The sequence below is a fragment of the Xiphias gladius genome, chromosome 19, assembly GCF_016859285.1.
Source record: "Xiphias gladius isolate SHS-SW01 ecotype Sanya breed wild chromosome 19, ASM1685928v1, whole genome shotgun sequence".
Lineage (NCBI taxonomy): Eukaryota > Metazoa > Chordata > Actinopteri > Istiophoriformes > Xiphiidae > Xiphias > Xiphias gladius.
The window spans coordinates 9207331-9458500 of NC_053418.1; the positions used below are offsets into that span (position 1 = coordinate 9207331).

Consider the following 251170-nt stretch of genomic DNA (forward strand, 5'->3'; position numbering starts at 1 on the left):
ATTGACTCGAAACAAAAAAAAATACAGTGCTCACATCCATCGTAATGAAAGAACATGAACAGTGTGCGACAGTGTGGCTCACTGATGTGTTTTTAATGATTCGTGAAACAACAATTGAGGTCCACGGCACAGGGGAATAAGCTATATCAGGTTTTAACTACACAGATAATACTTGTCTGTTGGATCAATTCATTGTTGGTTTTAATCTTTTAATGGGATTTGTTGACAATAAGAAAAAAATTTGAATATTACCAGACTTAATTTTGGCTCACACTTGCAGCACAGCTGCTTACAGTAGGCGTTCCTATTTCGGGCTCTCTATGGGTTTTTCTGCACAAAGACACTGGAAGGTCCAGTCTGGTCTGCCTCAGTGAGATGTTTTTGTTGGATTGTTAGTTCCACTCCTCTAGTCACCGCACAGAGGGTGACGAGGCGCAGGGTGTGTGTGTGTGTGTGTGAGCAAGGGGGTTAAGTGAGTGTATGTGAGTGAGTGTAGAAAGAGTGGGGTGGGGCGGTGGGGTTGTGTGTGTACGTGTGTGGGGTGTGTGTGTGTGTGTGGGGGGGGTGCACCTTTAAAAAGACCCTCATTCCAATAAGGAGGGAGGCAAATAGGGCCGGCGACGTCACTCAATGGGCGTTCGCCATGGTAACCAGCCAGAACCTGCAGTTGCCTGGCAACGGGAGCCTATAATGTGGTGGTATGGATGAGCCTAATAAAAGGCCTGGCCAGCAGACATTCCTGCAAGCATGGACACACACATGCACACAGTCTATGCACAGCAGTCTGGAAGATGAAGGAGGGATTTACTCAAAGCCTGTAATGGTCACTGCGAAAAAGAGCTGTGACAGCAGAAACACGCTCATTTCACCGTATTTCATTTTAAGAGCAAATATTCACTGTTGCAATAAATGTTGCGCAATTGGGAAGAAAATCACAAACTCCGGGAAGGGGAGTATGGTGGATGATTGTAAAAAAAATGACTTGGTGATATCACAAATATGTCTCATAGAAAAAGAGGACGTAACACACAGAGACCCATTCTGACCCCTTAAACTTGACCTCCCTGAGCACGGCGGAGCGAGGGCCACATGGTTAAGGTCGTGTCAGATCTCGGTCAGGCCGGGTACTGATTTCAGGTTTGTGCATCCACCAGTGAGGGCTGTGCATTTTTTGGGGAGGATGGACAGGGCTAAGGGAGTCGTTTCTCATGACTTGAACTCTGAACTGAGAAGCTGGCCTCCGGTCAGGCGAGTTGAAAGTCACTTCCCTCGACTGACCAGGCATGATCTCATCGAAGCAGAATCTCCTGCATTTGATAAGGGTCACAACCTTCAACCTCTTCCTCACTGGTTAAAAACCTGGTTATTCAGTTAGCTAATGGAAAGCTTGACATTTTAAACTTTTATTTTCATATAGTATGAATACGGTAAAGCAACCACAACAGTGTAGATGACCAGTGGTGGAAAGCTACTAAGTACATTTTCTCAAGTAGTGTATCCAATTAAAACTTTGATGGACTTGACTTTACTTGAGTCTATTAATTTCTCGTTGAGCCTCTACTCCACAACATTTCAGAGGGAAATATTGTTCTTCTTACTGCACTACATTTATTTGGGAGCTATAGTTACAGTTACTTTACAGATGAAGATTTTACACACAAAAATATGATGATCTTAAAATGCATGCATTGTCCAAAAATTAACTATCAAACAGTATGTAAATAAGACTTTTAAGATATAATTTGATGAGTTGATGATTAAACAATAATAATAATGGGTGCTGTAATTATTATATCTATTATGTTACGGTGGTCATTTACATTTACTTGTGGCATGAATCTGACAGCTCCTGTTGAATAATTTTTATTTTTATTTTGTCTTTTCTTATTTTTTGTAACTTAGTTAGGAGTGCTTTTTTTATTTGTTTCATTTGCTTGTGTGGAGGAATAATATGACCATAAACAGGTAATGTATCCAATAAATGTTGATTGATAAATGATTTATATAATTCAAATTAGCTCTACCCCGACTAACTATAACAGCAAATTAAACATGTTATAATCATTAATGCATCAACAATAAATGTCTGATAATATGATATATAACAGTATGTCAAATTTTAATGAATGACTTTTACTTGTAATGGAGTATTTTTACACTGTGGTATTAGTAGTTTTACTGAAGTAAAGGATCCAAATTCTCCTTCCACTATTGTAGATGATTCATAAAACAAAGGAGACTTAATTAGCGTTTTTTTATTGATTGACTCAGACGTACAACAGAGTCAGCAGGTGCATAAAGTCTACAGACTTCCCAGCTGGATAGAGCTTACTCACAGATAGTAAAGCCAAGAATCAGCAGGTGGTTAAAAGTGGAGGACAAATGTGGCTTTGTATGCAGAGTTAAACACCCCATGAGCCACTTGTCTGAGAAACAATGCGTGAACTAGAGTGATACGAGATGGAGAACAGAAAAAAAAAGAAAAGAAAAAATGTTCTTTTCTCCTGTACGTCCGCAAAGTTTACAGCTTGGTGACTCACGAGTTTTAGTCGCAGCCCAGTAGCATGACCAGGTTTCCTGTGCAGTGGACAGCGGAACAAGAAACAGGAAGGGACATGGAGGGTGTGGAGGAGGCGGAGGAAGAGGAGGAGGAGGAAGAGGAGGAGGAGGACGAGGACGACAAGGAGGAGGAGGAGAAGGAGGAGGAGGAAGTGGTTGGAGTGTGTGTGTGTGTGTCAGTTTGAACCAGAGAGTTTGGTGGTTGGGTCAAACGACTCCCAAAAATATACACACCCACCAATCCCAGGGAGTTCATATGTCTGTAAGCAACACCCATGCAACCTCTGTCATTTGTTTAATCACATTTATCGTTAGTTTTTATTTTACTTTATTTTTTCTTTTTCTTTTTCATCTATTGTACTTTGTCTCCTTTCTTTTGTTCTGCTTCCTCTGCCTGTAAATGACTTTGGATCAACTGTGTTGTGTGCAAACTGCTATATAGGTGAGATATGCTATACACCATTTTAAATACTAATTGCAGCAATTAAAACATCTTTAATCCATCAAGAAGGTCCATCATTCGACACTTTGTATTATGAGGACAAGTTTTGTAAAATCAACATAATGTTATTTATTTAAATTCTGGTCATGTTCCCCAGGTTTCCAAATATATCAGTTGCCTCAGGCTGAATTACTGGGAGATGTGTGTAAAATTATGTTCAAGAAATGTAAGGTTAATAGACATGGCTTCTTGGATACGAGAACTGCAATCAATATAAATGTGATAAAGTACTGATAAAGTGGTGAAAGTACCAGATGCGAACTGAATGTGAATGTTTAATCTAAAAGATTCCTCAAGGGAAATGTAAACTCTTAAACCCCGCTGATATTGAATCCATCAACATTTTAGTTCAACGTGGAGTTCCCAGAGACCAAATATAGTATGCCAGACTACATCTGGGAAAATATATATGTGGAAAAGACTAAAATCCTGCACACTGTCGATCACTTGTATTACCTTTATGAATGATACGTTATCACGAAAAAACCATACATCTTAACAGCTCAGCTACCATGGTTTCATTATGAACAAAACCCTGTACTGAGCTCTTCCAGTTGTTCAGAGGCATACTGTTATATGTTTACAAATGTCAAAACACACACATCGTCAGATATGATTAGTATAATACAGTATACAAGGATGAAGCAATAAGACTTTTTAGTGTGCAGTAACTTAGAGTAACAGATAACTGTTGGGAAATGTGTATAAAATGTTGCACGACACATCTTCAACATGTCCATTAGATGAAAGTTGCAGCCATAAAAAAACATGGAGTCTTTGGCTTGAATATTTCACTCGGTAAACATCATAAAACTTCAGCGGAGAGCTGGAACAAGCTGTAGGGTTGTGTATGTCTGTGATACTGTCAGTCAGTGTGGAAGAAGATGATTTTCTACAACCTTACAGCAGCTAAAATTGATATTTTCTTATAATAACAAAATATATCAATGACAATGTGAGATTTATGCTTGTAGTGATAAACCTATAGAGAATTATCACCTGAATTTGCGGCTCCCATTGGTTTAACAGAGATTTATAGCAAGTTTCTTCTCATTTTTGCCATTTTTGGCCTCAGCAAGCAGCCGTTTCTACAAAAACCTCTAAAAACCCATTGTACTCTGCTTGCTCAGCACCAAACAGCAGACAGACATGGTTAGCAACTACCTGGTGAACATAGTGGAGAAATTATCAGCTTAAGAGCCAGATATTTCCCTCAGGAGTTACAATAACAGAGCACCAAGAGAGTGAATATTGGACTTACATGCGCCATGGGGACAGAAACACAAGTAAATGACAAGATTCCTCCATAACTGCTGAATGTGTAAATAAGCAAATGAACAAGTTCACCATGTCAGCTCAAAAAGTTGGGTACACAACTTGTTTCTTCCGCTCCAAAGTGGCCAAAAAAAAAATAGTTATTGCAGGTTTAAAGCTACCTCAAGACTGTAAACCGAGCAGTAAGGGGTTAAGGGGAATATTGCTTTTAATGCAAGGTCACTAATATTGATACAATTGGAGGCTCACACCTGTAGCAAGAACAGGGAGTAGTAACCTTAACCATAACCTACACATAAAATATTTATAAAAAGTGCTGCCAAAAATCCAATAACACTTCCCCCAAACTACACAATATTTGAGTATTAATGTGTAATTTGAGATAAGACAGCAATAACTTTACAGCAACAGATGAAGTTTTTTCTTCATCAATAAACAGAGTGCACAGTGACTGCTTTATCTCAGAATATGAGAGAGGAGAAGTTGAAACGGGGAGTCTCAACTCCTCTCATACCTTAGTGAGATCATGCTTCCATACAGTACAGTACTGTATATCATCACCAGGAGGCTATTTTAAAAACTACATAAAAGCATGCATTGACCTCGACACTCACACTCACACACACACACACACACATACATAGGTAAGGCAGACCAGACAAAGTAGTGATTGACAGCGCTCTGCTGAGATGAAGGGGAGCCCTGGCTGCATGAGGAATGTCTGGGTGGGATCAGGAGACATTTCTGATTTGGCATGGTTAGCAAAATGTATGTGATGTCAGTCTATCTGTTCAGCCGAGACAAAGAACAAAAAAAAACCCCAAAAACCCCAAAAAAACCCCAAAGTTCTCTAACTTGGAGGGTTTCAGCTGTAAAGCACATCAGCAACATATTTACGCAGTATATGCCAATTAGTGGCTGAGTAAACAAACAGCCTGTCTAAAACACACACAAAGACACAAACAGGATCAGGATTTTGAGGTGCACCAAGTGTATTGTTCCCACAGTACACTGTGGGAATTGTTTGCTGCATCTTGCAGGAAAACTCCGCTTGTTTATTTCAGGACTGTTGGCAAACAAGCAAAAAATCAACACTTGATATACAGTATATGTGAAACAGATTAATCTAATTAAAAAACTAATTGGTGTTAAAGAGGGTTTCGTCTTTCTCTCACTGAGCTCTTTTCTCTCTGTCGTTGTGCATGGGACTCCAGTGCATTTTAAGGGAATGAAGGTTTTAGTGCATGTCGTCCATTAAAGAGAGTCCTGCATGACTGAGCCACCTACCACAGAGGATGAAAGAAAACACACCCTCATCATTGTGTTTAGCCCTGGCCTCCCTCAGTGTGTGTAAACCCAAATAGAAATGGAAAGACTTCAAGAACCAAGCTATGGAAAACATGTTTAAACATAAACATGCTTCATCTTAAATGTCTTAAACATCTGCTCGTCCAAGGCACATCACTGATGGTTTATAAGACTGGATTGGTTTGTGTTAATTTGATAGACTGTCATTTATCAACTGACAGGAGAAGGGCCTTCCATGTGTCAAAAATCTAGTTTTAGCCCTTCACTGTTTCAGCTGATTCTCTGCTGGCATGGTGCATATTCCCAAATTAATTTTTGTTTTCAACATCAGACATGGGGCAGTGTAATACTGTACACTGGGAGAGGGAGGAACAGGAGGTCACTGCCAAGCATGTTAATGTGGTCAACGAATGACTAATACTCGCACAGAATTTATCATTTGCCACTAATGACTGTATTGAAATAAATGAAAAAAATCATCAGCATGTTATAATACCTAAACAGGGCATTTGGTCATCAAGTCTGCAGGCATAACTGACAATAATTGACTTAAGTTCACTGCAGCCAATCTCCACCGGGGTCCAGGCAATCCATGTGAAGGCTTCTTCTTGACCACTTAAAGCTGGGCTACTTTTCCAGACGATATACAGTACACCAACTATGGGGATACTTTCCTTAAAGGAATAGTCTGAGATTTTGACAAATATGCCTATCTGCCTTTTTGCCCAATGTTAAACGAGAAGATCGATACCACTCATCTGTCTGTACGGTAAATATGAAGATACAGTCAGCAGCCGATTAGCCTAGCTTAGCACAAAAACTGGAAATGGGGGGAAGACAGCTAGCCTGGGTGTCTTACAGGGGAGGACAATGTCAATAACTTAAGTAATCAAAATATGACATGTTAGTGATCTTTAGAGGTGTTGGCAGGTTTTATTTTCCAAAATGTTGACCTGGGCCTTTAAATGTGGCACCACAACCTGGCCACTAAACATTTATTTTCGCCAATGCATTATATTGAATTAGAGCTGATCTGATCTGTAAATCATTAGTTTGTCATAATTTATGAACTTGTATTTATAAAAGGAACACCTTATTTACAAAAAAGTGGGTCAGACAGTCAGACAGCAAACGCGTGACAAGGTACAGGGCAATAGAAACATAAAAATATAGTGCAAGTTTAATAAAAATGAAATAAATAATATATAAAATTATTATACATTGAAATAAATGAAACAACTTATTCCACTGAACTCAGGCGTAGAATTCAGTAACATCAATCGGTATCAAATTCATGCAAATTTTTTTCCAGGCAATACTAATCTCTTTTGCTTGAAAGCACTTTAAAACAATGGAAGAGAAGAGACCGATTCAGGGAATAACACCCCAACTGTGAGAGGGCTCGAGGGGTTACAGGTCACAGGGGTTAGGGATCATTAAGGGCATCTGTGGGCAGACAGGCTGACATGGAGCAAGACAGAAAATAAAAATTTGAAGGGAGGGTGTTTTTCTTGTTTTTGAGGATTGTGGATTTTAGAGAAGTGTAGGTTTGTATGGGATGTTTGTGTGGTTGATCATGTGCTGTGCTTGTGTTGCTTGGTGAATGTCAGTTTTGGTGCGCGTGATCATCCTTTCACAGCATGACGGGCAGACAGGCAGCAGGGAGAAGCAGTCAGCTGTAGTGCTTTGTCTCCGGCGCTCCAAAATAACTAATGTGGATTCTTTGCTTTTTAGAGACAGAGAGGAACAATGGATGAAAACAACTGATATTGTCTAAGAAAGATGCAAAAAAAGAGGGAAGAGCAGCGAAATGTCTTAATCCCTCACAGAAAACATCACAACAAGAGTGAAAGAAATCTTGAGCTGCTGATGGCACTAAATGAAAAGTCTGGATCGCGAAATTCATTAGGATTCATTCTTTCAGGACCAGGAATGTCTGCTCTAGAGCCACACCAAAAAACAAACAAACAAACAAACAAACAAAAAAATATCAGAAAAAAAAAAAAATCAACCAGGCTGGTATGTTAGCTGATTTTAGCTTTTCACAGATATATTGGTATTGGTGTATACGTCAGCCGAGAAGTAAGATGTTTGAGTGAAGGAGTGTTTAAATTAATTTAGAGTGTACCCATTACTTGAATACACTGCCACTTTTAAATGTCCCATTATGTGCATAAAGTACTGAGCATGGTTTTAGGCCCTTTAGACGTTCAGATTCGTATCCATCACTCTATACTATCAGGGAGGCACCTGAAAAGTTTCCAAATTCAGTCTGCGGCATGACAATGACCCCAAACACACAGCCAGAGTCATAAAGAACCAACCTCAGAAAACAAGAAGAGCGAGGAGTCCTGCAACATCATGGAGTCAGTCTGGGATCAGATGAAGAGCTACTCATGGCAATATTTTTGAAAACATCCTTACTTTACTTTTAGTACCTAAAACTTTTCCACAGGGGTGTATATTGGTTACAACGGTCTGAATCCTCAGAAATCCAATATCGCACTAAATTTAACTGGCAGTTCCAATATTTTTAATTGGGTAACTAATTTTGTATATAAAAAGTTATTAAGGGTTAAATTTTATAACTCTTCCTTATCTGTCAAAAAATAAAACTTTCAACTAATAAAGTATTTCAAGTATATTAAAGAATGTAAAAAGTATTAGAAAGGAAATTTTCATAATTTCATACTGCAATAAAGTCAGAAATCACATCACAAAAGTCAGAAATGACTGGATCAGCCCCTCATCACCACCGTTACTCCACCAGCATCTCCTACAACTCCACTACGCAGCTCGCCACTGTTGAGGCAACACGACTGTCTGAGTGTGAGGCCTTCAAAATTGCTGCTCTGCATGTCTACACATCGGCTATACGATCCTGCCTAGCGGGGTATGTTTCCCTCAATGTATGTATGTGTGTGTGTGCGCGCTCGCGCTGGGTCTGTTGCATGGCACATTCCTCAGATGCAGAGCACTGGAAAGGGCAGTGGCCCCACTTCACCAGAGGTGCAAGAGGGGGGATGGAGAGCAAAGTGATTGATGGCTGAGGGGAGAAGGCCAAACGGTGGGCTGAACAGGTGGATCTATCAGTGGAACAGTAACAGACTGACCGAGGCTAACACTGTATCTGCTAATCAAGCAGGTAAGAGTCAGACGTTCGAAAATAACAGCTGGATCTTTGGGCTGGATCCTGTCCTGAACATCAACCAACAGAGAAGACCTTTTTTTTTTTTAATGTTTTTTTGTTTCAAAAACATAAGATCAAGACGCGGAGGAAAACTTTAATTAAACATGAAGTTCAAAAGTTCATTCTTGAGATTAGCTGTTGCACAATTTCGATCATATCACAAGATCTTCATCGGCTGTCATGGAAATTTTATGTTCAAATTAGCTCACTTTTGAAAGAATAATCTTCTTTAACAATCATCCTCTTACAAATGAAAGTTGAACTCAAAAGCAATAAAAACAAACCTTCCTCAGCTCAGTACCCTCAGGAGTTTTGTTGCTACAGCCTCAATTGGTCTGGTGTGACCAGTGGCTTATGGTGCTCAATGTTAGTGAACTTTAGACTTCTCTTCCATTTTGGTTTTAAAGCTCAGAAAAGCTCCTGAACAGCTACTAAATGGACCTTGTGAGAGTGTCTTCTCAATTACTGCTATGAACCTCAACTTTTTTTCCTTCCTTAAGTCTTTTCTGGCAAAATATCTGCAACATTAAACACTGGCAATAACAGAGAACAAAAACCGTTTTGTAAATGTATTCACATTTTTTCCATCATTTATACAGTCCTGTTGATGGATTTTTTTTTGCAAACTCTTTTCTTTTTTCCATTTTGAGTGTTGTATTATGTCCATTTTTCTTCCAGTTGTGCTTCTGGTAGTCTCAATATGTGTGTCAGTTGGTCCTACCTTCCCCCAGTTCCTTGTAATAGCCTTTGCACGTGCTACTAACAGTATTTTAAGCAAGTATCTGTTTCTTCCTATCAGAAAAATTGGAGATAAAGGACCAATAAGCTCATAGGGACATAAAAACCTAGTATTTGTTGAAGCACTTTGCATTTCCCACAACACGGTTGTTTTTTTGATATTTTCAAAGAGGCATGCAAGTGATGTACATCAAAAGATCGACACTCTCTCGAACATTTCTGACATATATGTAACTGCTTACCTGAACAAATCAGATTTCATGTCCATGAATTTGCGAGAACCTCAGCTTTTAAAAAACACATAAAAGCCTTAAAAGAGCTCAGAAAACATGTATGTCGCAGCTACAATTCCACGACAACTGGACAACTCCATCTGCTGATGAAGATCATGTGATATAATCCAAAGATCCAGAACAGATATTAAATTAATCCTGTAGAGAGATCTTCTCAACCAACTAAAACATGTTAAAACTTCCGCGAGGAACAAAAAACGGGAGGACAAAAAGAGATAAAAGGGAAACAGAGAAAGGCTGCTGAAGACGCATTTATCGGCGTTTCATGACAACCATGTTTCTAAAAATAAACGGGCTCTCCACCCTTTTAATGATATAAATGTGTGTTCTGTAGCTTTCTGTATTTCTGCAAACTGCGATTATTTCTGCTGGATAACATCACTCTGCTTTGACAAGGAACGCTATCATTATGGATGTAAATAGTCCACAAATAGTTGACCCAGGGGAAGCAGCAAACATACTGTAAACACTCACGCACAGTTAGATAATGATGATGCACACACCCTCCACTGGTGACAATAAAAAGGTTTGCATTAACAACCATGGTGCAGCAGGATGCGTATAATGGCACGTTTCAGTCCTACCGCTGCCTCTGAGTCCGGACTTTCCTGTGAAAACACCCAAACACCGTTCACTCTGAAGGTCACAATCTCATCCTGATCCAAGAGCGATAAGGGGCTCAATTACCCCTCAGAGACCAGTTCAGCTCCCACCTTTCCAGTCACTCTCTGGGCTGGCAGCAAATCACCACCAGGAGGCCTGGCCTACATTCTCCAATGTGGGCCAGGGTCGCAGCCCTCACCTTTGTCCCACATGATCGGGGCTGAGCTAAGCAGATAACGTTAAACCTGACTACTTTTACTAGAAGCCTCACAAACACAGTAGGGGTTGTTTTATCATCTGTGGAATCACAAGTTGTGCGTCAGCAAAACAAAACATTGGATCAAGATGAAAAGACTGTAATCACGCTGGATCACTTTCTCTGCCACTGTTGGTCGTGGCTGCCAACAGCAAACACTCTGCCAATTCTTTGTTTTATGACACAAGAGAGAGTTTCGACTTCCTTTTAACAAACGGATACATTTCAGGTCTCTCTGACCTTTCTTCCCACATCAAGTAACAATGGTGGTTCTCAGCATGGGTCACTGGAATAGTATTAAATGATTAATTATTTTATATTTTAATTCATTATTAAATTATATTAATTATATAGTAATAACAATTTTCTAATTTGAAATATTCTACACGTTTTCCCTTCAAATGAAGCAAGTTGAAGGGGGCTGGATTATCAACTGGTTGAACTGCTCACCACCCTGTAATATGCCACCCATCATGGGGGCTGCAGACAGGTGTTTCCGTTTTTTAAAGTATACAGATTTAAAACTACTTGCCATCTTCCTCACAGAATGACTGTTGGCATGATTGCAACGTCCTTTTCATTGGTAAAATTCTTAAGTTAGTTAACAAGCAAACAAAGAAGTACCTAAGTAGCGGCGCTGGTAAGAACAGGTCACTCTCGGAATATTGAGGAAAGAAGTTTCAGTGCTTCCTTTTCTTATTTCCTTTAGCCTAAGATACACTGGGTCATTTTTTACTTTTGATCTAATATTATAGATAAGAATATTCCACGTGTTCCAACCATCCCACTGTTAAATGATAATTCTTTGCTTAATTCTCTTACAAGTCTGACAGCAGGAAAAACGCTGTTCGCTGAAAAACCCTCAGGTTAACTCAAAGACAGATTTATTTCATGGTTGTATAATGTTATGGATTGGCAGAAAGATGTTACTTTAAGTATATATCCTATATGATGTGTATGTGTATAGGTACATTTTTATTTGCATATGCAGCAATAACTGTAAGAAAACCCAAGGAGGGAATAGTGAGGGATTTTTTTTCTTCTGACTTTATGTATATTCAGTTCTTGTGTTGTTTGTTATTTAACATTAGGTTAAGTTTATAGGATAGCATGTCCGTTTTTAACTGAATTTGCATAACCACAAGGCTCATAAACTAATTTACTTTGCATTGTGGTCTCCTTCACATTTATCCATAGTACCGTGACATTTTCTATCTAAGCCAAAGTGGCTAGAAAATGAAAAAGGACATAATTTGGAGTGAGATTTGATTTGGTATGAGCCTGTCTTTTGTCTACATGACCCACTGTCTCAAACCTTTGTGACAGCAAGCAAAGTCCTGCTGAAGTGAAGCTCATCAGGGATTTCTCATTTGACAACTCAGAACAACAAGTACGACCGAATAACACTTCATTTTAAAACATCTGTAAATTCCAATGTATTTCCAAATAATCTCCTAGGAAGTGTCCTGGAAAGAACAATAAAATTCGTACTAATTATGGGTAAAATAGAGTGTGATCTGTCGGTACACTTCCAGTTATTTCTAAATGCCAAGTTAGCACGAACTTGATACTTTAGCAGGTGAGCTAAACATGGAAAATGTGAAATGTGCCTACAAACAAGCATACTATATATAAAAGAAGAAAGTTTCAATAATAAATATATGAGTAATAAATATTAACTTGGCTTTAAATGGAGCAATTTCTTTCAGTGTATAAAAAGATTAATACTACCTGATGACAATATCAACCTAAAAACTGAAGGTGAACTCTGAATCTGTAAAAGACAAATGATCTACATCTAAAATAATAAAAAAATCTCAAAACAATAAACATGACTTTGGGCAATCAATCTATCAAGCCATTTAATATGATTTATTAAAACATGTTTAAAATGTAATGTGGTGCGAACTACTCACATACATAGACGGGAATAAAAAACAGAAATTTAAAAGCAAAAATAATACTTCCACACATTGACAAAAAGACTGTACAACATACACACAAACTGATTAAAACCTTTGAAAACAAAAAACCATGGACAAAGTTCTTGTAGCGGTGACACTGTACATGTCTGACGAGATTGATTAATTTCAGTCACATCTAACATGAATCTGTGAACAGCAGCAGCAGCACTCACTGTTCAAGACTCAAGCCAAGAACTAGGACTGAAAAACTCAAAACTCGTGCTCACGTTCCCTTTGAGTGCTGAAGTTTCTCATGACAGGAGGGTGATGAGTGCATCCAGAAACTTACTTCTGTCTTCCGTCTTCAGTTCGATTACTGCAGAGGGAAGAAAACGTGAGCACACCCATCTCCCAGCAACATGTTTTCATTGGGGACATTGCAAGCAATATGAAAAAGAAGGAGTCGAATATCATCTGTCTTGATACCCAGAAAAAGTAGTTTGGAATAAATGTTGGGGGTGGGGATGTGTGGAAATGCTCAAAACTTATTCTACTCATGACGCATGTCTCATGTATTGAAATGCACATCACGAGCTTCACATTTATTTCATGATGCCTGGCGCTCGGTCACATAATTGACCGTTTAGTGAGGCTGGATGAATAAATGCTGGAATGTAAATTACACGAAAGCAAGGCTGCCACCTAGAGTCTAAAGAAGAGACTGACATCTATGTAAGAGCATCCATTCTTGAGGCATTTGTATCAGTGTCAGCCAAATTAAAATTACAACCTTTTAAGACTTAGTTAATACCACATAGAATTTATTTACATTTAGGGCAAATTTTTGTCTGTACTTCCCTGCTGTACATTTCAATAATTCCTGATCATAATAAATTGATGAGCTTCCTAGCTACTGTAGCTAGAGCAGCAACAATTTGTCAATTAGTCAATCGACAGATATCTATGTATCATTTTAATCATCAAATTCAAAAAAAGAATGTGAAGGTTTGAGGCTTTTCTTTGTCATACATGACTGTAAACTGAGTATCTTTGAGCTTTAAGACTCTTGGAGAAAAATATCTGAAGACATCAACTTGGACTATGGGAAAGTATAATTTATCATCATTATCCTTTAACTATTTTCTGACAATTTATAGACAAAACGAGTGATCGATGATGGAAAATAATCGCCCTAACTATAGCTAACGGTGGTGACAGTGTTTGTTATGAGTCTGAAGGTACTGACTAAACCACCGTAAAAAAGGATTGAACAGCCTCCTGCAGCACAAACACTGTCACAACAATCCCACTTTTAGTTTATAGACACACTGTATAACGTCACCCGACAGCTTGAAATTGGACACAAAAACATCCTATAACTAACTATGGCAAGCAAGAAAAAATATTCAAGACCTTGGAAAATAAAATAGAAGACTTTTTAATATCTTCTAAGGGCCTTTTTTTTTTTTGAGGGAACTGAATTAAATGCTTTAAGACTTCAAGATACAGTTAGATGCTGTGCACAGTAGAACAGTAAACGATCCTGTTACTTACTCGACGTTTCAAAGTGGTCATGAAGAGTTCGGGAGCTGGTGCTCTCTGCAGCTTTCTCAAATGCTCGACCAAAGAAACTTATAGAGTAGAGAGAAAGGAAAAGATGATTTTCTTATCAGTACGTCTGCAGAGTCAGTACCAAAGAAAATGGAATCAGACATGGAATATTCAACTGTAGAGCACAAATACCATGTTTCTGCAGTTATATTTCAAACGGAAACTTGTGACTGAAACAGCTTCTTAAATCAGGTAAGCACTTTCATTGAAGTCATTCATTTGCGTAACATGCAGCTCAGCTCATCATTTTTTTTTTTACTTAGAGGTCTTACTTCTTCTTGTCAGATGTCTCGGACTCCGGTGGGATTCCCACAACAATGACAGTTCCCTTCTCCAGATCCTTGGGAGCAGCCATGACGAGGGGAAGCAGTTTACAGCGTTTATTCCTCGTCTAAAAAAACCAAGACACCATGAGTGAAAGAGTGGAAAGACAGCTCTAACGGCGTGATTTCAGTCTACTTCCTTCACATTCTCATCAAATTTTGAGAGCAATCAGAAACTCACCGAATGGACGAAAGCCTTCAGGAGGTATTTGCAGAGCAGAATCAAGGCCATGGGTTTAGAGAAGAGCTTCACATCAGGAGTTCCCTACACATGAAAGAGCAGGAGGAGAAGAGGATTAATCTGAGCAGGGTATCCTGCTAACAAACAGCCAGACAGAGAGACACACACACACACAGACACACACGTCAGTCAAACAGACACTCTTACCTCCATGAGGTAGCAGTAGAGGAAGGGTCCCTGCGACAGGATGAGGTTGGTACAGATGCAGCTGGCTACAGTCTGCTGGAGAGCAATCAGCTTCTTCTTAGCCAGGTCAATGCCAGAATGCAGACGATCAAGGTTACTCCTGCACACACAGAGAGAGAGAGAGAGAGAGAGAGAGAGAGAGAGAGAGAGACACTCGATTAAAAATAAATACGTAAATAAAAATAATTAAACCCCCCCCCAAAAAGAAAAAGAAAAACTTTTTATAGCTTTATAACACTAGCTCGGTCTTGGTCACCAACATTTTGGAGGAAATCTGCGGGCATTAAGATTTTAGGCAATGATCTAACTAAAACTTCAAGCGACTTTGTGACAACAACGATCACGTAAGTTTACTGCAGGTCACATTGTGTGAGATGGGTCTAATAAAATCTTGGTTGCTATCTGTGTCAGAACGTATGATATAAATTTAAGCACCACGATGTAAAAGAAAAATGTATATGAGACCCGAGGCTCGCCATCAGCTTGTGTCATTCATCTGTGCTGCAATTCTGCAGGATTTTCTTATTTGTTAGAGTCACACAAACTTTTTTCCTACTTTTGTGTCCATTTGGTTTGTGTATGCACACGTTTCCCCCTAAACTTTAATTGGCGGGTGTATTCTGTGTCATTCCACGCCGTATTCTGACTGGTTGGTTTGTAGACGTGAGTCACAGCAGCTGTCACACTGTGAAAATTTGATCATAAATTCCAGACAGCCTTAAATTTGAAGCAGCATGTATTTGGTCATCGGCCATCGGTGTCGACTTGTCTCAGTGCGATTTAGGATCAACGATTTGGACTACCGACCGCAGATTTTTTTTTTTTACCACATTTCTCTCATGACTGTCAATTTACGTCTCAGACAGCCCAAAACTACACAGTGTGAAGGGGCCTTTTGAGCCTGCTACACACCTGGAAAGGGAGTCAAGAGCCTTGATGAAGTTGTCGCTGTCATCTTTGTCAGTGCTTTCCAGCAAAGCGGCAGTAGCATGCACCATGTCACTGGCCAGGAAACGGTTCTTAAAGCCAAAGTGAACACCAAACGTCTGGATACGGATATCCTTCATACTGATAAAGAGGGGAAAACAAAAGACAAATCATTTCAGGTTTTCTATCAAAAAAAGGGATTTGTGTGCAACCTATAAAAGAAACGTAATGACAGCATTTATCTCTTTAAGTCTCTTCTAGATTCATACCCATATTTATTAGAAGACTCTTCGATGACTTCCCTTAGGTTTTCTTTGATTGACATGTCCATGGAATTGAATTTCTGTCGCACTTGCCTCAGGGGTAGCCTGTTACACGCAACATCAACAAATATTAGCAAGTAAAACAAATAAACTCTATTTCACATCAAAGGCTGACCTTGAATTCAACTCAATAAAAACAGTAGGTTTGTCGATAAGACGTTTCCCTGTTGACACACAAGGCACTGATTTTTAGTCACTCACCCCATGTCAGCTAGGAACTCCTGGAGTTTCTTTTGTCCATTTAACGTCCAAAGTTTGAAGCTGCACGACGTGTAACATGAATTACAGATGCTCTCATACAGAGACCAGTGCTGATAGAGGGTTAGACGCAGGCTGAAGCAGGAGGTCAAGGAAAACGAAAAAAAGACACAGCTACAATAAATTACTGCAGCAAACGGGGAACGACGCTGGGTTTGTGGATCTCAACAGTGATGGTGTGTCAAATGAATTAAGGATACTCGTATTCAAAGGAGATCCTCATACAGTCGATGGAGAGCGAGTTCTCCTCATCCTCATTTCGGTGGTTATGCCGGGAAACATGTCGCTGCATTGTGGCGACGTCTGTTATGTACTTCATACTAAAAGAAACAAGACAGACAAGATTAATTCAATGCGGGTAAACAACTTGATGTAAAGACATCTCGTCACCAATGATGAACCGAAAACCTATGAATGAATGCTCTACAGCAGGAAGTACCCCTGTTTAAGTCCGTGGGAATCATTTTATGTTTTTGAGGATTACGTTTTGAAATACTGAAGAAATACTTACTGTGTGATTTTATCATGAACCCACTGGTCTGCCAGCCCAATGATGGCCCACCTGCAAAAATAAGAAACTGAATCTAAAAGTCTGTGCAGTGAACTGTGCATTTCCACCCTGTTTATGTCATTAAAAAAAAAAAACTTTGATCAGATAGCTTACCAGAGCATGTCCTTGTTGTCTTTAGTCAACACCCATGCAAGCTCAAAAAACATCAGTGCTGCCTGACAAAAAGACACATATGAAAACTTTTGTATTCAGGAATAACAACAGAATATGTAAAATGGAAAGTCAACACACAGCTGTTGCATTGTGAACTCTCAAATGTGTGTGTAGATATAAAAACGTCTTACAATTTAACAGTTTGTAAAAGTTTAAGACATGAAAATGATCAAATTCATTTTCCATGCTCAGCTAGGGTTTCCAGAACTAAAACTCTTAAAAACTTTCTACTCACAGACGTCCCATGATATTCATACTGCTCGTAGTCAAACAAGATTTCCCTCCTGAGAAATGAGTAAAACATTAGTATCAATTTAGAAATAGTAATGTAACACAATCCTTATATCTCCTTAAAAACACTTCACCTTCGTGCCTCCCACTCCCTCCTCGCTCGCTGTCTTTCAATTCTCCTCTCAACTGCTCCCTGCAACGAAATGACCACAAACATTAATGACACAGCCACACTGCTCTGATTCATTTCAGTGGAGTTTACTAATTCTGTTCAACATGTACTTCGTCAAATCTCCTCCGTTTGCCTGATGGCTCTGAGCCTTCATCGCTCTCATTTCCAGAGTCGCCTCCTTCTTCGTCATCGTCATCTCGGAAAATATCATCATATGAAGGCACGCCTAGGTCATCATCCTGTTTGATTAGTAGCTTTATCTGTCGATGAGATGACAGGAGTTTATACAATGAAAAATCCCAGACGTGTAAGCACAGCAGCACAGTTTCCACCGAGATGTGGTTTAATATTTTGGTATCACTCACAGACTTCTAGGGCTAAACAGGAGAAAGCACTCAACCAGTAGGCAAACTAATAAAAACAAATGGATGCAGCACATACAAAAGTAACATTATAATGTTTTGTGTTTTATTCTTTCATTGAAATCATTTGAGCTGAATTGATCATTATCCAACAACCTGGGTGTCATTGTAGACATTGACCACATCTATAGGACGGCGGGTGTCACAGATGAAGAAGACGGAGTCATCATCTGGCTGCAGCATCTCAAGGAGGTCAACATTTGCCCCACAGTTGATGAGAACAAAGTATCGGAACTACAACACAACACATTACAAAATAATATTATATTAAATGTATAATCATTTAGTTTAGCAACACAGTGCGGAAAACCTCAACAGATCTTCCTTATTTATGCTTCAGTCATATTTTCTGTGTAAGCTCAGGTGTGATTTGACCATACCTGCTCTTTGTGTTCAAGGAAGGCAGTGCCAAGGTCCTGCCAACCTGTAACTGGCACGAGTGTATACTGGACCTGGTCGCAGTGGAACAGCGCCTGGTAAAGAAACAAAAAGACTCAGCAATTATCGTGTAATTTACTAATTCATCATTAGCCTCTCGCTGATGAAGAAGGGCACAAGAACACTGAAGCCATTCGGTGACAAAAAGCAGCCTCTAATAAACTTTATAGACAATTCTGAAAGTATAACGATAAATGTTTTATCAGCATTTGATTTCAGGATCCATTAATCTGATCTCAGTAATGTGCATTAACAAGATATAAATTTAGCATGTTTAAAATTTTCCCTTTAAATGTTGCCGACCATAAGCGTAAGAGTATTGGGAATACTTAATTACCATGTTCTCCTTTTCACAAGCTTCAACAGATCCACTAATCCTGACCACCGTTTAAAAAGCACACACGTCAGTTACTGTACGAAACACTTGCCGCACAAGGGAGGAGCTCCATATCATTTGGGTCTACATTATTTGATTAATCGAAAAATAGTGACAAATTTGCACCACTTAAGTACAATATCAACCATGACAGGTCGTTCATCTTGTGGTTCCGGTCTTGTACAAGGACTCTATGTCTAAATCTAAATTGTTGTAATTAATATTGAGCTCATTTGCCTTGAAGTTTTGTTTTATCAAATTGCCTCAATTATTTTCTGTGTCCAGTAATTAATACACAGAAAACCTCAGACAGGGTCATATTATTCTATCATAGGAAAACTGCCTGGCAATTATTTTCTTTAATTATCAGTTGATCGTTCAGTGTATAAAATGTCAGAAAATAGGGAAAAGGCCCATCATTATTCCCTGAATAGGGAATAGGGGACAGTGGGTTTCAGTATGGGCCCAACAACACATTTTTGCCCCTGGGAGCCCAGGAGGTTAATTACAGGCATGAGGATACATAATTACAAATATTTTTAATATTTATTAATCTGCTGATTATTTTTTCAATTTATCAATTAATCGTTTAATCTTTCAATGTCAAAAACTTGTTCAACCAAAACTCCAAGTACCCGAAAATATTTAGATTATAATATGTATATATACACACACAACAGGAAAAGCAGGAAATCCTCTCATTTGAGAGGCTAGAATCAGAAAATATTTGGCACTGCTTCACTACTTTTGCTTGAAAATGACAGACGATTAATCAATTATCAAAATAGTTGCTGACTATCTTTCTGTTGATCAAGTAATCTGGGGCTGCAACTAACCATTATTTTAATTATCAATCTGCCAATTGTTTTTCTGATTTTTTTTTGATAAAATGTCAAAATTGAGAAAAATTTTATGTTAAAATGATGATATGTGGGTTTTGGGGACTTATAATGAGTATTTTACACTATTTTGGACAGTTGATAAATCAAACACGCAATCAAAACATTAACTGGTAATAATAGAATAATCGTTAGTTGCAGCCCTAGAATCTTCAGTTGTCATATCTGACTTGACAGACAATTTTACCCCCATCTGTTGCTGTAGTTTTTGAATGTTGGTGGCTGTAACCACATAGTATTTTTAATATCAGTCTATTTCGCAGCTTATATTTTTGATTAATCGTGTAATCATTCTGGTACGAAAATGTCAAAAGGGATGACAAATGTCTTCATGTTCCATAGACCAATAAGGCTGCAATTAACGATTATTTTTATCATCAATTAGCCTGTATTAATCTGTATTTTAATAGGTAATTCCTTGATCAATTCATTGTTTGGTCTATAAAAAGTTGTGAAAAATGCTTGTCAAAATTTTTCCGCAGCCCAAAGCAGTGTCTTCGAATATCTTTTTTTTTTCGACCAACTAGATACTCTCATGTATGACATAACATCTTCACATTTGGGAGGCTGGAACCAGCAGATGTTTGCTTATTATATGCCTAAAACAATTATTTTATTATGAAAATAGTTTTCTGTGACTGACTAATCGATCGGTCGACTAGTAGCTGCCACTCTAGACTGATCATTTCAGCTCCGTACATCTTTAATCGGAGGGGACAGGAGATGTCAGTCTGATCCCACAGGATGTCATCGATGACAAAGGTGAGTCAACAAAAAGGTTTTTTTAGGCCCAAACACAGGTAACAGGAGCCGACGTCTGCTGAAAGTTAAGTTGGGTATCTTACCTGTAGTATCTTGCAGGCGCAGAGAGCGTCGATGTCCGATGCCACCAGGAGTGCGACTCTCTGAAAGCAGATTAATGTACGATGTGGGGAGGGGGGAAACAAAACAAAACAAAACAAAGAAATCTCCCTTTTTTGATCAATAAAACAAAGTTTTCACAAATTTGAAAGTGGGTTGAGGTTTTAGCTACAATGTCAAACACCCTTTCACAACAGTAAGAGGAACAGAGAAGCGGTCGCTCGTAGTTGTAAGGTAAGTTTCCCTTGGTTTAAGTTAGCTAACCTTATGTTACACTTAGTGCAAACTTACCTGGTTGGCAACAACTTCATAAAATTCCTTCCTTATGTCCGTGACGAACATTTTAAAAAAAACTTCTAAGACGAGACAAACCCGTTAGAGTGACCCTAGAGTGGCATGAACGGCGAGTCGGTCGGTTTGTTGTCAGGACCGGGGCGCTTTCTGCTGCAGAAATGTGGCGCCAAATTTGCACGTCACCTCCAGCCAGTCACCGGGGAGGAAAGTAACGCACGTAACACGTCCGAGGCCACGCCATCACGTCGGGTAAAACAACTGGTACAAACGCAGGGGAGAAAACCTGCCAAAAACACTGGCAACCACACAGCGGTTTATACTGGTCACTGTTAAAATCATTTTGGTCAAAAAGTTATGATGTCCGCTTACGAACAGTGACTACAAAGGAGAAAGAAGAGGAACTCTTCTGACACCCATTAATTATCTTATTCATTGCCCCCCCCAACGCTGGTTTTAAAAATGATCCCACAAAACAATACGAAGGGAAATGAATGAACTTCAATGTTACTTTAATTTAATTCACTACTTGAAAGTACTGTGATCAGGGCCACACGTCAGGACGTCTTTGGTGTTGTTGCAGTGAATTTGGGGGGTTTTGACAACCTGATTGGGAGCAAACATTCTAAAATTACACACAAGTTACACACGGTAAATAGTCTGAACCGGTTATCATATTTTTTTAGTCTCAAAATCTCTAATATCGCCCTATATTCACTAGTTTCTTAGGGGGCTGGGGTGGCATTAAGGCATTCATTTTGGGTAGAAGACTGACTGTGACGTTCCTTCAACTCTTCCTGTTTAATCAGGATCAGGTGCTTCCATCGCTTTGCGCGACTCAGTTGACCGTTTGCACAAGGCGAAGGTATGCAAGGAGGATTATTTTGGTGTCAGGTTTGACACTCCTTCTTGTTAAAATGTAAACTAGGAAAGGACTTCCCAGTATCAACACCGAAACGATAGGAAGTACATCATCTAGGCAAAATGTAGCGACTGCAGCTTTAAAACAGAAAATAAACTTGAAAAAGCTTCTTTTCTACACCCCAAGCTGCTTCATAAACTGACTAATACGTTTGTAATAAACATTTTTTGTGCCTGTATTCATCAGGCATACTCAAAACCAGGATTGCCGATTAAAAATTAAATGAGCAAAGGACAGCGTGTACTGCAAGATTAATTAGAAACATCATTTAGTGCCACCAAAAGATCCATTGAAAGCATCACAACATTTACAATCAGGATACTGTGTCAGCATGAGCGGCTGCTTTATGGTTCTACAAGCCAAGGCAAATTATGACAGGCATGACATTAATAACACAAACAGGAAAGTTTAGGTACAATCCCTTGTCATGACAGTAAACAAGGAGACCAGACATGATCAACAACTTGATACAGTATACGTGTACTGATAATCACATAAATTAATAGAAATGGATGGAAATGTGGAGATTTGGAAGGAAGTAATGAGGAGGAAAATATATTGCTATGTAGCTGTGAAACATGCAGGATTTTATAAAAATGCAGCAGAGTCTAAGAAACTTCTTTTTGTCTGAAATGTCCCCCAAAAACCAACGTTTCAAAAACAAATATCGTTACTATTTTCATGAGATAACATGATCACATTTTAGGTAAACAAACAAATATTAAAAATTCAAGTAAAGTCCTACATGCCCCAAAATTAAATACACTTAGACCTGTACATCATCTCATAAATACCTATAAGAATGACCAAGTAAATTAAGATATTATTTGTCTCAAAGGTCTGTAAAAAGCGAGGTTTTACCTCCTCTTGTCTAGTCGCCCAGTTGTAAGTTTTACACTTTCCACACAGAAATCTTCACATTAAAAATTAAATTTATGGAAAGTAATTAAACACACTTTTTCTGAGGTAAAGAAAGGCAGCATGCCACATTTAAACACCATGTAATATCTTCACAAGTGAATCCTATACACCGTAAAACAATTTACAAAAAGTTAAGATTCAAAACAAAGTTAAGATGCCAGAGAGAATATACTGTTACATGCAGTATATACTCCATTCATTAACGGAGAGCCATAAAGCAATGTAGTAAAAAAAAAGGCACAAATTCATCAGTTTTTTCTGCTAAGTTTGGTCTGAAACCGCTGTGATCCAGCCACTTTAAGCTTAATTCACAGCAACGAGCAAAATGTGCTTTGACTCGGCAAAACTTTGGCGGGTTTCACAAGCAAACAAAAACATGAGGAGGTTTGGTTGTCTCATGTTTCAACCTGCAGAAACACATCAAAATAAAATTTTGCGTCTTTTCCTATGTAATTCAACTGTACAATTACACAGAAGTATAGGATAAATTACAGATAAAGGAAAAACAAAGATTACAAATGAGTAAAACTCAAAATATAACTGAACCACAGACTGTACCGTTCACCCTCTTAAATGAAAGTTGATGAAAACTACCAGGGAAAAATAACAAACCACCAAACTTCATGAGACAATAAAACTATTAAAAGGATAGAAAACCTGACCAGCAGGGGCACTGGGAGGCTAGCACCATCACCTGGAGAGGTTACAGTCCAACCCCACTCAGGTTCATCAGAAAGATCTGGTTCCACCGTGATGCCAAAAACCAACCCCTGTACACCTCATGTCTCCGCTTTTGGTGAACTCTCTCACTTTAGACAGGTTGGCAGAGGAGCCAGAAGAGTGTGCAGTTACAAAAACCAGACCTACAGTAAGCCTGAGAGCATTGATGTAGGAAAACATTTATCTCATAGCCGTTTTACAGTCGTATTAACTTGTGATGATATTAGTAGATGTGCTTTCCAGTTAGAGCAGAGATGTGATCATCAATTGTGTTTGTCATAAAGGATTAAAATACAGCAGGCACTGCAAAAACTGCGAGATGAGTTGAGTGGAACTGCTACATTGGGATGTTGAGGATTGGGCTTGTGAACCCTTTTCCAGATGTCAATCAAAAAAAATCTGAATGGAAACATTCAAAATATAGTATAGGAAGACAAAGATATTTAAAGCACTCAAGACAGAGGCCATCACTGACGTTGCTATGAATCACTAAGCTAAACTACGTTATGAAAATGTTAAATTTTCCTCTGATTGCAGCATCAGTTTGATGAAGTAGCTTGAATTCATGTACTTAATTTCTGGATCATCCCTGTCTGGTTATTTTATCCATTAATAATATCTCAAATATTTTTTCAGAAAAGGGATTTACCAAAATACATATGATATACAATAACATATACAATGACCAAAGGATTTTATCCTTGTCACCGACCCCTTTCAGATATGAACAGCCCGTATCAACACCTCTTACTTCCCATTTCCTTCTGAAAAAAAATCAAGCATTATAAGGTCAGGAAAATCTGAGCTCAAAGGTCCACGTATTTTGGAGCTTTTCATCGCATCTCACTGTCTTCTTCAGCAAATGAAGCTGGCTCGTGTGCCGTCATGTGACGTTAAATGTGAACTTTCAGTCAGTGATAACAGGTGGTCGGTATCCTCCTCTACGGGTTAAAAAGGGGGCCTTGTGACTGGGCGGCTACTGGTTCCATCCCTGAACCGGCAGGATAAATCTATGTGTAAGCGAAAGAACAGTGCTGGCCCCTACCTCATTACTGCCACAGAAGTGCCCTTGAGCAAGGCATTTAACCCCAACTGCTCGAATTTCAGACTATGGCCGAACTGGGCATGTACTGTGCGTTCCTGCAAAAAGAAAATCTGGCTTAATGAGGGCAGATGACCATGAACTTTGTTTTGGTCTCTGGCATCAGGTGGCCTCCCTAATTCTTCTCCAGCCATCCACTGACTCATAGTCAATGACTGTGAGCTCTTCCCAGTCAATACTGTGGCTGGTCTGGTGTTTCCAGAGAGCTGATGTTGTCTGCTTCCGGTGTTCGTTCAGTCTCACGCTGAGCCGTTTCACATTTAGGTCACACCATGACATCTGAGCCAGCTTCGAGACCGTAAGATGTCGTTGAAAACTCTGAATCATTGGTTGGTGGATTTTTGAGCTATATTGTTCCTAGAGGTCAAGAATGAACATCCATGCAAAGAAATTAAAAACACCATATACAGGCAGTTTCCCTTAAACCTCAACCTTGCTTGTTTAAAAAGTTGCAAGTTTACAAAACAATAAAAATAGAAGACCCTACATGAGAAACTGTGTCAGCAGCCGAGCCACAGATTGATGGGCAGTGGACTATTAGTGCAGTGGTTGTGTAGTTGACCTGCTCAGCTTTTGTGAGTATTTAAAATCGTGTGGTCTATAGGCACAATACACAGGGTGTGTCGGGCTGGGCCACATGGAAAACAATGTCGTGATCTCCAGTATTGAAACATCCAGGAACTTACGACATAATTTTAGGGTTTGGAAATACAAACTTCAGGTTGTCGCTGTAGTTGGTGGACTTTTAAAATGGAGTTGTTATTTTCAGCAACTCTGAAGTGTTTCAGAAACCATTCGAAAGAAATCTGACTCAGTAATGAGTTTGTAATTTCAGTTGACAAAAACAAAAACAAAACAAAAAAAACAAAACAAAACCATGTGTCACCTTACAAAAAGAAAATTCCCATAATAGTTACAATGATTGACGGTGAACAAAAAATACTGATATACTGCCCAGCCCTAGGGTGTGAAAGCCAGAATTAGATGATTACCATGTTACCCAGTATAAATTACAACAATATGGAATATTTTCCAGTTAGCTGTTCTACAGGGGTAGGATGTAATTGGAGTTGGCCAGCTTGCGTTCCTGTGCTGCAGGAACAGTCTCTCTGTGACGCAGAGGTCTGTGGCAGTCGGGGTCCTGAAGTGGAGGGTAGTGCTGTCTGTAACATAGCCAGGCGAAGGCAAGACCCAGCAGAGAACCCACTAGTACATCTACATGAAGGAGAGAGAAGATAAGAGGTACAGGTATGAGGAGTTTGATTCCACAGCTTCCCATGAATGCTTTCTCACATCTTCACGTCCTGTGTATAACTCAATAACTTAAAACTTTAGGACTTAAACAATGGATAGACAGTGTGGGATGTTCCTCAAAAAAAAGGGAGAAATGGATCACTTTTACTTCAAACGATAAGCACGCTATCATATTTCTGGATCTAGATATCAGCCAGGACCCTCACATCACTGCTCTAACCATTCATTGTAACAATGTGCATTTTAGCTTGGCGCTGGGATTCTGCGCAATCAACGGTCTGGAGCAAAATCTGATCAAGTTCAACACAGACTGAAAATTCACATACGAATAAAATGCAAATACAGGAGAAGGGCTGGGGAGGTGGATGAATTTAAATTTCTGAAAGCAGGCAGCAGAGTAGCAGCGAGGATGCAGAGCTTAGTTTTACTGCATGCAGACTGAATGGGCACCTCGAGTTTATATGGACCGCCTATTGTGAGAGATGTATCATGGACATGCGTGTTTGGAGAGTAAAACCCCACCTGGTTCTCATGCTTTTTTGATGTTTGTTTTATAGGTTCCTTCTGTAAAATATCTTCACATTGGTACAAATAAGAAGTGAAATAAAAAAAGCATGACATCTCTAGCACTTGCCATGATAAAATGTGTGCTTATTTGAGTGTTATTCCTTCCTGGTTATGTTCAATGTTTAACAGCTAAAGGGGTACACACTGATTTGTCTTGCAAATGAGTGTGCAACAGAGAAGTGTCCCTACAGTATGGACATTATTGAATGTTAAAAAAAAAAAAAAAGTTGTTGAATACAGTTTAGTACATTTGAAGTGATCTTTTTCCCTAAAATTATTTCACTGTTATAGAGAATTTATCAAATTTCATGAGTTTTTCCATCTGGAGTAAACTTCTTAAACTTGATACTAAAAAACTCCATTCAATAAACCGAAAAATTTTACTGTATAAAAACATCCACCATTTACGTACACAGATATGTTGTTGGAGAATTACTGGTTGCATAACAGTAGATCAAACAATGGATATGGCTAGTAGTATACCCCAATCTAAATATAATGCTGAATGCAACAGAAGCAGAGCATTTGGTTCTGATCATCTTTACTGCACACAGCTAACAGAGTTGTTTCCCCAAACATTGAATTCAGAGTTTTGTAGGCATAATTAAGGAAATGACAACTCTTCAACTGTCATATTTCTCCAGTCAACATGGAAACATTAAACTGCCACCACTACTGCAGCTTCGACGTCAACTGAAAATGATGTCGATAGGATGGACACATCCTTTGCAGCTGACTGGTTGAGGAAAAATACAGACCAAAATGAAAAGAAATGGCAATTCAGCCTGATTATCAGACTGCGCTGGCAAATCAGCTGTGTCCCTCTAAACCAGCTTCTGCTATTGGTCAGCAATGTAATGAGAATGTGCAGATGTTTCCTGCATGATGCTCTGTGCCATTCTAAGCTCTTTCCTGTCACTCTGACCTTGCCAGTGGTGTTTGTAGTCGCAGGTTCTGGAGAGGGCGATCACAGACGCGATCAGTAAAGGGGTGAGGAAGGCACACAGCCGCCATGCCCTGCCTTGGCCCGCTGCATTGAAGCAGCGCAGCTTTCCTGCGATGTACAGAGCTGTGAAACCCAAACCTGCAAAGGCAACTGTGAGCAGAGAGATCAGATCACAGGGGTGACCAGAGACAGGAGAAGTTTTATACAGACACAAAGAGGACACAAAGAGAAAATGAAAAAAAGAAGGGGCAGGGATTATAAATGGAGAGATGCTTTTTAGAGTGATGTGCGATGCTCTCTTGCTCATACAAGCCTGGTGGCAAAAATAAGAGCCTGGAGGCAAAAATACACTTAAAGACATCTATTTTCAGATTTATAATGTTCCCCCTACCCTGCTTTTACATTTGTTTTCCTTCCCTGTTGCCTGCTGATGAAAATGTACCAGCTGTAGAGACATAATTGCACATAAGAGCGTCTCTTACAGGATGAGTGTCCGCTGGGAAAGCTCTTCCTGCCCTCCATGACGACATCTGGGTCACCGCTGCAGCGCAGTTCCAGGTTCATGTGACCGTCTGGGAAACAGCGATAGAAGAAGTCTGGTCGCGGCCTGAAGGAAGAGACAGGGAAAACACAGAGGACACATTTAGGCTTTCATCCACTGTAACACTGGCTGATATTATGACCTAGGATGTCATGTGCAGTGTTTACCTGCCAACAACAAGCTTGATGACGTTGGTGAAAACTCCATTCAGCACCAGTGTCAGAGTTACAGCTGGATCACAGGGGGAAACAGAACTGAATTATGAAAAAGAAAAGTCAACCCAAAAGGCTAGTTGCCATATCTTAATATGAAAAAACCAAAATCTTGTATGCAGCCGCAGTTTCTTACCCAGCGAGGCTTCTTTCAGATCTCCTCGCTCTGACTTCTTCATGATGGCGAAAACCAGGATTACAATCAGCGGGGTGAAAACTGCCACGCTCTGATGCAGACAAAAAAAACAAACAAACAAAAAAAACAGCAAAGCATAAAAACTCTAATCTATTTAAAGCCAAATTAAAAGAGTGCTCGACTGATTTAGCATTGCATCCTTATAATATCGTCAAACTCACAATGAACAGTTAAAGAAAAAAAAAAAAAGAAAATCGGGATTAAAATCGATGCAGCAGAAACAGATACTGTCTTTTTTATTCTATACATTCTTCTTCAAAACGTTGTGCCTACGCTACCCACAATGCAACCTGCCCACCAACCGATCGGTCAGAGATTCAGGTGTGTTATGCTGGCAGACGCTAATGTAGCCTCGAGTCGCTTGCATCAAACAGAGATGGGGAGCGGGCCATAGAGGTCTGGTAAGCTCACTTCTTTCTAACTCCACACCTCCAGACTGTTTTTTATTTCCAAATTTGTAGTCTTCAGCCCTAACTGACACTGCCTCAGTTGTCATCGCTTGAGGTAAATTAATCAGACTTGGGACAAAGCCAAAAGAGAAAGCCTCCCCGGGGGGGGGGACACAGGAGAGCTGAAGGAGAGATGTGGAGGGAGAGACGTGAGGCAGATACTGTCTGAGGTGAACCTGACGAATAACTCCGTCAATTCCGAACATGAAACGCATATTGGTATCATTCAATGGGACTTACACGTATCACAGATAGCATTATTTCAGACGTCCGTTGTGGATTAATGTCTATAAACCCTCTTAGAAATAATAGAAAAAAGACCAGAACTTGCCTGAGAATTTTCTCCTTTTCTACAGAATCAAAGTTATCCAGTGACAGTTGACTGTAAATCTAAGCGTACACTGCAAACGGGAACTGTTAATAGCTAATTCAGTGTAAAATCTAAAAAATGATTTAAAAAAAAACAAAAAAAACAAAAAAACAGGGCTCACATGAGAACCAGTACCTACTTGTAGCTGACATTACAATGATAAATTTGATGAGCTTTTGCTCTCCTGATGGCTTTAATTCTTTCTGTTGTCATATTGGTACCCAAATAGGTCTATATTTTGGTTTCCATTTGTCACAAATATTTGTAAAAACATTTTTGATTTTCACATGTTCACACAACAGTCACATTTCAGACTGCCCCGAGCTCAAAAAACAAACAAACAAAAAAACAAAACAAAAAGAAGTAGAAAGACAAGCAATACTTCACATGGAAAAACTTACAGAACCACAGAGAAATAGAAAAATGACCCACATAAAACCAGTCCGAAAAGTGGCTGATGCCAGTTTTTGTCTATGTTTTAGATTATTAAATACAAATCGCTTCTGCTTTAAAATTTTACAAATACTACAGTTTTTGGAAGAAGACTTAAGACTTCTTTCAGTAAGGTAAATTGATGGCAATAATGTCAACATTTATTTTAATCTCAGCCAAAGTTATGCTCTTGCTGAGAAGTACTACACTTGAAAGCAAGAATTCATTCAAAAGAAATCTGCAGTGCTTTACTACACAATGACACTGACATTTTTGACAAAAATAAAAAAGACATGATATTCACTGTGGTGGATAACCTCATCTCAACCCATCATGTCCCTGCAAATTGATTTCACAACTGTAATGAAACCAGTGGTTGTGTGGAAGGTAGGAAATTATTCTAAAAACTGATGATACGAAAGTAAAAAACTGAACTGAACTTAAAACTGAACTGAGGAATCTATTTTGTTCCAGTTAAATGCACAAACATGTAGATCTATTACTTACAAACATGAGAGAGGTGGGTACATGGTCACTCTCCACACGATGGAATTTATACAACCACATCTCCTCTGACTGGATCTCACGGTAGAAAGGAGGAAGATGCTCTGTCACACTGAGTGTAGCACAAACAGGGGTTTGTCCGTGTTTATTTTTGGACAACATACAACACACACTGACTTTCAGATAATGGATCCATAAAGCAATGTTGCAAATGCAATTATACATCTACAGATGTGATTCAAAGGAGGACATACTTACAGGAACACCCCTAACAGCACCATCCGGATCGAAATTTCCGAAAGGAAACCGCGAAGCAGCCTCCCCTTCATTTTTGTTGCTCGGAATGGACTTCAGTCAACAGCAAACATCATCACTCCACCTTCTTTTAACTTAACTGGGACTAAGGAAAAATGTGAAGATTAGTTTTAGTTTATAGTGTCAGTAGTTTGACTTACGTTAAACTACTATGTAAGTGAGGAGAAGATTATTGCTCATTTGGTAGAGGGTTAGTGGGTGTGCAAGTGGAAAAACAGTAACTACTATCATATTTACTTCTGTCCATTTACTTCTGTCCACTTAGTACAAATAGCTCCTCTCTATTTATTGTTATTTATATATATATATATATGTGTGTGTGTGTGTGTGTGTGTGTGTGTGTACTCGCACACACACATATACACACACACACAGTACATATCAACTGATAGTAGCTCAGGGCAGATGTATCAAGAGCAGCAACAGCAGTGTATATGTAGGCCCATAAGTGAGAAGGTACAGACTAAACTCATCTGACATCTCCCTGTTATCTTTGTGAGGATGGGATAAATGTAGCCTAATTGATACTGGATTTTTCAGGCCAGTACCAATATTAATATTTGAGAGTTTAAAAGAATCCAACCACATATCGGCCGATGTTCTTTTTTTGTTTTGTTTTACATAAACAAACATATCTGATAACCTTTACTGGCCTGTTAATTGAGCTTTATTTTCCTTAAACATAGTTTTTTTTATCTTAGACCTGAAATGATTAATCAATTAGTTGGTTGCAAAGTTGGTTTGGAAAAGTGGCAAACATTCTGAAGTTCCAGCTTTTCAAATGGGAATATTTACTCATTTTCTTACGATCTAGTAAACTGAATATCTTTGGGTTTTGTACCGTTTGCTGGACAGAATGAGACATCTGGATGTCAATTTGGACTTTTGTGGATTGTAAAGGGCATTTTGTACTATTTTCTAAATCTTTAAACACTAAATGATTAATTAATTCTAAATTACCTGTCAGACTTATAAACGGATAATTAAAATAAACCTCCTCTGCCCCAGCTCTTCTGTGCGTTGATTACTTTAAATAAACCACACAGTATTTAGAGAAACAGACACACATGAGCACCATACAAATTAAAATAATAACACTCTAAACTATTATTAAATAAATAAATAAAGAAAACTGACACCTCTCCAAGAACAGAGCCACAGCATTAAGTAAGGAAAGGCCCCATGTTAGTTGATGTTGCTCTTTAGAGGCAACCAATTCATAAACAGTACAACCAGTTGATTTAAGTGAACCTGGAGCTTTTAGAGGCCCCCTGGGGTCTGGGGCGCCAGGGATCCAGCTTTTACAGTCCCACATCAGCAGTGGTTACTGACCCTTGTCCCTTAGTTTACACTTGTCTCTAAGAAGAGGGGGAAAAATACTACCCAAAACCCAACAAATTAAGGCGATTATCTCCATTCTGCAACACATCTCCACAACTTTTATTCTAAGTATATATCAGGTGAAACGTTGGAAACGATACTGTTAAGTATCTTTCCGGTCTCCCTGTCTAAAACCTGATATTAAGGCCAACCTGCTGCACCTGTGCCCTCCAATTCCAGATAATACACATATTTAGAAGCTGTTGTTCACCTGAATGAAAACATAAAACCTGTTTTTAGTGGCACCGAGATGAAATGCCTCAGCCTCTGCCGGCCTCGTCCGGCCAACAAAACAAGACCGAGGAGCTAAAATCAAGTCCCTGTGCCACGGAAGACAAGATGTTAGCAGACTGAGCTAAGCTAGTTAGCGACATCTGTCAAACAAGACATCTGGCCTTGTCAAGAACAGAATCTCTGGTCCGCTACTAACCTTAAACAGGTCGTTGTTTTTTTTCCCCCCCTTTTTTTTTATCTCTTTATCCTCATATTAACGAGTGCCGTTAACACGAATCGGGCCTCGACATCCCCGGCTCCGCTGCCGACGGTGGAAGCCGCACATCTGAGGACTCGAGAGAAGCGGGGATGCCACGGAGGAGACGAGCGCCGCGTTGAGATAACAGTGAGGATCGGAGCTGCTTCTGGTTCAGGATTTTCAAAATAGAGGCGGCAGTTCCGTGCAAGAAACAGACTAAAGCGCGACTCAAGGTCCACTTACTCACTTGCTCTGGAGATTTCGACTGTGCCCCACTGTTTTTATCGGTAGATGAAACTGAAAAATGTAAACATGTTTTCCTTAATATTGTATTTTCTTTCTAAATATCATCATACTATACCACGACCGAGCACAGATAAAATGCCACACATCAGTATCAAATTATATTTATGAGCAGAAGCCTGAGCGTTTTTCTTAGTCATATATTTCTTCTTCTTCTTGCCAGTTGAGTCCATATGAACACTGAAGAAAGTTCAGTATTATGCTTATTTGATAATACATTAAAAAGTAATCAGTAGAATTTACTAAAAGTAACATTTTATCAAATGAACTTCCTCTTGCAATTTATCAGTTGTACTGTGTGTTAGTACTTTTGTTGTTTTCGTTGTATCTTATGAAGTGTGTTGAGACCATGGACGGTGTTTATATATATATATATATATATATATATATATATATGTATAGTAGTAGTAGTGTACAGTTCATGGTTGATACACTTTCATGTGATAATCACTTTAAATATTGACTATCTTACCATTTGTAGTGTAAATATTGATTATCTTGACTGGACCGTCAAAGAAGTTGTGTGAAGGATTTTGATTACAGTGGCAAATATGTTTGGTAACAAATATTTTGAATATTGCTCAATATTAATTGGTTGTTATTGCCTTTTTTTTTTGGCATAATCAGTTACATACTGCAAGCATTTAAGTATTCAATCATCATTTTAACCATACTAGTTATAGATTAAATTAGCTTTCCAGTTGACCATAAGGGTTTCAAAATCCAAGTGTTTTTATAGTGTAAGATGATTTAACATTTTTCAAGTATCATTTGGTGGTCTAATTCATAAATATTTATCAGGGACCTCCAATAAATTGATATATGCCGACAGTACCAATTAATGATGCGCAATGTGTCACAATTTTTTTTATTCCATAAACACAGGAGTTTATTTAAATGAATGACTTGACAAAACGGTATTTTGTGTTTGAGAGATTGAATCTTCAGGAGCTCTGTAGTGTTTTATAAACCGGAAATGGTCGTGCAGATGATTTAATCTGCCTTGACAAGTGGATGCAAGAAGCCACGTCACGTTACAGAGAGCCATCTAGAGGTAATAAAAAAAGAAGTCGAATAAAAAATAGATGAGTGGAAAATCTGTTTTCCAGTTCTCCTAATCTCACAGAGTGTCATAGTTTTGCATATGTGAGTGTCCTGACACCGTACGAGACTTCACAGTATAAATTCATGTATTAAATATTTACCTTTTACCCTTGGTAGTTCTTTTTATTTAGATGACTCCCTCACCTTTAACACACTGATACACTTAATAATAATGAACTGCTTTATTTCTAAAACCTAGGAATCAACATTATTTGAAATTATTTTAGTACTGCAGTTGAGGATTATTTTCATCACCAATTACTTTTTTGATTGATTCATTGTTGTCTTTGTTTATAAAATGACAGAAAATAGTGAAAGGTGCCCGGTATAACTTCCCAAAGCCCAGGAAGATGTATTCATATTGCTCATTTTATTTGACCGACAGTGCAAATGCGATGAAGAAAAGCATCAAACCATCACATCTGAGAAGCTTTAACCAACAAATGTTTGGAAACTTTTGCTTGAAAAATGTCTAAAACGAGAATAGTTGCCGATTCATTTTCTGTTGATCAACTAATCGACAAATCGTGCAGCTCTAATTTATTTTACTCATTTTTTTCCATGTCATTTTTACTAAGCTATCATCTACTTGGTAAATATATATGGTAAAAATCTGGCTATTACAAACTCTTAAACAAGAAGGTAAATCTACCGTATATCTGGTTCAGTGATTTCTCCAAACTGTTTATAAAAAAAAAAAAAAAAAAAAAAAAAAAATCACATACAGTGAGTGTGCTTCACTGAGACAGAGTACAGCTTTATTAAAGTCAAACTTCAGGCATGTCTGAACTCTTCAAACTCAACTTTAGAATGAAAAAGGACAGAATCAATTTTTTCAAATAAAAAGACAGTCATGTACAAAAAGAGTGTCGTCTCAACAGTCACACATTTAGAAGCAGAATTGTACAAGCAAAAAGAGCACGCCACAGTAACATGATTCTATGCAAGTTCAATGCAAACTATTTACAGGTTCTTTAACAATATGCAGAATGCAGTAACACAGGTTGAACAGTAATCAACATGGTATTTTGTGTTCATCCACGTTTTACTTGAAGCAACACCACGAGAGATAGATATGACCCCAGTTAGAGTTACTGTAAGCAACTTTACTACAAGTAAAAAAGAGATGATGAGTGCTTATGAAGGTGAATTTATTTATTTATTCCAACACTATTTCTCCTCTGACAGCATGTCAATTAAAAACTTGATGACAGTCGGCAACATTGCACAAAAACCAAAAGACATCACATTGAATAGAAACATACCCTTTGACATAATGGGGGGGTGTCAACTAGCAAATTCCTGGACACTTAGAAAAATCCTCCTCAGATGTATTTAAGGGCCACTTAAATGAGAATAAACATGCTGTTTTCTCAAAATAAAAAATGTCGGTACTCTACTTAGAGTAAACCAACAAAACACATACATCTGATAGTATTTTTAGTGAATGAAACAATGCACGCTGGGACACTTAAATTAGGCGTATAATACTGCTGCTGTATCAGCTGAGAAGGGCAGAAGAGGACGAACTGGCACAAAGTAATTCATGATCATGCGATCTGCAGATGCAAAAAAAAAAAAAAAACAATAAAAAAAGAAGGCTGTTCAGTTTTACAGAATCTCTGTGAAATATAAAAAAAGAACAAAAACAAAAAAAACAAAAACAAAAGGAACACTGATAAAAACAAACAAACATCAACATTAAAATTAGGCATTTAAAGACTCTCCAACTGATTATAGATGTGGATTAAACCAGTGTGTGATGTTGGAAGCATGGATTTCAGTCCCTCTGAAAAGAAAAAGAAGCAAAAAAAAAAAAAAGAAACAAGGCTTTAAGACCAGTTTTGTCATCACAACTCATCAGTCAGAAATCTTTTCTGAAGCCACAAACACAAGAGTCAAGGATGCCTGCGGTCTGATAATCACACTTGTATGAATCCTATTTTTTTTTTTTTTTTAATGAAAATAAAAATACATCAATAAATTAAAAAAGTTCACGCAGACCGTTTTGAGTATGTAAATAATATTGTCTTAATTATGCACCTACCTGATAAAGAATAATTAATCGATAATAATTAAAAGAGTTTGGCAAGATTTGGGTGAAGGGCTCAGCTGCACAAGGAAATCAGCAAGCTTAGTCTTTTTTAAGGAATCGATAAAAAACAGTCAGAAAGGGCCTTTAAAAAGGGTCGATGATACAGAAAGACAGTAGGAGAGGATCTGCAGAAAAATGGGAAAATGTAATGTGCTAAAGTTGTGCACAGACATTTATAAGAATTAAGGACACAGAAAAAAGCCCAAGTCTTCTTCTGTCTTCTTTATCCAATTAAGTGCCTGTATTTGTGCATATCTTTTGCATACTGAAGTCCCAGCTACAATCAAAATGTGTTTTGCTAATTGTTACTCTGCTTCAATGTTTGACCTTCACTGAGCAGAATGACGTACGTGTTTTGAAACAAATATGCTGATGGTTGAGTTTACGTGAATGTACGAGATGACTTTGTGACACTACAACTAGTTTAGAGGTCAAATATGAAGTCACACAAGCATGATGTGGAAACTTAAAAGCTCCAGCGCACACACACTGAGAAATGGACTTCTCAGTGAAATTCAAGCTTCTAACTTTTGAAAAGAAAAATATTTGCATATTTATAAATGCTGGATTTTTCCGTTAGTGCAAAGGAGTAGATGTAATTTTAAATATTTTTTAACAAGGTAATTGAACTGAACAAATGAAACAAATTATTATTCCAAGCAGAGTATATTCATATGTCTTAAAAATGTCTGGAATTTTCTCACTTTTCTGCATTCAATGGCTCCCCCTTTTCTTTTGTGTCTTTCTTTAGGCTTTTGGCCTCATGATTCATACTCAACTATAAGTTTATTAGATACATCTGGCAAAAAACTCTTACAGCGTACTACACCAGTCCTGCAATAAATCCTCCCTTCATGAAGGTTATAATGTTCAGTTTTCGTTGAACCTGTTTTAGAGAGGTGTTGTCTTCCACTGTCTGCTCATTTTGGAGAGTGTAGGTTTTAGTGCTCTTGAAATGTATTGCATTAGAGAGGTGTCTCTTTAATTTAGCCTATGCGCCAAAATGATCATACAGTTGAATCACCACCTCTGTAAAACAGTTTAAAGAAATACGGAAAATTATAACCTTCATGAAAGTAGAATTTGTTGCACAACTGTTGTACTAGACTGCATTAGTTTTAGCTAGGTGTGCCTAAAAAACTGGCAACAGAGTGCATCTTCTATATGCATTCAAAGAGACGCTAAATGAACTGAAATCATTTGGAAACATTGGCACTGTTTTACCCTGTGCTACAGAGCTGACGCTTACAAAAACAAACAAGCAAACAAAAAAAACATCTTTTAAGGGAAGAAAAAACACAAACCCACAGTTGTGTAATCAGGGAAGAATTACAAGCAAAAGGCTGAGCAATGATTACAAAGAAGCTTTCTCCTTTGATGATCGCTTGAGTCCAGGCTCGAACAGCACAAAAATTGCTCTGAAACGGAAACTTTACATTCCAATATTGAACTGCTTCACACTTCCTTTAACACCAATTACAGCGAATCACGATACAGGTCGATGAGCAGCGGCTGTTACCAAATGTGGAATCATTACACCAAATGTAAAAAACATAACGTATGCAATGACTAGATACAGATATAATATGTAAAACTCCCCATGTTTTTTAAATATTCTATTTCACTTACACCGTGGTGGAGAGGGAGACAAATTACTGTACTGGTGTTTGAAAAAGAAATTGGTATAAAATGTGGTGCAATAAATACAAAACAATTGGATTTGATAGATGAGTGATTAAAAACACTGTACAGAAGTTTGTATTTGTACATTATACTGGACTTGACTGTTGTTATACCTTTATGTCTTTATGTAAAGCCCGGCCTTGACGATGTTGTCCAGGTGGAAAAACAAGTGCCTCTAGAGGACACTGAGGACTTTTTTGTACGAAGCCAGGCTGGCAGTCATTTCTACTTGTGCCAAAGAAAGAAAAAAGGAGAAACTCCAGCTTTTAGGTCACTTTCCTCAAAAAGCCACGCCCAGAACTCACCACTATTCTGACCGAGAGGAAAAAAGTTACAACACAGTTTAAATTCCGACGTTACTACAAGAAGAAGAGGTATCCATTTTGAAACACTTGTCATATGTTCTTTTAATATACATTTCTGTATATGTATGACCTAGCTAAATTGTGTAGCGACAAGCTGTGTGAAAGTGCTTTTCAGAAAAGTTTGGCAAAAAAAACAAACGGAAGGAAAAGAAAAAAAAAAAAAAAACAAGCATCAAAGCATCACAGTACACGTTACTGAAATGGACTGCATCTGGGCAGTAGTTACTACAGCCAGAATCAAACTTAAGGCTGGTTAACAATACTTTAAGACAGCACCAGTGATCACAAGCTGGGCTCCTCCATTTACAATACAAATAACAGTAACCGTTCGGAGGAAAGGTGAGAACAGAAGTTTTATCGAAAAAGAAAATAAAAAGGATCTGTCTTGTTTAAAAAAGCGTCTCCTTCTTCCAGGAACAACCAGAGAGGCAAGGCTCCGTCCCTCCTGATCTTTAAGTACTTTACAATATTATGAGCCAATTATGTACACAATGGCGAGTGAGACTGGCAATATGAAAATCACAAGTACTTCTGTAATGTCATACCATTACACGATATACCATTATATTTCACCTTAATAGGACTATTTTCACAAGGAGGTCTGCGTAATGCTTAACACCTAAACAAACAAACATAATACACCACTCACTGAGATGATGTGAGAGAATCTGTCTGTAAACATTAACAAACATAGATACTGTATATAATTATATTCATCTATACCCATAAGTATATTAAAACCATGTTTAAGGAAGGTTGGAATGTAGTGTGGTCCTGAAAAAATTGCACAAAATCGGTCATTCTCCCCCCTTCTTTTCTCCAAGAAGAAGAAGAGATAAATATGATGACAAATCACGTCAGGAGTGATGGAGAGGGGCTGGCTCTTTTCTGTGAAGCCATCCTGTGTTTGAGATGCCGACCACATCTTGCAGCAGGTAAACAAGGAGAGGAGCAGCGTGGCGTGGTGGAGAGGTTCAGCCTTACATCTCCTCCTCCTCCTCCTCTTTACCTCTCCCTCCAACTCACTCAATTAGTTCTTCAAAGTGCCGGTAACTGACGACGTGACAACACTTAAAATTTCCACAGCTGTAAAAATAAAAAAAAAACTAAAATTAAAAAAAAACAAACATAATGAGGTTGTGGTCTGGGCCCTCCGAAGGGCGCAGGCAAGCTGTAGAGAGCGTTACTGGTGGTATTTTATGGCAAGAGAGAAGGGAAAACGGCGCACAATTACGCCCGGTCAATCCCCATGCCCACACTCCAGTTGCTCTGCAGTGTTCATCAGTGTGTCTCAGTTCTGAGTAGCAGCCATCGCACTGGTCAAAAAGCACTGTATTCCCTTTTTGTAGTGCACTGCCTCAGATCAGAGGTGGATTGGAGCCCAGGAGGCCAACAGGAGCGCACTTTACAGGGAATGAGGTATTGAGAGAGCTGCGGCGTCACTCTGCGGGCTGCTGACCCGGCTCCGGCTCCGGCTCCTCTTTGACGCTGACGGGGCTCGGAGTGGAGTGGCGTTGCTGGGTGGAGCTGGAGTTGGAGCCCAGGGGACTGAGGGGGTTGTGGCTGGAGCAACAGGGGCGGCCTTCCAAGGAGGAGACGGTGAGCGCTCCCGCCTCGTGATCCCGGCAGAACGAGCGTGGGCAGAAGTCACAGAGAGACGAGGCTAGGGCGCCACAAACACTGCAGTCATGCCAGGGACATTCCCAACGTCCTGCAAACAGGAAAGTAGGCAATTATGGAGATATTTAGAGGGTCAGAGTGGTGATTCCCAACTAGGAGCTGGGGGGTACTTAGTCAGGATAGTAACAGATCCTGACTTATCAGGACCAGTACTGATAAAGCAATGCTTTTTATACATCTGCATAACCTCAAAACATGAAAAATATTTGTTATCAGCAAGATTTTCACAGTTTGCATCTCTAGATTTGAATGGATTCACACACACAAACCCAAGCTCATTTTGTCGTTACCGTATGGCGGCTTAGTGAGATTGAGACACAGCAGGTGGTATGCTTTCGGACAGTCCTTCCTGTCACACATCACCAGCTCGCCTCCTTCTCCACAGCAAAAACAGAAATACTCGTGTGTGTGTTTGCCCTCCGGCCGCAGCTTCCGCTTCTTCGGCTTCAGCTTGGCGTTCCTGGCCTTCTCCTCTTTCTCCATCACCACGGCGCTCTGGAGGAAACATTACAAAAAGACAAAATGTTTATCAAACACAGCTTGTAAGTCAGGGTTGCCTCTCAAGTTTGGAAGCAGAACTGGATTCAGGGCAAGGAGAGGTAAATGTCCTGACCACTGGCTGCACCCCGAGGAATCCAGAGCAGTTGTCTGATCCACAGTGACAGGATGTTCTCCTGTTGCCCACACAGTGTAGGTTGTAGTTGAACGTCAGCTCTGTGCCTGTAGGAACACCAGGGACAAGATTAGCATCAAATGGATCATCTAGCTTGCCCTGAGCGTAAATGTAACAGAACATATGTAAGCATGTGTGTCATGTTTCCATGTGAACTCACCAGCCTCGATATCACAGAGGGCAAAGAGTCCGATGCGAACGTCCCCGTTTACCGTCCACTTTTGGGTTTCACAGTTTGGGCTACAGCTGTGGTTCATAAACCGAGATGAGTTTCCTTTCGGGCCGGCGTCTATCACACGATCCTACGAGGTGATATGGATATCGAGACAATGGGGTGTAAGAAACGCTTGTCGGAGGTCTGAATAGTGTTTCAGTGTTTATCAGTCTCACTGATGTTACCTTGGTGAGCGTGAGCATGTAGAAGTTGGTCACATGATTTTCATGGGCACGTTTGATTCGTTGCTGGCACTCCTCTGAGTCTATGACTTCTCCCACATACTCTGTCACAAAGTCACCCTGGAGAAAACAACAAACATCCCATTTGTACATTGATGATTCAACAGGACGCAAGGGTCTCACAGCCACTGAATCTGTGAACAAGGTACTCTAGAAACTGCTCAAATATTCCAGTGAGCGATGAACATCTTTCTCACTGACATTTAATCTCTATTACACAAATCTCAAATTGTGACTGCCCTGATAACACCTGAATGCCCTGAATTTTCTTTAAAACTACTTACATGTTTTTCTCCTCAAGGCCCACTGTCACACTGCAAACACAAGTTTTCTGTTTTCGAATGTCCCTTTGCAAAAGAAAGCTTGTTCTGAGTCCCCGATTAGAAAACATGTGTTTGGGATTGACGTATTGATCATCTTTTGATTCTCCGTCCGGCTGTACTTATGACATTTTGGAATTTGAATCTATACAAACCTTGGCTCCTTGAGTTTCCAATACAACACACTGAAGAAAATCTTGACCCCATACCATGTGGTAAGAAGCACAAGTTGACCAATCGGCACTTTCTGATTTTGTAGTTTCAAGGACTTTGTTCATGGCACTGTTCGGCTGGAAAGGTCTATCAGAGTGCAGTGCTTTCTCAGCAGGTCTAATGGGGATTTTGAACATGTAGTATTCCTTTTCGTCAGATTTTCTACGTTGATATCAAATTGGACTTTTAAACGTCTGTTTTGTATACAGTATATGATTATATTACATTATAGGAAGCTGGTTAAGACAAGACCTCGATAGTGAAGTTGTTCATTTAGGATTGGCTTAGTTCACATTTAGGATGAAAATAAATACAAATGAATAAAGCTGGATTTATAGTCGATGCAAGGGATTAACAAGGGCTCCTGCTGTAAGTACTCATGGTGTAGATTTTGATTCATAGTTGAGAGCCGGTTTTCAGCCGTTGATCTTACCTCTGCAATGCTAGAAGCATGTGTTGTATATGATCAGGTCGTATCATGCTTCATATTCCCCACAGTAACTGTTCATGTACATTATTTCATTTATTTTTACTTTTACTTATTTATCGAAAAATCCAGCTTTACAGTGACACGTTGATGCTGTTTTGGGTGAAAAGAATGGACATTAAGCTCGACTCGCACCTTCCTGAGAGCCTGGTTGGTCCTAAGGCCCCAGCCACGGCCGTCTGTCTTTATCACTTCTGTCTCTGCATACAGCCGCTTGGAGAAACACTGGTTCTCACAGCTGTCTCCTGCAGGACACACCTGACAACAACAACATAAAGGTAAGAAGTTCAGAGGTGCAATTTCGTTCAAGAAATTAGCTAAATGAACAATAAAAAATATGCACACAGACCTGTGGATGACACTCGTACTGCAGCATGCGGTTGAGACACTGGGAGTCAGGGCTGCAAGGATGCTCATCTGTTGGTTTGCAGTTGCATCGTGGGATTTCTGACAAGTCAGCTAAGTGCACCTGGACTTTCCCCACTGGTTTGTTGGTCTTGCAAAAGAAATCACACCCACAAAATAAGTGAAAACGTTGAAGACTTACTGGATATAGTTTAAATGTGTACTTTTTTTTATATTTGTCTGAAGTAAGATATTAAAATGACTTTACCTTGATGAATTTGTAGGGTGGAGGTTTGCGAGAGTTGCGTTCTTGCTCTAGAGCCTCCCTGCTTTCCCTCTGTGCCTTAAGTTCTTGAAACCGCCGGGCTGCTTCTTCCAGAGCTGAAACACACCAACAATATTGCAGAAATGTATCTTTCCTACAGATTTACGGGATGAAATTCCAACAGATTTGCCTTGAAGTAGGAGAAAACTCTCAAAGAAGAAATTACCTTTCTTGAAGGTTTTGTTGATGTTGATCTGACCCGTGACAAAGTTCTTGTCATTCTCCACGTAGGGGAAGACGCGACCCTGGTTGATCCAGTAGTAGTCGTGGGAGCCAAAGAAAAAGACAGGGAAGTCACCAATATCGTGGCGAAGGCTCTGAATGTTTGATGGCACCAAGCGAGGGTTGCAGATCTCCGCTGGCCACCACCTGCACGGCAATGGGAAATTGTTCATAAAGAAAGGGAAGAAGATGAGAGAAAATGTCAGGACAGAGGAAGTGTGTATGAAGAATAACTCAACCTGTAAAAAATGAGATCCGATGTACACAGGGTTCCAAAGTCTGCAAACATTTACTTTGCCTTTAGTTATTTTTTTATCTATCTAAACTTGTCTGATTGACGATTTGAGAGACAACAAAGCTTGTTTTCTGAAGCTCCTGCAAAATCACAGGTCATAGTTTGTGTTTGTTGAACTCTGACCTATAAGATCTACATGTTTGGCTGACAGAAATGCTCTTTTTGGACACAATCATTTTTCTTAAATGGAAGAGACGTTATTTGTGTCGCATTATCACATTTTAATCTAGTACCAATGAACTATAAACTGTGGCATAAATATTAAAGAGCATGGCTTGCAGTCTGTGGGAGATATGAAAACACCAGTGTTGTGCTTTGCTCAATATTCCCTGAATACCTGCATCTATAATATCACATTGTATCCAGTTTCAGTGTGAGCTCAAAAGAAAACTTGTTGCAATGAACTTCAAGGATAAGGCAAGTGATATTCTATATTTTTGTTAAAGGTCAACTAATTCTATGAAAAGGCCAAAACCAGCAATACATTAATCTGTCCCCAGCCTGCCCATGCTTTTCAGCCGAAAGCCCATTTGTTCCTACTAAAGACATACATTTTTGAAAGTGGGTCACAAATATGTAGTCCCACTTTTTAAAAAAGGCTAAATAATTTCCTAAAACAGCTGGGCACTGTCCTTTTTAGCAGGACTTACTTAACTCGTTAATTTGGAATAAATTTCTCATTTGCTGGGGACTATTTTCAGTGGTGGAGTAATCCACACTTGGTGCTCTAGTGAGTATTCATGGCTGCAGGAGGGTCTATGTGAGACTGACTCGAAATAAACTACAGTGCCCATGTTCGTTGTAATGAAGGGACATATCACGTAGTGCAAAAGTGAAGATCACTGATGTGTTTTTAATAGTTTTCTGGACAACGATGGTGCTCTATGGCACAGAGGAATAAGCTATATCGGAATTTGTCTACACAGTCAATACTTGATGATCAGATCAGTTCATTTTGTTCTTTTCATGGGATTTTTTTGTTAACAAGGAAATATACAATACCACTAGACTTGATCCTTCGATTGTAAACAACCCTCAGCAGTCTATAATCAGTGCTCTCTGCGTACCTGTAGTTGCCCAGTTTGACCCAGACAATTTGTTTGTAGTGAGGTTTCTTCCCTGCCCTGCAATCACTGCAGGACCACCCGCCCTCCGGCATCTCCATCTCCAAGCACTCCGGGTGGAAGGAAGCTGGGCATGAGTCGCAGCACAGCAACTTGCCTCCTACATTTGTATGGATGTAAACGTGTGTGTGTGTGTATGTGTGTTTGTGTGTGTGTGTGTGTGCGTGTTTGTGTGTGCGTGTTTGTGTGTGCGTGTTTGTGTGTGTGTGTTTGTGTGTGCGTGTTTGTGTGCATGCATTGTGGGAAATGGGTATGCAAAGAGAGGAGGAGTGTATGATTAGGTGATGCACCTTAAAACCTGGACAAACTCTGAATCTCATTTGCAGACAAGCCTAAGAAAAGTATAATTACTAAACTGAAGCTGAAGAGTAAACCCTACGATACAGCATCAAGTCTTGGTTTTTCAACATTTAGAGGGATATGAAAATAGTGTCCTTCTGGCAAACAACGCTTTAATCAAAAGCTACTAGAATAACATTTGGCCTTTATTCTGAGATGAAAAACTAAGGCCAGGAGCTTTTTGCTCGAATGAAGGCTCCTCTGACAGCCATATAGCATGAAAAGGAATAAAAATGGCTGGAAACCCCTGCACTTAATTCTCAGGTCAGTTACAGCTTTTACTGCAGCAGTTACAGCATGTCTGGCAATCAGATTCAGAGCACTGTAGCATGACCAATCTACGGGAAATACATGCGGCAGCAAAGGAATAAAATCAGCCAGCAAGTTAACAACAAATCAGGGTTATACTCGAGTAACAAACGACTGGCAAAAAGCAGGCATGCAGTCCTGCCAGTAAAGCAAAACTTTTCCCATCACACATATCGCATCCTGCACAGACCAGCTTGAATGGAATCATATATTTTCATAATATTACTTAATGTTTTTTGATTTTTCTTTAATGATATGCAGTACTGACATGACAATTTTAAAGAGTAATTTAACAAATCTCGTCCTGATTGGGGTTATATTCCATCCAAGACAGGTCGAAGCTCAAGAAAATGAGGTAAGCCAAAATTTTATTTCATCTGAAAATTTCAGTCAAAAATAAAACTGGGTTGCAGTCAGCATAAAAGAGGTGAGGCTGAACAATGCCTTTCAAATCAAAAACAAGCCCAGAGTGCTGAAGCAGAGAAGCAATGCGCCTCCAGCAGCGATAAACTCCACAAACCACAGACAGATCCTGAACTAATCCAGAGCATCCTGCATCAGGGCATCATACAATAGTTTAACTACTGCAGATAAATTTTATTCATTAAAACTTGAGAGTGCTCGATATATCTTGTTTATAATAGCTTAATTGCAAAGATATATATCCAGATTGACTGTTCATGCACAGCACAAACCAATCTCACAATGGGCCTCGTGCAAGAACCACTCATATGAACAGATTTGTTCTAAAGTGGCACATACAAGTGATTTAAGAGAACTTGTGGCATCCACCACTTTCCTTGTAATTAGAATTTTTTCTTGGACACAAACAACATTCATGAGCTGTTCAGATTTGTCGTACAATCCATGTACAGCCTGTCTTTCTCCACAGGAAGAAAATACTATGGAGTGTCAAGTTTTTTTTTTTTGATGACAAAATTTTATGGTTTTTTTTGTTTGGTTTTTTTTTGATAATTTTAGAAAATCCTCTGAAACACCAACAGTGTGTCATTACCTGAATAATATCCATCTCCATGACGTCACACCCCTTTGACTGCATCCCATCTTAAGTCATGGATCATTTTGCTTTAGCAAAATATTTTGTAGCATCTAACTTCATGTCAAACCATTGCCTCTTTGAATGGGGAGGTTCATTCTTGACCTTGGAGACAAATTTACAGAGATAAAAATTTTGAACTTGAGGTTCACTTCCAAAGCCGTGTCACATTCGACACAAACAGAGACAGGGGTCATATGACCACCTCTTGTCCTGTACTTAGATTATGTGATGACACCTGGGCAGGTTCCGCCTGCTGAAGAAGACCATGGCAGCTGAAAGTTCCGGGAATATCTCAGTATATAAACCTTGAGTTCATCACTTTTATCACAACATTTTGTCTTTATTTCTGCCTCAATATAGCGCTCCTCCGGTGACACATCACTGGCAGCTGTATTAATATTACCACTACTGACACTGCTAAATTTGTTCTGTCTTTGTCTGCTGATTTCCGACAGTAATACTTGAAGCTTTTCTTTTCACTCTCGAATGAAAGTTGCCCACAAAGGAAGTGGAGCAGACGGCCTCATATAGTGGTTTGGGGGCATCAATTATGCTAACGATGATGCAGTGAACAGGTGATATTCATCAGGTTAAAACAAGCAACAAGCCTTTTTCACAGCTCACATTTTAACTTGTCATAGCAGGAAAAGCATGGGTATTTCTAATAACCTGAAAAATGGCTCTGGGTACATCTCAATTCCCTTAATTGTATACAGGTTTCCCTCACTTATGTCTTTTCCTTAAGTCTGTTCCCTCCTACTGAAGACGCTAGGAGACATGCAAGGAAAACATGCGAGAAGAAACAAGGAGAGAGGAAACAAGAAAATATGTTTCTAGACAAATGAGATGTCCTTTCCTCTGAACCGTCATCTCAGGCGATGTCTGCTTCTAATGACATCAGTACAGCGGAGTATTTATAAGTTATGGCGTTCACATGAATGTCTCTGGCAAAGGGAGGGTGGTCTCATGCATCCTCACTCATGGCTCCTCAGAGATCCTTCCTCGCTCTTCACTCCTCAGAGCAGAAGTAAGAGCTTTGGGACAGCCTTAAAGATGGAGGACCAGAACGATTTCTGGGTCAAGTGGGGATTGAGGAGCGAGGAACGATCAAGTAAGGGAATAGGGATGTACCCCTTGTTGTTCTATTCAGGTGTCCCAGTAAGCCATGACAGTGACAGTGAGCCAGCATGCACAATACCAGGACCCTGAATCTGAAGCAGCTGAAATGAATTAATTTTGTTATTTACACCTGTGACTTTCCTGCTGTGATGTGTCAAAATGTCTCTGAAAAAGGACAGTTTACAACAAGTTCAGTTTGGAAAATCCTACTTCTCCTATGCCCAAAAAAAAAAAATTAAAATAAAAAATAAAAACAACAAATAAAAAATAAAAAAAGATTTGGGATGAGAATACAGAAATGTTCTTGCATGAGGCCCACTGTTGTCTGTTAATGTGTTAGGGAACTTGGCTGAGGTTCATTTGCACCAAACTGCATTTAAATTAACTGCATGTTTACCAGTTAACTTTGCACCTCAAGGCTTTGAAATGAAAGATGTGTACAAAAGGAAAACTAAATCAGAACGGGAGCAGGCACAACATAAACACAGACCAGTGGGACAATGGAGAAAGAGAAAAACTGTTCAGTTACCTTTCCCAACATTCTTTTTGGTAGCTGACGAAGGAGAGGGAATCATAGGTAATTTCAACTCAGCACGATTTGACTCAGTCAGAAGGTAGTGGGACTTATAGGCATATGAACTTAATATGGTGTCAGTAAGGTCTTGCACTAACAGCCCTACACAAGACACACAGGAAGAGACGGGGGTGAGCCGCAGTCAAACTCGAAATTACCCAAAATTCACAAAAAGAGAAACAAACAGTCTCTCTCACACACACACACGTGCACACACACACACAATTATAACACAAGAAAGTAACAAGTAAAACAAAGTTTGTCCCAACACAAAGAGGCCAAACACTGCACTCAACTTATTGTTTAACAGACAAAACATCAGATCTAAACTGGTTGAAAGTCATGAAAAAGGGGTAAGTCCTGTGTTTTCTCACTCATCACCATCCAGGGCATTCTTTTAAGTGGAGTGCAGTGTAACAGCCTGGATCATTCATAGTATTAGTATCGTGATGGAAAACAAACATTACATTTCACAGCACTGCTATTCATGAACAACAATGCCAAACATGAAACATGATAATAATAAAACAATAATAAAGATAAAATATCCAAACATAAAACGTCTAAAGTGAGTATGTGAGGTTCTGTTTTCACGCATGAGATGGTACTGCAACTGTTATTGTATTGAAAAAAATGATTATATTCAAAAAAAAAAAAAAAAAGATGAAAAAACTACTATCAGGGGGGACGATCAGGTCCTGTTGATGCTCCAGTGTGAATTGCAAGTAAGAAAAACCTATTCTTGTTTATTATCATAATACTGAAGTCAGCGGCCAGCGGGAGCAAAATTACCAAGTGTGGTGAAATTAAACGCTTCTGCATTTGTCTGCTCCGTCTGTTCGGGTTCACTGCTGAATCTCAGCTGTCAGAGAGGAAGGCCGTTAGTGTGTACAGCTGTGAGCTTACCTCTGGCACACAGGAAGCACCAGCCCACGTTAACGGGGGAGGTGAGGAGACCGTTCCTCTTGGTGCTGCCGTGGCTGCTGCAGATCATGATGTGATGGGTGAGGATGACGCTACCTGCCGCCACGCAGCTGTCTCCTGTGTGATAGGCCAGCGGACAGCGGATACAGCGCATCAGACGACCTGGACGGGAAGCAGAGCAGAGGGAGAAAAGACTCAGTGAGTCACTTCACAACAGGTAGAGTTTTTGTGAACAGCTCACTCCGACACAAGTCACGTAGCTGTGATACAGTGCAGAACACAGAGAGCTGAAAAAAGGTTAACTTAAGTTTTTATAACGAATTAGGTCAAATTCCTTTATGGGTTCCAGCTTTAATTAAAGGAAATCAAAAGGAAAAAATGTGACCACTTGGTACTGCTTTCAGTGACTAAGACTACAAGACCTCAGTTATTAAAATTTATTTTTTCTCCTTGCTTCATGGTCTTTAACAACAAAGAATGCCAAAAATGTTTCGACATCGAACATTTACGTTTGATGGTGGCCGTTCTCAACCTAGGGGAGCAAAGGGTCACAAGATAAATCTGGAGGGGTGTGAGATGTTTAATGGGGTTGAAAAGAAGAAAAAATTTCTGCTACACAAATATATTTGCGTGTGAAATATTTGGCAATTTTCCCTTTTAAAGTCCTCAAACAGTTATTTAAATAAAACCATCTGAGAAGCCTAGAGGGGAAATACGTCTTTGGTGGAGCTGCTAACAACTCAGACATCTGCAACATGACAATGGGCAACAAATACACACTGCTTTCACTGCTATTCTTTCAATTCTTGTTTGAGGGATTTTTGCCCATTTCTTCCTTGCAAATAGGTTTTAGTTCTGTGAGATTCTTGGGCTGTCTCGCATGCACTGCTCTTTTGAGGTCTATCTGTAAATTTTCAATGATGTTTAGGTCGGGGAACTGTGAGGCTCATGGCAAAACCTCCAGCTTGCGCCTCTTGAGGTAGTCCATTGTGGATTATGGGGTCTGTATAGGATCATTATCCTGTTATAGAAGCCATTCTCTTTTCAACTTCAGCTTTTTTACAGATGGTGTGATGTTTGCTCCCAGAATTTTCTGGTATTTTATTGAATCTATTCTTCCCTCTACCAGTGAAATTTTCCCTGTGCCACTGGCTACAACACAAGCCCAAAGCATGATAGATCCACCACTGATCTTAACAGTTGGAGAGGTGTTATTTTCACAAAATTCTGCACACTTTTTTCTCCACGCATACCTTTGATGATTGAGACCAAAAAGTTCTATTTTAGCTTCATCAGTCCAAAGGAACTGTGGACGACTTGTTTAGATTTTCTTTTGCAAACTTCTGATGCTGAATTTTGTGGTGAGGACACAGGAAATGTTTTTTTCTTTTCTCTTACAAGAAGGTCATATTTGTGCAGGTGCACCACCACTCCAGAGTCTGAAAAATTTTCCTGAAGGTCTTTTGCAGTCAAACGGTGGTTTTGATTTGCCTTTGTAGCAATCCTATGAGCAGTTCTCTCTGAAAGTTTTCTTGGTCTTCAAGACCTCGACTTGACCTCCTCTGTTCCTTTAAACTGCCATTTTATAATTACATTACAAACCGAGGAAACAGCTATCTGAAAACACTTTGCTATCTTCTTATGGCCTTTTCCTGCTTTGTTGGCATCAATTATTTTATTTTTCAGAGTGCTACGCAGCTGCTTAGAGGAGCCCATTGCTACTGATTGCTGGGACAAGGTTGGAGGAGTCAGAGTATTTAAATTTGCATCACTTGGTCTTTCCCAATGATGACTGAAAAAGCCACAGTCCTAACAAGCTAAGTAAGGTCTGAGACCTTGGTAAAAGTTATCTGAGAGCTCAATTCTTTCCAAACTTTAGTATGGTGCTCCTTTCCTTTTTTTCACTCTAAACTTGTACAAAACAAAAATAATACTCTAAACTTGCTTAAAATGTTGGAAAGATGGTTTCACCTTTAACTTTATCCTATTTGGAGATCAGTTCACGTTCTACTCATGGTCAGAGAAATTTTTGACCGGGGATGCCCAAACTTTTTTATGCCACTGTATTTTGCTGATGGATGTTATTTGAGATGAGTTCCTGAGGGGTTTAAAAATAAATAAATAAATAAATAAATAAATAAATAAATAAATAAATAAATAAATAAATAAATTAATAAATAAATAAATAAATAAATAAATAAATAAATAAATATATATATATATATATATATATATATATATATATATATATATATATATAGAATCATTGCCTGTCCATCACTACATAAAAATGAATAGGTTGCAAAAGTCTGAGTTTTAGGTTTCATTTACTTGCTTTCTTAACAATCCACATGTAGTGCTTGCTAGTATGGTCAGAATCAGACACAAACAGCATTAATCCTGTCTGGTGTCACAGGCACAAAGTCTAGGCGATGGTGTCGCAGTGTGACAAATGTTTTCCAGGCTCATTCTGGCACCTTAGCACATGAGGTTCATTTTTAAACCACAAGATACTTAAACTTTGATGCAAACACTGTACATCTCTCCCCTTTCTCAGATGGGGTATTTCCAGCACGATAATGGATCATCATCCAAAGGCATTTCCAGGCACATGGAAATAACTATTTTTCTCCAGTGGTATACGGCATCCAGCTGCCCCTCACCTCAGACCAGGAGGACACATTTAGTTTGAGGTGGAACAGGATGTTTGCAGCAAGACTGTGTCATGTGACGGTGAATAATTTGCAGAAAATGCAGCACAAGATTTCAGTAAAGGTGTACCCCCTAGAGTAGCACTTTTTTTGTCAGGTCTCTCTTTCTCAATCTAATTTCCCTCAAGAAACACACACTGTCATATCTCTTCCTCTTGCCCTTCTCTCTTACATATTCCAACAGGGAAGTATAGCCTTTACCCTTGCACTCATTATTTAAGCTTTTTTTCTATTGCCATTGGTCAATAACATAAGCTAGAAGCCAAAAATGTAATAGGAAACGAAACCTTTCATACATCATCTTCACAGTTTGCTGATGTAGGACTGGCTCACCGCCCCACAACTTTGACTGCAGACTCATACAGGAAATCAGAGAAGCTGAAAAACAAAGCAGAAGCTGTTTTACCTTTACTGGCTCGTTGCAGGTCTCTCTCCAGGCAGCAGGTAGCGCAGCTGTGCTGAGGGCAGCAGAAGCCTCCCCCCGAACTGCTGGTGGTGCCCGGGAGTTTACGGACACAATCCTCATGGTAGTAACAACCACATCCCAACACAGAGCAGCGGGTCACCTCCTGGCCAACTGTTTTACAGCTGAAGCAAGGATGATTGCCTGGAAACAGAATGACAGAGAATCTTTGATAGTAAAGAGCCAAACACAAAAAATGCAATGGTGAAGATGTAGGTGATTCGTTCTGATTCGCTCACCATTTCTACATTCCAGACAGGTGAATCTGCCTTCAGGTAAGGATGTCAGACCAAGACACTCCAAGTGAAACTGTCTGTTGCAGTCACCTTCACACACCACCAAACCCTCTCCATACACCTCACAGATCTACTCGCAAACACACAAAAAGCACACAGAGAAAGATGAAGAGAACATGATTTAACTCAATACCTGCAAGGTTTTAGAAGAAAGAGAGTAGAGAAGAGATGAATCATGAGCAGCGCTGACCTGGCATACAGTGTCTCTCTTGCCGGCGGTGCTGTCCTGACGGGACAAGCCACTGTCCACAGACTGAGTATCTGAAGCGTCTGCATCTGCTGCTGCTGGGCTATCAAGACTCTTCCCAAATAAACCCTGTGATATAAAGGAAGAGCTTGTTGACCTGTTTTGTGTGAAGAAACCCAGTCTTATGAAGCACAGATGCAAGCAGCTGAGTTCTTACAAGTGTGTAGATATTCAGGCTAGTACACTGTGTGAGGGCTGCAACAAATTATTATTTTCATTATTCATTAATGTATCAGTTATCATCTTAATTAACTGCTTAAGGGCTGGGTGCATAACATGTCAGCAGATAGTAAAAAAATCCCCATCATAAATTACAAGAGCCCATAGTAACATTTTGAGATGTCTTTTTATGTCCAACCAACAGTACGGGACAAAAGATTTTCAGATTACGATTATAAAACAAATGAAAACAATAAAATATTCACATTTGAGAAGCTGGAAGCAGTGATTTGCCACTTTTGCTTGAATAAAAAACTCCTTACAATAAATCACTGATTGAAATCTTTCCAGATTAATTTGTCGATTCATCGACTGATCATTTTCAGCTCGAGTTGTGATGTTGTGATTAGTGTAAAAACATCCTGCACATTGCTGAAAATGCATCAACAAAAAATGCAAACAGGCAAAGCGAAATGGAGGAGTTAGTCAATATTTTCCTGTGTGTGTGTGGGTATTTCTATACACGTTTTCTTAGCTTACCTGTGGATCGTTGAGGCCTCTGGAGTCAGAATCGGAGGTGTCTCTGTACTGAGATGAAGCCATCTCCACATCTGTTGATGCTCTACTTCGCTTCTTCAAGGGTTTGCAGGCATCTGAGATCTCACTGGCACCTAGAGGATCACATCGGGGGCAGTAGAAAAGATTAATTTTACTTTTTAGAAGTATATGGAGTTCTTACCACAGAGGTTTACAGTAGGCATGAAAGACGGATCCCCTACCTTTCTGTGAACCTGTCCTCGGCGTGGTTTCAGGAGCCATTTCCGCCTGCTAGGAGGTTAAAAATGGGAGTTTAGGTTATAGTGATGGTCATTTTGATTCAGGTGGTAGCAAGTTAGTTGGCCATGTTCAGACCAACCTCATTACAGCTTAAAATAATGAAGCCCCCTCATTCACTCAAGGTTGTCAGGAAAAAAAGCTGAATCTGGCTTAACTTTTTCACAACACAATACAACAATATATATGTTCAAGCGCACATTCCAGTTGAGCAAACAGAATAATTTCACTGTTTGCCTGGCAACTGATGCGAAGCAGGAAAAAATAACAGTTGCTCTAACAAACTTTCCAGTGTTGTATGATCCTCTCTCTTATCTAATAGAGTTCCTAGATCCAATTTCATCATCTCACCGGTACATGAAGCTGCATACCCCTGTCCACGCGGCCCCTTTTATTTATCTATTTATTTTTTACGTATTATATCTTGGTATATATTTGATAGCTGACGTTATAGAGGACAAAATAACTTTGTACAGGGAATGTGGGGAGAGAAGGGCATGAAATGTAACAAAGGTTGCGACTGCAGCCACCTTAACCAGAGGCCACACCTGTGTGTGTTTTAATGCAGTGCTAGCTTTGGTCTGAACACCAGGTTATCTTTAAGGGGTTTTGATACCTGTTCCTTTTTGGTTTTCTTCTTAGGGACAGGATCGTTGCCTCTCTCTGACTCAGACCTGCTCCTGACTGACCGTCGCTGCAGCTTTCTCTCCTGAGAACCTGAAAACACATAAATATGTTGAGCTGTAACTTTATGATGTCATTCTACACGTCAAATATTCATTATGTCTGTGTTTTACCCACCTTGTGGACTACTGTGGTGTGATCCAGGAGAGGAGGTCTGCTGCATTCCTCCCTCCTCACTCCTCCGACTGGCGGGGGAGCCTCTCCTCTCCTCCCCCTCTTCCTCCCCCTCGTCCCCATCTTCTTCCTCCTCTGGACTGGGCTCAGGTTTGGCTCTGCTGTCCTGCTGAAAGCATCAACATTTGAATTTCACCTTACAGGATAACTCGTCATGTGTACATATTGCTGTCTGATGAAGTTACACCAACCTCAGGAGAGCAGTATCCCAGGTCGGGCTGCCTGGCCTCTCTCTCCCCTCTCTCCTCCTTCTCTTCCTCTTTGTCTTTTTTCGGAGACAGAACTGCTTTTTTCTGCAGGAGAGGCCAGTCACACTTTGTGATCTCCACATTCAGCCTCTTCATGGTGATGGAAAGAGGCAGCAGCTTTCTGGCAGCTGCTGTTTTCCAGGCCCTGACTGGTGGCGGTGAGTCCTGCCGTGTTCGTGCATCACAACCAGCGTTCTGTTTTGGGGAGCTGGTCTTACGCTGGTCCCCCCTCTGATTCTTATCTTCATTTGAGGACTGGGAGTTTGTGTTGTCATCTGTGTTTGAAACACTACATTGTCTGCGTGGCAGCTGCCTTCGTGGTGGCTGTTCTCTGTCTGGTGACTTCACATCTCCATCTTCCTTCTTACCGATTGAACCGCTGGAACGCCGGTTTCGTTTCTCAGCTCTGATGTTGGGTTTCTTGCTGGGGGGGGCTTCATTAGGGTCAGGGTCAACGTAGATGAAGGTGTAGTTGTCAATTCGCTCCTGCCGCGTCATCAGGAAGGCATCTTCGGCGTGGCCCACACCCACCTCCCATTGAGCACGCTCCCGCTGAGGGATAGGCTTTAGAAGCTGAAGAAGAAAATGCCACAATTGTCACTGTCATTCAATAAGCAAAACTTCATAATCCAGGTACATAGGATAATTTAGAAACAGTGCCATCATTACCAAGTTTGCTCAAATTTTCAACAAAAAATACCCAGATTGTTCTCTACTTTTTCGGAAATTTTTTAAAACTGATTGTGACAGATTTTATGTCCCCACAGATCCAAAAATTGTTTTCTGCTGCATTCTGCTCACTGTAACTGACCCTAATCACATAAAAGATACAAGTTAACTTAATATAAATGACTCACCATGACTGAAATGGTTGTTTGGAAAAATAGACTTTCAAATTTGTTTTATTTAGTGGATGCATGATTAAAGGGTTAGAAATAGTTGTACTTTGAACACTTTGAACACTTACGTTTTGTAAAGTTTTTTTTATAATCCCATGAGAGATGAGCCATGATATGGCATATCATAAAAGAATTTAAATCCGTTCATTCATACGGTAAATAACGTCCTCTTCAGAACACGCTTCCACTAATAGAACTGAAGGGGGGGAAAAAAATGAAAAAATGCTAAATAGCTGCTAACTATTCTTTCAAAGTTAAAATTAAATTTTGAAACGCTAATTCTAAAAATTGAAAACTACAAGTGGTATATCTATAATACAGATTTCACCTGTTCATCTCTGAAGCAAATTTGTGATTTTAGGCTATATAAACAAATAGGTGTATGTTCAAAATAAAACTGCAATACATAACAATTTTTAAATAAAACTAAGAATAACAGGCCCCAATAATAAAATGCACTGAGTTGGCAGAATACCATGCTATAACAGAGCTGAGGCTAGTGTAGAGTCAATTCAGAATTTAAGACTAAAGTTTATGGTTGAACTGTAAAATAATTAACTTGTGGTTCATGTCTTTCTCAAACCTCTTTGAAAAATGCATTTAAGGAATTTTTTTATTACATTATTCTGTATATAACTACACATAGAAACAAAGGGGAATGGCAGCTACTATATTGTTACTGCATCAGTCTCAAAAGTCCAGGATTAATTGGTTCTACTTCTGCCAACCCTGTGATCTTTTTTATAACTTATATATGAAGTTACCTTCTTTACTAAGAAAATTAGTCTCCAAATTGCATAAAATTATTTACTGTAAACACTTCAAACAAATTGAGTTAGTTTTGAACAAAAATCTTTGGTTAACAAAATCCTAATACCTATGAAGCCTGATTTTTACAGATTCTAGTGTTAGTGTAAGTTTACTCTTACTTTAATGACTCTTACTTTAATGACTCTTTACCTCAAAATGCCTAAAATTTATCCCTTTATATTGGATCAGTCTGACAAAATTTCATCAATGCATTTGTACATACTTTATGTCTCTCTACAGGGTTTGTGGTCTTGCGCAGAGTCTCCGCCTGAAGCTCATCAAACTGCTGCTTCCCTTGGTACATGACAATCCTCTTCTCATGGATCCACGCTCGCTCAGCAACGCTGCCAAAGAACTGGACGTGATACTCCCTGTGACCTGCACAGCAACAGAGAAAGTCAGGAACACAAGCTGCGGTGTTTATGTTCTTATCCATTCATACACATTCGTGCAGAGTAAGAGTGTTAAGGGTGTTTTTTTTTTTTTGTTTTTTTTTCCATGGCTGTGTTCCCTTACCTCTGGTGTTGATGCGAGTGTGGACCTTCATCTGTGGGTCAGAGGAGACCATGCAGGGCCACCAGGGGTAGGTGCCCACCTTGGACCACACCAGATCTCCTATCACAAACTCCTTACAGAAGCCTGTCTCTTGGATCACTGATGGATGATGGACCTTCGGAACCTAAACATGAACATGAACAAGTCACCGATCGGTTTTCAAAATCCAAACAACAACAAGTATGTTTACTAAAGGACTGAAACAGCTACGGAAAGTGATCGGTCGTGCTCTTGCCTTTGGCGTCTTTGGTTCAGTTTTGATAACCGTCTTCTGAGGCTGCTCTGTCTGGATCGGGGGTGTTTCTCTCGGCTGGGGCTGGACGTGGGTGTCCTCTGTCTGGCCCGTGGTACCTGCCTGTGTCTGGCTCTGGTCCAGGCTCTGTTCCTGGACCTGCAGCTGCAGCCTTGCACTCTTTTTCCTCTTCTCCTTCTTCCTGTCATGTCTGCGCTGCATCTGAGCGGCCTCATTCTTCTGAGACTCCTTCTGAAGATTAGAAAATAGAAAAAGGAAAACAGTGGTGATGAGACATAAGTTAACTTTTTTTTTTCACTGTTTCCATAAAGTCAACTCAAAAATGGATCTCTCTGTCTGCTCAAATCAAATCTTCCTCAGATATCCACTTCTTAGGTGATGTTAAGAAGACGATTAAAAGTAAACCACACAGTGTAACAATTTCATATGAATTTTAATTGGACAGTTTAGACTTCTAATGTAGTTAGAAGTCTGTAGTTCAATATACACTGCCTGGTAATTGTATGTAAGGTATGCTATTGTTTGTATCTAGAGCTGAAACATATAGTCGCTTAATTGCAACACAAAATTAATCGGCAACCATTTTGATAAACCCTTGAAGTCATTTTTCAAAGAAAAATACCAAAAAATGTCGGTTCCCGTCTCTTAAATGTGAACATTTCCTGCGTTTAATGGTCTTACATAAAAAGTTTACTGAATATTTTTGGGTTAAGAACTATTGTTTGGACAAAGCAAGCCCTTTTGGATTTCAGGAACTTGCGATCGGCATGTTCCATTATCTTCTGGCATTTTACAGGCCAAACAATTTATTGATTAGAATACAAAGTATGAATCAAATAGTATTAATTAAGTAGTAATCACTAATTTTAAAGAATTGTTAGTTGTAGTATGTATGTAAATTGTACTTTTGGTTCAACTTGTCCAGGGTTTGAGAAGAAGTAGTTTGCCATATCTCTGTACAATGCTTCAGATGTCTTAGCAGTTTGTTTGTATTATATTTGGTCTCTGATGAATAAACTTGAATTAATAAATGAGCTTATTTTACACATTTCCGCTTTAAGTTATATAGGAACAGGGGAATAAAAAATACTAAGTAATAGAAAGCTCACAAGATGCAGCAGTAGGATAGGGTGAGGGCTGAGGTTAGGTCAGGCTATGCTCTTTTTTCTCTTTTTAAATTTTTATTCGAGTGTCAAGTTTGACTGCAGTAATGAGCTACAATGCTCTAAATAGCTCTAAAAATGCTCCAATAGGCTCATGCTTGTATTGATGAAGGCTGTGAGCAAGAAAACTGGTGGAAAAAGCTAGTAAGAAGGCTTTCATCTAAGAATATTTGTCCAAGGTCAAGAATGAAGAAACTGTCCCACTCACGAGGATTATCATGTAATTAGGATTATTTTCATTATCGATTTACTTGCTGATTATTTTCTCAAATAATCATTTGTTTATTCAAAAATGTCAGAAAATTGTGAAAAATGCCCATCAATATTTCCTAGAACCCAATCTGACATCTTCACAATCAAAATATATTCTTTTTACTGTGTAATAAAACAGAAATAAACAGCTAATCCTCTCATTTGAGAAACTGGAACCAGTATGTTTAGTATTTTTCAAGGAAAATCCACTTAACAAAAATTGTTGCTGATTAATTTTGTCTTGATTGACTAATTGATTATGTTACTAATCATTTTATCCTTAATATCAAGTAAAGGTGTATTTTAAATTTTCACAATATATAGAAGATTATTCAATCGCCTCCTAAGTGAATAGCATCTTTCTGAGCGAAAACGCAAAAAGATATAAAGGAATAATGAGGACATGGCCACAGTGTCTTCAGTGTTTGATATAGACCTGTTTGTGTGTATTTAACCAGCTTGAGAATGCATGCATTACCTGCAGCTCTTGCAGTAAGTCTCCACACAGCGCAGATTCAAACAGCTCTTTTCCGTTCTGATACGTCTTTATGATCTTCAGCTTGATCTCTGGAGAGCTGGTTTTCTTCAGCACCCCACCAGGGGTATTGGACGGGGCATGGGAGGGTTGAGAAGAGGGGGTACTGTCAACAAGTGAGGGGGGAGGACTGGAGGAAGGCAGGTGTAACAGGGGAGGAGGGGGGAGAGTGTGGGTCATGATGTGAGGCGTCTGGGGCAGGTGGTGCTGGGAGGGCAGTGGCAGTGGCGGGGGACTCTGTGGGTGTGGGTGGGTTTGTATATGAGGTGGGTTTGAGTGGAAGTGGTGTGTTTGGTGGTGGTGATGGGGGTGATGATGATGGTGGTGGAGGTGTGGGTGATGTGTGGGCAGTGGGGGGGACACAGGAGACAAAGGTCTCTCCTGGAGACCAGGTCCTCTCAGGACCGTCCCCTCCCCCGGCAGGAGACCGTGCTCTCCGTAGCTCCGTATGGCCCCGAAGCCGTTTGCCGAGCCGTTGGGGAACTGCGAGTACATGGAAAACTTGGCCTGCGGCTCGTACATGCCCAGTCCCGGCGGGAAGCCATTGGAGACCTGCTGCATGTCCTCCGAGGCTGACGGCGGGTAGGAGAACTCTGCATCCAGGGCAGCATCATAGGAGGGACCACCATCCTCGCCCGGGTCACTACCGGTGTCGCAGGTGCCTTCCTGTCTGATGTTGGCTGAGTCAATGAGCTGAGGGGGTTGCTGAATTGTATTTCCCATGATCCCTTGCATGAAAGAGAAGGAGAAATCCATTGTTGGGCTCCTGCATCCTTAACTGTCTTTTTCTTTGACTGGACCTGTTGACAGAGACATAGCAATTAAATGAGACACAGATAGGCTGTGTTTTCAAAACCAAGACAAACAAATCAACCAAATACCTTGTTCAAGATTGTCTCATTTATCCTCTTCTATGAAATGTTATAACAAGAAGCTCCAGCTTGACATTGCACATATCAGATCTACTCTCTGCAAGACTCTTTTTGGTCACCTACTGACACCCCTGGGTTGTGCCACTCTCTATGCATGGTGTATATATTCTTTTTGGTTTTAGTGTTCATCAGATACAGGGGATACCAGAGACTACACAGGGCAGCTTCATGATACTTTGCCCAGAGGCCCAGAAACCTACCAGTAGTCCTTTTCTGGGAGATTATCCTGCCTCTGGTTTACTGTGTGTCAGTTGGTTAGTGGTAATGTGATTAAACATACTGTATATGTATTTAGGAATATGCACCTTGTAGGCATAACATAATCGGAATTTTTCTTTTTTCTTTTTAATTCCAGCCAGGGACCTTTGCAGCATCTACACTATTAAACTGTCCACTAAAGGAAAAAAAAAATCCCCCAAAACAATATTAAAAAAAATTAGCACCTGCTGTTACCATTTAAGCAAATATTGTACTTTAGTGGTGCATATCTGCAAACAAATTTGCATGTGTGGCAAACAAAAGAACTGCCAGGGCTCCAGAGCAGTTTAACACTTTTCCTGGTGGGTAAATCCAGCCTGGAGGGTTTATGAAGTCATTAGATATTATGTGACATGTAACACAATCCTGTGAAGACATACAGTATTGGCCAAATCTAACCTCAGCTCCAAATAAATTCAAGAGCTGAAACAATTAGTAGACTGACTGAACAATTCTGCCATCAACCATCACTTCAGTAGTACGTCAAACAAAACTGGCAAATAAAAATATATATATATTTTTTTTTTTAATTTAAAAAGAAAATCACTCGTTTCTGCTTCTCAAATGTGAGTATGTGTAATTTTTTTTTAGTTTTCTATATTAGTAAACTGAATATGTTTGAGTTTTTGGACTGTTCAGATACTGATCAGATAAAACTAGCAATTCAATTATATTGACTTGGGGAATCTGGAGGAATTTCAAATGTCAAACTCCTTCCAAAAGCAGGACAAATCCTCAGCCAACATCACCATCAATAATCTAAAACTTACTCTTAAAACACAAAACGAATTCCAGGCAGCTTGTATTTATGACTGAGAAGTTTTGCAGGCTCTTGTTGGATTAGCCATTAATCATCTGTGCAGTGCCTCTTTCCACAAGCTATAGATCACTTTGTGTTTTTAAATTTCATCCACAACAAACACATGGTGGCCTGCTATCACAAACAAAACAAAGAGCAGCTACCGGTGGCTGCTTTGCCCTCTTACACTTGACACGTTTAATATTTGTAGTGATGAATTACTCAGGTTTAAAGTGTTGAGGCTTGGCATGTTCACAGTGAACAGACCAATCCACTGATTGTGGCTTAATTTGTGAACAGACTCAGGCTGCCCAGCCATGGGAAAGGTGGATAAAGGTGATGTAAACATCCATAAAGTGTCAACTAACAGTCACCAGCCAACTATATCGACTTGTGATATTATTTTTCGGCCCATGTCCGGTGCCCTAAATATTAATACCTTGTCAAAACTGAGTGGTTATGTTTAAAAACGACTGCGCAGACAGAAAATGTTTCATGAATGATCCCTAACCCTTATAGCTTTCTGCGATGTTAGCCTAAAGCTACCTGACATCAAAGGGATTGTGTTGAAAAGATGTGAACCGTCTTAACCGCTAGACAAAAAGCACGAAGCGGGGATACGACCATTTGTCGTTTGGCACCCAAGGATATAGGTTTCTGGTTATTGTTTATCCATTTTTGTTCATTACACATGGAAGAAGGTGAAAGGGAAAGCTAATGTTGGCTAGGCTAACATTCATTTGCCAATATGGCTGCCTTTGCCCCTTTAAATCAAATTGTCTGGCGTGAATATACCTCCATCACTGGAGGTAAATGTGCCTGAAAATAAGCGACCGAAAACGGTCCGTGTTAGACACAGAGCTGGCGAGGAGGGGTTGGGATAACAACATGCATCGACAGCGGCAGCAGCTATGGCAAACATGCTTATCGCTAAAAGAGGAGAGAGCAGGGGAGCAGCACAGATTTTGATGCCGAGTCGAGAGATGCAGGGAAATTAAAAAAAAAAATGTCAATACCTTCAGCGTGTCCCATTCTAAACACATACACCAGCCAGCAACGCTTCCTCGTTTAATCTATAGGGGTAAAAAAAATCTGAAAAATAAAAAAAAAGTAATACTGTAATATTGATAAAGCGCAGGCCTTTCCTTTTCGTTTTAACGCAATTCTCTACACAGAGGAGGAGGGGGTGTTACGCTATCTGGTCGCTACCCAATCCCAAAGCTTGGCTCTTCCTCAATGTAGGGACTGGAGCATTTAGTGAAAAACCCTGCTACAGACAGATATGTTCCATTCTCGCCTCCCTCCCGTGTGCAGTCTTCACAATAATAATAATGATGATGATGAAGATAACAACGATCTCTAGCTCCCTCTTCCTCCGCTTTAACAAAAGCACCCCGGTTTCTAGTCTCGGCCTGGTCGGTCGGTCGGTCTCCAGCTCAGCGCCAAATCGCACAGATCCAGACTGGGCTGAAGGGGTCAACAGGAGCACTCCGGGATGTGTAGTTTACTTCAGACGGCCGTATACTTTGTGAGGAAGGAGTGTGGGTTTAAAAAGAGAGGGATCTGATGGTGCGGCCGGTATTAAAAGTCACGCCTACACTAAAATGAAAGAGGAAATGCATATTGGGAAGGGTTATACCCACAAACAGCCCGAAAGAGGATTTTTAAGGTTGTGAAGACTATTAAGTGATTGTTTTGTTTCCTCCTCCACCCCCATCCTGACGCAGATGCTGTAGTTGCGTTTGCGCCAGAGTCTCTGATTGAGTTTTATACGCCTCCTCGCCTGATCTGTAGCTGAGAGGAGGAGGAAGAGGAGGAGGAGGAGGGGGGGGACCTCTCACTCTGGTTCTATTTCCTCTTACCACAAATGTTGTAGCCGACAGTCTATAGCAGTGGGAGGCAAATAGCAGCTGGCCCTCAGACAAAACTATTCGGTCCCACAGCGAAAGCTTAAGTCTTCACTTTTATAGTTTGCATCGAAATTTTTACACAATTCCTCATAAATCTACTATAGGTATCAATGTATTATACAGAGAGGCGTATCTACCATTTTGTCCACCCCATTTATATCAGTGAGAGTAGGCTAAATAACAGAAAAACACCTCTTTGTATAATGCAGTACAGTTCGACTGCACAAAAAACTACATCCTCCAGAATTATCATAAAACTGAATCAACGCCTAAAACAATTTCCATTAGAACAGAACATTATAACTTTCATGATTTATTGCAGGACCGTTGGATTACACTGTATTAGTTCTACCTAGACATAGCTAATAAACTGGCAACTGAGTGTATATAACAATGTGCATCTCAAACAAAAACAGATGGCAGTCTAGCAGATATAGCCCACCAATAATAATGTTTTGTAAGGCAACTGCAGCATGAATAACAGCACTTTAATTTAAATATAAATGAAGTAGAAGCCACTGTTATTTTTTAGTCTTTTTTTTTTTTGCCAAATAAGTATTAAATAAGCGGCTGCAGCTCTGTTAGCCCTCTCCTACTAATGGAAAAATTACATCTGCATTCAAATACAATCCAAAAACAAACTTAAATGATATAAATACTTCAGCAAATACAACATCTACAGCATACAGTAGATGCCTGCATCACCGCAGCGATAGGAAAACTGTGTTGACCCTCCTCTAAAAAATGCTGACAAAAACTGGCCAATGGTTGAACCTAACTGCTTACCACAGGTCCCCAGGGTTGCAAAGTGTGAAGGGCTACTGGTTCCTAGAAGTGTTTTTTTTCCCAATTCTGCATACCACATATCAATTTTTTCATTAAACAATATCTTCATTGCTACCTAAAACAGAAACAAAGGACTTTCCTGGATTATGTATCTCATAGGCATCTTACATGGCAGTTTAATTATTTCCACTGGCTCTAGCTGAAGTGGTTAATTGATTCATCGATTATTAGTTGATTCACGGAAATCTAATTGGTAACAAGTTTTATAAGGGATTAATCTGGTAAGTCTTATTTTTAAAAGGAAGAAAGAGGAAAATACCAAAAAAGCCCTTGTTCCAGCTTCTCAAATGTGAATAATTATGGGTATTTGTAGTTCATGTAGCGTGATAATAAACTCAGAAGCTTTGTATTTTTGACAGTTGGTCAGACAAAACAAAATTTATTATTTATTCAGGAAATAACGATGGGAATTTTTAACTATTTTCCGATATTTTCTACACCCCACCAATCAAAATTGATTATGAAAAAAATAATTGTCAGATGTATGTATAATGAAAGAAACTGTTGCAGCCTAATTTCTGTTATTGAATAAGACGACCATGTCCCAGGGTTCTGTGTGTTGATTACTTGACACAGAAATCATTTATATATATATATATATATATATATATATATATATATATATATATATATATATATTTACTGTCATCCTCTATACTCTCTGTACTCTCTCTTCCCATAGAGGCTCTGGCCGGTAGGGCCATTCAAACCCACCTCATATACAAATCCACCCAAATTAAAGATGCTCTGAGGCAAAATAACAGTAGGAATGTGCATGCGTTTGGGTTTACTCCCACTTTTAGTGAGCGGAAAGTGGAATGTTTAAAAAAAAACAACAAAAAAAACAAAACAAAAAAAAAACAACCATCAAGTGATTCATCCTGGTCAACATAGACGATCTTTGGTGGGTACAGTCACAACATTGGCGCATGTGCAGTGTGACTTCCCAGTGCAGCTGCCTGCGAAGGCTGCGCACAACAAGCGGACGCTCGGCGGCTGCGACACGACACCTGCAGGACCGCTTTAAAACGATAAACCCACCGTAAATGGGTTTATCCCCACGTCGGTCGTTACTTTCGTCGCTCCCGTTTATCTCGACCGATTGTTGTGGATGGATCATTGTATTCACGTTTCACCGAGAAGCCTTACAACGCCCAGTCAGCAGCGGCAGCCATAGCTCGGTCCTTGACGCTGGAGGTGAGTGCACTGCCATTTCACTGGCTAGCTTTAGCCAGTAGGAGCCTAAGCTAACAGGCTAAATTGTGGGCTAGCGGAGGCCAGTAGTGCAGTTAAGTGTCAGAGGTTTTTTTTGTTGTTGTAATAGTAGTAATATTTCTACAGTTTTTGACCACTGGCTTGAGATAATTTTAATATTTGATTTGGCAGTTACTTGAGTAGGTTACATTAGTGGAAAATTACCGAAACGTCTCAGATTTCCTCCGGAGTTTAGCATTAAGTTACGTCCATTTAATTGTAGCCGTGTTTCTTAAAGCAGCAGTCTGGTCCATGTAACGTTTGCGAGTGTTTTTCCAAATTTGTATTATTGATTTGAGAGTATTGGTTGATCTACATTAATTTATTCATAGTAGGGAATTACACCGATACACGGACCATGGAAGTATTTGATATGTGTCAGATGGGTCGCCAGTGTGTTGTTACATAATAATGACCGTTCTTCTTACGTATATCGATAACTTATAGACAACAGTGTTGAATAGTTGGCATGAGTCTGGATGTTTTGGTTCTTCGAAGCTCGTTTATGATTTATCACGAACTGTCACAGTAACAAATCCTTAAACCCAAATCTCAAGAAGCGCAGCTTGTTGACAATTAGCTGGATCATGAATGAGAAGTTTTAAGGTGAATCCCCTACATAAGCTAATTTTCAGATACAAATGGCAGGATTTCTTTCTGATTTATTATGAAGGAGTGTTGATATAATAATGATTTTAGATGAGATCCATGCAGGTTGCTAAGAAAAAATTGATCTGTTGGGGAAATTAACGAAAGTTAATTAACTGTACTTATATATGATTAAATATAAAAGAGAATGAAAGTTTGTACACAAAAGATCCATTTCAAATTTACTTTAAGATACTGTGAGCAAAAAGCCATAAACTCAACTAAAAGACTATAATTATTAATAGACAATTTGAGCCAGAGTTTTAATTTGACATTAAAATGGGAATTTGAATTCTAAATCTTATTAAAAGATTATCTGCAGCATTTACTTTGCTGAAAATTGTTGTTGCAATTAAAGGTGCTTTTTAGGAGATTTTAGTAAACTTTAATTTTTATAGCAGGCTTATGAATATCACGAAATTCTTTTGCATGTCCATTGGGGAGAATCTCATCTATCATGCACCAACATCACTGATAGTCTGACCATGTTGAATTGTGATATGTAACTGTTTAATAGTGATGAAAGCGTAAAAACAATGAAGTTATGACTTTATTATGTATGATAACGTCATCTGGGATTGATAAATCAATCCTGGAAATGCTTTCAAAGAACCAAATTAGCAGGATGCGAATAAACTGGATTATTTCATCTTGATAACAGCTTGGATTAGTTAAAACACTTTTGAAGAAAAGGGCCCTATTTTGCTCATGTTTATGTTTTGCGATATTATGTCATATTATGTCATAGTGAGCTAACTTGGAGAGCATAAGGTCTGTCATAGCTGGCTGTTGGTAGGAGATTTTCTTTTTGTGTTGTGCTTTTGTATTTTTCCAATTAGCATGTAGCTGCACTATATGACTGAAGTGTAATCAGACACCTGCATGCCCCCCCACTCTGTCCCTATGTGTGCTTTGACAGAATACTGTAATCTGCCCCTGCAATGGCGGCCTTTAGTCATCAGGTGCTCTTTGCAGTCACAAGATCAAGGTAAGTAAGCAGCACATGGCTACACTTGTCGAAATAAAACAAGAGCTCTGGCCACACAAAGCAGGCTGGATCCCACTAATGTTACTTAAAATACACAAGTAGTTCTCTTCGTAAAGTTCACTGACAGTAATTGCAAGCTCTAGGGTACAATCCCTGCTGTGGTGGAGGAGAGTCAGAAGCACAGGCTGTCTCTGTTTACATAGCGTCTGTTGCACTGAAACCTTTTCCATGTATCCCATGACTCCAGTCCCACACAAGAGGTACATGCACAACTACTGTGGTTTCTACTGATAATGCAAAATCAAATCTGGGCTACTAGAGTAGAACATATTATCATAGTGAAATAACTACGCACCTCAGTTTGTTTAAGAGGCAACTGTTAGGGCAGTTGTCCCTTTTTTTTTCTGGCCTCACTTTTATTACCGTAAATTCTAATGACACCAGGTGAGAGCCACTTAAGTTGTATTTGGTAAATTGCTTATGTTGTTGTCACATTTATATATGTAAGTGCAGGCAGCAGTTTATTTATATTTTGAATGGTGTATTTTTTTGGCTGGGGACTATGCTGGTGTTGTGTTTGAATTTGCTATTATTCTGTGTTAAAGTGCTAAAATACAAATGGACCTACTTTTTACTAGTAAGATGCAGAAAAGTCTGCAAAGCTTTGGACTGAAATAAGATTTTGATCATGTTATACAGTGTAATAACGTGCAGTTAGTGTCATGTAAGTAAAAATAGAACATCAAGTTGGTAAGGGACCGGGCTGAGATGTGACTTTAGAAGAGAATCAGCTGTTGTTATTGTTGTAATCTATCTTCAAATAAACCCTCTGTCAACGTTTTTCCCGCCTCCAGAACCTGTGAGTCCTTTGGGTTTTCACAGTACAGGTGGATTTGGTTCAGCGGAGCAAAAGTCAAAACTAAGTTACTTTGCAGATTAAGCGGCGTAAGAGCTTGTAGCATGGAAAAACAGCCACTAAGCCTACAATTACAGTTGTCAGATTGTTTTACAGTTTTAAGTCAGTTGTACATTAGGGTTGGACACATGGGGATATATATACCATGAGGATATTTATCCCAATATGTCCGCTGTCAGAGATTTTACAATACCATGTAAGCTAAATTGGATATGCTTTTAATATCTCTGGTATATTAGGCTACCATTGAATTTACAATATTTTTGCATCAGGTATTTTTCCTTCAATTAGTCGAAAACAGCCATTTTTATGTGGTTGTTGTTTCTGTTTTAAATAATTTGTCAGTTGAGTTTACAGTAATATTTACTATCCTGATATATAACTATTTTGTTATTATAAAATCACATTTACTCTGATAGTAGATGTCTATCCATGTTGCCCAACCTTGGTGTACATTTATATTAAGTCCAAGGTTCCCTGTGGAGTTTTTGACCTCTAGTAGCGCTATGGAGCACATACAAGTGGGCAGGTGGCAGTAATTTGGCAAGACGTGCAGCAGTGCGCCGGCAAAGGCAGGGAAGAAGGAGACAGCAAGCTACTAAACATAGATGTAAACAATGCAGGATTTAAAACAATTTGCAATGTTTTATGAGAATGGAAATACGTTCGACACATTTGTTAGACCTCATGAATATGCATAATGTATTTTAGTGGGCAACACTGAATGTAAGCATAACTGTTGTTTACAAGAAAACTCAACGGGGCAGCTCTAACAGGCATAGAGGAAGGTGGATTTAATAAAATTCAAAACATAGTTATTTGCTTTTCAATTTAGCATCAGTACATTAGTCTTTGAACTCTCTTGTGTCCCTCTCAGTCAATCAAGCAACTTCAGCTGACACAGAGGTTGAAAATCACGGTTTTAAACGTGAGGTGATAATCATGAAAGGAGAGGTATGACAGATCAAACATGGTCTTAAAGTAAGGAAACGGAGATTCAGTTGAGAGGTGTTCAGTGGCAAATTGGGACCTCTTACATTACGTGGCATGAACACAAATCTATCCCAGAGTACAAGTGGTCATCAAACTCCTCTTCTCTAACTGAATTAATGTACATATTTTTTTTTTTTTTAGTAGCAGTGACTGTGTGGAGTCCGGGAAGAGGAATTTGATCACAAGTATTTTGAACAGGATTAAGTGTTGTAGAAAACGGTAATGTTGTTCAAGAACAGATGAATGTTTCCTAGAGGCAGCTGAATGGACAGGCTCGAGAGATGAATGGGTGGTGTGATGATTGACTAAAATATTTTGGAGTGGAAGAGAACGCCGATTTGTTTTTCAGAAATGTTTATCTAACTGAAGGCCATAAGTAGTTTTCTGAACAGCTATTACTGCGTGTTTGCTCTTTCGGGTAACCTTTTTGGCTCGATGGTCTATAGAGAAGTCACCTTACGATGCATAAATTACCTAAATTGTAATTGTGCATTGTTGATTAACTAATCAGTTCACCACATTACCGATTTGAGCCCCACACACACTTTCTTTATTTTTTTCTGAGAACATTCCCCTGCACAATATTGTGCAATAACTAACCAGTTTTTCTTGTTGATGTCAACAGGGGATCATATTTTTTATCCAAGAGACACAGCTGCTCCTCTCTGTCTTCCAAAGCCTATCTCCACGTAGAACCTCCCCGCCACGTCTTGTCCTCATTCACACTCAGGCACTCCCGTTACGGCTACCCCCACTGTTACCGAGGCCACGCCGTCAGCCGCAACCACTGCTCCACCCTGCTCGCCCGTTCTCTGCACAGCTCAGGTATTTGGCTCCAGGATATAAAGCAAGAGGACACTAAGGCCTCAACAGCTGCTGCCCAGGATGCTTCTCCAGGATCTAAAAAGGACTCTGTGGCCACTGCGCCCCAGTCTCAACCCCCGTCAGCTCCCACCCCGGCGTCCACCACCACAGCGGCCGCCGTCCCTCCGGTGCAGGAGAGGGCAGTCGTGAAAAAGTCTCTGTATCAGAGGATTGTGGATGAGTTGAAGCATTACTACAATGGGTTCCGGTTACTTGGCATTGACATTAACATTGCAGGCCGGATGGTGTGGAGGCTACTGCATGGACAAGTGCTCACACGCAGGGAGAGGAGAAGGGTAAGAGAAGTTAAATGTATATTATAGTATACGATTATTCAGTTTTTCTAATTTTACAGGGTTTATTTTATCTTTATTTTATCTTGTGAATTCCCGGCACTAGGATGGCACTAGGATGTAGATAATTTACAGTGAATAAGTTATTGTGTTTTGTTTCCAAAAGCCAAGACCACATGGACGTATAATGGGACCAAAAATACGATTACACCTGTACAATTTAATGCAATCCAATACAACAGCTCTGCATCTGATTCTACATTTAGGAAGATTATAATGTTCATGTTTCTGTTGACACCGTTAGGGAGTTGTTAATTCAACTAAATGTTTATCATTGAGGTCATAGTTAGTGGTGGTGCTGTAATAGATTGTATTATATTTAAATGTGTTTCTAATTTTCTTCCTCGCTCATGTTTGTAAAAAGGGTGAGCAAAACATTAGAAACACCTATCAATATAATGCGGTCCAGCTCAACACCGATGTGAAGTACAACCTCAATAATAAACATATAGTTATTACATACAGTACATCTCTGATAGTATTAGTCAAACCTGATCATTATTATCTATGTAAACATACAATTTATGGCTGAGCTGAGGATGAAACGGACTTTGTCTTCAAGTTCATGTTTTTTCTCTTCAGTGAGACCATTAAACCTGCTTGTTTCTAATGGCAATGTGCCTGAAAGTCACTGCACACAAAGATCCTTGACTTTTGGTTAAATTCTGCTTCACGTTAGGCTCTATACTGTAGTTTTTCATGAGATAATTATCATATAAATTATAATATATATTTGTAGGTTTTCCACATTTCTAACCCAAATTCATTGCAATCTTTTTTTTTTTTTTTTTTTTTAATTAATTTATATTTCAAACTGGTCTTGTTTTTGTCATATATTGCCCTTAGGTCACAGCAACATGTCTGACTAGTTCCTTTACAATCGTCTGGTTTCCTTTCTGTCACATTACAAAAGTTTTGACTCTGTTTTAAAAGTAGTCGTCCTGGTCCCCCACTCTTTTTCTCCAGGTCATTATCAGTAAATATGTTATGGCTTAAGGGTTCCCCCTAAATGTTTATTTACACACCTTTAAATGTCAAAAAGGAATGTGTACTATCTGTTCCCGAGGACGTAAAAAATGTGAGCAAGAGAAGGTATGAAGTTGTGGGCTGAAGTAGTTAAACACAGCTTTCTGTAAATTACTGTTCAGTTTTAAGTACTGCAACTTTCAGTGTGTCCATCAGCAGACTAGTTTTATGTTAGAGAGAGCTGCTAAAAAAAACAAGCCTTACATCTCATAAAAGCAAGAAATCTGAGGCTGAACCAGTCATGGTTGTGTTCAGAAAACATAACAATGCTAAAAAATGGAAATGGAATTTGTTATGATGAGAGGTTCCCTTATATTACGAGCTCTTTCCTGAACCTGTCTATACAAATTTCAGATGAGCTTACTGTTGCCTCATGCAGAAAAGACACTGGTAGATCATTGGAAAAGGACATGGTGTTACTGTATGTGTCGCTGGCTGATTAATGTGCACACATTTCAGTATGTGTATGCAGGCTCACTGACTCAAGCTGTGTACATACCATGCTAAAACTATATTTGGGCTATTTTGGAAGAGGACTGGCAGAGCTTCAGTGCACGTGTAATGGATCGTGCAGACTTGGGCACCGACAGCGGTGCCATGACGTGAATACTGGCCCATATTACCATCCACATTTTGTTAAATTAGCATTGTTTTTCTTTGTGTTTACAGCTGATGAGGACCTGTGCTGACCTGTTCCGTCTGGTGCCCTTCATAGTGTTCATTATTGTTCCTTTCATGGAGTTCCTTCTTCCCGTCTTCCTCAAACTCTTCCCAGAGATGTTGCCCTCAACCTTCGAGACAGAGTCCAAAAAGGTATGTGGACATGTACATACACACACACACACACACACACACACACACACACACACACACACACACACACACACACACACACACACACACACACACACACACACACACACACACACACACACAAAAACAAACCCTGCTTCCTAAATGACCTGCAACAGGGTTCATGGTGATTAAGTAGCTTTTCAGATATGGCTGTGGCTGCCGTACTAAGAACCTCTGGACGTGCAAGCAGCTGACTCTATCTAATCTGGGCAATTTACTTTGGGAGCTGTGGCATAATATACACATGCTCTCCAAACCTGCAAAATGCTTTAAAAAGCTTCACAAAAACTGGACCTAAACTTTTAGAAAATTGCTTATTACTTGGTCTGTTGTTTCTGTGATTATAATCAACCAATAATGTGACATTCCTTATGTTAACTTCAAAACTCCTGTGGAGGAAAAGCAGCAGGTTTTTGTACTTGGTCCAGTCGGCCTGTCAAATCTTATGTACCCTGGATGTACTGGAGCACGGCTGAGTGATTCATAGATATGCTCTTGTGCTCTTGGAGAGCACAGAGGTGCCCGGCCTCTGAACATGTGACTGAAGAATAACCAAAAAAAAAAAAAACATCAAGTTGTGATTGTAGATTATAGTACAATGTCAACAACAAGGTGGGAGATACAAGAGAGAAACATAACATTAATACGTTATAATTTGCTGTCCATTTTATGATCTATAGTGAATCAAAGGCAAACACTGTCATGTACTTTTTATAGGAAATATATTTGGTGCTCTCCATGAAGGTGTAAAAACCTTAAAGAATATTAATATTATTAAATAGCAAAAAATCTGCTTATCGTCACCAGACCCTCGGGTTTTTATGTGTTGCCTTTGTATTATGAAAAATTACTTTTTTCAGTTCAAGAGAAGATAAACAAAGTCGGTGTCAAAAGTACGCAGCAAAACATGGTGCAATATTATGTGGCTGAGAGAAAAAGCTAAATATGAAGGATAACAAAAACAGACGTCCTGAACCACAAGGAAACCTGAAATCCAAAAAACATATTTGATTATATTTCTCTTGTCATATTTTGATTATCCACAACTGTCTCAAATGGTTTAAGTACAGGTTTTTGTACTTGACCACTGAGTCAATGACTGCATCTTTTAAAATATCCACCTGCCACAATGAATAGTTTTACCCTGTAATACTGAACTATAGAGAGCTTGTAATGTAATTAACAAAGTGTACTGAAGTGGCTAACTCAGTCAATGGCTTCTGTATTTACTGTATATTAATGCATCACAATGTAGCTGTATTTGAAGTACAGTATACTTTTGAAACTAACCTGTGTCTCGTCCCTCATCTTCATGCAGGAGGAGAAGCAGAAGAAGGGTCTGGCTGCGAAGCTGGAACTGGCCAAGTTTCTCCAAGAGACCATCGCTGAGATGGCCCGACGAAATAAAGCTAAAGCTCAGACAGAGGATGAAACACAGCGCTTCTCCACATATGTTCAAAAGGTAAATTACAGCAAAGCTAAACTCCTAACATCTTGTGTGTCAGTCAGTATTAGCCCATGCATACTTTTTATACAGCTCACATTAAGTCAATTGATCAGACAATTCCATTTCTATTATTGCTGTACTGTTTCTTCTGTTCCGTACTGGTATTAAGGTTTGACCATTACCAGCTAAGCGTTTAAAAGGTGACGAGTTGGTAAACAAGCTGAAACATAGGTGAGATTAGAATTGAGAATCTAAGATGCATAGAGGATCTTCAACAATTTAAAAAAAAAAAAAAGCATTAATGAGGAGAAAATGTTTTGAGAGTAATGGAGCGGTCCATCTCTTACTTTTTCATAGCTGAAAAGCTCCAGTTTTGAATTTAATATTAATAAATATTACATTAAAACTGACGGGACTTGAGATTTGATTAGTGCAGTACTGTATCCATACAAGATATGTAATCGTTGGTATAATTTGACCGACCAAGGCTAGACTACCAACTGGGCAAAGTGGGAAACTGGCCACTTTGCCAGTTGCCCACCAGTTGCCCACTCATTCAGGTCTTTTGATTAATTAAAAATTTGTTAGAATTTTGCACCACTGAAGTGGAATATCAACTATGACAGGTCCTTAATCCCCCAATTTGTGGCCCTGGTCTTGTAAAGGTAACCTGTGTCAGAATCTAGTTTTAAGACCTGAACTGGTTTAGTTTATTTCTTGCTGTTTATTTGTTTGCTTTACTATCATACAGAAAATGTCAGGCAAGGTTCTGTTACTCCATCACAGACATACTGTATGGCTGCAACCAACAATTATTTTTATTATCAGTACGTCTGACAGTTATTTTAATAATCAATGTATAAAATGTAAGAAAAACGTCAGAAAATAGTGACAAAATCCCCATCAGTATTCCCTGAAGTCCAACTGAACATATTATAATTTAATGTGTATAATTTTTTTGTCTGACCAACGATCAAAAATCCAAACATTGAATTAAGTATACTATCATCAAAAACTGAGAAACTAGCAACTATTCACAAGCGAGAAGGAGCCACAAGTGAATTTTTGACATTTTTACTTTAAAGAATTACTTAAACAATAAATCCGTTATAAAATTGTGGCCAGTCAATTTTCTGTCACATAAAATTAATCAACTAATCATTTTAGCACTAGAGTACTGGTTGGTTTCTGGGTGTCTGGGGACATAAGGGAAACTGCCATGTATACTGCGGGTCCATAGGGGCCCAAAAGCAAGTTTTTGCCCCCGGGGTCCCTTAGGAGGTTAATCAGGCTGCACTCCTGTCAAATAATTGTCAGCTGGTCTGAAACTGTCAGTACAGCTACATGGTGTTCGCTGGTGGTGGTGTCATCGCCTCACGTCAGTGACATCTGTTCATCCTTGTCAGGTCCGGGGCACAGGTGAGCATCCCACCACGAAGGACATTGTCCGGTTTTCAAAGCTGTTTGAGGATGAACTGACACTAGAGCACCTGGAGCGCCCCCAGCTGGTGGCACTGTGCAAACTGCTGGAGCTGCAGCCCATCGGCACCAACAACTTGTTGCGTTTTCAGCTGATGATGCAACTCAGGACCATCAAATCAGATGATGAGGTGAGATGGGACTGGGACCTGGTAGTTTTGTGGCAGAGGAACTGTGAACATGATTTTATAGTCATGAGAGGATGAAATAGAAAAAAGTCACCAAGTGTCACAACATCCAATTTTTCTATTTTTTTTTTTTTTTTTTTTTTTCCGAGCTGCTAATTATTTCCCCAAGCATTCCAGTTTTTTTTAATATTTCAGGTGAAGATTTTTCACTGTGTGATTATGTTGGAACACCAACCATTGTGAATACTTTTCATAACAGTCCGTGCAGTTGGCGACTTATCCAAATCAAACTACCTAGTTACCTGTGATGAATCAAGTCTCTACGAAGTGAATTTTATATCGAGGTGAAATGAACAGAAATCAGTGGTTCTTTGGGGCATCCACAATCTAAAAAGTTTGCTCTGCTGTCGTCTCTTCTGATTTCAGTTCAGATTTTGAGTTATTCCAGTCCCTCTTGATGTGTAGCTATCATCTCTGCTCACAGTTAACTTCCTATCCTCTTTTCTTCGCAGATGATTGCAGCAGAGGGTGTAGCAGCTATGAGTGTGTCAGAATTACAGGCAGCATGTCGTAGTCGTGGGATGAGGTCTCTGGGTCTCACCACTGACCAGCTACGTGTGCAGCTACAGCAGGTGAGCAACTGAAAGACAGTTGGGTTTTTTTTAGCTTTTGTTGCCTGACAGTAACTAAATCCTGGTTTCACAAATGTGTGATTCCCCGATTTACTTCACTGAGGCTGGAGAATTCAAAAATGAAAAGAATTCATTAATTTTGTGTGATGACAGAGAAGGAAGTGGATTTAAATTTATTTTTTCCATTTATCAAATATACAGTATTACCTCTGCAAAAGTGAAATGAAAAAAGAGTAATTTTTAAATGTAATAATCGTTCTTCAGGTTAGTTTTCTAACAGGTAAAAAGTCCTAAACTTAGTTAACAAAAGGATTAAATATATTTCTCTTGCCTGCTGATTTTAGCAAAAAATTAAATTAAATCAACCATTTTTAAATGGTTTATCCATCCAATGTCAACTCAATTTAGTTAATTATACTCAATAAATTATTATTAGGAATTATTGTTATATACAGCAGGAAAGTACCAAAAAAAAACAAGATATAATAAGAAGTCCCTAATGGTTTTGCATCATACAGTGATACTTTGGAAGGTCTAAACTGTTAAACTGTAAAACTGTAAACTATGTAAACAAATGCAATATAAAATGTACACATTTAGATGCCTAGTTTTTGTGGGCAGTTGTTACATCATTTGGAGCATGCACAATGCAAAATTTCTTGTCAGTGATCTCCTTTAATAAATTTTTTTCTCCTCTGACTAGTGGCTGGACCTGCACCTGAAGGAGAATGTTCCTCCATCGCTGCTGCTGCTCTCCAGAGCCATGTACCTGACGGACCTCAAACCAAAACCCCCAGTCATCCCACCTGTTCCCAAACTAGAGGTTCGACCTTTACAATCTACTTGAAATCTTAAAGGCCACACCACTGCCTATTCACGCATTTACAGACTACATAAAGTTGTACCCAGTTTGACATTCCAGCTGATAAATAGCTGGTACGCAGGTCACTGATGTTACTGATGGTACATTCAGTGTTCACTCTCCTCGTTTGAAACAGCAGCTGTTTAGTGACTAACTGATGTTTCTGGCTCTGCCAGTTTCTTCATGATTTTTAAAAAGATGATTTTAATTAAGTGATGAATGGTTTAGTCTATGAAATGTCAAACAACAGTGAAAAGCGTGCTGTCTTCAGATTGCTTGTTATGTTGGACCAACAGTCCAAAAACATATGACAGAGGAAAGCAGATAATTTGAACATGGGAATGATGGAACAAGTAAATGTGTTGGCATTTTTGCTTGAAAAATGACAGAAACAATTAGTCAATTATCAAAATCCACTAATGATTGCAGCTCCGTTAGTAACCCTATATCCATATTAATCCTTATTCAGGGTATCCGCAGGTCTTGGAACGTCTTAAAAATAACTCATTTATCAGAAAAAAAGGGTTAGGGTTAAAAAGCCTTAAATTTAATTGACAAACATCTTTGACAATTTTTTTGGCCCACCCCTGGCAGTAATGCTAGTTATAAAATGTTTTTGCATTTGATTTTAGCTAAAACTGGCTAGAAAGGTACTATTCTTCTAGACGTCTGTAAAATTCACATGTGGACCTTTTTAATAATACTTATTTTTTAATTGATTAAACCATCCATCCATTTTCAGCCGCTTATCCAGGTCCAAGATCATGTTTAATGATTAATTAATTATATATCTAGAAATTACTGCTATATACTGCTGGGGAAGAGCTGAAAAATGTGACACGTATCAGTAAATCCATGCACTCCTTAAGTAGAATTCAGTTGCCCTCCAGCCTGCTCGTACATACACGTTAAACTCATATTTAAGGTGAGAACAAAGACACTTTTCCCCCCTCAGCAGATGAGTGTGAAAACAGCCCTCTAGTGTCAAGCTCTGCACATACATCATTTTGCACCGTGAAAGTCATGCATCCAAATGAAGTAACAATAAGCACAGCACATGTTTGAGTGGAGGGAGATTTGAACAAATACAGCCACCGAACAAGAAATAAACCAGAGCAGATGGTCTTTTGATGGATGAAGTCTTCTTATCAGATGTTTGTTGTTATTCCTACAGAAAGCCGCTCCTCCTCCAGCGGAGAATACAGGGGCAAACACGGCCTCAGTCAGTAGTGAAATGTTGGCAGACCCTGCTCTCATCATCAAAGACAGATCGGTCAGTGCACTTCTGAAACACAGCCACAAAACACACAGCAGCATGATATAAGATGAACTGTATTGATGATGGGCAGGAGATCGAGTCATCACCGCAGTTAAGAATTACTTTAAGCTAAATAGAGCAGCTGAACTGTCAAAAAAAGCATTGGAAACAGGCTTTTTATGAATTAATCACAATTATTAATATTACATGATAATAACACATATACAAAAAACAGGCCTAGAGAGGGAGTCCTCTCCATTTTACTTATTTTTTATTCTTTGTTGTAGGCGGAGGAGGTGAGAGACAAGGCTCCCGTGGTCTCGGACAAACCTCTGACGCCGGCCGAAGTCCTTCAGGTGAGCACCCAGTGCTGCTTGGACCTGTGGCAGCAACAGAATCAGTATGGGATTTGCTGCTAGACAGGGTTTCTTAATCCAGTTAGTTCTTCCTGGCTCTGATCTTTCTCACATAACACACTAATCTCTCACAGTGGGGCACTGTCCCCCAGCTATTCTGGGGACAGATATTCTGGGGGACAGAAAGAAAGTGCTTGATTACGTTGAGGAAAGTATAGAGACTGGATGGAAATCTGCTTAGTTTAGATATAGAGAAGAAATACGTTTGACAGTGTAACACCCAGGAATACAGAAGGCTACCGGCAGAGTAGGAAGTGATCAACAGCAAGTTAATCTGTGTGAGGTTTTAAAAATAGCTGGTAAATATAGACCTGTCACTGTCACGCACGCTTCCAAGTGAGTTTGTTTTTTATAAACTAAACAGCCATTTACAGACGTACTACATGACATCAAAACACATTTTAAAGCCCTTGTGTTGAAACTTTTAATGCAATTGCAGCAGCTTTCAAACTATTCTCATGGCATAAATTTTCATTTTTAGAAAAGCAACACAAGCTTGTTCTCTCTCTCTTTCGCTCAATGGGAGAGAACCTGTTTATCTGACACTTGGCTTTTCTGTCTTTAAGGCTACTGGGGCAGTGTGTTATGTAACTGTTGTTTTAAATGTCATTTCCAATAAACTAAAATTTCCATCACTTATATAAACATCCACACATTTCTAAACAAACTGGTATTATGGTACCAATTAAAAAATTATTTGTTAATTTAAGCCTTTGATAAAATCGACACATTAGGAGTCAACAAGCTTTCTAGCTACCGTCTACTTACAGCCAAAAGTTGTAACTAATGTCACGGTCTACAGCAGGCGAGAAAAAATATTCAGAAGTTCTGTAAATGAAATTTAAGACTTTTAAATACCTTCAAAGTCCTTTTTTTTAGGGAACTGAATACACATTTTAAGGCTTTTCAAGAACTGCAGATACCATACTGTAACTTCGTGGCTATGAGCTATCAAATAAGGGCAAAATGCTATAAACATTCAAAAAAAATTATTTCATGTCACCTGAAATGAATCCATCCCCGGCAGACTGTTTAATACATCAATGGGAAACACTGGACACTGTGGTTAAACTAAGTTCTGTGACCTCTTCCACAGGCTAAAGCAGCGACAGAGGTGTCCCAAAAGAGCAAGATGAGTGCCAACGGTGTGTAAAGAGGAGCGGGAGCCTCTGGACTGAAGGGGAGATGGATTCATACGGACCTGTGTTCTTTGGGGGTGACAGGGCCATTGATGGTTTATATCTCAGTAGCATTCAATTTTTTTAAAGCTCCTCTGTTTGATACCTTCTCCCCTCTTTGGACCAGAGGGAGGGGAAGGAGTGTTCCTGGCTTTTGATAACGGCAGATTACGCAACTCATCCAGGAGTCCTGTTCCCAGGACCCAGGAAGGGTCTGCTGCCTCCTCTGCTTTGTCTCAACAGCGGCGTCTTCATGCTCTCAGCCCTCTGCCGTCACTTTTGTGCAATCCATTCACTGTAGCTCTCCGCTAGAGCTGGACAAACCCGCCTGAAATTTCACTGGACTGGTAGACCACTGATGGTGTGATTTGTTTGTCCTAGAAGTGACGCCCCAAGCCGCCAATGGCTAATCCTGGTCAGCTGTCTGTTTGATGGTGTCTCCCTTCAGTCTCGGCGGTGTCCTCCTCCTCCTCCTCCTCCTGTAAATTTGTAAATATCTCGTATATTTTCGTCTCTGTCTTACAGCACATCACAGCAGCGGCAGCAGCTTTGTACAATTTGCTATGCAAAGGCCTAATGTCTCTTGAACATTTTCAAGTTTTTCTCTCTTAGCAGTTTTGTTTTGTTTTTATTTGCATACCTTTTTAATCCCTGTTCAGGATGAGAGAGAAGTCATCCATTTTTCTGCTGAACTTTTTGGTTCAGTAGCCGTACGTAGGGTGACATAGTGTAGTTTCCTGCTGCTGTAATAAGCAAATGAAGACTGGTATATTATTAAGAGAGTGGTCACTCCTTGAACCCAGAGGTGACTGTGGTAGAGTGCAGTCTGCCACCACAGTTAAACCACTGAAAGGACAATCTGTAAAACGAACAATTACAGGTTTTATTTGCATAAACAGTTTATGTATTGTGTTTTTAACACTATGATCCTAAGCTTTCTTTAAACTAAAAAGAGAAAATGCTTGATGTTATCCATAAAGATAGACTATTAATGTGGGGGAGAAGCTTAAATGCTGAAGCCACAGATGAGATTATTTTTGGTGTTTTGGCACTAAGAGGTAAATGTGTAGCATTATGACTGATTTGCCCAACTTTCCTACTTCATTAAGTTTTCATAAATACAGTATATGACCCTACAAGTTGTTATTAGAAGTTTTACCGCATAGCTGTGTACTTTATAAATACAGATATTTGTGTGTTTTGTAACCCTCTCCTCTCATACCCCTTTATATGTTTGACATGGTTGGAGTAACAACTTCACTGCAGCCGAATGAAAGTTTTTGTCTCCACCATTTGTCCTCATTGCTATTTATCCATAGGCACCTCCCAGAGATGGATGCCATTAATGAAAGGATATTTTTTTAAGCATATTGATTTCTAAGAGTTATATTATTGGTTTTACATACGTGCCTAAGGTTAAAGGGCGATTGGTTTCATGTTCATGCATTTTTCATCCAAAAAAAAACAGATTATCTCCATTATGTTGGTTTGTACTTTGGTTTGATCATTCACCTCAGTGTGTTTAAAAGCGCCCAGTTGCACCTTTTCTATTTAAGTGGAATGTCTCCTTTTCCCTTCCCATTGGATCTAAGGATCAGTCCAATCCAATCCAAGTCCAAATGAATCCTTCCCTTATAATCACAAGTGTTGATGCTGACGGGGGAAAAAAATTACATTTCCAATCAGATCTGCTCTCGTGGTATAAAGGAGATTGAGAAAAAGAATAAATAAATAAATAAATAAAGAATCATAATAGTTGCTTTATTGTTACTCTGCTGCCATATTTACAAATTCCCAAGCTTTGAGTGGATGTGAACTGATTTATGCAGTATTTATAGCAGTTTTCTTGAGGAAAAAAATTGTGCTTTTTAAAGAGTGACTTAACACCAAGCTGAAGCAGTTTTTTTTTTTTTTTTTTTGTTTTTTTTTGTTTTTTAACCGTCTGCTCCGGTTGAAAGTTTCAATTCTTTTAATTATGTTACGTTGCACTGTTCTCTTCTTTGGCAATGGTTTAATGGCACCCGAAATTTAGAACCACCAGCTCCTGATATTCACATAACAGTAGTGGATGGAGATGTGCATTAATTCGCATTTTCTGCTGGATATTTTTTTGAAATTCTGTCAAAAAAAACAAAAAAAATTGCACTAAATTTGGATGGAAACCTAGCTCCTGATGGGTGTTGCTTGGGTGTACCTGTAACCACACCTGACGGTGATGTCACAGGGACCTGGAGTACACCTGGAGCGCAGCAAAAACGAGATTTTCATCAGGCGTTACGTTACTCTTTAAACATGTGCCACTGACCTGTTGAGAAAGACGCGTCATGTTGTTGAGTTGATCTGCCGTCGCTTTCCTGACTTGATCCATTTGATGACTGGTACTGTGTACTGCATGATAAAAAGACACCACAGCAATGGGGATGACTTGACTGGCTTCATATTTCTGCTTTGGTAAATTTCTACCCCAGTTATTGGACCGGATGCATTCCTCTGCATCCAATCAATTTGTCCTATCTTAACCTCGATAACCTTTCTTATGTCAACTCTTTTCATTCATCAATATCACATTGTGTGTTAACGCAGTACCTGTTTGGAAGCTACTACATACTGCAGTCACAGATGGTTTGATGCATCAATGCCCTTGTAATGTTACTGTCCTCCGTCTACAGGCTGGTTTCTTTCAGTTGAAAATTGCACTGCTGCCCAGTTAGTTATTACCCTGAATTAAATGTATGCATCACTTTACAATGGCAAATGAGCGTTGGGGTGACGAAAAACAAGAATTCACATGATTAAAATCATGAAACCCTTTTCAGTCGTCTCCTATCTCTCTTTGTTGACGATACTTGTGAAATGGGAGTCCAATTTATTGGCTTCAATGGTTCTGTGGGAGTATCACTATTGACGATACAAGTAGTAAAACATGCACAATAACATTACTACTGTAAGGAAGCCACTTTAAACACCACATACAGCGTATTAATTAGTGGCTGCCTACTAGCTCAAGTGGTATTGTTCATGCCATGACTTTCTATCCTCGTAAGAATGACAGGTGGTTAAGTGAAATACTAACGTCAGCATTTTTAAATGCAGGGTTTTTCATGGCCATCAGGTGGCGTCATCCGTTTACGGGAATCCATGCCTAAACCGAGAGCAAATGTATTATATAATATATATTCATTAGATGTAACCACCTGAACACAATCATTTAAACAGAGTCTTAAGTAACTTAAGTTTGTTTAAGGATTGCATTTGGATGCAGATGCAATTTTTAAATTAGTAATAGATCTACAGCAGCTTATTCAATACTAATTTGGTAAAAAAAAAAAAAAAGACTCAAAAATGATAGTGACTTCTGCTTCATTTATATTTAAATTAAGGTGCTGTTTTAAATTTTACTGTAGCCTTAGAAAATATTATTAGCAAGCTATATCTGCAAGGCTGCCATTTATTGGTGTTTTAGATGTGAATTATTGACTGTTACTAGCTGTTACAAGGTCGTATTTATTGGGATTTACACAAGCCTTGTATATTGTTATATACAGTATATTGAAATTCATTTCAATTTCAGCTCAATTTATTTATACAGCGCCAAATCATAACAGAGGTTATCTCAGGGCACTTACGCTCGGTGCATCATGGGAAGTCACCCGTCGGTCTAGGCCCATAGCAGCAAGACTAGGGGATGGTTGAAGCCAAGCCTGAGCCAGCCCTAACTGTAAGCTTTATTCAAAAGGGAAGGTTTTAAGCCTGCTCTTAAATGTGGAGAGGGAGTCTGCCTACCGGACCAAAACTGGAACATGATTCCACAGTAGAGGAGCCTGATAACTGAAGGATCTTCCTCCCATTCTACTTTTGGAAACTCTAGGAGCCTGCGTTCTGGGAGCACAGTGTTTTGGCTCCCAAACGTTAGGTGAACATTTTGATGCACAGTATAGAAGCAAAAACTTCAGGTCTTGTTGTGGGGCCAAATATTTCTGTTGGAGGGCCAGATTTGGCCAAAACTAATAAAGAAATAAATATTGCACCTACATAAATTTTAGAGCCAGTTATCTCAAAACCTAAAGAAGTAATATGTTTAAGTGAACTGACCCTTTAATTCACAACATCCCTCATGCTGCTGTCACGTCATGTGGAATATGAAACTTTTAAAGTTGGGCAGTACTATGGCTCTCATAGTTATTCTTTCCATACATCTCAAATATATTCGACTGGAAACGAAATTACGAGGTACAAAACAACTAGTCCGTCACGTAAGCTAAAGCCCATTATTTAAGTTAATTTAATACTCGAATATGGGTTTATTCTGATGATTTAAAAAGCAAAAAAGACAAGAAAAGTGTCCTACTGGAGGAGGTTTCTCCACAACCCAGATGTTCTTATTAATGGCTTATAACTGATCTATAAAGCATTACTAAATTATGTATTAACCATCAAGAAATCCAGTAATTACAGCGGCTAAATTCTTTATAACTGGTGCCTTGTCAGAAAGTGGTACCGCCACTTCATACCTATACTCCTCTACTCTACTACATATCAGAAATATTGTACTTTTTACCCACATTTAACTGTCAGATACAGTCACTTTTCCGATTAAGATTTTAAATACTAAAAATATGATCAATTTATAAAATATGATTTCTTAATAAAGATCAAAGTACCAAACTGCATATGAAATAGCACCACCTTGACCAAAACCATTTAGTTCCACTTATTTATTAATGCATCAAAAATAATGATCCAATAATATAATAACATAACACTGAAAGGGCCATTTTGCATAATGATTACTTTTGACACTTCAGTACATTTTGTTTCAGATACTTCTGTTGTTGTTATGGAGTATTTTTTTATAGTGCGGTATTACAACTTTTCCTGAAGTAAATGAATTGAAATCTTTGTGCTTGTCGCCGCCCTGGCTTAAAAATACTTCATCCTCAGAAGGGGGAGGGGAGGAGGCGGAGTGGGGCTGATACAAAAAGTTTGGGCACCACATGATCTAAAGAGAGAAACGGCAGTGTTGGGGACGCACTGACGCTGCAAGGTCAGTAGTGCTTTTAGCCATGTGTTTATGAATATTATTGGATTAGATTTATATCATGTATGTAACTTTTTCCGTAGAGAGCGTTTTTCTGAAAATATTTTCACATAATTAAAACCCCCGGTGGGTTTTATGAATGTGACCTTATTTTAAGAATTTAAGGGAGGTCAAGTGAGATATATTGGCATCATGTACTAACAGCATTTCTTTAGATGGTCCAGAGCCTTGAAAACAACCTTAATTACAAACAAGAGTGACATTTGGCCTCCTGCGATAAGTTTAAAGTCTGGAGGGTCTGTGCTATTTTAAGGCCGGCAGCTATTTTGGACCCGTTGCTTCATGTTGAACCCATGGAGTAAAACAGGCAGGGCTAAAAACTTATGAAGGCTGTAAATGTCCGTTAGTATAGCGTAATGTAGTGAACATGATATAGTTATGTACAGTATATTAGAGCTGTAATCAAACAGTCAATCGGTTCAAAGAAAGCAAGTGAGACTGGAAACTATTTTAATAATCAATTTATCTTTCAGTCACTTTTCAAGCAAAAATGTCAAACATTTGCTGGTTTAACCTTCTCAAACTGGAGAATTTGCTGCTCTTCCTTGTCATACATGATAGTCTAGGAAATATCTTTGGGTTTTGAAGCAATTTTAATGTGTTACCTTGGGCTGTGAGACATTTTTCACAGCTTGTTGATATTTCATAGACTGAACGAATAATCAAGAAAATAACTGATTAACTGATGAGGAAAATCTTCATTAGTTGCAGCCCTAAATTATACCCCCCCCCAGGAATACTTGCTCAAACTTTTCCAGTATGTGCAGCAAAAGAAAACCAGTAACAACTGTGTCTTGTATTGCACTTAGTTGAGTTATGGTAATGTATTCTATTTTAATTTCTACTAATGAGTGGATAAGGTGTGTGTCTGTTAAGCAGTTTAGTAGAAAACTGTTAATTTTACTGTTTCCAGAACGTCTGCTCTTTAGAAAGAAACAAGGCTTTTTAATGATAATGATTTTTTCCCCCTCATATTTTCACTACCTCTTGTTCTCTTTACGTTTCTTTCCCTGACTCCTCTCTGTAGTGCAAAGATGAAGCTGATTGTAATAGCTGCCTTGTGTCTGTCCCTTCTTTTGAATATTCATTTTTCGCTGGCCAAAAAAAAAATTGGGCTTCGTGAGAAAATAAATCTGTTTAAGAAGAACCCCAAAATAAAAAATGATCTGGACACCAAGTCTAAGGGTAAACAACAGTGGAACCAAGGAGGCTACCATCAGCAGCCAGGAAGACCTGCTGGGAGTTACCCTAACCAAGGAGGTTACCCCCAGCAGCCAGGATACCCAGCAGGGGGCTATCCGGCTGGTGGTTACCACCAGCAGCCAGGATACCCAGCAGCGGGCTATCCAGCTGGTGGTTACCCCCATCAGCCAGGATACCCAGCAGGGGGCTATCCAGCTGGTGGTTACCCCCATCAGCCAGGATACCCAGCAGCGGGCTATCCAGCCGGTGGTTACCCCCATCAGCCAGGATACCCAGCAGGGGGCTCCCCATATGGAGGTTATGGAGGTTATGGAGGTTATGGAGGTTATCCAGGTGGATACGTGAACTACAACCCAAACAACAAGATCCTGAGCCCTCATTATGGTGGCAGCTTTGGTCATGGGGGCTATGGGGTTGGGGGTGGCTCTCCCTTTTCCCACTCAGTTCAGGCAATGGGCATGTATCCCCAAGATAAATCCAGAGGTTTTGGACGGAGTGCAGTAATGGCAGCAGCTGGAGGGGCTATGGCAGGAATGGCACTTGGCTACGGGCTAGGAAGGTTCCCTCGTCCTCACTTCCCATTCCACAGTCCCGAAGAGGAGTACTACTACAACCACTACATGTACAGGAAATACGGTGTCAAGTCTAATGATACCAATGACTACAGCAGAGACTACAAGTACAGCCAACCCCCTGAGACCTATGATAGCTACATGGACTCGTGCATGAAGAGAACAGACCTGCTACCTGTGGACAATCGAAAGCCAAAAGACAAACCAGCTGCCACCACCACAACTACAACCACTACAACTACAACCACTACAACTACAGCCACTACAACTACCTCTTTAACTACCACATCTACTGCTGCCCCAGACACTGGCACAGACAGCAACACAACAAAGACTAACAGCACTACAGCGGGACACCCCTCGCCCTCCGCACCCTCAACTCCCCGCCCTTTAAATCAGCCCGAGGCCAATCCTGTGCCTCCAGCTTCACAGGCGGTCAGAAAAGCTGCTACTGATGATGATGATGATGATGATACAGTCAGCATTGTGGAGATTGGCTACCCAGCACTGATTGAGCAGCTGAAGGTCAGGAGATGTTTGGAGCTGTACATGGTTTATTCTGAAAAGTACTTGAAGAAACAGACAGGAGGGGTGCAGGGACTGGAGATGGGCTTGCGAGGGTCTTTAGCAGTGGTCACCAGTACTATAGTGATGCTACTGAACAGCAACATGCTAACGCTGCTGCACTGAGGCCTTTGTTAGCAGAGAAAGTTTTGGAGCAGTCTAGAAATAAATTGTACAATAAAGAATGCATTATAGTATTTAAGCAGCGTGACTCAAGAGATCAAAGTGCGAGTCGGTTGGGCCACCACTTTGGTTCAGACTGAAATTATCTGGACAACTACTGGATGGATTGTACAGACATTTGGTTTCCACGCTGGAAAGCATATCATGATCCTCTTTAAAGCTGGTTATGATCTCTGTTGTTAATTATTTTATTTATATAAAACACTCAGAAGTATGTGTGTTGTTGCTAACGCTCCTTAATATTCTTATGTTGGAATCAATTCCAAGAAAAAAAAGTACCTTTTCTCAATATTTACGTATTGTAGATGATGTTGGTACTTTTTTTTCCCTTTTGTACAACCCTTGCTTTGTACAGTACGTTGAATGGTTTGGAATTTTTTTTATATATATTTGCCTCCCTCTTCCTTTCTATTCAGTGTTTTGACTCTTTTTCCCGTCTCTGGGGTAGGTTGTGATTGCAAAGGTGCTTACTACATCTGATGTACTGAATCCGAACCGAATTCATCGCCAAAGCTACTAAATGTTAGCTTGCATTATCAGATGAGTCTGTGGTTGCATAGATTGGATCATTGTACAAGACCTTTCCTAATCGTCAAACCAATTAAAGGCACACTGTGAAAGAGCACATGTTCATTCAGTATTGGTGTGTATTAACAGCTCCATGCTGTCGTACTGCTCACCGTGACTGTCTGGAAACTGTTACTACCTACTACTGTCATAGAAGCGTGATGATGATGTGTGATCCGCAGGCATGTTTCCTTCAGTTAAAGGTTGCATCGCTGTCCCCTTCATCATTTCACTGCATCACTTTACCGTGGCAAATGAGTGTCTGGGGGATGAAAACCCAGATTTTACATGGTCAAAATCATGAAACCATTCCCATCTTTCTCTGTGGATAATACCTGTAAAATGGAAGCAAAATCTAATCAATGTTGTTTTTTTTTTCTGTTGGTGATATGAGTAGTAGAAAAATATATTCATGTGGAAATGCAGCATTATTACTGTAAAGAAGCCAGTCTAATCACAACATACAATACAGCTCATTAATTAGTGGCTCCTTTGGGTTGATGGATTAACTGAATTAACTAAATCTTTACTGCCATGGCTGTTTTGTATTTTGAAAGAGACAGGTGTTCACGCGGGTTCACAGAATGATTCATCGCAGAAGGTTTTCAACGTAGGACTTGCAGAGGCCAGCAGGTGGCCTGTTTGCCACTTCCTGGCTCTGTTCTGACTCCTAGAAACAGCCACAACCCCCCTCGCTTATTTCCTCTGCTAGAGCTCAGCTGTACTGAAACTTCTGCATTTTCTCCAACAAGCAACTGCTAGCTTATGAAATTAAAAGCAAGTGGCTAACGGGTCTAGTTTTGACTGCTTCATCTAAGTAGGTCCCTACAGTCTACATTAAAAATGAATGAAAGTGGCATTTGGTTTCATGAGACACTCACTAAGGTATGCTGAAATGTAACTTTGGTTTACTAAAGTTTTTATGTTAATATTTATCCTTATAATATTTTATCCTTATAGAACTGAGCTGTTACAGTCTGTACAGTCTGCTTTATTAAGTGTTTATATATAGTGCTTATAAATGCTAAACAGGGAGACCTTAAGTAAAGTGTTACCATTGCCAGCACTTAATTACCCCAAGGAAATGTCCTCATCAAGCAGAATGGCCCCTTTCAGAAACTGGTCAATCATTATGCATGAAGACGTAATAAGCAGCTTCATGTTCAGCCTGAATGGTTATATATTGTTGACTATTTTAATATATATTCTTGCATCGTATTTTAAAAGGTTTTATATGTTTTATACATTAAATCTTAATCTTCAAAGTGACTGCTTTTGTTTTAAAATAAAGGTAGTGGACTTAAAAGTACAATATGTATTTGTTTACTTGAGAATTTCCATTTTATGCTACTTTGTACTTCAATTCTAGTACATTTCAGAGGGAAATATTACACTTTTTAGACCACCGCATTTTTCGGACAGCTGTAGTAACTAGTTACTTTTAAAATTGATATGGAAAAAAACAAAAACAAATATTTATCCTCTTCTAAATTAGTGGGAGAAATATTGACAATTTAATGTCATTGCTGTCCCCTTTCCCCAGACTTATTACTGCATATTGATCATTCATGCATTGACATCACTTATTAGGTAAACCAGCCACAGCTTGTCCAGCTGATTTGTGTGTGATTGTGAGGCATCATTTTATTTTGAAAATCCTGTCAACCTGCGGCCTGAGCAACGGAGACACACACACACACACACACACACACACACACACACACACACACACAGGGGTGAGCTGCAGGATCCCAGGTGAGCTCTGATGTCATACCGAAAGATCTTGCCATAATTTTCAGGAGCGGAATGAAAAATAATACGGCGAGAAGTTTTTGACGTGATTTAAAGATTACCAAAGAGATCCGTAACAAAAGTAACGGCCAACCGAGGCCCTTTGCATGTTGCTGATAATACGCATGTCCTTTTATTTATGTACGAGTTGAATGCAGGCCCTTTGCTTATGACCCGGGCATTTTCTCGCTTCCTCCGCCGGTGATGCCCCACGGGATGAGGCCGACATCGTCACGTGGTTCTGGAAAGATGCTGGGAAGCGGTGCTGAGGAGAAAAACAAAGGCCCCGCCCACACCCTCCGTTTCCCAGGGCGACGCACGCCCCTCGCGCGGCCTTACGTCACACTGGAGCTGACCGGGGATCCAAACGGCCGAAGCGTTTCCATCGGCGCGCGAGCTGACACGCCGGATACGCCCGGGATGAACCGATGAGAAAAAACAAACAAACAAAGAAAGAAAAGCGACCACAGCAACCAAACAGTCATCGCTGTAGGTAAGGCTGTTGATTTATTTGAAGTGAGCCCACCTTTATCCATTTTGATGCCGCCTCAGGCCACTCTTCCTACCCTCACCGTGCCACCTCTGGTCTGTGCTAACCACCCGTAGCGCGACGTTCCCCCCCGGTCGACAACTGATCCCCTCGGGCCACATCGAGGTGAGCGCCGCGCTGTCAGTGCAAGGTAAGTGGAAGCTGTGTCCCTCCAGTGTGTACGGAGAAATATTCCGGCGATGGGCCCCCTCTTGCTCGGGGCCGGAGGGCGTCGCTGCATCAGCAGGCACCACGAGTCCCGTCACAGAGCCTCCGTAGGTCGGGTTATCGTGTACTGTCACGGCCACACCGGTTTCGTCTCTGTAACTGGCGTGTTCGTCTTCAGAGAGAAGACTTGTCGTCATTTTCTGGTAAAACTGGGCGAGTTTAAGGGGTAAAATTAACGTTAACCAGCAAAAACAAAACCCAAAAACCTCCAAGAGTTTGGGTTCTGCGACTTTATAATCGGCATTTCTCACTATTTTCAGAGATAAGTGATTAATTGGGAAAATAATCATCTGATAAATTAACAATGAAAATAATAATTATTACAATACTTATTATTATAATAATAAAATAGTTCTAATAAAATCTTCTATTATGGTATTTGCAGTTTTATTTCAATATATCGGTATACATAGTGCCTCATTTTTTTTTTTCATGTGAAAATCATATAAAAATATGACCAAAAACCAGTCCCGCTCATTGATTTTCAACATTGCCCACAAGCCATACGCCAAGAAATATTAACGTGATAACTACCGTGGTATTGACAATATGGCAACATCTCTGGAGGAAGACAAATTGATATCATCTTAGAGTACATGTACTGTGTGCATAACGTTAGTTACCAAATTGGTGGAAAGAGTACCATTGGGCTGCCTGGAATAACATTAAGGGTCCAGGGTGCACTATTTTAAGCCGATCTCGCAGCCCATTTTGGAACCACAGCTCTGTGCTGAAACCGCGGGGTGAACCCGGTGGGCAAGTATGTGTGGTGCAAAAAAATATTCGGACAACTACTACAAATATGTATTGAATATGATCTAATGGTGTATTGCTACTACTTGCTCAAGTTATTTAAACGAGTTAGCAGAGGACATCGCAAAAAAGAACGCAATACAGTAGCCACAAGAGTCAGTGAAACTTATATTACATGCATGTTCTCTTGTACATCAAAGTTGCAGTGAGCCGCAACTCAAGCAGTTTACTGTTTCTGAAAGGGCAGACAGCTCTCATGAAATGAACCAAGACTTTTTTAAGTGTAAAATGATCAAATCCAATTATTCTTATTATTACACTGGGCGACCGTGGACTCGGGAGATAGAGCGGGTTGTCCACTAACCGGAACGCCGGTGGTTGGATCCCCAGCTCCTCCGGTTCGCATGTCGAAGTGTCCTTGGATAAGATACTGAAAAGCCGAATTGCCCCTGATGTGTCATCGGTGTGAGAGGGTGTGTGTGTGTGTGTGTAGAAAGCGATGTATGAATAGAAAAAAAGTGCTGCATGAATGTGTGTGTGAATGAGTGAATGTGGCTGTAGTGTGAAGCATTTTTGAGTGGTCAGTAAGACTAGCAAAGCGCTATATAAGTGCAGTCCATTTACATTTTGCCTACCCTTTTTCTCCCTTTCTTAATTTTCCCTTTCTCTCCCTCGCCCTCCCTACAGGATGAAAATGAAGCTGAATTCATTATCTGTGCTGTGTCTGTCACTTCTTCTGTTTCACACCCATTCTTCACTGGCTAAGAGAGGGGGAGGCGGCGGCTTCGGGAAAAGCTTCAGCTCGAAGAAGATCCCTACATCGAACCGAGGCAGCACCAACACTAATGCAGGTCACAAAAATAATCAGGGCTCCGGCTCTAAGGGTGGATACCCTAAACAGTCTGGACAAAACAATCAAGGAGGCTACCCTCCGCAATCAGGCGGACCCGGGTATCCGGGAAATTACCCCTGGCAGCAGGGTGGAGGAGGGTATCCAGCACGGGGCTCCCCATATGGAGGAGGTTATGGAGGTTATGGTGGTTATGGAGGTTATGGAGGTTATGGTGGTTATGGAGGTTATCCAGGTGGCTATATCAACCATAACCCAAAAAACAAAATCCTGAGCCCTCATTATGGTGGCAGCTTTGGTCATGGGGGCTATGGGGTTGGGGGTGGCTCTCCCTTTTCCCACTCAGTTCAGGCAATGGGCATGTATCCCCAAGATAATTCCAGAGGTTTTGGACGGAGTGCAGTAATGGCAGCAGCTGGAGGGGCTATGGCAGGAATGGCACTTGGCTACGGGCTAGGAAGGTTCCCTCGTCCTCACTTCAACTTCCGCAGTCCCGAAGAGGAGTACTACTACAACCACTACATGTACAGGAAATACGGTGTCAAGTCTACTGATACCAATGACTACAGCAGAGACTACAAGTACAGCCAACCCCCTGAGACCTATGATAGCTACATGGACTCGTGCATGAAGAGAACAGACCTGCTACCTGTGGACAATCGAAAGCCAAAAGACAAACCAGCTGCCACCACCACAACTACAACTACTGATGTCACCTCAACTCCAGACACTGGCACAGGCAGCAACACAACAAAGACTAACAGCACTACAGCGGGACACCCCTCGCCCTCCGCACCCTCAACTCCCCGCCCTTTAAATCAGCCCGAGGCCAATCCTGTGCCTCCAGCTTCACAGGCGGTCAGAAAAGCTGCTACTGATGATGATGATGATGATGATGATGATACAGTCAGCATTGTGGAGATTGGCTACCCAGCACTGATTGAGCAGCTGACGGTCAGGAGATGTTTGGAGCTGTACATGGTTTATTCTGAAAAGTACTTGAAGAAACAGACAGGAGGGGTGCAGGGACTGGAGATGGGCTTGCGAGGGTCTTTAGCAGTGGTCACCAGTACTATAGTGATGCTACTGAACAGCAACATGCTAACGCTGCTGCACTGAGGCCTTTGTTAGCAGGGAAAGTGATGGAGAATGTGCTAAAGAGTTTAAACTAAACCGATGGGAAATGATTAGGGAGGGAGGAACCTATTGCATTACCTTTTTAGGCTGCACTATGGCACTCCCCTTTTCCTTTTCCGCCTCTGAAAGAGAAAGGGTCCATTAACTGTACTCGGATATTGGAAGACTGTGATGGTGGCGAGAAATTTGGTCCATTAATGTCCATTTAGATTTAATTTAACATGCACTCTAGCCATAGAAATGATGAGAGGCACTACCACTGACTCGTCTTTCCGTGCTCGTAATTTGTCTTTCAGTAAACAATGCCTCTTATTCAAGGAAACCGACCATGGTCTTTGTCTTCTTTTTGCCTAAGCGGAAAAAGCATCCGATAGGGTTAGTTTGCACATGTGGGGCTGGTACAGGCTCTGTCATGGTGATGATCTGTGTAAATAAACTGCTTTGCAATAATGGAGATGTGCTTTAAGCATGCTACGATTTTGTTTACTCCAGACATATTTATGTTCGAGGACTGTAACTTTTCTAATACTCAATCAGTCTACTATTACTAATACTAATCTCAGTGCTTTAGACTGAGAGGTTTTTACACTATAAGCATGACTGAGTATTTGTAATGGATCATTTCTACTGATGTAGCTTAAAAAATATGTGGACTTTTATCACGTAAGGTCTATTGAACCACAGAAACTCAAACCTAAAAGGCTGTTTATTACATCTGTTGGTACTTATTTTATTGGGATAAACAGACTTGTTAAACAGATGGACAATAGTATGCATGCTGTTGTCAGAATACCCTTAAAATTACTTACTTTGGACTCAATGTAAGCACATAGTGCTTTTTCTGAATATTTATGATTTTTTTCCATGTCTACTGTCCTTATTTTGGAAAGTGTGTCGTATATTTTCTCATTTTTTTTATTCCCAGGTCCCCTCCCTTGTCTATCCAGTTTTAGCTCTCTTTCCTGTCTCTCGGGTAGCTCGTGGTTGCATAAGTGCTCTTAAAGTATAAGACTCCTGATCTACTAAGTCTGAGCTGAATTCATCTCCAAAAGCTGCTGAGTGTTATGTTGCATTATCGGCTGAGATTATGGTCACCAAGCTTGGATATCAAGATATTAGCAAAGATTTGTACAATAATTGTTCTAACTATGGAAGCTGATGACTTAAAAAAACTATTTAAAGGTACTGTCTGGAGTTTTAATTGCAAACGAACTGTTCACATTCAAAATGTATTGACCAATCACAAACATGACTAACACACATGTTGAACACTCTCCCTACTATTTAAAATGTTTGAAAGTCATTATTCAAGACCCAGTTTTTTATGCGAACATGTAGGCTAATTTGCAACTAACTACATTATACATCCAAATAAGCTGTTATTGCAGTCTGTGGAATAGGTAAATGATGTGACTTACAACTTCAATAAAAACAGTGCAAACTCCATATTGGTATAAAGTCCTCTCAATCGAGGAGAAGCCTCGCCAATAACACCTTCTGCCTTTCGAATTTTCTGCTTATAAATCTCCCCTCCCTCTCTCGTCACCGTCTGCGACTCACAGTGCAGCGGCAATTTATCTCTAAGCTGCAATTACAACGAACACTATTTTATAGTTTGACAGTAGAACAAGCCCCGACCACACGTGGTAAAAAGAAAACTCCAGTGTACCTTTAATGTGTTGTCATATGTAGTCTATGTAATCTTGTGTCTGCCTTCAAATGTATCTGAAAACACGCACGTATCACTTGTAAAGACATGAATGCCTTCTCCTGTGACGGTTCACATTTACTGTGCTGCTGGGGATATATACTGAATACTGAGCGTTGACTCGCACCTTTTGCTTGTCTGGTCAAATAAACTTCCTAACTTAAGCGATTTGCATTTGTGGATATTTATTTTGATATTTACGACGGAAAGTGAAGTTAACAATCTTCTGGGCAATCTGTTTTGGGTGGACTGAGTTCAAATTATTTGACGCTTGATAAGCTTATTATAATATCAAAGGGAAACATCAAGAATTTTACAGAATCTGGTGTTTTCATCTGAATTGATTTTCAGAAACCATTTTTAAAAAAAGCTATGTATACTCTTGTTTTTTTTGTTCTTAATCATTGTATAACAATGGGCTGAGAACAGTGTTGTAGCAATAATATAATTACTTAGTTAAACAATTAGTTATGCATTAAAATATTTTGCACTAATTACCAGCTGGGATGATTTTATCTTATCTCGTTTTCTCAGGATCATGTCAATGATCTCGTTGTTTTCTCATGATAGTGGTATGATTATCTTGTGATCTTGAGAACACAACCTTTTTTTTAAAAGATGTTATATAACTTGCTCATTTTTTTTTTTTTTTATTGTCTGCTGCAGGGGCTGTTTTTTACCTTTTTTTGCTTCAAAAATAATAATAAATGTAATATGCTCAGGGGTGCCAAAACTTTTGCATACGACTGTATAGTCTTAATCTGTAGAGCAACTTTAGTAATTTTCATTGTAAAACACATGTAGTGGAGTAAAATGAACAATATGAAGTATGAAACAGCGGAAAAAAGAAACACTCAAGTAAAGCACCATCAAAATTATTCATTAGTAATAGTTTATTTCCACCACTGCAACATGCAGTGTTAAGGTAATTCACCATTTTTTACCCTTCACAAAAGAAAGATTACTAGTGTCCAAAAACATCAGTACTACGGAAACTGATTTTCATAACAAATAAACCTCTGTCCCCGAATGGATTTCACATAGATGGCAAACTATAGCACTGTGCCTGTAATGAAGTATCGAATGTGGAAGTTCCAAAGAAGGCTGCTGTATTTCTTTAATACTAATATAAACACACAGTGCACCAACATTCAGCTTCTGAGATGGTTGCTACTGTAATGTAGAGGAGAGCGAAGAAAGGAAACACGAGAACTGAAAAAAGACTTGAGTCACGCAGCAGCAGCAGCCTGGTCCACTTATTTTCAAATGCATCACAGGGTTGTCATTGGCGGAAGACATTTGCTCTGTTGTTATGGAGTTGCAGCTGTAAACTTTCCATTACTCTGAGCACATTTTAGGACTTCTTGTCCTGGTCAATTTAAAGGTTGATCTTGAAAAATCAAAGTGCTTATTAATGGCAGTGGGATATGGTTGAAAGGAACAAGCAAAAACAGCGGAGCTTGAGTTGAGATTGCTTTTGGCTCCTGCTGTTTCGTCGAAAATCAACGGTTCAGGCTCAAAACTAGGAGTTTTCCTAAAAGTGTACTCCCTCAGTATTCACTTAAAAATCCACACATATGTTGGGTATCTAAACATGTCTACTTAGTGGATCATTCACATTGTTGGAACAGGTAACATATATCAACAGTGCAGACAATACAATTCAACAGAAATGTTTGTTTTAAGTCATTTTTTTTTAACTTATATTACAATATTAAACATTAGCCAACATTTTGCTCTTATACATGAAAGTCTACAAAATGACAAAACGTATTTTAACTAAGTATTAAGCATACACCTGCAAGTAATGTATTGAAAATATAACATGTGCAGGGTAGACAATATGAATCAGAAGGGAAAATTTTGAGGTAGACTTACCCTGATTACACATCTAATTTCTTTCTGCTCTGTCTTCACAGATCGCTTATGGAGAATGTGCTTCCCAGATAACACACTGAATCATCACCAGTCGTTATTATCATCACCATCGCAATCACCAAAAGTATCAAAAGACTGGACACATTAAAAGGAGAATTGGTAGTTTGGGATATACTGCAGATAGTTATTCATCGGGTGAAATGACCTCACGACTCACAAATATTTACAGTAAGTGTGTTTACTTTGTTCACCAGTAAACCTGCAGACTGAAGCATGGTGTCCACCAACATGTTGTGGAGATTAAATGGATCATATTCTTCTTCCTGTCCTCATGGACGTTGATTGACGTGTCGCGAAACAAAAAAAACCAATTGGCCTACAGCTTTTCGCCTTTCAATGGTCATATTTTAGGTCACATTTGACTTTAAAACATTAAATAGTCCTCTTTGCTTTCAGGTCGTGGGCTATTTTTCGGTCAGGGTGTGGTTTCCTGTCTGTTTTTGGGATCTCAGTTCTGTCACCAGCTCTACATGACTGCCACCCAGTGGCCCATGAGCAGGGAAATCAGGGAGCCAATAACAACGATGATACTGTTGTAGATGGGCCCACTGGATGCTCCAGTGTAGTACTCCATATCTCCAGAGCCCTCTGGCTCATAGCCAGACCTGGGGCCGTAGCCACCACCACCTTGGTGTGGTGGGTAGCGATAGCCCCCTCCATATCCTCCATATCCACCATATCCACCATATCCTCCGTATCCTCTGTATCCTCCACCATACTCGTACCCATACTGGGGGCGGCTTAAGGCAGATCCCAGCAGTGTTCCTCCAAGGGCGCCTGCTGCAGCTGCCCCTGCAACTTTCCCTGCACTGGGACCACTGCTCTGGACGGGTGCTGGTCTGTAGGCCTGGCCGCCGCCGCCGCCACCACCACCCCAGCCCCGTCTGTAGCCTCCTCCACCTCGGTTAAAGCCACCACCTCCACGACCACGCCAGGCCTCGGAGCTAGGAAACAGTGTAGCAAGGAGCAGCAGGGAGAGGGCCGCTGTGAGGGGGAGTTTCTGCAGGCCCAACATTATTTTTTATTCTGTAAAAATAAGACAAAGGAAACATCATAAGGAGTTATGAATTTGTTACTGGAGATTATTGAAGTTTCTGCCTAAACACAATTAATAGAAAGACTTAAGATCTATTTTGTTGTTAAGTTTAGTTAGTTAGATGCATGTACTGAAATTATCAGCTGATTTGGGACAGTAGTGGAAGAAGTGTTCACATCCTTTACCTAAATAAAAGTAGTAATAACACACTGTATCAATACTCTGTTACAGATGATGATAATGATGATAATAATAATAATAATAATAATGATAATAATAGTTTGTTTATAATGAGAATAATAGTTGATAATAATGGTTCATTTAAAGAGCACTTTTCAAGCAAAAAACACAAGGTGTGTCCCAGAGTTGGAAAACTAAAGATAAGCACAGGACATAAGCAGCATTAAAAACAGGTACACGAGGTAGAAAACAATAGTCATTATAAATCGTGTATATAGAAAAACATATATATAAATATACACAAAAAGAACAAACTTTATACAAAATTATACAAAATGGTAATCTCATGATGAATAAGTATGTTAGGTGTCAAGGAAGGCTATTCTGCAAATATTTCTAAATTTACTCTTTAAATACTAGTAAACTTTTTAATACTAGTAAGTAAACTAGCAAATCGTGCATTCAAAAGTTCAAAATAGAAAAAGTATTCATTATGCAAAATGGCCACATTCAGCCTGCAATATTATTATATATTATACAATTAGTTATTATTATTGATGAATTAACTTGTAAGCAACATTTTCAATGTTGTAGCTGGTTGAAGTTGAGCTAATTTTGACAAATGTAGATTTTTTTTGGTAGCCTAATGTATAGAAATGCATATTTTAGAAGTTTTTCATATTTTTGTGTATAAAATCTTGAGGTATTTACAAAACTATAACTGTCAACCAGTGCTGGAGTAAATGTTACAATATTTCTCTGTGAAATGTCGTATTAAATGGAAGTACTCAAGTAAAGTATAAGCGTTTCAAACCGTACTACAGTAAAGAGCTTCAGTAAATGTACTTAGTAATATTCCACCACTGGTTCCTGCAGGCACACAGTGCTCACTCTAACACATAAACAGACTGATGAGATGTTCTCGTCGCGGCTTTAGTCCTGCTGCGTGGTATTTTCAAGTCTCCGATAAAATAAGAGCAGGACAGATCACGGCTCGTAATCCAGCCTTAACAAACATATCTTACACAAGCACCGTCACTGCTGCAACTCAACTTAACACTGGAGTTGACAAGGGATCAGATAGCTTTCATAATCTCTAATGCCCTTTAATTAGGATCTGGTAGATGCAACGTGGTTCTAGGTCTGAGGACAAGACCTACTGTATTACTAATCACAGCACCAACGGATAAACAATTGTGTTAGCATGAAATAAATGTTTTCTCAATGTTTAACCCTAACACTGAGAAACAGACAAAGAATTATTTGAATGAATTAAGGAAAATTAGGACCATGACATAAAAAAAGCTACACACGTAACTTTCTATGTATACTTTAAGTGTGTAAGTACAACATACTATATAGTGTCACATACAATATATGTGGCGAATATGTAATATACACAAACTATACAGTTATAATATATTTCTATGAAATGTAATATAATATAAATCAGTGTGTGTTAGATGTGTCACTACAGTTATCATTGTCCATGTGAAATAGTCAGTAGTGATTATAGAGTAAATAATGAATTGAACATTGTGACATGTTATTCGGACCAATTTGCTTGATAAAAGCACTTTGGTGAAAGAAGACTTTTTTTCTTCCATGTTGCCGACAGTATTTTCTCTAACAAATTATTACAAAATGTCAGGGCTATAAGAAGTGGTGGGAAGTACATTTAGTCAAGTAATGTATTTAAATACAATTTTGACATACGTGCATTTTACTTGAGCGGCTTCTTCCCATGCCACGTTATTCTTCTACTCCACTACAGTCCAGAGGAATATATTGCACTTTTTACCCCATTACAATTATTTGACAGCTGTAGTTAATAGTTTTTCAGATCTAGGTTATACATTTTATAAATTATGATGGGATTTTGAGAGATTACAGTATGCAACAGTATAGTACATCAATAATAATGATCCAAGAATAAAATAACATCAACAGGGACCATTCTGCGTTATGAGAACTTTTAATTTTTATACTTTAAGTATGTTTTGAGGAAAATACTTCTATACTGTTACATGAATAAAATTTTAAATGCAGGGCTTTTACTTGTAATGGAGTATTTTCATACTGCGGTATCACTAATTTTACTAAAGTAAACACTTTGAATACTAATTGAATATATTCCCAGTGAGCAGCATGACATCATTTGCACTGACTTCAACAAACTGTACTCTCTAATCTGTGTCCTCTTAGAAGATGAGTCGAGCTATAATTACACCGGGTCACTTAGTTTGAGAATAATCCAGTGACTCAGATTATAGCCACAGTAGCCCTGACTCACAGAGAAGATGAAACATTTCATAATGAATCTGATTCAATTTGGATCACTCTGATCTGCTTCCAAATGATGTGTTAATTGTGCTTTCTGGAGATGGGCCTTAATATGTGCAGCAGAGGAGAGATTAAATAACATTACATACAGTATAAGGGTAATATGCTGACGAAAACAACAGAAGAAAATAAGGACCATTGTTTCAACCTCCTGAAAATCTTCATACAATCTTTTATGAAATAAGTAACACATCTTAATTCTGAAAAATTAGTATCTTAGAATAAACAATCTCACCTGTTGAGTGGCTCTTCGCAGCAGAAATGAAGTGAAGTTCGGCAGTTCAGGCGACGTTCCTCTTCCACAAAGGGCTGTGCTTGCACCTCAGACTCCTCTGACCGTCTGCAGGAAAGTATGTTTCAGGGCCAGCCTGTTCACCTCCAGACAATCTCACTCAGGTGGAGTGGATCATTCTGACTCACACCTGCTCATTGGCTGAGTGTACAGTAAGCTGCTGTACCACCGACATCCCACATAAATACCTGCGTGTGTTTCTAATTTTGTCTGAATTATTTAACAGCCCACCGGGTTAAAAACTAGAACACTGAACAAGTTCTCCAGAAGCTTCCACTATGACTAATGTTGTATCTTGTCTGGGTTATCATATCATATGATTTTAAATTATACAACAAGATTTAAACATCATTACATAACATGCTGGGTTTTGACCTGAATGAGACGGAAAGAGATTACAGATATACATGTACATCTTTTCTCAAGATATCTTTTTTATTAAATAACAATCATCGTACGAAACCCCCCTCCCCTACATTTTCTAAGTTGTGGCATGACATCCGCACATTTTAAAGACTTTAGTTTCTTCATTATTCTGTAAAAGACACAATACAAAAGCAGGCAAGTCTTAAGAGTCACTAAAAATACAACATGCACACTCAGAACCACACACACACTCTTGATGACAGACTCCAAAGTGTACTGTACGGCGAGATTTTCAACCTAGATTTTAGAAATACTGAACCGACGTTCTGTACGCACACAGATAAAGGCAGATGTATGCAAAGCGCTGTACATGTGGAGGCAAACTGTACTGCTTTGAAATGATCATTCGTACATTTAAAACTGTCTCCATTAAAGATAGTCAGTATAATTCACAGTCTTGTGGGATTTCACTATTGTTTTGTGCTTTTTGCGTCACTCTTTGTTGGATGTTAAAGGGGGGGAAAAAAAAAATCCAGCCGTGAATATTCTTTCATTTTTGTACAACCAGGCTAACACCTACCAGGGTGTCATTTGGTATTTTACTGTGCTTAAAATCTCATCACTGTCATAAGGTAGTAACGCAAGTAAAGACAATTAGTCAACCAGAAAACAAAAAGAAGCCCAAAAGCATTACATTTCAGGATGCATTTTTTTTCTTTAAAGGAATAGTTTTAACATTTTGGAAAATATACTAATTTAATTTCTTGCCGAGATTTTGATGAGACGATTCGTAGCATGCCCATGGCTGTGTGGTAAATATGAAGCTACAGCGGGCCGCCAGTTAGCTTATCTTAACAAAAGGTAAACAACTCCACCCACCAGCATCTCTAAAAGGCCCCCAATTAACACCTTATATCATGTTTGTTTAATCCACACAAAAAAAACAAGTTGGAAAAAAGACAAATTTCCATGTTACAGGAGGTAACAAACAATGTCCTGACAAAGAATTAGTCCGGCACGTAAACCCCTGTAAAACCACAACTTGTCATTTTTACACTTTGGTTTTTTCTGCACTTTTGGTTTTGGTTTTTTGTGTGGATTTTCTTACCTTTGGACAGAGCCAGGCTAGCTTTTCCCCCCTGTTTCCAATCTTTATGCTAAACTAAGCTATGTGGCTGGTGGCAGCCTCATATATACTGTACAGACATGAGAGCGGTATCAATCTTCTCAGCTAAGTGAAAGCAAGAGAATGAATGACTGTATTTGCCAAAATGCCAAACTATTCCTTTAACTTCAATCATAAAATGTCTTAAACATTCATTTTGTATGCCTGCAGAAAAGGGGCCACTGTTGTCACCATCAGACTGATGGTAACAACACAAACACATTATCTGTTCACATGGCCTTTAATAATCCCTGCAGTGAAGTTCTCAGCTGCAATAAAATGGAGAGGGTCAATTATATTCCTTCAATTACAATATTTAACAAATTCCCAAACAGCGAGGAACACACAAACAGCCAGTGCAATATAGGACTGGATGGTGTTTTGAGGCCATGACGTGGTCTGGTTGGTTTACATCGACCCAAACTGTGTGGTCTGATGTGGTTATTACCATAGCTAGGTATTTTCCCGGTAAAACCACTAGTATTTTTCTAAAATTTTCCACATAACAGTAAGTTTGTGTCTTTGTGCTTTGAGAAACCGTTGAACAGGCACTTTACTAAATCATATTATATGATGTTTGTGCTTTAAATTGATTTTGGATATCAGCTTGCAGTCTGGGGGGGTAAACAGAAGACAGGACGTCACATTTTAGGCTCATTCTGCAAAGTACTTCGCTGCAAAGACACTAAAATTACTCAGGTGTAGAGGAATGTCTTTCTGTGTGCACTGTATGTAAAGAAAAAGACATTGAGAAGGGAAAGCAGAGAGAGATGAAGTGATTGGGTCTGAATCAAGACACTTTACAAGGCTCTGCGAGTCATCATGACTCTCTAGACTATTTCTGAGACGGTCACACTTAACATGCACACAAGATGGCATGTAAGAGTTTTTTCTGTAAGTTGAATGATTGAATGAATTGAAAAAGACTCCATGCAGAGGCAGGAATTCAGAGAATCAGGATAATCACTGAGGGACACACTCTGGGTTCTTGTCAGCTAACTCTTGGTCACAGCTGGGTCGAGGATATTGTACTCTGGGAAAGGTTGCGACAGTTTGATGTGCTGGAGGGAGTCCTCACCATGAGCAGATCACATACACGTCGCCCCCGCTGGAAGACAACGGAGCTGCTTCTCAATTATACACCGCAGGTAATTATACCTGCAAGTACAAGCAGACAAATGCAGATAGAGAAAGAATAAATGTCTGTGTCGGCACAGTCACAAGATGATGCAGTGAGGTAGGTTATATATCTTCTCTTACCTTCTCCTGAGTTTCTGCACTTCTCTGTCCTCCTCCTCCTTCAGCTTGGTGATGAAACTCTGCAGGACAGGCATCTCAAACTTGATATACTGCGCCACCTGGTCGAAGAGAGGAGAAATGTCACGCCAAAGCAGAAAAAAGAGACACTAATGTGAGGTAAATAAAAGGGCACCGGAGACACAGAGGTAATGCCTTTGTGTATGCACACTGTCACACAAAAGGAGTAATACATGTTCATTCATAGTCGGGAGTCATATCTCCGTATCTCTGAGTCCCCTTTAAAGCAAACGTTACAATGAATGGGGTGATTTACATCATATGTGACTTCTTCCCCCAGATCTTCTTCCATGAGGAAAACTTTGCAGACCTGCTCACATGGACCCTGCATTACTCTCAGCACCAGAGGATAGTCACTCCGCTTCAGTTTCACACGCTCTGAAACATCAACACATCCACAAAGGTGTGATTAACAGATAAAAAAAAAAAAAAAAAAAAAAAATATATATATATATATATATATATATATATATATATATATATATATATATATATATATATATATATATATATATATATATATATATATATATATATATATATATATATATAATATATATATATATAAATTTCGAGCTGAACCTGCTTTGACACCCTGGACAAACAAGAAATACTCTGAGTAACTCACACTCACCTCCACTTGCATGGACAAGGTAGAGCGCAAAATCATCTGGGCTGTTTTCAATTTTAAACTTGTTGAGGAGGACTCGTAGCACCTGAGGTGTTCTCATGCAGCTGTTGATCCGAACATTAGTCACCGAGCCATAAGCAGGAGTAAACACTGCCGTCTGAGGGGGAAAAAAAACATTAAGATGAACAAATTAATTATTTTTCTTGTTATTTGTAAATTGGTTTAAAACAAATTTGGTAACACTAATGTCCCTCTATTTAGCATTTATAGGCAGTACATAAATATCTAATATATGGTTTATAACACACTATAATGTATTTGTATATACATTATAGATATTAGTGTTTGGTAATGTATTTGTAAACAACTAAAGCTCTTCCTGCGGACGTTGATTAGAGGAGGCTGCTGTATTAATAGACAGTGAATAACAATATAGTAAAACACAGCTGTAATACTATAGAATATGTCTTCATAGAATTTTGAATTCCTGACAAATACCGTGCATTAATAAACACTCATAATGTCCTCATATCTGCTCACAACTACTTTATAGTGTATTTACAATTTATTAAATTTTATATCCTGCTAATAAATACTAAATAGGGGCACATAAAGTATAGTGTTACCACAAATATAAACAGGAAATTGCTGCCAAACCCAGCATCTGTTTAGAAGTAGCACATAAATTCTCTGAGAGTAACACAATATTACATAATTTTTCCAGACTTTCCAAGAATCCACTGACAAACACGTGGGGCTGGCATCACCTTATGGTTGTAGAAGTGTCCGTTGATGGAGAAGCGATGGCGTCGGATTCTCCTCTGGTCGCTCGGTGACCGTCTCTGGCCCCGTCTTAAGACTCCGGCATCACTCTTCGTCCTGAGGAGCTGAGTAGAGCTCTCACTGTCCTCTGTCCAATCAACATTCATTACCTTAGATTATCGGTTATTATTCAGTGTCCTCTAAAAAAGCTGACTTATCTTTAAACTATCGACTTAAATGCTGACTATTACTTCTAGAATGCCATCTTTGTGCTTGAAATCTTAAAAATAGATGTTACGCTCAAATGGTGGATATCTTAAAACTGAATTTCATACCACTGACATCATGAGAGTTAACATTTTTTCATTTCAATTAATCTAATTATACATTCAGTACATTCCTAAGTACATTCCTAAGGCTTGAAAAAAACCCTCTAAAACAAACTCTGGACAAACTAAAAATTAGGTTTTAATTCCTTGCTCATTAGAAGTTGCTATTTTGGAGATGAGTTTTCCCCCCTACATATATAAAGTTCCTATAAAAAGCAGCTGAGAGGTAATTAGAAATCTAGTCCATAGTGTTTTTTTAGAGCCATGTTAATTTGATCTCAATGAACCTAATCAAACGTTGATAAAACAACACAAATAAAACAACTGAAACAGTATTAATTGGTAATTCTGTTGTTTTTACTACGCATACTTGGGATTGATTTATGATGTTATTCACTGCATCCTTATTACAGCCAAGGGAGTAATATACAGCATGTTACCATGTTGATACTGTTGGTAAAGCCACCAACCTTCCGTCTGTTCTTCCGTCACACCGTTGTTCTCTGGTTTGCTGTCAGGTGGCGTCACTTCCACTGTGGGCGGGCTCTGCTGTGTCATCTGTTGACCATCTGTGCTGTTTGGGGAACTTTCAGAAAGAAAAAAGAGACATTTCAGGAGTAAGAGACGAAGAGACACAGTGCCAAAGCGCAAGAGCTGCTACCTGGCAAAACTGTAAAGACACAGCTGAAAATGGTTTGTAGATAAACTGTTACTACATTTAATGACATTGGCTCTATATGAAACAAAAGTGAGGGGAGTTACACTAAAGAATAGCACAGTAAGTAAAGTCAACAGTGTAAGAACAAGGACTTTAACAACATCACCACTGCAAACACTGATACAGGGGTGAGTCTCATTTCCTGCCTCGTAGCAGCATTTTGTTTTCCACTCAGACACCACATACTGTGTGTATGTCATATCCCTGCTGGTTAGTTTCAACTTGTGACAGATGTTCCTCTTTGTTGATGCACTCTGCATGTGTATGAGCTATCCTGTCACGATTTGTGAGAGTAGTTCCATTCAATATTTTAAGTAATTTTGCAATTTTCTGGACTGATGTAAACCTTGCATTATCAAAACCTGATAATCAGACCTTGTTTGTTGCCGGTAATTGCTGCTAACTGGCATCAAGCCTAAAAAAAATGATCTTTAAAGCAGCTGTGGTTAAAAAGGTGAGTTAGTTAATTCGAACTAAACATAATTTTTATTTAAGTGCTGGTGGGTGGGAGCGTGAAGGGTGGCAGGATCTGCTGTTATTAGTGTTGCTGTTGTATCATTTGTGCTTATTGGACTGGTAAATGACATGTTTTGTGTCTGTTTAAGGATTAAAAAAAAAAAAAAAAAAATCCGCGAATAAGCATCCAAGAAATTAGTCATTTAGAAAATGGGGCTTCAAGCCTAATGATACACTATGATCTGTGGTAGCTTATGGCAAAATAGAAATACTGAGCCTGAGGTGCGCGTTAAAAGGTTCACTATTGTTCATGGACCATTGCCAATTGGTATTCTATTGAGGGTTTCAACAAACTGTATTCACAGGGAATTAAATCTGCAACAATAAATAATGTCAACAAACATTAAAAAAACGCAATGACTGTATATATGCTCTCGCTGACCTACTGTGTATCACCATTTCATGTCAGCGAAGTGTAACTGGATCTGTCTGGACCTCTTACCTTTGACTGTCCAGATTACAACCTGAGTGCCAGGACGTAGAGGAAGGGGGCGGTCGGATGCGCTCGTGGTCATCCTGCATTTGAAGCCTGATTGGTCGCCGCAGGCCCCAGAAGATATTCAGTAAGCCCTCGATGATCAGCTCCCCCTCTTCCTGTGGGGAGAGAGAGGAGAGGAGCTGAGATCAGTGCACGCGCACGCACACACACGCACACGCGCACACACACACACACACACACACACACACACACACACACACACACACACACACACACACACACACACACACACACACACACACACACACACACACACACACACACACAACTGACAGTTATTACCCCTTTGGGCTGCAGTGTTTAATGGGTAGGGTATATTAAATTGCAAATGACTGAGAGCTAAAGTGAAAAGGGCGCCAGGGAGACAGACAAACAATGGTGAAGAGTGGAGTCATTCAGGTGCGAGCGCGCGCGCGCGCACACACGCACACACACACACGGTTGTAAATACTCACTTCTCTGTGTCTGAGCTGTAGATTTTGTCCTTCATAGTAGAGGTTGTATGTCTTCAGATGGGAGAGGATTGTTGCCCTGGAGACAGAGATGTTGAATCACTGAGGAGGAAATGCAGTTTAAAGGAGCTTGCTGCTGATTTTTGCCCACTAATTACAAGTCATGTATATTTCAGATTACTGCTGACCATTTTCCAAAGCAAATGAGGCGTTGTTAAACTGATTTCCTGCTATCCAGGCAGCATTTGAAATTAATCAATTTTAGTACGGTTTGAAAATCAACTTATAGAGACTGAAATATGCATGACAAAGGTAATTCTGTTTCTGCTGCAGTTTGAACAATATGTGCTTTTGAGTGACTGTGTTTTGGTGTGTATATTTTCAGTGTGTATTATCAAATGCATGTTGGAAACTAAACATCACAAACTTAGCTCCCACATAGCTAAAGGTGGCTTTTACACTCAAAATATGCTAGTATATATTTATATCCTTGTCACAATGTTCATTTAGGGCTAGGCAATAGTGCTGACATCATAAGCACACTATTTGTAAAGAAGTTTTCTGATATCGTTATACAGTATGTATCTTCTGTATGTATGTCTGCAGGTGCAAAAATTCTTCTATACCAGTGAACATCCAGGAAATGGACATTGAGATGGGGAAGTACCTGGGTGTTCAACTGAGTAATAAACTGGATTGGTTTGACAATATAAATGCACTATACTGTATAAGAAAAGCCAGAGCAGACTCTTATCTGCTGAGGAGCCTCAGGTCTTTTGGAGTGCAGGGGGCACTCCTGAGGACGCTTATTGACTCTAGGGAGTGTTCTGCTGGGGCAGCAGCATCTCTACTGCCGACAGAAAGAGACATAACAGACTGGTTAAGAAGGCAAGTTCTGTTCTGGGCTTGCCCCCTCGACCCAGTAGAGGTGTTGGGAGAAAGGAGAATGATGGCTAAGCTAGCCTCCCTGATGTTAGTTGAGAGGGCTGTTTTTTTTTTTCAAATATAATAACATCATGTTATCACAATATGATCTGGCTAAAAGTTGATAAATGGTGCTAGAGGTTTATCATCCGGCCCTGTTGCCACTTGTTTGCAACTCGGGTCTGATTTTCTAACAACCTAGCTTGTGAATGCACAACTGTTTTGGCAGCCAACTCATACATTTTTAGATGTCGGTGCAAACAACAAGCAATTGAACGCACCATTAATGTGTTTTTTCAGCCCCTTCTCTTACCTGCATTACCATGTAAAGATATTAAAACTGTGACAAAAAATATTAAATTGGCTAAGTGTTCACTGTGACCATGATTGTTGTGTATTTTACATTACATATGTTACATAACATACAACCAGCAATTTTCAAGCCCCTGTAGTTGTTTTTTAATACTCTACTGAGCATGACAAATGATTAATGAATTTTAAAATTTGTATGAGAAGGTAGAGGTCCTTGTGTAAAATAAAAAACAAAGAGTACCAGCACACTAGATTCACAGTTCCCTCGTGTGCTCAATTCTGAACTGGTACCTTATCCCTGGCAGGTAGGTATGCAGATAAAAAAAGCATTTCTAACGACCAGCATTTGTGTTTTTTATGATCTTAGTATTGTTGGGGAAGAATTTTGCTTGGTGCTTCATTGCCGCCTATACAGAAAACTAAGGAGGCCGTTATTTAAAAAAACAATGGTTAAAAGAATCTTGATTTGTTTGCCTGTCCGAAGGTAATATGTTGATTTAGCTTTTTAATAAGGGATTTTTAGAAAATGCATGACATAAGAGAGACAACACCTCTTTTCTAAACATACTGTAATTACTGTGTGAAGCTTTCACAGTGAGATTTAACAATATTGCGAAAAATTATTTACGTTAGTTTTTTTTAGGTCTTCATTATACCCTAAGCATAAGACAATGGCATAAGGCCATCTTACTCTGGCCCATCATTTCTAACCAGTGCTAGCCCAGTCTGTTGCAACATAGAAGTAGCATAATAAAACTTGAGAAACCTAAAGACACAATCCAAAAATATATGACATAGGTAGCCCGAGTATTAAAACTGAACTCTGCTATCACTCTCAAACTGAGGGACTGATATTGATACGGATAGTCATGTTAAATTATAACTCAGTCTGAGTTATTAGACTTTTGTGATGCTGCTGGAGGTTTATTTCTACCAGTAAAACTAAAAACTACTGTAAACTAATGATATTTCAAAAGACATTATGCATTACAATCAACATAAATTGATACTAATTTAAATAATATTGTACAATACATATAATGTACAATAAAACAGACTGCTTTATGACAGTTTTGCAAATGTCTTGTGTGTGAACATGCAGTGTGAACTGCAGAAAATTACTGTTTGAAATGACTTTTAGTCTGCACTTTACGAGCTCACTGTGTCTGACATCCTCAGTAAAACGATGTTGATGATGGACCTGCAGCTCTGTGGCTGTTTCTAAAACTGAACTTTAGAAGCTCTAAATACAAGAAATAGCCTGTCTAACTATTTATTCAGCCAACAGTAATAGTGTACTTATTGTGCAAATAATTTTAAATTTTAAAATTACAGATAAAAACAATGCTTTAATTTCAGGCTTTGTGAGGGCTCTCCACCATGTTGGGTCCCTGGTAACTTAGTTCCACTAATCCCCCGCAACGACGCCCCCGCAAGTACATAGATACTACATACTTAAATCAAGTGCTGAATCAATAAATCAATAAATGTATGTATGCTTGGTAAATAGTATGCAGTGAAGTAATAATTGTGAATAATTAACAGGCTGTAACCCGTAAAACCACCAGTGTGGTGATTTAACATCCATTTTTCACACTCTAAATCTTTTTAAAGGTGCTATATGTACGTTTTTGCTATCAGTACAAAGCCGACGTTAGCATTAACAGCTGTTTACTTACCAAGAGTTCCAGCCGTCATTGCGTTCACAAGAGGTTAGAATAAGCCCTCTGGGCAGCGCTATTTCTTAATCCTCTCATGTTGGACTGAGGGCAGACTGGACGCTACAGTGACTCACTATTGCAAAGTGGTATTACGAGATGGGATCGGCCGAGTCTATCTGGTTAGCATGCTAACTTCAGTAAAAGAAAAGAAGTGAGAAATAGAAGCAAAACAAGAGTTAACATTGGCATTTCTTTCCAACGCTGGAGACAGCTCTTGGCGAGTAAAGGAATGAAGTTTGATGCTGACCTCACAACGCTGGTAAGTAAAGACTGGTAAGTAAACAGCTGTTAATGCTATTGTTGGCTATGTAGCTATAGCAAAAACTTACATATAGGACCTTTAAACATGTAGCTGGTATTGTTTTCACCTTGTGAGTCTGTGGGTGTCATCATTGCGAAATGTGCTCCTGGAGACACCTACTGTTGCAGGAACTACCACAGAGGAGGAATTGAGTATTGTGGCAGGTGGACAAATTTTGTCAACGCAATAGTGTTGAAACTGTGCAAGATACAGTCACGAAACTTTACAGGAGTGTAGTTGAGATCAAAATGAAGGCCTAGAACCAATGTTAGTGCGGTCTGACCCATGAGTACTGAGCACTCCTGTAATAATGTAGTGATGACTACTGAGTGCTCATGAGTCAAAACATCAACATGTTGACGAGTGTTGCGGCAAATGAGATCCCATCGCAAGATGGTGTCCATTTTTTTTTTTTTTTTTTTTTACACAAGTGAGACTGTTTGACACGAGTTTATCATTTATTTCATATGCATATACAGGCATTTGTAAATGTGTATATGTCTTCATGTGATAAACTGCGTGGTATTTAATCCTTACTTGCTGATGAACTTGTTTTCTCCAATCTGAACCCCGTCCTGTGTATCATCCATTTTCAGTAAGCATGAGAGGAGCTGAGAGACAAAGAAGCAAAACAGAGTTAATAATTTTCATCCATCTGATTCAGTCTCATGACTCCTCATGACCAGCAGCGAGAACAGACACGAAGACGGCAGAATGGAAAGGAGGAGAGTGACTGCAGGAAGAGGAGGAGGAGGTAAAGCTCCAGACAGCAAACAATAACAGCAGATCATATCTACTTTCCCGTCAACTACATTTCCTTCAAGATGCAGACAAACTGACAGTTGTACCACCACTATAGTATGTCTCTCTACAAAAGCAAAACATTTGTTGTGTGATGGATTAAGACAGCTGCTCTCCATGCTCTCCCTCCTCTTGCCTACAATGTATTTTCTCTTTCCTGTCACCCTTTTAATTCTGTCTTGATGTCTTTCTCTCTCTTTTACACATAAACACTTCAAAACACATACACGTACACACACATGCAGCTGTTTTAAATGGCACTCTGCCATCACCCAGCAGAGTTTTCCTTCCCCCTTTGCTAAAGAGTGTGTGTGTGTATTTGTCTTTGTGTATCTACAGAGGAGGCAGAACAGAAGCCTCCGGAAGGAGATAAACAGGTGCAGGACACATGGGCCACCTGCTGCACCAAATTATTTCAGCTTCTTAAACATTTATATCTGAACATGCTACTGGCAAAACACACTATATACATTTATCTGCCATATTTGCATCCATACATACAATACATGCAGTCTCTCCACTTGTCATATAGGTGAAGACAAGAATTGAAGACATTTAACGACTCATCCAAGATGATTCATCTCAAACACTTGCAACACAAATCTGGACATTTTACTCCCTGGGTTACTGAAATTAATGTTCTTTTCTTTTTTGTATTCATTGCTTTCAATTACAAACACATGCAACAGTGGACGTTTTAAGACATCCATACCAATGTGTTTGCAAGTTCTTTTCCTTAACTACAAATAATAAAGAATTATTGTGGACCATTTTTGAATACAGGCTATGCATTTTTGGATTCTTTATGGCTGTATGGATGGCAGTGTTGGTCGGCTGTTACACGACTTTAATCCAGAGTGAATTATCTCTACAACTATTTGATGGATTGATATGAATTTTTGCGAAGACATTTATGGTCTGTAGAGGATGAATCCTACTGATTTTAGTGATCCCCTGACTTATCTCTTAGCACCACCATGAGGTTCACATTTCTGTGGCTTTAACCAAATGTCTTGACAGCTTTTTGATGGATTGCTATGAAATTTGGTACAGACATCCTAGGTGAACTGAGGATGAATCTTAATTACACCGATGATTCCCTGCCGACATGATGTTCACATTTGTGGTTATAGGTTAAATGTCTAGGGCTGCAACTAATTATTATTTTAATTATCAACTAGTTATTTTCATACTGTATCAAAATCAAGTGGCAGACTTTTGAAACTTGTTTATGTTATGTAATCAATCACAGTGAACATCAAGTCTGCATTAATTTTTCATGTGATATTATTTTTAAGCATGGATTTCATTGCCTCAAAAAGGAATAACTTCGAAGAGTCAGCGCAAGCAATTTCAATTGATTTTCATGTCGTATGGAAATAAAATGGAAACGGAAATCAACGGTTGCTTGGAACAGTAGACAAAATATACACATTACTAAGACACAGTAGCATAAGGTACATGAAATTTGTGGTTAATAGGCAAAACCTGCAAAACCACTGGTGTTGATATTTAAGTTGAAAACCCTCTCTCAAAAATCAGGGTGTCAGTTAAATTTTCCATATCACTCTAATAACGCAGTCAGTGCGTCCATAACACAGCAACTAACAGAATATTAATATTAAAAGTCAGCGAGACATAGCTTCCAAATAGGTATAGTGTAACTGTCTGTTACAAGACTACAAGTGATCTTACCGTAGTGAAGACTTTGTGATCTTGTTGAGTAACCAAAAAGAGGTAGCTGCAGATGTGGAGAGAGAGAGAGAGAGAGAGAGAGAAAGATTAAACAGGTAGACTCAGTATGTATCCTCAGGTATTGGCAGTTTTTTTCACTTAGGTGTCGATTTCAAACGGCCCACGGGGTCTTTTTTCTTGTGAGCGTGACAGCGAACAGATGGGGAAGAGTGGGGGCGTTTAAGGGAAGTGCTCCTCTTCCGTTAAATCACTTCCTCGTTTACTCAGTCAGTCACACAGGAAACTGACACTAGCCCTTACACAGCCCAAAACTTCCTCAATTCAAGCAGCATGGATGACTTGTCATGCACACCCAAACATGGGGTGGTACGGGGAGAAAATCTGATAAGACCCACACATAAATTGCCTAATGCGATCATCACAGTTCCGTCAGACACGCTAACTGTTTAGTGTAAACAAAGTTATTCACAATCGGACAAGCAGAGTAATGTAGCAGCTTTAAACACACTGTGCTGATAAATAACCTTAGGCTTTCAATCTCTGAAACAAATGTGCTCAGTTATTGTGAGAAAATTAAATATTAAACACCAATCAGCCCAGCCCCCTGCCAAGCTCTATCAATATTTAAGCACTTATATTAGCCCTGTCAGGCGCTCAAAAGCCACCACTGACCTACACAATAAGATTCATTAGTTGTTAATAATGCAGTCGTGGTCAAGGGCAGCCAAGCTCATAGACTCATTAACAGGTGATTCCAGTAGTGTGAGACAGACATGTCTGACGCCTGTCAAACCGAGACAATGTTGTAATTTTCTGGCAAGTCAACGTGAACTTTAAGTCACGAAACTAAATTGTCATCTAATAACAAAAATTGATCTTCCCTGATGTTTCCTCAGGCTCCTAAAACAAAGATCTAGTCAGACATTTAACCTTTAAAGCTATCGTTCACTGTTGTAATAAAAATGTGTACGCTGTTTAGTGTTTGCCGGCTGTAGAAAAAAAATAGACTTGTTTAGGCTTTTTAAGTCTGTATATTCGTCTGTTTCCAAAGACATTTTTGATGGTTTTCTTCAGATCAAGACCTCAGAGTTATTTCAAACCACATGGTACAACTTGGAGATATTTCAGTGCAATATTGATGTTGTTATATGATACTAGATATTGTCTACTGTTTGTGTTTATTGTAATGCTGTGACAAAGCCTCTGTCCCTGGCTGTAAAGGCTAGATTCCTTTAAGTATTACTTTACAGTTAGTAGGACTGGATATGTTTTGAAACCATTCAATACTAGTGCCAGTATGATACCAAAATGATTTTTTCAATACCTTTCTGTAAGTATGTATGAAAATGTATGAACAAACGCATCAATAACAAAGGATAGAAAAATTTTCAAATGCTGTCCAAATACAATCACCTATACAAGAACTTTAAATAAATAAAGTTTTTTCTAAATAAAAACATGGACAAAATATGAGTTAAATCAGGAACTATCCTATAAAAGAATTAGCAAACAAGATGAATCTGGTAAGACATTTGATGCCAAATTTGATACTCTACGATTAGGGCTGTAACTGATTATTTTCATTATTGATTAATCTGTTCATTTTTATTTGATTCTGTCTGTAAAAATACAGAAAATATTGATCCAGAGTGAATTAATGCAGAATGAAACGTCCATCACAGTTTCCTAAAGTTGAAGCTGACTTCTTCAGGTGACTTCTTCAGATGTCTTGTTTTGTCCAACCAACAGCCCAAAGCCCAAAATTATCCAATTTACTATGATGTGTGTGGTAATCTGCAACTTTACTCTTTGAGAACCTGCAGCCATCTAATGTTTGGCATTTGTACATGAAAAATGACTTAAATGATTAGTTGATTTTAAAATAGTTGCAGATTGATTTTCTTTAGATTGGCTTATTTAATTGACTAATCGATGCGGCTCTAGAGCTTATAATATTGTATAAATCAACCTGACATTTAACCAAAAAGGTTCCAAATCAGTGATAGTTGTTTGTTACAACTAGGGGTCCATGTCTCAGTGCAAATTATCCGTATAATATTTAGACTCCAGAAAGCTGGGTCTGCTTTTTATTTTGAAGGCAACAGCAGCATATAAATGCAGCCAGACTGACCCATAGCTGACCCAACCCTGTTTCAGATCAAGGAGTTCTTCTCTGTACTGGACAACAGACAAATGTAGACCCCTCAGACTCCCTGAATTCCCCTGTGCCTCATTACAAGGTCAGCCAATCCTCAGCCTCCATCTTCCCCTCTTTCTCTGTATCTTCATGTCTCATTTGCATTCATCTGCTTAGTTGTTTTGCACCACAGTAACTCAGTTTATTAATAGCCGTCCAATTTTTGTGATGAGGAAATTCTTTCCTCTCTGCTGTCTCGACTGTTTTTCCCATTCAGCTTTCTTCTCTGTCTCCTTCATTCCCCCTTGTGAGGCCATCCACCATGCTATTAAAACTCATGACCACAACTTCCTGACTTTTCTCCCCCCACTATCTCTCTTTCATTGACACACATGCACGCTTGTTGCCTGCCCTCTTCCCCTGTTGCCTCTGAGCCTCCTCTGTCAACGTCTTTGGCCAAAATGGACGATGAATACCCTTAAACCTCCTCTCCTCCTCCTGTCCGCTTTCAAACCCACCACCACCCCTGCCTTCTGCCTCCACATTAGTACTGCTCTGCCTCACTATTGTCACCATTGTCATAGCAACACCAAAAACATCTGAGCTCCAGCAACTATCCCACAACACTGTGCCAAAAATAGTGTATGTGTTTGTCTCTCCTGCTCCCTGTTAAGCATTTTGAGGTTGTCAAATATTTTGCCAGGCTCAATTTAAATCTAAATATGGCTTCCAGATTCTCCAGATCAGGCTGATACTATTCTCGCCCCTTGTCTGTGCACTTATTTGAAACTATTTTGATAATCAATTAATCGCTGAAGTTTCTTTTAAAGCAAGAATGGTATGGTTCCAGCTTTTTAAATATGAATATTATCTGGTATATATTATATTATATTGGTCTTCTAAGATGGCAAACCGAATATCTTTGGGTTTTAGACTGTTCGGTTGGACAAAGCATTTTAAGATGTCACAATGGGTCTGGGAATCTACAATAGGCATTTTTGAAAAATCTTTTATTAAAGAATAAGAGTACACTCAAGTTGCTAGATTATTAGGTCTGCTTACCTAAAACTAATGCAGTCTAACACCCCTGCAGAAAACCCTACCTTCATTAAGGTTACAATATTTGGTATATGATTTAGAGTTGTTGATTCAACTTTATGATCATTTTGGACGTTTCAGCTTGTAGTGCTGTTGAATTGTATTATTGGTAGTTCTTTGCCTACACCATTTATATCAATGCCGGTAGACTAAGTATTAGAAACATCTCCGCAAAATCCATCCACACATTTTGGAAAATAGTTTCAACAAAAACCTAACATTATGACCTTCATAAACACAGGGGGCTGTTCTATTTAACTGCATTACTTTCAGCTGAGTACAGCAGATAAACTGGCAACTGAGTGTACATTGCAGGCCAAAACATTAGGTATTCAGTTTTTGGCAGAGGGTCTGTCCTAAAGCACTCTGTCTGTCTAGCCAGCCTTATGTGTGCTGAAAGGAATCTTAACAACCTATTGCTTGTTATGTAACCTGTTTTACTAAAACATAGCAACGCACACTCCCTGATACCAACCTAATGTGATAAGATACCGATTATCTCTCATTTCTGCTCAAGATTTAGGCAGGACCATCATATATCGTGCTATGGAGCATGCCTATTATATTCACTGCATCTGAATTAAATACACTGCATATGCTTAATATCCGAGATTTTTAGTCTATATGGATGTCGGCGATTCTGCGTTTTATGTTGTCAAAACATTTTTAAGTCCTCTTTTTGTACAGTCACGCTACCAAACTACACCCAGTCCACATCGCCACATCAACCCACAGACATCATCCTGATCAGCCTACTTAGCTACACCGACGCTTCTGTCTGATTCCTGCCGACTTTTGGAGCTCCTCTCTCGCCTCGCCAAAAACCCGGGGGACGCAGGCTCTCCGGTTCTCCTCTTCCACCTCTTCCACCTCCTCCAACCCCCTCACTCTTTCCCCTTATTTTCCCCTCACTGTCCGTTCCCGGCAAACTCCTCGGTCAACTCGCTCGCTCTCCAGCCGTTGGAAACAATCACTTGGGCGCGTGCATCCACCACGAGCTGGGAGTAGGAGGAGTAGGAGGAGGAGGAGGAGGAGAGCGCGAGAGGTCCATCTGTTGTGGCGGAGCTCGCGCATGAGCTCGCGGCACAGCAACCTCGAGGGGGGGGGGGGACAGTTCCGGAGCCAATCAGAGAGCGACCCTGACGCCCCTTTGTTCGCGCTGAATGAAAACATGAAAACAATGGGAGAGCCGGTGAAAAATCATTCAGTCGTTATGGTTCAATGGAGACCCGAATGCACTGGAAGTGCTAGTTAAGAATGAAACTACAACAGATTTTTAAAGGTCCTATGTCAAACTCGTCGACCCATTTACAACTTGAGATTTTAGTTTATCATGTAGTATGGAAGCCAAGTCACGCCTGGAGAAGACCAAAAAAATATATATTTTACGGTCACATATTTTCCAGCTAATTTCCTGGAAACTTTGATCATAATTTTTTTAAAATTAGCTGGTATTTAGCTGTTCTTTTCTGTTCATGACATATTTCCGGGAAAGGCCTACACAATTTGTTACTAATTATAAGGGAATTTGAGAAAGAGTTAGTTGCTAAAGTTATAAAGGTACTCGCTCGTTATAATTAAGATTTAAAAAAAAAAAACAAGACAAAACCAAAAAACTAGATTATGTAATGGATAAGTGAAAAATAATTACCAGAGGTGGATATACATGGGGGTTTCCTTGAAAGAAAAATTCTTAATTTTGATTCTTCGTGACTTTGAACCGCCATACCTTATAGATCTGCCTGGTGATTGGTAAATAGTCGTTCATGCTGCATATTGGTTGATTGGCATACTTGCCTTAAGTTTTCACTGTCATTGGAAATTCTTTAGTTCTGTGTTACAAATTGAGATGATTCAACACATAAAACACTTCTTGCTATAAAATTTCCCTGACTCAATGCTTGTACGTACACACATATTTCTACCTAATTTTCACAAAATGAATGGACTGAGTGTGGACGGTTTCTTATCTAATAAAGAATTTTTGTAAGTCTTTCTAGGAAACTCCGATGGATATTTACCAGCTGTAACAGTGTGGCTGCTATTGTTTTTTCCACCTTGCGAATCTGTGGGTGTCAACATGGCAAAATGTGCTCCTGGAGACACCTACTGTTGCGGGAAACACCACAGAGGCGGTATTGAGTATTGTGGCAGTTGGACAGATTTTGGCACCGCGTTAGCATCACAACTGTGTAAGATAGTCATTAAACTCTACAGATGTGTAGTTGAGATCAAAATGAAGGTCTGGTTCCAAGATGGGTGTGGTCTGACCCATGACTACTACTACGACTAGTACTACACTCACTATTCATTACACTACATTATTACATGAGTGCTCATGTAATAAGGTAGTAATGAAAACTCATGGGTTGGAACGTCAACATGTTGACAGGTGTCGCGGCTCCTGTGATCCCATCGCTGCATGCATGGCCAGATTAACATGTTTGGGAACAGAACAGAAAAAAAAAAAAGAAGACCTACTAAATGGGTACCGCAGCAATTTCGTACTGCACTTTCATGCAGCTGAGGGGCTGAAAAGCTGTTTTGTTTCTGTTCTCCTTAATTCACCTTGGGGGAAAAAAAACAGAACTGTCATGATCAGTGTTGGCGACCAATAAAGACAAAAGACTGCATTCATTCTGTAACATCTTATTAAATAGTTTTAGGAACAAAGAATAAAACATTTTGTTTCTACAATTAGTTTACACAATTTCTCTTCCAGAAGGTTTAGCAAACTTTACTCCATTAAATATACATTTATTTTTTGTTTTTACATCTATTTAAAGTTTGTCAGCTCGATCATTAATTTATACTGGTAATGCGTTAACATGGACAGAAAGCAATGTTAAGAGTAAAAAAATACATTATGAAAAGGTCCTAACAAACAATAGGATTCCACCAAACCACAGATTCAAAATAGGATCAAAATGTATTTACTTCTTAAATAAGTACAACAAAATGGTGCGCTTTCCAGCATGATTTAAGATTAAAATTTATGATTTGTTTCTTACAAATATTTGCTTGAAAAAGAAAGAAAAAAAAACATAAAAATGATGTATAAAAGAACAAAAACATTGAAAAAGATAAAACACTTGATACACAATAGTATATTCTTCAGGTAGCACCCCCTTCAAAATAACTGAAAGGGATTAATGTCTTTATTACACACCTTGTAGTCACCTTCTTAAGAGCAACCTGTTGGTTAAATTGACTTATGTAATTCAAGCCAGAAAACCATCAAAGAGTAGTGTTTGGGCTTGAGAGATACAAGGTGTTTTAACTAACTGGGCTATTTCTGTAACAACTGTTTGAGAAACACATATGCATGTGTAAACTGGAGGGTAAAAGTTTAAAATCAAGAGGAAGTTGTATCTAGGCACAAAATCGTCCAATGTTCATCTCGCTGTCAGTTAATAAGGCAGGTTCACTCAACTGCCAAAGACCAACAGGCTCTTAATAAGGTGGCCAGCTGGTGTCTTCTCCTGCATCCAGAAACAACAGTAAGAATTCCGAGGGGGGGGCAGGTACACTACACATGAGAACACCAATATATTTTCACTGCAGGACTGGAGGAGTTAAACAGTATGTGTGTGTGGAGACAGGGTGTGATGGGAGCAGTAAGTGCTGGTTGCATGAACATGATATGACACAGAAAACAAGGTCACACATTGTCCGCATGAATATTATGTCTGCATGCCATGTACAAGAGAATTGACTACACAGGTGACAAAAAACTGTCCAACTACCCTCCTGCAACTTCCTCTCTAAGCGAGGAAGTTGCAGGAGGCGGTGTGTGCTCTCTGACCTCTAACTGATCATCCCTGCTCCTGGAGCAAGGTTACACAGCATGGGCAAGGAAGCTAAAAACATCAGCTGGTGTGCCAATAACACACAGGTAATTTTACCAACTACCTCACAACACTATTTTTCTTGTCTACAGCTATCCAGCTGCCTGTCCTGAGCACAGCCAACATTTAGATGAGGATGGTGAGGTTTTACATTTACAGTTTCTGCACATGTCAGTGGTCGCTAGCTTGCCTAACCTATTTTGAGACTTCATCACTCTTTATGTTTCTTGGTGATTTAGTCATATCACAAATATAACAAAGATAAAATAACGTTATACCAAATTCCCATCAGATTCTGTGACATAAGGAATTTCCGCTATATTAGCAATGCAAACATTTTAATCTTACTTTATTGCATATTGTATTCTGATAGATGTAACTGAAAATGGTGTCCCTGTAATATTTAGACAGGGTCACAAATTTTAATAGCTGTGATTTTGATGTACTGAGACCTGCGACCAGTCAGATTCTGTGACATTACAGGATCAACAACACGAAAGAGACCAAAATTTGTGCCCCCATATAAATACCTTGTGCGTGTGTGGATGGCATTTATGTTTAATTCAAAGTAAATGACAAAAACATTTACAGTGGCAATATAGCTAGATGAAATTCCTATTCTGTCATTTTGAATACAGTACTGTAGTCTAGCTAAAAGTACATCCAGCAAAGAAGGAACAGAGCAGAGTACAACTGTCTGTAGAAATATTGGATTTTAACCTTGGTCTTGTCCATTTTATCATTCCAGACAGACAGCAGACATCAGTAAGATCAACCTCTGAAGATGAAACCCACCCCTGGGTAACAGGTTAAAAAAAAAAAAAAAAAAAAATTTTTTTATTTTGCCCCCATCAGCGGTTGCACTGGAAATGCTATGTGACCGAATCTCAAGAGTTACGTACAGAGAGATGAGGTCATAAAATGGGGCTATAGCTAGCCATGTTATCAGAGACCAAAGCCCAAAAATATTCAGCACAAAGTGGTTCAGTCTGCAGGTCATCAAAAAAAGAAAACTTCGTACTTGACAATAAATCTGGATAAGATCGCTAGCAACATTTTAGGGTGTCAGGTCAGTGAGTACTTACTCACTCTGACCCTGATCATCTTGGCACCATTACATGTGCAAACACTACTTTTAGTAAAAAGGCCCTGACACTGAATTTTGACTAACTATCCAGTTCAACAATTTAAAAGTGGTTTTTCTCTGTATATCAAACAACATGATATAAATGGAATGAAGTAGGAGCAGCTTACTTCTTACGTTAGAAAACTAACTTTATCAAAAGCTGCTGTCCCTAGGTAAGTTTCTAAATGCACCGACTGGAGCTGAGGCTGAGGGCGGAACCAGTCTTCACAGGGCATGAACAAGTCTAATAATAAATATAATTTCAACATTGTGCAAGAGACAAATAAACCTGCTTCAAGCAATCATTAAACATTGACTTTCTTCTCATAAATAAATAAATAGCTTTAACAAAAGGAGATAAAATGTGAAAAAATTTGGGACAAGATTTCAAACTAATTTTTTAAAGTTTCCCCAACAGCAACTGCCAATGCTAAAGAAAAGTTTTGGTATATGGTTATAGAACAATAGGAACAAATAGAAAATAAAGAGTTTTTAGTATTTTGGTTTAGTCAGAATCTCAGCTGGGCTAAATATTCATCAGTTGTCTTTTAAATGTTATTTTTCTGCTTGTGCTACTTTTATTTCTACATTTACCAAGATTATATATGTTGCAAACTCTTGTATGGTGTTTTTTTAAACTGCTGTTTTTTCTCTCTTAGAGCAGCAGAGGCACACAGTGTGGTCAAACTAGAGACTCGCGCTTCACACCTGGGTCAATAAGGTACAGGCTGCTGATGCTCTGAAATGTTGTTACTCAGCCAACATGTGCTGCCACATCCTGAACTACAACAGACTGCAACAGTGAGAAACATCAGCAGTTACCTAACTGAAATGAGATAAGAGGGGGAGGGTTACGCGTGACAAAGGACGAGAGGAGGAATGTAAGTCATCAGCACCATTAAATAAGAGAAAATTGTTAATGACATCAGCAACAGTCATTATTGGCTGTTGCAAAAAAAACCAAAAAACAAACAATGCACAGTCTGTGAGTCGATCCAGAGAACAAAGAAAAGACAGAAATTTCAACTGATGTCTATTCAAGTATCCCATTCCCGTTCTCTATGCATCATATAATTGTATGTTTGACGGATGAACATGAAGTGTAATAGTGTTGTCTTACAGCCTGTGTCACAGGAATAATGTGGATGTTTTTAATTTGCAATTTTTTTTCCCTCTACTCTCTTTTTATTTTATTAGTCTGTTTCAATCTTATGTGTTGAATGTATGCTCGACTACTTAAAAAGCAAAGTTTAATTGCAAAAAAGACAAAAAAAAAAAAAATTCAACTCTTCAAACTGCTGCTTTTTCATCTGAATACTCCATATCCAAACAAAAACAAAAATCACCACCCTTCTTGGGGCTAACTGAGCACAATGATGGAAATACCACATGGGTTTGGATAGTGGCAGGGGTGTATAATTTATGGTGCAGCTTTTGTAAACTCTGCGTTAACACACATTGCTTCTAAAAATGGAGCAAAACTAACTCCTTGAAATTATGAGAGGAGATCTACATAGAGGATTTAATTGTCCTGTCATTTTACCTTTTTATATCGAGTATTTATGTACACAACGTTTCAAAGTTTCTTTGTCAAGGCCACATGTTTGTGTTACTGTGTGCCATTACCGTAGCTTTTACAAATTCACTGCTGTCATTACCGCAGTACAGGCATTATTAAAAGCTTGTTTCAATTATGTAAGTGCATAAGTGCATTAGAGGAGACATGAAATAAGCCAATTAAGGTCATCAAATAAAAATAAAAACCTTGAAAATTAAATTTGTTCCTTATTGAAGTAAAACAAGTTTAGTCCCATTCGACAGTTAAATGAGTTGCATGTGCGTTCAGGTAAACCAGACTTTTGGTCTCGTTAGTAAATGATGCATAATACTGACACAGTAAAGAGATGTAAACTGGTAGGTTATGGAATTTTTGCCCAATCACGTGGGAGATCTTGCGAGTATCAGCTCTGTACTATATAAAAACGAGAGATTACAGGTTCTTAAGCAAGAAACGAGTGGATGTGATGTGCTACTAAATGGTTGAGGAGTTTTCATCAAGAAATAGGGGAGCGAGCTGTGGAGTGACATTCTTGATTTGAAATCAGGAGGCTGATAGTGCAAAAAATAAATTTCACAATCACTTCGCATGGCTAAGGGCACCTGACAAACCACTTCCATCAGTCTGCATGACCCCCGACGTGCATTTTTGTGCTCAAGCTAGCTTTGGTGATGCTATTGGTGTGTGTGCATGTGTGAATCTCTAATGTATTTTGCATTATGAGTCTAGAGGCAAATGAGTCCAAACAGAAATTTTGCATAATCCTCAACTGACATAATCAAATCTACTGTGCTTTCAGTAGAAAATGTTTTTAAAAAAATGACATGGGCAGTAGAAACTAGTAGTGATTGCAAGTCAGTGTATCATCTAACACTCAGCTTTGATTGTTTGACATCCATCTGTCTCCCTCTGGCTTAAAGTGCTGTAATCTCTTGCTGCACACTGAACACACATACACACACACCAACTATCCTCTGCGTAGTGACATCTTTTATAGCATGCTGTGACTTGCTATAGCATGCTTAAAATAGCATAGTGGGAAGTGGGAAAAGACTGACAAACTATAGAAAACACATACTGACGGGGGTGGGGTTGGTGCATCACATTCTCTTTTCTTCCACACAATACCAAATCCTGCACCGCTTCTGTCCTCCACTCGCCCATCTTTTATCTTAGTGTACCATCCCTTGCTCCCCAAATTCAGACACATGTAGGCCCGCTGGCTATACCCGACTCTCCCCTGGTGCTGTGCCTCCCTCCCCTCCCATTCCTCCTCCCTTCACTGCTTCTCCATGTCCCATTCTGCTCCTGCAGGCTTCCTGTAGCCTCCCCCATTGGTAGCCTGTGAAGGCAGGGCTGATGGGGAGGTACTTGAAGATGGGGTATCTGCGGATGAAGTCCATTCCAAACGGCAGGTCATAGGATCTCATCCCTTCCAGTTCTGCGGCACTGAGACCAGAGCCACGTTTCAGCTTCCTGATGCCTCGTTCTTCAGGGGAACCTGACGAGTAAAAGGGAGGCGAGATTAATCACGAGCTCTTGAAAGTGTAAACCCATCCTAAAGTATAACTTATCATTGCGTTTGCCCATTGATCCTCTAACGCTCATAATAGTCCAGGTAACAGCAGCAGGTTAAGCCTAGACGTCCTTCTCCCGGCCATTTCTTCCAGCTCTCCCAGAGTGATCTTGAGATCATGTAACTGCCCCTGCATGTTCTGCCTTTATAAGTACACCTATACCTGCTTGGCAGTCACAGCCTCTTTAGTAAGACTTCGTTCCTTAAAATGTTTTACATAAACTATCATATCAATCAAACAGTATGATCCAGCCATAAACTTTACAGCACAATTTAAATTCATTTTTAAGGTGCTTAAAAAAAAAAAAAAAAAAAAAAAAAAAAAAAGAATAATATAAAAATTAAAATATATGAAAATATGAAAAACATTGGATTAAAAACACCTTACCAGGAATAGTATTGTCCAAAATGAAAGCGACAGAGCCTCCGACAAACATGGCAGTGGTGAGGAGCACATTCAGCACTTGGTCAACCTCAATTATGCCTGAGAAAGATAAAGGGACAGGAACTTAGTAACTGACTAAAATATGTCGTGGTTTGTATTGGGACTGGAACTGAAAAATGATAGAAACTGACATTATCAGTCTCTTACCAATCTAATTTCAGTTGTGTTAGTATGTTCAGTAAATTAATTCCCTTGAACAGGTTGTCGACAAGTTACTGTGTGTACATGAATCCTTTGTTTGGTTTTTATTCAGAGAATACAGAGGAAGTTGAGTCGGCATTGTTCCACTTAGTTTTAAGTTTTAAGTGATGAAATTAACTATGAAAGACTTTGACTAACAAAACTTTTCAAAGGTTGGAGAGAATTGCAGATGGAGGTGAGCACAGATGACAAAGGTGGTACAGGAAAAAAAAGATGCCAACTTGGTTGTGTACACACACTTTGTTTTGTTCTGTATTATGTTTACTTACGACAAAGCTAAATGCAAATAATGTCAGTAAAAGGAATTGCAGCTTCCAGATTAAATTTGAGCAATATGATGTGTCCATGGCCAACAAGCAAGCAGCAAAAAAAAGGCACACTTGATCAGAGACAGCAGTCAATTACACAAGGATTTGTAATGACATCTTAAAACATCCTGCAGATGGAATGAGATAATGGAAGCTTTATATGGGTTCGCATCTAATGTGTATTACTTCTTTGATAGTCAAAAAGTTGAGAAAGATGTGAAACAGACCCTAATTTTACTTTCGTTTTAAATGCACAAACAAGTTATTAACGACGGAATATGTTAAACAAAAGTTACTGACTCATAACCCATTTATGTTACTTCTGTTTATTGCTAACTACAAATAATAAATAAGAGTTCCATTGCAAGGATGGAGAATCTTTTGCACAGGTATGTTTAAAAATCTTTCCATTAATCTTTACTGAGGTAAAGGTGAAGATGAATCTTCATGTTGAGTTCAGCCCTACTTTGTATACGTGTAGGGATCTCTCCCCTCCACTCACCTGTGACCAGCGGGTTCTGTTTGAGGTAGCTGGGCAGCATCAGACCGAAGAAGATGGAGAAGCCCAGGACGAAGAGGTTCCTGGAGGAGTTGAGGTCGACAAACTGCAGGTTTGACAGTCCCACTGCTGTGATCATGCCAAACAAGGTGCAGAACAGAGCTCCCAGGACAGGGTCCGGCAGTGAGGCAAACAGAGCGCTGAATTTACCCACTAGCCCAAGCAGCAGCATCATGGCGGCTCCATACTGAATCACACGTCTGCTGCCCACCTGGAGGACATGAAACCAGTCAGGGTGAGTCAACGAGAGACGAAATAAAAAGTTTTGATGAGGTGGGGCTCAACCCCAATGCAGCCCCTACAGCCCTGCGCTGCCCACGCTGATCCTGCATGTTAGAGTGGAGGGTTTGCCATATTAGGGGCCAAAACGATCAAACCGTCTATTTTATATCACATGATGATCATTTTGGGGATCTTACAAATTTTCAATTAAACAGTTTATAATATACAGTCATCTAACTTAGAGGCTGAATGAACAAGGCCTTTCATAAACCAAGATGATGGAGGTTTCCTGCTCATGGCAGACAGTGGTAGGTGTGATTGATTAATCATTATCATCATTATAATTATTTTGTCTATAAATGTTAGAAAATTGTGAAAAATGCCCATAACAATTTACGAAAGCTCGTTGTGACTTCTTCAAATTGCTTATCTTGTCCAACCAACAGCTCCAAACCAAAAAAAATACTCAATTAAAAATGATATAAAAACAGTGAAAAGAAAATCCTCTCGTTTAAAATGCTGTTACCAGCAAACGTTTGACATTTTTGCTTCAAAAATATGACATACGATTAATTGATTATCAAAATAGTTTAATTTTTTGCCAATTGACTACTCAATTAAGTAGTTTATTGTTTGAGCTCAAACTTAATTATTTGCACAATTAAACCATCCTGGTAAAAGAAATACAATACCTAAATGGGTACATGCAAAGAAGAATGGAAACCAAAAGGCAAAAATAAAGTCCTCCTTTATAAATGGAAAAAAAACTAACTAAAGAAAAAACAGATGCGTGTTACCTTTGTGATTCCCAGGACACCTATATTTGGACTGGAAGAGGTAGAGCCATTTCCTGTCCCGAAAAGACCATCCAGCACACAGGAAATACCCTCCACAAATATTCCCCTGCAGAGACAGAGGAAATAAAGCCTAACTACAGCATCTGACAGACAGTTAATTGCCCGTGCTATGATTCACAAACAACTGGAGTAATTGGCGAGAAAGAGAGAATATAAACGAGAAACCGAGGACTTACCTGTTGATGGCGTGGATGGGAGGTGGAGGAGCGCAAGAGAGACGAGCGCAGGCGTAGTAATCTCCAATTGACTCGATGATGCTGGCCACCACAGCACTCATCATACCGATCACACCTGCAGCTGTTACAGTAGGAACGCCCCACTGGACTGTAGAGGTAAAAGCACAGTGAGGAACAGCTTCATTTAAATAGAAAACATCGTTAAAAATTTTTTTTTTTTTTTTGCGCTTTATCGCCTTTGGCAGGGGTTTAGCTGTGTTCCATATTTACAAGGTTCATACAGTTTTTATATGAACTTTATACTTTGTTGTGGGGATTTTTAGTTTGATTTCCATAATATTATCTGCCTCTCCCCTAACTATTAACACATTATACTGTATGATGCATAAGCAGACTCATTCGAGTATATACTATTTACTGATCTCTGTCCATAATGTATATATATCAGTTACATTATTGATATATCGCTGTGAATTTTTGTATTTTCTTTTGTTTATGTTGTGTATCCTAGCTACCCCCCCCCCACTATAACTACACAACTAAACAACACTAGTTATTCAGGGTTTCTGCCGGTTCACCAAGTTAAATTTAAGACCTTTTTAATGCCACATAGAATGCAATTTAATACCTGTATCACGATCAAAACAGCAAAAGTATGAAAGAGTGATGGAAACCCCACAGAAACAATACGGCCTAGAATGATTAAAAATTATATCACTTTTTTCAGTAATTGCCAGCAGTGTATTCCAACAACTTCTACTGATATAATTAATGATATTAATGTGACCTGGACCCATATAAGTGGTAGAAAATGGATAGATGAATTAATGAATTGAAAAATGATTAATTAATTTAAGTTCACTGAAGTTTTAGCCAAAATCTTTTTCACTTGTCTATTGTTAGTCACTGAGCCTCCAAGCTACTGTAGCTAGCAGTGACTTGCTGTAGACAGTGTTTGCTAAAAATTTTTATAATTTACATTACTGTAAGTCTTTTTAAATACTTTATTTTTTGAGGAAATTGACTTTAAAAAGATTTATTCTGTACAATTGTTTTTTTTAATATTTATATATTTATAGACTGAATCTGATCTAAACTTAAACTGTCACATCACTGAGATTATTATTCTTCACAACTATCAGAATATGTAAGATGTGGGGAAGTCAAAGTCAAAGGAAACTGTCTACTGCACATATAATGTATCGGGACTGAATAAAAGCAAAAGAAACCACAGTTCTACTTTGAAGTCAATGAAATGGTGCTCATCATTTTCTGTTTCTGACACAGCGTGGTTATCTGACCAATCAGTGCAAATGAAACCTGTCCACACTACCACTACCTGCAGCTGGGTCGATTCCAGCTAATGGAGACCAGGCATGAGATCGACAATCCTATCCAACACCTCCTTCTTCCTCTTCCTCCGCATAAACACACTTACAGGGATATGGGATCTTAAACCACGGTGCAGCTGTGAGGATTCCTTGACGTGCATCTGTACGGGCATAGAAACCATACTTGTCCTTCTCCGGCGGGAAAACGTCAGTTACAGTGAAAATGAAGCACAACAGCCATGACACCAGGATGGCCATGATGATCTGAGTTCAAGAAAAAATAAAACACTAATGAGATATTCACATTAAAGCCAAAATGAAAAGCTAAAATAAAACAAAATTAGATAATAAGAATATTAATCATAAAAAATATTAATATTAAGTTTTGTCTAAGGTCAAAACACAGGTGAGGGAGGTTTGGGTGGAGGTTAACAGTATATCACACGCTACATTCACCAGACCAAACCCAGGTCTGAGTGATCCATTCTGTACTCTGAACTACACCCTGCCCATATATGTCGTTTTTACTCTGAAATATTGCAGCAGGTAAGGACTTTAACTTGCATTTCAATATGTCTTTGAATTAGAATTATTATTTTATCAAATTTAAAATTTTGAAGGTTAAAAGTGTTTCACCGTGTTGCCATCTTCCAAAGCTATGGTATGTTGGCTGCAACAAGATTACGTCCTTTAACATTTTTACAGTTAAGACTGACCCAATAAAAAGCAATAGAGCAATGGGAAGCCTTTTGAGGAGGCAGGTTTAAATCACACTGGTAGGAAACTTTGATGTGAATTTAAGAGGTTTTATTTTTTAATATATCACCAGCAGAGGGCACGAAAAGACTGATTTATACCCTGCACAGAGGCATGCAAAGGGAAAACCTCTTAACCTCCCACGGAGGAATGAGATTAGTCTGTTGAGTAGTTTGTGACTTAGATGGTAACACAGTTTGTGGTGGAGACAGGGGGGCATAGTTGTAAAGAAACCAAGGTCAAATCCTTAGAAGAGTCCAGAATATTTACTAAGAAAAAGGAATCAAGAAGTGGAGCCCTGACAGAGTTTGTGCAAAAGGCAAAAAGCTGAGTTATGTATGTACATTTATGTTTAAAGTTATGTACTTACAGGAAACATTTTGAAGACTTGAAGCCTATAGGAAGTCCAGCCTTTCTTGGCTTTGTAGATCGGGAGAGGGAAGTGAACGTTTCTGGCATACTGAGAGAAGAGCAGCACCAAGAAGATAGTCCTGCAGACAGAAAATCCTCCTGAGTTTGGTGGATCACAGTCAGAGAGTGGTGTCTTATTATTTAATGCACTGTATATTCTCCTGTAATGGAACTAATCCTGTATGAACATGTTCCTCCTGTTTATATCTGACTAGGACCCCAGAGGCTTTAGAGCCAGGCAGTTATGCTAACTGCCTGAGAAGGAGCGAATCAGTGGCAATTACAGGTACATACCCTCTGTCCCTGTGGAGAGAGAGAAGAGGTCCTCCGGCCACAGGGTAAACAGCCATGACACAGCAGGAACTGATGTCCCATCACCTGAATATCACAGCTTTGAAGTAGATCTTCGCCTATGAGTCGGACCTCTCTACTTTTTTAGTCTACATGATCCGGTAAATTATTTTGAGTAAAAGAAGTACTCTCTTTCTGTCCTTCCTCTTATCTGCACATCTCATTGCAAAAATATTCTCTGTAAAAGGAGGATATCTATAAAGTTTATTTTGCTGATGCAGTCAACATAAATCAGTTAAGTGAATGAGCTCCAACCTACTGTGTAAATGCTCATCTTTGTACAATAGCTAAACCTGTCAAACCACTCCTGCAGCAGTTTTCACCACAGCTATTCATTTTGTGCTCACTTTATTCCCAGGTCTTTCTCTCGCCAAAAAACTGCTCACACACTTTGACAGAGATCCATCTGAATCACGGTCACCAGAACATAACCAACATACATTTAATTATTTTAGATTTTAGATGTTTTTGTTGACACCTGAATGTACATTTCTTTGCATGAGAGTCTTTACTTACAGCATAGCAATGCCCCAGTGTTTTCCAGCCCTCTCCCCTGCAGCCTGGAAACCAGACAGGCCGATGAGGGCTACGGTGGGGGTGATGGTCAGAGGTCCGATGTACTTCAGCAGGATCCCGGGCAGACCCAGTGCTCCGATACACACTTCGACCAGGGAGGACACGATGATAGCCCCCTGGATCTGACAGAACAAGGGAAATAAGTCAATGAAAAAGACGTCTTTAGAATGAGTCTGTGGATCTACCCACTTAAACACTGCTGCAGGTTTAAATTATGTTCACTTTGAAATCAACAACCCAAGTCCATTAGGCACTGGTGCATGTTTAGAGGGACACAAGATGATGTTGACTGAAGCAACTGCAAGTACATCTCAATTAAACACTTAAATTAATGCTTGCATCTTGCAAAATTACATCAGGATTTCCCACAGCATTTCGTAAAGGAGGCGCCACGCTTCAACTGAAATAAACTGCTTCTGCTAACGTCAGAAGAAATTCTTGTTTTTTATGAACTATAATACTAGGGTTATTAAGCTTCCGGCAAAACGAACAGTGGCACTAAATCACGCAGAAAAAGGCCACATACTTTATGAATGAGGCGACTGTTAGAACCATCCTATATTAACTACACTGATCATGAGACAAAATGTGTCAGCACTTATCAATCACATCGTACATTTGCTTGGCAGTAATTAAACACCTCAGCTAACCAATTTCCTGGAGGAAATCCTGTACAACCTTTGTCTCATCTTTAGCTAAATAATATCTGAAATTAAATTCATGTATCAATAATAAAGACAAGCGAGATTTTGTTTGCACCATGGTTGGTGAAGATGGGATTACAGAATCACCAGTGATCGGGTTTTCATTTGATACTTCTGATTGATAATCCCATTTGTCCTGTCTTTATCCGTCTTCCTTTTCTCTTCTATCACTCATGCATCACACAAAAAAAAAAACCTTACTTAACTGGCTTACGCAAATGGAAAAGGTTCATACAAATTAACAGCTCTTGTCACACAAAGCCATATCCTGCAGCCACATATAGACAATGATGTTCCTATTTTGGCGTCTGAAGAAAATTCTTCTAAAAAGTGCAACTGTTCAAACATTAGCTTTAAAAAAAAAAAAAAAAAAAAAAAAAAAATTCTTATTCAACAGTTGCGCAATAATTGCATAAGATGTTATTCAAGGTCAATTGTATAACATCCTATGCTCAATGCCATTTAAATGCCCTTAAGCATCAATATTTGAATTCAGCTTCTTTCATTCATTACTGCAAACATACTACCCCCTCGACAAGGATATGTTTTAGAGCAAAATTTTGTAATCGTCTAACATATATCTAGTATTGCCATCTCCTTTTTTTCTCTCTTTTTTTCTAAAGCTTCCTGCCCCTGTTTCCTTACTATTCACCTCTCAAGTCTGTGTGAGTTTTCATTTGTCATTTTGTTGCCTCACCTCTCGTATCCTGGGATGCCAGATGTGCTCTGTGTGGAGGAGCTCTGTGCTGTTCAATACTGGAACTTCAGGTTGTGCAAAAAAACAGGGAGATGAGAGTTAAAATAAGAGAACTTAATAAATTCACTCTGTGAATCATAACTCAAGTCATTAATCAGACACACATGAATCTCCCATTTTGGGCCATTTATTTACATGCTGTCTTTGATGCAGACAGCAGTTGCGGTTGGGGGTAAAGTAAAAAAAGACATAATAACCCACAGTTTACATCACAATGTTATATCACATGGAAATGTCTGTATTGAATAACTCAAGAGAGAAGAATGAGAAACAAAAGAGAAGGGGAGTTACCTGTATTATTACACTTCCATTTGTCCAGTGAGAGGATGGCTCTGGCTGGTGCGAGGAAGGCAAAAGCACTGGCCTGGAACAAAGGCAACCTAAACACAAGAAAAGAATTGTTTAGAAATTATGTTAGCCTGAATGATCAATCAAATGTTCAACAGAGGGACTGTTAAAATTTAGTAGCAAGCACGGCGATTATCTGTGTAGAACCACCAATGATAAGTGCTTCAATTGTCATCACTTTTCTTGTTAGTTATTATTCCCATTTATTTTAACATCATTCACTTTGTGGAGTGTGAGAATCCTCCTGGCCTGAGGTCAGTTAAACACAGGATTTCCTCCCTTTTCACTCAAACCTCCTATCACCCAACTCATGCACTTAGTGAACTCAAACATTTCATATTTTCTGCAATGGCCATTTTATGAGCGATTAGGACAACGGTATAAACCGCTCTTCAGTATGGCTGACCTTTACAAATTACAACTGTAACAAGCAGTAATGACAGAAGATGGATATCTTAAGAGCAGATGAGATAATAAATCAATAAATAAATCAACTGTAAATACGTCATATTAGTGAAAATGGCAAGGGTGGAAATAAAAAAAAAGGTGTAAATCAGCTGCAAAAGGGACAGAGGACATTTATTTTTATAAAGAAAGAGGAACTGAGCATTCATAAGAAAGCACTATGAATCTGTAGTAAACCCGTTTGTTTTGATCAAAAAGTTTCGCTTGCGTTCTGACTTCAAACCAAATTCCAAATCGGACTTTTTTCTGGTCAAATAACCTGATGAAACAAAGATCAGATTGAGATTTACACATTGTTTATTTAAAAGAAATTTGTGGTTTGAAGACAGTGTGAATTCAGTAGTCTTTAACTAAAGTGGTTTTCCAAAAGCTATACACCAAAAAAAAAAAAAAAAAAAAAACTGTATGATTTGTGTATAAGCACCTTCTTTTGTACAGCTGTTGTTTTAAAGTTATTTCCAATGTGTTTAAAAAGCCAAATTAATAGAAATATTAAACAGAAAATATACTTTAGAAACTAGCTGTCTCAAGATTTAAGAAATTTATACTTGACACTTCAAGTAAGGTAGTTTGATTCCCTGTATTTACTGGGGGGCGGCAATCACAAATTTCTGCTGAGCTACAATGAAAACAGTACTTTTTCCCCAGCTACTGCTGAGCGCCTGTGAAAGCTTGTGGTTATACTAGGCAGCTTGAGGCTGTACAGTTCTATGTTTTAAAGTTGTAGGCATCAGAGAGAGATGGGAGGTAAGTTCCTTACCAGAGAGGCGTCATATTGGTCCCAAAAATCATTCTACAGCATTAAAAGTGACCCAAACACATAGCCAGAGTCATAAAGAACGGTTTTCAGAGACAAGAACTAGGAGTCCTGCAACATATGGTCTGGTCTTCACAAAGCCCTGATCTCAAATTCACAGAGTCTGTCTGGGATTACATGAAGAGACATAAGACACTTACAAGGCCTAAATCCACAGGAGAACTGTGGCAACTTTTCCAAGATACTTAGAAAAAACTACCTGCCAAGTACCTTGAAGAACTGTGTGCTAGTGTACCAAAGAGAACTGGTGCCGTTTTAAAGAGTGATCACACTAAATATTGATTTGATTTAGGTTTTTCTGTTTACTGCACTTTGTATGAAGTTAATAGATAAATAAAAACTATTCATGGCATTATTTTTGGAAGCATCCTCATCTTTTTTTTTTGTGCCTAAAACTTTCACACTACTGTAATTTAAGTAAAACGTATGGAAAATAGAAAAACTTTGCTGAAAAAAAAAAAAAAAAAGACAATCAGTCTACTTTACCAAACACGCATATGTATGCAAGTACACTCTACAAAGAGTGAGTGTACATGCATTTGTGCTTTTTCCTCATTGACCTCACTTGTCACCATGACTCATCAAACCACACAGTATTTATCTCCCTCCTGCCATCGCTTTACTGCTGTGCACAAGTTCTTTTGTCTCTCTCTCTCTTCTACGTTGGCACTGAGGTACAATACACATTTCAGGAAAGGCAGCAGCATATGAGAAAACACAACAACATTTCAGATGACAGAAAAGGTTGGACAACACTCCCCTTTTGTGTCAGAACCCAGGTCCCTGATGACAGTTCAGTGTTGCTTCCTGTTAATATTGTGTACTACTCTCAGCGCGGTCCTTGCACAAATTTTAAACTGAGATTGAAATCATAAGGGAATATTTTAAAAAAAAGGACATTCTTATGATGTAATTCTCCATATGCTTTCAACATATCATGACATTAAAATGTCCCGTGGAACCCTGAAATCACCCTTGAAAGAATTAGGGAAAAGAACGACACACTATAGAGAAGAAGCAGGAGCAGGAAACTGGCCAATCATTTAGGCCTTTGGCTTTATTGAAAAAGCTACACAAGTGAGTTAGTCATCTAAGGGAGCTAAGTGTAGCTGACGATCCTGGTCAACTCTAACACGCCCAAGAGCGTCATCAGTTGACTGACAGTGAAACAACCAATCACAGCAGTGCAGAGTTTAGAGCGTCCCTCCAGCTGATCCACTCTAGCGCTAACGCACCGCAACACATCCACTGAATAAACTCTGAATGATTTGGGTTCCGTCCAATGCCTGTTATTCGTTTTAGACTTTAGTGAATTTAAAAGTTAATCTAATTTAAGTCTTTGCTAATATTGTGGACTTTGTCCCCTGCACTTACACTGACATCTTATTATGAAGAATCTTTTCATGGCCAGTAAGAATAGGAGGGATGAGCACATCAATCACTTCTAGGTGACATCCGGTATATTTTCTATATACGCACACAGGTATAGACCATTGTAGTTACAATATGGTGGTAATCCTCCCATCATCGTTCTCTTTCCCCTGTTTTCCTCCTGTCCCTCCCTCTGTTCCCATTTGTTGGCATTTCTCAGGAGACAGTCTAGGCACTGTCTGTGTCTCCTCAGCTCAGCACTGCCTTTGAGAGAGTTTAGGCTTTTGGTGTGACAGGAATGTCACTTATGTTGAAGCCAAGACCAGACTCAGCTGTGTCTTTCTTTGTGTCAGAGAGTGAGTAAGAACTGTGTAAGAGACAGAGAAAGACTAAATTTTAACTTGAGAGCCATCAGCCTCTGCCAGAGTTGTCTATAGGCTTGACTGAAGAAGATTTCCCTGTTGCTGTTTGGACAAGGCAAAAATTAAGAAGCATCTAAGCTTTTTTTAAATTACCAAATGTTTAGAGAACATCTAAATGTAAAATCCGTCTATATAAAGTTTCACGATTTATATTCCAGTTGCAGTTTAAGCATTGTTTATTAATACTGGGTGAGTATTACTCATTGTGAGGACAACTACTACTAAAAATTAAAGATCTGTGGCTCTGGAGGAGCTTTGTCAAGTCTGAAAAAGCAACCCAGATAATGTCTCTTTGGGGCGATCTCCAAGTGACACTTCATGATCATCAGATCATGAAGTGTCACTTGGATCATCATCCTCCTTGGGCTGCCACAAAATTAAATATCTGAAATGTAATAACTTGAATGAACTTGCAGTCTATAAATGCAACAGACCGAAGTATTTTGCCTTTAGATTCACTATAAGCTTGACCTATTGCATGCCCTATTCTATTGGTAATGATCAGTAAACAACCTTAAGAAATAAAAACGGAGGAATTCACTAGCGAGCGAAGATGTGCTGCCTGGGTAATCGCAAAACCAAAGTATCTGAGAAGCCGTGTGTGGAAGTATTTTGGGTTCATTGTACATGGCAAAATTACAGACAATGAGGTGGTTGTTAGTAGACTGTCTGAAAAGCAGCTGCCTTACTCTACGACAACAACAAATCTGAAGACTCATGTGCTACCAGCTGGGTGGCAAGCATACGCCATATGGGGTTGTGTTCAAATTAGTTCAAGCAAATTACGTGTTGGTTGGAATTCATCTGAACTTGACTTTTTGAAAACGTGACAGCCCTCGTACCTCCAGTGCCATTGGTGGAGGTAAAGGCTGAAGAACTCGACACAAGATAAAAATTAAGATCATCCTTTTGTTGTGCAGGTGCCCGTATCTGGCACCTGCTTTGGTTATGTAAAGCCCATCAGAATTGAAAATTATTTTTATGATGAACTGGACAGTTTTTATGTTGCCAGATATTGAGTTTCCTGACTTGTTCCTTATTTACACTAACCAAAGCCTGAAGGCAAACCAGAGCCCTGATGTTTGGTCTAACCTCAAAGCGGTGAAAACAGTGACAGATTTGTCACCAAAATCAAAGTCAAGGAAAATCTTGTTGTATGCATAACACAGTTCAAAGGCAACAAAGATTAAGTTGCTGAGAACGATAAGATGTAGAAGAACTGATAAAAATGGCAAACAGATGTCCAAGTTTTCCTGAATCTGTTTTTTCAGCAAATTGTACCATTTAAACCGTAAACTGTGTTTATAACGAATTTTTATGTTTGACATTAAATGAATGATAACACTTTGAGCATGGCATTTTTTCCTCATGGGGATCTTCAATCAATCAGTCCTACTGAGTTAGAGGCCTTTTCCACGGGTGGCTCACTTTTTTTTACCACCACATATTAAAGAAAGGTTTCTCTGAGCTTCACACTCAGTGTTTCAGTAAGAAAACATACAAGTAGACAGGATGGTGTTGCACACTATTTTCATTGAGGCATCAGTCAAGGCCATCGAGTTAGTGTCAAAAAGAACAGCGAGTGACTGTGTCTGTCTGGATTTGTCTGAATGAGGTGTTATGGCAGCTGCAGCACTGAGAATCTGCCACACTGTGATCAAAAGATAAAGGTTTATTACAAAAATGGAAACAGCGAGTTTACCTCACTGCACTGCTCTTCTTTTATGAAAGAAAAATAACACCTCATGCCAACATGACTTGAGTTTCATTAAAACACCAGTCCAATATACGGGATAATATCCATGGCCGCAGTTGTTATTTTATTGGCGAATGATTGGACTGATAAATCTCTCAGGGATGAAGCAGGTGAATCACTGATTACGAAACACACACAAACCGGATAACAATATGCGCGATCAACATTATGAATGTGTAAGAATAAGATTAAACTGAAAACAAAAGGTGGTGAACTGCAGAGATGAACAGATTTCAGATAACAAATCAACGCATGAGGAAGACTGAGCACATCGAGGTACGGCGTGGACAGAGAGGAAGAAGAAAAAAAAAAAAAAAGACATGAGGAGGAAGGCGGAATGTGTGTGTAAGCAGGCAGCGGTGTGGCATGAGGTGCTAATAAGGTGTCTCTGATTTACAGAATGTGATAAATGTGGGAGAAACTGGGTCAAATGAGGTACTGCTGATATGTGCATACTGATATGACTGAAAGCAGGCACTTTCCTCTTGGTTAATAGGCCACCGACAAAGTCATATCTGTGTGTTTTAATCGACTGTAGCCTTGGTGTAATTCACACTGCTTGCCTAGAAGTGATGCAATACTTTAACCACATGTAGCTCACTCCTCTGACATGCAGTAAAAATGCCCCATGTTTTTAGTTTCTGGAATTTCTTTAGCTGCTGTTCTGTAGTCTCAGATGAGAAATTACAATCTACTTCTGGGAAGCTGACTTCTACGCTAAAAAAAAGAGCAGCTGACAACTGCAGTAATATGAAAAAAAACGAGAATAAAAATCTCTTTTAGAAAGTCATAACTATACTATATGCTGGCTCTATTTGACTGCGAGGTACGCTTAATGCAAACTCATATTTAAAACCGACTTTTTTGCAGTTCTGGGAAAGTACCATAACAAAAAAAAAAGGATGTGTAAGCATCCACTTAAATGCGTGCAAACACACACTTAAACCCACTCCAGAGTGACATGAAGGGGAAGGGTGGAGAATGACAAATGTCCTGTTGACAATGGCCTTTGTCTTTAAGTGGTATTGCATGACGAGAAAGAAAGGGGAAGAAAGTCTTTGCCGGGTCCACCAAATTATATTTAAGACTCTTAATATTTCATAGAACTCAATACTTTTTTCACTGTTATCCTGGTCTGAGAATGACAGAAAACAATAAGACCTACGATGGTTTATAGGCGCATGATATTTTTTTTTTTTTTTTTAACACATGAATCACATATAGTCACATTTTTGTCAGTACTCCACAGCCACATGTAACAATAATTCCTATTGATATAATAAATCAATTAACATGACCTGGATCTATGGATTACAGAACAGGTCTATGGGGCACAGAGCCTCTTCATGAAGTGACTGTTAATATTTCTTGTTTTAAAGTCACAGAGCTCAGTTAAATGACTACAAAGACATGCAAAACTATCCCAAAGAGACACAAAATGACCACAAAGAGTGTGTTTTGTAGTTATTTTGTGTCTCTTTCAGTCTGGGTGTCCTTTATAGGAGGATTTGGGGCCTTTCATTCATCTATGCCCAGGGGCCCATTGTTTCACAATCCATCGCTGTCTGGAGCCAGATAAACAGCAGAAAACTGATGGATTGCTTAACCAATACAAAAAATAATTATCTTGTTAATTTAAGTCTTTGCTAAAATTAACTCATTACGAGTCGATGAGCTTCCTAGCTACTTTTTCTACTGACAGCTAAAAGTTTTAACTAATGTTACTGTCTACAGCAGGCAAGAAGAAAAAATAGTCAAACCTTTGTCAACGAAATTTAAGACTTTTTAATCACCTATAGCCTTTTCCCAGAGAACAGAATTCAATGTTTAAGACTTTTCGAAGATCTGCAGATATCCTGAAAATGAGTGGATGTGAGGAAGCGAAAGTACAACCCATAGAGAAGTTGCAGTTTACCGTTTGTGTGAAGGCACAAAGCCACAGAACATCTACAGGAGTACATCTGTATTCAAGACGGAATTTCCATACGTCTATGCGAAACTGTTTTTGTGTGTGTGTGTGTGTGTGTGTGTGTGCGTGCGTGCGTGCATGCACCTGCAGCCCAGTGTGGTCTGTAGCAGGGTGGTGATCCCGACACAGAAGAAGATGGTCCCTATGAGCTGACTGGTGGCCCACTGATCGAATCCGACGCACATCGCCTCAGCGAGTAGGAACGGCACCGCGATTGTCCCACTGAAACACGTCAAGTAGTGCTGCAAAGACAAGAAGCCACAGAGTCAGTGTCTGTGTGTGTGTGTGTGTCTATTGTTTGTCTTAGCTTGACACTGATTGGAAACTCCGCACAGTACAAAAACTATAGCTTCAACCTTTAAGACATTCCCAAACTACATCTGATTACCATTTCAAACTTTTGAGGGTAGCTTATGTTTTTTGACATTCATGAAAAGGCAGACACACACACACACACACACACACACACACACACACACACACACACACACACACACACACACACACACACACACACACACACACACACACACACACACACAGGGGACCAGAGAGAGAGGTGTCAGATACAAACACACTGTGGTCACACGTGCTGAACCACCAACGTCCTGCTTTTGTATCTGGCGTCTAGTTGAATGAAAAATACTGCCCTGAGATGACAAGTACTACCATATTAAAAGAATGAGATATGTGTAGGTGTATCCAGGACATGTGCAGGTGCATGTTTTTTTAAGGCCATATGGTGAGACATTTCCACTTTAAACACATCTGTAAGTCAGGTATAGAAAATATACTGATAACAAATAATACACACTGCAAGTCAGCCATGAAGCTTTCTGAAAACAAACAAAATAAGAAGAAACACAAACAAAACAGTTCAGTCTGAAGATTTACCTGTAAGCCTAAGAACACACACAGGTACCAGGGTGGGGTGTCCTCAATGGTATAGATCATATCCATCCTCCTTGCATCCATGCTGTCTGTGCTGTCCAACGTCTCAGACATCGAGCTCTACACACACACACACACACAAAGAAAAAGGATGAGTGATATCTTAATAATTCATAACTTTGACATGTTTACTTTGTCCTGTGCACTATGTTTTGTATGAAAGTGTCAAAATATTGTATTCTTGAAAGAATTTATTTATGCAGAAGTACAGGAAAATAATTTCCACATGACAACAAATCATGTCAAATGTTGATGTGAGAAGAGAATGTCTGAGCAGATATGAGAAAGGATTTATGCAAGAAAGCAATGTGTGATTAAAAAAGAAAGGGAAAGACAAACTGTGTTAAAGAGCACAACACATGCTTTCATTTTCCAAGCAAAGAAAAATACAAAGTCACAGTGATGACGAGAAGCGTACAGAGGGAGGTTAACACTGAGACAATAAGATTAGTCAGACTTTTACTCTGTTTCATCAGCACTTGTGTGCACTAGTTGCAGTGGAAACTAGTTTGCTTTTTTTTTTTTTTTTTTTAATATAAATATGAGGAAACAGGTAAATAGTGAAACATAAACCTGAGTAAAACTGAGTTCTCCAGCAATTTTATTTGATGAGCAGAATTCAGGAATCTCCTGTGGTCAACATCAAATGTTTTTGTTATATTGAAATCATAGCAAATAGTGACAAAAATTTAATTTAGAAATGATTTGGCCTTTTTCTTGAAGTCAAACGTCATTTTTGATACTGTTCATGGTCGGCATTTTTTTCCTGCAATAGCCATTTCTTTTTTCCTCTAATGTTTTTTTTTTTTACTTGATTTAACAGATTGAAACCCACATTCTTGCCCTGTAAAGATGTTCAGCAATAATCTGGATTTTTTTTTTTTTTTTTGTACTTTTAGAACAAGTATATGAAGAAACAGAAGTGACACAAAAAAAACGAGGCAAAAGAAAAAAAATTAAAAAGTAGCAACTGCAATCACCATTTCTAGCCATTGACTATATGGTAGTTTGTATTGGTAGTGGCAGTCTTAAAATAGTGCTTGTGTTAATGTATCGGTAATAATATTCCAAATAATACGATACATACAGTATATAATATAAAACTTTGAAAATGGGTCATTCTGCCCAACTTGAGCCAAATTTTGAAGGCAGGACTTTAACAGTGTATTTTTTGGTCTTGCTACTATACTGAGATAAAATTTATGATTACCACTGCTGAAATCTTAAGGATTATAAATTCATAGGGTGTAGATAAGAGGCAAGGGAGGAAAGGTAAAGTCATTCAAACCATGATGCTGACTATGATTTAAAAAAATTACAGTGTAAAGTGCAGATATGAGCCTGTAACTGTATGACTAAGCTTTTTGAGCCACATGACTGTGAGTCAGTCTGCTTAGACAGCAGCTAATTTGGTAGTAAACTAGTATTTTGGATGACTAGTAAAGCACATGAGGAGTGTGTTTCATTAATGCATGTTTTCTCTTGAGTTACCTTTTCTGCTCCTTGATTATCTTTTGTGTAGATGGCCATCAGCTCTGTATTCTCAGTATCCTGGTCTCCAGTGGCGCCGCCCACTCCGTTTACCACCACCTAAACACACGTGATTTAGATTTTTTAATATCATATACACAAATAAGGCAAACAGTTTGCTAAAACATGGGGGAAAAAAAAAAAATGATAATGAACCAGATTTGTCAGCTTGGACATGAGCACGTCTTTCCTACAGTATGCAAACTTGCTGCCTTACAAACAAATGTCTTCCACAGAGTATGTGTGGAAGCGTCTGCTTTTCCTGTGTATGTCTCGAATGTATCCATGTCATGTTATTCAACAAAGGGAAGGTAATTACCATTAAAAATTACATGTAAATTCGATATACTTTTGAATGTTTCTGTGCCTGAAGGACAAGATGCAGAGAAATTAAGTATGCAAACAAGCTCATCCACCAACTGTACTGTTTATCACCCTGTATAACCTTAGGGTTATACAGGGAGACAAATATCACCTCACAATGCTTCAATGGGACAAAATAACTGCAAAGGAAACTATTTTCGTATCGTATTTCCTTCCCTTTGTGTTTTACTTAACAGCCTCTGAAAATGATAGGAGAAGCCTCGTGATTGTTCTAACAAACTGGATCAAGGTCACCTTAGTTTCCAAAAAGGAAACCAACAGGCTTCATGGTCAATTTCACAACTCTGTGGAATGTTTGATGCAGTGGTGGAAGCAGTGTTCAGATTCTTTACATAAACCTGCATTAACTTATTTGTTTGGGCACTTGGGGGTATTGGAAACAGGCTGTAAATACAACACTAAGTTGATAATGGTGAATGTGCGAGCAGTTGTCTATTAACACATCCAGCATTTACAGCACCATTAGCATTCACTTTTAGCCTTGTTTCTGGACAGCAGATGAATGTAAGTTCACTGGCTCTTTAGCTCTGTTTTGATCTCGACCAACTCCTTACTGCTAAATGCTGTACTGGGTTTATCAGCTAGCTGCTAACTTTGTCAGGGTGCCAAATTGTTCTGGGAAGGTGCCATACAGTGGGTACATTCAATATTTTTGTTGAAAAATTGCTGCCTGTCTATGACGCTGTTGAAAGCACTGCTCAACGCATTTTCAGCGTTAATGAAAACAGTAAAGTCGCGAGTCAGAAAACCAAAACAATGAGTTGGGGAACTGCAGAGCTGGGTGTTTCTCACTACAAGCCACCTCTTTCACAATACACAGTCATTAGAGCGATTTTTAACATAAAAATATTGATTACAGTCGCGTTAAGTAAGTTTTATTAGCAGAATGTACTTAATGTATTGAAAGTAGAAGTATTCTTTATGCAGATTGTTCCTGTTCAGAGAGTTTGGGATCATTATTATTGATGCAATAATGTCAAAGCAGAATTTTATTGTCGCATTTGGGCCAGGCGGAGCCAATTCCAACTGCTTTATATACGGTCGGATAGATAAATCCATAACATTGCTTCATACTTTCTAAACCAATTATATTTTCTATATTTAAAATTTTAATCTGCAAAGTAGAATAAATAAATGTAGCGGCGGAAAAAGTAGAATTCTTTAATGTAGTGGCATGCAGCTATAAAGCAGCACAAAATCTAAATATTCAATTAAAGTAAAAGTCCATCCATCCATCCATTTTTTGTTGCTTATCCAGGGCCTGTTTGCACTGGAAGCAAGTTTATGGTTTCTCAGAACTACCTTTTAAGAGGTGCTGTCAGACCACATCAGAAATCAAAAGTGCTTATAGCTGTTCTGAACAGCCACACTGGAAAGCGGAGTGAAAAGCCAGCTGTCGCAGAGAGGTGGGAGACGTGATATAATTTTAATATGGGGATAACGGTGCACATTATCAGACATTTTCTCCAGACAGACATTCATGGTGTTGTTGTCGGTAGTTCAATGAAAACTGCCACAAAAAGTTGTGTTAACAAATGAAAAAAAAAAAAAAAAAAAGCATGCTAGAGACAGGAGCACAATCCCTGGCTCCTCTCCCACCTTCGCACAGCTGACCAATCACAGCGTGACGTGGGTGTGAATGTCGAATCATCAGTTTCGGAAAGTAACAAGAAAGAGACAGTCCTCAGGTGAGGGCCAGATCGTAAACCAGTTTCACCAAAAATGGTCCAGCACAACACCCACATTATTGCTGATGCCGCACCAATCATGCTGATGTTCCATTTTACCCCAAGTATCTCAAAATATTACTTAAATGCAGAACTTAAATAAAATGTACCTAATGTCCACCAATGGATTTCTGTTATATTAAAAAAAAAAAAAAAAAAAAGAAAAAAGTATAATAGTGAACAGGTTTTTGTCTGTGTGTGATTTATGAACGGGCTTCTGAATAAACTGCCATTGCTTTTATTTTGCCTTTTGACCTACATGAAGCGCTGGCCTAGAGCCAGGTGGACAAACAACGGAAGTGGACGGACTGAGTCGCAGCAGCACGCAACAACTGGCCATTAAATAGAAAGTTTGTGTCTGTGCTCTGGCCATCCACTCACACAAACACATTCCAAGCAAAAAGCAATGCCAAATCTGAGCGTGCGAGTCACAGAAAGAGAGAGAAAGGAGGAGGAGAAGGAAGAGGACGGGAATTATAAGGTTGCGTGTACATTGACCAAACCCTGTCTTTGTCATTCATTCATTATGAGCTTGCTTTAGGCATATTCATGATGTTTCTGTGGCTTTGTCTCTGTGGGAAAATTTTACAACAGTAAAAAGGTCATTAGACACAGTCATGTACCGGAATAGGGTAGAAATCTGCGCCGTGTTTGCTCTCCTCTTCATATTTTCCTCCATCACTGCTGCCGTCCATCGACTTGGAGGTGGTGTTTTTCCCCACGCCCATCCTTGTGTCTTCAATGTCCTCCTCCTCCTCCTCTTCTTCTTTCTCTGTCCCTCCTCTGTCTCGCTCCGGTGTGAACACTGCAGATGAATCCTTCAGTCCAATTACATTGTCCAGGACAGCCTCATCTGCTTGGAAAAAAGAGAGACAGATAAAGATGGAGATTAATATCTTGATTTATAACTTTAAGGGTTCTAATATCCTGACTTCACTTTGAAGGTCTGATCAGGGCGGAGAGCCTGAGAGGTTGCCAGGCCGTACTTCTTCTTGATTAGAAACTTGACTTAGCTCAGGTCTCTGTTTATTTTGTTTTTTTCCCTCTCTATTCTGGGCAACAAGAGAGTGTTAACTGTAACCATTTAGCATTTATCCAGTAAAAAGAGAAATCAATATATTGGTTACAGCTTTGCAAATGCCAAGATTTGGTTTTCCTTTCAGTTTCCTATCAATACGCTTCAGTTCTTTCTTCGGCTACTTTAGGTTTTTTTGTTTGCTAAGTACATTATTAAAGCCCTTTAAAAACACTTTAGGACACCTGTTTTTCCCTCTGATAACTTGACTAGGGGATTAACCAGTCTTGAGCTGAAACAGCTATTCTGATAATCGATTAATCGTGAAGTCATTTTCCAGGCACAACTGCCAAGATTTAACTGGTTCTAGCTTCTTAATTGTGAATTTGCTTATTTTCTTTGTTTTATGTCAAAGTAAACCGAGCATCTTGGACCATTAGTGAAAACTATCAATCTGGAAACATCACCTTGGCCTTTAAAATGTTAACTGTCATTTCTTCCCTTTTTTACTGACATTTCACAAACCAAACAATTAACCGATTAATCAAGAAAATAATCTGCAAATGAACTGATAATGAAAATATTTGTTTGTGGCAGACCTACACCTATTGTGAACAAATAAATCAACAAATTAATTGAAAAACAACCGCCTTGGGGAGAACAATTTTTACACTATAATAAATAAAGCACGCTGCCAGCAGGTCACTGTCTGATAGACACAAGAAGAAAGCAGTGGGCAAAGACAGAGGTGAGATTATGCAAGTAGTTGGAAAAAAAGAGCTAAACATGGACACATTTTTGATAAAGAAGAGGAACAGAATGATTGGAGTTTAGAGATAATGAAAAAGGAGGCAGAGAGAGGATTATCAGTTTTTTGTAACGGGCGTGGCACTTTTGTTTGTGTGAAATTAGGACTTCAGCTATGTCGCTATATACCGTCCCTGGCTTTTGGCTGACACTAACAAACATTTTAGGAATAGTCAGTGTCTTCTATTCAATTCATCATTAACTTAATGTATTCAAATCAAAAATATGAGACAGTGAAAAGTTCCAGTGATCTCAGTTTTGCGAGGTGCCTGCCAAGGCCAACAAAAAGACAACAATACGTCCGCTGTGAGCAGATCAAGTATTCCTGCATTTGGTCTTCTCTGAACTCAAACTGCTCGGAAACTTTTTTCCCCTCATAGAGGTGGGTTCAAACTATTTAAAAAATAGCTACACTGAGAGCGCTTATTCTAAAATAAGACTTTCTGAAGGAAAGAACAGCAAAACAAACTGAAATTACAGACACTCGTTCCTCTGTCCGAAGGAATTGTAGTACTAGCCCATATTATGAGTAATATTTGTGACCATTTTAATAACGTGTGTGACGACAGCTTTGTGTGACTGAATTGTCATGTTGTGATGTTGTGTGTGCATTTTGATCTTAGTGCCATTAAAGTACCAGTTTCAGAGTTAAGAAGTTCTTTGCTGAGTGTGAGCAATAAAAAACACATTCATCAATGACTTAGTTACAGCGAAGTGCAGAAGTCACTTTTAAGAGCAGCTCTCAAATGACCACATGCTCGGAGAAGGAACAGCCAAACTGATTTAGACTGATCCTACATCTGCTGTATTGTACATTTTAATGAATTCATTACAGTTTATTCAGTGTTTTTTTTATATCTATCTATCTATCTATCTATCTCTATATCTATCTATCTATATATATATATATATATATATATATATATATATATATATATATATATATATATATATCTGTTCTTGCAGAACAGCATCTTTTAAAAAGTGTGTTTTATTTGTTTGAAATCTTTGAATCTCCTTGAATAATTAGCCTGAGAATTGAACACCAATCTAACAAATTTATAATGAGTGAATACATAAATAGGGATGAAATAATAGGAAACTGGCTGAAACAGAAACAAAATTCTGCTGCCGGTAGATGAGGAGCATCAGGGAAATCATAATAAAAGGAGGAGCACTTACAAGTGCAGAGAGTGAAGATGCTGAGTGACTGCAAATTGAATTGATGCTAGAAAGTGGTGTAATATCCTATCATATGATCAAATGCAAATTATAGACAAACTATTCTAATCTTGGCTATACTGCTTAAATTATTATTTCAAAAGAAAACAGAAGTAAGCTTAGCTCAGATTCTGTACTGCAGTCATTTAGGATCTAATCTTAACCAATTTAAAAGACTTTTAGGAGCTCTGAAACTTCTAATTCAAAAGAAGTTTGATACGTAGTTTTTATTCATAAGTTTACGAGTAGGAGTAAAATTGAAGGATTTTTACTGTTGTCTCACTCAAGTCCAAAATTTTACTTTTAGCAGTGTGATAAATACAGGCTCGGGTCTCTCTTGTAAAAGACATCTAAATGAGACTTCCTGGTTAAATAAAGCTGAACTAACAAACCAACTAATCTGACAAAAAAATAAATAAATAAAAAATAAAAAAAAATTCAGAATTGTTTGGTGCATAATATGTGAAAAGAATAAATATTATTCTATAAAAGACAATCACAGTCAGTGGATGACTCAAGCTCGGGTGACGTCTCTGGACCTCCGTCTAGAATAAACCAGACTGCAAGGATGTTCGCTTTACATTTTCACATTTCAAAATTACAGTGCTTTGATCTTTGAGCATGTTCTTAATTGAGACAGCTGCATTAGCCAACTACTGAACCATGTCCCACTGTAAATGAAACTGCATCACCCACACAAACACTGTACTAGATCATCAGGGTCCACTGACACGATTTTCCTTTCATGAAGTGGTTTTGCGACACAAAAGACAGTTATACTGGATCGCTGAGGTAATAATTTTAAATATTTACCGAAGCCTCTAAATAAATAATCTTACAAATGGGTGAAGAGTGAACTTGCTGAAAAGCAACTAAGGATCCAGTTTCCTTCGTTCCACTGGACTTCAATCCAAAGCTGTTTCATTATTTAAAGGTCATTTCATTCATTACATAGAAATGAAGTTAGCAAACCAACTCTATCTATCTGTATATTACAGGACTAAAACTAATTAACTATACACTTGCTAGTTTGTGTTTTTAACTTTCCTCCACTCCCAATTTTTCATTGTGTGTCTAGATGGTGATGATAGGAGTGTGCTTTTTGCTTTTCATACTCTGATGATTCGCTCTTTTTTGTTTGTGCCTTTGGAAAATTTTAAAAACTCAATAGATATCCACTTCTTGTGGAGTGCTTGTGTTTACAAATTTTAATTTAATTTCCGGTATATTGGCCGAAAACTAAGACATTAATATATACAATATACATAAAAAAAATCCCTTAATTCTTTTTAAAAATGCAAACGATTAATCGATTTTTTAATATCAAAATCGTGATTTGAAAGAGCAATTCTCAAACTACAAGAGCTGTAATTTTGAGTATTACTTACATTTTTAACAACTTCTTAAGTTGTAAAAAAGTTGAGTTTAGTCTTTAGCAAGTGAGCCCACCAATACAGGCCTGGAGATTAATTTACCCAAAATAATTGCAATAGGGGCATCCTAATAGCTTTGGCCCTTAAAACACTGACCATATTATCACAAATGCCAACTTCGAGTACAGGTGGAGAATTTTGTTGCATCCTGCCCATCTCTCCTCTCATCTCCTGTCAGCTCTCTCCTGTCCACTAACTATAAAAGGCAATGAAAATAGCCGCCCAAAATACTTAAAAAGAAATATGGCAATTAAATATGTTCCTCAAATTAGTAAGCCATGAATAGTAGTAAGTGCACATATCTTTACTGAAACTACCGGCTGTAAATCTATTTTGTGCCACTTGGTGCTTTACTTTTGCATAACCCTGTATATCAGAAACAGAAGCTAACCGTCTTATCAACAGGTGCCTACCTGGCATCACCTGTACTGTGCCTTGTCAACACCTTTCTTCAAAGTCACATCTCTTTTCTGATTTTTTTTGTGTTTTTAAAATTTAATCCCAAGATAGAATATCCTTTCCCATCCAGACAGTCTCCCTGCTTGCAGTGTAAAAATGTTGGGATAGGTGTAATACCTAGGTGACACATCCCATCACTCTTGCCAAGCTGGGCGGCTGGGAGCATCTGTGTGGAAGGGGCAAGAGAGAGGGAAAGGAGGAGGTAGAAGAAGAAGACGACAAGAGGAAAGAAAGGAAGGAGAAGAAGAGGAGGGGAAGGAGGCAGAGAGGAGAGAGGCAGAAGGGTAAAGGATAGGGAGGAGGAGGAGGGAGGTGAGACATAAGTTAATTTGACAGACAGCATTTAATCACAAGCAAAAGTTATTAGTGTGACCTATAGAGGGTGCATGTAATTTTAGGAATAAAGAGACATAATAAAGCCAGACCCTGTCAAAAGTCCCAGTCATGCTAATAATTAAAAAATAGCCTTTGATAAGTATTTACGAAAAGAGCAGAGTCCGGCAAAACATTCCTGTATTTTCAACTTACACACAGACCAAAAAAAAAAAAAAAAAAAAAAAAGCAGTACGTAAATGTTCATGGGATTCTGGCCATGAGGGCAAAACTCCTCAACACTCACACCTTTATAAGGATAATTTTGCTTTATTACGTCTTGGGTTTTATTTTTGTAGTTTTGGACATCGTAATCAATATAACATTGTAGTCATCAAGTCAAGATCTATAAATGCAGCAATATTGTGAAAAGGAAATCCACTGGGCAAGAAACATGAGCAGTCAGATGGATCATACAAGTTTTAGACCAAATTAACTGAGGGTTTCTGGCCAGTCTTCTCTCTTTGAGGGCATCAAGTATGACGAGAAAAATAAGAAAACCCTTATCAAAACCCTTATCAAAACCGTTGCGGATTAATTTTCTGTTGATTGAATAATCGATTAAACGACTAATTGCTGCAGCTCTAATTAAATTATGATTACATTTTTTTTACTGGAGTGTTCTAAATATGAAGCCCAGAAAAAGTAGCTACTGTTGTTGCTAATGGGTATTTAAAACAAAAATACAAAACAAAAATAAAAATACTGAAGAATGGGAGAAATCAAAATGGGGGAAAAACACTTTACAAAAAAGGAATTACCATGATTGGAGCATCCAATTTTCCTGTTCAATGAGGGATTATTACCAACATTTTCCTCGCTTCTGGATGTAAGACCAAATAAATTGGTTTAGATAATCTGATTAAAATGTAGGGTTGATTACATTGTGCTGTATTGGCTGAATGCACATATTTCTTGCCCCATCTAACTTCTTTTTACCAATTTTGTTCCCTAATTATAACATCTGACAAGTACAATGTAATCAAAATGATGGCAAAAACTACAAAAATAAAACCAATGTCATTAGAGCTGCATCTAATGATTATTTTCATAATCAATGAAGCCAATTTCACAGACCACAAACCATTTTCTCCATTATTTTCTCAATCATTTGGTCGAGTGAAAATTGCCCATCCCATTTTCCCAGATCCCTCGTTGATGTCTTCAAAAAGGTTTTTTTTTTCCGATCAATAGTCTAAAGCAAAGATATTAAGTTCACAATGATATAAAAACAGAAAAAAAAGCACTGGAGAAGCTGCAACTAAAGGATCTTTGGCATTTTTGCCCAATAAACTAACATTGCAGCTCTACACATCAAAATAAACCAGAATTATCCTTTAACAATGCCACATGATGACAAAAAAAATAATAAAAATCAATTTAAAAAAAAAAAAAAAAAAAAAAAAAAATCAATAGAAAGTCAGTATTTCGCCCTACATGTCATTTTCTGACCAGTGACTGCTGCATTCAGCAAATAATTGACCTGAGTGCTGCCCAGCCTTTGGCTCTCTCAGTCCTGTGAGTCAGTTGTGAGATATGAAGTGAGACAGAAAGTATCCGAGCACCCTTTGGGTAACTTAAGGTTTGATGAGGCATGTGCTATCACTAGAAGAGCCATGCTACTGTAGCATGACATCCTAAAATGACATTTTCCACTGCCCAAGAGACAGAAAATACTCTCCTCGTCTCATCGCTGTGTTTTCTGTCTGTTGGCGTTGACTGGGAACCCGTCCACACACGCGCACAACAAAATATTGGACAACCAGGATAAAAAAAGGGAGAGACAGGGAACTGGAGCGAGAGAAGAGAGAACTGAAAGTGAGTTTATGTGATTATGTAAGAGAGGAATCTGCAGTTTCATAAACATAACTTTTCACATTATGTAAAAGACAAGACATAAAAAAGGATAAAAGCAGGAGAGGTGTGTGTTTATGTGTGAGAGGCCATCAGAGAAAGCAAAAGAAAAACAATTAAATAGAAAAAAGGCTGAGAAGAAAACGAGAGCGAGGAGGAACAAAGACAATTGTGGTGGTAATTTTATCTCATCCGAGAATACACAGGCTATGGGACAGAGTTACCACCTGAATCCATAACCATGGTAACATGATCTGTGGATCCTGTGCGGGCTTGTGCTGCCTTGTGTGTGGGCCTTCACACCAGGATGTTAGCGTTGGCGGTTTCAATTCTAGTACTAAGTTTATGCGGGAGCGTTAATAGGTGTGAGTATCAACTTCATCCCTTCCAGATGTTGTCTGTAGTTCAGTCATAAAGTCTGGACTATGTTAAGCCTGCAGCAGGATTGGAGTGATGTTCTGTGAGAGTATTGGGTTCATTACAGAGTCCTTCAAGAATAACCATCTGGGGTCGTGAAAACTTACACATTTGAGGATTTTTCCCCCAGACTGTCAGTGGAGCTACTTCCACTGATAATGCTACGTTTCAGTCAGAGAACTTTGTCATGGATTGGATTCCCAATATGAAACTTCATCTTAATACTACAGCTTCATTTAACCTGCCAATTAATTTCTCTATTAATTTTGTACAAAATGGCAAAAAATTGGGGAAAAAATGCCCATCACAATTTCTCAGAGCCAAGGTGACATCTTCATTGTGCTTGTTTTGTCTAACCAACAGTCAAAAACAACCCAAAGATATTCATTTTACAATGGAGGTAAGACAGACAGGTCATGGTATTCTGCGAGTGCAATGCGAAGGCAACTAGACTTGCTTGATACAGTATATGTACTGTCAATCACTTGGTAAATTATCATTTTTTAACTGAACACCTGTTTTAACACATGCCCATTCAGATTGGCTCAAAGCAAACTTAGACCATGCAGACGTTTTACAGTCTCCCCTTCGTTCGCCCCTCATGGTGAAATATGAACCACTCACGTGTACCCTACATGTATATGTAGTGTTCATTATTTCTCAAAAAAAGCCAATGTGTACTAACCTGTTTTTGTAAAAAAAGATCTCACATCATTTTTAAACTATCCTGCAAACAATCCCTTCACAGCAACCCAAAGAATTTAGACCGTGACTAGAGATACAACTGGCAAAACTTGACAGTAATCTCATATTCCTGTGCCATGACAGAGACCTGCTCTCTCACATCATTTCTTAGCATTGGAAGCCATGGAAGCCTATAGTTTTCCCCCCTTTTCATTATTTATTCAGTTTCTTAAGGAGTAGCACTGTCAATACATATTCTAATTTCGATTATATTACTGAATTGTGAAAAAAATAAAAATAAATAAATAAATAAATAAAATGAAAAAAAAAACACTACTGCCTCACAAGTTCTCCCGTGGGCCTGGGCCGCTGTACAGAATGCACTGCATGACAGACACGAGTCACAAAGCATCACTTTCACTGACTGAAAACGAAATGTAGGTCAAGCTGAAAGGAGCGACTAATTCAACAACAACCGTGTGGTAATGATGGCAGAGAGTTCTCAACCTTACTCGGCTGCAGAGAGTGTGATTTGCAGTCCGAGAAATCTAAAAAGCCCTGTTTGGAAATACTATGGATTTTGGTCAGTAGACGGCAAAATGCCAAGAACCTCGAGATAAAGTTGTATGCATGCACATCTCTTTTTTTAGTTTTTTTTTTTTTTTTTTTAGAGGGAATAATCGAACGTCACTTTTGGCCCAGTTTGACAGCACCATTATGGAGCCTTATACAGTTTCTGGATTACAGAGGTTTGAGTCTCAGTTACAGTATACAAAAAACTGATTAGTCCTTTGTGTGTTTAATGAGTCAAAATTGTATCATCTTACAATAACAAGAAGACACAGTGGATGTCTTGGTAAAATAAATATTAAACGCTGCTCTAATAATAATAATAATAATCAAATTAATAGCATTACAACTGTAGAACGTGTACATTTAAGCCAGCGAAGAGTACACATTATTTCAGCAATGTTAAACAAGCTGATAAACATTTAAATCAATAAAAGGCTAAAGGCTGTAATATTAAAACGTATGTTCCACTTGTTTAAATTAATATTGACATTGTCAGTTCACAAGTAATTTAAAAAAAAAAAAAAAAAAAAAAAAATGAATTCCTGTGGTGATTCCTGGCAGTAATTTGTAATGTGTGACGCAATTGAAATAATCTTAAAAATGCTTGCCTACAGCTCTGCTCTTGTGTGACAGCAGGCAACACTTTACATGACAGGACACACGTGAGTGGTTCATACTTCACCATGGGGTGCGAACGAAGGGGAGACTGTAAAATGTCTGCATGGTCTAAGTTTGCTTTGAGCCAAATCCGAATGGGCATTTGTTAAAACAGATGTTCAGTTAAAAAAAAAAAAAAAGATAATTTACACAGTGATTTCCTAGTGAATGTGGTAAAACCTGTTGCATTTTATGCAGGTAAACAGTGTTAACCAAAAGGTCATACCCTGTTGGCATTTGCAAAGCTTCAAACAACTGAAACCAATCTTGCTCCTATAATTTCTGTTTTATAATGTAATACTTCAACTATGAAAAACTATCTATATATTTTTTTAACTTATCTATAAAAGTAGAAAAAACAATTTTATGATGGAAAAGAAAAACGCTATGAATGAAGGGCCATTTCGATTACAAAGATCCTCAGACAAAAACAAATCCACATGCTCAGGATGTTATGATGCCAAGTTAACCATGGTGTACCGTGATAAAAATTTCCACAGCTGTATGAGCCAGAGGAGTACCAACATGAACTGACAAAATTGCTAATCAGCCTCAGCCCAATAATTAAACAAGACTTTGCCAAAACCTAGTTTGTGGCTGGACTGCCTTTTATCTGTTTGCTTCTCTCCTACTCTCTGTGCTCACATATACAGTAATTTAATACAGCTGAATTCCCAATAAAGCTGTTCTCATTAATTTATTTTTTTCGTGTTTTTCTGTTTCTGCTGTCAGACAACAGAACAACATTAAATAGTGACTGAAACGCACCCCATTTAGACCACATGTTAACCAGCAGCCACTTCCAAGCCATTTTCCAAGTGGCTGCTCTGCATTGCTAAAATCCTGATTTTATAACCGCGACATCGTCTCACAGAATCACCAGACACATTATAAGAGAATGGCTATGCTGGGATTTCAGCTATATTTACCTGTAAAATGATCACTCAGAGAGAAAGTTAGAAGCTCAATCATGTCTGTGTCAGCTGCATGAGGTCAACTGAATGAGATGCAGAGAGAGGCGTGCCTGTGGAGGGAAAGTCCGACCTCGCGCTTGCAGGGCAAAACTGGCAACTCTCTTCTACGTAAAGTAGTTAAGGTTTGTCTAAAAAGTCGCTAGATGTGTCGCTAACGCTTTTGTGAAGAAAAGTCGCTTAAGGGATCCGAAAGTCGGAAATCTAGCAACAAATGCGCTAAGTTGGCAACACTGCCTGTAAAAGCACCCCTGATAACGCAATAGAAACTGTTTGTGCCAATTCATTTTGAAAGAGCAATGGCCAATGGGGAAACTCCAGCACTTGGCCAGCCAACCAATGGTGTAACTCAGCACTCAGTTGAGCGGAATTCAGCTGACCAATGGTGTAACTTGATCACTCACTCACTCACTCAGCAACATCGCATTTATAGGGCTGGCCCCGCTGTTGCGGTCTAGCCAAAAATCAAAAAACTTTGTTTACCCGTGCAAAACACTGAAGAAGCAAAATTACGTTGATTCAACACAATAATCAAATTAATAGCATTACAACTGTACTCAATTTCTGCACATGTATATTTACACCAGCGAGGAGTAGGCATAAATTCAGCAATGTTAACATGCTGACAAACAGACTGTAAAAGTAAAACGTATGTTCCACTTTTTGTAAGTGATAGACATTGTCAGTTCACAAGTAATTAAAAAATAAAAAAAATAAATAAATAAAAAGTTGAGACCTGCAAAATAGAAAATGCTTACCACTGAACTGTAACAACCTGCAGTAAATCTTGTTTATCACACCCAGTTTGTTTTTTTTGGTGGTAATTAGCACATTGCAATGCTTAGCACATTGCAGTAATCTGCAATGTGCTAAGCATTAAAAAAAAAAAAAAAAAAAAAAAAAAAAAAATCCTCTCATGTTCACTTGAATCAAGTTGCTTGACGATCCATTAATTAGAAATAAGTATACAGCCATCATTTCAAGTTTGACTGAAAAATAACATGTCAATCACACATTAAAGTAAAGTAATTTCAAAACTGCTGTGAAACAATTTGAACCCAGAAATAAAAGACAATATAAATTAAAGAAATAAAAATAATGTTATGTTAAAAATATTTGCCTAAAACTCTGCTCTTGAGAGACTGCAGGCGACACTTTACATGAAAGGTTACACATGAGTGGTTCAAATTTCACCAGGGGCGAACGAAGGGGAGACTGTAAAATGGCTGCAAGGTCATGTTTACATTGGTCAGCTTCCTGTCAGTGGAGCAAAGCTGAATGGAGATAAGAGAGTTTGTCTCAACAGCACAGTCACAGGAACAGCAGGCTACCTCAGCACAGTGGGAGCATGAAGTAGAGCTGCAACAATCAGCTGATTAATTGAACAGCTGATTGACAGAAAATTAATCTGAAACTATTTTGATAAATCGGATAAATTGTTTGTCATTTTTTAAGCAAAAATGCCAAATGTTTTATGGTACCATATTCTTAAACGATAGGATGTTACACTTGTCTCTATAATAGTAAACTGACAATATTTTGCTATTTTTTAACATCTTTTAGACCAAACAATTAATTGATCATGAAAGTAATTGTTAGTTGCAACCCTAATATGAAGTGGGACTGACTTATATGTACAGTATGTGTGTGTAGTAAATGTTTCAATACAGGGTCAGCAAACAGTGAGCCAAGGATAACCAAAAGTCAGCTGATTTTCATCTCAACTAGACAACTTGCAGCAGGTTTCACTGATGATCAGATGGGGCAAGAGCAATCAAAAACTGATGTTGAGGCTGGATGAATCAGTTGAAAACTACAAACAAATGTGTGATGAGTTTTAAACGCAATGTTCTACATAAGGACTATTATCACTATCAATCTGTTTTATTAATTGTCTGGTTTATGAGGGTGAGATGAAAGTAAAAAATGGGAATCTAAATTTTTTTTTTTTTTTTTTTTCAGCCCAAGCTACTACTATTATAGTAGTACTAATAATAATACTAATACTCAAAACAACAATTATAATGATAACTATAACAACAATAATAACGACAACAATTTCATTTCAGAGTTACACAGTGCTTTAAAGTAAAAACTAGGAATAAAAAGCAATCAATCAGTGTTTGTTTTGTCTGATCAACACTCCAAACCACAATATAAAAAGAGAGAAAAGCAGCCATTCACATTTTTAAAAGCTGGAACCAGAAAATTCATTTTTTACAAGTTAAAAAATTAATAAATAATTGTCACAATTGTTGGTTAATTCTTAGTACAGCAGAGCATGACAGTGAAACTCTTAGGGCTTTTAAAAATGTAAACTGCTAATTAAACAAGGCTTTTATTGGTTTACCACCTTCATACAGTAGCTTTTAAATGTCTTTCTCAGATCACCACACATGACTGCACTTCATGTACACATAGTAAAATTAAATCTAGTAAAAAGAGGTTAAGGGTTAGTTTATTTCAACCTTTTAAGCCTGGTATACTTAAACTGTTTTCTTGTATTTTTGCTTTTTATTTTGTTCTATTCTATTTAAATGCGTTTTGTGTGCCTATACTGTAACCTCTCAGCTATGTCTTAATGGGTTTATTTTTCTCAGGATATTTTGTGAAGCACTTTAAACTCAATCTTCATTCTAAAAAGGTGACAAAAATATGGTTTATCACTATTTATTCTTAATTTCAGTTTTGTATTACCATTTACTTCAGTTTCTAGTCAATTTAGTTTATTACTATTGTTACTTTTAAATTAAAGTTCTCTTTTTGGTTGAAATCTAAGACAGACAGTCTCTACTGTCAATTAGCGAGTACAGTAGGTTAATAACACATATGAAGGCCTTCTCCAATTCTTCTCAAAAGTTCAGTCTTGGATGCAAAGTACCGGTTTTAGCTACAAAGCTTCTCAGTCTGAACCCGGGTCATGTACACTATCATGGATGTTTCACACAGGCAGCATCTGAGATTGCACATAAGTTTTGGAAGGGACTTTCAGAAGCATAGAGTTTGGGTTTAACCCATCAGTACACTTTCAAAACGAAAAAGTGGAACTACATAATGAAATCACATGGTTAGGTTTGTGGTTGGAAAATAATCCTACAGACACTTGGCCCTTCATGTCACATGGTTACCTCTTTCTGGTTTGAGCATTTCTTTTGCCCAAGTCTAGCTAGTACTAACTTCAGGGAGATGCGCACACTCATTTGTTGTATAACACCAGATTGTTATGGCAGCTGTCAGAGGCAATAACAATCTATTGGTCATGCGAAGAAACAGCGAAAGCTCTTAGCATGACATCCTTTACACAATTTACAAAGACAGACCACACTTATTAGACTTTAATTGCTGATTCATGCAACCAGGAGACAAAGAAAAGCACATGCACGTTTGTGAGCCACTTAAACTGGATTGTCTTCTTTCTACATTACATGCACCTACTGAAATAGCTGCCTTTACTTGTGTTGATCAGAAACAGGTGGTATGGTTACACCACAAGGCTAAAACTGAAAACAGATTCATATAAAGCTCAGCTCACAAGAACAAAGTACAGGTGGTACTGATTCCAGCATTTTGTCTTTATTGCATTTGAACTTTATTTTCATCCATATTCCATTACTTGGAATTTACTACAGTTATGACTTCTAATTAATTTACTGCTTAGCTGATCTCCATTTTATTGGTGTGGGCTGCTTAATATCTATGTATCACAATCCATTTTTTGAAATCATTAACAAAACACTTCTTCCACTAAATATTCCACTGAAAACCCAAAATATCAACCTACTTATGGTGCTACAATAAAAGTTGGGAGATCACCAAAGTTACTGTGATTCATCCTCTGGGCACCATGAATATCGGTACAAAATTGAATAGCATTCAATCTAATAGTTTTTGAGCTATTTTGGTTTGGACCAACATGGTGGACCATCAGACCAACATTGCCAACCCTAGAGCCTTGCTGCTAGCGCAGGATTATTACTATTACTAAGACGATGACGATGATGATGACGAAGAAGACTTGGTGGACAGTGTTTTCATTTCAGATGGAGATTACTGATTAATGAAACTCTCTATTCACTTCCACTCAGTTTTAGCTGTTCTATGTCCCTCAGGATCATAAGACACAGGTGTGCCAAGGCTTGAAAGAAGCAGTCATGGAAAGAAAACAGCTGAAAACAGACAACACCAGGGGTGATGATGGCATTAGTGCAGAGAAAGTGCATTTAAGATTATGCATGACTAATGAGTTTCATTATAGTTTGGGAAAATTAGCCAACTTCCAGATAAAAATGAGCTTACACTGTGCAGTAACATTTTTTAATAACTTGGCTGGTCTAAAGCCAAAAATAATCATGCTTTGTTTAGTACTTTACAGTTCAACAGCAGGAGGACTCCCATGCTGTGCTGTACAAACACATTTCTCAGTTAGAAAAACCAAAGCAGCAGGAAAGACATTACATTTAGATCAGGGAATGGAGATGTTCAGCCTTTAACCGTATTTCTATCCCTTTCTCAAAGCAACACCTACACCAACACAACATGCTATCGGGAGCACATGAATGGGCGTTAAAGGTTATATACAAAAAGTTTCTCATATTTGTTCTCAGACAAAGTACTGTAACTGTACACTTTTTTATAGGTTGTTCCAACACCCACAGGCTCAGGCATTTTCCCCCCCATCAAGCCCAGCAGGGACATTTAAGACTAAAAGGTATCCATTGTTGCTTGAAGTTAAGGAAATCCATTAAGCCTACTAGAGATAGATTCCTGCTGTTGTTCTCAGTGGGACAACCACTTTCATTTGCTTGTACAGTAACTGTGGAGACAGATTACATTCAGCCCCTTTCAGTTTCATAATGACCAGCTTAAAATGCCTAACCTGAGATATTAAAGCAGACGCTAACTGTTTTTACAGCGCACAAAGTTACTCAGTTACATTAAAGGTAGGTCAGATAGAAAATGTTGCAATTGTATTTCATTACAACACTTAAACAGGTTAGAGCTGTGGCTGTGCAATATGACATGTTTACAAATCTAAAAATTAGGGGTTATGGTTTAATGGATCAGTGATGTTAAACATACTTTAGTGCTATAGAGGTAAGATTCAGTAATGTAATAGAACTGCAACTTCAGATCAGGCCCATTTTCTCATACAGGGTTGCAACTAACGATTTACATTTTTGATAAATTTGTCTGTAAAATGTCAAAAAACACTAAAAAACATTTATCAAACGTCTTGTTTCCGGCCCATAGTCCAAAACCCAAAGATATTCCCTTTACAATGACCAAGACTAAGAAAACCCTCAAATCTTCACATTTCTGAAATGATTTTTCCTCTCCAATTTTGCTTGAAAAAATGACTGAAACAATTAAAAGATTATCAAAATGGTTGCAGATTTTCTGTCAATCAGCTAATCATTTAACTAATTGTTTCAGCTACAAAATGTTTCATTATACTTTCAAAAACAAACCCAACTCTGCAGAGGAATCACCACAACCACACACACACACACACACACACACACACACACGTTGTAGAGGACATTTTGTGGTTTATGTTAAGCGTGTCGGTATAACAAGGGACAGGACAGACAAAATAAATACGGGGGCTCAGAGAGATAAGGAGACACTCTGCTGGGGAGCGATATGAAAACTCCTCATAGATGGACCTGATACTAGAGTCAGGAGAAGAGTAAGAACAAGGTTTTTCAATGTACAACAAGGTCACATTGCTGTACATGTAAAGCTTTAACAGAACAATAGACTTTACTGTGTGAGCAGCACACAAAGGGCAAGTAAGCAGTCAATTTAAAGCACTTCCACAGTGATCAAGGAAACATGATTCATGTCTGTGGACACTGAGTGGACATGATGGCAGGAAAAAGTTGGCCGTTTGTAGAGCTGAAACAAGTAGCAGAAAGTTAACTATTTTGATTATCTTATCATTTCAGTTTGTTTTTATTTGAGAAGAAATGGCAACACTTCACTGATCTAAGCTTCTAAAATTTGAACATTTGATGGTTTTCTTCGTCTTCTATGATATTAAATGAAATATCTGGATTATTGACTGTTCACAGTTCACTGTCACATCGATGTGACTTCATTTAAGAAGCTGACTGTAGGCACTGAAGCACTTAGTCTGTAAGACTGGGCGAAAAAACATGTCATCTGGGTCCATGAACAACTTAAGAAATTTTTATGTTTTTTTATTGGTTAATTTTTAAATAATGCTTTATTAGTGTTTGTTAGCTACCTGTAATTATGTTAACAATAACAACACTAATGTAATGAGAGGAAGGAAAGGGAATGAAGCATAAAAATTTAAAAAAAAAAGATGCTTTAAAGTTAAAACTTTGTGAAAACATGTGGAATGGCCTGGAAACAAGTGTGGGTGCACATTGTTGGCAGCGATTTAATAATTAGATGCTTAATAAGAGCACAGACCTCAGATGGACCACTTCCAAAAGAATGGAAAACAGCAGGTGAGTCAATTAGTAATGCTCTTTAGTCTGCTGCTACCAGTGCATTCATCATCTGTCTTGTTGCTGATTAAATTTTTTATGAAACTTACATATGATGTGGGTCATTGCTCTATTCCAGTATTTTCAAAACTGCACTGATCGTCCTGATTAAAATCTTACAACACTTAACTTTGGGCGAGGCACAAAACATTTTTTTTTTTTTTTTTTTTTAAATAAAGGATGCTACATCCCAATGTTTATTCAGGAATGCTGATCACCAAGAGAGTTGGAAGGAGTCCAGAGTTTTATATTACATTAGACAATACTCTTCTCAAACATGTACAACAACAACAAAAACAACTCATTTTGTTATTTTTAAATAACACTCTTCTTGGAACTAGGGTTGCAACTACGGATTATTTTCACTATTGATTCCTCTGCATTACTTTGATAAAAAAACGATTAAATCGTTTAGTCTATAAAATGTCAGAAAACAGTGAAAAATGCTGATCATAGTTCCTAAAGTCCAAAGTGATCATCAGATTGCTTGTGTAGTCAAACCAACACTTCAAAAGCTAAAGATATTAAGTGGACTATCCCATAAAACAGAGTATGAGAACACTCTCCTCCTTGGATTATAAATATCTCAAGAAAATTTTCCTAACAGGACTGCTGTGAGATTGCGTGTCAGGAAACAGGTTCTGGAAATAGGCGGGTCATTTTATAAATGGGCCAATATGAAAAACTTTGAGTTATTGCTTATGTTTCCTTTGGGTGCTCTGACTTCCTTCCTATAGAGCTCAAAAAATACCTGAAGATGTGCTTCGGGGTTCAAGTTATGTAATGGCTGTTTAAAATCACTCAACTTTCATTTGTATTTTTGAAAGTTACATAATCACACACAAGCAAACAATCACACACTCACACTTTAACTCAAGTGTGTGTGTTCTAACTACAGCATGGTAGTAAATATATATATTTTTTAAAAAACAAAATAAAAGAAACAAAACAAAACATGACTTTACTACACAAACAATAGAATCTGCACAAAAATATGATTAGTTGCCATTGCCAATAAATCAATAAGTGCCCCAAACGGTCACTTCAATTCAGACATCCCCACTCAGACTCAGAAAATCTTTGAACGCAAAGAAAAACGTATTGAAAGCTCTTTTATTCACTAACTCATTACACCAGGCCAGATGTGACCCAATAAAATCACTGACAGTATGTAGTAATTTTTATACATATAGGCAGCCATCGAGTACAGCTATAACAGCACCCACACACACACACAAAGGAAATTCCTGTGTGATGGATGGCCAATTAAGGGCTATGGTAAATTTGACTCAGGATGTATCCTCAACAAAGAGCTGATGTCATCCTCAAAAAACTTGACCTACAGTATCAGTAAGAGCTCACAAAGATCATCTCTCTCGCACTAGGGAAAATAAATCATTCTTTGATATTTTTTTTTTTGACTTTTGTAACACACCAATAAACAGAGTGCAAAGAAAAAAAAAACAGAACTAATCGTTATTTCAGGACAGAGCTGCGTGCTAAAATTTAACCATTTACCACTCACCATGCAATCACACACACACACACACACACACACACACACCTCTACACAGTACAGTGAGAAGGCTCAGCATGACCCAGCACTACAGTGTAAGCTTAGTCACATGCTGCCTACAGCAAACAGGGACAGGAATCCATCTCTGCGACCCAGTTCAGCTCAGTGTGCCTGTTCCTGGCCCAGCCTGGCCCGACACCCTGTGACGTGATCCTCTGCACTATATCCTTTTACTGTAAAGCAGAGTGACTAAGAGGAGTTACTGTGAAATGCTGAAAAAAAGGTTTAAAAAAAAAAAAAAAAAATTCTGTCACAGTCACTTTAAGTACATATGCTCACGACACTCAACTGGTTATTGTCAGCATTGTGCAGTTAACTAATTTCTTACACGTCATTTAAATGAGTAACCTGTTTGCTTTAATTGGGGTAAAGGATCTGATCAGTAACTGTACCCAACATCTTTCAGGATGCCTAGTTTGGGGACTTGTACTGGCAATCAAGTTAATCATTAATAATAAGCTGTAATTATCCTATATGCTTTAGCTTGAGTGATGTCATTATTTTATTTTGGTTTTCAATACATTTTATCTTCCTTAATGGATCCTTTTAATCTTCATTCATTGTGCTGTATTGTTTTATCTGAATATTTCCACTGTTGAAGTGTATTATTATCATCATCATCATCACGGTTCAAAACTGAGTAAGGCCTGTGACCCAGGCATCTGTGGTCACAAAGGCTTTTGATCCTCACATCTCTGTATCATCAACTTCTTTATAGACAGGAAGCAGCAGGGGAGGTTAGGGGGAATTTACTTGTAGAGCAAACACTGGCGCCCCCCCAGGGAAGTGGGCTCTCCTGACATGACTGTACCTCATCCTCATGGGTCTGTTTGCAAATAACATGAATACCGTCTGTCACATCTGAAAAATTGACTAGTTTGCATAAAGAAGCAAGGCTGAACAGATTGGGACCAATTGAAAGCAGCAGGTTTACAGAGCTATCTGGTAAACTTTGCCAACTAAAATCAAAACCGTCTTAACATATTCAGCTGTTAGGTGTTTGGTTCTATTGCTATGGCCTACTCTTACTTTATCTTAGCTTTATGCATATTTTTTGTGCTTTGGTGTGGTGAGTTTGTTTTGACATGATATACATGTACATTGAGAGCTACTGAGACCAGGTTCAAATTCTTTGTATGTGTGAGCACACCTGACCAAGAAAATGTACTCTAGTCATTTGCTTGGGTTCAAGGATGACTCAGCACAATACCAGATCATAAGATAATTGAAGCAATTTTACAGCTCAAATGAACACCTCCTCCACAGATGGTTAAATTTCAGGCTCATTGTTGACACTGGTAACGGCACATACTTCCTGTGCATTTCTGTTGCCATGAAAAATTGTTGTCTGATTTGGTGTACAACATGAAGTAGAATTCACTCAAGCTGAGACAGAGTATTAAAAATAACTGCTGGTGGAGAAGGACTGGCACCAGTCTTGGTGTTGCTCTCACACACCACTGTGCCACAAGACAAGATACATTTTACCAGTCCTGAGTCCTGTGCAAAGTGCAGGGACAGGTGCAAAACTAAATACCCAGCATGCAAAATCAGTACTGTGTACACAGACTGTACTGTAATGAACACTGTGCAGATGCTCAAAAACACTTTATTTCATTAGGTTTAATTTAAAAATAAATAAAATTGCCCGCCCCAAAAGCTTCAGCTTGTGTTTTTTGAAGTAGTTCATGGTTGATTTTGAGGTCTGCTTTGGATCATTGTCCTATTTCCTCTTTTTCAGTTTCAGTTTCATCACTGCCTGACATTTGTGTTCAGAATTTGCTGATATTTAAAGAACTTTTTTTTTTATCTATAAAACGTTTCCTGCGCCAAATTCCCGGAAGCAGAGTATATCTACCCCCCATGCTTAAAAGTCGGCATAAGTTCATGAAATAAAAAAGAACAGTCCCTTAACATTTGATTAATTAATTTTTAATGTTTGTTTTATGTGTTGTTTTTATTTGTTTGCTTAAAAAAAACAAAAAAACAAAACACAATGTGATTTTCCCGGGGCTGCCAAAACGTTTACATACAACTGTATTTTAGATCGCATAAAGATTGGGCCCAACTCCAGACTCCAAGAGAGGCAGCATCTTTACCCAACAACATTTCACGGTTACTTACATACTTTGCACATTTGAATCTACTTTTTTAATAGAGTGCGTTTGCCTCCGACAGACGAGCGTGCACACACACACACACACACACACGCGCACCCGCTCAGCAACATTTCCAGGACAATCCCCATCATCAGGAGCCAATAAATCCTAATGGCCCAATAAGCTCTAGTGTCCCAGATTGTGCTACCTGGTAGCTTCTTACCAGGTCTACCTATAGGGGGTTTCATTAATTTATATAATACAGGACGACGCCAAATTAGCGATGCACGCTCAGCCTTCCCATGGTGTGTTTCAGAGTCACAATAAAGCCCCCATATCTAAAAAACCTTGAGGCATCAGACCTCCATATCACAAAGATAAGGTCATAGTTCCTGCGTGAAATGTGGTTTTCCACTTTTCTTTCTGCTTTGTCGGGCCAAATAAAGAGAGGACAGACAAAACGGGGAGGATGAGTGGGGCTAATTTGGCATCATGTTTCACGGTCACACTTGAGCATCAGCAGACACACGGTCACGCCGGTGGGCCCACGAAGTCCTACGGCTACCAGAGGAGACACCTTTACACCCCTGAGCGTTATAACGGAGCCGGCTTGACCCCCGGCTGCGACGACCAAGAGAGGCCATCCGAAGCACGACTCCCTACATGTCCCACTACCTAACATGAGTCTTGTCTGGCACGTTTTGTACTCACCTGCCTGATGAAAGAGGACGGAGAAGACTGTCTTTCTCAGCTAGCCGTTGGCTGGTGGCCGTGGTTTGCGTTGTTCAAGCTACGCGGACGGAGAGCAAAGACAGCATACACTTGAAGCCCGGAAGAGAAGCCCACACACAGAGAACGGACTGTGGCGAAGAGATGAGACCGTCCTCAGCCCCGTGTCTTCCGAGGGTGAGCTCCTTCTCTTCAACAAACGTGGGTTTAAACGGTGAACAGACACGCCGCTCGCGGGGAGAGCTCGCCTTTCATAAACCCACTTGGGTTGATGTTCGTCATCACGCAGGCCCACGTCCACCTGTGTCGTCAGGGGCCTGCCTCCCACCCCGCTTTGGAACCGAAGCTCAGCCAATCAGGAGCGGCCGAGCTGTGACGCAGCCCTGCCTCCCTCTCGTCTGTAGACTCCAGCGCCTGTAACGATTTTTGTAACAATAACCTTTTCCTTGCATAAGCGGTTTCTGTTTTTCTGCTGTTGCTTAACCAGCCCGTTCACTGCTCCCCGAAATGTTAAAACAGGGTCTGTCTGCTCGCCTTCCACTGTGTCCCTGGGCTTATGTATTCCACCACACTGCCATCTGATGGTTGTGTGGCTGCAGTGCCTTAAACGGGCTAAGTTCACACATGGTTGGACCTAATGGTTATCCTGGCATAACCCAGCTGGCAGGAGGTTGCATAACAGGGCCAAAACAGCAAACAGTTGTGGGAAATACATTTACACAAATACTGCATTTAAGTAAAATTTTGATAATTAAGGAACTACTTTTAATAGATTTGACTTTTTAACAGCTTTGGTGTGGTGTGTTTGTTTTCGACATTATATACATGTACATTGAGAGCTACTGAGACCAGGTTCAAATTCTTTGTATGTGTGAGCACACCTGACCAAGAAAATGTACTCTAGTCATTTGCTTGGGTTCAAGAATGACTCAGCACAATACTAGATCCTAAGATAATTGAAGCAAATTTACAGCTCGAATGAACATCTCCTCCACAGCTGGTTAAATTTCCGGTTCATTGTTGACACTGGTAACTGCACATACTACCTGTGCATTTCTGTTGCCATGAAAAATTGCAGTCTGATTTGGTGTACAACATGAAGTAGAATTCACTCAAGCTGAGACAGAGTATTAAAAATAACTGCTGGTGGAGTAGGACTGGCACCAGTCTTGGTGTTGCTCTCACACACCACTGTGCCACAAGACAAGATACATTTTACCAGTCCTGAGTCCTTTGCAAAGTGCAGGGACAGGTGCAAAACTAAATACCCAGCATGCAAAATCAGTACTGTGTACACAGACTGTACTGTAATGAACACTGTACAGATGCTCAAAAACACTTTATTCAATAAAAAAAGAACCACATTAAGCCTAGCAAATATCAATATGGGAAAAAAAACAGAGACTACAGTTGTGACTACAGTTGTGCTGAATATACACTGTACAATGGGGGTAATGTAGTATACTATATTGCGTTGTACATTAGTACAAGTCAGATCCATATCTATCTATCTATCTATCTATCTATCTATCTATCTATCTATCTATTATATATATATATATATATATATATATATATAGAGAGAGAGAGAGAGAGAGCAAACCCTGAAAGACCAATTAATCTGATATATAACACATGTGATACATAAGGTGATAAAAAAAAGTCCAGATGACCAGTTTGTCCTGTTACGAGGAGAGAAGTCCCGTCTCCCGACACAAGAGAGGGGGCCTCAAGATTAGGTAATAATACAAATGTCACCTTAAGGCCTTTATCATTTCAGTTTATATTGTGCTTAAGTGGTGCATACAGCATTACCAAACAAATTTACAATTGTGCATAATTATGCAAACTCTTAGCTACACAGTTACCCTGGAGACCTAAGGTTCCTGAAAGGTTTTTTGTTTTATTAATCGAATGATTTTTTGGGGCATAAGGTGAAAATGGTAAAAAAAAAAAGGCCCATCATTAATTCCTGAAGCCAAATTTAAAATATTCTACATATTTTTGTCTCATCAACAGCAAAAAAATACATAAATATTGAGTTTGCCATCATAGATAACTAGGTGAAACTAGCGTATACTCACATTTGAGAAGCAGGTACCAGTGAATTTCTTTGGGATTTTTGCTTAATAGTGACTCAAACAATTAATTAATTATCTAAATTGTTGCCAATTAATTTTTCTCTCTTCTGAGTAATCAATTAATCAGCAATGATTTCAGCTCTTGAGTACGGGTTGGTTTCCAGGTGCATCAGGAAACATCCAACTTGGCCGTCTGGAGTTTGAGGTGAAAGTGCAAGTGTGTGTGCGTGTGCGTGTGCGTGCACGTGTGCGTGTGTGTGTGTGCAGTGTTTGCACTTAACCTGCTGTGAGCTTCACAGGAATGCATTGATGAATGATAACAATTAAGATTTTGTGTGTGTGTGTGTGTGTGTGTGATGGGATTCATGATGATAGATCCCACACTGAGCTGCTTGGAATTCACGATCAGCCTGAAGAGTGATAAACAACAAACTGGGAAAGTTCAGTCAGGGACATTTATCTCAAGGAACTGTCGTTTTTTAGAAAACGTTTACAGTTTTCATGGAGAAGTCTCTGCTGTTTTTGTTGGGAGCTCTCAAATAATCTGTGCAGCAACAAGGATTCTGCTGGGAGTAAATAATCCCCCATAAAACCCAAGAGATACAGTCTTTGGACATAAGATATTAGAAAGACAAACATACCAAAAGCTTCAGCACATAAGGAGCAGGTTGGGGTGGTGGAGGGAGGTGATGTCATGAGGATAGCAGTGAGAAGTGTCAGGCGATGAAGGCCACCGTGCACAACTGCATGATTACGACTGTACATTAAAAGCAGCTGCTGAATAAACCACTGGACGTGAGGCTTGAATGAAGCAGCTGATGCTAATCAGCAATACTCCATGATAAAATAAAAGTCCTGCATTCAAAAATGAGCAAATAAGTAAATGTACACAAGTGTTATCAGCAAAAAGTACTTAAAGTAAAACAAAAAGTGCTAGGCTGCTGTGACTGATTAATTATGATACTGATTACGTTATTAGATTATTAATATTAATTCATCAAAGGCATAAGTGGCTTACTGTTGTAACTTATCCAGGTGCAACTACTTTAAACCATGTTTACACATATATACAGTTTGGTATTTTAGTTTGGCAGTTCCCAACCCAGGGGTCGGGTCCGTCCAAAGGTTCACAAGATTAATGTGGGGAGTTGTAATACTATTAAAGGGGTAGGAAAGAAAAAAAACAGCTCTGTTACACAAATTTGTATTCATTTTTGTTGGGTTTTTTTTTTAAATTCTCTAATCTTGGCTTTTTTTGTGAAATATTGGACAATCTGAGCTCTTTGAGCCTCAAACTGTTATTTAAATGAAACCATCTGGGGGTTTAGAGGGGAAATCTGTCTTTGGTGTGAACAACTAACAACTCATAGACATCTCAAATATGATCAGGGGCTCAAAGATGACAAGTTGTATTGTACCTTAAAAGCCTATTATATGTTTTAAATGTAAAATCATAATTTAAAAAGTAGCCACAGCTGCAACATAGAGTAGTGGAGTATAAAGTAGGATATTTCCCTCTGAAATTTATAAATACTGAGACCACTCTCTACCCACAGTACTGTATGTTCATACACAGTACAAGCAAATTCCACACCTCGTATTTGCTGACAAAACATCCTTATTTTAGCTTTATTCGTGCGTTAGTGATTTCACCCACATTTTTTGCTGCCTTATCATCTGAATGTGGGAGGGAAGTGTAGTGAAGAGAAGGAATCAAAAATGAGAAGTCGCAGCTGTTGACAGCATCTTTAATTAACCGACATTACAAAGTTCCTACCGCTCAGTACATAATACCGTGGCAACTTGAGTCAGCATGCTCGTAGATACTGAGAAACCTTGATTCAGCATAAAAGAACTCACTTTTAACAGTCCATTTGTATCTTCACAGTACTGTACAGGCTCATTGTCCCAATCTGACCAGCTAAACACAATCTTCCAAAAATACAAAAAAAGAGAAATCTTTGAATAATCCATTTGAATTCTGTGAAGAACTGTTACTAAACATGATGTTTAACTGATTAACATAGAGATTCCTTAAACAAATATTCAGTTCTGGCCCTATTCCATCAACCACTGCAGTACAGAGGAGCTTAATACAACGTAGGATATATAACTATTCACTATACATATATACAGTACATACACACTGGTTTCCATCAGTGGTTTATCAGGTGCAGGTATCTACAGTGCCTTTATTTCTGGCGCATATAATACATAGTCATAAAATTGTAGTGCAAGCTAACTCCACATCACATATTTGATGACAAACATGCTTTAGTTCATTTCTGTTTTTTGTGTGCTGCGATTATTTTTTTGTGTGCTGCTCTTTGCTCACTTCATCCAGTGGTTGAAAAACTTTTGAGCAGGTCTGTGTGTATTGATTGTGTATGAAAGAGAAACAGTGTGTGTGTGTGTGTGTGTGTGCGTGCGTGCGTGCGTGCGTGCGTGCGTGCGTGTGTGTGTGTGTGTGTCAGAGATTCAAACAAGGTTTATTGGTGTCAAAGCTAGTGTCCTTGTGTGCTCAGTTCAGTGGATTATTGTAAGCCTCTTCACTCCTTGGTGGTTGTTGAGCCTCGTTGAGGACATGAAAACACACACTGAATAGACAGAAAGTTCACCCAGGAAGCTTTTCTTCTGTCTGTAACAGTCCTTTTAAGCCAGAAGCAGTTGCAAGATACAGCTAGAAGAGCGTGGCGAGAAATAGAAAAAAAACTTGTAGTTCCTGTTTCTTTACAGTACCTACAGTATATTATGTGACAGGATGTCATGTTGAAGTACGGAGTTTGAGTTGTGGATGAAGTGCATGGGTGTGCTGTGCTTGTGTGCGAGTTGCACACGTGGGCTAATGGAGGAAAGAAACTGAGAACATCTTGATTCCTTATATCACATTCTCAAACAGCTGCATTGAGTTCATGATGTTCTCGTCCTGGAAAAAAAAGATAAAAGATAAAAACACATGTCACCAGAAGTCTGAAGTAAACATATTTCAGGTTCATCTAAAAGTTTAGATGTAATACTTGGGTTTTTATCAAGTGGCCAAAGTGACAATGTTGTTTCTTTTGAAACTGAAAAGATTTTAATATGCTTAATATGTGCACAAATACATGCACTAACTGGCATGTGGAACACAAAAAAGGCTTGGATCAGACACATTAAAAAACTTGCACTTTTTTTGCAAGTCTTTTGAGACAAAAGTGATTAATGCAATATCAATAATTATGGATATAAATCTTCCACCACGTCCTGTTGTTTGCTTACTGGTGTCTAGTTGTAACAGTTGGCCTAGATATTTAAATCTTCTTGGTATGGAAGAATAGCACATACATTAAGTGGGTAACGCTTTATTTTTCAATGGTTTAGCTTCCCAATAAATTCTTAGGAAGTCACTATTTTCTAAATTTTTACAAATACAATACTTTTACAAATCAATTGAGAAAATGATCACCAGATTAATCCATAATGAAAATACTAATTAGTCACAGCCTTATAGTTAAAATTAGCCTCATCTCATCCAGCTACAGCAGGAAAATGCTTCTTACACACAACTTACACCAACTTAGAAAGAAGTGTAAAAGTCACTTTTAAGACGAACTCTCAAGTGATTACATGATCGATCACATGTACGCTCAAAGAAGGAATAGCCAAAATAATCAGATATATAGACTGTTCAGAAGTATAGACTGACCCTACATCTACTGTATTGCACATTCTTTTAAAACAATCCTTACAGTTTATTCAGTGGTATGTTATTCTGCAAGACCATCTAAAATTAGGATTTTTTTCATTTCAAGTTCATTTTATTTGTGTGAAATCTTCAAATCTCGGCAAATAATTAACATGAGAAATCAACAACAATTTAATATATTTATAAATGTATAAATATGGATGACATAATAGGAAAGCGACTGAAATAGAAACAAAATTCTGCTGATGTTTGTTTGCACCCCCTGATAAATGCCACAAAAAAAGTGCTGTAACATCTTATCAAATGTTCAAATGCAAATAAGAAGAAAAGTATTTTGTTCTTAATTGTGAGCATCAACTAAAGCGTTATTCATTATCATCATTATTATTATTATTATTGCTATTATTATTATGAAAACAGTGATGTGCTCGGCTCTGTTTCTGTAGGACTACAAGTGAAGGATTTTTAATTTTATCTTTCCACTTAAGACCAAAATTTTAATTTGATAAACACGGGACATGTCTGCCTGATGGTAACGTCAAGTGCAAGTGTCTGTAAGACCCAGAAACAGGTAAATATTCTGTTCTCGGGGGTGGTGTACATACAGCACATCTGTCTTTCGCTATACTGTTGGTGGTTCTGTCTGTAAAGCACCTTGCGTTTGTATTTTAGGCATGCATCTCCTATCCTAAAGAGGTTAACCACTACAGCTAATGACTTTTGTGTTTTTATGCCTTTTCTTACTCTTCTTCCTTCTGTGAGTGTTGGTTTTGCATTGGTTTGTGTGATATAAATTGTGCTGCAGTTTTGGCCATGACGAGTTCAAAAGAGAGATCAGTAAAGCAAGACAAACCTGAAAATTACAAGCACCTGATAGTAAGGGGTAGAAGTATCCCAGCCTTATTACTCTGACAATAATATGAGCCTATGTGTGTCTAGAATGATTGCATGAAATGAAATTTGTGAAACCAGACAGTGATCATGTGAATGAGAGGTGGTGGGAAACAGAGAAGAAGATAACAGGATTAAAGGTGAATTTGATTTAAAATATAAGCATACATGCAACAGGCACATAATAGCATATAATAGGAAGAGGAAGGGCCTGGATATGATTCAGGAGGGAGATGGGAAACATGAAGGTGGATAATCTTAGTCGGTGCCTCAATAATCAGTGATTTTGTTATCTCTGATACTGAACCAGGGTCGGTGACCTGTTGTACACTAATTCTGTTGATGAGTAACTGTGCCTATCTGTTTGTGTGCGGGAGTGGGTGAAAAAGTGTGAGTCACCTTCTGACAGGTCTCAATGAACTCTTCAATGGTCACTACACCATCTCGATTTTTGTCCATTTTCTGTGGGGAAAAAGAAGAAAAAAGAAACAACAGAGAGAAAGGACACGTTAGTGAAAGCATTTTTTGGGTACTTGACTGTACACTTGTGTGTTTTCTATTTGTGTGCATTCAGAACCTGGAAGAACTTGTCCACATGTTCGGAAGGGGCTTCATCTCGCACACAGGGGTAGGTGTATCTCCCCATCATGTCATAGATTGACTTCATAATCGCCAGCATCTCCTGAAGACAAGAGGACAGAAGCAAATTGAAAGAGTTTAAACAACCATTTACTGTTTTTTCACCCACTGTACATTTCGTACATGACACACGGGTGAAGAAACAACCGATGTGGCACCAACTGCTCAGTAGGGCTGGGTTTGGTTTGAAACTTTTTGCTACCGATGCTAAAGTCATACATTTTATATACCTTAGTTTGAGAGCTATGAAGATTTTTGACATAGCTGCCACAAAGGGTGTGCGAGTGTTTTTTTAAGCCATATATTGTCTATGATACTGACTCCTGACATGGCCCACACATACTGTTACCTCTTTGGTGATGTAGCCATCCTTATTAATGTCGTAGAGGTTAAAGGCCCAGTTGAGCTTCTCAGTGACTGAACCTCTGAGCAACACCGACAGGCCGACGACAAAGTCCTCAAAGCGGATTGAACCGTTTCTGTCTATGTCAAATGCGTTGAACAGGAAGTGAGCGTAGGTGGTTGCATCTGTGGACAAAAGGAGTCAGGGTCGTGGATTTAGTATACTGTACTTTGGGAAGGAGGCTTGGACCTTCTGTATGACTCCCCAGCATTCTTAATATTTGCTTTCCCCTTGTCAAAGAATATTGGCCTTCCCCTCTAATTTTTCAACTAAACTCTGACCTTGAGCTTGATATGTTAATGGAACTATTATTTTTACACAGCCTGCTCCAGATTAGGAGTGGAATTAGAAACTTCCAAAATCATGGTTAACATACAAAATGGTGCATCTTCTTTATTCCAGCTGCTGTCTGAATGAACAATTTTTGCTACTGTCACTTAACAGGGCAAAGGGGGCTTCAGCACCATAATATTTTCACCTTATCCATCACTAGAAAAGGTTGTGCTGAAAACGCATTATACATTTTACAAGTTAACTCTATATAATTCATATAACTTCACCACAGTTCTATTATAATGGAGAATAAAGTGAATGTGACTGTTGGCTAGAGAAAAAAAAATGGTTTGCTCTTTAGAGAGATAATATTCAAATCCTACATCTCAGTTAAATTCAATGTACTTTTAGTAAAGAATCTATTTACTTCCTCCACCATTGTCACGATCCAACATATTTTTAACATAACTACTTTGATGAATCTATTCAATCCTGTTTTACAGTAAATCTTGCAAGAAACTTATGAAATAAATTGTAAATCTGGGAATCAGAGACCATCCCAAACATTTCAGACCACCCTCCCTTCAGAAAAAAAAGAAAGAGGAAAAAATACACAACCTTCCACCTTTTCTGAAGTGACCCATCCCCTAATCATTTTCATACAATCTCTAACAAGATAGAACAGGAGAGGAGAGATTGTTTTATCATCTAACCTCCTTGGGGAAAGAACTGAGAATAGATGGACTTGAATGTCTCCTCATCAACCAGCCCACTGGGACACTCCTGCTCAAGAGAGGAAGAAAAAAATTATATATATATTAGAATAATTCAAGTCTATATAAAGCATAATAATAGTGGTAAAGCAATTAAGACCGCCTCAGCAGCTGGCAGCCAGACATACATTCTTGAACCCTCGATAGAGAGACTGAAGCTCCTTCCTGGTGAACTTGGTCTGAGCCTGCAGCTGGTCCAGCCCCTCCGGCTGGTGACGCACCGTTGACAGCTCCAAATCACTGTCGCTGCTGTCTGTGGGAGAAAGAGAGAGAGAGAAAGGGGTGGATAGACAGACAGGAAGAGAGGGAAGAAAGAAAGAGAGAGAAGGGATGTAGAGAGGGAAAGATGAAGAGGAAAAAGAGGAAAAGAGGGAGGATGGGGCAGACATTGAGTGTGTGGATGCAGGTCAACATTCGGGGTGGGGTGGCATCACACATTCAACAGGGAGGCATTTGTTATGGAGGAGGTGAGGAAAATGTGTGAGTTTCAAAGAGAGACTTGGCAAAAAAAACTGCAGAGGAGCAGAGGGCAGGCAAACCAGTAAAAAAGAAGAGGACGTACTTTCTTTATGGCGGAAATGTCACCAAATAAGTTCTGTTCATTCCAAAAAAGCCGCTGCAAAAACTCAAAATTTGAGAAATTCAATCAAAGACACTTTTTTACTCACAGAGCAAATCACAAATGCATAATTAAGGGTCACTGCGTTAGTGGTTACCAGTTCTCACACGCTAAGAGAAAGCACTACATGACTGGGAAAAAGAAAACGTTCAAAAAAGGAGGGAAGTTTTCTCGAAGTTTGGGTTTCTACCATTACCATACTCACCATCTTTAGACAGAGAGAACAAAAGAGGAAGAGGGGTGTTGACACCAAGATGGAGTGAAAGAGAGTAAATGGAGAACAGCGGGAGAGTGATAGTAAGAGGAAGAAAAAACAAAAGAAAACAAAGATAACAAGTCAAGTCAGATCGGACACTGAGAGGATTAGATGATGGCCGCAGAGAGATCCAGAGGAAAAGTTATTCTGATAAAACATCCAGCAGAGCAGTGAATTATAATTACTTGAAACATAAACCAAAACCAACAAAGAGAGCATTGAAGGTGGGAGATGATCCACTTTTATGTAATACTGAGAAGAAGACAGCAGGAGACGACCTCTGACCCTCTTCACCAGATCAATTCTCTCATTGAGAAAATGGGATGTAAAATAATGTCATTTTGTAATGTAAAATCCAAAGTAGGTCTCCTATTTTGCTCTATTCTAAATTATAGCTTGATCTCAAATTAATAGGTGATGACTAAACAATGACTAACCAGTATATAACATGCTGCTTACACCCCCAAGTCGTAATTAAGACAAGGAAACTTAGATTTTTCTGAAAGCTCCAGTGTATCAGACTAGAGCCCGACCAATACAGCGGGCCGATTTCATCGGCCAGTTTAAGCTAATTGCAGATAAATCTGTACTGGCATTTAAAACGGCTGATAAGTAAGAAGTAGTTAAAGTAATGGAAAGCCACTGATAGGTGCTGGAGGTATATTATCACCAATGTCACCATTGTATAGTTTGTCCACCAGTGAGACTCCACTGTTAGCAACAAACTAATCATTGTGAGTTCACTGAATACATCATAGCTCATCTGACCGCTGCAGAACAGAATGGAGTCAGTGTTTGTGGATCTGTGTCTTCACTGTAGGGTGCTCACTTTCACGTGTAACACACGTTACTTGAATGATAATTAACCGTGTCCCCTCACTTCTCCTTCTGCGTAATACAAATGAGCCCGACAGCCTCCCGAGCACTCAACAGCAAAGTAGCCGAGTTGTGTAACGCTTGGCTATGGCCCGGAGAAAAACTTGATTTGTATTTATTTCTGTAAGACAGTTCCTTCGGATAAATGAACAATGGCCCTATCATTTTCTCCTTCGTCAGTAGGTTACAGTGCTGACAGCTGCTATAAAACACATGCTTGCAGTTTATCTGTATCTAAATTAGTTAGCCACTAAGCACACTAATGCCATTGTTTGTCAGTGGAAGACAGCCAATGAGCCGTTAAAGTACACTCATTCTGCCCAAATGACGTACTGGTAAATACAGTATATCCGCAACTTGCACGTCAGTACAGTAACAGTCGGTGCATCGGAAACACGTCTGATTTTCAATGAATGTAATATCACGATAGTTTGCCGAAACATTTCAAAACAAATGGCTAGAACAGCTAATATTAGAGGGATTATTAGATCAGTGGAAAAACATTAGAAATAATGTGTGTACACTGAGACAAGTAATTGACAGTGCGGGCTGATTCCGACACTCCCCATGCCCCCTCAGTACCTATATGTAAGGGATCCTTATGAAAAACCTGTGTTTATGTTACGTGTTTCAGCCTTTAAAATCGTGTATTGGTCGAATGCCAATATCAGACCTGAGTAAACAAATATAGCCACTTCACAACAGCCAAAGACCATCATTCAATGTAATTAAACCCACATTTAATGGATATGGTGTTATATTGTCAATGCATAGTATTTGAATCCACACACGACTCTGTAATCATACAACTGACTTGATGATATGTACGTCTACAAGTTGTTTCTATAGGAATCTTTCCCAAAAAACACAACATAATTTAGTTTATCTGGTATTCAATTGCAGAATGATTTCAAAAGCTGTTTTATAATTAAAAACTAATGTCTTTAACACTAACTGCTCAGAGTGATAGAAAATAAGTCTTATGGTTTAAGTGTACTTCAGATAATGAGTACTTTACAGATTTTGAGGTATAAGTTGGGTGATAGTCTCCATTTTCTATATCTATATGTTATCTATATCTATATGTTCATATCTATAATTTTTGTGCTATGAAAAAGACAAAACCAACTATAAATTGATCCTACTTAGAAATTTTGTCTGATATATCTTATTCCTCCGTGCCACAGAGCTCCCTTGTTGTCTTAAAACTATTTGAAACACATCAATGAGCAATACTGTTGCACTGAAGTGACTGTTTCCCTCATTATAATGAGCGTGGGCACTGTAAATTATTTTGAGTCATTCCCAGATATAATTTCCTGTTGCTTTAAATACTAGTTAAGAGCACCAAATGTGTATTCCTGCCCAGCTGAAAATAGTCCCCAACAAAGGCCCTGTTTACACCATTTGAGTGACATTTGCTAAAAACTACAACCGTCAGCTGTTTTAGGAAAAATTTTTGAATAAGTGAGTAATTTTTTAATATTTGTGACCCATTAGTAAAGAGTCACATCTCTACAAATTTGTTCTCTTGGGGTTAAGCTCTACAGACAGGCTGGGGAAGTCAAGGCAATCATGTCTCCTAGAAGTTATATTTATATATTACTATATTTTTTTCCCTCTTATGTTGTGATGACAGACATAATCACTCAAAATGTTTTTCTAATTAATGGAGCGCTACAGGGGATTTTCTGGGCAGTGACTGGGGTGGATGGTGGGCCAAGAAAGCAAAGGATCCTTTTTTGGTTAAGGTAAGGGAAAGATCGTGGTTTTAGTTGAATGTTGTGAACTTTTTCTGTATTAAACAAGACCTTCAAGTTTCATTAACCTTAACAAATGCTGTGAGTGTATAAACGTAATGATAGAAAAGTTTAAGAATGGTGCCGTCGCCATAAGTGGATACTGTACTGTAAGATTGGATATTTTGGCGGAAAACAAATAGTTGTCAGTGATACATTCATTATTAACAACAATTCCTCATTATGCAAATAGAAAACATAATCAGTTCACAATAATGTTCCTTTCAAAAGCTATTGCAAATTAGTTGGATGTAAACGGAATTTCTAGCGTTCTTATTGGTCAAGTTGTAGTGAAAGAAGGAGTAACACATTGTTGGTTTTGGTCGATTCCTGGGATTTGCTGACAATCACAAATTGTCGAATATTACCAGCCCTATTCTTCAAAGTCAAATTAGTTTTTTCATAATAGCCTTTGAAATGATCTTGCAATTGAAACCCAGATATACAAAATACGACTTAATTATTTATACCCTTTGTACTTGTCTAATCTTTGAAAGCATCTCACAACTACTTCTACTCCTCTCAAGATTTATTACTATCCGGACTTGAATCAAACAACATTAACAAATGTATCTACAAGTGGATTTGGTAAAAAAATTTCTCTCCAGCCTCCCCGCTCCATGTCATCCTCCTCCTCCTCCTCCTCCTCCTCTTCATCGCCCCTCTCCCAGGTTGTCTCACCGGTCTCAGTGATGTCGATCAGGCCCAGCAGGTGCATCAGTTTGAGGAACATGATCACCAGGCAGACGATGCCAACGGTCTGGAGTCCCTCCGTCTCCCACCTCACACTCATCTTCCCCTCTTCTTCTATCTGTCCTTCCAGGGTCCTTTTCTTTCTTTTGATCTTCTACTACATTATTGAACTTTCTGCACACCTTTCTTTCAGTCCTTTCCTTCAGTCCTTTCTTCCCGAAACACCGTCACTCACTCATCACGCATCTTTTTCTGTCAATTTTTTCCTGCAGTTTCTGTTTCTCCTTTTAGCTCTCTCCTTCTACCTTTTTAATTGACTGCCTTTTTTCACTGCACTCTCTCCTGCTGTAATGGATCTTTCAGGATATGCTCCACGACTAAAAGCAGGGTCTGACGGTCTTTTATGAAGGTCAAGTGGATCAGATCGTTGCTGTGAAAATACCTCCAAAGAGAGAGAGAGAGACAGAGAGAGAGAAAAAAATCGCCTCCGAAAATCTGGACCAATACGTTAATCCATGGGAAATCGACGCAAAGGAAGAGCAAGCTCATACGCTGTCACATGACATATAGGGTTTTTGTTGTTTTTTTTGGCAAAAGCAGTTGGTATGGGAATCCCCCAGTGTATATTATTCCTCCAGTTGATGACAAAACTCTCAACAAATACCCAAACGACATCCAACATTTATCCAAGCGCTGATTGAATGACTGAACTCCTCTATATCCTCCCTCCATCTCACATCTTACTTTCTGATAATTAACCTGTGAACTCCTGAATAACCAGAGGAGAGCCACACATTCCTCCTATTTTCATCAAAACAGCTACATAAGAGAGTTTAAATACATCAAGGCACAGAATACTGCAGCTTTGAATGGACTGGACTAGCAAGGATTTTAATTATTTTTGCTAAATGTGACTTATAGAAAACAATTTGCCTTTAAGGAACCAGGGAGGGTGGTGGCAAAGGGCAACAGGTACCCAGAATCTCATTTTCCCAGTCAGCTCTGTGATCCACTTTCTAATTGTTCCCCTGTCTCTCCTGGGGTCTGTAACACAGATTTAATACTGTATTAACTCATAGGAGTCCTGTCACACACTCATACTCATTGAGCAAACGCTCCCCCAGGCCCTGTGACACTTGTTCAAAACTAATTTCAATCTCAAACTGTACCAATAAGAAAGAAAAAAATAAAGAAAAAAAGACAGACAGACAGACAGTTATGATAGATAGATTGATAGATAGATAGATAAATATTTTCATCTTTACTAAAAAAGAGCACTGTCCTTCAGTGGTGGAAAAAGTACCCAATCTTTTACTTAAAGGAGCAATGTGTAAGAATTAGCCAACGGTCGAACTTAAAAAAAATTGGGGGTAGTATATTACCAGAAAGTTGGGGTGTCCAGCCTTATCATAAGAAACAAGGAAATGTACTCTTTGGTCCCCTCATTCCTCCTCCCCTTCAAATGTGCCATAGTCAGACTGGCCATCCACTGGCCACTGGCATACTAAGACAAATCCTGGTTGGCTGCCTCATTGGTGGGCTGGTGGACTGTCAAAAAATCCGTAAAGCTTTTACTGGACCTCCCTCTGAGGAGCTAACGATAGCTTGAATAAATCTAACCTCAGCATAGGGCAGTTGTTGACATGTTGCCAAACCTGCATGGATTGTAAAATACTGCTTTTCCACACAGGTTTACCTTGCAATCTGACTATTTCACTGGTAGTTTTCTTCAGTTACTGTTAAGACTGATGATGACGATTTCACACCCAGTCTGCCCAGACAGAGAGAAGGAAGGGAAGATGTAGGGAAGATGTAGTGGTGGCAGGAGTAGCAGATGACCCACGAGAGGTCGAGGAAGAGGAAGAGCAGCCACAGCAGCAGCATAAACAGCTGAGCTTGAGGAAAGAGAGGAGGAATGTCACTGAGAGAAGATGGCTGCAACACAGGTTTATAGCCCACTCGCAGTTACTACTTCTTTATCCTCTAATGTTGGGCTGAGGGCAGACTGGACACTACAGTGACTCACTTACGCCTGTTGTGGTACAAAGTGGCATCACGAAAAAACACGGGCTGGGTATAGCTGGTTAGCATGCTAACTTCAGTAGACATCACTGCCCCACAATAAATGGACATCTTTGACGTGACGTCAAAACTGCTGTTTCTTAATATTCTGTTGACGATCGTAGTTAATGTTTTAAACCAAAATACTTACATATTGCCCCTTTAAGTAGAAGTAGTAATACCACAGTGTAAAAATACTCTGTTATCTGTCTCAGGTAAAAGTCAAGCATTCAAAATTCTACCTAAGAAAAAGTAGAAAAATATGAGCATTAAAAAAAAAAGAGTCAAAAGTAAAAGTACTCATCATGCAGAATGGCTTATTTCAGAATAATGTACATTATATCATTGGATTATAATGATTGATGCATTAATGTGTATTAATCACTTTAATGTCGCAGCTGGTAAAAGTTGGATAATTTTAGTGATTTACATACTGCTGGGTAGCTTGTGCATTCTCATCCAGGGACAAACAAAGTCTTATCATAATCTAAATAATTCCCTAAGAATTTATCAGTAGATTATACAGTATTTTGCATAATTACTCTGAATCTGGAAAGTAACTAGTAACTAAAGGTATTGAATAAATTTAGTGGAGTATAAAGTAGCACAATACAGAAATACTCAAATAAAGTACCTCAAAATAGTACTTTAGTACTGTACTTGAGTAAATGTCCATCATTGATGTCCTTTCACTGATTTATCTTTGATTGATGTTCAATCTTAGCGTGTTTTAGGAGAATATTAACTCTACATTTTAAATAAAAAATGATACAAAAGCCAGCCAGCAAACATGGAAATAATGGAGGAACAAATGAAACAACTCATTTCTCTCCCATCTCTCTGCACAGTACATTGATGTTACTCACTAAAATATCCTGCATGAGAGTCAAATGTGGAGTAGAAATACCAGATATTGGTATCGGAGAGCCTCAGAATAGGGCTCGTGCATCTCCAAAGATAAAGCTACCTCTGGCATTGATATCATCCCAAAATAGGACTGAGCTGCACTGAAGCCAAAATCAACATCAGAGCAGAGAGCACCAGACTGAAATGACAATCAAAGGCCAACGGGTTCATTTAAGATCAGATCATTTAACTGGACTTTAAACACACACACACATATGTGGGACAAACATGCGCCAGTCTGCACACACACAAGCAGTGTGAAGGTTTGCATTTCTTTTGTAGAGCAACAACAAAGGATCATTTCTTGAGTGCTGATGATATAAATAATGCAACAAATAAACTATCAGACCCTATTGGCCTGCTGATTGATGAAGAACATCTAATGTACTGCTGCTAAACAAGGAATATCTGGGTGCAGAGTATCAAATGGATAATAATTCTCTGCTTGAATAATTATTTGACTGATATAGTTTATCCCCACATACAAAAAATTAAAAAATACTTACATATTGTTTAAATTACATCTAATCCTTCTCCCTGATTGAAAAATACAGAATATATGAATATAATTTTCCATTTGTGTTTTTATTGTGTTTATGTTTTATGTCATTATGCTGCCTCAATGTAAATAAAAAATTTTTTTCTTGTGGGACAACAAAGATTTGAAGTGAAATAAATTGACTGATAGAAAGACAGACAGATAAAAGAAGTGGTGAAACCGAAAAGTGACAACAGTAGTCCATGGTTCCTTTTCAACTAAGAAATGTGGTGTTGCCATATTATTTCATAAAAGTTTAAATGTACTACAGAAACAGCAATAGAAAGAGACAGAGGGTTGTATTGTCACTGTAGAGATAGATTTGTTCGCATGTCATTAATATCATTGGTGCAATGGCTACTGGGGATGTAAACAACTATTTGAACAGAACAAGGCATGTTTCAAGAATTTCATAGACCAAATGACTATTAGTATATTAAAAAGAATCATGGTTTAATAGTTTATGGTGCGACAGAGAATATACATTTTTCTCTTGAAGTCGCACTTTTTTTCTTGAGTATATTATTTTTTTATCTCTAGGAGACTAGTAAAAATATTTTCAAAACACAGTATTGTTAAAAGAAATATGTGCCTGAAAGGCATGAAATACGGAGAGGAGGAGGGAGATGATATGAAACAATGACCACTGGTCAGAACTCAAACCAGAGTTATATGGTTTGAGTTTTTAAAGATCAACTTAACACCAAGCTGAAAAACAGAGATTGAGAAGAAGGTGAGATGTTAAACCACTGGAGGTCAGCAAAAACAACATTTTCAGGGGTTGTTACTGTATTTTACCTAAAAGACACACCCACAAACACACACACACACACGCACACACACACACACACACACACACACACACACGCACACACACACACACAACTGTTATTCACTAAACAGTTGCGTTAGATTTTTCTGTACAGGTTAAGTCTCTACAAAGGTGTTTTAAATCCTTCCCTACAGTGTTACAGTGGATAGTTCTGGAGGAGAATAATAAATCCTTTCATTTCAATTTATTTCATTCTCTCACAAATTATGTGTTAAGATTAGAATCACCTGAAAAACTTGGACTTTGTGTATCATTGTAGATAGAGCCGAAACAATTAGTAGACTAACGAACAGAAAATTAACTGGCAACTATTTTGATAATAGATTAATTTTTTAAGTCATTTTCAAGTAGAAATGTCTAACATTTTATGTTTCCAGCTTCTTAAATGTGAATATTTCCTGCTTTTCCTTCAGTTTTGGACTGTTGGTCAGACAAAAAAAGCAATGTAAAGAAGCAATTTTGGGCTCTAGGAAACTTTGCTGGGCATTTTTAAAACATATTTTGTAGACCAAATGATTTATTTATTAATTGAGAAAATATCTGGCAGATTAGTTCAAAATGTAAATAACTACGAGCTACAGGCCTAATTGTAAAATGACAACTCTTCTTGATGTCATTACACCCTCCAAAATTCTCAGGACATGACCTCAGTGTCCTCAGTGGTAAGTGCAAGTGAATCACTCACAAAATTATATACAGTAGTGAAGAATAACCTCAAAATCCACATGTTAAATGACAAAGTACATTTGCAAAAAGAAAGAGTAATCATAAGTTAAAGTTTACAAACTAGCAAACTGTAGATGGTAGACCAAAAAAAACGTTCAGAGAGAACGGCTGGTAGCATTGCTAGAGAGGCAAATCAAAACCCCCGTGTTACTGAAAAAGACCTTCAGGAGGATTCAGCAGTCTCTGGGGTGGTGGTGCACAGCTCTACTGTGCAGGGAACCCTGCACAAATATGACCTTCATAGAACAGTCATCAGGAAGACATCTTTCCTGCGTCCTCACCACAAAATTCAGCATCAGAAGTTTGCAAAGGAACATCTTAACCATCCTGATGCATTCTGGAAACATGTCCTTTGGACTGATTAAGTTAAAATAGAACTTTTTGGCCACAATGAGCAAAGCTATTTTTATAGAAAAAAAGGGTGCAGAATTTCATGAAAATAACACCTCTCCCAACTGTAAAGCATGGGGGTGGATCGATCATGCTTTGGACTTGTGTTTCACTCATAGAGGAAGATTGGATTCAATAAAATACCAGAAAATTCTAGGAGCAGACATCACAACGTCTGTAAAAAAGCTGAAGTTGAAAAGAGGACGGCTTCTACCACGGGATAAAAATCATAAACACACGTAGAAATCAGCAACGGGGCTACCTCAAGAGGTGACATTTTTATGGTTTTTCTGCAGCCCTCACAGTCCCCCGACCTAAACATCATCGAAAAAACTGTGGAGAGACCTCAGAAGAGCAGTGCATCCAAGACAGTCCAAGAATCTCATATAACTAGAAGCCACCTTCAAGGAAGAATGGGTTAACCCCCCCCCCCAAAAGACCTGAAAGACTCTACAAAAAGCATTGCAAGCTGTGATACTTGCCAAAGGGGGTGTTACTAAGTATTGACGATGCAGGGTGCCTAAACTTTTGTTTCCAGCCCCTTCCTCATCTTTTGTTATTTTGCAACTTAAAATATTTAAAATATTAAAGAAATGTCTCATCTTTACCTTAATGCTTTCTGGAAAAGAGGTCATCTTCTACTCACTTAACTGTTCACGGATACTTAAATTTTGACCAGGGATTGACCACACTTTTTCATGCTACTGTATGTAGTATTATATATGACTGTATTGTTAATATTGAGCAGCATTTTAATGTTGTAGCTGCTCAAGATGGAGCTAGTTTTAACGTATTTATATATAGTTAACGATTCCCGAGCTAGGGATTGGTTCCCTGTAAAGGGTCACAAAGTAAATCTGAGACTCTCTAATCTTTGCTTTTTTACGAATGATTGAATACATTGACCTATCTTGGCCTTGAACAGTTATTTAAATGAAACCATCTGATAAGTTTAGAGTGGAAATGTGTCTTTTATGGAACAGCTAACAATGCATATCTGAAACATGTTTATGACGCGACAGCTATGTATACACCTGACATTTTTGTGACAGTTTACAAGCCCAAAAGATTGGGAACCACTAGTTTGACCCACAGTATATAAATATATTGTACTTTATAAACCGATCATATGTTATTAACGCCAGCTGCTGAATGTAGTGGAGTAAAAAGTACAATATTTCCTTCAGAAATGTAGTGAAGGATAAGTATAAGTAAGTACGACTACCTCAAAATTGTACTTAAGTACAGTACTTGAGTAAATGTATTTAGTTACTATCCACCACTGGCTGCTATTTGGAACCTTTTTTCTACCCAAGGCCAGTCAACAAAGAGCACAACATCTGGGCTTTTGAAATTTCCCAACATGAAGACAGGTGAACATGTAAAGAAAGGCAAAAGACGATTTCAACACACAATATCTGCTCTCAGGTAGTTAAACATGATTAAAAAAAATGAAAAGTTGCTGCAGCAGGTCAGTTAATGACACTGCAGTTGGTAAGTTAGTCCCAGTGGGAGATGATGAAGTAATGAAGTGGCAGAAATGAGGATGAAGATACATGAGGAGAAATTTTTAAGCGACTGAGGGATGGCCAGTGTCCTTCAGGGTCCTGGAGGAGTACTCCAGGTTCCATATTTAGGCGGCCTCAGAGAAAGCCTGTTCGATACTGCATGTATAATTGATGTGAAGTAATGCTAAACCAGGGTGTAGGCCCTGCCACACCAGGAGGAGGGGGAGGAGGAGGGCGGGGGCACTATTGGAAGATCTGAAGATTGGAGAGATTGAGAGGAGTGATAAATAATGAAAGGGCATTACTGGTGTTTTTGTTGAATTTATTACTTACGATGTTGGGCCATATGAGAGGCACTAATGTGCCGACTGGAGCCTTCCTGCTGTAATTGTCTTGGCAAACTGACTGTAGGCCACTCTGACTGGTTGGCCTTCAGCCCAAAACTCTAATCAAAGGGAACTGCATCATGCAAAGAGCAGTGTCTGATGTCTCTTTTACAGTCCCAAATGTACAAAGTCTATTGGCCCATCAATGTTTTATGGTATAACCCTTAGTAGGCAAAATAAAACATCCCATTAACCTTTTTCCATTCTGATGCCTTGCATAGATTTGCTGACAGTCGGGAATTAATATTGTGTTTACAAATATCAAAAAATATATTAAAACTAATTTTATGTATTTTATATCTATCTTATTTTTTTGTTTGTTTGTCTGTATACTTGATTAAATTTTTGCTTGATTACGTAGTAGTCGGAATAAAACTGGGGGCATTGTGATTACATGGACAGCTTCATAAACCACCTTTCCACTATTTATTTATTTTATTCATTTCTTTTTACAGGGACAATATACATTAATCCCAACAAGTCCTCCAACCTGAAAGACCATATAGCTCTTTGTCCCTACCCTCTGATACCAGCCAGTCTCATTGGTCAACATCTGTGTCATTGTGTGACAAAAGTAACTGTTGCCCCAGGTCGGCTAAATTATAGTGTGTTATAAACCATTTATTAAACGTTTATACAGTGCTTAAATGACCCCCTGCATCAGTGAGTCATCATAAGTAAATGCAGTACATAACCGTAGCACCAACTGTTAGCCAGTAGCAGGTAACTGTTAGCCAGTAGAGGGGCCTCAGGTGGGCCCTTACCTTCAAAAGTGGACATGGGCTCCAGGATGCCAAACTGCTTGAGAACTGCCATGAAAAGGATGATGACCACTCCGATGGCAAACAGCTCCATGCCCTGAATTCCCATGACTCCAGGACAGGGGGAGCCCACTCAGGACACAAAGCCTGCACTGGAAGGCTTGGTCTCAGGGAGAGAGGAAAGGAAGCTCGGGCCGGCCTGAGTAATGCTGGGCCAGGCTAGTCAACAACAAGTGTTTTTCAACAGAGAGGAATAAGGGATGTGACAGAAATCAGTCTGGGGGGTGGGTGATAGCATGGGTTTGTTTCCAGGCCCGGGACACAGCTTGAGAGCCAGGCCAGCGAGCTGGATGGACGCTGCTCTAATGTCAACACTGATGCTGAAATGGAAAATATGTTGAAGTCGACATATATGGAAAACCTTCCTCTCTGGAACCATGAGGGAAAACGGTGGTTGTGTCATGAGCCATTTATTACAGTGCATTAAAGGAGATGTTTAGAGTCACTTTCTAGACTTTCCTCTTGCAAGCACTTGGAGGATCTTGGGCTGGCAAAGACAGAAGATATTGCTCATCCTCTTAATCCAAACAGATATTATCAGTCCCTACGTCATAGTTTACACCCATAAGTCACATCTTGGTTTTAGATGAAGTTGTTGTTTGAGAAAAGCAAAGTATTCGGTACAGCCTGGGAGTCCATTTTCACAATTTTGCTCCCATTAGTTGGTAGAAAGTCCAGGTGAATGCAACCAACTTATGAAATACAGGTCATCAGAGAACAGAACCTCATCTTCCATGCCATTAAATGGCAAAGTAACACTGGCAATTATAAATAAATTACCCCATTATGTGCGCCAACCACGCGAGCAATTTCTGAAACCTCAGCTCTAGAACATACTGTAAATACTCTTTATCTGCAAGCTGAAGACAATCTGACTATCTGGTCTCAGCTGCATCTGCAGGAGGTGATATTCATATCAACAATATTCAGGATGAGATAATCTTCTAAAACAGTAAAACAGACCTGCCAGGCAAGATACAAAAAAGCTGAATTTCGTGCAAAGTGGAAACTCGGTAGAACAAGGCTGTACTGTCCAAATAATCCAAAAAAGTAAACAAAAACAAAAAACAAAAAAAAGATCAGGCATTTACTTATGGGACTTGTGATGTTTTAAATCAGCCCCTTTTCTGCCTTCTCCTGCTATATTTCTATCACAACTGTTGGTAATCCTTTGGGCCACCAAACACCCTTCAGGACAGACTTATAAACAGTTAAATTTGGGTTCAGCGTTCTTGTCCTGCCTGATTCAGTCCACTTCACTGTTTGTCCAAATCCAGGTCCAGATATGGAAGAGTATGGCCCTGCAGAGAAGGCACTTAGAGCGGCAGCAGCAGCAGCAGCGTCCAGGGAGGGAAATCCTGAGAAACTGAGTGGAAGTGTGGGGAACGAAACCTCCTCCCCCGGTGTCTACCTCCTCCGCACATACTTTTCCATCACTCCCCGCTCTCTCCAGTTTTCTGAATATATCTGTTGCTGATTCTACTTGCAAGTCCCCCCCCCAGTCAGTCAGCATTTGCTCCAGCTGAGGTTTAAAACTGAAGTGCCCTGTCCACCTTAAACCTTCCACCCCTCTTGTCCTTCTTGTGGTCTCTCCTTCCGCCACTGCACTCCTCCTTTTTCTTCATTTGTCCATCCGATTTGCTTTTGCCACCTCCTCTTCCTCCGCCCTCCCCCTCCTCTGTCATTCCTTAACTTTGGCCAACCGCAGACTATCTCTCCCCCTCTACTCGGCTTCCTCTTTCCTCTACAAACTGTCCCTTCTTTCTCCATCACATCCACCTCTTCATGTTTTTGTCTTCTCCTAGATCCAGCAGTGGGTTTAGTAATTTTTGAATGGGGGGGACTAAAGCACAGGTTTAAAAAAGGGGGACCCATTTGTACAATGAGTCAAAATGTGTTACGACTCAAATTTAAAGCCCTGGTTATTGGCAATGATTGATAGTAACAGTAATAGTAATAGTAATGTAATGAATGCAAAATTAACACCTTTAAATGTTCTAATATGAAATAATATCATTAAATAACTGCTATTTGTAACTCCAAATATCCTAAAGCCATGAACAGATCATGAGACAATGGGCCCCTAGATACAGACATGTAAAAGGCACCCACACGGACTACATAGGAACAAGACAACGAGACCGAAACAGACAGTGAACTGAAACAGTTTTGTGTCTCATAGTAGTTGTTTTGTGTCTTTTTGTGGTGATCTCTTGGTGGTCATTTTGCATCTTTTTTATTTTAGTTGTTTTGTGTCTCTTTGTGGTCATTTTGTGTCTCTTTTTAGATGTTTTGTGTGCCATTTTAATCAGTCTCCGTCTCAGCTTGCGTCTAATTTTGTGTATCCTTTAGCTTCTCATTTTGTGTCACTTTGTGCTCCTTTCTTCACAGCCATATGATTTACTGTCCAACAAGAAATGTTGGCAGTTGCTTCATACAGAGGTTTCTGGTGTAGGGGCCCTGGACGTCTACTCAGTAATCCACCTGTGATACTAACAAGCCAATTACCTAACACCTTCTGACTCAGGTCAGGGGGAGGGGGCAGCTATAGTGATGCCACCCCTGGACAACCCTCTGGGCCTGTCCCTGTCTAAAATATTCCTTTGCCTCTACAGTTTACAGATGAGGGGTGAAGTCATATTACCCAGATATGTATAGTGTGGGCATGGACACATATACACTGGCACACAGAGATCAAATAGCAGGGACACCCCGCCTCCCCACACTTCACATCCTCCTAAGCCCCTCGGTTTTTCTTTACTCTCTGAACTAAAAGGTGTTTGAGAGAACCCTGAATATTATAGATGTACTACTGCATTATTAATTTCTTGACATCTTCATGATTCCTGAAATATGTGCAACAGTTTGCCATAGATGACATGGGAAAATATTACTGGAGTGTGTTGGCACGAGTGTGTTACAAAGTGCGGTGTGGTTGTAGGAGTGTTTGTTTAGCAGGTCAAAAGAGGGTAACTGATGACTCTGCACTTGCTAATGCATCAAGATAAAACGGGGTATTGAGGTGTGTGTGTGTGTGTGTGTGTGTGTGTGCATGTGCGTGTGTGTGTGCGCGCGTGCGCATGTGTTTGTGTGTGTTAATGCATTGACTCGGATGGAGGTAGGAGACACAGAATGGAGGCCAGAGTGAGAGAGATCGATATCTTTTTGGTGAAGTGGCGGTGGTAGTGGAGCTCCCCCCCCATTTTCTCCTCTTCAAACAATTTACCAGAAATATCTAAGTCAGCCATGAATCATAAAATCACCAATCTATTTTCAGACTCTACTGTTAATATTTCTCAATAAGTGACAGTTTAGCTTTACAACAGATGAATCATCCTGAAGGTGAAATTTACATTCCAGTTACCACTTTGTGGAAGAGAGTGGATCAGGTGACAGGCATTCTCACACAGTAAAACACACACCACACACCATGCATGTAGGTATCTGTGTGCATACTGATGTTTTAGGCAGGAATGTGTTTGTATTTGGGTCTATTTATGTGCATTCTCTCACATATCGATGATAGTGTAGCGAGTTTGTGTCATCTGTTTTATGTTTGTTTGGGTGTGTGTGTGTGTGTGTGTGTGTGTGTGTGTGTGTGTGTGTGTGTGTGTGTGTGTGTGTGTATGTGTGTATTGGTTCCTCCGGGCAGGCCATTAGGACAATAACAGGTTTTTAAAAGGTAGGCTTGGTGCTGCCTGCTGACCTAACAGTCAGTAAATAGGGAGAGAGGACCCAGACTGTTTCCTCGCACCCAGACATGTCAGTAAAGATGACCTCAGTCTCCACCACAGAGAGGAGGACGTGCTGAAATGACACTTAAACCTCTCTCATTTAGAGGAATTTGTAAAATCATGGACAATGACTCTATTCTCACACGTTTAAATGCATTGCTTTATTGTTCAGTCACAAAACTAACACATAAGGGATTCAACCTGCAGCCAACTCATGAAAGCATCACATTTTCACATTTAAAAACTGCCCGTCTGGTAATGAAGGATGAAGTATTAGGGTGCTTGAAGTACTGTAAAAGTAGAAATAACACAATGTAAAAATACTCAGTTACAAGTAAAATTCCTACATTCAAAATTTTACCAAAGTAATTGTATTTAGTTATTAGTAACAGACATCATATTATTGGATTGTTATTACCAATGCATGTAAGCAACACAGCAGTGTTTGAGGTGGAGCCAATTTACACTGGTACACTACCTTTGAGTAGTTTAATCTATAACAAGATATATGTTTTGTATGTAAACAACAGCCTCTCAATAAACAAATTGGGGTAAAAAGTACAATATCTGAAATCTACTGAAGCAGAAGTATAAAGTCGCATAAAGGTCAAGTCAGGTACAAGTATCTCGAAACTGCACTGCAGTTTATAGTACTTAGTACAATCGACCACTTGCATTTTCTGGTAAAAAAAAACAAAACCCTCTGGGTTATAAGAAGTAATGACCCGTTTAATGTTAGCAGTTAATAGGAGAAGTTATTTCCATCATTACTGAACAGAAAAGATGTCATAGAACTGAACGGCCTGTTTTATGATATGTATCACAAACAAGTAACAGCGCGCTTATCACCAAAGATGTGGCCAAAGTCCACGAAAACAAGATTCCTGTGGATACAGATGGGCGATGTGACTGACAATGATTTTATGATATTAAAAAGGAGGTTTTTCCAATATGTATATGAACCGCGATATGGCATATAGTTGCAAGATTACATATAAAATAATCGAATTGATGTTTAGTGTAATTAACTCTTGACACATAAAAACTAATTCTGTCAGTTTTAATGGCGATTAGTTACACGTCAATAATTTGGACACCATGATATTATGATATTGTCATGATATCAGTAATCAGTAATACTGAATTATCGAACAGTCCAGTAAATAAGCACTTTAATTAGAGGAAACAAGAGTGAAGAAATGAGTGATAAACAGAGAGAGTGATGAGTGAATGAGCAGACAACAGGACAACAGCAAATGATGTGGAGGTGAAACCATACGAGTGCCTACCTGAGCGGTGGTACCTGGCTGCGCTGTGGCCACAGCGAGAGAGGCAGCTTGGCCGAGAGAGGCGCCTCCTGGCCTCCACAGAGAGAGCAGCCATCACAGCTCCCATAATGCAGACGAACTACTGCAAGAACAAGGCTAGCACTGCTAACAAGCTGCTCTGAGGTACTTTGGATAATGCAGGAGATCCAAAGAGGTCTAACAAGACAAGATCAAAACTGTAAAAGATTGAATGTGAAAGCTCAGTCATGGAGATCAATGCTAACAGAATGCTTTAAATTGCTGAGCTGCTAAGTTTGATTCCTGGCACTGGAAATCTCAGCTCGGACTGAAAGAAGGCAAATGAGCAAAGCTTGAAAGTCTCAATATCATGTACCGACAAAAGCACCTGCCCGACACTTTGGAAAATGGCTTTAGGTGAGAGAGAGAGAGAGAGAGAGAGAGAGAGTGTGTGTGTGTGTGTGTTTGTGTGCACGTGCTTTTGTCAGGGGCCACAATTTGAAAATCTGTTTGAGTTTTGTGACAACACGTCAGAGTGAGAAAGATAAAAAAGAGACAGGGATCAAACAGTACTGCAGAGCTTCTGACCTTTCGCATCACACACATCGCACACCTCCACATTTCTTTTTTTTTTTCTGCATGTCTCACTCCCTTCCTCTCGTCTGATCGTTCTCCACATAGAAACATGACTATAACTCCTACACCAGCCCCTGTAACTCAGTGAAATCTTTCATTAAGCATTTCTTTCATCGGCCTTTTTGAAAAAACAAAGCATGGTCCTGGGGTTTACTTCCTGAGGTTCCATATTCTCAGACAAATCGCCATCCACTACAGCAGTTGCTACAAGAAGTTGAAACCTTTGTGATTTTAAAAGTTAAACAACAGTTACCTTGTGAGCACAAAAAATAAATAAATAAAAATGTAATACAGCCACAAAAAAATCCACAACAAAACTACAAGTGCAGTGGCATCAGTATTTCTGTCATCAAAACTTGGTGTTGTCCATATCCAGGTTATTTTTAACCTTCTAGTCTTAACGTCTGCTGTCTAAAAACTTAACTTAAAACTTATCTTATATACTTATCCTTATCTAACCATATGAAGCAAGCCACACAATATACTGTTCAGAAAGTCTCTTTTGCAGAGCTGGATCATTAGTTATTAGAGTACTTACAAATGTAAATGGGATTTTGAAAAAGGTTTTCTTATTTCTGAAACATGACCCAGAAGTTTGGTTTCACTTTGGCTCTCTATGGAGAGTTAATGTTGACTTTTCACTGGTGATACTCTGTCTCTTCCTGGCATGAGAGATAATGTTACTAATGTGACAGCTACGTTATACTTTTGTGAATCCAGTTTTCTTATTACTGTACTATTTTACTTTTACAATACCTTTGATCAACCTCTTGTTTACGGTATCTTGTCTTTTTCTGATTTTAAAATAGTATCAATACATTTATCGTCCAATACCGTTTCACAATGGCTTCCAGTAAAACTCCAACCTGGGCTTCCCTCTTTATTTTTTAAACAGAAAGGTCTAATATTCTTGTATTCATGCCAATTCGGTCATGGGGTCTTATGACCAAAGATTCACTTGATAGTGGCAAGCAACAGAAAATACAGCTGTAAACATCAGAAAAAGCTGGTGCCACTTAGCCGCCAGTAGAGGAAGATGCCATGCAACAACAACTCTGTCAACAACAACAAAAACTGCCACTACTTTGAAAGTATAATGAAGGCAAGAATGCTTTTAGCTGTTACAATTCAGATCTGCAGAGATCTGTGCTGTGTTTACTACTCATGTGGACTCACTGCTGCAGTTAATGACAAATGGAGGATAATGGGGTCTGTCTTAATATCCCTCATATACCATTTGTATTTACCACTCCTAGCTGAATGTGATGGATGTTCTGTTTTTAACAATCCACACCTTGCATTTACACTAAATCCCTATGATGTAAATGGATAAATTTATTCCTGGGCTGGACAAGGTAAAGAGACTTGAAAACTGTAACATGTGCATGGTTACATCTTCAAGTTAATATTACCCCAAAAGAAAACTTGCTTTGAATGAAGGGACATACCGTAGATCAAAAAAGTAATAGTCAAAACCATAAAAGCAAGCTAAGTGATTATAGTGTATGGTCGTTATTGATAGGCTTTAGTGTTGTTTAGGAGCTTACTGTTTCTATTATGTATACATTTAGAAGCTGCAGGAAACACTACAAAAAAGCAGTATAGCAGAGACAGCTGCAGTGACAGCTGTTCTGAATCATAGAGTGCCTACCAAGATCGCAACTAACAGTTATATGTATTATCAATTAGTCTGCCAGTTATTTTCCTGATCAACTAATCGTTGTGCTGACTAAAAATATCAGAAAACAGGGAAAGTTGCCCTTTACAATTTCCCAGAGTCAAAAGTAACGTATCTACACATTCTTCATTCTATCCGACCAGCAGTCCGAAATTTCTTTGCGTAGAAAATCATATTCATTATATTCATTGCAACTGTTGCAGATGAATTATCTGTCAATCAAACAATCCATTAATTGTCTCAGATCTAGTAGCATCAATAAAACAATCATATCAAAAACAACTACAAAATTGGCTCAAAATCATCCGCTGTATCCCTTTCCATTTTATTGAACACTTAAATCACCCACAATAGACTAATATACTGTCGTCTGTAGGACCTCAGCCTAGATCAATATTAGATGTTTTATCTTTGATTTAAACAAAAAAAAACTTTTTAACATATTTTCATGCACAGTTAGGAAACTAGGACCCATAAAAAAAAAAGAAAAAAAGAATCAATGCACAATGAGGTCCCTGTATGTTGCAAACACATGAAATTCACTAGAGCTGCAAGCACTGCTCCATTAGTTGACTGACAGAAAATGAAATACTTAATCGTTTACATAATTTTTAAAACAATCAGATTAGACATCTGAAGACATCAACCTTGGACTCTGGGAACTTGTGATGGGCATTTCTCACTCACTGCTGACGTTTTAGAGACTGAATAATCAATTCAATCAATTCAGAAAACCATCGGTTGCAGATCTACAATATACAATATTCTTGTTCCTCAGCAGCAATGTAATACCCCCCCTCTGTCCACTAGAGGACGCCAGACACTGAGCAATACAGCAGAGCAGAGGAGCCGCTCACATTCGTTCACCAACACAATCAGAGGGGAAAGAGAAGGAAATGAAATCATTCGGACTATTCCAAGAGCTACAAGCTTACTCAGCTGCAAAGCAATAGGTGGATGCTCTGTGGTTTGTCACATCATCATTTTCTGCATTTCGTGGAGAAATTGTTGACGAGGCACAACCAGTACATGGAGGAAAAACAAGCGACAAAGAAATAAAAGACTGCAGCAGTGAAGCCCGCCAGTTATTCTCTGTACGTTCACGTCCCGTAATCATCCACACATGTGAAAACCTGCACGTTGAGTGCGTGTACTTCTTAATGTCTGCATGCGCGGAGCAAGCCGATCAAACGGTGAGGCTCCAGGACTAAACGCGCTGCTGCTGACTATACCGACCCCTTGTAATGCCCACATCTTCCCTAACAACCTGCTCCGGGGACCGAAGACGAAAACTTCTCTTCGTGTTGCACTGGGTGTTGACGTGAAGTGCAACTTTCTAAATTCAGTAAGCAGTGCCCCATATATCTTAATTAGCTGTGTGGCCCCTCCACTAAAACTTTCTGCTGAAATATAACATTGGGTATCGCGGAAAAAAGGGCAGCTCTTTTAGGCTTTTCCCACTCCTTCTATCTATGGCTCAGCCCCTCAGCTGCTGAATATGATCCGGTTTCAACCGAACCCGGTCTCATTTCCATAAGAGATAAAATCATCTTCATAAAACCACCTCAGCCAGGCATGTTTAAAGCCAGCCTTAGCTCTGTAATTAACACAGGGACTTCTTAATCAAAGCTAATTTTTCTCCTCTCCCTCCCTTTTTTTTTTCTTTTTTTTTTTTCTATTCCTCTCATCTCTCTTTATCCAACACCAAAATTAGTTTCTCTTTTCACATTCCCTCCCTCTTCCCCGCTGAAGGCAGAATTAGGTTTAGCTAATGGATCAGTGGAGACCCGGACCTCTACCTGAGCAAGACTTCATTATGGAGATTCAGACTGGGAACTGTCAAGAGGATTGTGCGATGCAGAGAGGCTGAACAAAGCAGGAGGAAAAAGAGGGCAGTTATTTCCTCTGCAGAGAACATTCATCATCAAGTCCTGTCTCCTTTCGCCGCTTTAAAAAAGAGGACAAGTCAACACTGCACGCTGAGGTGAGCTCACCTGTCTGCACAAACTTCAGGAGAATGTGGGACAAGGGAAACAGCAGGAGACCTCAGACAGAAGGGGACTGATAATCGACAAAAAAAGAAGAAAGTGAAGAGAGGAATGAGTGCGGAGGAAAGAGGAAACAGCGGGGATGGAGAGAGCGGGATACCATGGTGATTCAGCCGGCAGTGGCTTTGATGAAGCAATGTGAGGACACAGGAGGAGGACAGAGGATAGACTTACATCTAATGAATGATGAACGGAAGGACAAGGACTAACTCAAAAGAACAGATTAGTAAAAAGATCAAAAGAGCGCTAACAGAAATAAAGATCATCATTTGGAAAAGGTGCCACTGATTAGAAAAAAAAACCAATAAACTTTTTCTTGCTTCTCTCCTACTCTCTGTGTTCACATATACGGTATTTTGATACAGTCCAACTCCCAACGAAGCTTTTCTCATTTACATGTTTTTCTGTTTCTGCTGTCAGACAACGCAGTATAAGTATGAAATAGTGACTGAAACGCGGCCCATAAAATCCACATTTTTTAAAGTACAGAAGTCGTCTGACCAAATCACCACACACATAAGTTAAAGACGACGGCTATGCTGGGATTTCGGCTTTATAATGATCACTCAGAGAGAAAGTTGGAAGCTCATTCACATCTGTGTCAGCCGCCACGCGGTCAATTGAATGAGATGCATAGAGAGGTGTGCCTGCGGAGAGAAAACCTGACCTCACGCTCGCAGGGCAAAACTGGCGACTCTCTTCAACGGAAATCAGCTAAGGTTTGCTCAAAAAGTCGCTAGATTTGTCGCTAGGTGCGAAGAAAAGTCGCTAAAGGAGTGTGAAAAGTCGGTAAATCTAGCGACAGAGGCTCTAAGTTGGCAACGCTGCCTGTGAACAGAAAATAGAAACTATTTGGACCTGTTCATTTTCAAAGAGCAACGACCAATGGGGAAACTCCAACACTTGGCCGGCCGACGAATAGTGTAACTTTATCACTCAGTCACTCAGTCAACAACATTCACATTTATAGGGCTGGCCCCGCCGTTGCAGTCCAGCCAAAACTCAAAGTTCTGCTACACAAATTTGTTTTCTTTTCTTTAAAATTTTCTGGAATCTTTGCTTCATCTGAAATATTCGATAACTTGACCTCTTTGGGCCTCACAATGTTATTTAAATAAAACCATCTGAGAGGTTTAAAGGGGGAATGTGTCTTTGGTGGAACAACTAACAACTCATAGACAAATGAAATATGACAAGGGGCTCCGAGAAGACACTGCTTTTTTGTATGGAGTTTTGTATTGTATTTTACAAGAATATCATGTTTTAAATGTATAATCTTAATTTGAAAACTGTAGTTGACAGATAGTCATATTGTAACATGTAAAAATAGATAATCATTTATTTGTTGATGATTTTTGTGTTATTAATCTGAAGCTGCAAAGTAAATAGTAGCTAAAGGTATCAAATAAATGTAGTGCAGTTAAATTACAATCTTGGAGTGGCAGGATAAAATGGAAATACTCAAGTTAAATACAAGTACCTCAAAATTGTACTTAAGTACAGAACTTGAGTAAATGTACTTAGTTACCTTCCGCCACTGATTCAGTATCATTGAATGAACACTATGCTGTAGATAAGAGTAATGATAACATACAGTATATACTGAAACCATATACATTCGATACCTGTAAATTAACCCCCGCCTCAATGTTTGTGTGGACAGAGAAAAAAAAACACAATTTCCATTAATGACAGCTATTTAACTAGTTGTTTTTAAAAGCAGACACAACAACCAGCGGAAGAATAAAAGAGAAAATACCTTGAGCTAGTGTTCCAGTGATGAAGCCAAAGAAGCAGCGCAACAGCCTGGTGATCTCCTTTTCACAATCTGCCCTGCATGCATTCATTCTCTAAACTTTGACCACCTGCACCTCCAGCACCAAACAGTGTAAAAAAACAGGAAAAAAACGACGGTCTCACAAGAAAAAACCAGTCCAAACAGCCCACAAATGGGAAGAAAGTAAAGGAAAAAAGTCCCAAAGAATTAGACAAAAGAAAAATTTTAAGGTGTACATTAAAAACCTTAAAAAATGTAAATATTCTGATGTTAAAATGTTATTTTCTTGCTGTCCAGAGGATGTTTCCTTGGCCTAATGTTGCCTGTTTCCCTTCAGATAACACACTAATGCTCCTTTTTAAACTGGTGTCCCAGTTTGCTTACAGGTGATGCTCACTTCCCCCCTGCTCCTCCTCCTCCTCCTCCTCCTCCACTTCTTCTTCTCTCCTCTTTCACTTGTTTGTCCCTTCTCCGCTCTTGTCGTGTCAGAGGAGGTGAATCAAGTCACACGGTGTTTGGCCCGTCCTGAAGCTCTGGTCACCGTCGTTTCGTATGACCGACCCTGACAAACCACAACACACTACACCGACACTTGTCAACACTCCTCCTGTTTCAGCCTTCCGTAGGCCACGGTGCTGCATGGAAAAGATGGCCCTTCATCTCAATCTCTCTGGCAGGATGAAAGTCATAGAGATAAAAGCTGGCAGTTCAGTGCAGAACTCTCAATACTTTACTTCCCTACCTCCCTTCTTTGTCTAGGCTTTCGTATCTAATCCGACTCATATTACACTTTTCATATCACAGTCATTCATACCCCTCCTGTCCGTCTCCGTCTATATAGCCTCATTATCCCACTCTTTACTTTCAATTTAAAGATGAAACTTTGTGCTGAATTTCTTACTATCAAATGAAAAATACTTATCTAGCAATGAGGGCTGTATGTTCGACAGCTTATACATTTCGGGGTTAGAAGGGTTAGCGCTGAAACAATTACTTGATCAATAGAAAATTAATTGCGACAACAATTTTGTTAATCAATTATTTACTGATTCCAGCTTCTCAAATGTAAAGACTGGCTCTTTTTTGTCTCTTTCATGCCATGGTTAATTGAAAATCTTTGGGCTTTGGACTGTAACTTGGGCAAAACAAGCGATGGAAGATGTCACCTTGGGCCCTGAAAAATAGCAGTGGTCATTTTGCACTAATTTGTGATATTTAATGGACCGAACCAGGGATTCTCAATCTTGTGCACCCAGGGGTACGTCTTCTGCTGCCAGGGGGTACTCTAGCTCTGCTAATATATAGGAGGTGCAGTTTGATTGACTTATGCCCTGCTGAACACTGAACCAAACGATTAGGGCTGTAGCCAGGACTTCAGAAATTCCGGGATCATCAGTTCCCCCAAGTTTGAGACTATAGTCACCAGGAAAATTTCTTCAAATGTTCTCATTACAGTATGTTTTTCACATTATTTTTTCATTTGCCTGTTAAATTATAATTTTTGTAGATTTAATCTCTCTAAGTGATGGTCTAAATGCTGTTTCAAAGCCTTCTCCAAGCTGCCACGGAGATAATTCTGGTGCAGGAATTTAAAAAGCCATTCCTTTTCTTCTTCCTAAAAACAGTCTCAAAAACTGTGGACCTTTGTTACATGTCATTCTTCCTCTTTCTCTCTCATCATTTCCTTCAACCCAAAATGCAAAAACAGTCACATGTACAGATACTGACTACAATGATATCAGTGCAATCCATTAAAAAAAAACATGATGTGTAAGTTGTATGTAATTCAAGACTTTAAAGTCCTCAAGTCATTAAACGTCTGGATTCCAAGAAACAGCAGTGAGGACATGATTAATCGATTAACTACAAATTTAACAAAAATATATTTTGTTGATCATAAAAATAATCATTAGTTGCACAGCAGGTTGGAAACACATCCCTGTGTTGCCTCACCTGCAGACACAGCTTCCTCACGCTCAGTTTCTCATTCTGATATCTACACAAGCATCCTCTTGACATCTTTCTCCACCAGCCCTCAGCTGTAGTACTTCACGTCTATCAAACTGGGCATTTATCCTTCTCATCCCTGCTCGCTGTCTCAGGGACTGCTTCAACACCACCACCACCACCTCTATCTGATACACATCTCCATCTCTGTGCTGCTATTTTTAGCTGCTGGCCATTACCGGGGCGAGGGCTTGCCCACTGACAATGCTGAATCTCTTTTCACTCAGCTCCACTAAGACGAAATAGATCCCATCTCAGCCCTGCTTTTCTTTCTGTCTCTCGGATTGTTTTTTTTATGCACTGTGCTCCTCTTCCACCTGCACAAAGAGCTGTTTCACCGATTTGGCAACCAAAGACACATATAACAAAGACCTGAAGGATTTTCTGAATCTGTTAAAGACTGATTATGTGCGTTAGTGTGCATCAGGGAAAGTTAGAACTACATTTGTAGCCTCTTAAACCCACTTACACTGAGTAAATGTAGGCAGATGCATCGGTAGGCGGATGCAGCATATGCGCTGTATAACTATGAAATGTGATCCAGCAACTTTGCGAGTTTTTATGTTTGTTCGATGACTATAATTATTAAGACGTCTGGTGCAGTTCAGCACACCTCCCTACAGTTTTGAGTGTGTTAGCCACACAATAGACTGAGTAGATTTAAATCAGGCGTAGAACGACATTGATGGGACTCGTCAAAATTGAAGTTCTCTCCTCAAGCGTGGCAAGTGATCCCTGTGTCCAAAAAAATCCTGGACTGACATTACCCGAACCTGCTGCAAAAACATGCTTCACAGCATCTCCACCACATTCAGCCCAAATAAATTCTATACAAAAAAATGTCTTCGTTTTATCCAAGTTTTATCCACAAACAGTGTTTTCGAAATGGCAAACGTCTTTTAAACTTCTAAAAATGTATACAGTTGTTTGTTGTTGCCACTTGAGGCCGCCAAAGTGCAAAGTTGTCTAGTGAAGCTCTGAGAAAAAACAAGATGACAGCACTTAGCGAAGTGCTGCTGCTGGAGCCAAGGGGGGGAAGAGAAGAGTAGACACCTACACAGTGTGTGTGTGTGTGTGTGTGTGTGTGTGTGTGTGTGTGTGTGTGTGTGTGTGTGTGTGTGTCTGTGTGTGTGTGTGCGTGTGTGTCTGTGTGTGTGTGTGTGTGTGTGTGTGTGTGTGTGTGTGTGTGTGTGTGTGTGTGTGTGTGTGTGTGTGTGTGTGTGTGTGTGTGTCTGTGATAAACAGGATAGCGTGATAAGCCAAGGGCAGGTCTCATTCTACTGAGTCTCGCTCTCACATTTCAGTGACCTGCCAGAGTACCATTATATAGTACATGAGGCAGAAATGACCTTAAAGACAGGTCACAATCACACATACCGCTTCATCTGGTTTAATAAAAACTCTCCGGAGCATGAGGTAATGTTTTCATCCTAAAGAATATGGTCTTTATTTAAACCCTTCCGAATGTTTTTAGATCCAAAACAAGGTATCTGTTTTCCTGTCTTTTCTTAACACAAAATCAGCCTAACTACAACTACAACTCTTTAAAAAGTTGACTTTTATTTCCTCAGCTCAGAATTCTTACTCACAAGAGTGTTTTTCTTTTTTTATTACTAAACGTTCAGACTCCGTCTACCTTCAAGCAGGTATCCACGGAAAGGTTTGGTGTCCTCAATCATGAGTGATAACACACCAGTAAAAATATGAGAAGAGGCTGAAATAAAATTTGGTAGTAACTGTGACCTCAGTGGGTTAAACCACGACTATACACCAGTATGTAACAATGCTGACAGCTTGGCAGACAGTGAGTGCTTTTATTCAGAAACTCTTCTTACTCTCTCTCCCTGCAGGCAAAAGATTCATTGTGCACAATCAGAGCTGGACCACTAGGCGGCACAATGAGACTCAAGTCCATGAACAAACCAGGACTGGAGCCCAGTCCAAGCAACATACATAGGTCTTTTAGTTCTGGTAACAATTTATGTTACACCCCAGTGATTTACAGTGTAATTTTGTTGTATGGATCAGGTACCCTTGAAATATTTACTGGTACCTAAATGTAGGTACAGTGGGGGGAAAAAAAAACACGACTATGGGGAACAAGCGAGTAACAATTAGTCATTTTAAAGGAAAAGAGAAACAAATTATAGTAAAATAAAGAAATTTTACAACTACTGGGTACCTATGAGTTACAACCTTGATCTCATTGTTTCATTAAAGAGTAAAAAGGGGAGAATAGTCACACATTTTATCACAACCCAAATACTTTATTCTAAGTGTGTAATGTAAAATACAAGATGTATTTTCACTCATTAACAAACATTAATGTGATGTGGAGGATCTACAGAGGGGCGGCTCAATTTTCAGGTGAGCCTTTGGCAGACAGCTACACACACACTCCGGGGATTTATTTATGCCACATTCATATCCTCTATTTCAGTGTGTATATTTGAAGTAAAGACAAGTCGAGAAATAGGTCTGTGTTCGTCCACTACTTGCTGCAGCTCATAACAAGTACGCTGGAGTAGAAAACAAACGTACCTTTCTCAAATGCACAACTATAGAAGGTTTCTATTGTCATCTGAGGGGGAAAAACTACAACATAATAATGTTATGTAATAATATAACATATACTGCGGATTAAAGTGGATCTAACATAGCTAATCTTTAAAAGTATGTGTGCTGTTATATAGTGTGTGGCTGTTCTCCGGTTTCTATACCTTATTTACACAGTAAACACAAGGTTGTTAACACCCTTTTCACCAAACTTCATTTTTATTTTCCAGTACTGTACCCTGTAGGTACACAGTCCTTTGTTCCCCATACTCATGTTTTCCTCCACTGTACCTACATTTAAGTACCAGTAGGAACCAGTAACAATTGTATTGGTACCTGTTGCACAAAACAAAATTACACTGTATACCGCAGTCTGTATTATAAAGTGTTACCTTAGATCTTCTAGTTGTTTTCCACCATAACTGTGTGCACGTACATGTGCACTTGGGAAAGGGAGAAATGATCAGAGGCAGTTAAAGAGGCGCAGAGGAGGAGGCGATGGGGTTTATCGGAGTATCTCGGGACTGCATAGAGAATATAAATGGTGAACCGAGGGTTTAGTGACATTTGATAAATGAGTGTATGCAACTAAATGATCTCTGGGTACTTGACCCTGAGGTCACTTGCCCAGCACAATGAGTCAGTCGTGCCCACAGGGACCTGAGGAGGCCGGTCAATTCAGAGATCAATTCAAACACTGTTAGTCACATTTGCTGTGGGTTCACCCCATTGTTAGTCTCGCCAACACATCACACTCATTCTAGATCAGATTCTCCCCCCTCTCACCTTTGTCCTGTGGCTGTGTGCTGGTGATGATCCATTTGACCAGGCAGCATTTCATCAGAGCTTTCCGAGAGAACCGCGGCTTCTGCCACTTTCCAGTATCCTTCACTCTGCCCGGCGCAGGCTCAACGCCGTTGGCATCTCCCAACAGGCTGCCATCGACCACCTTGCCATCCGCCTGCAGGGAGGGACGGGCGTGGTAAGAGGAGGGAGGAGTGAGGGGAAGAGGAGAGTTCAGGTCAATATGGAAATGAAACAAACCAGGCTGAGTTAAGCAGGAGATAATGCGTATGCCTAGAAAATATGAATAGCCTCTGATCTGGAGGTGTTTCAGGAACACTTCAAAGAAGATCAAAAAGAGTTCAGTTCAGTAGATCTGTGGTATTTTCAGAGGTTTTTATTATCTGAGGTTTTGAGGACAGTCTGTGCCCAAATATATTGTCCGCAATAGCTCCACTTTCTAAAAAGGATATAAGTACTTTAGTGCAGCAGTCAGAACCTGCTGTTATATGACTAGGCAGTACACAGCAGCTATACTTCACTGTTAAATCGCTAGTCTCCACCCCTCCCAACTCCCTGCACAGAACTTCACAAAGGCTCTGAGACACTCCCAGGAAATCATATAAACCGCTGTTTATATGCTTGTCAACTTTTCCTTTCCAAACCATGACTGACTTGTCCTCTGCTGATTTAGCATTGCACTCCCACAACATTGACACACTCATGATGGACAGTTAAAAAAAGGAAAGCAGAACCAGGGACATCTTCTTTTTTTCTTCCTTGTCAAAACCTGGCACCAACATTACCCACAAAGCAACACAACCAGATTTGGGTGTGTGTGTGTGTGTGTGTGTGTGTGTGTGTGTGTGTGTGTGTGTGTGTGTAGTCTGGAGCTGCTAGCCTCAAGCAGAGATGAGGAGTGGGCTACAGAGGTCTGGTAAGTTCACTTTTTTCTAGCTTCATTTTCAAACTTGCTGTGTCTTCAGCTCCAGTCGGTGTTGACAACAGTGTTGGATTGGTTTAAAACTGCATTAACTGATTTTTTTGGCCACTTGGGGGCAGTGGAAACAAGCAATGAACATCAACATAGTATCCGTTTATGTAATGTATATAGATTATAATGTTAGTTAATTTAGTAAAGTTGCCTATTTACTCATCCAGCAGACACAGGGCAACATTATCGTTCATTTGGAGTCATGTTTTTGGCCACTTGTTGAATGAAAGGCCAATATTCACTCTCTTTTAGCTCTGTTTTGGTCTCTATTAACTTCGGCCAAAAAAATGATACTGATGAGAGCGGCGAGAGTGAACCAAAACAGTAAAGTTGTCGGAAATCCAAAACAATGAGCCGAAAGATGCCTTAAACCTCCAAATACCCGAGCTCAAATAAGTGAGGGGAACTAAAGTTGGGAGAAAATTTTCCGTATGTTTTTCGAGTGACCCCTGTCCCGTTACATGTAGCCACTTGAGCCATCGTTAATGGAAAATATTGATTATAGCAGCTTTAAGTGTTTACTGGATTATTTTGGATTGTATTTATATTAGATCCAATATTGATAAACCGAATGGCAACATTATGAATGCTTCAACTGATGTGAGAGTAATGATGATGTGATTTTACCAATTAACTTATCATTTTACTACTGGAGTTGTGATTTGTTATGTTTTCTTAATGTCTTCCTTTTCATATAAAAAAAACAAAAAAAAAAACATCCAGCCATTTATCCATTTATTACTAATTAATTATCAAAGTAATAAAGACCTGGAACAGCTCTTGGATCCCTGTGTTTGAAAGTGCACCCAAAGTTTTTATAAGCCAATGACGACATCGTGTAGCTGCTTCACTCACCATATGGTCTTGAAATGTTTTAATAAAGACAAATTACAACAGTTTGGCTGCAAATACAGTAGCTCACAGCAATCTGCTGACAGAGAATGAATACAGGAAAACCACTAAAAGCAAGCTATCTGTAGCTTTAGCGAGAGATGAGTTGATTTCCACTTCATCTACAAATGTTCATATATGTTATGGTCAGTAACGACTTGGTCTGGTTAAAGACACCAGCTTTCTAAGAAATCAGTGTGCAGTTGAAGTTACTTTAATATTTCTGAGTGAAGCACTGTTACATCTTGAAATATCTGCACTAAGGTTGAATTTCAGATGAATTAAAAGGCTGTTTCCGTTCAGTTTCTTATTCAGCTCGAATTCATCATTGTGACTCTTAATATGCCAGACCATTCCCCTCCATCGCATCCATATTCAGCGTTTATCTTCTTTCATTGGTGGAGATAAATTTGACATCGAAGTTTTTTGCTCTAATATATTTTTCAATTTCTTTCCTTCATGTCTCAGCATCCTTTCAGTTTCTTTTACAACAAACTCTGATTTGATCTGATGTGATCTGATTTAGTGAGGATGTCTTTCCTCGAATTCTCAAGAAGCCCTGTTAAGCTGCTCCTGCGGGGCGCATGCAAAACACACACAAGTATGTGTACACTGGAGCAAGTTTGGGGAGGAAGATGAAAGAGGTGAACACAGAACAACAGAAGCTCTGTTTACTCTGTGGGGAGGACAGGGAGGCGCAGGATGACAGAGGGAAAAGAGGGGGAGAAAACAAGGGAGATGGGAGGAGGAAGCACACACACACACACTCATAGAGAGGATTTTAAACAGCTATTTAATCCCAAGGGAGTCTGACCATGCAAATCTCTTACTTTAAGATAGTGAGAGAGAGCAAGAAAGGAAAAACAGAGAGAGCAAAAGGAAAAAGATTTGAGGAGAAAAAGGTCTGCTCGTGTTCCTGGAAGAACTGAGGTCAATTAGCATAATGAATCATGGCCTATCTGAGAAGAAGAGCAAAGGACAGCCAGAGGACGGAGGAATGGAGGATGGGAGGAAAGAGAAGATGTAGATACGAAAGCACTTTGCTGGGGAATTCTTCTACAAGGCTATTTCTGTGCATCTTCCACACGAACTAATGGATAAAAATAGCAAAAAATGACAGAGGAAAAGATGGGAGGGACGGAAGACTACGTGGAGCGAAATGCACACAGAGAAGAGCGAACATCTGCATAGATACACTCACACAAACACGCAAGGTCGAACATAATGACAACACACTGAAATCGAAAGCGATGACGGAAACAACTCAACTTATACCAACATCTATTTATTCACAGATCAACAGTGGCAGAGCACAGAGGGCCAATATGAAAAAAGGCCAGGAAAGAGCTCAGCGGTGACTCCGGAGAAGTCAATTAGAAAAAAAAACAACCTTTTTTTCAGTCTGGCTTCTCAGTGGTAGTCACAAATCGGAAAGAGAAGGCTGTGAGACGAACAGATGCAGACAGATGCAGTGTAAACACAAGAAAATTCAGAATTACATTAGTTGGTTACTCACGAACCGCTGGACACGCAGGCATACTCCCAATCATAAGGCACACACACACACACACACACACACACACACACACACACACACACACACACACACACACACACACACTCATTTTAAAGTAGTTTTTTATCCCCTGTTTATTCTTAACGGTTCAGCTAGCTTTGTCCTGGGGCAGCACTTCCCTCTTGTAATGTGTGCAACGTCCTCTGAACCACACACAGAGTCACACATACACACACACAGACACACACACACACACACAGACACACATCCTATAAGACAGAGCATATACCCATAATGCTCAAAGCAAACACAGAGCAGCGATGCGGTGAACATGGCCATGCTCTGCCAATAAATTATTAAACATCAGTCGCTGTGTTATCGGTTCAATGAATGTTGGTTTACATGAAGTGTAAACTCTGGGCTTCATTACAAGATGTCGTCCTATTGTTAGTCCACTGTAGCCAACAGACAGAGAATCTTGACGAGCCAAAATATAGTCTAAGGGGAAAAAAAAGTTCATTAACCTATGGACATCTAATACAAAAACATTAACTTCAATTCTGTTTACCAGTGAACAGCAACTCTGAACGTTGTGAGTAATGAGATACTGAGAGAGACATTAACTAACCACAGAGCGACTGACCTCAACCTGGCCGCTGAGATTAATGGACACAGACAAATGTGGCACACCACGTACATAAAGACGGAAGCATCAAATTCCTTGCTGAAATAAAACTCATAAAACACCCATGACAGAATTAGAGAAGCTGAAGCATCTTGAATGACCTTTTAGTGTCAAAATTAGACGGAAGAGATGGAAACATCGATGGAGAGGGAAGTGAAAGAGTGATGGAAAGGGGACAGAGAGAGCAAGAGAGACGCAGTCGTGTATTGTCCTATTAGGAGAGGGGAGTGTCCATTAATAAGTTATATGTGATTAACATTCTAGCTGGCCACAGCGGAGATACGGCATGTCTGCCTCTGCTATAATGTCCCAGCTCACATGTTCCCTGATTTTGTTCTCAGTATGACGCAAACTTGGGCGGCCGAGGCTCCTCTGTTCTGCCTGACTGCTGCTTCAAGGTCAAAATGTGCTTAAACATGCCACTTCGGGGTAAATCCTCAGGCCACAGAGCGTGGTTTTTTTGTAACGGACAAACTTCGGAAAACAAATGTAGACAGAAACACAAAATATCACTCGGCACAAGCCACATTAACCTTTCTTTCTCATCACCTAGTCATCAATTTTAGAGATGAAAATAACTTATTTACCATCCAAGTACTTGTTTTTCTTTCTGCCTGTCGTTGAACAGTGTGAAATAACTCCATAGACTAACAAAAAATTATTAATTTCGATTCTTCGTGACTTTGAACAGCCGTACATAATAGATCCGCTTGGTGATCGGCAAATAGTCGTTGCTGTACATTGAGTGAGTCGCATGCTTACCTGTAGTTTTCAGCTTCTCTGGAAACTCCTAAGTTTTGTGTTTCAAAATGAGATGATGATAAATAAATAAAACACACTCCATGCTATAAAATTTCACCGACTCATCAGTTATACTTACACACGTATTTCTACCATAATTTCCACAGACTGGACCTGTCAAACAGAGTTACTCAGCGTGACACATTTACTCCACACACTCCAGCGGATACACACGTCCGTTCATGAACTACTTTTCACTTACGTAATTTCCTATTTTTTTCTTAAAAACTTGACTATAATGAGCTGATACTTAATAACTGTAACATTTTCACCATTTCCCTTATAATTAGTAACAAATTGCATAAGCCTTTCTTGGACACTTCCTTGTAATTTACAGCGACCAGCTAATTGTTAGGAAATTCTTATGGAAAGTTTCTAGGAAATTTGCTGGAAAATCAGGGCCAACACATGTTTACTTTTCTTAAAATAAAGTATGGGAAAAAAAAATCAATTTACAACCAGCTCAAGTACTTTTACTTCAAAATAATTTTTAGTGTTTGGCTTTGGTAGCATTTTATCAAATCTCAGTCCAATATTAAATCTGATTATGAATTCACAATCCCTTTAATTTTCCCATTAAGTATTTTTAGGATTAATTTCCAACAATTTTAATAAACACGTCATACAAAACTTCATATTTAAGAACTAAACTTCAAAAATTGACATTCAAAGAACTGTAAACTGAGCTAAAACGAGTAGTGGATTAATCTAGTGGTCGATCGAAAGAAAATTAAATCAGCAGCTATTTTGATAATTGATTAATGATTTATGCGGTTTTTTCAAGCAAATATTTTATGATTCCAATGTGAGAATTTGCCGCGTTTCTTGGTCTTGCATTATATTAAACTGAATATTTTGAAGAATGGACTGTTGGTTGGCCAAAACAAGACATTTAATGACACCATGTTGTCCTCTAGGATATTATGATGCACATTTTTGAATGATTCAATGCAGAGTAATCTATAATGACAATAGTCATTACTGTTACAGCCCCTATATAAACTCAAGTTTTGCCAGACATATTTAATTTGAGCTATTCAGCCAAATCACAACCTGAATGTTTTGTTCATCTTTATTTGCCATTAAATAAAGAGAGAGGAGACATAAGTCTCGATAAGAGATTTGTTAGACTGTAAGCTTAAAAGATCAGAACCGGATCCAAAATGTTATTGAAACACAGCCATACTAATATTAGACAAGCTAATTTAGAGAGAACAACAGACTAGCTTTGCTGAGAGAGTGGGTTGTTTCCTATCTATGCTTTCAGAAAACAGAGCTTTCTACAGTGTTGTAATAAATTAGCTGTTGTCTATGCAACTGCACTCCTCGAGTTTTATATCCTACGCTTGTGAGGACATCTAAAGAGCAGAAATACGAAAATAACCCCACAAACTTGTGTCAGACCACACAGATGCATCCACAGCGCATCTATAGAGGAGCATAGCGAGAGACATAAGAGCAGACACAGTGCACTGACTATAAATACATCAATAAACACACAGAAACCCACATACAAATACACCTGCCCTTACATCTATCACACATTCAACAAACATCCAGATCCCCATGCTGCAGCTCAGTCATACTGAATGCAGTTCAAATGAACCTCAAAACTGGAAACCCAACAAACTCAACAAAATCCAACAAACCCAACAAACCTGGGTTCAATTAAGTGCAGAACTGATTATATATATTATATAGATATCTGTCATGGAAAAACGTAACTTCACAAATGGTCAATTAAATCAGCTACATTTAAATTCTACTGGACCATTTGCATTAGCTATTATCTGACAGTTACATGGGAAAAACAATTAAGAGGTCATTTAATTAAAAAGTGGTTTCTTTTCTCTTTTCATCCCACAAACCAAAACACAAGCTCTCCTTCCTTCCTGTGCTTCTTCTCTCTTTCAATATCTATTTATTCTTCAACAATCCTTCATAAAACTCTGAGAAGATCTAATTGATCCACCGGGCTACATTTCAAAGACCTAACCTAATTTCACTTGAAATGAAAATGAGAGCACTCACACATATACCAACACACACATGCCTACAACGGAGAACCTGAACCAGTCATTTCATTAGCCACTGTCCTCTATCCCTCCATCTCCTCACCTCCTCATTCCCTCCAATTTATTTCACAGTCAATCACTCTTCCACCACTTTCTTCCCCCCTACCCACCCACCCAAACATACACCGCATCCTCTTCTCTTACCTTAATGTCACCTGTCACCAGGCTACTCTCCAGGTGAAGCAGAAATACATACTGGGATCTAAACATAACGGAGGTAGACTCTGTCTCTCTGAGACTGAGGAAGACAGTGTGTGTGTATTAGTGTGTGTTTTTGTGTGGGTGTGTAAGCCCCTGTGTCCTTGCATATGGACAGAAATGAGACGAGCAGGCAAGGGGAGGTGCAAGATGACAAGTACTGACAGCACAAAGGGAGAGACACAGTAAATACTTGATAAAACCCTGGCACATAAATTCTGCCAGCCGGGATTTCCCGCAGAGGAGCCCAGCCGCGTGCAAGATCAACCTGGTTCTCAAATCTCTGCCATGCAAGTGTGAAGCTGCATGAGAACGATGAACAGATTCACCGCTCTTTTTGTTGCCGTTGTGTGTGTGTAGGCAAGTAACATGGAATAGATTTGTTCCAAAGTAAGTTTGCGTAAAGTGGCACCTACAGGTATGAAATGATTGTCAGCATGAAACAGGAAAGGTTGTGTGCTTCTTTTAAAGATAACCGATATAAAGGGAAATTCCTCTCGTTATAAACAGCAAGATCAGTTCACTAGTGACAAGGAGTACGACTCTGCCTGGGAAAACGGTTGGAAAGGGTCCTCTGTGTTAAACCTGCAATAACTGATTTTTTATTACCTTTTAAGTTGATATGGCAAACTTGTTAGCGAACAGTTGCTTATTTACCATTCCCAACATTACCAACAACATTATCATTTCTTGCCACCTGGCAAACGTTATTCCATTATTCACTCTCTTTTAGCTCTGTTTTTAGTCTCCACCAACTACTGAGGGAAACACCTGGCTTTTAAGCTGCAAAATGTTCCACATATGCTCACCAGGTACTCTATCTGCCGCTTGGTGCTGAGCAGGTAGCATAAAGTTGGTTTTTTAGAGATCAGTGAGAGCGAACCAAGACGGTAAATGTATGGATCAGAGAGCTAAACAATGAGCCAAAACTCACTATAAAGCTCAGCAAAGGCGAATAAAGCTGCAAATTCCGGTGACAAATTTCTGTAGGTTAATCACAAGGGGTGACTCCTTTAATACTGTCATATTTTTTTCATGTTGTCGTTTGATACATTGTTGTAATATTGTAAAATTTCTGTTATAGCCACTTTAAGTCTGCAAATATAACCCAGTTATTGCCATCAGGGTTTGGAGACAGCAAAATTATTACCAAAAACCTGTGTTACAAACTGCGCGTGCAGAAAGATGTGGGCATTTACCAGGCAGTGAATGTCTAACAGAAAGATGTTAATAGCTGCATCATGAAAAACATAGGATCTAGCAATTTTCTAGTTTAACCCATACTAGGGATTAAAAGGGAATATATATCTGCTTCTGCTCTTTCAGTTTTGTCCATTTATTTTTTTCAATAAGTCTCTTTTTTTCCAATCTGTCTGTCGTCATGGTTACAATAATAAACATGGCTGAGCTTACAGAACCAAGGATGTTAAAAGAAACATTGGTGAAATGGGAAACAAACAGCGGTCGGCCTTGTTTAAGTACAAGTTGTTTTACTTTTTACTTTAACACAGCACCCATCCATTGACCCCGACCTCCTCCCTATGTGGAATCTATTGCTCTATAATATTGTGACCTGACTTCCTCCTTTGCTCCTGTCATAATTACTACAGACACTAGAGGGCTTTGTCACTTGAAAGTGGACATGTTGTTTTGGGACTCACACCACCGCGAGATGTCGCTTAACAATAAAACATCACTATGGGCTGTAATACGCTGCTTGCACAAACGACCTATGGGGTCCTTGCTTACAGTAGGACAGTCACAGGAAAGTGCAAAACAGTGCGGCTGAAACAAAAACTAAGATTTTACGGAAAACAAAAAAAAGTTGAGTCCCATGAAAACAGAAAAATAGCTTCACAGATGCTTGATCATGAACTTTTGGAAATGGACCATCTTCTGTTTTCAGTTTGTTGCATGAAATAACTGACAGTACTGCAACCATAACTGAAAGTTGATAGAAAATATTTACATTACAGTCTATGTTCTTTTGGATATGGTTGTGCTTAGTGTGGCTCTTTACATGACACCTACTGCATCCTGAAAAAATATGTGAGCGGGCTGATGGTCGAGCGCTGATACTATTTGTGTCCTGACTGCTTGAGCCTCTCAGTATGGCTGTCAGTGCGAATCAATGTGTCTGTGGGAGGATGGCACTTCCATATGGACTGCATGCTGTGTGTGTGTGTGTGTGTGTGTGTGTCTGTGTATGTTTGTGTGTGTGTGTGTGTGTATGTGAGAAAGAGTATTATATTGATGTGTGAGCCTTTATCTGAAGAAAGAATAAATACTCTGGGGAGGTTCCAAGCAATAGAGGAGCCATGTTTCAATTATCAGCACCTCTTCTCTCTGTCTCTTTGACACACGCACACACACACACACACACACACACACACACACACACACACACACACACACACACACACACACACACACACACACACACAAACACACCGGTCCATGCCAAACACATGTTATTCCTCTTCATATAGGTCAATAAATATATTGCCAGAAAATATATCACAACATTAATTGATCAGTGATTGATATTTTACAGCAGCATCTCTTCACCTCTGAATTCTTACCCCTGTGGGTCGATTTTACTGCGCCTCACTCAGTACAGTCATGCTGGCTCTGTGTGTGTGTGAGTGTGTGTTTGTGTGTACGTCCTGAGAAAATTAAACCACTGTAAGATAACATAAAGGTTTCAGCAGCAATGGCAGTTTTATTCCCAAGCTACAAAGCCTTCCAATACACTGTTTTTCTGCAGTACTGTGAAGAGAAGCTCTCCTCTGTGTTTGATGTTGAAGTTGGGTCAGAGGTGTGTGGTGCCCATTCCCGTTCCTACTTTAAAGCATACAGTTACCAGACCTGTTAAATTATTTAATGAGTTGAAATCTACCAATCACTCCACCTATTGAACAGGTGGGTCCCTCAGACACTGTATCAGGTGCAGCACAATGCACCGTGTGTGTGTGTGTGTGTGTGTGTGTGTTGCCGTCAGCCTGTCTGGTGTAGCGCCACTGATCTGTGTGGGTTGACTGTGTGTGACTGCTTTGGTTGACATGCTGCTTTGCGGAAAATTGCAACGTCGGACTCTCTGACTCTCAGAGTCTCTTAAAGGAAAAGTCCACTCTAAAATACTTGTTACGTGGTCTTTACGGTCACATTGAAACTGCAGTTAAAGTGCCTCTATCTTTAGTACAGCTATGAGGGCATTTCAATCGAATCCTTCAGATTAAGAGAAGTGCAACTGTATGGGGGGGTATTCCATCCCAAAACTCAATATTTCAAGTACAGATTAGTTCAGCAGTTGATAAATAAATAACAGAATACATCACCCCTCACTATCACTATCACTAGAACCAGTGACTGAATACACGATAGAATGATAGTAACATCCATAGTTGCTAACTGAACTGATCAAATGAGACTGTCCTCCCAAGAAAAATGACTGGACCTACGACCAACAATCATTTTCATTATTGACTGAAGGCAGATTAGTTTTCTCAATTGTTTTGTCTATAAAATGTAAGAAAATTGTGAAAAAGGCCCGTTATAATTTCCCACAGCTCAAGCAGATGCACTCAAATTGCATATTCTATTTTGCCAGCAATCTAAAACTGAAAATATTCAGTGTCCTGTCATACATGACAAAGAAAAGCAGCACATCTTCACATTTAAGAAGCTTGATAAATGACTAAAAACATTATTCGATTATCAAAACAGTTGCCGATTCATTTTCTTTCAATCAACTAATCGCTCCAGCACCGAAAAAGACACTTTCAGTCGTTTCAGCAAATGCCCCCCAAATGGCGTTTTTACATGCAAATGACAAAGCCCTCCAGCAGCTGCAGGAATTACGACTGTTGTCCACTGAGAGCAAAGGAGGAAGTCAGCTGACGTTAGAGCAACAAAGTCCACATAGGGAGGAGGCTGTAGTTCAGCAGGTTTCACCCACTGATATCACCACTGCAACACTTAACAGATATATTGTACGCCATCAGACCGTGTCCTGCTGTAATGATTTATATTATTTTATTTTATTTTTATTGTTTATTTGACAGGCACAATGCACAATGGATTTATTGTGCCAGATATATTTAAAAGCTCATTTTCATCTGTGGCAGCCACTAGTGATGTGCATAAATAAAAGATAACAGTTAGTTGTGGTAATTTAAAATCTTACACTGGGAAAAACAGACACCATATAACATTGATACGAAAATCTGAAAACAAAAGAAGAAGAAGAAAAAAAAACAAGAGAGAAACAATACTAGTCCCCAGCTAGGGAGTAAACCCGCAGTAATCATTAAAACAGACCTTTCGGCAGCACAAGAAATTTCCATCCAGACACAAAGCACTAATGCAAAGTATTAATGCTGGCCACGTAATCGGTGTCTCTTAGCTCAGTGACTGCAGCTCCGAGTGTCCTTCAGCCATGCTTTCAAACTAGATTTAAAAATTTGAAAAGTACTGCTCTCCCTGATGCTGAGTAGTACGGAATTCCATACATAACTGCTTGGCCCCACCTTGTGATACTGAGCCACAATGCGCTACGATATAACTGGAGTCTCATCCAAGGGACTTTTACTTATTTCATTCGAAAAGAAGAAGGCTCCTGAGTCTTTCTTCAACGTCTTTAATGCCGTCTCCACAGTCAGCATCAGAAACTTGCAGGAGAAGCCACAGGCAGATCGATGAAACATGCCGACCGGTCACAGTCCTACCGCGGTCCATAAGTGGTGCCTCTGTGGCTGCTGTAGCCCTGACATGTAGGAGGTGGAGGAGGTGCACACTTTGGTAACGTAAAACTAGAAATTAAGCTCGAGTCCGGCTCTAGATACTTTCCAAGTTTCCCAGCCTGTTTGTGGCTCTTATCCCCAGGCATATTAGTTCCTAATGAGGACGGACATAAAATTATGAATACATGCAGTGCTTTCATTTTTTTTAAAAGGCGTTTTTTTTTTTCTTTCATAAGATTTGTTGACAATAAGAAATATGTGGAATGTAATCAGACTTGTCCTTTAACAGAAGTAGAAGTAGATGAAAGCAGATGGAGGACAGGGATCACTAGAACAAGTACGTTCAAGACGTCAGCACAAAGTAATTCTTGGGACGCACTGAGCATTTTTCAAACTGATGAAAAATCTGATATATAATGATGTTGAATATAAGAATATGTTAGGACTCTTTCTGAAAGCCACTCTGATCACACTGAAAACGACTGAGAACGAATGAACAACTCCAAACCCCTACTGATCATACAGTCATTCTTGAGCAAAAAATAAAACTCAAGTGAGTCACACACTAAAATATCGGCCACTCATTTGCCTCACTGCGTGGTTTAATCCAAACACCTGCGTGTCAATACCCAGAGAGCGGGAGGGAATGTAAATGTTGTAGGAGAGGTGCTGCAGCAGTCGGCCTGCGGCAGGTGTCAAATTTTTTTTCCATCTGAAACTGTTGCCAGTGTGAAATTTTACTTCTAACATTCAACATTCATGCAAGTGGAGCAGGGGAGAAGGCCTGTCTTTAAAAAAAGATGGTTGATTAGCTTTTCAAATGCGGGGGACTTGTTGCTTTTCTTTGTCTTTTGTGATATTACATTAACTACTGTTGCACTTTGAACTGTTTGTAAAATAAAGACATCACTTTGGACTTTATCATCATTTTACAGATCAAACGATTATCGATTAATCGAGAAAATAAACAGTAGATTAGAGCCGCAGCTATTAGTCGATTATTCGATTAGATGACCACAGGAAAATTCATTTGCAGCTATTTTGATAATCAGTAATTTTTTAAAGCAAAAATAACGAAAACTGAATTGGTTCCACCTTCTTAAATGCAAATATTTTCTGATTTTCTAATTGTTCCTTACAGGCAAACTAACTATCTTTGGCTTCTTAACCATTTCAAAACATCACCACAAGCTCTGGACACTTGTGATGGTTTTATTTTTCGCAATTTGCTGACAATTTGTTAATTCATTAATTGAAAAACCAGTCTTTAGATTGATGATGAAAACAGTAGTTTGTTGCCGCCCTAATAGAAGATATTACCATCAAGAACACATAACATGTTGAATCAAAGATGTGAAAAAGTAGAAAAACAAGTACACATGCATCTAAAAAGAAAATGCAACCAGGCACACGCTTATGCCCACAGACCTCAGCTCTCCATCTCATTATGTCTGTGTAATTGATCGGCTGATTTACTTACTGACTCACTGGCTCACCGAGTGATTGATTATGAGTCCAATTATTCACAGAATAGCTCGACCTCATCCCCCCTGCTTCTACTCCATCCTCGAACCAGAATCTCATCCCTGAGAGGAAGAGGCCATTTGTTCTGATCACAAGTATCAAGATTTCTCCTGACGCTGATCTTTTGGTTGCATCTTTGCGCAACGACACTAGTAAACTCGTGGGATTGAACGAAGTACACAAAGGACGCAGCTCCCCCTGTCTCCTTGTGCACGCGTGCAGAGAGCGGCTGCCATCCTTCCCAAAAGGACTTCAGTGCACTGGCAGTGACAGGTTTTCCTTGTTTCCCAGCGCGCCGCGTGAAACAGCCACAGAGGGGGAAGCCCCGACCAGAAACCCATCATTCTGGGAGCTTTAATGAGCTTTACCTCGCAAGGTGCTGGGAGTCACTTTAGGGAGGCTGGGCTTTCACTTTACAGTCTGTCCCCTCGGATTTGGCTGCTTGTCGCTGAGGACTGATCTGCTCAATCGCTTCATCAGCCACGAGGACAACGAGCGCAGGGCAGAGTTACAGAAACATCCTACGTCCCTCTTCCTAGAAATCGGGATTTGTGGCAGACTGTTCGGATTTTAAGCCGGACCATAAAGTCCCGCGTAAACCGCTTGGAGCCACACGGTGTGGTCTCTCCATCTCACACACTCACACACACACACACACACACACACACACACACACACACACACACACACACACACACAGAGAGAGACACACACAGACAAACAGACACAACGAATCACACAGATTAACCACAAGCTAAAAAATCGACAGCGTGAGGGGGAAGATGAGTCGAGGGGGAAGACGTGATGCCAAGTGACACTTGCTGGAAGCCGTCCGCAAGATTTCTGCTGCGCGCCGAAAGCCAAGCGTCTCCTCCACAGGCAGGGCTGCCGTTACATAACTTCACTCCGAAACTCAGCTCTGGGCAAAAGTGGGAGCAAATGAGCCGCTGGCGGTCGTGGAGGGATTTTAGAATGAAGATCAAAATGTCAGTTTAGCCAACAAGTAGCCTTGTGAGCAGAGCCAGGCTGTACGTTTAAACTTGAACGCGTGGCTGCCTCTGCCACCCGCAGAAAATCACCGTTTCAACCTGTCGTCTGGTCGCACGAAGGACAACAGAGAAGGACGTTATCTGTGTCTCACCTGCATGTCTCCCGGCGCTGTAACGGCGACGCTGATGGTTGATTCCTGCCGAGTGTGTCCTCTCTCCGCGTACCCTCAACCTCCGACTGTGGCTCCGCTGGATGCGAAGGAATGCGCGCACACACACGTTCACAAACACACACTCTTTCTCTCTCTCTCTCTCTCTCTCTCACACACACACACACACGGAGAGACACAGAGAGGGGGGCAGGGGGTGGAGTGACGGGAGCAGCCAGAGAGGAAACAAGTGGATCTTCATCTTTTACAGAATAATGATGTGAGGACTAAGTCAACGGGCTGGAAGTGGATTTAATTCTATTAATGTATCAGCCTCAAACAACACCTGCACCCGGCGAACACCTGGGCAGATGTTGTTCTGGAATATCAGAAAGCTGTACAACTGCCTTCACACATACAGAATAACGGAACCACTTTCTGATAAGGCACCATTTGCAAAGTTTTATTATAATGGCCCTTATTAATGCTTAATAAATCGTTTGCTAATGCTTCACAGGTCAGTAATAAGTCATTAATAAGAACAACTTTTGGGTTGCCAGGTTGTGGAATATCCTCCTCCAGCACGACACTTTTCTCTTTTCAGGCAGTTTTTAATTAATTAGGGAGAAGTCTCCAGTGGATTGTGTTTATCCTCCTCCGCAATGACACTTGCTTTGTGTTTTTACCTGCCTCCTTAGATCATCAGGGCTACCCCTCCATTAGAGTGACTTTAAAAAGCTCTATTTGGCATTTTTAAGTAGAGCTGCAATGATTAGTCGATTAATCAAAGCGTGGTTAGCAGAAAATTACATGGCAACTATGCTGATAATGAAGTAATTGTTTGAGTGATTTTTTTAAAATCAAAAATGCCAATTTGTTGGTTCCAGCCTCTTAAATGTGAAGATTTTATGGTTTTCTTTGTCATATATGATAGTGAATAGATATCTTTGGGTTTTGAACCGATGGTCGGACAAAACAAGACATGTGAAGATGTCACTTTGGGATGTGGTAAAGTGGAGAGAGCATTTTTTTACTAATTGATGGCATTTATAGACAAAACAATTAATCGACTTATCGAGACAATAGTTGTCAGATGAATCTATGATGAAAATAATCGTTAATTGAAGCCCTATTTATAAGCAGTATGTACACACTTTCATACATAACACACTAGACTAACTACAGTCTAGTGCAGATATAAGGAATTTTTTAAAGTGTATATTATTATGTATTTGTCAAAATGTATAATTTCCCCTATGAAGCCTGGAGCTTATTGCAAGTTTTGTGTTAAAAGTGTTAATGAATAACTGGCAATACACTACAACACACATTTAACCATCTAAAACATATATGGTGTGTGTTTTATAGTGTTCTACAGTGTGTTATGAACCATGATTAATTGTTTATGTGTTTACTATGTATATTTATGTAAATGGTAAAGGGGGGGCTAAAGTGTTGCTGGGATGTATCTGACCTAAAATCCATTTATTAAAAACTTACTAACATTTACAGCTGCAGAGTTGATTAATTATTGTAAGAAATCCTTATAATATACTTTTTTGTCATTTATAACTGAAGATCACTTCCTAACTTTTGGCTTAATAGAAAGCGAGAGATTTGATGATCTAAAGAACAACCTGGACGTTGTTTTTATTATTGTTGTAACTGATCCATAAAACATTACTAAATGATTTATACATCATTAATAGTTAGTAACAACTTAGAAACCCTCTATCAAGGGTGTCTTATTAGACAGTGGTACCTAAGCTTTATCTTATCTTAGATTCAATTCAGAAAATCAACCCTACAATAAGTAAATTTAATTTTTTAAGACATTTACAGCAGCGCTTGCAGGCAGCATCTCTAAAAATAGGCAAATTCTTCACTGTTTCGACCTTTTCTTTACTCTCCTCCATGATCACTGCAGCCAATTTAAGCTTGTTAAGTAAAAAGGGGGGGGGGGGTCCTTTGTGTGTGTGTGTGTGTTGGTGTGTGTGTGAGAGCGACAGTGTGTGTGCTGCATTAGATTACAGTACGTGATTGTCATGAGAGTGATTGGTACAGAAATGCAATTAAAGCCTTGCTGGAGAATCTGTGTGTGCTTGGTGAGGAACTGAATCAATTTAGGCGACCTTGGCTCTCTGTGAAGCTGCCCAGGGGAGAGAGAGAGAGAGAGAGAGAGAGAGAGAGAGAGAGAGAGAGAGAGAGAGAGGGGGAGAGAGACTGTCGTAAGATGCTAAATAGCAATCAAGCCAGGTCAAGCATCCTCACACATCACGTTGATTGCATAATGAACAGCCAGGAAAATGTAAATAGCCTGCAGGAAGAATGAGGAAAGGCCATCTGCCTAATAAAACTTCTTCCTGTTAGACACCAAAGCTGAAGACACGTTTCCACATGTCTTCAGCAGAGGTCATTTTGAGCAAACACACATTCACACAGAGTTTAATCTCGAGGTAGCCTACAGTATACCCACAACTAGAAAAAGAATTAAACCTGCTCTAATAGGAAATGATGCTGGATGTAGTTGTGTTAAACAGAGAAGTGGGAAATCACCTGGGGCTGCTGACACACTGCATGAACAGAAATCAATGCCTGCAGCTTCCTGAATATACAAAGATTTATGTTTTTTACTCTTTAAATGCCACATCCTCACCTCTATTCAGCTGTGCTTTTCTCATTGAGATAGAATTCTGCATCTTGCTGGAGGATTTTTTTCAAACTGATAGTTTAAGGAGCCAGAAACATATATAGTGATATTATTTGTTGAGTATAATTAATATAATCAATAAATAAATTATGATGTATTTTTATAGGTTAAGATAAGATTTGATTGATCCAGGGTGGAAATTTACAAGCTATGCAGTAATATATTAATTATTTAAAATCAGCCCCACCTTTACCAGCTGCAACATTACAGTGATGTACACATTACTGCACCAGTATATAATCCGATAATACAATATACATTATTCTAAAATGGATTGTTCCACTGACTTTTACTTTAGACTTTAACAGAGCATTTCGACCGTGTGGTATTGCTACTTATACTTAAGTAAAGTAAAAGATTTGATTGCTTCTTCTACCACTGCAGATTACATTACAATTTTTGGCAAGTGATATTCATGAACATCATGGTAACATGATAGTCATGTTTGGATGATACAATACCTTAAAAATACTGCTGATAAAAGGTCACATGGTTAGACAAAACATTAATGCTCGAGTTAACTGAACATCCCACCATGTCATCGCAAAGACAGAAAGAACTGTGCATTTTGCTGCAGTTTGGTGAGAAAATGACTTAGCCGATTATAAATATAAATATTTAACACAGTACAAACAGGGTCAGGTGGAAAGGTGAGAAGGTCAGGAGAAAGTTATAACTCTTGTCCTTGAACTCCTTATCTCTGAAGTGACTTTCAACAAAGTGAATTTTTTATAATCTCAAATCTGTCAGCGTCCTCGTCCTTGTCTCTCACCGTAATCTAAATCTCCATCTCTGCCTCTCCTCTCTCATCTTGTTTTCCATTTTATCTCTGCCACGATCGCTTTGTGTAACACACACACACACACACACACACACACACACACACACACACACACACACACATTCATGTGCATGCATGTTGAATGTTCTCTCATTGGGTGAGCATCATTTAGAGGCCAGTGAAGGAGGACATCAGATTAACGTGTGAGTGATGGAGTGAGTGAACATTTGCACAGGAGACACACACACACACACACACACACACACACACACAAACACAAACACACACACAAGAAAAAAAAACCTTCACCCCTCTTCTTTTTCTCTATACTGTGGTTGTTTAACCATCCCAGGTTCAATATCCCATTTTTTAAACCTACATCTTACCCATGCAAACACACACACACACACACACACACACACACACACACACACACACACACACACACACACACACACACACACACACACACACACACACACACACACACACACACAGTTAGCATTCGATTTGTTTTTCTCACAGTGAGGAAGGACAACTGTTTCCAGAGAGAATGGCTCAGTAGGACAAACAATCAGTGCAAGGGTCAGATCCATCTGAACTCCACCAGCTCACATAGAACTAACATGATGGAAACAGCTCTGGTTGGAGATCGACAGCGGCTCTCTGATCTCGGGGGGGATATCAGATTGTTGAGTCGAGCCATTTGAATCAGCCGCTGGTTCCCCCCAAGGACGTCCATAGCCTCTGCTGAGGAGAAGAGATAGCATCAAGCAAATAGGAAACGCACTGTGAGAGGAGGCACATATGTTGAGGCACATCTGTGTGTTTTTACAGGAGAGTCACATGATGGTAAACAATGATGGAGTGCACTCGTATAAATACTACCATTTAAAATTTGCAGGCGTGTGTGTGTGTGTGTTTAAATGTACAGGGTGTGTCTGAGAAAGTTACAGTGGAGTGATGATATTCAACCAACCCCTCATTTCTTTTCCCCGAAAACATACTCAATATTTGGCATGAGTTTTAGGAGGATCAACTTCTACTACAGTGGTTCCCAACCAATGCCAACTTGGGACTCCTTCTCATAAGTTCCCTACGGCGTGTATTAACCTAAGAGTGATTTTTCCTAGTCAGATTGTATTTTAGAAGAATTTTTAGAAGCCAGAGGAGATAAAACTAACCTTTATTTCATAGGAAATATACATCTGACCCCCCCAAGATTTAACTTGTGAAGAGTATTACACTCTTCATGAGTATAACTCTTTAATCTATTTTGACAAATAAAGAAATGAATCAATCTTACAAATAAGGATTTCACCTCACTAATCCAGGGTTGTCCATGCAAAATGTCCCAATTAAAGATCTCTCCATTGCTCAGGCAGGTTCGCAAGGCTGTTATTTATGAGCTACATTGTGATCATAAAGATGGATGACTTTACTGAAAGTAAAGCCCAAGCTGTAGTGGCTCAGTAAGGTGTTGGGACAGAGGGAACCTCCAGAACAGCTTCAGTGCTCCTTGTCATACAATTTATATGTCCCCGGTTCCCAATGAAAGGATGACGCCATTTTTCCAAAACGTATTCTGTCATTTTGTGTTTTAATGATGGTGGCGGAGAGCGCCGTCTGACATAAATGTTCCGAAATCGCCCGTTGATGATAATTTCAATGCATTCATTGAGGGTGGGTAGGATGAGTTTCGATGGACCCTTTGGAACCTGCTTCAGATTTTTTTGAAACTTTTCCAAAATCAGGGTCCCCTGGGAAGTTTTTGTAAACGATAGGATGTTGAGTCCTAAACGTATGATGCATTTATGTCGTTCCATATATTTATTCAGATTTTTCGTTGAACTTTTCACATGTCTGCATTCAACCGTGGTTTCCTGCCAACACAGAAATACAAAATATACTGTACAATAGATGAAACTGCTGATCATATAATAATTTAATCTGTGACAAATGAGATGCTCAAGGAGGTGGGTAAGAAGCAAATTTAAATAAAAAGTCATATTCGTTTCTTACGTACCTCTGTGACTGTTTGATTTGTCTTTTGATATTTGTGTTTTTGCAGTTGTAAAAGCACAATTTCATACTGGGATTAATAAAGTACTCTATCACCATCAGTCTACTGTCTCTATCTTTAATCTGAGTATAGCAGTATCAAGTGTTTGGCTTTTTGTTTCAACTTGTTTTTATTAAAATCTTAATTTAAGAGTTTCCAGAGTCATATTATCAGTTTTTTGGCTGATGATCGAGTTGAAATCAAAGGCCAAATCAAAGTAATGAATGTGCTTAAAATGAACATCAACCTGACAAATTAGTGCAGCTGAATTCAACCCTACCCAGTGTTGCAGCAGGGTGATACAACACTGCATTTCACAAGTTTAAGGCCTCACCACAGAACTGGGATGCAAACCTCGCCTTCCTAACAGTAAGGGAAAATTAGCTAAAAAAAAATCTAAATGATCTTTGTTAGCGGTTAGTCCTTTAGACATCACTTGGCTTCTCCTCATCTGACCATTTTTGTTCAAATGAGGTAAAGTGAGAAGTTGCAGTTTAAACGTTCATGTAATTTTGTCTTTTCCGCATAAACCAGACAATACCTTCCCGCACCAGATTAGCCACAGATTCACGCACTTCCCCCTTCTGCTACTGTAAACTAATGTGCATGAATCTACAGCGCGCCTGTCGGCTTAAAGCCTGTCACCATGAAAGAAGGATGAGGTGGTGGGGGGAGTGGATCATCAAAGCACTGTGAAATCCCGTCTCCTGCAGACCGCGAAGGAGAGTGGAGATTCCCCAAGAAAGAGCCTCACGGCTGGGATGATACAGTCGGTAATTTGGCTTCACCTTTGGAAGAAACAGAAGAATAAGACACACACACACACGCACACACACCACACGAAACAGACACAACAGCAGCAGCTCAAGAGTAATTCGCCCCTCGGAACGATTTCATGTTTCTATGGAGAAGAATGTCTATTTATAGGAGCGATATAAATAGATCTTTTTGTAGCTCCAACGCTTGCATTCGTGTCTGAATGTAACCAGCAGCCTTTACTGTATATTATTTTCTTATCTCCATATGCCCCCTGAGGACTTATTTTTCAAAATCACACCGCCAGAAATTCATCTGCTCTCTTCCTGAGAGTGTTTATCCGTGTGTGAATGACAGACAGAAACATGGACAGTTTACTGGGCAAGTGTGGACCATGAAGTGCAGTTTGTCTCAGTGACATTAGTGCTGGGGTGCATGATCTCAGGGCAAACTGACACTAAGCCTACGAGGAGAACACAGAGGAAAAGTAGAGGCGCTTGAGTGTAATTGGTAGGAGGTTGTCTCATTCAACAATGCACTTTCTAGAGCCTTAATAAAATCACCAAAAGCACCAAGGATAACACACATCTCTCTGCACAGAGAAATACTGTAACATGGAACAGGATAATGTCCTCTCCTGAGCATGAGACAAACAGTATTGAAGCCAGACAGTTTGGTTTCCTTAAATTACGATGCCTACAAGGCTCGCTTCATCGCCCGGCTTTAGGAAGTGGACACAAAGGAACAGTGGCGACTTATTGTGGAGGCGGGGTATGGGTGAGACAGGGAGCAACTTTGTATCCGTGGAAACAGTTGCTAAGTAGCGAACCGAGGGATCCCTGGACGGAGAGGGACAGAGATCTGATTGTGACGGGAGGCAAAGTACAGGAAAAGGAACCTCCACATTTTTTATTTTTAAATATGTTTCAAAACAGTGAACCTGTCCTTTTTTCTTAATGCTCCATGAAGAAGACCAAAGCACTTTCATCCCATATTATTAAATCCTACAAGCTACTTCAGAATGTAATACTATTACAATACACTGCTACATCACTGTCCAGCGTAAACCATGAATCTCCAACAGAGCCACAACTAACGATTATTTTCATCATCAATTTATCTGCAGATTTCTTTTTGTCAAAAAGTCATTTAGTCTAAAAAATATGTCACACAATAATAATAAAAGCGCCTCACAATTTCCTAAAGCCAATGGTGACCCTGAAGTCATCAAACTGTGTGTTTTGCCGTCAGTGTCGTCAGACCTAAAAATACTTGGTTTATTATTGAGTGGGACAAACAGTAGCAGCAAATCTTCACAACCAAGAAACTGGAATTAGGGATCGTTGAGGGTTTTTTCTTGAACTATGACTTTGATGATTAATTGACTGTCAAATTAGTTGATTATTTATCTGACGGTCAGCTAAGCAATTATTCGTTTCAGCACTAATCTCTTTTTCACTGGAAAAGGGTTGAGAACGTGTTATGCTAAATGAACCATCTAATAACACAATGGATAATCAGAAAAAGCTCACAAAGCTGACGACACAGCGGGTTGTCTTGGCTCCTGAAAAGTTTTGTTGTTTTCTTAACAACATAACAATATTCATCTGCAAGGCAATGTAATATCTGTGCAAATGAAGAGGAAATATGCAAAAGAAAATGCTGTATTTCTTTTTAAAATGAATCATGCAGCGTGTTTAAGCATCAGAAACTTGGATTTCTTTCACCAAAGCAGTCCAAAATAAGCTGCAGTTGGTCTTTATATTGTCATTTTACCGCTCATCAGATAAAGGCTTGTTTTAGGTGCTGGAGCTATGATTTGAATAGTCACGTAACACAGGTGTTTTGCATCAGGACTCATCAAGTAATTGCCATTTTCTAGTAGTGGTGAAGGAAGTATTCAGATCCCAGGTACTAATACCACACTGTAAAAATACTCCATTAAAGGCAAAAGTCCTGCACTGACAAATGTTACTTAAAAGTGTGTAAGTATATTCAGGAAATGTACCTAAAGTATTAAAAGTAAAAGTACTCAATCCACAAAAATGGACCCTGCGACTGTTATGTTTTTAATATATCATACCATTATTAAATTATTACTACATGCATTAACGTGAAAGCAGAATTTTACTGTTGCAGTTGGTTGAGGTGGAGCTCATTTTTAACTGTTATATATAGGACTGAAATTAATGTTTTTTTTCCCACTTATGGATTAATCTTCTGATTATTTTTGAACTGATTCATCAATTGAGTGATTGGTTTGTAAAAATTCAGAATATAGTGAGAATCACAATGACCTAGAGTTAGTTAATAGTTCAAACCTCAAAATCATTAAAAAAAAAAGTAAAATTATTGAAATAATTGAAAGGTAAAGCAGGAAATCCTCACATCTGAGAAGCTGAAACCATGAAATGTTTGGTAAAAAAATTTCAATAATATTCTGTCAATCTGTTAATCGATTTCTCGACTAATCATTTCAGCCATACTTGTATAAACTTTTGGGTAGTTTAATCTACAACAAAGTATCATCTTTTATATGCTCTTCATATGTTGTGTGTAGAAAAATCTTAATTTGAGTAAAAGTAACTAGTAACTAAAGCTGTCAGATAAATATTTCCCTCTGAAATGTAGTGGAGTAGAAAGTAGTATGAAAGAACAATGCACAAGCAAAGTACAAGTACCTCAAATTTATATTATATTAATTAAACAAGTACATTACCTGAGTAAATATACTCAGTTACTTTCCACCAATGGTCTCTATATACTCTTTTTGATACTTGAAGAGGGTCTCAGACCGAAAACTTGTCCTAAAAATGAATATAGCATAAAATGGACAGTGCAGATATTTTTCCTATTTGTTTTTTCTCCATAGTCTTTATATTTTTAAATGGTGGAATTAAATTTAGAAAAAAGTGCATGTAAAGCTCAGAAAAAGGGATTTTTTTCAAAAACTGATTTGATGCCACTAGCACAAAAAACAATCTACTGCCATATTGATTATTTGTCCCACCTGTACCAGTACAACTCAGGTGTGACTTCTAAGCTATATTTACGCTCTGCCATCTCTGCACTTCCCTCCCCTCTTCCTCCCCATCCGCATCGCCTCGTCTTCGCCCTCGGTGCTGTGAAATCTGTGTGACAGAAAGCAGGGACAAAGAGGACAGCCCATTAATATGCTAATCCATGCGGGGATGACTTCCACACATGCAGCAGAGTCAGAAATACATGTGTGTCAACTGTGAGGCACACAGTCTTAAATCAAAGCTCAGGGAGGAGGAGGAGGAGGGTGATATTAATGTGATGTGGGGAAAAGGGCTGCCGTTGTGTGTATAAAAAGTAAAGTGGTGGGTTTGTGGAGAGGGAATCCCCACGTCCTCACGCCACAAAAAACCTCTAGCTGCCTCAAAATCTTTGCGTTAGAGAGAGTGACATCTGAAATATTCGACTGAGTGGTTTGAAGCAGGTGAATCATGCCGCACGTGTGACTGGTATGTCCTTGCCATATGCAGCCTTGCTCGCTCTGCGCTGGCATCAATAATCCATGCGACCCTGCTCTTGTGGAGAGACAGCAGAGCGCTGAGGGCTTCTGTAAGAGAGTGTCAGGTCTGAGCGTTGGGTTGGGATCAGTCCTCCAGGGCCTGACAGACTGACAAGAGGAGAGAAAACCACAAGAACATGCACATTTCCAGGGGAGAAGCAAAGAGGCCTTCATCCATCCTGCAGCATCTGTGTTGTACATCGATGCCTTCTCAGAGGAGAAATATACTTTTAGTGAGAATCTACTGTGGCTTTGACATTTTTCATCAACAAATAGTTTGTTTTATTGCTGATAAGGCTGACAGCTGTTTGAAATGGGTCTGAAAGATGTCGCTGGCATCTCCTCAGCCTCACTGACCCGAGGGATGAGCGAGCACAACCCCGTCTCTCTCTTCTCCGTCTTAGTAAATGTACAGAGCTCAGTAGACTCCCCCTGCCTCTCAGAGAGCGACTGAGACAGACAGACAGCGAGTGTTTCATCCCATTCCCCTTATCTCCCTGGCCAAAATCCCTCGCCTCCAGAAAGCAATTTAAAGGCCAGACAGAGACAGAAGAGAGAGAGAGAGAGAGAGAGAGAGAGAGAGCCACAGAGGTATACTGTAGAGATCAGCTTCAGTTGAATACAACAGGCTACATCCAAGAGAAGTGTAAGTACACTAAAAATGCATTAAAACATAGAGGAATGAGATACAGATACAATTTCAAATTAGTAACAGTAACAGTATCAGTAACATAAAGCTACAATCCAGCTGGTTAGCTGGGCTTAGCACGAAGACTGGACGCAAGAGGAAACCGCTAGCTTGGCTCTGCCCACAAGTAACAAAATCCTCCTTCCAGCGCTCGAAAGCTCACTTACACTGCTCCCAGCCTAGAAATAGTCCGGTGCATAACCCTCTCTTGAAACTGCAATTAAACAAACAAGATATGATGTGTAAATTAGCGGGCTTTTGAGGTTCCGGTAGGAAGATTTTGACACCTTTGGACAGAGCAGACTAGCTGTTTCCAGTCTTTGTGCTAAAATAAGCTGGTGGTACTCTTACATTGTATGAACAGATAAGGGAGGGAGTGGTATCAATCTTCTTCTCTAACTCTTGACAAGAATGTGAAAAAGCGTATTCCCCAAAACTATTCCTTCAAGGCCATGTGTAAGAAACCTAAAGGGTTAGTTTTAATTTGCATTTCGTGTTTCCTATCCTATCAGGATTTTTTTTTTAAACTTCCCTACTGGTGAGATTTTTGAATGCATCTGTTGTTTGTGCTTTTTTGTCTCATGTTACTTTGAAAACTCTGTAATATCTGATAAATGCTGCTCATTCGCATTCAAGCTAACATGAGAGAAACTTTGTGGAAGTGTTAGCACTTGTTAAAAGCCCTTTCCCATGAGGTGTTAACATTATTTTGTCTACCCTAGAAATCATATAATCCTATTTCTGTGCTTCTTTTATATGTCTTGTCTTAATGCCTTCTAATGTCTTATGTAAAGCACTTTGAATTGCCTCGTTGGGAAGAGGTGCTATACTATATAAACTTGTCCTAAGCCTTGTTTATGTAATGCTTGTCTTTGTTGTGTTGCCTTCAGCTTGTTTCAATTGGCAAATGGAAAATAAAAAAACTAATGCCACAGATAATAAGCAGTTTATCGTGCTTGTAAAATGATCACCCTTGAAGACTGGATGGTATTTACCACCTTTTGGATTAGGTAGCTCTGTGAAATATATGCAGTAATTCTAAACTAATTAAAGTAATGCATCCAAAAACAAAGTAATGTCAAATCAATCAGATGCAAAAGTTATGTGATTGAATGATGTAAGTTTCAAACTTGACAGAACCTCCTCGATGTAGCACTGACATTAAGAGATATTGTCTGACTGGCCCGGTTTTTGTCTAAAACTTCTGTAACCATTAATATTACAGCACTGACATTATTCGTCATTACGAAGCATGTATGGTATTGCTGTCTGAAACTGTGGCCAGTTCGGAAGCAGACACCCCAGTCAGGTTGGACCCCCTTTGCTCTGTTCCAGGGAGTAATTAATCTTAACCTGGGTGGCAGTGGTTAATTAAATACTGAGGCAGCTTAAATGCCTGCACTGTCGCTTTACTTTATCGGTGACTTCCTAAAATGACAGTCCCATCTTTTTTCTCTGTTCCGTATCTGAAGACACACACTTTTTTCTTATCGGCTCTATCAGGTCAACCCACAGCTGCGGTACATTGTGTTTTAGAGAATAAAATACCGAGTAAAAGTCTCCCTCACAAGTTTTCAGGAACATTTCAGCTGGTACAGACCTACAACAAAACCATTATCAAAATGTATTTGTCATAAATAAATCCAGAAATAAAATCCTCTTTTCCTACGGCACGGGTGCAAGCTCATTAGAGTCCTGCCCTTTCAGCAGATGAATTTTGATATTCCAGGGGAGTCTGGGATTACACTGGCAGGCAATCTACTATGAGGTTATAATCTGCTCTGTCTATGCGCTGCTGTCTCTACCTCCGGCTGCTGTTAGGGTCAAAATGAGAAAATACCTCTGTGGAAAAAATGGAAGAGAAGGTAATAGAAAGCTGAATGCATAAGGGTTCTGTACTACAGTTGTATGCAAAAGTTCTGCACCCTGGGCAATTACATATTTTGGTGAGTATTTAAAAAATGAGCATTTCTTCAAAGGTTAATGCACTGTTACTTCTTATTTCATGAACTTAAAGACAAAATAAACAGTCATTGTTTGCTGCAGGGGCTATACTTACTTCTTTTCACTTAAACAAAATCAGCAGAAATATGTCATTTGGCCAGGGGCTCCCAAACAAATACAACTGTAGACTACATGCTGTATTAAATTCATGAGAGTTGTTGTAAGGGGACAAAAGTCAAAAAGGCTGAGAACCACTGTAGTAGAAGTTGATCCTCCTGTAACTCATGACGAATACTGAATATGTTATGTAAGAGAGAAAATCAGAGCTTAGTTAAATGTATTTACAAAAAAAAACCAAAAAAAATTCTACTACCACTGTAACTTTCTTAGACACACCCTCGCTTTTACACACAGGTAAACACATACACACCTGTAAATTTTATAGTATAAAAACAAGTATACCACTGCCACTGCCATATGCCACAATTACTGCCCCCCCCCCATTTTTTAAGTTTATGAAAATCAACGATAATTTACCATTGACCACTAACTTCCTCTTCTCTGGTTGCCTGGCAACTAGTCCTGACCAAGAAATAGGTCAGCGCCTAAACCCCACATTAAAACTTTGATTTGTCATTTATACCCTTTGGGTTTTTGTACTGATTTAAGAAACGAAGTACAACATTTTAACTATTACATCTTAGATGTGCTGGTAGACCTCTTTTGAAATCTTTGGATAGTGCCAGGCTTTCCCCAGTGTCCAGTCGTTATGCTAAGCTAACAAGCTAAACGGTTGCTACCTGTAGCTGTTAGCTTCGTATTTACCTCACAGACATGAAAGTAGCAGCATTATCAATCTTTTCATCCAGCAGTGGCGAAGGAAGTATTCAGATCCTTTACTTAAGTACTAATACCACACTAATAATAGTCCATCACAGGTAACAGTCCTGCATGGAAAAATGTTACTTAAGTAAAAGTATGTAAGTATAGTCAGAAAAATGTATTTAAAGTTTTAAAAGTAAAAGTACTCAATTCAGAAAATTGGACCCTGTGATTTTTATAGTTATACTTTATATCATTATTATTACTCATGGATTGATATGTAAGCACCATTGGTGTAGTTGGTTGAGGTGGAGCTCATTTTAACTATTTTATATAGGACTACAACTGATGTTAAAATGTTGGGCACTTTTGTGTGACAAGTGACTTCGGCGGCTATCAAATTGTTGCCAATTAATTCTCTGTCAATCAGCCAATCAATGAATCCACTGATTCTTTGGGCTCTACTTGTATACGCTGTTGGGTAGTTTAATCTATAACAAAGCATCATATCTCAGGAGCTCTTCATATGTTGTGTGCATAAAATTTCATTTTTAAAGTAACTAGCAGCTTTCAGATAAATGTAGTGCAGTAGAAGTATAAAGTGGCACAAAAAGAAAAGAAATAAAGTAAGGTACAAGTACCTCAAATATTTTCCTGAGTAAATGTACTTCCACCGCTGCCATCTAGTACCAGCTGGTTGGTACACATGACGTGTTACTTGGCTCTGTGTAGAGAAATTCAGTTCAGACCGGAGCCAGATGTGGCTGCCATTCAGATTAAAGCTTTGTGAGGATTAAAATTGTCTGACTCCACATTACCTAGTGCACTACAACACAGTAAACAACCAGCTGCAGACAGACAGACAGACAGACTTGTGTCTCTCAGGTAGATAGATGGAAGATAATTCTCCGAGGGCTCAGCAGTGTGATCCATATTGCCCACTGACCTGACGCTGCGAAGCTGCCAGACTCTAACGACTCTGTTGACTTCTGTCGGTGTATCTGTTCTGTGAAACGGAGTTCAGAGAAGTGTGTGTCAGAATCCCCGTAATGTGGTTGAATAACTGAAGTACAATGAGGCAACAGCAAATGAAATGTCCTTGACACTGGGGAACAGTTGTCTACGTGTAAAGAGATGATCAATTTATTGCCTTCTACAGAATAAATTCTCATCCATTTTCGTTTGTTGAACTTTTCATCCTTTTGGGAAATCTTCCAATTTTAAATTAAAAGTAAATCTCTTCTCAAAATAAGTCATTCCTCAAATGGTACCTGTCAGGTGGCTATAATTTGCTCTAACCCACAGAAGAAGAAACAAAAGTAGCAATGGAGCACCCCCTATTGGCTACACCCGGTTACTGCTGTAGCAACTGTCTTAAGGCTAGGATCTCGAACTTCTTACCAGAAAGTAACTCAGTACATTTACTTTTGTACTGTATTTACAATCTTGAGCTACATAAAACTTTAAAATTTTCATTTTATGCTGCTTTAAGATTCTACTCTACTATATTTTAGATGGAAATATTATACTTTTTTGTCCACTACAGCTATAGGTACTTTTCAGGTTAAGATTTTACTTTTTTTTTTTAAAATATGAAAAGAAAAGAGGCAAATTTTAAACAAACAGCACCATACAAACAAAGGCAATAGGCCTTTCTATTCACACTAGAAAAAACACCAGCAACACCTCCTGGTATGCTTTCAAATTAGGGTCAATGAGCTCCTCATATACAAAAACAAACCAATACTGAGCTCTTACAATTGTAAATACATAAAAAAAAATTGCCAGTATTATAGAATATCTGTTCACATCATAAAATAGGGCCCTCAAGCAAATTAAGTCATTTTCAGATCAATCAGTCGCATATTCTCAATGTAGCCTATAATTGTCAGAAAAAAGGCACTAAAATCAATCCAAAGACAGGAAAAGAAGCAAGGAATCACGATATTCCCAACTCAATGTGTATCTACAAGAAAACAATGCAAGAACAATTTTTTACAGGAAAAAATAAAAATGCAAGAAGAAAATACAAGAAAATAGAACATCTTGATTGTACAGAGCCCACATGTACTAGTGAAGAGGGCTCTGTCCAACTAATACAAACAGGCCATTAAGGAAGGTGACTGACATTATGATGGGACGAGCCATAAATACTGTAAACTATAACAAAACACATGCCTTTCAAATACAATGTATTGTTAAAGATTAACAAGAGGTTCTCAACATTTTTGACTTGGGACCCTTTCAAAACCATTATTTAGTTTGGGCCCGTTGTCACATTTCAGATGTCTATGCGTTGTTAACGGTTTCACCAAAGGGACATTTCACCTCTAAGGGGGTGGTTTAAACAGTTTGAGGCCCAAAGAGGTCAACTTATACAATATTTCACAAAAAAAGGCAAAGATTTTATATATATATATATATATATATATAAATAAATATATATATGACTTTGTTTTTTCTTCTTTCCTCTCCGAGCCCCTCTACTGCAACAGCAAAACGCTGCTTACGCATTAATGGAGTTTGAATGCAGGACTTTTTTTTTTTTTAAGATTGTTGTACTGCTGCTTTTACTTCTTCCACCACTGCCACTTGCCATAGTGCTGTGGTAACCTACCTACTATATAATACTGGATAAACAGTTGTCTGCTTTGGTCATTGATGTTTTTCTTGTCAAATACTTTAGTTTCCTCTGGAAATACAGTCAAAACCTGGACACAGAAACTCAAACTGCCTTTAAGTAAAACCAGCACTTTTGGCCTTCATTATTATGGCCCCTCTTCATGTCAGTAAGAAAAACACAGGTGTAAATAATAAAATGAATTCGCCGTTTCATTTAGCTGCTTCAGTTTCAGGGTCTTGACAACTGTCATGGCTCACTTGGACAGAGCCCTGAATGTAAGAAATACTAGTAACACCTGTGCTTCTCTTACCATGACAAGTCAAAATGTCTACTGTGAAAAAGCCCTATGGAATTGGCTTTTTATGCTCAATTCTTCTGATGTTTAATGGACTCAGAGACCACAACACCTTCATATTTACAATGTGATAAGACTAAAAAGCCATAAAGCAGATTTTAGGCATCTACAGATAAGACTTAGATTTCATGCAATTTTTTTTTTTTTTTTAAAGGGAGTTTTCGAAAAATTACTGATACATTTCAGTCAACAAGTGGTATAAGTAGGGCCAAATGCGGGATCTATATATGTTTTAGTACATCCACAGATGTTATCCTAGTGCCAATAAATACCGCTAGGACAAGGACAAGGTAAGTAGTGGCGTAAAAGATACAAAACTATCTCTCCATGCAGATACTGGCAGTTTTGGATTGCTCTCTGTACATTAAGATCAACGGGCAAGACGTCTTCCCCCAGCAGGGTGAACATTCACCTGTACTGAAACACTTTGAAGACCTGTGGGCACAGTGTGAGTACAACTAAAATTACTGCATATGCAGCTTTTGTCCACAAATGTCAGAAACACAAATGGATACTGGAAACAACTTGAATTATTTATTTGGGGCTGAGTCAATGAATACAAAAACATTTGGGGTTTACTTGACAGTGTGAAACCACAAAAAGTATTTACAAATGCGTTATCTACAAGAAGCAATGGGATACGTGAAATCTGCTTTCCCAAAACGGGCAAAAATAGAGAGAGACACAAAGGTGGAATGAACAAGTGCTGAATTTACACCAGAGCTGTCTGGAGCACAGCCAGCCGCTCTGAACACCTCTTCAGAGTCAAAGCACTGAAGCTTTATCACATCACACAGTTGGCATAATTCGTACGGCTATCAGCTGACCTTTTGTAAAATACTGACACTATGCCTCCCGCGGTGAAACTCATTAGACAGGAGGAGACCAGAAACATCAGACAGAGTGATCATCCATCACCATGAGATCACCTCAGCCCTTCAATCACTCAGGACAAGTTCCAGTCACCTGCTTTTCTCTATTCTCCCTTTTTGGGCTTTTAGAAACAACTTAGGAAGCCTCTTCATCAATCTTCGGTGCCAAGTAGTATTTAATGTGTCCCATGTCAGCAATCTTGTACTCAACCACTGCAGGGATGACAAAAACGTCAAGTTAGTGCCACAAAAACGTCTGTAAACGTGTTGAAAATCCAAATGAAGGGAGTCTTGTAAGAAAAGGGCAGAAAGACTCACCGAGGGGGATGTCAGCGGACATGCTGAGGGTGACGGTCTTGGACAGCGGCGTGGCCTTGGTGAAGAAGTTCAGGTAGTTGAGGGCAAAGATCAGCTGGACGGGTTCATTCATCTCAATAGTGACCTAAAAACAGAAAGTGAGGGGCAATGGTCAAAAGTTTAACATGTGCCATCATCAACAGTAAAAGTAAAGTAGGGCTGCAAATAACATTTAGCTTCATTATCCAAGAATCAAGTAATCTTACTTTCGAGTAGTGCTTGACTACCAGCTGTTGAAACTAACAAATTTAGATTGCTATTAACACTAGAACTAATGAATTATTCGCATTGTCGTCAAAAGCCCTTAACAATTAGCAAAGATAGTTCCAGATTAATTTACCGTCAATTGAATAGTAAACTGTTTCAGCTCTAAACTAACGCTCTTAATCCTTGGTTCTGGGGACAAACAAAACAAAAATTAAATCAGAAGTAAATAATGTTGAATAATTATTTTTTTTTGGCACTGGCAATTGGAATTTGCAGAACCTAAGTGGACATAATTGAATCCATAGCCAAAAATCCTTTCATGTTCAATCAATGACACAAAGTAGAGTATGTTAAGAACCATCAGCATCTGTGAAGCTAGAAGCAGCCAGTGGATTGTACTTTTACTAGATAAAAATGGCCTAAGTCATTGCTAAGTTTTAAAAAACTAGAGCTGATTGAATCACTGGACTAGATTCTGGCCAATACTGGATTTGAGGTACATACAGGTGTCAGTATTTGACATTATATTGGCTTACATTCTTTTTATATACATAAACAAATTTTTTTTTATTAGGATCCCTTAAAATTTGGCTAATGAATATTTGTGACATGTACTGCTGAGGAATAAATGTTTACATCTGAAAAACATGTTGAGTGCTCTCAGATGGTCATACTGTCATAACAACACTGTCTCTAAGTGACCTCAAACAAACCTGCCATATCTATACTACAGTTTATTGTTACTTGTCAGATAACACATAAATGTCATTGTGATAAGCTAGTATTAGCCAAGATTATTTGCCCGCTAATTTGAGTCAGGTTCTATTGTGGACTGACTAAATGTTATGTGCACATTGCTCTGATTTTAACTCACCGCCTCGTCCTCTTTGTCTACGTTGCTGGTCTGCGACAGCTTGATGTTTCCTGTGCCCAGCTCTCCTGAGGCGGAGAACTTGACACCGTCCTTGGCGCAGGAGATCATGACAGCGTCGCCGATCTGGGACAGGTCGCGGCAGATACGGGCGAACTCCCCGGAGGGCATCTTCACAACGCAGCTGTACTCCTGCTCCTGGAGGGACAGACGGTCAAGGGAAAGGTCAGGAACAGTGTGCATGAAAAGCACGTTGGACACAAAAGGACAAGGACAGGCAACAGATTACTTACTGGAATACCCAGCTGCTCCACATCCAGGTCCATCAATTTCATCTCATAATCTGAGACTTTCTCCTGGTCTGTGAACAGTGAAAAGACGAGTGATAAGTACGACATTAATGCTGAAGAAACATAGCTATAAGAGATCTGTCAAGTTGACGTCATGCTGCTGAAACGTTACTTACTGAGCGTCTCAAACACGAGGGCGAGTATGTCTGCATTGTCTTCTGCTCTGAGGGTGATGATGTCCTCATTTCCTGCACACTTCAGGATTTTTGACATACTGGACGGAAAAAAAAAAAAAAATCAATAGTGGGTTACAAACCATATGGGAGAGAAAATGCTTTTCAAGGAAGTAAATATTATGCTCAAAAAATGAAACTTCCAATTTACAAATCAAGTAAACGTTGTCATTTAGAATTGCAATCGGAATACCAGAAATACACTTAAGTATGCGCTAAAAGGATTAGCCCAAACAAAAAAAATTAACAGACAATTTTGAGAATTGATTAATTGTATAGGCATTTTATGAAGAAAAAGATGCCAAATATTCAAATTCTAGCTTCTCAAATGGCCAGTATGTGCTACTTTTCTTGTTTAAACAGTTAAAAATTTTATATGCTGGTGTTTGGACTGTTGGAAACTTGAAACTTGTGTTTGGCATTCTTCAATTTTTTCCTGACATTTTATAAAGTAAATGATCGATCGTAAAAATAAATCATTGTTGGATTTTTTGCTTGAGAAATACCTTAAAAAAAAAACCATGTAAACTAAGTTTTGTGAACATACCATTAAGTTTACATACTTTTGTGTTTAAGCAAAGTATTCCCCAAAAAAGGGAAAATAAGTAGGGTCGATTTTCATTCTTGATTAATCTGTTGATTACCTTTTTAATGAATCCATTGATTTAGTCAAATATGGTATCTTCAAGTGCCTTGTTTTGCTTGCCCATAGTTCCAAGTATGCAAAACTATTTAGTTTACAACAGATTAATAATAGGGAACTATGTTGATAGACGAATAATCGTTTTGAGTAATCTTTGAAGCAAAAATACCCAAAATTGGATGGTTCCACCTTCGCAAATATCACCGGGGTCTGTGGGAAGTCATAACAGGTATTTTTCACTATTTTTTAAGCAAAACGATTAATCAATAAAATAATTGGCAGATTAGGCCATAATTAATTTTTTGTTAGTTGCAGCCCTAGTTTACAAAGATATGTTGTCATTTGGGACGTTGGAATCGGAATATTCTGCAATGCATTAAAAATTTTTAAAAATGCCTGAACCGACTAACCAATTATCCAAATGGTTGCAGATTATTTTTTTTAATCGATGAACTAATCGTTTAATCGCTCCAACTCTGGTAGCACATTTGTTTTGACACATAAAAATCCACAAAACATCTCATGGACGTCAAAATGCTATAGCAAAAAGATCCATGCAGCGAACCGGTGTGGTGTTACACAGAAGGCAGTGAGGCACAGGCGGAAGTGGAAGTTCCCGGGTTAAAGAACAATTCCCGCCAACCCTCCCTGCACAGAATTTGGCGCTCAAATGACGTCGCTACGTAACCACAATATAGCCCAACTCTCCCCGAGACTGCGCCAAAATGTAATTTCAACACGAGACAAAAGCCGCACGTTGAATCAATCGATCTACCGGTAAATGATACGTGTAAATCGATCTGTTTGAATGCTGACAGTAAAGAGTTAACCGATGAGCGCTGAGTGCGCTAAAAGAGAGATGCCCTGGCAAGTCCACCAAGATGGCCTCCTTCTTTTGTAAGCTTCAGATATTAGACACAGACCACTCATTTATGCTAACAAAATACACTGAAGTAACCGTTTGACCGTGTGTAACGGTAGCGGTTTGCATTAGACATAAAAAACGGTCACACAAACCAAACCTTGTGTATTTTTATATCGATTTTAGCAGCGCTCAAACTTTGGCAACTCGACCTGTCAAACTAGCTATTAGTCAGCGAATGCTTTGTCTCTCCTCGAGCGTACAGCCTAAAAACGCGACAGACCGGTGTCAAAGAACACGAGGTGTTTTCTGGCTAAAAGGCTTGTAGGTAATGTTTGCTCCACCTGCTGAGGTTGACTCCCATGGCGAGGTTTCTGTCGCAGCGGTACGAGTCGAAGCCGTCGTGCCGCAGGGTGAGCTGGACCAGGGAGACGTGAGAGGAGTCCATGCTCTGCAGGGAGATGCCGGACGAGCTGACATCCCAGCAGGCTTCTGTGATCAGATCCTTCAGAGCCTCCAGCACCTTCTTCAGGATGGAGCCCTGGACCAAGCGAGCCTCAAACATGGTTGCTGTGGAGGTTTTTCGTCTGCGTAGATTTTAAAAGAAATTTTTTTTTTTTGTTACTCCGTAAAAAATGGAGGCTACCGTTTGAAGTTATCTCCGAGTGTGTATGTCTGAGAGAGGGAGTCCTCCAAAAGTTCAGTCTTTGTGTGTTGTTAGCTGGCAGAGGTGCCGTATGCACACAACACTGTCACGGCAGAGGCAAGGTTTGAGCTGCAAGCGCGCGCTAACGTTAGTTTTTAATGATTCGACGTAATTGCGTCATTTCCGCCTCCTTGTTCCCACCTCCCGACCGCTAAAACGAATGGACACTGATTTCGGCCATGTTGGAGAGGACATTTGTGCTAACTGTGGACAGTTTGGATGCCTCAATTTCACCAAAATATGTCTTTTTTTTTTTAAAGGCCATGAATACCTGCATATGCAGGGTTTCTACATTGTTCACCAAATTAAATTTAAGACTTTTATAGACCGTTTTAATACCCCATAGTATACAATTTAATACATTTAATACTGTCAATAAGGCCCACAATGATTTATTAAGTAAATGAATTATTGACATTTGTATAATATATGGTGTGTATAACAACACCTCCTACTAATATACACAGTAATATATACTCAGTTTGCAGTTTATTAGGTACACCTTGTTAAAACAAATGCAGCCTAACAACAGTCCTACAATAAATCCAACCTTCAAGAAGGTTAAAATGTTTAGTTTTTATTTAAATTGTTTTAGAGAGGTGTTGATTCAGCTGTATGATCATTTCCGAGGCTGCATTTTGTGATGCTGTTGAACTATATTGTGCTGCCAGCTGTATATAATCAATTAACATGATCTGGAGCCATGGGGCACAGAGCCTTTGTATGAAGTGACTGCTAATAGTTCTTGTTTGAAAGTCACAGGGCTCAGTTGTAAGTCTACAAAGACATGCAAAACTATCCAAAAGAGACACAAAACAACCACAAGTTTAGTGTCTCTGGGGGACATTTATAGGAGGGTGGTGGGCCTTCTACTTGTCTATGCCCAAGGGCCCTTTATCCCATAGTCCGTCCATACCTGGACCCACATAAGAGACAGAAAATTGGTGGATGGATTAACTAATTCAAAAATAAATAATTCATTTGTTAATTTAAGTCTTTGCTAAAGTCGACACTTTGAGTCATTATAAGTTGATGAGCTTTCCTAGCTACTGTCTCCCAACAGCCAGAACTTATAACTAATGGTGCTTTCTACAGCAAGAAAAAAAAAAGTTCAATAACTTTGTGAATGAAATTTAAAATTTTAATAAATTTTAAACTGAATTCAATGTTTTTAAGACTTGTCAAGACCTGCAGATACCTTGATGTGTTTTGATAGCTCTTAAGGAACAAAGTATATCGACCAATATAGCCCATTGTTGTAATGGGCTATATTAAAATAACAATTTAAGCTTTATTTTACAGGTGAATTAAAATTTATTTGCAAATAATCTACAAAGTTTCCCAGAAAGAATCAAATTATTCGGCACTAATTATACATAAAATGGAGAGTGATTAGTTCGGTATACCTCCAGTTATTTCTCAATGCTAAGCTACCACAACCTTGAGACTTGAATTCATAGGACAGCAGGTGAGCTAAACATGCAAAATGTGAAATGTGTCTACAAACAGATTTATCTCTATTTTTCCTGTAATTACAAGCAAACTACATGGTTCATTCCAAAAAACAAGAAATTATAAGGAAATAACAGACAAAAATTATTTTTTAAATGAGCTACCATACTGATCCAAGATAACACTGACCATAATCGGCAATCATGTCTTAAAGGCAGTGTTGGAAGCACTGCCAGATTAACCTCTTTGGGTGCCCTGAGGCAAAGTTGTTGGGCCCCTGCTGCCTGTTTGCATCAAGTATCATGAAATCATCTCTTTAGAAACTCTCTCTATAGCTGGTCAAGGTTGAGCTATTTCCCACTACGTGATAGGATTTTGGCTAGTTTATTCTGGATAAATGCATTATATTTTATAAAATGATCATGTTGAAAAATCTTTTCTATGACAGCTCTTAATCTGCAAGGTAATTAGTGATTATAGCTGTCGGATAAATATAGAGGAGTGAAAAGTACAATATTTCAAACTGAAATGAAGTGGAGTAGAAGTATAAAGTGGCATTAAGTGGAAATTTTCAAAGTACAAGTACGTAAAAATTTTACATAACTAGATAAGGTCCTTTTTAATGGATCTTAAAATTTCACGAAAGCTTTCAACTTTTTACTACAATTGTCATAAAAATTAATCTTAAAATGTAAATTTTTTTTAGTACCACTATACCAGTTTTTGCCATTATGGTTCGTCTCTTCCCTGTCAACTTGCGACTTGATCCAAAAGATTTAAAAACATCTCTGCTTCCCTGTAACAAATATGGGTAATAATACAGTATGTGAGCCTGTGTAAAAATGAAGTTATATGGAAAGAACACAATTAGCTCTGATTTGTTTTATTGGTCCGTGAGAAGTTCTTGGTTAGACTGGCTTACAGCGTCATTAATCATACAACCATGTCTGCCGTTTGTCTCACACATACAGACGCACATAAAAAAGGATGATATTTTTATACTGCCATTAAACCCCTGAGTATATTTGGATTCAGGCCACCTAAGAACAGGGTCGATTGACACTTGGTGCAGATAGGACGTATGTCACAAGATCTTAGAAAATACAGAACATTCTTTCAGAAAAAGCAAGGTATTAGGTAAAGTCAGACTTAAAAAAATTGCACATTTGCATTACAATTGGTGGCAGGAATTACGTTCATACTTGGACGGTTACAAATTTGTGTTGGGATTGAGTGCAGAGACTGTAGTCCTATATACTTGGGATCTCCGTTTAGAGAACGTTAGACAGGATGTAGTTGGTTGCCATGGCGAGGATGGGGGCTCCCGTTGGGACACCGGGGAAAGGACCACTGGATCCGGCGATATCAATGTGGGAGTACGGCAGAGGTGTGTTCGAGTCCACACCATGCTGCGTTGGAAATTCAGGAATGAACGTAATAATACAAGTTAATCACTGCCCTTCCTCTGTATTATATTTGATATTTACAGATAAATAAATAAAAACGTATTCTGACAATGTGTGAGCACCTTGTCGAGCCCTGAGGCCATGATGAGGAAAGCTGCAGGGGCCTGATGTCCTCGAGGTGTAGCTGTGGATGGCAGATTGTTGCTCTGCAGAATATCCTCGTACTCAGACTTGCCCTTGTGGAACTCGTAGTCCTCTCGTCTGATGCTGGACACCTCGAACACGTCGCCCAACACCTCTCCAGCTGCACGAAGGTCGACGAAGACCAGGTGTTAGTCAGTGATGGGGAAAATAAATCTTACTATGAAGCAAATTGTGCTGGGAGTGACTCGGTGTAGCATTTGATACATTCACAATGGTGGCATCTGCTGGGCAAGCCATGGTGTTGCATTTGTAAGGAGGGATTAAATTCGAGATCATGAAACAGTAGTAAGTAAGAGTGGTCTCACTGCTGTCATTATTAATATTTTGTTCAATAGTAGTTATATTATAAAAACTAACCAGCTTTAATAGAGTCTAGAGCTCTGTCTCTAAACATGGAGGTAGGTTCAAAAGCACATCCTGCATTCAACAAAAGTGCAGCGATAGCTCTCTAGCTGAGTGTGACATAAAGAGGTCGTGTTTGTTTTGGTCGCATGATTTTTTTTTCTTTTTCTTTTGCTGAGGCACCAATACATACTTCTGCTTTGAAAGGTCGATACTGTGACAAGTAGTCTGCTTTGAGCACAACATCACTAGTATCGCCTGTAGAGATCAGTGTGGCAAAGAGTGTTTGTTTTTTTATTATCAGCTAATAATTACTAATTAATTATACTCTAAAAAGTCAAGTGTCATGAGATTTATAACAATGAATAAATCAGGATACTAAATTACCAAATTTATCTTAAAATTGTTTGGTTTGACCAACACAATCCAAAACACATTCAGTTCATAATGAGATTAAAGACATCAGCTTGCAACTCTTAACATTCGGGAAGAAGTAACAAATGTTTGAATTTATCACTCTGTCATTAATACAAATACTAATCTAAATAAATTTGCTGACAATCAACGAATCGATTAATGGATTATTTGTTTTAGCTCAGACAGGTGTTTGCATCAAGTCACATTTTGCTCTGTGGCTTTATCCGTATAGTTTGACATAATAATCTTAATTTCAGGACTCCTCACTAGGTTCTTCCAGAGCTTTCAACCACATCTCAAAGTCTTCATAAATAGATGGAGTTGGCTCAGTTGTTTTAAAAACAAACAACTAACAACTGAAACAACTCCACTGGCTGATAATGAGCTTCAGATGTGGTTGAAAGCTCTGGAAATACCTATTTTAAGATTTAAGAATATTTAGTTTAGCTTCAAATAAGGTCATATACGAACTTTCACACTCAAATTTATCTGCATCGCTTTCTCACCTTTCTGCCACTGAGCAGCATTCCCGCTGCGATGGGCCGGTCCATTATCCATGATGATCTGCAACGAGAAACTTAAAACTGAACTCCGTGCTAACAATGATTTCTACAGAGGTGGATTATTTTCATTTCTAATGTTTTAATATCCCCGTTTCTCAGTAAATCGCGTTCCTGTATTTGTTTGAACAGTACTCACAGAGTAGTTGGGTCCCATGGCTCTGATGGCGTGACCAGTCAGGGTCGCAATAGTGAACAGCTGAGGAGAAGTCTCACGTACTGCCTGCAGAAACAGATGACATGATCAACCAGAGAAGGGGATGTCTCCCCGGTAAAGGAAAGAAATCAGTTCTCGGGTCAGTGGTATGATGAATTTAACCTTGCTAGTAACATGAGTTCAGAATATCTACAAAGTCTTACGATAGGTGAAAGAACATTGGCACAAATACGGTAATTTGTGAAGGAGATTTCCAGCATGAATCCGAGTTTGACAAAAATGCGTTTATAATGTCACAGCAACTTAAATGTGAAATGGATGACTTTTGACAAGACTTTGACATCCTTCTTTAAATATACCGGTAAAAGACTTACAATGTTGTATTTAAATGAATGATCTATTGCAATAATGAAAATTGGCAAAATGACATTTTTGGGAGGGACACTTATTTTTTTGTTTACTTTACTTATACTATTATTAATTATTATTTATCATATTTGTTCATGCGCAATTATCTGTTTGAGTATGTCATGTGCTATGTACGTCATATATCATGGATCTAAGTCAGATGTTTAGCTCTTGTGGCCACTGTGTATTGTGGATATTGTTGGGGCTGTCTGTGCTTGTGTTGAAAGGCATGATAAAAATATTGTTACGAAAAAGAGGAGGATTATTAGTGCAGAAAGGGGGTTAGAATGTAGGAATGAGTTAAGAGGTAATTATGATGAGATGTTCTGACCTTCTCCTTCATCTCACAGAGCAGGTCGACCATCACCATTCGTCCCTCAGCATCGGTGTTTCCCACTCTCACTCTACGACCCGCACGGGAAACCACCAGTTCATCGGCCACATAGCAGTCTGAGAAAATACACACATACTCAGTCACCTGAGAGGGCGAGAGAGCTATAATACAGATCTCACTGAGAGAAGTGAAAGCTGGAACATACGACAGATGATGACAGAAAGCGGATTAAACTGACCTGCACCCACGCTGTTCCTCACCATGGCCATCGAGCCAACGACCTTCAGATGTTTTGGCTTCAGCTTGGCTACAATCTAGATAGCAAGAGGGGAGAGCAAGCTCAAGTCTCCATGATTTCTATCTCTTACTAAGATGTTCTGTGAACATAACGCTGAGTATATATGAGCTTTGACCAAGGGACGCTGCATTAAGGCTGAACAGAACTGGAAGATCATCTGGAACTGAACATTATCACTTAAATTTTCCCCACACGCGGGCTTGCTTGAAGAAAAATCTCATTGTTGTTGGATCTAATATGTTCCTTGGTCACTGTGACTCAGCAACATCCAGGTCTGAGCCACCCAGAGTTGATTCCCAACTAAGTCCCGCAGTGCAGATTTTTATTTTGAAGTCACCAAGCCAAAGCAAGAGATCAGTTTCTCTCTCTGCCCAGTAATAGCTCCCCGAGGGTTTGTTATTCAGATGCAGAGGGAGGTCATTCACCTGGAAGAAGCCGGCAACGGCAGCAGCTCCACACTTGTCCCTGTGCATCCCAGCCATGACTCCACCAGCCTTGATGTCAGCTCCTCCAGTGTCGTAGGTGATGCCCTGGAAACACCACCGAAAAATCAACCTCTATTTATTAAGCAGTCAGCCACACTTCGATATGGTCCATGATTATTTTTACTTCCTTAAATTTCTCCCTGATTAGCGTAAAAAAAAGGGCTGCAACTAATTAATTATCTGCAGACTAGTTTCTTGATTCAAGGATTAATTGTTTTGTCTACAGAATATCAGAAAATAGTGAAACATGCTCTTTATAATTTTCCTCATCCTAAAGTGTCTCCATCAAAATTCTTGTTTGTCCTATCAACAGACGAAAACCCAAAGATATTCAATGTACTGTCATGTATTACAAAGAAAAGTGTACAATTTTTTACAATTAAAGAAGCTGGAACCAGTAAATGTTTGAAATTTGTGCTGAAGAAATTACTAATACAATTATTAAATTCTGGCACGAGACTGAAATTTAAAAATGAAAATTCTGTAGGTTATTATTTGTTGAATATTCAGTCAATGTTTATTCACTCTGATAACAATTCAAACTTCAAAATCAATCAAAAAACATGCAGCAAGTTTACTGCCACCGTTCCATCCCAGCCTTTCACCAAACGATAGATTGAAAAAGGCATCAACTAAAGCTCCAAAAAACACATTTAATACTATGTAGCTTGTGCAACTTAGTTTTAGTGTTTTCAACCTAACAGATATGCCACAGGTCCTAAAGTCACTGTTTAATTGCTACAAAACACTTGCACTGTAGCTTTGTGACAGAGTATCTGGTGGTGTTTGGTCAGTAAGATGGCGGTTTTGTTCTGAAATGTTCTCAGGTTTTAAAAAGGACACTTCGGTGGGCGCACGGCTTAATATTTATGTTGGGGTCAAGCTTTCCTTCAGTGTTTTAGCGGCTCACGAACAGAAGTCCGACGGTTCCCTCTCACCTTTCCCACCAACATGAGTGTCTTCTGGATCGGTCCCTCTCCACAGTACTGCAGCTTGATAACTCTGGCCTGGTGACGAGGCACACCTGTATGACGAGGAAACTATAAAAACGTATGCACACATCTTTTCAAAAAAAACAAAACATTTAACAGTTCTGAAAATCTGTGTCCAGAGCCATGTTAATGTGTGATAGAAATATGATTTGTTACTGTTGGCACAGCGGTTGACTGCAGCCAAACAGGGATACTCTTTCTCCAGAACCTTCAGGTTGCTCACCACTTCCACCTAGGAGGCGAATAAAGACAGACACGTTCTTAAAAAGTGTCACCGAAGAACCAAACACCCGCAAAATTGTTCAGGGCGGTGACTGAAATTATGTCGACACATATTCCCGATTCTTAGGAGGAATAATAGATGACTGTTGACTTTCTCCTCACAATAAAATGCAGAGTATCATGTGATGCTGTTAGCGCACATCATATAATATTTCTTACTACCTGCACGGGGCTGTCCTTGAAGAGATCCTGGACGTAATCAGCCACACGAGGAGCAGCCATGCGCTCGGGGTCGGAGCCGCCAATGTCACGACATGCCAGTCTGAGGAGTGGGAAGCAGGACAGCTGGTGAGCGAGCGAAGACGAACACGATACGCTAAAATCGCAGCAGGGAAGGAGATGAAGTATTCCACTCACCTCCCGCTCTCCAGAGCATCAGTTAGCTCCACCAGCCTCTTTCCCTGAGCCTCCTGTGCAGCCCACAGCCCCAGAACACACACCTTGTAGTCAGTGGGTTTCACATTCGCCTCCCTCACTTCAAGGGGCTTTTTGGAGAAGAAGAATATAGAAAGAATATAGAAATAGAAAGTGAGTGCATTGCACCAGATGCAGACTTTTTTGTTGTTGTTTGTTTAACGTTTGTGAGAAAATGGCCCCGTTTAGAGCAAGTATCTTGCATCTAGACACAAAGGTTGTGTTTAGTTTTAGTTAAAATGGATTACAGTTCACACTTATGATCAGATTTAACTTTCATGGAGCTATGATTGTTGCAGTGTTGACCTTGAAGGAAACTTTGTCCAAGATGTTGGACATAGCAAATCTCTTCCACCTGACTGTGTTTTTCTTTCAGTGCTGTCATATATAAACTGCATTCCCACGGTTCTACAAATCTTGCTAAATGCATCCCCAACCACCTCCTAAAACCTCTGTGGTGAGTGGATCCCAATGCAGCCACACCTGTACTTAAAGGAGTAGTCCAGCAATTTAGTATGGCACTTCCATTTAGTTGAGGGATTCACAAGAGAGAGAGAGAGATTTGTTTTTTTCCAAAAATGGTCAAAGGTGAAGCAGCAGAGGCTGGGATATCTATGTAAGCTCTGGATGAAAAGGAGCTGTTTAGCTTTTTCTCACCATGTAGAGAGCATGAAGGGCCCCGAGCGCAGCCACCAAGGTGCCGTTCTTATAGTCCTTGTGTGGAGGGCATACCAGCAGGGGGCGCTGCATGCCTGCTTTCAAGGCCCTGGAAGGACAAGCAGATGAGTAAGACAGCAAAAAAACAACAAACAAAAAAAAAAAAAAAATGGGGTACATCAAATAAGGGAATTGGGATTTGAAAGATCTTATTTCTGCTCTGAGAAGCTAGGATCTAGGAGCAGAGGAGGGATCTCTGAGGAGCCATGAACGAGGAGCTACGAGACCATCCTTCACAGAAGTCTTAACGGTCAGACACACACTTTTATTAGATATCTGTTATTGATTGGACTGATTTCAAACCGAATGGACAGATAAATAGATTCAGTGTTCTCTAAACACATATTGCCTCGTTTCCCCCTCCTCGCATCTTTCTTGGGATGCAAGGAAAAGACGCAGGCGAGAAAAAACGTGGATGCCACTGCGGGAACCGAGATGTACCCTCAGAGGTTAACCAGCAATTTGAGACACTAAGGGTTGGGGGTGGGGGCGTCAGCTGCCATCAACTGACCGTTTGATGCCTTTTTCTGCTGCATCACTGAAGCGCCTGACATCATCATAGTCGCGGTTTACGGGGCCGGTGGAGGCAAACACCAGGCGGTTACCAGGGAAACCAGGGACCTTAAGGACCACCACCTCCTCCCCCAGACTGCTGTCCACCTGGATGTAAAGTAAAACCACACAGGAAAACACCGTCACCAGAGAACACGTCATACTACCTCTTGTTCTGAGATTTGGAAGCGAAACAATGCTAGAGAGAATAAACACCTAACCATCTCGTCTTCACTGTCAATCTTTGTTGACGGTAGTAGTAGAAGGCTGGTGGTGTCAGATCCTTTACGGCGGCGGTCTCCAACCTTTATGGCTTACGATCCCTTTAATCGAAGCAGTGTTTGTTTGTGATCTGTTATCACTGGTTGTACCGTACACGACCAACTGAGACCTGAGCAGGTGAGATTGCCCAGCAGAGGAACTGTTTTTTCTTCTTTTCAGTGACTGATGATTTAGCGGATAGGTGGGGAATCTGAATCTAACCCGAGTTCACAGAGGGTTGAATATTGGCGCTAATCTGGCGATTCAGTTCAATTTTGATTCGGAAAGTCCTGACTCAATTCAATTCTCTATCATTTTTGAAGATAGAGTCACATCTGATTAATATCCACATTGCATGAATATAAAAGCAATTCTCAGAATATATATTTTACCAACTTAAATTTCTTTTGCATCCCACAAAACAGCAGTTATTTTATGCACTGCCTTTTGATTGAAAATAACCCTATTGTGTGAGTTTTAATAACTTTATTTCCACAATGTGGATATTTTACACTGTGTATTCCTAACTTAAACGTTTAAAACAAGTAACTACAGTCCGCATATAACAATTGAAGCAAATGCACACATTTTCACTGAGAATAGGCACAGATGCAAAGATTAATCTCAGGGTTTTAACAGTTGATACTGGATCTTTTAAGTTTTTCTGCCCTACATGAGAACATATTGTGTTATTGTTGATGGCCCCATTACTAGCAACAATCTGCGTTTGGTGTGTGAGTGCATGTCAATTTTGTCTGGGTATAAAAAGATATGAGGAAAGACCAGGCGAGAAAATAAAAGTTTTTAGGTTTTTGAAGCTGACTGGCTGCAGGTGGTAGAGGAACACACAAGACACTTACAGAGCCGTAGGCCTCCAGAGGAGCTTTCAGACACTCGAGCTCGGAGGGCAACGTGTCATGGCTCTGGGTCACTAGGACGATGCCATCAAAACTAGAAAGAAGACGATACCATCATCAAACACAACTGTCCGCTAAAAGATGCACAAACACTCTCGCAGCTTAGAGGGCAACGCGGCATTTCCCCCCCAGTACTCACTTCTGGTTCTTGAGGTCGGTGGTCCATTCAACAGGCTGGACGCTGGAGAGACACACAAGGAAATCGCAGAGTTATTTTCTCTTGCACATGCACTGTCAGCATGGCCCAACGCAGATAAGCTACTTCAGATAGGATGATGCTTGGACCTTGACATCAGTTTTCATAATGCTGGCTAATGATAACACAGTGGGTTAAGTGTGGAAGCCTTCGAGACCTTTGACATCTGCTTTAATATCGGCAGCTAAAAAGAGTCACTGCAGCAAAATCAAGACTGGGGGTGCACTTCACAGGGGGAAATCGCCTCGGTTTGCAGTAGATGATAAAGTTGTGTGCAGAAGCCCAAAGGGCGAATTATGTGGCCATTTTAAGAGTAGGGTGGAGGTGACAAAATCTGTTAACTAGTCCGATTTGTAAAACGAGATTCTTGCACTCATCAGACAATTCTGGTGTCATGTGACACTAACTGAGAATAAAGGGAAGGGCAGTGATATTTATAGCGAAACCTAAGCGAAAAATGACTGCGTGGGCCCTTTGAGCGGAAACCTAATCCACCTCTATTTCAATAGGAGAGGATCAGATTTTTCCACCTTGAGCTGTGAATGAGGAAAAAAAAAGAAAAAAAAATATGAAATGACTAAATTAAACCAGCGGAAGAAAACACTACATTGTACAGCTGTGCGGGGAAATTGTATAAAACAAATCGACCCTCTCTTGAGTCCCCGCGGCTGTTCTCTCACATCCACATCTATCCACATCTCATGTCCCTAAAGCTGCGCGCAAGGAAGCCGATGCGCCGATACGAGGACCGGGCGTGTAAAAGTACAAACCGCCGTTCAGATCTCACCTGGTGCACATTGCTGCTGCTGCTGCTGTTGTTGTCGTCGTCGTCTTCCTCCTCCGCTTGAGCCTTCGGGGTGAAAGAGAGCGCTGACAGCCGGTGGCAACGGACCCCTTCCTTGCAACCCTTCGCGGTTGATCACATGATCCGTCAAGTTGCACTCGTGCTGCCTTCGCGGCCTTCTCCTGGCTCTTAATTACGACCATCCAGGCCGTAAAACGCTACTTTAGTCTGATTTGAGGGCCTTTTGTCTCAATTAACGTCAAATGAGCAGTGGTGTAAAGTAACAAAGTAGATTTACTCAAGCACTGTACCAAAGTATACTCTTTTATATCTCTACTCTCTATTTTAGAAGGACTTTTTACCCCACTACATTTATCTAACAACTAGTTACTTTTCAAATTAAGATTGTACATTAGAAAACATACAGGGCTTGGTGCTTGGTGTTTCAGATGTCTGAATTGTTAGTTGTTCTACCCAAGAGCCATTTTCACCTCTACACCTCTCAGATGGTTCAATTTAAATAAGAGTTTGACACCCAAAGGGGGGGAAATGATCCCACATTTAACAAAAATCAAAGATTAGAGGAAGAAAATAAAACAGACATATAAACAGAAAATATGCATGCACCACTTCAGGTTTTCTTCTTTCACCTCCCACTAAACGTCTCACAGCCCCTGCGATTTATCGTGTGACCCTTTTGGAGAGGCTCAACCCCTACGCTGGGAACCACCGACCCAAACTAACAAACTGTATATAAACTAGTGAAAACTAGCTGCACCTGGATCAGCTACAACAATAAGCACAGATGCATTAGTAATTTAATGATGTAAAATACGAGAATTTATCAGTCACAGGGGCCAAGTACTTCTGTACTTTAAATACATTTTGCTAATAATACCTTTACTTTTGAATGAGAACATTTTTGAAAGCAGAACTTTTACTTGTACTGGAGCATTTTTTTTTTTTTACATTTTTGTATTGGTACTTTAACTACTTCTTGCACCACCATCTGATTGATGTCTTGATCAACTAAAGGTTTAGCACATACTCACGACAGGTTAGGTCATTGAAGTTGCTACATTCCCACTGCATGTTAAGGCACCTTTGAGGACGCTCTCGGGAATTGTAGTTTCTTAAGCCGATTCAAAAACGTACGAAGCAGCAATAAGCGGAATATATTTGCAATATATTAATTATTGTTGAATATAATATAAAATTCACTTTGCCATTAGTGTCGGTCCAGTAACTTGTCTCGTTTCTTGCAGGTCTAACCTCATGGACTACAAACACAAACCGGAAGCAGTTAAGAGTAGCGTTTATTGTTCAGAAGCAGAGAGGTGAGTATTAACCAGCGACAGTGCAAAGTTCAAGAAAGGAAGGGGAGCCGTCATGGTTTTTCAGTAGTAGGTTAGGGTGTCACATTATTCGTGGAAGGACATTTGATCCACGATAAGACCCATTTTCCAAAGCTACAGCTGGAGCTGCAGGTAGGTAGAGGTTACCGGCTACTGCAGCTGCGGTCATGCTTTTCTTATCGAGCTGGTGATTTACAGCTCTATTATCAAATGACAGCAGGCTATTATAATTGTGCAATGTGTGGCAGACCTGCTGACACAATGGGTACTTGGTTTATTTTGGCAGCTGCTTCTCAACAAGCTAGTTTGCGAAACTAAACCGTTCACAGTCTGACCATTTTGTTCTCACCAGTCTTGTGAGTTTAAGAGTTTCCCCCTCAGACAGTCACAGACAGCTCACGTAAGCCTGGGAAATTTCAGAAATTTGAAAAGAAAAAAAGAGAGAAAAAAAGCGATTTTTAAAAAAAATAGGAACATTCCAGATTTATGTTTCCAATATATATCTTTTTTTAAAGGCAAGTTTTCAGCTGCCCCTGTCCAATGAAATGCAGGCATGCATGGCATAAGAGTGCATTCAGACTTCTTCACTTTTTGTTATGTGTCAGCCACATTATGGATAAAATGTGCAAATAAAACAAAGGAGAAAGAGCTTAAATAAAAAAAGGTAGGTATTCTACTGTGCAAAATAACAGCTCAGATTTACATTCTACATTATCACACTTCAGCAAATAAGTTTTGCCCCATTGGTCTACACTCAGTACCCCATAAAGCCAATTTTTTGCAAAGTTATTACAAAAGAAAATCTGAAATGTCAAACTGACATAAATATTCAGACCCTTTTACTTAGTTGAGGCACCTATGACAGTGATCACAGCCTCGAGTCTTCTTGGGTATGACAACAAGCTAAGCAGACCTGAATTTCAAAGATGTTCAAG

At 39.2% G+C, this 251170-nt stretch overlaps 13 protein-coding genes and 1 long non-coding RNA gene across 21 annotated transcripts in view; 5 read left to right on the forward strand and 9 right to left on the reverse strand.

Annotated features, from left to right (window-relative positions):
- Positions 1 to 12569: 12569 nt before the first annotated feature.
- On the reverse strand, positions 12570 to 21146 carry cdc45 (CDC45 cell division cycle 45 homolog (S. cerevisiae)). Its single transcript, XM_040154231.1, has 18 exons — positions 20912 to 21146; positions 20605 to 20664; positions 18427 to 18519; positions 18143 to 18280; positions 17735 to 17884; positions 17587 to 17645; positions 17457 to 17505; positions 17162 to 17223; positions 17009 to 17059; positions 16698 to 16817; positions 16441 to 16572; positions 16186 to 16284; positions 15902 to 16057; positions 14951 to 15089; positions 14744 to 14827; positions 14512 to 14630; positions 14183 to 14259; positions 12570 to 13004 (listed from the first exon to the last, which is right to left on the reverse strand). Exons 1-18 carry the CDS (start codon positions 20960 to 20962, stop codon positions 12940 to 12942), a joined length of 1704 nt encoding a protein of 567 aa, XP_040010165.1. The 5' UTR covers positions 20963 to 21146; the 3' UTR covers positions 12570 to 12939.
- A 2952-nt stretch (positions 21147 to 24098) lies between these two features.
- Positions 24099 to 32401, reverse strand: plpp5 (phospholipid phosphatase 5). The gene is made up of 8 exons (XM_040155666.1): positions 32173 to 32401; positions 30306 to 30447; positions 30051 to 30159; positions 28233 to 28323; positions 28052 to 28115; positions 27826 to 27950; positions 27323 to 27493; positions 24099 to 25791 (listed from the first exon to the last, which is right to left on the reverse strand). The coding sequence occupies exons 2-8, from the start codon at positions 30374 to 30376 to the stop codon at positions 25622 to 25624; spliced, it is 801 nt and encodes a 266-aa protein (XP_040011600.1). The 5' UTR covers positions 30377 to 30447; positions 32173 to 32401; the 3' UTR covers positions 24099 to 25621.
- A 6802-nt stretch (positions 32402 to 39203) lies between these two features.
- nsd3 (nuclear receptor binding SET domain protein 3) lies at positions 39204 to 61602 on the reverse strand. The gene is made up of 25 exons (XM_040155555.1): positions 61518 to 61602; positions 58456 to 59312; positions 56545 to 56793; positions 56271 to 56433; positions 55978 to 56132; positions 53989 to 54618; positions 53741 to 53903; positions 53556 to 53656; positions 52885 to 52930; positions 52646 to 52776; positions 51890 to 52015; positions 51643 to 51769; positions 51347 to 51547; positions 48212 to 48391; positions 47261 to 47407; positions 43848 to 44004; positions 42430 to 42632; positions 42207 to 42319; positions 41943 to 42089; positions 41729 to 41851; positions 40517 to 40633; positions 40278 to 40419; positions 40058 to 40164; positions 39735 to 39939; positions 39204 to 39475 (listed from the first exon to the last, which is right to left on the reverse strand). Exons 2-25 carry the CDS (start codon positions 59266 to 59268, stop codon positions 39204 to 39206), a joined length of 4818 nt encoding a protein of 1605 aa, XP_040011489.1. The 5' UTR covers positions 59269 to 59312; positions 61518 to 61602.
- A 2603-nt stretch (positions 61603 to 64205) lies between these two features.
- Positions 64206 to 80019, forward strand: letm2 (leucine zipper-EF-hand containing transmembrane protein 2). The gene is made up of 11 exons (XM_040155377.1): positions 64206 to 64454; positions 66079 to 66147; positions 68682 to 69216; positions 70969 to 71112; positions 72473 to 72616; positions 74008 to 74211; positions 74721 to 74840; positions 75544 to 75663; positions 76877 to 76975; positions 77248 to 77316; positions 78473 to 80019. The coding sequence occupies exons 2-11, from the start codon at positions 66101 to 66103 to the stop codon at positions 78527 to 78529; spliced, it is 1539 nt and encodes a 512-aa protein (XP_040011311.1). The 5' UTR covers positions 64206 to 64454; positions 66079 to 66100; the 3' UTR covers positions 78530 to 80019.
- Positions 80020 to 83513: 3494 nt separating this feature from the next.
- Positions 83514 to 87962, forward strand: LOC120804783 (AT-rich interactive domain-containing protein 1B-like). Its single transcript, XM_040154392.1, has 2 exons — positions 83514 to 83598; positions 84680 to 87962. The coding sequence occupies exon 2, from the start codon at positions 84687 to 84689 to the stop codon at positions 86115 to 86117; it is 1431 nt and encodes a 476-aa protein (XP_040010326.1). The 5' UTR covers positions 83514 to 83598; positions 84680 to 84686; the 3' UTR covers positions 86118 to 87962.
- Positions 87963 to 88939: 977 nt separating this feature from the next.
- On the forward strand, positions 88940 to 93873 carry LOC120805431 (keratin, type I cytoskeletal 10-like). The gene is made up of 3 exons (XM_040155651.1): positions 88940 to 89025; positions 89139 to 89212; positions 90730 to 93873. The coding sequence occupies exon 3, from the start codon at positions 90731 to 90733 to the stop codon at positions 92009 to 92011; it is 1281 nt and encodes a 426-aa protein (XP_040011585.1). The 5' UTR covers positions 88940 to 89025; positions 89139 to 89212; position 90730; the 3' UTR covers positions 92012 to 93873.
- Positions 93874 to 96141: 2268 nt separating this feature from the next.
- sprn2 (shadow of prion protein 2) lies at positions 96142 to 96690 on the reverse strand. Its single transcript, XM_040154661.1, has one exon. It carries the CDS (start codon positions 96688 to 96690, stop codon positions 96142 to 96144), a length of 549 nt encoding a protein of 182 aa, XP_040010595.1.
- A 4336-nt stretch (positions 96691 to 101026) lies between these two features.
- Positions 101027 to 116140, reverse strand: rassf2b (Ras association domain family member 2b). Its single transcript, XM_040156017.1, has 11 exons — positions 116027 to 116140; positions 112036 to 112081; positions 110077 to 110150; positions 106285 to 106360; positions 105773 to 105924; positions 104567 to 104682; positions 103773 to 103915; positions 103009 to 103162; positions 102631 to 102752; positions 102318 to 102415; positions 101027 to 102215 (listed from the first exon to the last, which is right to left on the reverse strand). Exons 3-11 carry the CDS (start codon positions 110127 to 110129, stop codon positions 102146 to 102148), a joined length of 984 nt encoding a protein of 327 aa, XP_040011951.1. The 5' UTR covers positions 110130 to 110150; positions 112036 to 112081; positions 116027 to 116140; the 3' UTR covers positions 101027 to 102145.
- On the forward strand, positions 104717 to 110283 carry LOC120805622. The gene is made up of 3 exons (XR_005709577.1): positions 104717 to 104789; positions 105787 to 105893; positions 110136 to 110283. It is a non-coding gene; the product is annotated as an uncharacterized LOC120805622 (long non-coding RNA).
- Positions 116141 to 117911: 1771 nt separating the features above from the next.
- slc23a2 (solute carrier family 23 member 2) lies at positions 117912 to 164448 on the reverse strand. 4 transcript variants are annotated; one of them, XM_040155179.1, is made up of 16 exons: positions 164140 to 164448; positions 147825 to 147873; positions 143396 to 143625; positions 140623 to 140721; positions 139075 to 139191; positions 138265 to 138422; positions 131324 to 131412; positions 130973 to 131037; positions 129512 to 129693; positions 128604 to 128724; positions 127585 to 127741; positions 126147 to 126294; positions 125911 to 126016; positions 124835 to 125102; positions 123767 to 123862; positions 117912 to 123303 (listed from the first exon to the last, which is right to left on the reverse strand). In XM_040155179.1, the coding sequence occupies exons 2-16, from the start codon at positions 147871 to 147873 to the stop codon at positions 123026 to 123028; spliced, it is 2163 nt and encodes a 720-aa protein (XP_040011113.1). In that variant the 5' UTR covers positions 164140 to 164448; the 3' UTR covers positions 117912 to 123025. The 4 variants fall into 4 exon arrangements, with proteins under 4 accessions (XP_040011113.1, XP_040011112.1, XP_040011114.1 ...); XM_040155178.1 differs by having other exon boundaries at positions 143396 to 143628; XM_040155180.1 differs by lacking the exon at positions 147825 to 147873.
- A 3546-nt stretch (positions 164449 to 167994) lies between these two features.
- Positions 167995 to 186878, reverse strand: kcnip3a (Kv channel interacting protein 3a, calsenilin). 3 transcript variants are annotated; one of them, XM_040156363.1, is made up of 8 exons: positions 185257 to 186878; positions 183539 to 183541; positions 173031 to 173155; positions 172843 to 172912; positions 171803 to 171981; positions 171392 to 171496; positions 171214 to 171276; positions 167995 to 169164 (listed from the first exon to the last, which is right to left on the reverse strand). In XM_040156363.1, exons 1-8 carry the CDS (start codon positions 185360 to 185362, stop codon positions 169117 to 169119), a joined length of 699 nt encoding a protein of 232 aa, XP_040012297.1. In that variant the 5' UTR covers positions 185363 to 186878; the 3' UTR covers positions 167995 to 169116. The 3 variants fall into 3 exon arrangements, with proteins under 3 accessions (XP_040012297.1, XP_040012298.1, XP_040012300.1); XM_040156364.1 differs by lacking the exon at positions 183539 to 183541; XM_040156366.1 differs by lacking the exons at positions 183539 to 183541; positions 185257 to 186878 and adding an exon at positions 177134 to 177554.
- Positions 186879 to 233173: 46295 nt separating this feature from the next.
- Positions 233174 to 237781, reverse strand: pcna (proliferating cell nuclear antigen). Its single transcript, XM_040156402.1, has 6 exons — positions 237341 to 237781; positions 235435 to 235532; positions 235262 to 235329; positions 234972 to 235166; positions 233852 to 233975; positions 233174 to 233746 (listed from the first exon to the last, which is right to left on the reverse strand). Exons 1-6 carry the CDS (start codon positions 237559 to 237561, stop codon positions 233670 to 233672), a joined length of 783 nt encoding a protein of 260 aa, XP_040012336.1. The 5' UTR covers positions 237562 to 237781; the 3' UTR covers positions 233174 to 233669.
- Positions 237782 to 240021: 2240 nt separating this feature from the next.
- On the reverse strand, positions 240022 to 249690 carry zgc:152830 (uncharacterized protein LOC767682 homolog). Its single transcript, XM_040156294.1, has 16 exons — positions 248884 to 249690; positions 248040 to 248081; positions 247844 to 247934; positions 246682 to 246830; positions 246111 to 246219; positions 245397 to 245524; positions 245202 to 245301; positions 244914 to 244989; positions 244704 to 244789; positions 243706 to 243810; positions 243221 to 243296; positions 242980 to 243098; positions 242223 to 242306; positions 242030 to 242087; positions 240683 to 240864; positions 240022 to 240563 (listed from the first exon to the last, which is right to left on the reverse strand). The coding sequence occupies exons 1-16, from the start codon at positions 249081 to 249083 to the stop codon at positions 240426 to 240428; spliced, it is 1743 nt and encodes a 580-aa protein (XP_040012228.1). The 5' UTR covers positions 249084 to 249690; the 3' UTR covers positions 240022 to 240425.
- A 451-nt stretch (positions 249691 to 250141) lies between these two features.
- Positions 250142 to 251170, forward strand: part of fahd2a (fumarylacetoacetate hydrolase domain containing 2A) — a 9894-nt gene continuing 8865 nt past the window's right edge. For 2 of the 3 annotated variants that reach the window (XM_040155539.1, XM_040155541.1), the window contains exon 1: positions 250224 to 250367. The gene's annotated coding sequence lies outside the window, so the exon portion shown is untranslated. The other variant, XM_040155540.1, reaches the window with a different exon arrangement.

Bases quoted from the DNA above. Each gene is read 5' to 3' on its own strand.
- pcna (XM_040156402.1), bottom strand. From the start codon at position 237,561: ATGTTTGAGGCTCGCTTGGTCCAGGGCTCCATCCTGAAGAAGGTGCTG. The intron at 235,167-235,261 runs GTAAGTAATCTG...CTGTCCCTCCAG, and splicing joins TGGAGCAGCTGGGTATTCCA to GAGCAGGAGTACAGCTGCGT. The intron at 233,747-233,851 runs GTGAGTCTTTCT...TCATCCCTGCAG, and splicing joins GTCCGCTGACATCCCCCTCG to TGGTTGAGTACAAGATTGCT.
- letm2 (XM_040155377.1), top strand. From the start codon at position 66,101: ATGGCGGCCTTTAGTCATCAGGTGCTCTTTGCAGTCACAAGATCAAG. The intron at 71,113-72,472 runs GTATGTGGACAT...ATCTTCATGCAG, and splicing joins TCGAGACAGAGTCCAAAAAG to GAGGAGAAGCAGAAGAAGGG. The intron at 77,317-78,472 runs GTGAGCACCCAG...CCTCTTCCACAG, and splicing joins CGCCGGCCGAAGTCCTTCAG to GCTAAAGCAGCGACAGAGGT.
- LOC120805431 (XM_040155651.1), top strand. From the start codon at position 90,731: ATGAAAATGAAGCTGAATTCATTATCTGTGCTGTGTCTGTCACTTCTT.
- zgc:152830 (XM_040156294.1), bottom strand. From the start codon at position 249,083: ATGGTCGTAATTAAGAGCCAGGAGAAGGCCGCGAAGGCAGCACGAGTG. The intron at 244,790-244,913 runs GTAACAAATCAT...CTCGTCATACAG, and splicing joins AGTCAACCGCTGTGCCAACA to GTGTGCCTCGTCACCAGGCC. The intron at 243,099-243,220 runs GTCAGTTTAATC...GTATTTTCTCAG, and splicing joins GAGGAACAGCGTGGGTGCAG to ACTGCTATGTGGCCGATGAA.
- kcnip3a (XM_040156366.1), bottom strand. From the start codon at position 177,245: ATGAGTGTGAGGTGGGAGACGGAGGGACTCCAGACCGTTGGCATCGTC. The intron at 171,982-172,842 runs GTTAGATGATAA...TTTTGTCCACAG, and splicing joins TCAGTTCTTTCCCCAAGGAG to ATGCAACCACCTACGCTCAC. The intron at 171,277-171,391 runs GTTCTGAATGCA...TTTTCCCCACAG, and splicing joins ATGTGGACAAGTTCTTCCAG to AAAATGGACAAAAATCGAGA.
- plpp5 (XM_040155666.1), bottom strand. From the start codon at position 30,376: ATGAAGGGGAGGCTGCTTCGCGGTTTCCTTTCGGAAATTTCGATCCGG. The intron at 28,116-28,232 runs GTAAGAAACTGC...CCTGTGATCCAG, and splicing joins TCTGAAAGAAGCCTCGCTGG to CTGTAACTCTGACACTGGTG. The intron at 25,792-27,322 runs GTCAGAGTGACA...TCCTTCATGTAG, and splicing joins CTACAAACACCACTGGCAAG to ATGTACTAGTGGGTTCTCTG.
- slc23a2 (XM_040155178.1), bottom strand. From the start codon at position 147,873: ATGCTCCCAGCCGCCCAGCTTGGCAAGAGTGATGGGATGTGTCACCTA. The intron at 126,295-127,584 runs GTAAGTGTGTTT...TTACCTCTACAG, and splicing joins GTTTAAGATCCCATATCCCT to TCCAGTGGGGCGTTCCTACT. The intron at 123,863-124,834 runs GTGAGTGGAGGG...TATCTTTCTCAG, and splicing joins ACAGAACCCGCTGGTCACAG to GCATAATTGAGGTTGACCAA.
- LOC120804783 (XM_040154392.1), top strand. From the start codon at position 84,687: ATGAAGCTGATTGTAATAGCTGCCTTGTGTCTGTCCCTTCTTTTGAAT.
- nsd3 (XM_040155555.1), bottom strand. From the start codon at position 59,268: ATGGATTTCTCCTTCTCTTTCATGCAAGGGATCATGGGAAATACAATT. The intron at 56,794-58,455 runs GTAATGCATGCA...TCTAATCTTCAG, and splicing joins ACTTACTGCAAGAGCTGCAG to AAGGAGTCTCAGAAGAATGA. The intron at 47,408-48,211 runs GTAAGCTCACAG...TGTCTTGTGTAG, and splicing joins GTGCTTCCTGTGTGCCAGAG to GGCTGTTAGTGCAAGACCTT.
- cdc45 (XM_040154231.1), bottom strand. From the start codon at position 20,962: ATGTTCGTCACGGACATAAGGAAGGAATTTTATGAAGTTGTTGCCAAC. The intron at 18,281-18,426 runs GTATGGTCAAAT...GTTGTGTTGTAG, and splicing joins TCCTTGAACACAAAGAGCAG to TTCCGATACTTTGTTCTCAT. The intron at 16,818-17,008 runs GTAAGTATTTCT...TGTTTCTTTTAG, and splicing joins GTTCATGATAAAATCACACA to TATGAAGTACATAACAGACG.
- rassf2b (XM_040156017.1), bottom strand. From the start codon at position 110,129: ATGGATGATACACAGGACGGGGTTCAGATTGGAGAAAACAAGTTCATC. The intron at 104,683-105,772 runs GTAAGAGGTCCA...TCTTTCTGAAAG, and splicing joins TGTAATCTGGACAGTCAAAG to TTCCCCAAACAGCACAGATG. The intron at 103,163-103,772 runs GTGATGCCAGCC...TTTCCCCCTCAG, and splicing joins GACACTTCTACAACCATAAG to ACGGCAGTGTTTACTCCTGC.
- sprn2 (XM_040154661.1), bottom strand. From the start codon at position 96,690: ATGTTGGGCCTGCAGAAACTCCCCCTCACAGCGGCCCTCTCCCTGCTG.